The sequence below is a fragment of the Sciurus vulgaris genome, assembly GCF_902686455.1.
Source record: "Sciurus vulgaris genome assembly, chromosome: 6".
Lineage (NCBI taxonomy): Eukaryota > Metazoa > Chordata > Mammalia > Rodentia > Sciuridae > Sciurus > Sciurus vulgaris.
Window position 1 is genome coordinate 35272976 of NC_136466.1, and position 264024 is coordinate 35536999.

The window sequence follows — 264024 nt, forward strand, 5'->3', positions numbered from 1 at the left end:
GGCCTTGTTTCTGGAGGAAAACTGTCCTGTTTTGTGTTCTGTGTTTTCACAGGCATCTTCTATTTGTGGCAAAAGATAACAAGTTTTCCTTTGGGTTGTTATGTAAAGACTCAAAAAAGAAAAGCACAGGAGTTGGGTGCATGGCGCATGCCTATAATTCCAGCATCTGGAGGTTGAGTTGGAGGATCACAGTTCAAAGCTAGCCTCAGCAATTTAGCAAATCCCTATGCAACTCAGTGAGACCCTGATTCTAAATAAAGTAAAAAAAAAAAAAGGGGCTGGGGATGTGGTTAAGCACCCGTGGGTTCAACCCCTGGTACCAGAAAAAGAAAAAAAGAAAATAAAAAGAAAATAAAAATGTATTCTTAAACTTAAAATTGAGTTGATCTAAGGAAAATTATTATTATTATTATTAAACCAGTGAAAATGAAGGGGATGGGCTATCAATGACTAAATTTGACCCTCTCCTCCACACAGCATCTTTGAAGCAGGGGAACAGGAATGAGGAAAGCCCAAGAGGGGGCCAGGCTTCTGCCATGATGTCTGGGAATTGCAGAGCCTCTGTCAGAAATGGGCTCATGGGGTGCTGGGTTGTGGCTCAGTGGTAAAGCGCTCTCCTCACATGGGTAAGGCCCTAAGTTTGATTCTCAGCACCACATAAAAAATAAAATAAAGATATTGTGTCCACCTACAACTAAAACAAAATATTAAAAAAAAAAAAAAAAAAAAAGAACGAAGAAAGAAAGAAATGGGCTCATGGGATGGGAAGAGAACCTGATGTGCCAGTGCTGGGCTGCCTTTAGCAGGACCCTCACTATAGCCTCCATCCCCCAACCTTCTCCTTTTGAAACAGGGCAGCCAGTGTCTGGCTCCCTTCCCGTTTTCCACTGGTCTCAGTGCCCTTGCAGTAATTAATTAATCTGGGTCTGCCTGCCACCCAAACTCTCTCCAGGCACTTCCTGGCTCTGTCTGTCAGTCACCCTGTGGAGTGGAGTGGGGCACTATTTCACCCAAGGGTTCAGCTCCTGGTGCCTGAGGAGCAACTCTAGCCCTGACCTACGAGGGAAGATAGAGCCACATTGGCACAGAAAAGTCCTGCTTTCTTTACAAACCCCAGCTGTGGGCCTTTCTTCTTCTTGTTTCCCACAGTGAAAATGTCCTGGCAAGATTACTTGCCAGCCCTTGACCCACTTTGTCTTTCTGGACATTTTCTGGGATAGCCCTTGGACGTGGCCTTCTTAACCTTACTATGTGGTCTAGGGACAAGGAACTGTGGAGGTCCAGGAGCTGAGCTAGGAAAAAAAAAAAAAAAAATCCATCTATGTTTTCTCTCTGTCTCCCTCTCTGCAATAGTAGGGGTGTTCTACCATTGAGTTACACCCCCAGCACTTTTTATTTTGAGACAGGATCTCACTAAATTGTCTAGGCTGGCTTCGTCTTGCCATCTTTCTGTCTCAGCCTCCTGAGTTGCTGGGATTAAAGGTATGCACTACCACACAGGCTCCATCTATTGTTTCACTAACCTTTAACTGAAACTTGATATGTCCTTCAATTATGAATGGAAGCAGCAGAGTCTAGCAGAATCAGTTACTGTGACCCTCATACAGAAATCACAGGAATTGTCATCTATTGCCAGACACTTCAAAATAGTTGTTACACTTACAGTAGTTAACTTCATATTTCTAGTGCATATTAGTTTAGCCTCTGAATTTTACAACTTAATAAGTTAATTAAGACTCACAGATAAATATATACATACGTTTTTTTCTTTCTTTTTTTTTTTTTTTTTTGCTACAAGGATTGAATTCAGGGGTATTTTACCCACTGATCTACATCCCCAGCCCTTTGTATTTTTTATTTTGAGGCAGTTAAGTTACTTGCTAAGTTACTGAGGGTCTTGTTAAATTGCTGAGGCTGGTCTCTAACATGTGATCCTCCTGTCTCATCCTCCCCAGTGGCTGAGATTACAGGTGTGTGCCATCACACCTGGACGAGATCACAGACAGTTCTGTATTATAAATTTGTGTTAATATTTGGACATTACATATATATATATGCAGTGCATTTGAAACATGATTTAAAGCAGGGGTCCTTCATCTTTTGCAGATGCTACAGGTGTAGACTGGCATAGAAGTTTGGAAGCTTTGCCCTAAATTCTCTCATCATCACCCCATTTCATTAGATGTCTTATTCTTTTATTCATTCAAGACAAATGTTCTGAGTATCCACCTTACACCAGATATACATAAATCACTAGAAATACAAACACAGTCAGGTGTGGTGGCACATGCCTGTAATCCCAGCAATTTGGGAGACTGAAGCAGGAGGACTGCGAGTTCAAGGACAGCCTTGGCAACTTATCAAGACCCTGTCTCAAAAAATAAAAGGGGCTGGGGATTAGCTAAGTGGTAGAGCACCCTGAATTCAATCCCCAGCAAACACACACACACACACACACACACACGCACACACACACACACACAAAGGATGAGAAAGACACATGTGCTTTGACTTTGACCTAGTCAGTGCTTCACCAGATCCCAAACTCCAGCCACCTTGCTAAATGCTGGACAGGCAAGGTCCATGAGGCTCATAAAGCTTATATGGGGCAAGTTTGCCATGCTAGAAGCACAGAGGATCTCCCTTGGAAAGTGAAGGTTGAAGTAAGAGAGGTCGCAGTAAGAGAGGATGCAGTAAGAGGATGCAGTAAGGAGAGGAGGTGTGGCCTTAGCATAGCCATCACCGTATGCAAATGAATCTATTAAAAGAGCCCCCACACCCTTAGAACTCAGTGAGAGGCGGGTCTGGGGTGACAAGGGCAAGCAGAGGCAGGCCCTCATAAACCTTGCCAGGAATTTGGGCTTTAACACTCAAAATTGTGCCTGATATCTAAAGCAGGAAGAGGAGTGGAGGCTGGGATTGTATTTACACTTTGAAATGGACAGGAAAGGAGAGGAGGGTGGATAGAGTAAGAAAGGAAGCAGGGGGACCAGTAAGGGGCTGTAGAGGGTGAAAGGGTCCAGGTTACACCACTGTGGCATAACATTTCTTTGAGCTGAGGACATTTGGGAATAGCCGTTTACCTAAACTACTTTATGTGCCTAAAAACAATCTCATAAAAGAACTCAGTTGTGGTAAGTGACTCCCTGGGAGCAAACCAGGGAGACTCTTATCACTGGAGAAGTCCAGCACCACACCCAGACAGACACTCTCAAAAAACAGGCCACAAATTGTATTATTTTTCCTAAAGTCATTTGTTTGCTGGCAGATGTCCATCTTTTCCTTCCCCTATTATGTTGAAAGATATATGAGCCTGAGTTTTTTTTTTTTTTAATTCTTTTTGTAGTTGTATATGGACAGAATGCCTTTATTTTATTTGTTCATTTTTATGCAGTACTAAGGATTGAATCCAGTGCCTCACATGTGCTAGGCAAATGCTCTGCCACTGAGCTACAACCCCAGTCTCAAGCCCCCAAGTTTTAACTGCCAAGCACATAAATTAAAAAAAAAAAAAAAAAAAAAAAAAAAAAATCTGTCTTTTCTTTTTTGAGTCTATCTTTTGTCAGTTTAATTCACAGATCACCAACACTAAATGTAAGAGCATGTAGGAAAAGTTTTCCTCTCTGACACAGGCACCTAGAAGAAGGATGTTTTGGAATGGGGTGAAGGTTGAGGGGTTGGACTTGAGAAGTAGATGTGTCATGGGAGGAGAGCTGTCTCAGGTGACAGGTCTGAGTAGTTCCTGGAGCAGAGGGGGAACTCAACATAGGACCAACATGATTCTTGGCATATCTGATGGAAAAGAATTTCAGTACGAGCCAGACAAAGACATAAACGGAGGTTCATTTAGGAAGGTAGATACACATTCAAGACAGACTGTGGGCTATCTCAAAAGTGAGAAGCAGCCCTGATTTGGGCTGGGGGTCCAATATTTATAGAAGAGCTGTATCAGGGGCCAGACTGGAGATGGATCCAGGGTAAAGTTACACAATGTCAAGCCAGTTTTCTTGGGCTTGCATATTTACCTCATTTTACAAGGGCATGGGCCAAGGTTTATAACTGTTTTCTGCACCTCAATGGCTTGAAGGTATTTCCCTTAAGATTCCATACTTCTCTCCTTATCCTAAATTCCTATCTCAGAGGCACAGTGGCGCAGGCCTGTAATCCCAGAGGCTCAGGAGGCTGAGGCAGGAGGATTGTGAGTTCAAAGCCAGCCTCAGCAAAAGTGAAGCACTAAACAACTAAGTGAGACCCTGTCTCTAAATAGAATACAAAATAGGGCTGGGGATGTGGCTCAGTGGTTGAGTGGCCCTGAATTCAATTCCCAGTACCAAACAAAACAACAACAACAAAGGAAAAAAAAAAAAAAAAAAACACTCTCTAAATCTGTATCTCAGATGGGCTCTGCATAGTCTTGAAGATTGTGTATCATTGAGGTCAGGAGCATGAACTAGGGAGACACCCTGTCAAGTGCCTCCACCACTTACAGGATGTGTGATCTTGGACAAGTTACTTGATCTTTTCTATACCCATTTGCTTGGGAGCAAAATGAGAGTTAACAATTAGGTAGGATAGGCCTGCTTATACTGCTGTAACAACCCCAAATTTCTGTTTTAATAAAGTTATTAAGTTATACTTCTCAAAGTTGTATATCCATCTAGGGGCCCCTGGGGGGCTTTGCTGCCCAGGTTACAGGACTAGCCTGAACATTACAGGCTACCCTGACAAAGGGAAAGAAGGTCTAGAAGGCTTGGCATTGATAAATAAATAAATGTTCTGGCCTGTAGGTGTTCAGGTCATTGGCCAGAACTAATCACATGGTTTCATCTCTTGGGAGCAGGTGAATTAACACGTAAACTATTCAGAACATTTCCTGGCATAAAAGATGAAGAAAGATGAGACTGTTCACCTGCCCCAAAGATGGCAGTGCTGACCCGTGTCAGTAGCATGTCGCCTGACCCGTGTGCCAGGCTTCTCCCTTTCCTACTTTCTTAGGTGTCTATGCCATGCTCTACAGGCCAGAGGGCACAGAGGAGGTTGGGTGGAGGATTCCCTACATCCCATCCCAGGAAAGGAAAAGAAGTCAGACGACAGTCGGATCAAGTTTGATTGTCAGGGGCAGTCTTGGTTGCTGAGAACTCACCTTCCTCTGGGGTCTTCCAACTAACCCCCCAGGTCCCTTTCCCACTCCTGCCTATTGTCATTGAGATGGGTGGCAGAGGCCGGGGATCCCCCTGTTATGACGGTGGTCATGGGACACTGACTCATTTCGAAAGGCCACCTGACCACAGGGCAGGCAGAGAGGGCCCCTGCCAGGGGGTTCCCCTAGCGCTGCCTTGTTTATCTTCTGGCCGCTGGAGTCCGGAGGAGAGAGCCCCGTGGAGAATGTTCTAAGCAGCGGGGCATGCTGGGAAGGGCCTGAGCTGAGGGGATCCCAAGGGGCAGGGGTCTCTAAGCCAGTTTCCCAGGACCCCATTTCCAGACCCCTTTTCCCTGAGCCTCTCCACCCCTCCTTGAAACCCCACCATGGTCCCAAATGGTAAAAAAGCAAAGGAGTCATCACTCTGCTTGTTCTGACAGAACACCCCTTGAGCCCTTTTTGAAAGCCAGGCTCCATGGAGCCAGAGGGCTTTCCTGGTGTATCTCACCTACTCAGATTGAGGGGCTCAAGTTAGGGGCTGGGGCAGGAAGCCCAACCTGCTTAAGGTTTTGAGGCTGTTAAGCTTCTGGGCTGCTGAGTCATGGTTGGCAGGCACCTGTCTTAAGGCCTCAGCCTCAGCTCAGTATGCCACTTCCCTGTCCCTTGATCCTGTCTGCAGGGTAGTGGGTACAGCAGGTTGAGAGGTATTTTTCCAGATTCACAGCTAGATGCAGGAGAGACCTGAGAAGGGACAATCCTCCCTACAAGGCTTCTTTAGCATGGGTGCAAATTCTTGCCCACTCTGGAGCTTTCTGGGCAAGAGCAGTCAAACCTGTGGCTAAGTCCCAACTGTACTCACACAGGTAAATCACCTTCACATCAGAATAACCTTCCCTTGGTCGTTGGGTTTTCCCAACCCTGGAATTTTTTTCTGGTCCCACAAACCCAACCCTGAAATGGCATGAATTTGACCCAGCAGGTCTGACCTCCTACACACAGGACTTCCTAGGCTGCCATTCCTTTTCTGCCCACATCCTTCCACGCACCCTCCACCACCACCACCACCACCACCACCACCACCACGACCACACACACACACACACACATACACACTTCCTTTCTCCGGGCCTTGCAAACTGGTCACATAAAGCAGCGTTTGCTAGGTCCTAGCTGGAGGGCTACTGGCTACCTGAGACCCCATACTTGCTGGTTGAACCCAGTGCTCCCAAATAGGAGTCTGAAAGTCTTGGGCTATACTGAATACCTGGTAATCACTGATGCTCCAAGAAGCTCTATCTGGCCCTCCAGCAGTGGGTGTGGGGAGTCACCAACATTTAACCCTCAGTACCTCTCAAACCCACCATTATTAACTAGGGAACTTCTCTGATGCTCAGGTCTGAATTGAGGTCTGTCCCTTAACCCATGTGGGGGATGGTCATGGAAGATGGTGTGGGGCTGCGTAATGGGCTGCCACCTCAGACACCCAACACTGGAGGGTGGGGAGAACACTCTAGGGGCCAGCTGTGCTGTGCCCATTGTGCGGCCTAAGAGCCTCCTGGTATCCAGTCTCTTTATGTCCTCCTACCCTCTGCCCCGGGTATTCCCTTAGGCCTGGGGATTACACTGCTGAGTCACTGCCAGGCCCAAACCTGGGAGAGGCATGGGACAGGACTCCAGGCAATCTCTTCACCCAGGTATAGGGACCAGGGACGGATTCTTGGGGTTCCCCATGCATTTGGGGTAGTGAGGAGAAGGGCTGGTAATGAGGGAGCACGGGAGATCCGGAGGGGGTGGCAGCAAAGTGATAGGAAACCAAGCTCAGGGGCCCTGGTAGGGCGGCTCACGCGCAGCGGCCCAGACTGTGAGGGGCGGAGTCAGACGCCCAGAAGCCCCACCCCAGGAGGTCGAGAGGGGCGTGGCCTCCAGCGTTTTCTATAAATGACGCGCGCCGGAGACCGTCGCAACCCAGCTGTGTTCCTGCTTCCAGATTTGCGGTTATGGCGTCGCTCACCGTGAAGGCCTACCTTTTGGGCAAGGAGGAAGCAGCGCGCGAGATCCGTCGCTTCAGCTTCTGCTTCAGCCCCGAGCCCGAGGCGGAAGCCGAGGCCGCTGCTGGCCCAGGGCCCTGCGAGCGGCTACTGAGCCGGGTGGCCGCCTTGTTCCCGGCGCTGCGTCCGGGCGGCTTCCAGGCACACTACCGCGGTGAGCGGACCGAGGGGCGGTGACGTAGGCGGGGGCCGGGGTGGCTACCCTCTTCCTTCTCGTGGATGCGTACTGGGCCCTGGCGGAGGACTGCCTTGGGCACTCATTGAATGGGCGGTGGCCTGCGTGGGTCGCCAGTTGGGCTTCGGGTCCAGCCTGGTAACTAAGGTTCGGTGCCCACCCTTTCTGGGGCTGGGTGAGGTCAGGTTCTCCCGGCGGGGCTCTAAGGCCTGGGGGCACAAGGTGCCACCCCTCCCCCCGCCATGATGTTGCAGATCTTGGCAAGGACGCGCTGGGGCGTCCTCTCTGGCTCCCCGTGGGGACAGGGTGGTCAGGCAGACACTCAGGTTACACTGACATCTCGCTGCCGATTCTGGTCCTGCTAACACCAGGTGGTGGGTTCAGATAATACCCCAGAAGAGCCCGGGCTGAGGAGACGTGGAGGAAGGGCGGAGTTTTGAGGGTAAACAGCGTGGGGGTGTGAGGAACTCAGGGTAGTGCGACCTGGCCTGCGGGCTCCTGGATGGCGATGGGAGGGAGATCCCGGACCGATTGCATAACGCCCGCGGCCAGGTTTGATACTGACTGGAGAGTGAGAGGAGAGCAAAACGTCTTGAGAAACCCTCAAGCTAACTCAGTTTCTTGTGTGTGGTCGATGGCTACGAGGGTGCGGGGGTGGGGTTAGGGAATGTTGTTGTGGCTGGGAGAGAGGCAGACCAAGGCCCGCCCCTGGGCGGGGTCGGTGCTGGAACCTCCCTCAGAAGGGCTGTACTTGCCAGGCCCCTTTCTGTTTTTTTGTTTTTTTTTTTTTCTGTTGATGATTTATTGAGTTATAACTTATATACCATTCCACTCACACCCATTTAAAGTGTATGATTCTGAGGGTTTTTTTTTTGTTTGTTTGTTTGTTTTAGAGTGCAGGTTTGTGCCATCATTAAAATCAATTTTAGAAACTTCATCACCTTAAAAACTCCATATCATTTATTTGTCATCCCCCATCATCCCATCTTTCCCAGCCCCAGGCATCCACTATTCTGCTTTATTCATTTCCCTGCTCTGGACATTTTATATAAATGAAGTCTTAAAATGGAGTCTTGTAAAGATTTCTTTCACTTGGCAAAATGTGATCACTGAGCCAGGGCCCTGGCCCACTTCTGTAATCCCAGCAATTTGGGAGGCTGAGGCGGGAGGATACCAAGTTCAAGGACAGTCTCAGCGACTAAGCCCTGTCTCAAAATAAAAAATGAAAAAAAAAAAAAGGGCTGGGGATTTAGGTCAGGGGTAAAGTGTCCCTGAGTTCAATCCCTAGCACCCCTCCCAAAAGTTCACAGTTACAGGATACATCAGTATTTTAGTTCTTTTTGTGGCTGAATAATATCCCATTGGTTAATATGCCACATTTTGTGTATCTGGTCTTTTGTTGGTTGGCATTTGGGTTGTTTCCATCTTTTGGGGCTGCCCCTGTTCTCAGGGGTAGATATTGTCTAGGGCTTATAGGCCTGGCTCAACCTACAGGTGTAAACCTAATCTTTTTAGGTGGTGGTTTTTTAGACAGGATCTCACTGTTGCATAGTCTGGTCTTCAACTCCTGGGTTTGAGTTATCCTCTTGCCCCAGCCCCTTTATAGCTGGGACTACAGGTGTGCATCCCCATACCCACCCAAGCCTGCAGAAATATTGTGTGGTTTGGCCTGTATGATGATGTCTTAAAATCATTTGAGGACTGGGGATATAGCTCAGGTGGGAGAGTGCTTGCCTTGCAAGCACAAGGCCATAGAAGTACTTATCATGACATAATATTACTTTCTTGTTTTTTTAAAGCTTTGTTCAGGGAGGATGGGGTAATCTCTTTTATTCCTAAAGCCCAAGGCCTTTGAAGAAAGGCCATTCAAGAGCAGGGCATAGGGGATCTCCCACAATTGAAGATGGACCTGGACCTGGTTAGATGTGGGCTGAGGTGGCATCTTTTTGAAGGGTCAGCTGACCTAGAGGCAGAATGGAGGCAGACAGCTATTGCTGCTGCTTCTGTATACATGTGTTCTGCCTTCTGTGTGTAACTGTGTTGAGGGTCCAGGCTGGAGCACTTAACTGTCCAGGTAGAGAGAATGGGCAATCTTGCCTCTTGCCCTTACTTCCCCCCACTCGAAGTTTAGAGCTCCATAGTGTCCCTTTAGCACTGGCATCAGCACATTTCAGCAACTTATGCCCAGTTGAGAAGCGTGGGAGCTCATGTGCTGATTTTGTTTTGTTTTTTTGTGGTGTTGGGGATAGAACTCAGGGCCTTATGCCTGCTAGGCAAGCATTTACCACTGAACCACATCTCCACCCCTGAGGTGTTGTCTTTTAAAAAAATCTAGATGAGGATGGAGACTTGGTTGCCTTTTCCAGCGATGAGGAGCTGACAATGGCCATGTCCTATGTGAAGGATGACATCTTCCGCATCTACATCAAAGGTAAGGGCTGCTCTGGGGTGCTGCCCAATACCAGGTCCTCCTACTGAGTAAAAATAGGACTTGGCTTTCCTCCAAAGAAGGGGTAAGGAACTTGAGGATGTCTAAGTCAGGGACATCATAAATGCTGTATCTGACCTGATCCTCTATGAGTTCATGTTCTCCCTAGGGAATAGAGTCTGGTGCTGTGGGTCTAGGGGTTTTGGTCAGGTCCAAGGCCAAAGATAAAGGCAAAGCTGTTCCTCTGCTGCCTGGGCCATATGTGCCTCATTAATTGGCTCAGGGCCTGGAGACCTCCTAGTAGGTTCTCAGGTTGCTCTATTGCTGTCACCTGAAGACCTGAATTCTGAATAGACTCAGCTGGAGTGGAACCTTGCTGACTTTGACAGCCCTATAGTAACAATGGAAGGAGAGACCTTCAGGGGGCCTCACCCTAACTGCTCTTTCTGTCCCTGCTACCTGCAGAGAAGAAGGAGTGCCGGCGAGACCACCGTCCCCCGTGTGCTCAGGAGGCACCCCGCAGCATGGTGCACCCCAATGTGATTTGTGACGGTTGCAATGGGCCTGTGGTGGGAACTCGCTACAAGTGCAGTGTGTGCCCAGACTATGACCTGTGTGGTGTCTGTGAGGGGAAGGGCATGCACAGGGAACATAGCAAACTTGTGTTCCCTAGCCCCTTTGGGCACCATTCTGAGGTAAGTAGGCCCTCTGTAGTCCTGGGGTGAGTTCAGGGTGATAGGAACCTGTGCTCCTGGCCCTTCACTGCCATATCCCTTTGTTTACTCCTCCCCAGGGCTTCTCTCATAGCCGCTGGCTCCGGAAGTTGAAACATGGGCATTTCGGGTGGCCAGGCTGGGAGATGGGCCCACCAGGAAACTGGAGCCCACGTCCTCCTCGAGCAGGAGATACCCGCCCCCACCCTACGGCGGAATCAGGTGAGGCTAGCATCTGAACTGGCTTTTGAATGGTAGGAGGGTAGCCAGGCAGCCCATGTGCACTGTGGAAGTGCCAGCAGAGCTGCAGGACGCTTAGCCAAGTCTTTCCTCATGTCCTGAATTCCTGCTGTGCCCATGGTAGGGACACAAATGTCATTTAATCCTAAGAGTCCTGTAGAAATCGAGTATCATTTCCATTTCAGAAATAGGAACACCAAGGTGCCTAAATGCCCAAGGCCAATAATTTCACCTACATGTCCCTTCCTGCCCCACCAGGCTGCCCTCTGATGTGCCCTTGAGGTATAGGCAGGGAGGCCCTCCCAGACCCAGGATCTCTAATGTGTACTTGCTTTTTTTGTGGTAGCTGTCAGAAAAGTCAATACTACAAAACACAATCATAAAGTTAAAAACTTAGAAATAGTTTTGTATTCTAAAATTTGGGATTCTGGCTTCATTCTGATTTTTTTTTTTTTTTTTTTTATTGTGTTCTTGGGTTCATCTCATCCTTTGGGAATATTTGATTTTGAGCAAATTGCATATCTAGGACATGGTCAGTATTTATATTGTACTGAGCCCCTGCAGGGTTATGGGACACCAGGGTCAGAGAGAACAGAGAGGCCCAGGATGTGGCCTGTGTGGGCATGAGGAGCATAGAGTGGGAAGAAGAGAAGAAAGAGCCAAGTGTGGGCTGCTGGGACAAGTTGTCCCAGGATGGAGACTACCTGGGATGATAAGGGACCCTGTCATGAAGGTGCTGGAACTATAAGGGTATCAAAAGCATTGACTTAAAGATATTTTTGTTTGTAAATCAAAAGCTTCTGGTCCATCGGAGGATCCCAGTGTGAATTTCCTCAAGAATGTAGGGGAGAGTGTGGCAGCTGCCCTCAGCCCTCTGGGTAAGTGAGCTTCCTTGTCCCTCTTGGAGATCAGCTGATGATTTAGTGACTCAGTGTGCATGTAGCCTTTGTGCAACTTCACCAGAAATGCTGCAGAGAATGGGCAATTTACTGGCGTGGTTTTATAACAACCTCACATCAACCTTTGTACCCTGCGTGTATCAAGGTCAAATACCCTGACAAATTCTTGAGCTTTCCACGTGAAGTGGATTAGTGACTGTTTCACTGGGATAATCCTGATACAAATTCTGGCTGAAGGGCTGGCTTTCAACTTTTCTGTCCTTTAGGGGAACAAATGTGTGAATTTTCCATAAGCTGAGCTTTGGCATTTGGATTTGAGGATTTAGGTAGTACTTAATTGAGATGCTTTTTATCTATTCTTCCTTTTTGTTTGTAAACCTCAAACGTTTCCTGGGTGCTTCCTGAGTGCTGGTGTGGGGAAAAGGGAGATATGGAGGCAGGTGCTCTTGTTGACACCAGGTTCTGGTACTTCTGGGCACAGACTAGTAGGTCCGTGGGGGTGAGTGAATGCAGTGTGCTCTTCCCAGAGTGCCTGACCTGATCCTGGGTATGGGCTCTGTGGAACACCCCTGAGTCTTTTGGAAGCACCTGCCACATACCTTTAGAGCCAGGAGGTAGGTACTATGGGGCTAAGCTTTATGACAAAGAGAATTGACTGAAGCAGGCAACTTCTAGTTTGAGATTCTGATGGATCCAGGATTGCAGATAAAGAGAGAACTCATTGTTGCATCTCCTGTCCAGAGTCTGAAAGAATGCTGATTAGAGGGGTGCCCAGACCCTACCAGCCACTTCATCCTATGGCTGTTGCTGAGATCTCCTCTAACCCAAGGCTGTTCTTTTTTATTTCTCTAGTACTCAGGATTGAACCCAGGAGTACTGAACCACTAAACTGCATACCCAGCTCTTTTTATTTTTTGAGATGGTGTCTTGCTAAATTTCCTAGGCTGGCCTCAAACTTGGGATCCTCCTGCCTTAGCCTCCTGAGTTGCTGGGGTTACAGGTGTACACCATCATGCTCAGCTAGAATTTTTTTTTTTTTTTTGTGCTAGGAATGGAATCCAAGGCCTTGGACATGCTAGACAACTGCTGAGCCACACCCCAGCCCTAGAATTGGTATTCTTTTTGCTTTTTTTTTTTTTTTTTTTGCGGTGCTAGGGATCGAACCCAGGGCCTTGTGCTTACAAGGTAAGCACTTTACCAATTGAGCTATATCCCCAGCCCAGAATTGGTATTCTTAATGCTTCCCAAGGACAAGGACATGGTAGGACAGTAATCAGGTTGTAATTGGGAGATAAGCTGTGTGTAGACCCTCTCTGCCACTCACTTAGGACATTGTCATGGTTTGAAAGATAGCAGTTAAGGTTTGAAGAATGTTCATCCATAAAATGGGCTTTTAGGGACTGTAGACAGTTTCTCGGGAAGATGAGTAAATGAGCAGTGGTTCTCAAGCCCTGGTGAGCACCAGAATCACCAATAAAGGTTTTTTGCGATATATATTTTGGTGGGTGGAAACTGTTAACAGTATTATTATTATTAGTCTGATCTCACCTATTTGAGAGATAGAGGCAGGAAGATCACAAGTTTGAGGCCAGCCTGCACAACTTTGTTATGCCCTATCTTTAAAATAAAAAGGGCTGGGGATGCAGTCCTGGTGTAGAGCACTTGCTTAGCATGTGTGAGGGTTTGATTCCAAGCACTGCAAGAATTTTTTAAAATTCTTGCCAATGTAGAGCTTTGCATATGCTGGGTAAACACTATCACTGAGCTGGGTAAACACTATCACTATCACCTGAAACCCTATTAAAACAAAGTCCTTAAGTAGGAAAAAAAAAAAAAAAAAGACACCAAGGGAAGTTACAAAACCAAGTCTAGGTTCAGGTGGGAACCCTGGCCTGATCACCTGGCTGTTACCCCTCCTCGTTCATGGTAAGTAGGTCTTGATGGGGTTGGGATTTCTGTGTTTTGGAGGTTTCCTGGGTCACTCTGAGACCCATCTGTGCTGATGGACTCACTTGTATTCCTACTCAGGACATCTGGGAGTAATTTTTGGAAGTGTTCAGAGATTTTTTTTTTTTGGAAGAAGGATAAAGGCCTTTGCAGGTCTTTGAAGTGGATGGAATTGCTTTTTCCTACCTAGGGAGGAGCCTGGAACTCTACAGATCAAGGAAAGTTTCCAGAAAACATGATTGGGTGGTTTGAATCAAGGAATGGCTTGGAATCAGATATTGAAGTCATGAGTATTTTCCTTTCCTTTGTCTGAGAAGCTAAATGTAGGACCACTCAAGTATTAACTGCCTTGAAGGGACTGTTCTTGGAGCAGAGGCCCCCAAAGGGGAAGGAGTTAGCAGTGACCTCCCAGAAAGCAGTGTGTGTGCAGTGTCAGTGACTTTCAGGTAAACAGCAAGGCCTGCCTTTGGCAGGTCCATGAGAGCCGGCTGAATGAGAATAGCACTGAGGCCAGCAGTGCTCAGAAGTCATTGACATCTAGAATACAAAGCAGCAGGGCCCTTCCTCATCATAAACACATTTTGAGACTTTGGGGGCAGCAGGCCATAGACTATGGAACATTATTGTAATGGATGAAATCTCAGGGTTTCATTCTAGTTGGGGAACCCTTAATTCTATAATTGCTCTGATCCTTTCATAGAAAATACACATCCTTCACCCATATAAAAAAGATGGAGAATGAGTGTTCTTATTCTTTCAACTTTTTTGTTGGCTTGTATCTTTTTACAATGAAAAGTTGGAAGGAAACAAAGAGAAAATACTTTTTTTCTTAGTAGTACTGGGGATTGAACCCAGGGCCTTGCATGTGCTAGACAAGTTCAGTGAGCTATATCCTCAGCCCAATCCTTCTGCAAATTCTTCTAAACTAACAGTAAGGACGTCATGCAAAAAGGTATAAAGCAAGCGAGGCTTGGTGGTGCATGCTTGTAATTCCATTGACTCTGGAGGAAAGTCCCACATCAAAATTTACTATTGCCAGAGCCCTGGGAATACAGAAGCCTCCTGGAACTCCAGGTTACTATAAAAGCTTGGGAATAGAAAAAGCACAGTGTGAGAGGCTAGACAGTGGAAGAATCAGTGAATTTCAAATGTTGAGTTAAAATGATTTTCAATCTCAAATTCCATACTCTTATAAGATGATCAGCCAGCATAATGGCACATCCCATAATCCCACCAATTTGGGAGGCTGAGATAGGCAAGTTCAAGACCAGACTCAGTAATTTAGCAGGACCCTGTCTTAAAAAAAAAAATAAAGAGTTGAGGATGTAGCTCAGTGGTAAAGTGCTCTTATTCAATCCCCAATCCTGCAAAAAAAAAAAAAAAAAAAAAAAGAAAGAAAGAAAGAAAAAAGAAAAGAAAGCAGGGGCACACAGGAAGGAAAGAGAGAAAGGGCACTTCCAGGATGAAGGAGAAGGATGTCTGTGTAGGAGTTGTGCCCCGGCCCAGAGAACAGCCTGTCCAGGCTAGAATAGGAGGCTGGTGTACTTACTTCAGGGGTGTTCTCCAAGGAAAAATCCAGAACTGGTGGGGTATCTGATAGCTTTTTTTTTTTTTTTTTAATTTTTTTTTTTAGTTGTTGATGGACCTTTATTTTATTTATTTGTATGTGGTGCTGAAAATCGAACACAGTGCCTCACACATGCTAGGCAAGTGCTCTACCACTGAGCCACAACTCCAGCCCCTCTGATAGCTTTAAACTATGTAGAAAACTATAGACTGTTGAAGAACATGGGGAAAGTTAGCAAATGAAAGTTAGCATTGTGGCATTGTTAATGAGGGGGAAACAACAACAACAAAAAAACAAAAGGCAATAAGCCTCCTTGGCCTAGCAAAAAATATATATTATATATTCCAAAAAATATATAAATAATATATTTATATAGTGGCACAAGTACTGGATCATACTTTAGCCAAAAGTTGGGTTTTTAAAGCATAGGGGAAAGGGAGAGAAATATCGATGGAGAGTAAGAAACAGATGTGAACTCGAGCAATCCGTCCAGAGTGGTGTGGGTTGAAAGGGCTGCAGAGTCTCTGGGGAATGGAATGGGGCATGTGTCTAGGGGAGGCAGGGAACTTTTACTGTAAGCCTTTGGGAAAGGACTGTTTTGACTCTAAACTATGGCTTTTTGTCCTTTGATATACATTTAAATTAATTTGAAAAATAGCATAGTGATTCTGCCCTCCATCTATCAGTGCCCCGACCTAGAGGCAGCCAGGTTGACTGTGTTTTCCGGCCTCATAGGCTGCACATTGAGCTTGCATGATCTGCCTGCCTTCCAGACCTGAATCCTAGAGTTGGATTTTGTATTTGTCCTGTCACAAGGCCCCTATGTGCAGATGTAAGGTGTCATATCTTCAGCTCCATGACTGGGGCATTCTGACCACGTGTAGTATTGGGCCCTCACCCTGTCCTCGGAGCCTGGCCCTGCCTGCTGTGTAGCCCATTGCCCTGCTTGCCTAGAACAAGGTCTTGCTGTGGGCTTTCAGGCTTAGTAGCTGACCTTGAATGTTAATTGAGGTTAATGTTTTACTAAGTTGAAAGAAGGGAAAGGTCTAGTGGATGTCAGAAGACTGTTTCTAGAAGTCAAGAGGATTTGGAGCCAGAGTATTGGAAGAAGCAAGTCCGTCCCTGAGATGGGCTCCAGGGCCACAGTCCCAGCCCTCACACACTGCTGGGGTTAAAGTTTCCTAAGCCCACAGTGTCCCAATACACTGAGAGCTTTTCTATTTTTTATTTTGAGATGGGGTCTCATTAAGGTGTCTAGGCTGGCCTTGAACTTGGAATCCTTCAGGGTTCAGCTTCCTGAGCTGCCTGGATTAGAGGAATACACAACTAAACCCTACCTGACACACTGAGATCTTATCTGCAGGTAGGTCAATGGGATTTCACAGTTTTTGTTTCCTCCTTGGCTGTTAGGCATTGAAGTTGATATTGACGTGGAGCATGGAGGGAAAAGAAGCCGCCTGACACCTGTCTCCCCAGAAAGTTCCAGCACAGAAGACAAGTGTAGCTCTCAGCCAAGCAGCTGCTCTTCTGAACCCAATAAACCAGATGGGAATGGCGAGGGTATGGCGCAGTCACTGACGGAACAAATGAAAAAGATAGCCCTGGAGTCCATGGGGCAGCCTGAGGTAGGCCTGCTCCCTTCCTTCCAACTGAAACTGTGGTTGACCTAGTGTTTTCTGCCCCTGTCCCTCAGCCTCATCCCCAGCACTTATGCAGCCTGAAGGGCCCCATCACTGTTGCAGGGTTGTGTTTGTGGCATTAATTTACTCTCAACCTTCTGCTAGAACTTTGTAAAAGAAAAAAAAAAAATACTACTGCTTTGTAGGTAGGCCACTGTTGCCTGTAATTCCTTGCCAACCTGACAGGCAGACAACTGGCCCCACCTCATGGTCTCTTCCAGGAATTGGTGGTGTGGTCAGGTTTGCCTGTCACATGTCTTTTGTGTGCTCATGGTGAGGTATGTTCCAGGAACAGATGGAGTCTGATAACTGTTCAGGAGGAGATGAGGACTGGACTCATTTGTCTTCAAAAGAAGTAGACCCATCTACAGGTGAACTGCAATCTCTCCAGATGCCAGAATCAGAAGGGCCAAGCTCGCTGGACCCTTCCCAGGAAGGACCCACGGGGCTGAAGGAAGCTGCCGTGTACCCACATCTTCCACCAGGTAAGTGATTTCAGGTTTTGTTTTCCTACTTTTCTCTTTGAGAGCATCCTGTCACCTGATTTCAGCAACACAATCAAAAGAATGGTATGGCTTCTACTCTGGGGCTTGTTTATTGATATGAAAGAAAAGTAGGAGTTGGTTTTGTCCTCTTGTCCATCCTGAGTGAGACAATACACTAAGCTAATTATAGTAATTTCTTTTTTTTTAATTGGGTTCATTTATTTCTAAAACTTAACACCCAGACCAAGAATTAAGAGACATGTGATGTGTGTACCATGACACATGCTGATAATCCCAGCTATTTGGGAGGCTGAGGCAGGAGGAATACAAGTTCGAGGCTAGCCTCAGCAACCTAATGACAACCAGTCCTAAAACAGAAACACAAAAAGGGTTGGGGGCAGATGTGATATCAGAAGACTACACTGGGTTTGGCATTGACTACACTGCACTATTCAAGTGGACTGTCTGCACTATAATCTCATGGGGTCACTACTAAGATCCCTATAGGGGGATCTCAGAGAAGTGCTTACTGTGGAAAGCAGCAGGGCAGGGTGGGGAATGTAGCATTGCATAGGAAAGATCCTGAGTAAGAGAGGCAGCTGATACCCAGCTATGACTCCTACTGTCATACTGATGTTGAGTAAACTATCTCTAGGCTGTATTTGACTCTTGAGCTCTAATATGTATCTTCTCTGCCTTAGAGTACAGGGATAGCAAATGGGTCTATATATGAATGATTTTTGCATTTTTAAATGGTTGGGAGAAAGTTAAAAGATGTTTGATATTGAGATTAAAATTTCAGTGTCTGTAAATAAAGGGTATTTGTGTGTCTTTGTGTTTTGATATAGGGTCTCACTGTGTTGCCTATGTTGGCCCTGAGCTCCTGGACTCAAGTGATCCTCCTGCCTTAGCCTCCTTGGTGGCTCTGACTATAGGTGTGTGCCACCATACCTGGCAGTAGTTTTATTGGAAGACATCCCTACCCATTTGTTTACATATCTGGCTATAGTGGCAGAATTGAGAGATGACACTTATCTAGCCTGCAAAGCAAGCCTAAGTCGGGTGTGGTGGTGTGCATCTATAAACCCAGTGACTCAGAAGGCTGAGGCAGGAGGATCGAAAGTTTGAGGCCAGCCTCAGCAATTTAGTGAGGCCCTAAGCAAAGGGCTAGGGATATAGCTCAGTAGTAAAGAAGTGCCCTAGAGTTCAATCACCAGTGCCTTAAAAATAATTAAATTTAAAAAAGCAAGCCTAAAATGTTTACTCTCTGGTCCTTTAGAGAAAAAACTTGCCAAGCCTGCCTCTGAGGGCCCCTGGGAGTGAAGGATCCCATGGAAAGGTTGGCACTCAGAAGATATTGGGTGCTTGCTGGTGAAGGTCAGGATGCTGCTGTGTCTTGGGCCAGGTGGAGCTCAGTGATGTTCTCTTATGGTTTCTGGATTGTGTTTGGCAGAAGCTGACCCCCGGCTGATTGAGTCGCTCTCCCAGATGCTGTCCATGGGGTTCTCTGATGAAGGCGGTTGGCTCACCAGGCTTCTACAGACCAAGAATTACGACATTGGGGCTGCCCTGGATACTATCCAGTATTCAAAACACCCACCACCATTGTGACAACATTTGTCTCTATCCCATACTCCTCTTTTTTGTCTCATAGTTGCATTGAATTAGCATAGAACAGCAGGGCCTCGTAGGGCCAGTTTCTCAGCATTCTTCCAGAATCCATGGGTGGAGAAGCATGAAGTCATTCAGGGCAGTGGGACAGGTGACATGAAGGGAGAGTTTCAAGTGTGTGAGAAGCAGAACCAGCTTCCCCTCTACAAGGCCTTGCCCTGGCTGGGGAGGGCAAGGGCATGCCTGCATACTCCTGCTCTCCCTGCCAGCATCACACCAGCAGTTCAGAATATGTCTTGCCTTCTGCTTTTTCTTTTTAAAAAATGATTAATAGTACACTGACATTTATTTGATTTTTCAACAAATGAGAAAGTTGTCAGGGAGCAAATGGAGGAGGCTCCTGCAGGAGTACCAGGGAGGAGGGACAGCCAGGCCTGTGGGTTTCCTGCCTGGGACTAGACGGGCTCAGAAGGGGAGGTCTGAGCTATGGTTTTCATTGAGTACTGCTCAATGCACTGTGTCATAACTGCTTTAGTTCTTTCATTTCCAAATGTGTCATCTGCTTTTAAAGTAAGAAAATTCCTTTGTAGCCATCCTGTTATCTGATTTGTAAACAACCTATAATTAAATGGTACAAGCACTTTAATTGATGATGATGTCTTATTGGTTGCCAGTGAGAGAAATGTGTTTTACAGGGATGTTTATTGTATATCCTTGGTTGTTCTCAGATTATACTCCTTTAAAAGCACCTCAGGAATCCTGTTTCTGTGGCATAGTGGTCCAGAGAAAATGGGCACATGTAACACGTGAATCTAAATGCTACAGTTTTCTCAGTTTAGAGATCATCATCAAAGTCTTCCCCTGTTGAAAAGAGATCACATAGTTGTACGGGTGGGGCCCTTTTTACCCCCTGAAGCAGAGGAGGCCCTGTGCTCCATGACTGCTCAGGGGTCTTCCTGCAGGGCCTCTCAGGCCTGGACATGGGCATGTATGTGGCCTGAGGACACTGGCTAGTGATGGTGGGCTTGCTAGGATGGCCTTCCCTTACAGTATCAGTCCTAGGGGTTCCTTGCTCAGCCTGTGCTGGGCTGGTTGGCCCAGAGCCCCTTTGCAATGATCTTGGCACCTCCGTGTCCACATGTGAGTTGTTGCCAGGTGAAAGAAGAAACCGTGCCCATTTAGAAGATGGGGCCTTAAGCTGTGGGGCAGGATTTGGTAGTTTCCACCGAGGAAAACTAAGCTCCCTGGTGTGGCAGTGCACAGAGTTCTGGAGGTAGTGGCTGCTGCCTTGCTGCACGGTCCTGGTGAGGTCAGTATATCCCTGAGTGAGAAATCAGAGAAGATCGCTTTGGTCAGGCTCCACACTGCCACTGCCTCACTTCTGCCTGGGTGCTGACCCTTCTTTAAGCTCTCCTACTTACTACTCTTTGGCAGGCTGGGACATGCCTTGATTTTGAGGTTTAGCAAAGTGAATACACTCTCCACCTCACCCCAAACTTCTGCTAAATCCCAAGACCAGGTTTCCCAGAAAGACATCCTCATGTCATCAGGTGATCCATTCCTTGGGGACTTTCAGATCAAGTCAGGGGTCCTGAAAGGAGGTGTGAGCAGGAAGGACTGTAGAGACTGCCTAGAGAGGGCAGACTCCAGCCTGTTTATTCCTGGCCAGAGTCATGGAAACAACTACATAAGCAACTAGTTGAGGAGTAGGAAAATGGTGCTGGGCCTGGCTTCTCCCACTTCAAGAACCAAAGATGAATTGAAAGTTAGTTTCACTACCTACAAAGGGATCTGAGAGTAGAGGCAGTGGGTCTCTGAAACGCCACCTCCCAGACAAGGGAAGAAGCTCTGTGGTCTTGATGCTTGATGGTGGCTTTGCCTCTGAACCTGCTGTGACCTCACTGAACCTTTGCAAGCTTTACTTCCTTTTCTCTAAAATGACAACTGGCTGTGGTGAGATTAAAATTTTCAGCCCAGGAACTGGCACTAGACTTGATAACTTACTACTGTTATTCTGTAATCTAGAACATTCAGGGTCACAAACCTACCTGGGTTAACTAGCTCCTGGCAACAACAAAGTTGGGACTCTGCCTCTTGACTCTGAGCCAGTGTTCTGCACACAGTCTGAAGCCAGCCAGGCACACATTGACTGATCTCATCAGGGCAGTAGCACTGACTGAGCAGGGCTCCTCTGCCTAATTCCTTGGGCTCCCACAACAGTGTAAAGTAAAATCTGCACTCTGCAGCACTGAATGTGCAGAGGGGCCTCTGAAGTCCTAAGCATTAGGAAAACATCCTAAGTGAGAAGAGTGCCTGGGAGGAAGGGGTGTGCAGCTGGGGCAGGACAAATGCACAGGGAGATCCTGTATGAAGAACAGGTGGGCAAAGATCTCCCCTTTGCAGGATGAAAAGATGGATGAACATGGGAGGGATGTAGGATATGGACCAGAGAAAGGTGTTGGCTTTAAATGGAAAAGAAAAAACCCCAGGTTGGGCTGGGCACAGTGGCTCATACCTATATAGCAGCTACTTGGGAAGCTGAGGATGAGGATCACTTGAGCCCAGGAGTTTGAGGGCAACCTGGGCAACACAGCAAGATCCTATCTCAAAACAAAATCTTGCTGGGCATATTGCTACATGACTGTAATCCCAGTGATGTGGGAGGCTGCAGGAGGATTTCAAGTCCAAGGCCAGCCTTGCAACTTAGACTGTCTTAAAAAATAAAAGGACTACAGGTGTAGCTCTGTGGTAGGTGGGTTCAATTCCCATTACCAAAAAAAACAAAAAAACAAACCCCACCCTTACAAAACAGGTTACAAAGCAAGAAAAATATGAGTAGTTAGCTTAGAGGTAGAGATGCTCAGCATGCCCAAGGCCCTGTGTTCTATCTCTAGTGTGCGTGCACACACATACACACGCACTCTCTCCTATGTAAGCTCAGTGATGAGGGGATCAGAAGAGAAATATTCTTCATCACTGACCTCCTGGGGTTCCAAGGTGACTTCAGTGTCATCTGAATCCTGGACAACAAGGGTCTGAGGAGGCTGGTCTGTGCTCTGGCTCCATTTCCTGGCAGAGAGAAAGTGCTGTCATCAACCCGTTCCCCCAGAGCCTAACTCCATAGTCACCTGGCCTGACCCAACCCAGGGAGGAACCTCATCCCTTACTGCTTCCTAGGTGGCTCCCCAGGAACAGCCCAGGCATTCCATTTTTCTGCCCTGTGGCTTCTAATTGTTAGGATGTTTTTATTTGACACTAGAATCTGAAAAGCACCTGCCCTGAGAAATCATCCTTGGTGCTTAGCCTAAAGCAACTTCTTCCAGAACACTCACTAAAACAGGAAATTAAGGGGAAGAGAAACCCTGAAAGTCTGAGGTCTTTGCTTCTCTAGGCTAAAAGCTCCCAAGCCCATTGGCCACTCTGGCCTTTTGTCAACCTTGCCCTTAATGATTCTTTCCCAATTTCTGTTTGGTTTGAGGCATTTAGAATTAATTGAGCATACGGGGGCCCATGCCAGTGTCCTACCCAGTCCTTGTCTTTCCCTGGTAGCACCCAAGGCCAAAGGGTGCAAGCAGTGATGGCTGTCTCCCAGCTTTCCTGCCCACTGGCATATGGTACTTGGGCTGCTCCCATTTGGCCAACAACTAGAAGCAGCTCATCATTCCCTCCTTCCAGACATCGGTGTGGGCACGGGGCAAGGGCAGGATTAGAGACCCACTTGGCACCTTTTTCTGGGAAGGGCTTGATTGGCGGGAGGGCCTGGCTGCTCTGGGTTGGATGAGGGCTGTGTGTGGAAACATACTCCTCCTTCCAGCTCCTTTTCTGGGCTGCCTTTGTCCAGATACTTCAGCCAGCGGGTCTCCAAGGCCTGAGATTTTCCCTGCAGGGTTGGGAAAGAGGTTTACTCTGGAGTTACAAAGTGGCCACTTTGATTAAAAAAAACCCTCAGCTTAACTCTTAGGTCTGAGGGTCTTAGGACCCATGTCTCCCTCATTACCAAGAAAGGCACCTGGCTGAAAGCTGATGGGGACACAGCTGCCCTAAGATAACAGTGGGGACAGCGTATATTGGTCCAGGCCTTGTACCAGGGCACAACTTGTCAAGGACCTTCCAAAGATCTATGCTCTTTGACTCAGGATCTCCAAACGACCAATGCACAAAGATTCTTGTTACAGGGGTGGGGTGTAACTTAGTGGTAGAGCACTTGCCTAGCAAGGCTGAGGCCCTGGGTTCCATCCCCAACAATGCAAGGGGAAAAAATGATACTCATGACAGGGTTACAAATAATAGCAAATATTTATTTATAATAGCTGGGCATGGTGGCACAAGCCTGTAATACCAGTTGTTTGGGAGGCTGAGGAAGGAGGATCACAAGTTCAAGGGCAGACAGAGCAACTTAATGAGACCCTTCCTCAAAATTGAAAATAAAAAGGATTGGGAATGTAACTCAGCGGTAATGCACCCTGGGGTTCAATCCCCAGTACTACTATTACTAATGGCTTAAGTGGAGAGGCAACTAACTGCCCCCACAATAAGGGAATCAGCACTGGTAGGCCCACAATATTCTGTAGGTACTCTTAAGCTTTATTATTATTATTATTATTAATTTTTTGTGGTGTTGGGAAATTGAACCCAAGGCCTTGCACATGCTAGGTAAGCCTTCTGCCCTTGAGCTACCACCCCAGCCTAATACTTTTTAAAAATGAGAATCATGAAAACTACATATAGAAGAATGATACAAGTGAAAACCTCAGGATGCAAAAAAATGTCTTTTAATAAGAATAATGAAGTACATGTGATCCCAGATACTCAAGAGGCTAAGACAGGGGGATCACTTGGGCTCACTGGTTTGAGACCAGCCTGAGAAACGGAAGCAAGACCCTGTACAGGGATCAAATGGGAAGCACAGACAAAGCTGTCAGAACGGCTGGACAAGAGTGCTTATGAGCACCTCCCTCATTTATAATAAAAATATGAAGACGAAGTAATGAGAGGACATGGCCAGTGTGATCCTGTGAGCAGAGAAGAGATGGGGCAGTGCTTTGCTGGTGGACAGTAGTTCTCACTCCCTCTGGCTCTGGCAGGACACAGTGCTCTGTGTGTCCACAGCATCTCAGATGTTCCCATAGGGCCACCTACTCAGTCACGAAACCTGTTACACGCACTGCCCACCTGATGCTGTCTGAGAACCTACTCTGCCAGGTGCTAGGGGCAGCTAACAACTGCATGTTATTCCTGTTCTCAGGAAGCTCCAGGTCTGGAGCAAAGGAATATGAAAATGCTGGTATTTAATATCAGCTTCTTCTCCCTATCAGAGGGATGCTCAGAGTGCTGTGGGAATACAGCAGCAGCTGCACAGGAGGCAAGGCCGATCTAAGTTTGGAAGGAGTTCTCCAAGCAGACTTATTCTACTTTATGGAATGAAGTGTTGAGTACTGTAAAGATTTATGCACATGGCTAACTCCATCCTTACAAATGGTACAGGTTCCAGGGACTTGGGAGGCCTGAGGCAGGAGGATCTCAAATTCAAGGCCAGTGTGGGCAACTTAGTGAGACCTGTCTTAAAATAAAAAGGGTTAGTGATATAGCTCAGTGGTAAAGTGCTCTTGGGTTCAATCCCCTGTATCAAAAACAAAATAAAAAACCCAAATGATATAGGGTTTATTCATATTTGTTCCTTTTTTGCTGGCACTAAGGAACTGAACTTGGCCTCAGGCATGCTAGGCAAGTGCTCTAGCACTAAGTTATATTCCCAGCTTTTGTTTGTTTGTTTGCTTTTGGTATGGGAGATTGAAACCAGGGGTGCTTAACCACTGAGTCACAACCCCAGCCATTTTTGGGTCTCACCCAGTTGCTTAGGGCCTCACTAAGTTGCTGAGGCTGGCTTTGAACTTGCAATCCTCCTGCCTCAGCCTCCCAAGCTGCTGGGATTACAGGTGTGGGCCGCTGTGCCCAGTTTGTTTTTGAGCAAGGATCTTGCTATGTTGCCCAGGATGGCCTCGAACTCCTGGGCTCAAATAAGTCTTCTGTCTCAGCCTCCTGAGTAGCTGTGACTACAGCACACCTCTGGGCCCAGTGACTAATGAATATTCTTAAATAAAAATTACAAGAGGCCATAGTTTTAGACTAGGTTTTTGTACTAGGATGCTAGAAACCAGACTAAAAACTGAAATGATCTTATCTATGCTAAAGTTCCACATTACCAAACTAAAATTTAATCTGAAATCAGGAGAGAGAGAGCCTAATTTAATTTTCCAAACAGGCCAGTTTCAATGGACATGATAATGAAGTTCCCTCTGCTTTAATTCTCACCCCCAAAAAGTAACCTGAAGTGAACCAGCTACTTGTCTATTGTTCTGTCTTCCTGTCCCCACCTTACAAGGGAAATAATTTCAAAATGACCAATCTACTCTTTGTTCTGTTTCTGCTTTCATCAGCCCTACTTTGTGAATAAAACCAACCCTTTATTCAATTTTATGGAATAAAGTATTGCCTGATACTAGAATCACAAATGAAGTCAATTGGGGTCTTTAAACTAAATATATTGTCAATTTTTCCTTTGGCAACACATAAATGGAACCACTTAGGAGACACAGCCAGCTCAGGAGGCAGGGCTAGAACAGACCTGCTGGCCTACCTGTGGGGTCCCATTCTCAGCCTGCTGCCCGCCTGCATTTTCTTTGCCAGCATTTACAGCTCCTCCCAGAGACCTGAGGGAAAGATCACATATGGGTCCTTTATAAAATGACCAAGAAGAAAAAGGACAAGGAAGACCAAGACAGAAGGATTCAAGGATCCAGCAACAGATATCGAAGACTGTTTTGAGGAATCTTGGGGACATATTTCCGTTGTCCTGATGTGATTCTGTCATCTTTTACCAATTCAGAAGGCCTGGACAGAGGGAGTATTTGATTGAGGCTGGTGAAACTCTATCAAAAGAAAACACGATGCAGGGCCAAGGGGGCAGACCCTCAAGGTACAGACAGAGTTGACATTCTGGCTTTGACAATAACCAGCTGTGTGTGACTTTGGGTACATCACTGGATCCCAGGTTCCTCATCCACAAATGGGGATAACACTGCACCAGTGACTACAAAAATAAGTGAGACATTACAGTATGCATATCCTGCTCAGGGTCTGAACACAAAGTAAAGCCAGCTGAATTCTTGTAGCACAGAGTCCCTCCCTCCAGCAGTGGGGACATCTTCAGCAGTCAGGGTTTTATGAGAGGCATTACAGTTGTGCTGTCTCAAATATTATAAAAGAGGGAATTTTCCTTTTTTTTTCTTTTGGATACTAGGGCTTGAACAAACCCAGGGCCTCACACATACTAGGCAAACACTCTACCACTCAGTTACATCCCCAGTCTTTTTCATTTTTTATTTTGAGACAGGGTCTCACTAAGTTGCCAAGGCTTGCCTCAAACTGAGATCTTCTTGCCTCAGCCTCCCAATTTGGAATTACAGGCATGTCCCATGGTGCCATCAGCTGAGGACGTCTTGGTATTCTGAAGACAGCTTATCTTTTTTTTTTAATATTTTTTTTAGTTCTCAATGGATATTTATTTAGTTATATGTGGTGCTGAGAATCAAACCCAATGTCTCATACAAGGTAGGCAAGTGCTCAACCACTGAGCCACAACCCCAGCCCAATAGCTTATCTTAAAAAAAAAAAAAATTAAATCCTACCACTAACAAGCTGGGGTCTATTGTTCTGTCAGTTAGCTGTCTACTCTCTAGCTCTTTTCTAGCCTTTGCCTTTGTTTCCTGTGTTCTGCAATTTCATTATGCTATTGTGTCTAAGGGTATTTTATTTATTTTGGTACTAGGGATTGAACCCAGGGGCACTTAACTACTGAGTCATATCCCCAGCCCTTTTTGTATATTTTAGATAGAGAAAGGGTCTTGCTAAGTTGCTTAGGGCCTCACTAAATTGCTGAAGCTAGCTTTGAACTCCCAATCCTCCTGCTTCAGCCTCCTGAGCTGCTGGGATTACAGGTGTGTGCTACCACACCTGGCAAGGCAGATTTCTTTAAACTTTTAAAATTAATTCATTGAGGTATAATTTATACCAAAATATACCTACTTAGATACATAGTTGGATGAGTTTTGATAAAACCATACCTTTGTAACTACATACCCAATCAAGACATAAACATTTTTCATCACTCTGAAAAGTGCCCTTGCCTTATTTTATATCTGGCTTCTTTCACTCAGCACCGTTTTGAGATTCACCCATGTTGTCTTTGGCGCTGAAAAGCATTCAACAGTATGAATACATCAGAATTGGTTTAGTCATTTACCTACTAATGTATCTAGATAACTAGTCTCTCACCCAAATCACACTGTCTTGAGTTCAATAAGCATTATAATAAATCTGGATACTAGATTGTAGAACTTTGTTCTTTTTTTGGGGGGGGGGTGTGTTACTGGAGCTACATTCCCAGTCCTTTCTTATTTATTTTGAGATAGGGTCTCACCAAGTTGCTGAGGGTATTGCTAAATAGCTGAGGCTAGCTTTGAACTTGTGGTCCTCCTGTCTCAGCCTCTAGAGTCACTGGGATTACAGGTATGTGCCATGATGTCCAGCTCATTGAATTTTCAATTTCAGTGAGTTTACTTTTAATTTCTTATTATTTTTTTAGAACTGGGGATTGAACCCAGGGGTATTTAACCACCGAGCCACATCCCCAGCCCTTTTTATTTATTTTTTTTTGAGATAGGGTCTCACCAAGTTGCTTAGGGCCTCACTAAGTTGCTGAGGCTGGCTTTGAACTTACAATCTTCCTGCCTCAGCTTCCTGAGTTGTTGGGATTACAGACATTCACTACCACACCTGGCTTTACTTTTTTTTTTTAAATTTTTTAAATTTATCTTTTAATTTTTTACAGACTGCATTTTGATTCATTGTACACAAATGGGGTACATCATTTTGTTTCTATGGATGTACATGATGTAGATTCATACCATTTGTGTAATCATACATTGGTTTTACTTTTAATTTCTATAAATTCTTTTGAGTTCTTTTTCAAATATACCTGGCTATTTTCTAAAGTCCCTCATATTAACTCCCTTTTATTTTGTTAAACATTAAACATGCAATATTATAACTTCTGGAATCTTGGTGAGTCTGACTTTTCTGACTTGTTTCTGCTGTCTTTTGTATATGGTGACATGCTTCTTTGAGTGTTTAACAATTTTTTAAAATCTGAATATTGGGGCTGGGGATGTAGCTCAATGGTAAAACGCATAGCATTCATGAGCTCTTGGGTTTGATCCCCAGCAACACACACACACACACACACACACACCGATTTAAAAAATCTGAGTTGGGTACACTGGTGCATGGCTGTTATCTCAGCTACTAGGGAGGCTGACATGGGAAAATTGTGAGTTTGAGACCAGCCTAGGCAACATAGCAAAACCTCATCTCTCATGTCTAAATAAACATCTGAGTATATGCTCCTTAGAACTTCATGTATGGACTTTAAAAAAAAATTTTTTTTAGTCTTAAATGAACACAATATCTTTATTTTATTTATTTATTTTTATGTGGTGCTGAGGATTGAACCACTGGGCCACAACCCCAGCCCTATGGATTTTTATTTATTTTTTTGGTACTGGGGATTGAACCAGGGGCACTTTACCACTGAGACCTTTTTATTTTTTGAGACAGAATCTTATTAAGTTGCTGAGGCTGTCCTCAAACTTATGATCCTCCTGCCTTAGCCTTCTGAGTCGCTGGTATTACAGGTATGTACCACCACACCCTGCTATCTGTGGGAAGGCCTATGTTGATGAGGTATTGCTCCAGGGGAGCAGACTTCCTGGAACAACTGAAAAATGAATTCTCAGCTTCAGGCTTCTTACACAGTGAGTGTAAAAGCTGAAAAGTCACCAGACGGCTTCCCTGTGCTTCCAAAGTCTTAGAGATATTTCTCCCTCTTCAGCCAGGGCCAAGGTCAATGTAGAAGAGCTTCCAGATGCAGTGTGAGTGTATTTGCAGTTCATTTGTACGCTAGGGCACAGGCCTTTGGGAACTCAGCTTGATATGGAGGTCTCCTACTAAACTTTTTCCCCCATAAAGCCCAGGCCTTTGTCTTTGTCTTTTGTCTCTGGCACCCCTCCTAGCCACCTGAATGGAGGCTTCAGAGCACTCTGCACCTAACTGCATCTAAGGTTCTTTCTCTCTGGATTTTGGCTTTTATTTCATTTTTCTTTCTTTCTTTCTTTCTTTCTTTTTTTTTTTTTTTTTTTGTGGTGCCAGAGATCAAACCCAGGGCCTTGTGCATGCTAAGCAAGGGCTCCACCACTGATTTCCACCTCCAGCCCCGGCTTTTATTTTACTTTTGATCACTTAGGGTTACTTACTGTCTTTCTTTCTTTTTCCTTTCCTTTCTGTTCTTTCTTTCTTTTTTTTTTTTTTTTGGGTACCAGTAATTGAACCCAGGGGCACTTAACCACCCAGCCACATCCCCAGCCTATTTTATTTTTAATTTTGAGACAGGGTCTCACTAAGTTGCTTAGGGATTCACTAAATTGCTGAGGCTGGTTTTGAACTTGCAATCCTCCTGTCTCAGACTCCTGAGTCCCTGGGATTACAGGCGTATGCCACCACACCCAGTTTAGGGTTACTTACTTTCTTGCCAGCTCATTAGTGCATCTGAAATACTGTAGCTGGCATTCTTAGTTATTTTCAGTGGGAGGATGGTTCAGGGTGTTTAATCTGTCACTGTAAAACATGGAAATCTATTGATTTCTCCAATGAATACTTCCACCATCCAATAAGGATGAAAAGAAGACACATACTCCTTTCAAACTACTTACCTGAGTGACAGCTCTGAAACCTGTCCCTGTAGCAGATTTAATTTTTGGACATGGCGTCTACAGTCAGCACCAGAGCCCTCTCCATAAGCCTGAGAACGAAAAACACGTATTTAGTTTAAAAGTGTTGGCAGAATGCAAAGAAACAGATCTATTTGAGATGTGCCTCATGGAAGACTAAACTTTATTTTGCAAGGCCCAAAAATGCTCGAAGCAGCATGTGGGAATCCTAATGACTGGCTGCTCTTTCTAGAGTGATTTATAAACTAACAGGCTTTGCAGCCAGTTTAGGTCTAGATGGCTGCCTCACTCGCACCCTGAACTCTACCTACTAAAGCCAATCTCAACCCAAAACCCTATAGAAAATGGTTAATGAACATTAATTAAAAGGTCGCAAGTGACACAAATTGCCAAAAATATATAAAATTATACTTACTCTCATTGATAATCAAAGGAGTACAAAGTAAAATGACATACCTTTTCTCACATAGCAGTTACCCATTTATTCAATAAATATTTGCTGAGTACCTATTATGTGGTAGGCCCTGGTCTAAGTGTGGGTAATTCTATGCAGCAGTGGACAAAACTGTCACCATGGAGCTCACTTTCTAGCAAGAGGAGACACAATAAATAAAACATCTGTCCTCAGGAAAATAGGGCAACAAGATAGGGAGGGTCTAAATGGGGGGGGCAATGTATACAAAAATTTATATTGGGCATTCCATGGTCAAGGAATGGATCACTGAGTAAGTGACATCTGAACAGAAATAGGAAGACATGAGGGAGCAAGCCATGCAAATATCCAGGGAAAACATGCTGGCAAATGCAGTGAAATGGAAATGAGTGCAGAGGAGAGACTGGCATGTGGACTTAAAGTGGGGGGCCAGCTTGGCTGAAACTGAGAGGCCTGATGGGAAGGGGGTAGGTGATGAAATTTTGGAGCATGGGCTGGAGGGCTCCACCACAGGTAGAATCAGCTTCTTGGGCCTGACAACTGCTATGCTGTTGCCATCTTGAAATTCTTTTCGAGACGGGGACTTGCTATGTCACCCAAGCTGGCTGTAAGTTTCTGGGCTCAGTGATTCTCCTGCTTCAGATTTACTAGTAGCTGGGACTACATACAGGTCTGCTCCACCACACCCAGCTTTGTAATTCTTTTTTTTTTTTTTTTTTTTCAAATTCTCAGAGGTTTATTTTAGAAATAATGCCCCTGCCCTGTACACACCTTTGTTATACAACGCCACTCTGTATTTTTAAAATGCTCTACTCCATTTACAGTCTTATCTCCAAGGAGGTATTAGCCCAGCTCACTTTATATTTCCTTTTTTTTTTTTATTGTAAACAAATGGGATATATGTTGTTTTTCTGTTTGTACATGGAGTAAAGGCATACCATTTGTGTAATCATAAATTTACATAGGGTAACGTTGTTTGACTCATTGTTATTTTTTCCCTTCCCCCCACCCCTCCCACTCCTCTTTTCCCTCTATACAGTCCTTCCTTCCTCCATTCTTGCCCCCCTCCCTAACCCTAACTCTAACCCTAACACTAACCCCTCCCACTCCCCATCATGTGTCATCATCCGCTTATCAGCGAGATCATTCGTTCTTTGGTTTTTTGAGATTGGCTTATCTCACTTAGCATGATATTTTCCAATTTCATCCATTTGTCTGCAAATGCCATAATTTTATCATTCTTTATGTGTAATTCTTAATACAGTTGGCCCTTAATATCTGTATTCAACCCACTGCTGATGGACAGTTCTCAAAAACAAAAACAAACCTGTATCTCTGTTGCATATGTCCAGATTTTATCATTATTTCCTAAACATCATACAAAACTATTTATATGGCATTTACATTGTATTAGGTGTTATAAGACATCTATGGATGATTTAAAGTATGTGGGATGGGGACAGGCATGTAGTTCAGTTGTTGAGTGCTTGCCCATCATATGCAAGGTCCTGAATTCAATTCCCAGCATCACATAAAAAAAAAAAAAAAAAAAAAAAATAGGGGATGCATTGGTGTGCAACTATAATCCCAGCTACTCAGGAGGTTGAGGTAGGAGGATCACCTGAATGTGCAATTTCAAGACCAGCCTGAGTAACATAGGGAGACCCTCTTTCTACCCCACTCCCCGCCACCCACAAGAATAGTATATTGGAAGATGAGTATAGGTTATATGAAAATTCTATGCCATTTTATAGAAGGATTTGAGCATCTGAAGATTTTGGTATCTGCAAGCGGGGTTGTGAAACCAACTCTAACAGATACCAAGGAACTTAGTCATTGGTATCTTTGAGCTTGTGTTTTGGAAGTGAAATCCACTGAAACAAGGGAACATTTCTGTGAGCAGAAGATAAACAAGTATGTTTATCTTAAGTATGTTATATGTGCCCATTCTCCCTTGACACCCTATTTGCAAATATCATTTTTTCTTTTTTTTTGGAATTGGGGATTGAATCTAGGGGTGCTCTACCACTGGGCCATATCGCCAGTTCTTATTTTTAGGCAGGGTCTAAGATGCTTATGGCCTCACTAAGTTGCTGAGACTGGCTTTGAACCTGTGATCCTCCTACCGTAGCCTCCTGAGCCACAGGGATTACAGGTGTGGGCCACTGTGCCCAAATCAGATAGCATTATTATTTTTAAAAATTTTTTTTAGTTGTCAATGGATCTTTTATTTATTTATATGTGGCACTAAGTATTGAACCCAGGACCTTACACATGCCAGGCAAGTGCTCTACCACTGAGCTACAACTCCAGTCCCAAAGATTGCGTTTTGTTGTTGTTGTTGTTGTTGACTTTGATTCATTGTACACAAATGGGGTACAATTTTCATTTCTCTGGCTCTACATGAGGTAGAGTCACAGTTTATGTAATCATACATGTACATAGGGTAATGGTGTTTGTCTCATTCTCTTTCCTTCCCCCCACCCCTCCCCACCCATTTCCCTCTACACAATCCATCCTTCCTCCATTCTTCCCTTACCTCCCCATCCCCTGTCATTATGTATCATCATCTACTTATCAATCATTTGGCCTTTGGTTTTTGGGGATTGGCTTATTTCACTTAGCATATTCTCCAACTCCATCCATTTACCTGCAAATGTCATAATTTTATTCCTCTTAATGGCTGAATAATATTCCATTGTGTATATATACCACAGTTTCTTTATCCATTCATCTATTGAAGGGCATCTAGGTTGGTTCCACAATCTAGCTATAAACATTGATGTGGCTGTGTCACTGTAGTATGCCGATTTTAAGTCCTTTGGGTATAGGCCAAGGAGTGGGATAGCTGGGTCAAATGCTGGTTCCATTCCAAGTTTTTTAAGGACTCTTCATACTGCTTTCCAGAGTAGCTGCACCAATTTGCAACCCCACCAGCAATGTATGAGTGTACCTTTTTCCCCCCCATCCTTGCCAACACCTATCGTTGCCTGTATTTTTGATAATAGCCATTTTAATTGGGGTGAGATGAAATATTAGGGTAGTTTTGATTTGCATTTCTAACTGGAGATGTTGAACATTTTTTCATATATCTGTTGACTGCTTGTAGATCTTCTTCTGTGAAGAGTCTGCTCCAGATAGCCTTCTTGATGCGTCACAGATACAGAATTTCCGTGGAATCTCAGCACGTGCAGTTCAGTTAGACCCCAAGCTTGCCCATAGGTATGTGAGATCCACTGACAGCCTGAGAGGCCAGGTTTTCATCTGAACCAGAGTTTGTTGCAAATACAGAAATGCAACAATGGCATTCTAAAAACTATGAACAACAAGAAAAGCTGCTCACATTATTTTTTACTCGTATCACTTTCCTGTATTAGTGAACCACTTATGCTGAATATGATGCTCTGGGAAGAAAGGAAGACACAGGCAACTCAAAGTGCCTTTTTTTTTTTTTTTCTTTTTAAATTGGTGGTACTAGGGATTGAACCCCGGGTTTCTCTACCACTGAGCTTCATCCCCAGCCCTTTTTTAAAAATTTGAGACAGGGTCTTACTAGTTGTCCAGGTCAACCTCAAATTCATAATCCTCTGGCCTCACCCTCCTGAGTAGCTGGGTTTAGAGGCAGTATGCCACTGAACCTGGCTTCAGGTGCTTATTCCTCTCATCTTTTCTTACTTGTCCCAGGTGGGGGTGGGAGGGGGAAGAGAGAGAAGCAAAGTAAAACAGTTATGGTTGATTTGTCCAGCCTTTCCACTCTTTTGGTAAGAATGAACTATGGAGGCATACCTGAGCTGCAAAACGTGAACTGAGTAATTCTGATGATTGTGTATGTATACCAAATGCTCTAATATTTGCATTTAAAACTGGCATTGCACCAGGCATGGTGGTGCATGCCTGTAATTCCAGTGACTTAGGCAGCTTGGGCAGGAGGATCACAAGTTTGAGGCCAGCCTTAGCAATTTAGCAAGGCCCCAAGCACTTAGTGAGACCCTGTGTCAAAAAATAAAAAGGGCTGGGGTTGTGGCTCAGTGGCAAAGCATCCCTGAGTTCAATCCCCAGTACAAAACAAACAAACAAAACAAAAACTGGCCTTGCACAATATAAAGATGTACTGTAAAATTCATACAATAATTTAAAATGTTGACTTTTCTTTGCTTAGAAAGACATTAAATAGTAAAGTTAAGTATGAAGCTGGGGTGTAGTTCAGTGGTAGACAGCAAGTTTAGCATTTGATCCTGGCTACTCAGGAGGTTGAGGCAGTAGGATCACAAGTGTGAGGTTGGCCTGGGCAACTTAGCTCTGTGTCCAAAAAAGAAAAAAAAAAAAAAATTAAAAAGGGTTGGAGACATAGCTCAGTGGTAGAGGACTTGCCTAGCATACATGAGCTCCTGGGTTCAATCTCTAGTATCACAGAAAAATGATGGCATTCTAGAGGACTACAATGTTTAGAAGTTAGGGAGGTAGGGAAAAACAGCAAAGGGGATTCAAACAACAGCCAGGAAGACAGGAGGGAAACCAGAAGCAGAAAACCTGTAAGTTCAAGTGAAGAAAATGTTCCAAGGAGGTGGAAGTGACCATCTGTGACAACTGCTGCCCATAAGTCAAGTCACACGAAGACTGAGAACTAACCATTATTGTCAACAACATGATTTGATCACTGCTGACTCGGACCAAAGCAATGTTGGTAGGCTGGTGGGGAGTGGGGTCCTACCTGGAACACATTTAAAATAGGGTGAGAGCAGAGGAGTTGGGGAAGGGAATGGCAGAGGTGAAAAAGAATGATAATCTGAAGCTGGGTGTAGTGGCGCATGCCTGCAATTCGAGCAGCTGGGGAGGCTGAGGCAGGAAGATTAAGAGTTCAAACCCAGTCTCAGCAATTTAGTGAGGTCCTAAGCAACTCAGTGAGGTCCTGTCTCTAAATAAAATACAAAAAAGGGTTGGGAATGTGGTTCAGTGGTTAAGTGCCCTTGAGTTCAATACCTGGTACAAAAAAAAAAAAAAAAAAAAAAAAAAAAAAAAGATAATCTGTATCTGGTGTAACCTGTTAGGGGTATGTTCTCCCACTGAATTGAAATGTATCTTCCCCAGTATGGGCACAAAACTAGATTTTATTCTCCAGTCTGTCTTGGGTCAGGTGTGGGCATGAGACTAGGCTCTTTCTATTACAATGTCAGCTACTTCTAGGCCTAGACTTGAATGTCTCCTGGGTAGTCCCCCTGTGCTTTTGCCCCTTGCAGTGGCTAGAAGTAGCTGCAGACAAGCCTTAAGGAATAAATGAAACTCAAGTAAACCGGAGAGAGCTGGGTGCAGTGGCACACAGCTATAATCCCTGCTACCTGGGAAGCTGAGGGAGGAGGATCATAGGTGGTTTGAAGCCAGCCTGGGCAACCTATAATGATATAGTGCAGTGGTAGAGCACTTGCCTAGCATATGCAAAGCTGTGGGTTCAATCTCCAGCACCAACATAAAAAACAAACAAAAAACATATGCCTGGGTTCCTGAGTGACTACACCAAGGACAGCTGCCCCACTGATCTAAACATTCTTCCAAATGCAAGAGAAACAACTTCCCTTGTATTAGGCCCCTATAATTTTGGAAACCTAGTCAACCCTAAGCCTTCTTCAAGCAGAATTTAGAAATGCATATTGATGTCTGAAATAAGCATCAGTTGGTGTGTGAGATGTCTGCCCAATTGGGGGAACCCTCTGTCTTCTGAGACCTGATCCCCACTATGTAGACCAGAGGTGGACATCTACGTCAACAATGGCCAATTAGATGGCTTCTCCGAGGACTTCATAACTAAGACTCGGTAATCCAGCTGGCTTAGGATGAGATTCCATGGACTCTGAGCACAGCATGTTACTGTGAACTATCTAGAAAGAAACAGGAAAGGAAGGAGAAAAGGGAGGAAAGATATGGGGAAAAACTGAGTTGGGGGAGAAAAGCACCATCAATGCTTGGCTTTTCAGTTTTTTTTTTTGTTGATGGACCTTTATTTTATTCATTTATTTATAAGTGGTGCTAAGAATTGAACCCAGTGCCTTACACATGAGGCAAGCACTCTTCCACTGAGCCATACCCCAACCCCAGTTTTTCAGTTCTTAAAGCTGATTCTTCAAGGGGTGCCCCTGGATTCCCTAAGATACCCCATTACCTTTATTTTTTAAAAAAATTATTTAATTTGATTCATTGTACATAAATGGGGGTACAACTGTTGTTTCTCTGGTTGTAAACAAAGTAGAGTCTCGCCATTTGTGTAATCATACATGTACATAGGGTAATGAGGTCTGTCTTACTCTGATATTCCATTACCTTTCTAGCACATCAACTTTTACTTTGCTTAAGTCATTTTAATTGTGCATCATTTGCAACTAAAAGAACCTTGATGGAAAGATACCCCTAAAGGAACAATTTTACTTCTGGTACTATAAGGAGAGAGCAAGTGAATAAAGAGATACCTGTAAAAAAGTTTCACTGCAGTGCATCATGGTGAAAAGGAAAATCATCCTAAGTGCCCATCAATGTGGGACTGGTCACTTACCATTCAACAGATACTTAGGGAGTATTTACTAGGCACAGAACACTATGCTGGGTGCTAAGGTTATATCAGTAAATAAAACAGGCAAAGCCTCTACTTCCATGGCACTTGAAGTCTGGGATGGACAACACTCATGCAAACACAATAATACATAATTTTTAATTAGGATAATGAGAAGGGGAAGGGGACCACCAACAAGGAGCACAAGGGTTCTAAGAGGCAGCAGAGTGTTTCAAGGACAGAAAGAAAGCCTATTTTTCCCCTCAATGGCAAGAGATAAGGTGGGAGAGGCAGCCATCAGGGCTAAAAAAGGCAAGTGAGGGAACCAAAAAAAAAAATTGGAAAAGGGCAGTGTTTGGTATCAAAGAGCTCAGGCAGGTCAGTATGTATTGACTTGAAAAGATGTGCACAAAACCATAAGAAAAGAGTGAGTTAAAAAAGAACATGTACAACATGCTTGCTGCAATCTACCTGGTCCCCAACTGCTGCCACTCTCTCCCCGCTCCACTGTGTAGGAGATTTCCTACACAGGTAGGTCTGATTTCCCTGTTACCTTTATACAAGGCCCTGTACTTTTCCTTCATGGTGCTCAATCCAGTTGTTTTTGTGGTACTGGGGATCGAACCATTGGTCTAATTTTAAATTGCATGTGTGCACATGTGTATTCATTGCTCTTCCCCTCACACACAAGAACATTTGTGAGGAAAACAGTAATAGTCTTACTTTCCATGGCTGCACCCCTGCCTGGAAGACAAGGTACTCAATAAATATTTGCTCAATGAAGAAGCAAATAATGGCCCTTTTCCAGACACTGCTCCATCTATTTCACTTCATGAAGGAACAGGGAACCTAGGGAGCAGGAGCTTTGTATCTGGTGAACTCAGAGAGGGAGAAAAGGATCTTGGCTATGGAATGTTGGGGCTGGGCCCACTTTGTTTCTCAGAACATACCCGCATAAAGGACTGCTTCTCTCCACAAGCCTTGCATGTCCATTTGAGACTTTTTTTCACCTACAATGAAATTTCAGAAATTAGACAATTATATTAAAACAGGATGGAACTGGATGAGAAATAATTAAGCTATATCCCCAGCCCTGAAGGTGGCAATTTTTTTTTAGTGTCTACTTCTATAATTATTAAAGTCTTCCATTAAAAGTTTTGGTTCTATTTATCTCACACATACCAAGGAATATATAAAATAACTGAATATAATTGAATCTAACGAAGATATTTGTGTGTAATGAAATATACAGCATACAGTGCATACAGAAAAAAAGTGAGAGCATATATATTTTTTCTCTTTGTCTTTTTCTCTATATTTGAAGGTGGCATTTTTAAGAGGAAAGAATATACTGTTTGATAAGTGGTGCTGGACAGACTGGCCATCCGTGTAAAACAAAATCAGAATCAAGTTAGATTTCTGCCATCTGTGTGTGTGTGTGTGTGTGTGTGTTTTGTACTGGGAATTGAACCCAGAGGCACTTAACCACTGAGCCACAACCCTAGTCCTTTTTATTTTTTATTTTGAGAAAGGATCTTGCTGAAGTTGCTGAGGCTGGCTTTGTACTTTTGATCCTTTTGCCTCAGCCTCCTAAATTGCTGGAATTACAAGTGTGCATCACAGTACCAGGCAAGTTATATCTTAACATGTTAAAATGTTTAAAACCTAGTTCTAATGCTGGGGATCAGCATTTCCATAAAAATCAGGAACAAGTGAAGGATCCCCATTATTACCATTTTTTCCTCAATATACTAGCCAATGGAAATTGAAGACAGAAAGTAATAAGGGGTATATGAAGCCAGGCATGGTAGATATGCCTATAATCCCAGTGGCTCGGAGGCTGAGGCAGGAGGACTAAGAGGTCATAGTCAGCAATTTAGTGAGACCCTAAGCAACTTACTAAGACCCTGTTTCTAAATAAAACAAAAAAGGACTGGGATGTGGCTCAGTGTTAAGCACCTTTGGGTTCAATCCCTGGTACCACAAAAAAAAAAAAAAAAAAGAGGTGTGTGAATTAGAAGGAAAATATATACCATATCTATATATGTACACACACACACACACACACACACCCATATGTGTACTTGGCAACCCAAGAAAATCAAAAAGAAAACTAGTAAAAACATTAAAACAACCTAATATAGTGACCAGGTAAAAAATTGTTATATCTTCAAAAGGTAACATAGCCTTTATAAAAGCAAACATCTAGAGATAATGGAGAAAATGGGGGAGGGGGGAAGTCCATTCAAACAAAATAGCAACAAGAGGGTTGGGGATGGAGCTCAGTGGTAGACTGCTTGTCTTGCATGCATGAGGTTCTGTGTTCAATCCCTAGCACCTCAAAATCAAAACAAATTACTATGATTAATATGATCTCAATACAAAGATTCTAAGAAGGACAAATAGCATTTACTAAAATATTTGAGTGGTTATATCCTATGACTTAGCTATTCCTTTTTTTTTTTTTTTTTTTTTTGTGGTACTGGTGATGGAACTAAGTACTTTACCCCTGAGCTATGGCCTTAGCCCATAATTTAGCAACTCTACTTCTCAGGATCTACCTTCAAATACCACAAAACAAATCCTGTGTATTTTCTATGGGTACATATGCAAGCAAGAAATAAACTATTAAAAAAGAGTCTGGCACTGGGTCAGTGGCACACACCTGTAATCCCAGGGACTTGGGAGGCTGAGGCAGGAGGATCGTGAGTACAAAGCTAGCTTCGGCAACTCAGCAAGGCCCTAAGCAACTCAGTGAGACCCTGTCTCAAAATAAAAAAGGGATGGGGATATGGCTCAGTGATTAAACGCTCCTGGGTTCAATCCCTGGTACTTAAAGAAAGAGTCTGGACTGGGCTTGGTGACACATACCTGTGATCCCAGCTACTCAGGAGGCTAAGACAGGAGGATGGCAACTTAGCAAGACCTCAAAATAAAATTACAAAAAATAGGGTTGGGGATTTAGTTCAGTGTCAGAGCAATTGTCTAATGTGTGAGGCCCTGGGTTTAATCCCCAGTATTTAGGGAATAAAATGTTTGGAAGGACACACATTACTGGTAACTGATTCTGGGGAGCTGGTGAGGTAAAATAGGATCTTTGCAATTATACTGACTTTGCCATTTATTGAACGGCAAATCCACTTGATTTCTCTGGATTTCAGCATTCTTATTTCTGTAAGATGGGAACAATAACTAATTTAAAGGCTGTTGAAATTAAATGAGAAATTAAATGTGAAACTGCCCAGCACACAGGACTTGCAATTAATAGGTTAACTTCCTTTCCTCAACACTCCTTCACCAAGCATCCTCAGTGCTATTCCACTGAGCCCTTCTTATTTTTTATTTTGAGATAGGGTTCCGCTAAGTTGCCCAGGTGGGTCTCAAACTTGAGATCCTCCTGCCTCAGTCTCCTGAGTTGCTGGGAGCACATGTGAGCATCACTGCACCCAGCTATCCTCATCCCTTTTCACTTTGAGACGGGGTTTTGTTAAATTGATCAGGCTGGTCTCAAACTTGTGATCCTCCTGCTTCAGCCTTCCAAGTTGCTGGGATTACAGGTGTGTGCCACCACACTCAGCCTCTCTCTTTCAAATCATCTTTCAGAGAGTTAAAAATGAGCATGGGCATGCATGACAGTATCTGTGTAGCAACTAAAAAATGCAAATGATTTCCATTTATTCTCAACTCTTAAAATGCAGTTAAAAAAAAAAAAAAACCAAAACCCTAAGTTTCTGACCCCTTACAAAGTTCTAACATTACAAGCACACTTACAGATGTATATTCAGCGTCTTATTGCCTTTAATACATATTTTAAAGAAGTTTGATGCTATTCTCAAGGAATGGCAGATTAATGGGTAACTAGGAGGAAGAGGAAACCATCAGAGGTAGAAACACAGCGTTAGGTGACTTCACAGTAGGGTACAAACCAGAAAATATTAGGTCAAATTACATCCTCCGTCTCGTGTGCTGAAAGTCAGGAAAGCAAACAGGTTTTAGAAATATCCACCATTTAAAACATTCGAGGCGTCCGTGGGTATGCTTAAACTAGAGGCAGAGGCATTCTAGTGACACCAGAGGGCGTCCAGGCATAGACCAAGGACGTTTCAATGGTACTGGTTCATACCAGTGCAATTCCACACTGCTGCTTCCATCTTGAGTTTTAAAAACAGTTCTTTTGAAGCAGACCCCCTTTGAAATTAAAAGCAAAACTTCCTGATAACTGCTTTTCTGCATCCCATACTTCTTAGTACACTACAGATGCAAAGGAAATTAAGACTGACGTATTCTCTAAGTACAGCTTGGCTAAATCTACGTATGAATCCTGGCTTTTGTAACCCCTTCCGGGGGACCAGCTGAGAAACAATCCAGCTGTTTCTCCCAGTTTGATCAAACTTCATCGTTTGCCTCTAATACCAGGGGCCGGCGCAATCCTGCCAGCCAGGATCCTGGCAGGTTCCTTGGGCTTGGCTGCAGCAACACACTCCCTTGTAATTAAATTGAGAAAGAACCACTGCTCTTCATTAAGGATGCTATCTTCAAGGTGGGCACCCCAATTCCCTGCTGGCATTCACGAGAAGCCACCTCGGCATAAACTATTATTTCTTGTTTCTACAACAACCAAGCATAAAACAAAAACTCAGAACCACGTTATGGACAAACGAACACCAAATAACGCCCCTCCCTCAGCACTGTCACGTCTTCGGGCTCCAAATACATCCCGCCAGCCGTCCCTGCGCGGGAGGAGGGGGAAGCCGGAGCCTGCCCCACCTGGTGAGCCTGGAAGAGGCGGCAGCTACAGCACCGCAGGACCCGAGACTGCTGTGACGGCGCCATGCCGGCCTCCTCCGCCACTCGCCGCGCGCGTGCGCCCCACGGATCCTCCGGTCCCGGCTCGGCCCCTGGAGGCCCCGGCGCCTCCTTGCTTGCGCGTGCGCCCGCGTTCCCGTCCTCGCAGGCTCCGCCCCGCTGGGAGGACTCGGTGCTTCCGCTCCTACGCGGCGCTCAGTCTCGGCCGGCCCCGCCCACCCTGGTGCGCCCGGGCCTCCGTAGCCTCGGGCTGTCTTGGTGATTAATTGGTCGTATGTTGGCCTTGCCGGGAACTCAGGCTCTTCTATCCTGGGTTTGGTCAAACTAGGCCAAGACCAGGCCGCCGACTAGTGGTGATTTCCCCGGCCAGCTCTGGTCTTCCCCTTTCTCTCTTTGTATCGATTGAGCCCACAGGCGGTTTGCCAGGAGAACATGCCCAGTTCTTTTAAAATTTTTATTCCGAGACAGGGTCTCGCTAAATTGCTGAGGCTGGCCTTGAATTTGCGATCCTCCTGACTCAGTCTTGAGTCACTGGAATTACCAGCGTGTGCCAACTGACCCAGCCAGTTCTATTCTTCTTCCTGTACTTGCTGGGAAGTTTGAAGTTTCAAGGACAGGATACCCAACTGCTGTCCGGCTTTACGTACATGGATCTCTCCGCTGCTAAAGTTGCAGAGAGGGAGATGGACGAGGACTTCCTATTCCAACCCACTCCACAGGTCCTGTGGTTAGAATATGCGGGACATCTGGGCAGAAGTGTGCAGTCAGTCTTTGAGCCAGAGTGCGAAGGGCGGAAGGGCAGAAGGACCAATAATCCTGGGAAAATAGGTCACCAGCCCCATGTTTCTGGGAAAGGGAAACTGAGAAAGGAATTGAAAATGAAAACCAATCCCTCCTGCAGTTCCCAAAGAAAGCTCCCTTTGGAAGGGGGAGGAATAAGTTCAACTTCGCCGTCTTAGCCCCACTAGGACCCTGTTGCCAGATGGCCAAGACATGACTGACAACATAAACTATCTTGTTAAAAAAATCATAATACCCCAACCCGACAAAGATGTGGTGAGAAAGGTTCTGCTATACAGAATACAGGTAGAGGAGTAAAACAGAAAACAAAACAAAAAAACATCGTGGATAAGAAAAATAACCAATGTCATCCAGACAGATTTATTATGCACTAGTGATCACTGAAGTGTGACAAGAAAAAAATGGGAATAAATGTTGTGAGGATAGTTGCTTTCAATAAATAGACCACAATGCAGGTCCATTACAGAATTTTGAGTTTGCAGTGAAAGCGCACATGCATTATTAGGAAGTGACATCTTAGCCAGGCATGTGACACCCGCCTATAATCCCAGCGACTCCAAAGGCTGAGGTAGGAGGCTCAGGAGTTCAAAACCAGCCTCAGCAACTTAGCAAGTCTCTAAGCAACTCAACAAGACCCTGTCCCTAATAAAATATGAAATAGGGCTGAGGATATGGCTTGGTGATTAAAGTGTCCCTGGGTGATTCAATCCCTAGTACACACACACAAACACACACACACCAAAAAAAAAAAAAAAAAAAAAAAAGGAAGTGACATCTTCTTTGGCCAAACTTTGGTCAGGTTCTGAGCATTCTCCTGTGCACTTTGTTTTAATAAGGAACTCTGCTAAGTCAGTTTAGCAAGAACTGCTTCCTTCCCATCATCAACATCTCATCAGCATCCTCACAATTCTCCATCCCCCAGATGAGGTCTAATGTAGCGGGCCTGTCTTCAGCAAGAACCCTGTTATGCCTGTGTAGCCAGAATTCGCCTAATTCTAATGTTTCCTCCTAGTAATTTTCCATCTACTGGCCTCCACTTGATCCTTAGCTGTAAATTCCCATCTGCCCACACTGAGTTGGAAGTTGAGCACAATCTCACGCCCCCATTTCCAGACCCCATTGCAGTGGTCCCTATACCTTTTTTTTTTGCACAAGGGATTGAACCCAAGGGTGCTTTTATTACTGAGCCACATTCCCAGCCCTTTTTTTATGTTGAGACAGGATCTTGCTAAATTACTTTAGGCCTTATTATATTGCTGAGGCTGGCTTTGAACTTGCACTCCTCCTTCCTCAACCTCCCAAACTGCTGGGATCACAGGTGTGGGCCTACTGTCACTGTGCTTGGCCACAGTCCTTATACCTATCCTGATGATCCTGAATAAAGTCTTCCTTGCTCTGTTTTATCTGGTGTTATTGAATAACTATTTATTTAATAAAAGCAAGAGGCTACAAAATGTACATAATTTCAGTTGTATAAAATCTGTCATTTATTCCCAGGTGCATGAGTATGTGGGGGGGGGAGTAGGATTATGATTTTAAAAATATTTTCCAAATTTTTCACAGTAAATATATATCAGAAAAAAATTTTTAAAAAATTGTGTTTCAAAGACTGAGTTGCAAATGGACAATGGTCAGGCAATATATGACAACAGAACTATGACCTTAAACCTTTGCAGTAACCACACCCCTAAAATCTCAGTTGCCTGAAACCTTGACTTGGCCAATAACTGCCTGCTTCTCCATTTTTGCATACCTACTTGCCCAGCTCAGAACCAACCAGAAAAAAACAAAACACATAAAAACAAACCAAACACATAAATCATCTTGGGTAAGCTGGGTGAGGTGTTAAGTGCTTATAATCCCAGTGATTCAGGAGGGCTGAGGCTGGAGGATAGCAAGTTTGGGGTTAGCCTGGGTAGTTTTGCAAGTGCCTGTCTCAAAATATAAAATAAAAAGGGCTAGGGATGTGGCTCAGTGGTAAAGCACTTCTAGGTATGGAAATTGGGACAGGGAACAAAGAAGCCCATCCTGGGCTGGAGCTGGAACTCAGTGGTAGAGCTGATGCTTAGCATGTGAGGGTCTCTGGTTTCAATCCCTACCACTTAAAATAAAAGAAAGAAATCTTACTTCTTATTTGATTCCCTCTAGTTTTCCCATACTGACAGCCTGCATTCAGAGCACATCTGAAGACTTCTCTTCACTATAGATTTTCCTACTTTTCTGCCTGCCTTTGAGTCTGCCAAATACAAGTGATGGGGCTGACTCCCCTTCTAGAGCAAGTCCAAATAGTGTTTCTCACTGGGGTGTGGGTCTGTTTATTTCCACATCTGAATTACTGTGGCTGAGAGCAAAATGCATATTTGCATCTGCAAAGAATGTTTTGTGCTTAATGAAAAAAGCAGAACAAAAATTTTATGATACCAGTTCAACTCTGAAAAAAATATAGAAGAAAATCACCAAAATACTGAGTAGTCTTTAGTATCAGATAAAGTTTTTCTACTTTTCAGTATTTTTTCCTTTTAAAATACACGTGTCCCTTTCTTCCCTCCCTCCCTCTCTTTCTTCCTTTCACAGGTCTCCCTATGTTACCTAGGTTCTTCTCAAACTACTAGGTTCAAGTGATCTTCCTGTCTCAGTTTCCCTAGTGCTGAGGCTACAGGTGCATATCACTAACCATGGCTAAGCAGTTTTAAAATATACAATTGCAGAGTAATATATACTGAAAATTTATTTCCTTCATACATATTTTGTGTTACTGTTCTGGCTGTTAAATGTTTTAATTATCCTCCCAGGTTCAATGATTAATGAATTTGAAGTTCTGTTGCAACCAAAATAAAACAACTGTGTGTGTGTGAGAAAGAAAGAGAGAGGAGAGAGAGAGAGAGAGAGAGAGAGAGAGAGAGAGAGAGGAGAGAGAGACTCATTATGTTGCCAGGCTGGTCTGCAACTCCTAGGCACAAGATATCTTGCCTCAGCCTCCCAAGTACCTGGGGCTATAGGAACAGGCTGCCATGCCTGACATACTTGTTTTTGTACATTCTTTTAACATGTGAATAGGTTATTCTTTTTATGTTCTTACTTTATATTTTCCCTCCTTTCTCTCTTTCTTTCTCTTTCTCCCTCCCTCCATCCTTTCCACTGGGGATTAAACCCAGGGGCACTCTACCACAGAGCTACATGCCCAGTCCTTTTTTATTTTGAGAAAGGGTCTTTATAAATTGCCCCAAGCTATCTTGAACTTGTAGTCCTCCTGCCCCAATCTCCTGAGTTGCGGGATTACAGGTATGAACCACTGTGCCCAACAATTCTATTATTTTTTGTGTTATATTCATAAGTTTATTCTTCATATTATTTAAAACATTTATCCAAATTTCGAATTACTAAAGTCTAATTGATTACAATCAATTTTAAGATTCCAAACTGCCAAATGTATGAGATTCTCATGTGTATCTTAATTGCATTGTGGCCAAGAACAGTATTTTTGGCAAGATCTGTTGTAATTATATATATGTTTGGAATAAATACTAGAAAGGAAATTATGTTTTACAATGTATGCCTTTTTTTTTTTTTTTTTGTACTGGGAATTAAGCCCAGGAGTGCTCTACCACTGAGCTATGTCCCCAGACCTTTTATTTTTTGAGACAGGGTCTTGCTAAGTTGTTGAAAGTCTCAATTGTTGAGTCTGGCCTCAAACTTACAAACTCCTGTCTCAGCCTCCTGAGTTGCTAGAATTTTAGGCCTGAGCCACTGTGCCTGGCTGCACATTTTTTTAATGACTTTTTTTTTTAAGAAAGAAAAGAAGAACAGTTGTTCAGTTTCCTTGATGTTGTTTGCTGCATTTATTGAGAATGGAACATAACAGTTGAGAATTTCAAGCGTAGGTTATTTTATTTTCTTGTGGTGCTGGGGATGTAACCCAGGACCTTGCACATGCTAGGCAAGTACTCTACTACTGAGCCACACCCCTAGGCCTGCACTGCAATTTAAAAAACTAATAGGAAATCTATGGAAAGCAGATCAGTAGTTGCCTGGTGTTGAGGGTGAGAGCACAGACTCCCTGCAAATGGCCTGAGGGATCTTTCAGTTGTGATGCAAATGTTCAAAAACTGCATTGTGGCGTTGGTTGCTAACTCTGTAAATCTAGAATTCACTGGCTTGTACATTAACAAGTAGATTTTATAGTATGTAAGTTACACCTTAATAAAGCTGTTATATTTAAAAATAAAAAGGCTGGATATGGTTGTTCATGCCTGCGATCCCAGCTATTCAGGAGGCTAAGACAGGAGGATTGTAACCAGCCTGGTCAATTTAGCACAATCCTCTTAAAAACCAAACAAGAGGTTTTGTGGGACTGGGGTTGTGGCTCATGGTAGAGCACTTGTCTAGCACAAGTGAGGCACTGGGTTCAATTCTCAGCACCACATTATAAATAAATAAAATAAAGATCCATCGACAACTAAAAAAATAAATAAATAAAGGGTTTGCGGATGTGGTTCAGCGGGAGAGCACTTGCCTGGCATATGCAAGGCCCTGGGTTCCTTGCCCAGTGCTGAGAAAAATACAACCCAGGCATAGTAAAAGCAAGAGTGGCCCCCATGTGGGACAAACACTGGTCATCCGTGATCAGCTTCAACTCCTGCTACAAATAAAAGGGTCCTCGTGCCTCAGCCCTGTTTGACTCAGCTCAGAAGGCCCACACTCTGCTTCTTGAATCCAGCGACTTGCTACAGCCCAGGCCTGAGACACATCTATACTCCTTGTCCCCCTGCCCACTGAGACCTGTGGAGCTCAGGCTTCTCCTGCCACAAGTCAACACCTTCCATGTCCCCACCTACACTGGCAGGCATGGTAACTCCCACAACCCCTGTGGGGGACCAAGTGTCTTGAATTTCTGGAGTGAGGCCTGGGTCCTGTTCCTGGTCTAGGGGGAAGCCAGGAGGCCTAAACGGTTGTTGAGGGCCACTTTAAGGCACTGTACGCAGTGGATTTTATTTTTTTTTATTTGAGGAAATTAAGGCATTGAGCACAGTGTGATGTTTAGACAACTGAAATGAATACAAGGAAACAGATGAGGACCTGAGGATGTGCTTTCAGAGTTAATGGTGACAAAAGAGCAAAAGTGCATGTAAGGTTAATGCGCCCACCACTATGCAAGAGACCCTTTCTGCTGAGTTCCCCAGTCAGGAGGTTCGGACTTAAAGGCTCCAGAGAGTACTTGGAAGTTTCCATCACTTTGAAACCTGATAAGTTTATGACCTTCCTACCTGGTGCCAAGTGGCGGAGTTGGTGTCTGGGCCACACAGCTGAATGAAGATGGCTGTGGTTGGAGGGACCCAGTGTGGCCTGAGCACAGCACGGGCTGCGAGGATGTGAGGCAAGCATGGGCAGATCCGAGAGCCTCTAACATGAGGAGGGGCAGCCAGGCTCTAGGAGGGTTCCCACCAGGCAGAGAGGAGGTGGAGTGGCCAGTCTTTTCCTGGGCACTGGGGTGGACAGGCCCAGGAATGCTTCTAAGGCAACTGGGTCTGCATTGGCCTGCGTTTACAATTCATTGCTTCTGGGGAGAATGAGAGGGTGAAAGGAGAGGACAGGAAGGGAAGGAGGAGACCAAGGCTGGCCCCTACTTCTGAGGCCTCAGCCAAAGCAGTGCGGCTGCAGAGGTCAGCCCGAAACCCCAGACTGCTCATGGTCACTGGAGGTGCTGAACTGTCTCTCCACCTTCTTTTGGTCCTTGATCTTGAGTCCAATGTCAACCCTCTTCTCAAAGAAGTTCACTAATACAGACTCCGTCAGAATGGAGGCTAGGATCTGCTCGAAGGAGATGCACCAGTCTGTGTCCACAGTGCCCCCAACACGTGAGGTGGCTGTGGGACTGCGGGACTCTCCACCCACCAGCACTGTGTCATCTGCAAGGTCCTCACACTGCAGGGAGCCTGTGCTGACCACTGAGTACGAGGACATGGATATGTCGTCTTTGGTTTCATCATCAGACAGAAGCTGGGCGGGTGAGCCCTGCCCCTCGCCGCTGCCCCCCTCTACCACCACCTGGCTTTCTTGTGGTGCTTTCCCAAGGTGGGTGTCTCCACCAGCCTTGGCCTGGGGGTCCCCTGCAGCTGGCAGCTGAAGCTCCCGTATTGGGTCCTGATGGAGCTCAGGTGCTGGTGGCTCGTCCTCCTCTGTGGTACTGTTGTGATCCCCGCTGTGAGCACCGTCCCTGGGCTTTCTGCCTATCCGGGTTGAGAACTTCTTCCCTACCTCGCCAATGCGGAGGAGGAGGCTGGCCACAGTGGCAATGGCATGGTACAAATCTTGCTCCATGGGGTCTTCGCTGAACATGTTGTATAGTGTCTTGCACAGTTCAATGAACTGTTCCTTAAGGATAAAAACAGGACAAGGAGATGGTAAAATATGGGTTGCGTTAGCTAGAGAGAGAATGGCCACGCTAACTGGTGCTGGAATATTGTCTCCAAAAACCTGTGCCTTACCATTCCCATTTTACAGATTAGGACACTCAGAGGAAAGTGACTTACCAATGTCTTGTAGCTTTTGAAAGCCTTTTTTCCTTTTTTCCCCAGATGCCTTTCTCATCAGCGGGATGCATATCTGATTTGGATTGTCCTTGTTTCTGTTTGTCATTCTGCTAGCTTAGAGAGACCTACTTTTTTTTTTTTTTGTAGGTTTTTTTTTTTTTTTTTTTGTGGGATTTAACCCTGGGGTGCTTTACCCCTGAGCTACAGCCTCAATCCTTTTTACTTTTTGAGACAGGGTCTTTTTAACTTTTTTTACTTTTTATTTTGCTGAGGGTCTTGCTAAATTGCTGAGGCTGGCCAGGAACTAGTGATCCTCCTGTCTCAGCTTCCCAAGTTCCTGGGATTACAGACATGCACCACAGTGCCCAGCAAGAGAGAGCTACTTCTATCAAGGCTTTTTTGTTTTTGTGGTGCTGGAGATGGAACTCAGAGCCTTGCATCTGCCAGGCCAGCCTTTACCAGCCTGATTCCCAACCCCCCCCATCAGGACTTTCTAAACCTAATCACAAAAGGACTTATTCCTTGTATTTTGGAACCACTTTTGGCTTTTATATTTTTAGTCAGAAGCAACTTCAACCGTCCTTTAGTGAAGTACAGGGGGTAACAACAAAGTGTACACTTGGTCAGTTGAGGAGGGCTGGGGCAGGCCGGGTTCTAGGTCTTTAACCATACATTCAGGACCACCAGCCTGAGATGGGAAGAAAACTCATTCCATGGTGCCCTATCTTCAGGTCTGTGAGTGAGAGTCTGCTCCAACTGCAGGTAAAGTCTGGTCTGAGGGACATGGTCAGGCTGAAGAACTAACTTTGCTTAGATGTCTACAGTCTGAATCCAGAGTTGACCACTCCCTAGCTGAGACCTTTGACAAGGTGCCAAACTTCTGAACTGACAGACTAGCAAATGAAGAACCTGCCACGGAAGGAACAAGTAAGCCTGTTTGTGCAGACACCTGGGCAGGGCTGGGAGGGAGCTGGAGCACAGTGAACTTTCTTGTCAAAGCTGGTGTGTGAGTTTCTGGTTGTTAGAGACTAACCTACCTGGTGCATCTCTGGTTCATGGATATTGATTCACAAAAAGTGAGTGGTTAACATGGAACAACTAGCCTCCTTTCGGAAATCACAACTAACTGCCATTGAGGACTAACAGGCTCCAGAGGGAGGGAAGAGAATTTCCACCCCATAGGAGACCGCTGGAGTGTGGGTGGTGTGAGGCCCCAGTTGGCCAGAATTCTCTAGAAACATATCTTTGTGGGCTCCAATTGAGCCTACCTGGTTCATCTTGGGAAGATCCTTAATTGTTTCCTTCTGAGCCTCTTTCTCCTTGGCCCACATTCGAAGGTAGTGTCGGTAGTCTGGAGGGCTGGTGCCCTTCTCCTCTGTGAGTTGGAAGAAAAATAGATTAATCACCATCTGTCAAATGAGAGGAACAGGGTTGCAGGCTGGAAGCAGAGAGGAGTGGGGCTGCATTTTTTCTGGCGTGGGCTTACCTGGGCCCTGTTATGGAACACCCTGGCATTTGGGGCAGTGGAGATGGAAAAACAGTCCAGAACACTCATGGTTCTCTCCCATCAGCATAGGTTGGACCTAAGTTGATAAATGGTCCCAAACCCATCTTCCCTAAGGTGGTGACAGAATCACACAGAGGCTGCAGGGAGGCTGGTGTGAGCTGGGGAGGGCTGCTGGGCTCCTAGAGGGGGATGGGGGCCCCCACAGTGGTAGCTGATGAGCTGAACTCACCTTGACGCATCAGCCCCTGTGTCAAGGCACGCATTTGTCATCTCCCTGGGGGTTGACGGCCTCTCCCGCAGTGACAGGGAGGGACACAGCAAGCAAGGGTACCCAGAACACACCCTCCCTTGGATCGCTACCATCAGTAGAGAACAGCCTGTACCTCCTCTTTTTTCTCGAACATCCTCATTTCCACTTCCTTCTTGCTCTTCCTGTGGTGGTACTTCTGGACAACCAGAAAAATAAAAAGAATATGGAGAAAATTTTTATTCTGATTATAAACCACGGGGGTCCCTGCAGGTCTAGTCTGTGGCTCTACAGAACCAGTCCAGGCCCCAGTGCTGCCCTATGCTTGGCCTGGCCCTGGTCCTATAGCACTGCAGCAGGGAAGGGCCTGGCTGTTTCTCTTTTTTTCCCTTCACTTTTTTTTTTTTTTTTTTTTTTTTTTTATTGGTGCATTATAGTTGCTGGCCATCTTTTCACTTGGTTACATTTTTAAAGTCAGTTGCTGCGGTATAGCTCAGTGGTAGAGTACTTAGCATGCTGGAGGCCCTGGGTCTGAATATACACACACACAGCCGAAGAATCCTCACTTCTTCTTTCCTTCCCCTTCCTTTCTTTCCTCCTTCCCTCCCTTCATTCCTTCCTCTCTCTTTCTTTCTTGGTGGGGGTGGGACTAGGGATTGAACCTAGGGGTAATTTGCCTCTGAGCTACATCCTCAGACTTTTTTATTTTTTGAGACAGGATTTTGCTAAATGGCAGAGGCTGGACTAGAACTTGTGATCTTCTTGCTTCAGTCTCCCAGATGGTTGGGATTACAGGTGTGCACCACCATACCTGGCCCTCATTTCATCTTTTTCAAAAAAATATATGTCTCACCACACTGTTTTATAAGTGAATGATGATATGCATTATGGAAAAGTCTGAGAATTAATGAATTCTATAGTTTCTGCTAAAAAGTCAAATTCAGAGGATGAGTCCTAATGATCAATTTTGTTTGTGACCCCCACACTAGTAGATGAGGGGTTCTTTTTTTTTGTTGTTGTTGATGGACCTTTACTTATTTATTTTATATGGTGCTGAGAATTCAACCCAGTGCCTCACACATGCTAGGCAAGTGCTCTACCACTGAGCCACAATCCCAGCCCCAAGATGAAGGATTCTATGTATGGGAATCTAGTGCTCACACAGTATTTCAAAAAGTGCCACATTTGCTGGAGTTGGCACATTTGCTGGAGTTGGTTCACATGATGCCTACATGTGAACATGACCTGGGAAGAATCAGGCTGACTGTTCCCTGAGGCTTTAGGGCCTCAGGCAGACAGCAGTATCCCAGCTCTGAACTACCCTAGTGGTCCATGTTGGTGGTGAAGGGCAGGCCACTATGGGCTCAGGAATCTCATCATAGAATGGAGACTCTGCTCCCTGTGGTCCATGTGAAGCCTGAGGACAGGTCTGTGCACTATGAGGCCTCTTCCAGGAGCACTTGGGACAAGCTTAGAGCAGCCTTGATTTGTTGAGGCTCCGTATTACAACAGAAGGAGCACCAGGCTTTTTAGGTAATGTTCTTGAAATCAAAGTCATGTTCAAATTCAAGTCTTTCTTCAGTGCTGTCAGCAGAACCACCATAGGCATCTTGATATGCATTATTATGATTATGATTTGGTACTTGGAATTGAACCCAGAGGTGCTTCACCACTGAGCTACATCCCTAGTACTTTTTATTTTTTATTTTGAGATAGGGTCTTGCTGAGTTTCTGAGGCTAGCCTTGAACTTGTGATCCTCCTGCCTCCATCTCCCAAATCCCTGGTGATACATATTATTTTCCCTTTTGGTTCAATTCCTTGGTACGTATAATCTCTCATGAGAAATTATCTTTTTTTTCTGTTTTGTTTTACTTTTGGTGGTGCTGGGGATCTAAGGCAGGATCTTGTACAAGTGCTCTATCACTGAGCTACACCTGCAAGCCTTATGGTCAACTTTGCAAGTATAACACACATGATGAGCTTGATAGCCAAATCCCAGGGCCTGGAATGCCCTCTTACCCTGGATCAGATGCTTCCAACAGGCTTTATTATTATTTTTTTAAATTGTTTTGGTACCAGGGATAGAACCCAGGGATGCTTAACTACTGAAGCACATCCCCAGCTCTGTTTTGTATTTTTTTTTTTTTTTGTGGTGCTGGGGATTCGAACCCAGGGCCTTGTGCTTGTAAGGCAAGCACTCTACTGACTGAGCTATCTCCCCAGTCCTATTTTTTGTATTTTATTTAGAGACAGGGTCTCACTGAGTTGCTCAGGACATTGCTAAATTGCTGAGGCTGGCTTTGAACTCATGATCCTCCTGCCTCAGCCTCTTGAGCTGCTAGGATTACGGGCGTGCGCTACCAACCAGCTTTAAATGTGGCACAGGCACTCAACATATATATTTTTCTGTAATGAAAAAATACTGTGAATGTGAAGATATTTTCCAGGACAGATCTACCATTTCTTGCACCTCCACTTTTCCATGCTGTGTCTGTTTCACACAGGTACAGTGACAGCATTCTGTATTTCTTTTCTATGAACATGATGACACTTTTTGCATGTGGCTGCAGAGGTGACCTCTTGGGTCTGCTTGATGCCCAATGTACTGTGTCTTTATTTACTAACCACTCTGCAATAAGGGATGCTGCCCCCTGTTTTTCACAAGGAGTGGCTGGGTTCTGGGTCCTTCTCAGGACTTACACCCACAGGAAGAAGTCTCAGAGGGCCCCAGGGACACAGCTTCCAGACTTCTGAGTGTTAGGAGGACATAGTCCCAGGTGAAGGGGGTGCCCTTGCCCTCCAGGGACTGACCTTGAGCCTCCCAGGGCAGGAAAAGATCCAGATCTGAGGCCAGAGGAGATGCTGGAGGGGACAGCAGAGAAGGTGCAGAGGGAAGAGAGAGAAGCCAAGGTCCAGGGAGACAGAAAAGCAAGAGAAACAGGAGTTGAGAACATCTGCAGGGACTGACCCCACCCAGTGTGGGCAGGACCCTCCCAGGAGAACCCCAGGGTGGCCTCCTCCCTGAGCCCACTGATGGGTCCCACGGGAAGACTGGTGGCTGCAGGGCCATGGCTGGATGCACCAGGCATCTTAACAGCAGCTCACCTTCTGAGGAGCTGTCTTCTGTGAAATAATGGGTGGCCTCCAGGGCTGACTCGGCTTCCTCTGGGCTCAGAGCTGTGTTGGGAGAGAAGCGAAAAGTGGTGGCAGGAGAAGACACTGTGTTACTCACTCAAAGCAAACCTACTACAGTCCCAGACAGAAGCCTCCTCACCTGGTATGCCTGACTAGTCCCAGTGTGCTGATCATAATATGTAGTAATAGACTGCTTGAATGATTAATAAGTGATTGATTAATTGCTGGGATAGAACCCAAGGGCACTTTACCATTAAGCTATACCCCAGCCCTTTTTGTTTTATTATGAGACAGTCTCGCTAAGTTGTTGAAGCTAGCCTCGAACTTGTGATCCTCCTGATTCAGTGAAACAGAATGGCTTGAGTCTGCATGTGTGCCTGTAGGCACATAAAACACCCTAAAACATTGAAGCAAATCACCACCAGGATGGAAGGATGGCTTGCTTTTCACCACACTCCCAACTTCACTGATTATAGGTGTGTGTGACCACACCCAGCTGGTAATAGTTTTAATGGTGATGATTAATTCTGGTTGTTTGTTTCTTTCTTGACTTTGATATTGTGGGGTTTTGGGGAGGAGGGTACTGGGATTGAGCCCAGGACCTTGTGCATGCTGAGCATGTGCTCTACCACTGAGCTACATCCCTGACCTGACACCGAGTTTGAAAATGTAGTACACGTGTCAGGAAGCAATGCAATCAGTGAAGTTGGGAGTGTGGTGAAAAGCAAGTCATCCTCCCATCCTGGTGGTAATTTGCTTCAATGTTTTAGGGTGTTTTATGTGCCTACAGTCACACATGCAGTCTCAAGGCATTCACCTTATAAATATCAGAGATGATTTCTCATCAATATATATGGGTCTTCCTCATTATTTGCAAATGCTGGTAGTGTATGAGGAATACTTGGGGCTGCAGATTCACATGGTTCTGTGGTGGGGGGACTCCTTGTTGTATGGAGAGAGGCTTTACAGTGCATGGCATGTAGGGGAGGTCAAGGACATGAGCCACAGTTCACCAGAGCTCAAGTGTCCTATACATGAATGAGGCAGGTTGGGCCAAGGTGGTTCAAGTGGCAGGGGCAGTCCTGTGTGCCCTCATTCATAGGATCTAGGCCCAGTGGGGTCTGTCTAGCCTGGGTTTCAATGGTGGTGGTACCAACGACCAGACAGCTCCAGGTGAGAACCCCTGTGCCAGGAACCTTTTCAGTTCAGGTGGCAGAGCAACCACCTGGGAAGCTGTACAAATTATAGGTCTGGGTTCCACTCCAGGCAAATGGAGGAGGCTCCTGGAGGTGAAGCTCAGTCCTGGGCCAGTTGTGAGGGCAGTTGCTGACTGTGAACTTCTCCAGGCCAGGTTATGAATAACAATGTTGGGGACCTGGTACAGTTCTACCACCAGAGCAGAGCAACCCAGCCATCATTTCCATTGGCCTGTTTCTTCAGAAAATGGGCATGACCCCTCTCTAGAGATTCCTCCAAGTGGTCACCTTGCTGAGATGGTATTCTCTTGCCACAAACAGAAACCTGGTGGTCATGGCTCTGGCCTGGATTCTGTGAGTCCTTCCCTTTCACTCAGACCATGGCTCACAGGAGATGTTCTATTCCTACCATGGCCCCATTAGGCTCCAACACCACTTAGGCTAGAGGGAAGTAGCCCTTGCTTATGGCCATGTGACAAGATTCCCTTGGTGGCTTTGGTGCTGCCCTCAGGCTGACCCTCTGGAAATAAGTAGGAACTCTTGAGAAACTTAAGGAGAAACTAATGAATGCACAGGATCTCAGATACAAACCAGAATCTCTACTCATTCATCCCACTCCCTTCCCCCCGCTCCCCGCCCCATGACTTTTGGGTCAAGCTGCTCATTTGATGGGTAGAGTCCTGTTCCTGGCAACTGCCTGCACTGATGGGATCCTCCTTCCATGGCCCTTCCCAGGTCATGACCCTGCTCTCAGATCACCACCATGCTGGCTCCAGCCCCCTCCTCTTTCTTTATGGGACCACAGCCTCCCCAAAAGTTGCCTCAGCCCACCCATCCCACAGAAGCCTGTGCCCACCTTGGGATCCCAAACTCAGGACAAGTTAGAGGCCTGGGCAGGGCACAGCAGGGAGGCTCTCACCTGGGGGAAGGTGCAGCTTGTACAGTGCCTTGAGCTTCTCTGTGAGGTCCCCATGGTACATCCCGCCTGTGGAGCAAGGCCAAGGAAGGGCATGCTGGTAAGTGGGCTCCAAACCTCACTGCAGGCCTGCCTTCTAGCACCTCCCTTTCCCACAGCGTTATGGTTTAGATATGAGGCTTCCCCCCAAAGCTCATATGAGGCAATACAAGAACATGCAGAGGTGAAATGATTGGGTTATGAGGGCCTTCATCTAATCAGTGTGTCTATCCATCGACAGGGATTAAATGGGTGGTAATTGTAGGAATGTAGAGGGGCTGGAGTAGGTGGGTCCCTGGGGGTATGCCTTTGAGGATTTCTATTTCATCCTTGGAGAGGAGAATGCTCTCAGCTTCTTGGTACCATGTCCTAAGCTGCTCTCCTCTACCATACCCTTCCACCACGATGTTCTGCCTCACCTCTGGCACAAAGCAATGGATTTGGTCACCTGTGAACTGAGACCTCTGAAACCGTGAGCTCCAAATAAACTTTCCTTCCTCTAAAATTGTTCTTGTAAGGTCTTTTGATCATAGCAGCTAAAAAGCTGACTAAAATACATGGGTTCTAGTGGGGACTCTTCACAGCCTGAGCAGGCCTGACTCTTTCCTGGAGAAGTCACCAGAATGAGACCCAGGCCTCCTTTTCTCCCCAGAGCCTTGCCAGGAAAGTTTAGCTTTCTTCTGGGGCCAGCAGTTCCAGCTTTTAGAAGCCCTAGTTTGAGGAAGGGGGGAAGGGCAGGAGTCCCATTGGACTCTAATGTATCTCAAGTGGGTAAACTGATCTTCCCTCATCAAGAGCCAAGTGCTCAAGGCTACCCCTGCTCCCAGCAGGGGAGACAGATACACCAGGGTCAGCATTTAGAAAGCTCTCAGAAAGGGTTCTGGCAGGGTCAGGGCCCTGGTAGGCCTCTGGGGGCACTCACTCATCCCTGTCACGAACTCCTTGAAGTTGATCAGTGAGTCCTTGTTTTGGTCCAGGAGCCGGAACATGCGGCCTGCCAGTACAGGTGTGTGAGAGCCGCAGGCCCATGGTGTCAGGCTGGCAAAGAGCTCCTGGAACTGGCTTGCATCGATCCGGTACTGCTCCAGGTAGGGCAGACTGGGGTCCCGGCGGATGGCTGCTGTGTGGCTACTGCCCCAGTACTGACTTGCCAGGTGCTTGGCCTGTGGGGGACACAGTCTGGTGAGATGACCTCTCAGCCCCTGGGGTGTTAGATGGTCAGGCTGGCCAGGTTATCTACCCTCCTCCTCTGTCCGAGTCTGCAGAGCCCTGGGGTGGGTGAGCATAGCCAGATACTTAAGCATCTCACAGAACCCCTCATGTTGGTAAATGCAGAGAAGCCAAGAGACAGACAATTGTACAACCTGTGAGGGATGGATCCACTGCCACCGTTCTGACCCTAAGGCAATGTGGAGGTCACCTTGGGAAATGAACCCAAGGTAGCTGGAGGGGCAGATGGGAATCTGGCAACTCTAAGAGAAAGGAAGTGAGGACTTTGTTGTCTTTGCCTCCTTTTCAGCATCCTTTCCCCTTCTTTTGTTAATAGTAACTGGAATCTTTATGGAGAACTCCTCCTGACCCAGTCTTATGCCATGGGATTAAGGGTTGTTAATTAGCCCTATTGCTTGGGGTGGGCAAGGGAGGCACATGATTCACATTTGGCCCAGTAGCCAATGACATCCTACCAGCACCTAACTTGAGTCACTCCAATAATCAACCCTGGGTCTTTTGCTAAAACCACTTGGAAAGAAAAAAATTTTCCACAGGGATTATTGACAGGATGATCCTGGAGCGGCTGATGGTCATCCAACCACTCTACAGAAAGAACAGTCTAAAGGATCAGAAGTTGGGCAGTAGGACAGCATTTTTGAGCACCTGAATACAGCCATGCCTGAAGCTGTGAATCCTGGACTTTTCAGTTAAATGATTCAAAGCATTCCCTCTTCTGTGTTAGATGACTTGAATGGATTTTCTGACATTTAAAAGAGTGTTCTATTTAAACTCAAAGAAGGATTAAATTTTAACACATGGGATTCATGGTATAGTAGCATCTGAGGATGCTTTTAAATGTATTTCTCTTCTGGCAGGAAGCTGCTGTGCTGAGGGTGCACTTAGGGGATTAGGATGGGGTATTGGTCTTGCCCATGCTCTTGGCTATCACCTTAAACACCATGTAAAGTTCCTCCAGCTCTTCGATTGAGAAACCAATATCCCCTGGTATAGCTCGGACCTAGAAGGAAAAAGAGATAGGATGTACTAATTGATTTGCAAGTCCCTGCTTGCAACATGATGCTTGCTGAGAGAATTCTCATGTGGACAGGGGTATAAACTGTCTTCTTGGTGTCACCATCTGGGCAAGAAATGGAAGATGGTTCATTCAGGAGAGAGGGTGCAGCCCTTGCCACTACCTGCCAGTCAGTTCGCACTCCCTGAGCTCCTTCCTAGGGTTCCTAGGGAACTGGGGAGAGTCTTTTCTCAGTGTCTAGTTGAGGAACACAGTTGAGGATGGTCATTTAGCTCCTGTCACCTGGATTCCTACAAAGGAACCCCTGTGGAAGGGGTCCTAGCACTTGCCAATCAGGTCTCGTTTACTTCAGTCAGTCAGTTTCTGTTGCTTGTGATCAAAGTATCCTCAGTGGCCTAGGGTTGGGACTTTGGAGGCAAGGTAATAAGTCCCTACCTTTTCAGGGGCAGAGACCATGAACAGGTCCTGCAGCATGGGTGGAAGGAATAGCTTGACCCCTCCAGAGAGAAGGTAAAGGCTTTTGGCAAAGGCGTGCAGTAGTGAGGGGGTAGCTGAGTGTCACCATGGGGGGGCAGGAACAGGGAACACATGGCAAAGCCAGGATGGGAGGACTCGGCTTGGCCTTTAGGGTGCAGTGTGAAAGAAATGCTTCCCACTGACCAACCATGAACAGAAAAGACTGAGTAGGACCTCTCCTCACTTCCACAAATTTGTACTCCTGGATTCCAATCTCATACAACATCCCATCATGACTAGGTACTAATGCAGCACAAGGGACAGGGCACAAGTTGAGCTGTGCACCCCTCCCAGGGAGCAATCTGGAGAAGGCACTTGCAGGGTCACCCACCTGACCCACCCCTGCCCCATCAGCTACTATACCACACTCCTCTTGGCTGTGTCCTCCAAGGATTGGATCACTTTCAGTCTCTGCTTAAACCGCATCTGTTCAATGTCGTCGGCCCTCAGGTTGCTGAACTTCTGCAGGCCGAAGGTGAAGTAGTGAGATCAAGTGCAAGCACAGGGCACTGGGCTGCCATCCCTCCCACCCATCTGCAGCCACCTGAAACCAAAAGGCCAGAGAGAATGACCTGGCCAAACCAGTTCTGCTGACCTCATAGGACACTTTTAGGAGGTCGAAGATGTCCACCTCTGTAGGAGGGTCGTCTCCACTGGTCAGTAGGGCATGGAGGTGTGGAATAGGAGGAGAGACACTCTGCTTATTGACCACATTGTCCAGATATCTGTAAAGATTAACAGAAGTCTAGACCATTCGGTAACCACAGGAATGTCTCACCCACAGCTATGCAATGTACTGCCAACTCTTAATTAAGGAGTGTGCTGAGGGCTGGGAACCTGGCAGGTCCTCTGGTAAGCTGGAGAGCTTCCCTCAAGGTCTCACCCCGACAGGAGGCCAAGCACTGACTCTGAGGATGCTGGGCTGTCTTTGGGGGTTCCATGGTTGGACACCCTGTATAAGCCCAGCTTCTACCTCCTTGGAAGGATGATGTTTCCTCTCTCTGGTGGGTTGCTGGGGCCTGGTCAGGAAGAATCAGGGAATCCCAGAATAAAGTTGGAGAGGAAGCCTACTATGGCAGTGCCTATAATGACCCAGGGAACCTGGCTTCTTCAGGAACATAGGCTCATGGTTAGAATCTTACTTTGGCTGGCCAGCCTACCCCAGCCAGGGCTTCAATCCCTCCTAGGCTCTCTTGAGTTAAGCATGAAACTCAGGTAGGAGAGGGCAGCTGGTACCTCCACACCCACTGGTCATGGCCCATCCCCAGACACTTGCTCTTGAGGGGCTTGCTCTGCTTACTGCAGAAGATGAGCATGAAAACCATGGATTGTGGTCATGGCTGAGTGTCCTGACACTAGGGGAACAAGAGCTATGAGAACCCAGAGTAGGGGGAATGATAATTCTGCCAGGTCTGCAGGACTCCCTGGCCTGGCTCAATAGGCAAGTGGCAGTTTCCCAGGTGGTCCCTGGTAGCTGGGAATGTTCCAGGCTGGGCAAATATGCCCATATAGGCCAGCAGGACTGTACAAAGTTCAGGGCAAGGGCCAGAGTGAGTTTGGGAGGGAGCTGATCTTGAATTTATGATCCTCCTGCTTCAACCTCCTGAGGCATTGGGATTACAGGCATGTGCCACTATGCCTAGCTCAGATAGTTCCTTTGTATAGAAGACCAATTGTGATATAGAGAATCCCCTAAGCCCTAGGGGAGGGATAGGGTTAGATCTGATTGGAAAGAGTCCTGTGGGATGCTGGTATGTAAGCGACTAGAACAGAGAAAATCATGCAGAAGTAGACGTGGGCCCAGGGAAGAGGTCTCATGGGCCTGTGTGGAGGCAGTAGGGATGGAAGAAAGAACTCAGATTCCAGAGACACTCTATGTGCAGCCTGGGGCAGCAGGAGGACAAGAAGGCCAGGAAGCCCCTGAACCTTAGTCATGACCCAGTGGGTGGCTTTCAGCTAGTTCACAGTAGGCATGCTGTCTGTGGGTGGGGAGGTAGAGGTGCTGCTGAGTTCAGGAGGATACCACAAGGACAGCTTTGTGGAAATGAGAGACTCAGCCTTTGCTAGAAGCTGGAGGCCCTGCTGTGCCGAGCCTTCGGGTCACCACCAAGAATGAATCATTTGGATCTCAGCTCTGGGTCACTCTTCCAGAAAGCATCCCTGACCACACATGAGTGGTGGCCTCCAGACTGGTGTGCTTGGCTTACTTCCCCTCTTTTATTTTGTTCCAGTACTTATCACTCTGAGTGTGGTCAGGGCTCCCACTAGGAAAATTCTCTCTCATCTCCAGGGCGTTGCTGGGCCTACTTGTGGTCTGCTACTTGGGGGAGGCAGTCACTGAATACTGACTAAGTTACACCCAGTGCTGGTGAAGGGTGGGGTTCTACCATCAGCTTCCCAGCAGCAGGAGGGGCCTGACTTGGTCACCTGCCCAGTACGGTCATGGCCTCGCCCTCATCACTGCAGCCCAGCAGCTGCTCCATGTTGGCATCCAGGACGGCCAGGGCCACCTGCAGGATCACCTTGATGCCCTCATAGAAGAAGCAGTCAACAATGACCACGGCACTCTCAAAAGGCATGACACTGAGGAAGAGGGTGAGGAACCAGGAGAGTGAGATGCTAGAGATCACCCCCAGGTCCTGCATCTTCTCTGACAGCCGAGGCAGGACATCCCTTGTGAGCTCTTCAAAGATGCCTTGGTCCACCAGGGCTCCTGCAGAGAGAACAGGAGGCCAGACATGACCCCACTGAGGCCTCAAGCAGGTCCCCATGTGGAACCCCAGACTCTGGGGTACAGGAAGCCCACCTGGACCCTGTCCACTCCTGGCCCTCCAGAGGACAGGAGGGAGATGGGGGATAGAAAATAAGAAAGAAAAGAAATCCTCATTCTTTCTATAGCTTCCAAACCACTGTGTAAAAAAGACTGTTCATTCCCCGAGATAGTTCCCTTGGTATTTGCAGGCTCCAGGACTCCCTTAGATACCAAATCTTGGATGCTCAGGTTCTTATATAAAATGACATAGTATTTGCATAGAAAATATTTTAAGTCCATACACTTTAAATAATCTCTAGGTTACTTACAATACCTATAATACCTAAAACAATTCAAATTCTTTGAAAATAGTTGTTATGCTGTATTGTTTAGAGAATAAGGACAAAAAATGTCTGTATGTGTTAAATACAGATGAAATTATTTTTTTCCAAATACTTTTGATCAGTGGTAGGTTGAATTCACAGATGTGGGACCTGTGGATATGAGGGTTAACAGCCCTTGGATGTTCTTTTGGGAAAGTATTGATTTCTTCCCCCAAAGTGTCAGAAGTAAACAGTGGCCCTGGTGAACAGGGCCTACTGTTCTACTATTTGTAAACAGATACAAATCTAAAGGATCCTGTTATAGTTTGGATGTTGATGTGTCCCCCAAAAACTCATGTGTGAGACAATGTAAGAAGGTTTAGAGGAGAAATGATTGGGTTGTGAGAGTCTTAACCCAAATAGTGAATTAATCACCTGACAGGATTAACTGAGTAGTAACTGAAGGTAGGCAGGGTGTGGCTGGTGGAGGTGGGTCATTGGGAATGTGCCTTTGGGTTATATATTTTGTATCTGGGGAGTGGAATCTCTCTCTCTGCTCTCTGATCATCATGTAAGCTACTTCTCTCTGCCATACTCTTCTGCTGTGATTTTCAGCCTCAACTCGAGTCCCCAGGAATGGAGCTGGCTGTCTATGGACTAAGACCTCTGAAACCATGAGCCCTCAAATAAACTTTTCCTCTTCTAAAATTGTTGTTGTCAATCAACAGATATATGAAAAAATGTTCAACATCTCTAGTAATAAGAGAAATGCAAATCAAAACTACACTAAGATTCCATCTCACCCCAATTAGAATGGCGATTATCAAGAATACAAGCAAAAATAGGTGTTGGCAACGATGTGGGGAAAAAGGTACACTCATACATTGCTGGTGGGGTTGCAAATTAGTGCAGCCACTCTGGAAAGCAGTGTGGAGATTCCTCAGAAAGCTTGGAATGGAAACACCATTTGACCCAGCTATCACACTCCTTGGCCTATACCCAAAGGACTTAAAATCAGCATACTACAGAGATACAGCCACAACAATGTTCATAGCCGCTCAATTCACAATAGCCAGATTGTGGAACCAACCTAGATGTCCTTCAATTGATGAATGGATAAAGAAACTGTGGTATATATATTCAATGGAATATTTCTCAGCTATAAAGAATAATAAAATTTGCAGGCAAATGGAAATTGGAGAATATCATGCTAAATGAGATAAGCCAATCTCAAAAAACCAAAGGACGAATGATCTCGCTGATAAGCAGATGATGACACATAATGGGGGGGTGGGAGGGGACAAGAATAGAGGAAGAAGGGACCGTATAGAAGGATAAGAGGGGCGGGAGGGAAGGAAAAAATAACAGAATGAATCAGACACCATTACTCTATGTAGATGTATGATTACACAAATGGAATGCTTTTACTTCATGTACAAATAGAAACAACATGTATCCCATTTGTTTACAATAAAAAAAAATTGTTGTTGTCAGATCTTTTAGTCACAGCAATGAAAAAGTTGACTTAAACAGATCCTAAGAGTGTCAACTCCAAACCCTAAACAGGAGAGGAAGGACATCTCAGAATGACAGACATATAAATGTAATGAAAAACCCTTGTGAGTAGGCTGGGGATATAGATCAGTTGGTAGAGTGCTTGCCTTGCAAGCACAAGGCCCTGGGTTCAATTCCCAGCACTGCAAAAAAAAACCTTTGTGAGTCCTTTCCAATTTAATGATACAGATTTTATTGGATGTGAATCCATAATAGTTCAAGTTGGGCAATAGTTATACTTACATGGGTAAGTCATACTATCTATCTATGTATCTATATTTTTGTACTAGATATTGAACCCTTGAACACAGGGGCCCTCTAACATTGAGCTACATCCCAGTCTTTTTTTCTTTTTCTAATTTTGGGACTGGCCTCATTAAATTGCCCAGGCTGGCCTTGAACTTGCAATCCTCCTGCCCAGCCTCCCGAGTTGCTGGGATTACAGATGTGTACCACCATGCCCAGCCTATACTCTCTAGTTTAAATGTGTGAAATTTTCTTTAATAAAAAAGGTTAGGAAGGGTCCGGCACTGTGGCACATGCCTGTAATTCCAGCAGCTTGAGAGGCTGAAGCAGGTTCAAAGTCAGCCTCAGCATTTTAGTGAGGCCATAAGCAACTCAGCAAGAGCCTGTCTGTAAATAAAATATAAAAAAGGGCTGTGGATGTGGCTCGGAGGTTAATCCCTGGTATCAAAAAAAAAAAAAAAAAAAAAAAAAAGATTAGGAAGGGCTGTGGGTATATCTCTGTGGCAGACTACTTGCCTAGCATGTATAAGGCCCTGGGCTTAATTCTCAGCACCATAAAAACAAAACAAAAAATAACAAAGGCTAGGAAAAATTAGATAGATGGGAATTTAGGCTCCAGGTGGACTTTTCAAAGCCAGTGAACATGTAATAACATGTAATAACTCCTCCTGTGATGCCAAGGAACATACAAAGTCTGGGCAGGAGCTGAGCCAGGGAGGCAGAGGATTGGGGGTGTGTTTGGGTCTCTATTTTCTGTGTGATTATTTCTCAGCTTTCTAGCTTGTAAGGCAGGAGCCAGGACACCTGTATGGCACCTGCAGGATGCCTATGAGGCCTGTTGGAGCATACACAGTTGGGAGGAGAGTGCTTAGCATGGGGCTTGGGCTTGGGAGGGGCCACCATCTGCATGCAGAGCTACCACGAAACTGGAGGCTGAGGCAAGGGAGCTCCTGGGGCACTCACCCACCACCCTGGTGTCATAGTAGTCGGGCAGCATCCGCTCACAGAGGGCCACCAGGAGCCAGAAGGCCTCCTCCTCGCTGCCATAGAGCAGGAGCACTGAGGTCACGATGTTCATCGCCTGCCAGGCACAGAGAACAGGAGAGGGGAGGCTCACAATGCTGTCCACTGAGTAAAACTATCTCCTCCCTGATACTGGCCTCCTTCTATCATCAAGTCTGCCCCTTCAGGAGGGTCTAGCATGCAGAAATGAGAAACTGTCCCAGTCCAGCTCCGGGAAATTTGCCAAAAGTTAATTTGCAGGAAATCGATTTGACAGAAACAGTCAGCTAGCTCCTAGGAAAACAGTAAAAGCGGATATCAGCAAATAACATTTCCACAGAGTGGTGTCTGGCATTGGAGGTGTGATGCATGACTGAACTGATGTATAAGTAAGCTGTGTGTCCTGTGCACAGGGCCCTGTGCACAGGCCACACCAAAATCAGGACCACACATGGCCTTAGCTAATAACGTGAAGAAGCTTCAAAGTTGGCAAATTATTTTTAAAAATTATTTCAAGCCAGCACACTGGTCATACAGAACACTAGTCCTACAGAAAGTGAGTTTTGGGGAGTTTATTTCCTTGAAATTCAGATACTACTTATGGCACACAGAAAGTCATTTAATCTGGTCAAGAAAATCACTGTTAGATTTCAAGATAAAAGCTGCTGAAACCACAGTGAGATACCCTGTCACGCCCATGACTATAAATATCGACAGAATGTAACAAGTATTAGTGAGGATGTGGAAGAACTGGAACCCTTGTGAATTGCTGGTGGGAATGTAAAATGATGCAGGTGCTATGGAAGTATGGGGGTCCCTCAAAAAATTAAACACAGAACATGATCCAGCAAACTTGCTTGTAGATACATACCCAAAAGAACTGAACGTAGTGGCTCCAACAGCTTTTTGTACACCCATGTCCATAGCAGAAATAGCCATAATAGTTAAAAGGTGGAAGCCACCCGAGTGTCCATCAACAGATGAATGTATAAGCATAATATGGTAGATAGCTACAATTGAATGATATTCAGCTTAAAAAAAGGAAGGAAATTCTGCCATGTTACACCATGGATGAATCTTGAGGATATTAAATGAAAAGCCAGCACGAAAAAACAAACATTGTACAATTCCACTTATATGAGGTACCTAGAATAATAAAATTTATAGAGACAGTAGGAAAAATGGTGGTGGCCAGGGACTGGTGTGGAGGACATAGTGGAGAGTTAGTGTTTAATGGTATAGAGTCTCACTTTGGAATGATGAGACAATTCTACAAATGTATGGTAGTGATGATGGGCCAACCATGTGAGTATACTTGATGCCACTGAACTATGTGGCTAATAATGGTTAAAATGATGTTATATTATATATATTTTACCATATACATAAAAAACCCAAACACTGTCAAGACTCAGATCAGAAGCAGAAGACAACCTAAAATATGACAAGAGAATGAGGTGAGCAATTAATATTGTTTTAAAATAATGTCTTTTTCCACAGTCAGGCTCCTTCCTATGGGAGGGGAAAGGTCACAGGTGTGTGAGGCCATCACACAAGTCCATAGTCTCAGGGACCTGCTCCTAGAAGCCTCTGGTGGGGAAATGCTGTTTCTGGGCCCCTGTTAATCCCCTTTACCTGGCAGTAGCCGATGGTGGGGTTTCGGAAAGCATAGGCAGTCAGCACCCGACGAAGTGCAGCAATCCCAAGCTCATTCTGGAAGGCAGGGTGCTCAGGCATGGAGCGGTGGAGGTCTCGTTCAATCTCCTCTGTGGCCAGGCTGTACTTCCCCATGGACTTCTCCACTAGCTCAGCATAGTAGCCAGGGTGGGTCACCATCTCATTCCAGGCCCCTGGAAAGACACAGGTGGCAGCTATCTTGATTCCTCTCAGTATTTGGGGAGAAATAACAGAGCAGACTGGAGACATAAATGCCCCATAGAAGAGAGGTGAACTCTGGGATCAGTTACAAGGTGTGAGACAATTTCCCTTGTTGTTCTTGGGGAAGGCACTCTAGCTAAGAAGTTTGAGAGGTTGACTTGCCCTCTTAAAATGCTCTGACTGGCCATAGGGTAAATGTCAGAGACTGTTCCAAGGAAAGGAGGCTGCCCCTGACTTTAACAGGAGTGCACACATCAACATAATGCCCTGCCCCTGCATCTGCTCCTCAGGACTTAGATCCCTGCACACAGCTGAGATCCCTGTTTCCCCTCTGTGAAAGAGCTTGTAGCTCTTGCCTTGCCTGGGTGACCTTAGGAGGCCTGCCCAAAGACTAGATGAGCTCACAAGAGAAATTATTTTGGTTCTGGGGATCAAATCCAGGACCTTGCACATGCTAAGCACATGTTCTATCACAGAGCTGCACTCTCAGCCCACCATGCGCAGAGAAATATGGGCACCGAGAGTGGCTCGGAGTAGCTAGACTTCACTCACCAGAGAAGAGGAGCCAAAGCTCTCCTCGGAGACTTTCAGGGATGCCCTTCAGGACCAGTTCCCGTGTTTTGGCTGTGCGATACATGCACATACCACGTCCATACTCAAAAAAGTGGATGTTCCACGACTCCTCCTTCATCTTCTCTTTGGCCTGAGGGGAAAGGAAACCAGAGGGTTTGGAGGCTAAAGAGCATCTTGGAGTGCTGAGACCTGGGTGACAAAGTCCACTATCCTTTCTCTGAGCAAGGTTGAATGCCTGCTACGCAAATAATCTAGAAAGTGCTGCCAGGAAACTCAGATTTCAAAATGATTACAGATAAAGATACAGGCAAAGTCTGACTGGACTGGACCATACCACCATCCTAAGGTGTCAGAAGATGAGCTACTCAGTGGCAGGTAGCCACGCAGGTCAGGAAAGGTAGCTGTCTCCAGAGTCTGCCTGGTCTACCTCACACTGCTGAGTTAGCCCTGGGAGGGTACTGCCCTAGGTCAGCTTGAGAACTTCTGAGGGACAGCGCTGGCTATGACGGCCCAAATCCAGAGGCTGGCTCCAGACTTCCTCCTGAGGGTGTGGCTCTGGCTCACAGCTGAAGTGCCAGCGCTCACAGCTTACCCCCTTGGCTCCAAGATCCTCCATGGGAGAGTTTCTCTGGAAGACTTTGAGAAGGCCCTGGGAAGCAGTTGGTACCTCCTGTGCACTGAAACTCTGGTAGCCGCTGAGAGGAGAGGATGGGCTGGTGGGCAGTTCTGGAACCTCCTGAGAAGCTGGGAGAGACTAGAAAATAAAACAGGGAAGGGAAAGCACCTAACAACTGAGCTGCCCCATGGGGCCTCTGATGCATGCTCATCCACAGTACTAGACACCACTGAGGAAGGGTCATGGGGGGTGCATGGTGCACGAAGGATGTACCTGGCCTGGTTGTGGGGAGGCTGTGGCTGAAGCCCAGCCTGCATTTCCTCTCTGGTTGGTTGGACATCTATATGCGTCCTCTCTGTAACCTAAACGAACCACAATGGTCAGTTGGGGCCTCTTTTGGGGAGATGGAATCTTCTTCAGTGAGGTTGGGGCAAAGGAAAGAAGATACCCTCTGAAGAAACCACTCCTGGTGCTGCCTGGCCTCTTTCTGAACTCCAATGTCCTGCTATATTAAAAAAAGTAGGAGGCCATTAGCTTGAGACTGTCTCCATACTTTGAGTTCCTATGCAGTAAACTGCCACCGACCTTAGTACATGAACGAACCCAAATCTAATTTAAGAGTGTATGTATGTATCTATCTATAAAGTTTTATAACCAATAGCCAGGTTTCAGCCAATCATAGGCAGCTGACCTTTAGTCAATCATGGTAGCCAACTGATCACACCAAAATCCAAATAAGGCAGGTGCCAAGCTGTAACCAATCAGGTGATTTTTCTACTTTGCTTTCTGGTTCAGCCTATAAAAGCTCACAGCTCAGGATGCTGGGTGGATCTCTGAACCTCTTCTGGTTTTGAGTGTTGCTGGACTCATGAGATGTTCTTTACTCAGAAAAACTCACAAAATTTAATTTGTCTAAAGTTTTTCTTTTCACAATCCCTGACAGAGTGTGACAGTGCCAGGCAGTTCAGATTCATCACACTGTATTCTGCTTATTGCTCCTTGAGGCACCGTCCCTGTTTTAGCAATGGTGTATACAGACCCTGCTGAGGCTCTTCAGGGTACAGCTGCTGTTGGCATTTGCCCTGTGCACACCACCTGTTGATTGTCCTTGGGCCCTATGTGGACCTCACCAGCATTAGAGGTGACCCCCAGCTCAGACCCAGCCCATCTGAGTGCCATATTCCCAGTAACTGGCTCAGAAGTGGGTACTGAACCATACTTGCTGGCACTGTCAGGAGAAAGCACACCAGCAGGTAGAGGGGAAGGAGTTGGGAACCAAGAACTGAGAAAGCAGAGGGACAGGAAGGATGACACTGGGTCCTAACCACGAAAGGCTGCCCTAGATCTGCTCCAGAGCAGCCTGCCCTTCTTAGAGTCCTAATTGATGCAACACTTCCTTCGGATGCCTGCCAGGCCAGGCCCTCCTCCAACAAGCGCCTGCTGAGTGAGAAAAGAGGCCTCTTCTGTTTCCCTGAGATCCCGATCCCCTGCATTCCCAGGGGTTTCTGGACTCTTCCCATGCTGGTCAATGCCACTAAGACTGCCCCCAGGGTTTCTATCTTTTGCTGCCCACAAGTCTGGTGTGATGGGTGTGGCCTATAGCAGACACACGCCCTGTTCACTCTAGACACTGTGCCAACTCAGGGCTGGGTTCTCCTCCCACTGACCTCAAACTGGGAGGGTAAGGTGGGGTCTCCAAGTGCATTTGGCATGTCTGCTGTGTGACACTTTCCCCCACAGGGTCTAACAATAAACAGGGAACTTTATTAGAGGGAACACATGCCCCTATACACCCCCACCCCAATAGGGCTATAGAACACTCCCTAGTATAGGAGCCTAGAGATCTTCACACAGTCAAAGGACAAAAGAAATGAACTAGATGTGGGGGATCTGGGAAGCTACCAGGTTGGCAATATGGGGCTGGCAGAAGGAAAAGGGGAGCATTAGGGGGAAAAGGTCTGCAAGGAAGTCCTGATCTCCAGGGTTCTACCCTGGATTTCTGGAACCCCTGCCTTAAGCCTCCATCCTACCAGCAGGGCTAGAGGATAAGGTCTTAGCTCACTACCTTGGAGAGAATGGGAAGACCCTGACCCCACTCAGGGAAATCTTGTGTAGAACCTGAGTCCATCATCTCATAGAAGCATCTGTGACATGTCAGGCACAGTGTAGGTGACGCCTGCCAATACTGACCCTCTGCTGGTACTACAGGCATCTGGCTTCTAGGTGAGCTCAATGCAAATGGAGCCAGCCTGTTCAGGGAGCACTTCATCTCCCAGACTGTGTGGTCAGGTGGTTCTAGAGCCAGTATCCATGTCTGTATTCTCTCTTCAGCTTCTTCCCTGAGTGTCCAGAAGGAAGAACAACACTGCTGTCAAGTGGTCACTGGTCCTTGGCTCCCTGGGATCCACTTCCACTTCTGCCATCAGCAGCTGCCATTTTTATCTGGGGAATATCCTCTCCATTTTCAGGCCCTGTGCTTCATGAAATCTGCAGAGGCTTGATGTTATGGCTCCTGTGATGTTAGTCTGGGCCAGGGGTGTGTTTAGGCCACTTGCCAAGGAAATGCAGTGGAACCTCTGCAAGGAATGGTGGGGTGATCCAGGGAGGATGCAAGGGCTGCTGACACCCTGCAAAGGCTGCACCACCACATGGGGCCTAGGAATGAGGCAGACTCCATGATGCATCCTTCATGATAGACATGAGCTCCCACAGAGATGGTGAGCTTGATGCCATGCTGACAGGCTCTGGCTGTTTTTGCTGAGGCCCAGGTGGAGTCACACCTTACTTTCAGGCTCACTGGTCTCAGGTGGGCATGAAGTGATGCTGGATTTTATATTTTCCTAGTTTAGGTCCCTCCCTTTTCTCCAGGTAACCATCTCATACATTTATCCAGCACACACCTCCAAAATCACCTGCTTGTCCTTACTTCTTGCTTCTTATCTCACTGAGCAAGAAAAAGCAGAAGCAATCTGAGAGGTCTTCCCTGGAAACCCTCCTGACAGGCCCACCTGTCTGCTTCTGTGTCCATGTACACCAGGCCTGGATCTTCTTCTACCCCTTCCAGGATCCCTTCTCCTCTCACCTCTGGGCCTTTTTCTAACTGACTCCAATTTTCAACACTGTTTTGTTCCCTTTGCAGTGGATTCCTTTTCATCAGTATATAATCTTGCTAGAATCACCCCTAAAATCCCTCCCTTTTCTTTAAATGGTGCTGCACACACATTGTGTTCACTTTTTGAAAATTCATCAAGCTATACACTATGATCTATGCATTTCAGTGCATACAGTCAACCCTTGGTATCCACAGAAGATTGGTTCCACAATTCCACCCCAAATCCAAGGATGCTTAAATCCCTTTAGCAGTATTTGTCTTTAACCTATGCACATCCTCCTGGATGATGTATAATACTTAATATAGTGTAAATACTATGTAAATAGCTGTTATACTATATTGTTTAGGGGAAAAGGACAAGAAAAAAATACTGTAAATGTTCAGTGCAGTTTTTTTTTTTTTTTTTTTTTTTTTTTTTTTTTTTTTCCAGTTCTGGGAATTAAACCCAGGGCCTGGCACATGCTAGGCAAGTGCTCTTCCATGAACTCCATCCCCAGCCCTTAGAAAGGGTGTTGCTGGGGCTGGGAATATGGCTCAGTTGGTAGAGCACCTGCTTTGCAAGCACAAGGCCCGGGGTTCAATCCCCAGTACCACAAAAAAAAAAAAAAAAAGGATAAAAGAAAGGGTGTTGCTAAGTTGCCCAGACTGGCCTTGAATTTGTGATCCTTCTGCCTCAATCTCCCAAGTTGCTGGGATTACAAGTATGCCACTGTGCCCTGCTGATACAATTAAAAAATATTTTTGATTCATGGTTGGCTGACTTCACAGATATGGAACTGGTGGATATGGAGGGATTATTGTACATGCTATATACTTCAAATAAAAAGTTAACCTCCCTGCTATGATTTTTCTAAGTGTCCTCTAAAGGTTCATGTGTTAAAGGCTTGGTCACCAGACTGTGGCACTATGGGGAGGTGGTGAAATCTTTGGGAAGTGGGACTTAGTGGAAGTAAGTTAGGTCACTAGGGGTGTGCCCTTGAAGGGGATTTTGGGTCCTCAGTCCCTTTTTCTTCCTCTTTTTGCTTTCTGACTGCCATGAAGTGAACTGGTCTCCCTCACCACATGTTCCCACCATGATGTTCTCTGCCTTGCCATAGGTCCAAAGCAATGTGGTTGAGCGACCATGGACTGATATCTCTAAAACTGTGAATCAGAACAAACCTTTCCTCTTTATAAGTTGATTAACTCACATATTTTGTCACTGTGGCGGAAGGAAGGAAGGAAAGAAGGAAAATACAAGCTAAGAAGTTATATGGAAAGTAAAATAAACTCATTGATTGCCCTATTCTTATTAACTAAGAATAAAAATATAACTTTTAAAACAAATATTGGCAGGAAGAGGGAGGAAAGAAGAAAGAAAAGGATTACTAGATATTTTCAATATTACTCATAGCAGGCAACTGACATCTTAGAAAGTGGGAAATAGGGCTGGGATTGTGGTTCATTGATAGAGTGCTTGCCTGGCATGTGTGAGGCACTGGGTTCAAGTCTCAGCACCATACATTGATCCATCAACCAAATAAAGACCCATCAACAACTAAAAAATTTTTTTCAAAAAGTGGGGACTAAGGGAACTATGTAAAGCTACTAGCATGAGCCTAACAGAACATAAATATGTACTTTAAAAATATTTTTTAGTTGTAGATGAACACAATGCCTTTATTTTATTTATTTTTATGTGGTACTGAGGATTGAACCCAGTGCCTAACATGTGCTAGGTGGGCACATTACCACTGAGTCAAAATCCCAGCCCCAAATATCTACTTTCTGATAGAAAAAAAAGATTTGACAGAGGAGAAAAGAATATAGTGAGTTTAGGCAATTCTTCCCAGAAATTGTGGATAAAGGTCAACAAAGAATAACGGGTCGCTTTTTTGCAAGGGGGTGTTAATTAGCTATCCCTCCCACCATTTTTTTTGTTATTGAAGATTGAACCCAGGGTCTCTTTACCACCAAGCTACATCCCAAGCACTTTTAATTTTTTAAAATTTTGAGACAGGGTGTTGGTAAGTTGCTGAGTCTGGCCTCAAACTTGCAATCTCCTGCCTCAGCCTTCTGAGTCACTGAGATTACGGCATGTGCCATTCTGTCCAATTTAGCTCATATTTTCATGATACTGTAGTTCTATCATGGAGCCTATATAATTTACATACTGTCACCTTTATCCCCATTATCTACCCTTATTCTGACACTTAAATATTTTCAGTGTCACACCAGTCCTTATGCCAAAACTACTGCAATTATTTCTGATTGTCTGGAGTTTGTTTTCCAAATAGGTTCCTGAAGAAGCTGACCTGGTATCATCTTTAACCCTCCCTTCTTCCAATACCCCATGTCTAATCCCCCTATCCTTCAGACCTACCTTCAAAATATCTCCCAAACCCTAACAATGAACAATCCAAGAAAGAAATACAGGAAAGAACACAATTCAATTTATGATAGCATAAAAAAAAAAAAAACAAAAAAACAAAAAAACAACTAACATATTTAGGAATAACCTCAACCATAGAGGTGAAAGACATGGGCCCTGAAAACCATAAAAGTTGCTGAAAGAGATTAAAGAAGATGCAAGTAAATGGAAAAAATTCCATGTTAATGGTTTGGAAGACTCAATATTTTAAAGGTATTGGTGCTATCCAAAATAGTCTAATGCATTTCCCTAACAAAATCTCAATGACATTTTTTTTACAGAAATAGAAAAATCCATTCATAAATTCTTATGAACCTTCAAGGGATCTTGCTTTATTTTTATCCATTGCCCCTGTAACTGTCTGACATATATGTTTATTTGTTTAGTGTCTCTCTCACTAGAATATAAGTTCTAAGAGAGCGTAAGTTTTGCTTAATTTGTTCACTATTCTATGCCTGCTGCCTAGGAGAGCAGCTGGCACCCAACAGGAACACAGTAAAAATATGCTGAATGAACCAATGGTGAATGTTTGGAAAAGGCTACAGTCCATGCTTACTCTGGGCTGTAGGGTCCTGTCCTTAATGGTGTTCTGCCTTGTAAAGGTGGAGGCAGCTCCTGTACCCTGCTCACATCCCTTTCATGCAATCCAACTTTACCCTTTCTTGAAATCCCAAATCAAGCCCAACATCCTTCAAGAAACATTTATTTAAAAAAATTTTTTTTACATTTTTTTCTATTTAGTTATACATGACAGCAGAATGCATTTGGATTCATTGTACACAAATGGTCTACAACTTTTCATTTCTCTGGTTGTACACAATGTAGAGTCACACCATTCCTGTAATCATACATGTACCTAGGGTAACCATGTTTGTCTCATTCCACCATCTAGGAAACATTTCTTAATGTCTCCTACCAACCCTGTTTCTGCCCATTCCTTTTCCATTCCATTCTTCACCTATTTAAGAATTTATTGAGAGGAGATCCAAGACGGCGGACTAGAGGAGGCTGCGTTTCTTGTCACTCCGTAACTCCCGTTTCAAGCAGAGGATAATCTGTTTCTTGATTGCTCTCTGTCAGGCACCTATCATCTGCCATTTGCCTGCCTCTCACCTGTCCATCGCCTGCCTTACTCCTATCCATCACCCAACGCTCGAGGTTCACCTCCCGATCATCCGACAACAGTCAGCAAACTGATCGCCGACTGAAAGGCAGCTGCCTGCTGTTGCCTGGAAGTTCACTGTTACAGTACCTGCACGTTTGATTACACATGGCTGCTGCCATTTTGAGACAACAGCCAGGCCCTGTAGGACTCCTGGTCGGACTGACTGAGCCCCATTTCCAGTATCCCTCAGCCTGACTGATCACTCCCTGCCTCGGGGGCCCTCACATGGACTGACTACTCCCTGCCGCCAAGACCCGCAGACCAACTGACTGCACCCTATCACCGGGACCCCAGACCCACTGATTGCAACCGGCCTCCAGGATCCCACAACCACACCAAACACACCTGACCTCCAGGACTCCTGCCTGACCAAATGCATCCCGCCTCTAGGACCTCCTGCTGACCACGGCCACACCCTGAGCTGCAGCTCCCCGTTTGCCAACACATTTTGAAGCCAGAGCGGCCATCTTGGATAATCCTGGAAGCCGGAGTTCCGATCTTTAGGTGGGGCAAAACCCATCCTGAGACGCCTGCTGGAGGCTTGAAGCTCATTGTCAGGTACCTCTCATGCATCAGGCTACTGAACTCTGGGAGGTTTCATTATTATGACTGTTATACTGTAGATTTTCTTTTTTCTCCTTATTGAAAAAATTTGTTTTTATTTCTTTACTTTTCTTGCTGTCTTTTCCTTTTGTTTATTTGTTCCCTCAGAGTCTCTTTCTCCCTTTTTTGCATGCTTACATCCAATTTCTTTTGATTACACTCTCACCCTTTCTATTATCTAGAACTTCTGTATATTCTTTTCTTATCCCATTAACAGCCACATTCTACATCTCTCTGCATCCTCTTTGTCCTCCATTTGAAACTGCAGACCTTATTGCAAATCTGTTTGTTTTATTGAAGATAATATTTGAACTCATTCTGTTTATTATGACAATTTTGTTATTGTCCTCATAGGGGCTATTTGGTCTAGGATTGCACAGTGTCTGAATTGGGCACTGCTAATATTGATCTCCCCTTAAAGAAAGGGTTTTGGAAATCTATAGGGCCACTATAAGCCTATAGGGGGAAATCTGAAATACCCCAGATCTGTACTGCTAGAGGGGAAGATACATGAACAACATGAAAAAACAAGGGAAGAAAATGATCCAAACAAATCTAGATTCTATATTAATAGAATCCAATGACAGTATGTTAGAAGAAATGTCAGAAAAGGACTTCAGATTATACATGATTAAGATGATCCGCAAAGCAAAGGATGAGATAAGAGAGCAAATGCAGGCAATGAATGATAATACCAATAAGCTGAAAGAGCAAGTGCAGGAAGTAAAAGATCATTTCAACAAAGAGATAGAGATTCTCAAAAAAAAAAAAAAAAAAAAAAAACCAACAACAACAACAAAAACAAATGGAAATCTTTGAAATGAAGGAAACAATAAACCAAATAAAAAACTCAATGGAAAGCATCACCAAAAGACTAGACCACTTGGAAGACAGAACCTCAGACAATGAAGACAAAATATTTAATCCTGAAAATAAAGTTGCCCAAACAGAGAAAATGGTGGTAAGAAATCATGAATAGAATCTCCAAGAACTATGGGACATCATGAAATGACCAAATTTAAGAATTATTGGGATTGAGGAAGGCACAGAGATACAAACCAAAGGAATGAACAACCTATTCAATGAAATAATATCAGAAAATTTCCCAAACCTGAAGAATGAAATGGAAAATCAAATACAAGAGGCTTACAGAACACCAAATGCACAAAATCACAACAGATCCACACCAAGGCACATTATAATGAAAATGCCTAACATTCAAAATAAAGATAGGATTTTGAAGGCCGTGAGAGAAAAGCATCAGATTACATATATGGAGAAACCAATACGGATAGCAGCAGACTTCTCAACCCAGACTCTAAAAGCTAGAAGGGCCTGGAACAACATATTTCAAACTCTGAAAGAACATGGTTGCCAACCAAGAATCCTATACCCAGCAAAATTAACCTTCAGATTTGAAGATGAAATAAAATTCTTCCATGATAAACAAAAGTTAAAAGAATTTACAAATAGAAAGCCTGCACTACAGAATGTTCTCAACAAAATATTCCATGAGGAGGAAATGAGAAACAACAATGGAAGTCAGCAAAGGGAGGAACTACCTTAGGGAAAAACCACTCAAAGGAGAAACCAAGCCAACTTAAAAACCAAAAATAAGCCTGGGAATAAGACTGGGAATACAAATCATATCTCAATAATAACCCTGAATGTTAATGGCCTAAACTCATCAATCAAAAGACATAGACTGGCAGAATCGATTAAAAAGAAAGACCCAACAATATGCTGCCCACAAGAAACTCATCTCATAGAAAAAGACATCCACAGACTAAAGGTGAAAGGATGGGAAAAAACCTACCACGCACATGGACTCAGTAAAAAGCAGGGGTTTCCATTCTTATATCAGATAAAGTGGACTTCAAGCCAAAGTTAGTAAGAAGGGATAAAGAAGGACATTTCATACTGCTTAAGGGAAACATAAATCAGGAAGACATAACAATAGTAAATATTTATGCCCCAAACAATGGTGCATCCCTATACATCTAACAAATCCTTCTCAATTTCAGGAATCATATAGACCCAACACAATAATTCTGGGTGACTTTAATGCACCGCTGTCACCACTAGATAGATCTTCCAAACAAAACCAACCAAAGAAACCATAGAACTCAATAACACAATCAATAACCTAGACTTAATAGACATATATAGAATATTCCGTCCATCAACGAGCAGATTCACTTTCTTCTCTGCAGCATGTGGAACCTTCTCAAAAATAGACCATATGTTATGCCACAAAGCAGCCCTTAGGAAATGCAAAAAAAATAGAGATACTGCCTTGTGTTCTATCAGATCATAATGGACTGAGAATAGAAATCAATGACAAAATAAAAAACAGAAATTACTCCAATACCTGGAGACTAAATAATATGCTACTGAATGAAACATGGATAACAAAAACATCAGGGAGGAGATAAAAAAATTCTTAGAGGTCAATGAGAATGACGATACAACATATCAAAATCTCTGGGACACTATGAAAGTGGTACTAAGAGGAAAATTCATTGCATGGAGTACATTCCAGAAAAGAAGGAAAAGTCAACAACTAAATGACCTAATATTTCAGCTCAAAGCCCTAGAAAAAGAAGAACAGAATAACAGTAAAAGTAGTAGAAGACAGGAAATAATTAAAATCAGAACTGAAATCAATGAAATTGAAACAAAAGAAACAATTCAAAAAATTGACAAAAAAAGTTGGTTCTTTGAGAAAATAAACAAAATAGACAAACCCTTAGCCACACTAGCAAAGAGGAGAGAAAACTCAAATTACTAAAATTTGTGATGAAAAAGGAAATATCACAACAGACACCACTGAGGTACAGAACATAATGAGAAGCTACTTTGAAAATCTGTATTCCAACAAAATAGAAACTACCAAAGACATTGACAAATTTCTAGAGACAAATGCTCCTCCCAAACTGAACCAGGAGGACATACGCGATTTAAACAGATCAATATCAAGCAATGAAATAGAAGAAGCCATTAAAAATCTACCATCCAAGAAAAGCCCAGGACCAGACGGATTCTCAGCCGAGTTCTACAAGACCTTCAAAGAAGAACTCATTTCAATACTTCTCAAAGTATTCCAGGAAATAGAAAAGGAGGGTACCCTACCAAACTCATTCTATGAAGCTAATATCACCCTCATACCCAAACCAGGAAAAGACACATCAAGGAAGAAAATTTTAGACGAATATCCTTGATGAATATAGATGCAAAGATCCTTAACAAAATATTGGCAAACCGTATCTAAAAACATATTAAGAAAATCCGTGCACCATGTTCAAGTGGGGTTCATCCCGGGAATGCAAGGATGGTTTAACATCCGTAAATCAATAAACGTAATCCATCATGTCAATAGACTTAAGGATAAGAATCATATGGTTATATCAATTTACGCAGAAAAAGCATTCAACAAAATACAACACCCCTTCATGCTCAAAACACTAGAAAAATAGGGATAGTAGGAACATACCTGAACATTGTAAAGGCTATTTATGCTAAGCCCATGGCCAACATCATTCTTAATGGAGAAAAACTGAAACCATTCCCTTTAAAAATGGGAACAAGACAGGGATGTCCTCTTTCACCACTTCTATTCAACATTGTCCTTGAAACTCTAGCCAGAGCAATTAGGCAGACCAAAGAAATTAAAGGGAAATAATAGGAAAAGAGGAACTTAAGCTGTCACTATTTGCTGATGACATGATTCTATATTTAGAGGATCCAAAAACCTCCTCCAGAAAACTTCTAGACCTCATCAATGAATTCAGCAAAATAGCAGGCTATAAAATCAACACACATAAGTCTACAGCATTTTTATACGCAAGCGACGAAACAGCTGAAAGGGAAATGAGGAAAACAACTCCATTTGCAATAGCCTCAAAAAAAAAAATTAAATACTTGGGCATCAATCTAACCAAAGAGGTAAAAGATCTCTACAATGAAAACTACAAAACACTGAAGAAAGAAATTAAGGAAGACCTTAGAAGATGGAAAGATCTCCCATGTTCTTGGATAGGAAGAATTAATATTGTCAAAATGGCCATACTACAAAAAGTGCTATACAGATTCAATGCAATTCCAATTAAAATCCCAATGACGTACCTTACAGAAATAGAGCAAGCAATCATGAAATTCATCTGGAAGAATAAGAAACCCAGAATGGCTAAAGCAATCCTTAGCAGGAAGAATGAAACAGGGGGTATCGCAATACCAGAACTTCAACTGTACTACAAAGCAATAGTAACAAAAATGGCATGGTATTGGCACCAAAATAGGCAGGTAGATCAATGGTACAGAATAGAGGACACAGACACAAACCCAAATAAATACAATTTTCTCATATTAGACAAAGGGGCCAAAAATATGCGATGGAGAAAAGATAGCCTCTTCAACAAATGGTGCTGGGAAAACTGGAAATCCATATGCAACAGAATGAAACTAAACCCCTATCTCTCACCCTGCACAAAAATCAACTCACAATGGATCAAGGACCTTGAAATCAGACCAGATACCCTGCATCTTATAGAAGAAAATGTAGGTCCAAATCTTCAACTTGTTGGCTTAGGATCAGACTTCCTTACCAGGACTCCCATAGCACAAGAAATAAAAGCAAGAATCAATAACTGGGATCGATTCAAACTAAATAGCTTTCTCTCAGCAAAGGAAACTATCAGCAATGCGAAGAGAGAGCCTACAGAGTGGGAGAATATCTTTGCCACTCATACTTTAGATAGAGCGCTAATTTCCAGACTCTATAAAGAACTCAAAAAACTCTACACGAAGAATACGAATAACCCAATCAACAAATGGGCTAAGGATATGAACGGACACTTCACAGAAGAAGATCTACAAGCAATCAACAAACATATGGAAAAATGTTCACCATCTTTAGTAATAAGAGAAATGCAAATCAAAACTCCACTAAGATTCCATCTCACCCCAATTAGAATGGCGATTATCAAGAATATAAGCAACAATAGGTGTTGGAGAGGATGTGGGGAAAAAGGTACACTCATACATTGCTGATGGGGCTGCAAATTAGTGCAGCCACTCTGGAAAGCAATGTGGAGATTCCTTAGAAACTTAGAATGGACCCACCATTTGACCCAGCTATCCCACTCCTTGGCCTATACCCAAAGGACTTAAAATCAGCATACTACAGAGATACAGCCACATCAATGTTCATAGCTGCTCAATTCACAATAGCCAGACTGTGGAATCAACCTATATGTCCTTCAATTGATGAATGGATAAAGAAACTGTGGTATATATAGTCAATGGAATATTACTCAGCTATAAAGAATAATAAAATTATGGCATTTTCAGGCAAATGGATGAAATTGGAGAATATCATGCTAAGTGAGATAAGCCAATCTCAAAAATCAAAGGACGAATGATCTCACTGATAAGCAGATGATGACACATAATGGGGGGGGTTGGGAGGGGGGCAAGAATGGAGGAAGGAGGGACTGTATAGAGGGAAAAGAGGGGTGGGAGGGGTGGGAGGAAGGAAAAAAATAACAGAATGAATCAAACCTCATTACTCTATGTAAATTTATGATTATGCAAATGGTATGCTGTTACTCCATGTACAAACAGAAACAACATGTATCCCATTTGTTAACAATAAAAATAAATTAAAAAAAAAAGAAAGAATTTATTGAGCATCTACTATAAGGGTGGGAAATTTAAAAGACTACACAGACCTGACCAGGTAGGCTCTAGAGAGCTGGATGGCATATGCCTTCACTGAGTTCCAATGCTGCCCAGTGGGAACAGGGTCTTGTAGTGTAGGGCTGCTGTTTCTTTTTTGTTTGTATTTTGCAGTGCTGGGGATTAAAGTCAGAGCCTTTCACATGCTAGGCAAGTGCTCCATCATTGAGCTACCCCCCCCCAGCCCTGATGAGTTTTTTTTTTTTTTTCAGAGAAGCCAAATTTGTGCATTTCTATACAAAATCTTGCAATGGTTAAGGTTTTCCACAAATTTAGATTGAATACCAAGAGCATACCCATCTTGTTATTCCAGAAAGCAAGGAACCCATCAAAAACCACCAGGATCGTGTCAAAGAGACTCAGGTGCCAACCTGAATAAGCCCCCTCTGGTCACAGATGGAGTAAGAATAATGACTGTAATGGATGGATACAAATCAGGTTGCTTAGATTCAGAGGGTCATAATTACACTAAGAAATAAACTTGAAAAACTAATTGGTCACATTTGGAGGATGCTAAAAAACCAACTGATCATCACTTTGGTAACTAGTAAATAAAAGGAAAGACTGAAAGATATATTCTGTCTTTCTTATATGAACTGTGCTTTGGGGTAACCAACTAGTTAACAAGGGAAAGTTTCTATTCATGCAAGTATCCCCATGAATGGGAAGGAATGGTAGAATCAGTGATGCCATTTTGCAGTTTCTAATGAATGGATGGATCTGAGTAATGCTCATCCATGTGCTATTAGCACGTAAAAAGGTAGCAAGGTGTCGTATACTTCTTGTTGGAGGTCCACAGTGCCTTAATACTGTCTACAGGTAGACCTGCCCCAAACAAAAATCAGTTTACCTTAAATTTGATGGAGGTTCTGAATTTCACTGCTCAACCTACTTAAGTATATTAAGGGATGAAGGAACTTGTTAAGAACCTGCAGGGGATGTAATCAACAACATCCAGACTGTGGGGCTGGGGGTATAGCTCAGTTGTACAGCATGTGCCTAGTATGTGCGAGGCCTGGGTTTAATTCCCAGTACTGCCAAAAAAAACCCAAAAACCAAAACCCCAAAACCAAAAACCAACCAACCAAACAAACAAATAAAAACCAGAAAAGCAGACTATGAGAGACTCTACAGCATAAAGAGCCCAAATTTCAATAAAATACTGCAAGAGAGCAAGGGGGTGGGGAGGGAAGAGAAAGAGAGAGAGAGAGAGAGAGAGAGAGAGAGAGAGAGAGAGAGAGAGAGAGAGAGAGGGAGAGAGAGAGAAATTTAAAGCAGAGCACTGTGGTGCACACCTGTGATCCCAGCAACTCAAAAGGCTGAGGCAGGAGGACCTCAAGTTCAAAGCCAGACTCAGCAACTTAGCAAGGCCCTAAGCAACTCAGTGAGAACTTGTCTCTAAATAAAATACAAAGAAGGGCTGGGAATGTGGCTCAGTGGTTAAGTACCTCTGGGTTCAATCCCCAGTACCATAAAAAAAAAAAAAAAAAGGTGGGTGGGTTTAAGACACATCAACCAATTGTAATGCATGGATGATTTTAGTGTACCTCAGTTCAAACAATCAAACTGTAAAACGTACACCTGCACTTGAAGAAATGTGAATTGTTATCTTTCTGCATCCATGGATTCTTCATATGTGGAATCAATCAAATGCAGATGGAAAAATGTTCAGAGGAGAAAAATTGCATCTATACTGAACATGTGCAGACTTTTAATTCCTTGCCATTATTCCCTAAACAATATAATAGAACAACTACTTACATAGCATTTACATTGTAAATCATTGAGATGATTTAAAGTATATTATAGAATGTGTATGGGATAATATGCAAATACAGTGCCATCTTATATAAGGGATATGAGCATCCATGGATGTTGGGGTTTGAGGGGGTGGTCCTGGGTCCAATTCCCCATGGTTACCAAGGCACAGCTATAAAAAAAACTTGATGATATTAAGGAATCATGATAATGATACTGTGGTTAAGCCTTTAAAAAGTAATTTTGGGCTGGGGATGTAGCTCAGTGGTAGAATGTTTGCCTATCATGCCTGAGGCCCTGGGTCTGATCCTCAGCACCACAAACAAAAGAGGAGTCTTTCCCTGTTAAGAGCCTCAGACTGAATGATGGATGAAGCATATGCCATGTGCATAAACCCAAGGAGGACAGGCCTCAACAGTATGGCCCTTACTCTCAGTACAGCAAAAGTTCATAAAGGATGGAGATGAGGGTGACTGATTCAGCCAGAGGTTTCTCATAGGGAATGGGCCTTGAGGTAGGCTGGGCAAGAGTGAGGAGGACTGGAGGGAGTGGACAGAGAGGCATGATGTCATCAGGATGTTGTGAAAGTCGCCCTCCAGCTTGAGGCCCACAACAGGCACCACAGGAGTTGAGCTTAGTGGGGAGGTCAGGGGCTGCCCTGGTCCTTCCCGTAGTCATAACTTGAAACTGGCTGTTCCCAAGGGACCTTCCTTACCTCTGGGGCTGGGTCCAAAACACTGGCTTTTCTTCCATCTGGCTGCTTGGATGGTGTTTTCTGGAGGAAGTCGGAGATCCTCTGAACCAAGAAATCTCGGTCTTTTAGGTTGGCAAACAGGAAGGTCATTTTACTCTTGGTGCTAATGGACAGAGGGCTGGGCAGGACGCTGGAGCTGTCGGCTTTTTCAACAATGGTCACCTAAGAAGGCAAAAGCAGTCTTGGGCATTTGCATCTTAGCTGGTAAGCGGGGGCGTGCTTTGTGACTGTGAGAAGAGCACGGTGGTCCTAGGGCTACCCTCCTGGGCACAAAGCCAAGAGTGGCCCAAATGGATTCAGACTCTAACTCTGCCACTTACTGCAACGTGACCCTCAGCAAGACACTTGCAAATCTAACTTTCCCTTTTTGTCTTTTGACAGGGGTGAGCACTCTGGCCCTGCAGGGCCATACAAGGATGATAATATAAAATGTTTGGTGCTCAGCTCAGCTGCTGCCCCCTACTGGCTTCTCAAAAGACTACCAGTTACTTCTCTGAAGCATAGCAAACCGCTCCTCCCTGCAAGTCTGTGCTAAGGAACATGTTTTGACAGCATGTCAGGAGCCTGGTTCTGACCCCCTTTGAGGTGTAAAGAGAGCAACATAGGGGTGAAAGGCATGGGACAAACAAGGGACACAGAGACTAAGCCTAAGCACTTGGGATAAGTGTTGGCAACAGGTCAAGTGGAAGGCCACTGGGTACTGTACACTAAAGACACCTCCAGGGAGGCATTGAATGCCCTGCAACCTGGTCCAACCAGGTAAGGAGCTGGGGAAGAGACCAGGGCAGAGGGCACAGCAACCATCATGGAGTGGGAGTGAGACTGGCTGGAGAAGCTGGGATAGAGTGAGCAGGGTGGGAATTGGGACATGTGTGTGAATGTATGTATGTGTATGTATGTGTGTGTGTGTGTGTGTGTGTGTGATATGTATATGCAAGTGTGTGCATGTATGTGTGTATATGTATATTGCACATGTGCAGAGCTTGTATGGGTACACAGATTTATGTGTGAAACTGTATGGCGTGTATATGTGAATATATGGTGTATTACCTGCACATGTGTGTGAATGTGTATTTGTGTGGTTTATATAACTGTATGCATGTGTATGTGTATGTCATATGTGCATGGGAGCATGTTCATGTGTAGTATGTCTGTGGTACATGTGTTATGTATGATTGTGTATGTGTGCATGGGTGAGGCATGCACGAGCTGGTCTGAAAGTGGGTAGATGGCTCACTGAAGGCCTCATAGGTCACAGGAGGCAGTTGGAGATTCTTCTAACCATAAGGAAACACTGGAGAATCCTAGGTGGGACGCCACTGTCCTGACTGATATTTCAAATTTTGGTGGCTACCATGGGAGGATGTGTCATAAAGGGTGTGGTTAGGACCTCCCTGATGCGGCTTGAGCAGATGATGATGTCCCAGGTAGAGACCATGAAGAGGAAGGAATGAGCTCTGGAGACAGTGCTGACAGAATGTCTGTCAGGATGTCTTGTCAGGATGCAGGAAGCTTGATTCTTGTCAGAATCAAGGATGACTCCTACTTTCTGAAGGGAGGGCATGAAGAGCACAATTGGAGTGAAATCCAAGAGCCCACTAGACATTCAGAGGACCTTACCAAGTGGCCCCAGTGAGCCCCGTGGCTGGGGCATCATGGAGCAGGTATTCAGGATGGTCAGTGCTGGCCAAAGCAATCTCCTCCATGATTATCCATAGAGTTCTGACCCAAGAGCATGAAGCTGGTCTCAGCCTGAATGACCCCATGGGGCTTGAAGGGCCTTTGACCCTTGACCAGAGGATGCTTACCTCCCTCAGGGGTATGATGAGATGGCATGCATCCTCCTCCTTGCTGGCAAAGCAGATATAGTTATTGGAGATGAACATCTGGCCTGGAATGTGCACCTTGTTGAATGGTGTCCACAGGGTGCAGCCTGTGTGGCCATCTAGTCGCTCATCCCTGGGCAGCCGGAATGTGGCCCGGTAACACTCATTCTTGGCTCGGGCATCTAGGTCTCTAAGGAAACAAGGTAGGAAAAAGTGGGACAAGAGTCAAGGTCAACAGGGGGCCACAGTTTCCATATGGAATTCAGGATCCTTGGGGTTCTACAGTAAACAAGTCATGCCTGGAAATTTTAGAGTTCAATTAAAGATGAATGTCAAGCCAGACATGGTGTTGCACACCTGTAATACTAGTGGCTCAGGAGGCTGAGGCAGGAAGATTGCAAGGTTAAAGATAACCTCAGGAATTTAGCAAGGCTATAAGCAATGTAGCGACACCCTGTCTAAATAAAAAATTTAAAAGAGCTGGGGATGTGGCTCAGGGGTTAAGTGCTCCTGGGTTCAATCCCTGATACATTAAAAAAAAAAAAAAAGATGCATGTTAAATGACCAAGTAAAATGTAGAATACTCACATAACCAGGCAAAAAATGGTAGCACATAATATGTCCTTTCAAAGGACACCTGGAGGCTGACCTGGGCAGTGTGTGACATGTCACTCAGTATTGAAGGGTAGGTAGTGCCCAGAGCTCACTGCACCCTGGGAAGACTTCACATGCCTTGAAACCCAAACAAATCCTCCTAATGGGGAGAAGAGGAGTTAAAACCAAAATGTGGTAGCTGTGCTTAATAGAATTTTACTAGTATGTCTGATGGCTGTGGGAAGTGGTCTGGAACCCTAGCCCTCACCCCTTTTCTGTCCATATAAATATCTCTCTTCAATCCCAAGAGAGCCTCCTGCTTGCCTTGGATTTATAGCAGCTGGATCAGTCTGACCATGTACCCCAGTTGACAGTGATGGAAACTGCCAAGTTCCAGTCCTGCGTGTTTTCTTTTGGAAGGTCCTAAAGGTTAGTCCATCACTTATATCAAGAGAGTGACATCTTACAAAACATCCTGATCTGGAAGGTGCACTGTGGGCCTACACCATGGTCTGTGAATGAAACCCAGGAAATGGTGTGGCTGGGATGAGGTCTCTGAATATACCAGTGTGAATCTGGCTATGTCCATCACAGCTGTGTACTTGGAAACTTCTGAGACCATGGCCAGCCTTTCAATTTTCTCATGAAGCTACAACCTTGAGACTCAAACAAAAGTGGTCTGTAGAGGCTAGCCATCATGATCTACCTCTCTACCAATCTCCAGAGGGATGCAGTGACGTCAGACCTGCACATGGTCCATTTCCCCTGCTGGTTTCAGGCTCCAGAGGCCTGGGCCCATGGCTGTGAGGGGCCATCTGGCCAAGGGTCTGGAAGAGAACTGTCCATCATGATGGGATGGAGGCTGTATAACCTGATCTACCAAAGCCTCTCAGACAGCCTCCTCAGGGACCTCAGGGCACCCTGACTGAGGTGTTCATTTCCTGGCTTGATCATTCACCACCTGAGGGATCTCTCTGCAACTTAGTGTCCTGGTCTGAGAACTAGGGATGGTAAGAACATTTTCCCACCACAGGCTGTGAGAAGTAAAGTGGGAGGAAACTTTTCCTCCTTAGTAGTATTTATAGGTATCTCCTAGAGATACTGGTATTGGAGGCCAATATGCCCCCCTGTGCAATACTCAATGGCCTTTACCTGGCCTCCTTCTCAAATGGGGAATTTGTGAGGGCTGAATGTAGAGACTCTTTCCAGGTCCACACATTCAGCCAAGTGCAGGGCAAAAGGCAGGGTCAGTGGATTTGGATTAGGTGTGCCCACCCTTACTTGCTGTGGGATCCTACTGTCCCCTGGGAGGGCAAAGTACCGCTTCAGAGCTGAGATGTTTCTGTGTGGCCGGATGGGCCTGGGAAGGGCCTTGTCCTCCAGAAAGCCCTTGTTGTCCAGCAGCTGCCGCATCGCCAGGTTGGCCAGCTGCTCCATGAGCTTGAAGGTCTCACTGATGTTAAGGAACATGGAGAAGAAGAGCTCCTGGTCCCGGGTGTCCACGCGGATGCTCTCAGGGAAGAGCAGGGTGGCATTCTTCTCTAGGCGTGTGATGTCCACCCACTGTACCACAAGGCTCACTGAACACCGACAAGGACAGATGCACCACTGATTACAACTGAACAAGGTGAAGCTCCTGATTCCCATCTGTTCCTAGAAATGACCCCAGAGGGAACTGCTCCTTGAGGGTACCATTTACCCTTCAGTGCCTGAGCCTGGCTCTGCTGGGACACATGCTCCATGAGGAGTGACTGGCCACAGGGACCTCCAATGCCTCCCAGACCGACCACACTCGATGAACACTTGCTCCATGAATGACTGGAGAGTGAAAGGAACAAATGTGCAGAGGTGAACTAGCTGAGACTCTGGCCCTGAGGAGCTCCACTGACTGGGAGCACAGTGATGCATGAACCAAGTCACAACATGTTATGACCAAACAGGGAAGGACACTGGTCCCTGCCTGACAAGGAGGTGACTGGTCATTGCAGTCCTGACAGGCAAGTAGTAAGGGCAGGAGGGCGAAGGGCAGCTATGGCAGAGGGAGGCGTGGAGGGAGACAGGCTTGGGGAATAGCAATGACTCCTGACAACTGTGAATAGCTTATGGTCTAGGAGCTATTTCTGGGGGTGACAAATACAGCAGAGGGAGCTGACTGCCATGCCAGGGACTGTGGCTTGACGTGCTGAGGCCACTATATCCTGCAAGGAGGGACCTGCAGCAGGTGACAGCAGTGGCACATGCCCAAGGTATTGCATAATGTGGAAGTACTCAGGGAAGTTGTGTGTCCTCAGTAAGCTGACTTAAACAAAAAGGGGGAGGCCTGTAAAGTCAGCGTGTGAAGAATCTGACTAGTGTGTTGTAGACATGGTACAAGCCTGCTCAGAGAAGGTGTATGCTTGGAGCAGTGTGTGGCTGGCTCAAGTCTGGGTGTTCCTGTCATGAAATAAGGTGGCATCTAGGTTTCAGGGAGACTCCTTGGATGGTCATGTGTGGACAGAATGTCCTGGGTTGAGAGGAGGAAACCCACCAGGGACGCTGGCAGTCTAGAGAGGCAGGGAACTTCCCAGAGGCAAGGTCAGGATAGCCAGGGCACAGGGGAGCTAAGGATAAGGAGGGGCTGGGATAAACAGAGTTGGGGGGACAACTTTGCTGTGACGCAAGGGATGGCATCCCTGTTTGGCACCCACTTGCCTCGGCTGGTGCTCACCTTCCTTCCCCAGCAGGAAGGAGTAGAAGCACAGGTGGTTGACAGTCAGGTAGAGCCAGCCCTGCCGGGGCACTCGGCCCTTCCAATAGCTGCAGGAGTAGTAGTTAACCAGCTTTTCACCCTCAGGCATCCCAAATTGCTTCCGCATCTTCAGCTCAGCCTCCTTGAATTTCCCAGGGTCCTCATCTCCCTGGGGCTGCAAGTTCTTGTTCTCTTCTGCAATGATACCCTGGAGGGAGACAGCGGGACCTAGGCTCACCCAGACATACTCCTGGCCAGGACAAAGGGAGAAGTGGAGAGGTCCAGGGAACCCAGGACTCTAGGACTTTGGCTTAAGCGACACAGGCACAGGTAGGACTACAGTTGGCAGCTCTCAGGGAAGAAGGCAGCTGTGTTCTGGCTTGCTTGCCATCAAGGGACATGGATGACAAAAGCCACCTGTGAGAATCTGAGCAAGTTCCCAGAACTTCCTGGACTAACTGTCATCATTGGCTCTGAGCAAGACTTTTAAAAAAACACATTAATGTAAAATTGTTAAAATATATCATACATAAACATCATTTAAAAATTCAAATACAGGTTAAGCAACCTTAATCTGAAAATCTGCAATCTGAAATGCTCCCAAATCTTAAACTTCCTGAGTGCCTGCATGATGCCACAAATGGAAAATTCCACATCTGACCTCATTCATGTGATAGGTTGCATTCAAATTGCAGGCGCCTTAAAGGTATGGTGTGAAATTACCTCCAGTCTACACACATAAGGTGTATAGCAAACATAAATGAATTTTGTATTCATGGTTGGGTCCCATTCCCAAGACACGCATTATGCATATGCAAATAAGCCCAAATCTTAAAATATCCCAACTCTGAAACACTTCTGGTTCCAAGCATTTTGGATAAGGGATAGTCAACCTACAGTAGAAAAGTGTATTTAGTGAAAGAGGAGTCTTCCTTCCTCTTGCCCTTTAGCCACTTTCCTGGTTTCCTCCTACTTATGCCACGCATATGTATCCATTGTTTTCCTCCTTTCTCCTTTCTTTGCCCAGTGGGATCCCCTGTGGCACTGTTCTTTGAAGAGATATTCTCTATTACATCCTAGAGGACATTTCTGCATTTGACCCCCTATATTCCAGGGGACACTGATCTGAACCCAACCCAGAGCAGTGGGTTCACCCACGTTTCCTTCATTGTGCTTGGGTACCCACAGGCATCACCCTAGGCCATAGGACAGCCCCAAACCTCCCTGGACAGGTCCTCAGCAAACCAGGATCCAAATGTACATACTGATTTCCTAAGACAATTACTGGATAAACAAAAGCATTTCAAGGCCAGTGCTGGTGGCCTGCCTTCTGTTTCTGCTGGGCTTTTTGGTTGCCTCATGTCCCTCTTTCCACAGGCAGGGAAGATAGCCATGAACCCAGGCAAAGATCCAAACATGGAGTCTACTTTGGTTTCTCAGTACTATTGTTTGAATATGTTCCCCCAAAATCATGTGTTGGAAACTTAATCCACCAAGTCATGTGTTAGTGGTATTTGGAAGTGGAGCCTTTGAGGGATAACTAGGATTAGATGAGGTCATGAGTGTGGGTTCCCATGAGGGTATTAGTGGCTTTGTAAGAAGAGAAAAGACCCTTGCTCTGTCTCATCATGCAATGCCATCCCCTACCATATTATGAAGTAGCAAGAAGGCCCTCATCAGATTTGGCCCCTTAACTTTGAACCTTCAGAACTGTGAGCTGAATAAAATGTTTTGCTTTAGAACCTACCCACCTTCAGGTATTTTGTTATAGCAACAGAAAATGGACGATGGCACCGGGTTCAACTAGGGAAGGAAATCAGAATATGCAAACCCAAGAAAAGCTCTCTACCTAAAACAGGATATAAATTCTCTTTCACTAGAGATGACTCTGAACTCACTATTTGAGATAACACCAGAGGCACACCAGAGTCATTTGTGAACAAACCTTCTTCCTGTGGTTCCTACCCACTCACCAATATTACCCTTACTTTTTGCCCTTGGAAGCCTAAAATCTGGTTCCTTTATCCTATTGTTTCTCTTTAAATGTACTGTTTCTTTGTGAGGGTGTTTCATAAACCCAAGTTCTAACTAAACCATCAGCTCTTCCTCCCTGAGTTTCTCCCTTGTATCATGATATATACATGTTGATAAACTTTTTTTTTTTTTTTTTGTGAAGTCTGTCTTTTGTTACAGATCCCAGACAAGAATCTAAAAAAAGCAGAAGAAAGATTTTTCTTTTCCCTCAGATCAGCACCACCATACCTGTGATTCAAACATTTCCATTCTCTCAATCTGCCTGTGGTGCCTCCCAGAATGGCCCTGTAGAAGTAGCTCCACATCTGGGAATATAGCTATCTTCTTACCACTAAGGCCTGGCTTTTATTTTCTGTTGCCCTCAATTCCATTCAGTTGGAAGGTGGGGAAAGTGCCTGCTATGGTTTAGGGAAGTATTCCCCAAAGGCTGTAATGTGTTAACGGCTTGGTCCTGTTGGGAGCTGGTGGAACCTTTGGGAGGTGGGGCATAGTGCGAGGTTCTTAGGTCATGCAGAGGGTGCCCTCACTGGGGATTATGGGATCCTGGCCTCATCTTTCCCTTTTTCTTCCTTGCTGATGATGTAGTGGTTTTTCTCTGCCACACAATCCTGTCATGATATGCTGTCTCTCCATTAGGCCCAAAGTCATGGGGGCTATTGACCATGTACTCTGGAAATGTCAAAACTATGAGCTATAATAAATCTCTTTCTATAACTCGATTACCTAGTATTTTTCATTGTAGTCATGGAAAGTTAACTAACACAGTGCCCACCAGTAGAAAGCACAAGGCAGTCCCAGACAGTCTTGTTGGGCCAGTCATTGCCAAAGAATAGGTCCTGGTCAGGTGGCCATCGCTGGCTGCCCTGCCCCTTGGGCCACCCTTCTGGGTTTGAGTTTGCAGTTGCCACTCCCTCATTCCCTCCAGTTGCTTCCCAGGCAGGAAGCAGGGGGGCTGGCATGGACCTGCTTTGCATTTTCCTCTGCATTCTCCACTGGAGATCCACATCCTGAGCCTTCAGATTGCTTTCCAGCTTCTACTCAGGAGTATCAGTCCTGCCAATAGGGATTAACCAGTCTGACTCACAGGGTAGTTGCAGACATGACTAAAGTTTGATGGTAGATCATTTGGGTGAACCCAATATGATCACAACGGTCCTCATAAAGAGGAAAGAGCAAAGGAGTCACAGGGAGATGACAATAGGAGGAGAGGAGAAGAGAGGGAGAGATTGATTCCTCTGAGGATGTTATGTTGCTAGCATTGAAGATGAAGGACAGGGCCAAGAAGCAAGGAATACAAGTGGCTTCTATGGGCTGGAAAAGGAAAGGATAGATTCTCTTCAGAGCTTCCAGAAGGAACCGACACCTTGATTTCAGCCCAGAAAGACCACTTTAGACTTCTGACCTCCAGATAATAAATTTATAAGTTTATTTATTTTTGCAGTGTTGGGGATCAAACTCAGGGTGTTAGTATATTAGGCATGTGCTCCACCACTGAGCTACATCCAGCCCAATTTGTTTTGTTTTAAACCATCAGGTTCATGGTAACTTGTTACAGTAGCAATTGGAAATGAATATGTATTATTATAAAAAAGTACCCATTTTGTCAAAATTCTTAGGTTTACTGGTTTAAAGCTATTTATGGTTCTCTCTCTCTTTCTTTCTCTTTTTACTGCTACCGGGGGCCAAAAGAAAAACAGGGTTTCACATCTTCTAGGCAAGTACTCTCCCACTGGGCTATATCCATAGTCATGGTACTTTATTTTTTAAATAACTGCTTCACTGGGTGTGGTGGACCCACCTGTAATCCCAGCAGACTTGGGATGCTGAGGCAGGAAGATCACCAGTTTGAGGTCTGCCTCACCAACTCAGTGAGATATTTAGTGACTTAGTGAGACCCTATCTCAAAATATAAAAAGAACTAGGGATACAGCTCAATTCCCCTGGGTTCAATCCCCAGTACCTAAAACGAACAAACAAACAAATGCTCTGCTTCTGTGTAAGTGCTCTTCACGTTCAATTTCCAACATTGCCCACTGGAGGGTACTCTTTGAGTCCTGGGTCACTCTGCCAGAGGCTTTCTTCTATTTTTGGATCTGTTGCTCTTCTCTCTTGTTCCCTTGTTTTCTAAGTAAGGCCCTTTCTTACTTCCTTCTGTCTCATTTCCTGGAATTCTTTTCTAACCCACTGAATTGGACACCTGGCTCATTAACTTTCATCCTTTTTCTTTCATGAGATTAAAGACTTTAAATTTCCTTCTGTGTACTGCTTTTGGTGCATCCCATAAATTCTCATGTATATAGTAGTATTTCAATGACCAGTCAATGACCATGTGGCATAGTTTGGATCTCAAGTGTCCCCTACAGGCCCAGGTGTTAAAGGCTTTATTCCCAGTGTGGCACTACAGGGAGGTGGTAGAACCTTTAAGAGGGGGGGCCTAATGGGAAATCTTCTGCTCACTGGGGATATATCCTTGAAGGGGACATAGGGACCCCTGGCTTCTTTCTCTCTCTATCTTTTGCATCCAGGCCATAAGGCAAACAGCTTTGCTCTGTCATGCCTTCCTAACATGATGTGTTGCCACTGGCCCAAAGCAACTGGTTCATGGGCTGAAACCTTCAAAACTCTGAGCCAAAATAAGCCTTTTCTCTTTACAAGTTGATAATCTCAGATATTTGTTTACAGTAACAGAAAGATGACTAATAGACCATTCTTTAACTCATGAGTCACTGAGAACTTTTTTATTTTGTTGATGAGTTTGTTTGAGCCCAGCATACAGGGGGCATCAGATACATTTCTATTATTATCGTTGCCCAACTTGCTTGCTGGGCAATTTGTAAAGGCCTTTGCCTTCTTTGCCTGTTTTTTTTTTTTTTTTTTTTTTTTTTTTTTTTTGGTGCTGGGGATCAAACCCAGGGCCTTGTGGGCCTTGCAAGCACTCTACCATCTTTGCCTGTTTTTTTGCCTGTTTTCCTGGAATAGAAGGCAATGTGGGTCTTGTATTCCAAACTGCACAGAGAAGAACTGAGAAATTTGGCCTGTATGCCCAGGTCTACGAAGTTCTGGTATCACAGATTTACAAGGGTTGCCTAAGTGACATGGCACCATGAACTGTGACCTAGTAAGAGTCTTCCAGAAATATAATGTGAGGAAATAATCTAACAAAAGAAAAAGACAGTCATATAAATGCTCATGACAGGGTTAATCTTCCCTAGACAAATAACCTAAATATCACCATATCAGTTTATAGATATCACCACAATTTTTATAATTACTATTTTGACGGTTGTAAAATATTCTAGTATGCCAGGCGTGGTGGCACATACCTGTAATCCTAGCAGCTTGGGAGGCTGAGGCAGGAGGATCGTGAGTTTGAAGCCAGTCTAAGCAAAAACGAGGCTGCTAAGCAACTCAGTGAGACCCTGTCTCTAAATAAAATACAAAAAAGGGCTGGAGATGTGGCTCAGTGGTCAAGTGCCCAAGTTCAATTCCCAGTACTGAACAAAAGAAGAAAATTCTAGTATGTATACCTTAATAAGTCCCCTGAAAATAAAGCACTTAGCTGACCAAGCAAATAAAAACTATTAGTAAATGCTAGCAAGTAGTATTTCTCTCATTTTTCAGAGGAAAGAACAGCTCTTTTTCCCTCTTATCATTGGACTAGAAGGCATTTTTTCCAGTGTTTTTACTAATATAGCATTGCAGGGAATATTCTGATATGTTTGTCATTCTGCATATATGAATAAACTATAGGGTAAAGTCCAAGGAATAGATTTCTGGGTAAAAGGTATGTGCCTTTTAAAATAATTTTAGTTATTTCATTTCCATTCTTCCTGTTAACCAAGGCACTGGCAGCTGTATTGCTACATATTTGTTTTAAGGTACTTTATAAGACATACAAACTTCAAGCTCAGCTTTAGTCAGACTCCAGTGCCTGTCCAGGATAAAAAGGAACTTCATGGGTATATTAGTCAGCTTTCTGTTACTGTGACAAATACTTGAGCTAATCAACTTATAAGGAGAAAGGGTTTCTTTTGGTTCATGGTTTCAGTCTAGAGTTCCTTCACCCTGTTGCTTTGGGCCTCTGCTGGCACAGTGCTTCACAGTGGGGAGCATGTGGTAGAGGAGGCCTTGTGTTGGCCTGGAAGCAGAGAGAGAGAAGAGGGGCCATGTTCCCAATAATCTCTTTCAAGGGCATACCCCAAATAACCTAACTTCTGCCCATTAGACCTCACCATCTAAAGGTTCTACCACCTCCTAATAGTGTTGATAACCAAGCTTTCAACTCATGGGCCTTTGGTGAATAGTTAAGATCCAAACTATAGTAAGGGATAATGGGTTCAACTGTACCTTACAAATCTAAGAATGAGAGTAGACACTTTAGTTTCCATCTCTGGAAAATGGGAATAAAATCTATGTTGTCTGAAGATGAAATAAGATAAACAGTTGTATAATATACAGTCAGGGAACTGATTCCAAGACTTCCCACAGATACCCAACTTCTCACATGCTCAAGTCCCTTACATAAAATATCACAGAGTTTCCATATAATCTATGCACATTTCCTGTATACTTTAAATTATTTCTAGATGATTTACAATACCTAATGCAATATGAATGCTATGTTGCTATACTATGTTGTTCAAGGAACAATGTCATGAAAAAAGTCTATATGTTTAATACAGATGCATCTTTCTTTCTTTCTTTTTTTTTTTTTTTTTTTTTTTTTTATACTGGGCTCTCTAACACTGAGCATTTTTCCCCCCCAAATCTTCAACTTGTGGTTGGTTGAGTCCATGGAAATAGAACCGGTGGACACAGAGGCTGACCCTGTATGAACACTGCCAGCCAGAGAAGGGGAGTGAAAATTGCTAAAGAAGTGTAAACCTTACATGTATCTTGCCCTTGACGAAAGTGGTGATATCTTCCTCATTGTCAAAGATGGACAGTGTCTGAAGCAAGTTGTTTTCCAGCCATTCCCAGTGTTTTGTGATCTCTTTACGGGAAGAACCTAGGAGGAGGGGGAGGAGGGGTTTTAAGAAACAAAAACCATAAAACCACAAGGTCTTAAACATAAATTCAAAGAAGAGATAAAAATGGGTGACCTAGTTTACTATATTCAAGTGACTACAGTCTTCAAGCTGCTTATTAATCTCTTCTTTCTTATACTCTATATGTATACAACAAAAGTAATAAATAGCTTTGTAAAACACACACACACACATACACAAACAAACAAAAACCAACCAACCAACAACCAAACAAAAATAAAATGCCATGCAGATTTGCAGAGAGCCATGTGGGAGACAAAGTCCTTCCTCCCTCTAATAGTGAAGATCATCGCTGGTCTGTATGTGTCACCCTAGAAACTGCTAGGCATCTGAAAACTTCCTACATGATCATGGCTCTCCTTCCAGTTGAAAGAACTTAATGTGGTCTTTAATATGGATGTGATTAATCTGACACACTCAGACTTTGTAGAAGTAGTTCCAGCACTCTCCTGAGAATTCAGGTGTCCACAGATGCCAACTGCAGCTTTTAAAGAATGCCAAGCCCCTGGCCAGCTGGGCTCTGCAGGGAAGGGGAATAGTTACCATCTCTTGTCAGATTCTCCTGGATGACCTTCTCCTCTAGTGTCTGCCCCCAACTCCAGAAGGTATCCCTGTCCTCTCCAGAGAGGGGCCCTGGAGTACCTTGCAGGCCCAGTGGTAACGGAAAAATTCAGAGAAGGAAGCACAATGCCATTCCTGAAGGGTGGGAAGCCTGCTTCCATCAAGGACCTAGATGAGCAGCCCCAGGAAGAGATGCAAAGGGCTGAGAAAAGATCTCTACTTGGCCTGGCTCCCCCTACCCTTGGCACCCCATTTTTGGCTTGGGGTTTTCAGTCAAAAATTGTTTTTTGAATAAATGAGCACAAGGATAAGAAGAGAAGTGAACACCCTGTGTTCTTCTTAGTTGTTCTGGGAGTGGGACAGTCTATGGACCCAAGCAGGCCAAGTTAATCATGTGGCCTACAGCAAGTCCCAATAATTGGTATGCAGGGAGCCCTAGCTAGGAAATAAGTCCAGTGTGACTGTGACATATATATGTCTCTCTCTCTCTCTCTCTCTCACACACACACACACACACACACACACATATATATTTTTTTTATGGTGGGGATTGAACTCAGGGTCTCGTGCTTGCTGGGCAAGTGCTCTACCACTGAGATACATCCTAGTCTTGAATCAGACATTTTTGCTAGGGCACCTATCCTTGGTCACCCCATCATTTCCTACCTGGCAACATTCTTTCACCAGCTGAGCATGTGGCTCTGACCCCATTCTGGCCAGGCTAGGTTGGTCCCCACCACCACCTGCTCATTGCTGTCACAGCTTGGCCTGTCTAGGGTAGGGCTGATTTGTCTGTTCCTTGACATCTGCCTACATGGCCCACCAACAAAACAAGCAATTCCACAGGAAATATCCTCCTCTAGTGGGACAGGATGCCCACATGAAAACAATTGCCCCAGAATTACACAACTTACAATGAGTCACAATAGGCAAACAGAATTCCCCTGGGAGTCCCTTAAATGATCCATAAACTATCTTGACTTTTTCCCCTCATTTTTCTTTGGAATTCTGTTATGACCTCCTTGACCTGATGCACAGAGGTCACAGTTCAGTTTGTAGGGGCGGGATTTCTTTCTTTCTCTTTCTTAGGTGAATCTCGAAGTTAAGTTTACACATGATGCAAACTCTAATGTATCATTTTCTTTTACACATACATTTCTGGCAATTTTAAACAGAAGCAATCTTTCCTTGCTGTTTGCATTTTAATTATCAATACTTATTTTTTTTTTTTCCAGTGTGAGGAATCCAACCTGGGGTTTAACACATGATAAAGTGGTAGAGGTAGCCTCATGTGCTCTACCATTGACTATATTCCCAGGCCTGTATGTGCATTTTAAAGGATTATTAGTTAAAAGTTACTTAATCTTCATTCAATACTAAGAAAACACTTAAACTATGTCATCTCTGTTAGGTACTGGGAATAAAAGGAATGGAATAGCTAATTGGATTATTAAGCACTACTCCTGTTTTCAGAGCTTCCTGTGGATTATTTTTCACTCTTAGAACACCTTGAAGACAAGTATTATTTTACTTTGTTTATTTTTTTGTGGTGCAAGGGATTGAACCCAGGGATTCATGCATGTGAGGCAAGCACTCTTATCTCTAAGCCACATCTCCAGTCCAATTATTTTCATTTTAAAGGATTAAAGGATGAAGCTGAAACAGAGACATTAAGTAAGTTATACAAAGTCAAACAGCAGGGAAGTAAATAAACCAGAATCCCAGGTCTAGCTGCTGGCTGTAGAGCCTGCCCTCACCTTTAGGAGCTCCCAGTCTAATGCGAGAGACTTCCATATAAAGGTGCTGGTGGAGACTTGTTGATTCCAAAAGAGTAAGAAGGAAGGATGGCTACATGGGAGTGGGGAATCTGGGAAGATTTTCTAGGAGGTGACATCTGGGCAGATTGTCAACAGAGCAGAGGAAAGGTTTGGTGGATGTGGGAGGCGCTATGCACAGTAGCCAGGAGAGGCGTAGATAGGAACTGCAAGTCTTGCATTTGTGTGGCCTGTGTGAAAGCCAGGTGTGATCTGGGAAAAGGAGGACTGAAGGCTGGGAATGTAGCTGAGTGGTAGAGCACTTACCTAGCATGCATGAGGTCCTGGGTTTGATCCCCAGAACTGGAAAAAAAAAAAAAAAAAAAAAAAAAAAAGAGACCAGACAGAAATGGAGGCAGGTGGACCCCTGAAAGTCCTTAAATGCCAGCCTAAGAGGTCAGGATTCACTAGGCAGGTGCTGGCAGGATTATGTCTGATTTGATGAACTGTTTCTGAGACCCAGTCCAGATTTTGGGAGTGAGGCCCAGGCATAGGCCAGGTCAAGGCTGTGGTCTGATGTGTGGTGAAGTCAGGGTGTGGTATGAAGCTAAGGAATGGGACTCTGCAGCATGGCCAGGTGTCTCCCTAGCATGAAGCCCTGCTGCCACCAAAAGGACTCCCACCCTGCAGCACCATGCTCTTTCCTTCCCTGCCTTAGGGCCACTCCTGCAGTTACAGTCCTCTCCCCATCTATACCCCAAGAAAGACCATTATTGAGACCGAGATGAAAATCTCCAACACTCATTTAGAAGTATCTGGTCGCCTTGTAGCTCAGGCACACACCAACATCCCCACATCTTGCTCTACGACAGCCCCTACCCTACAGGAAGCCCCTTTCTTCTGCAGGCAAAACCTCACTGCCTGTCAGCACCCTATACTGGCTCTTGAACCAGAATATCTATGGTATGGTACTGTCAGGCTTTGCACCTTGGTGTTCAGCAAATTCTCCTTTCTTTTTTTTTTTTTTTGACCCCCTCCCGCACCCCGCAAATTCCCCTTTCTAACCCTTATTAAGTCTATTTGATCAGACAGAGGAGACAATAGGTCACTGCTATTCAGGGTGCTGGTGAGGAGCAAAGAGCACCCAGGGCGAAGCACCCACCTGGCTGCTTCTGGGTTGCCACCTGCCTTGGGCACTTATCTCCTTAATCCCCTCCACCCATCTTCTGAAGCAGGGTTCCAGATACAAGATCCACAAACTTGATAGTCTCATTATCTTTTCCCAGGCCTCCAAGGAATACCATTATCCTGGAGGACCAGGACATTGTCACTTCTAACCCAAAGGGTTATTCAGCAGAGTGGTTATAGAGACAGGCAATTTGGGTCTGAACTGCAGCTCTGTGTGACTTCAGACATTTTCCTTAACCCCTCTGTGCCATGGTTTCCTTATCTTCAAACCAGAGAGGGCCAACATTCTTATGAGGAGGTTCAGGTAAGGGCCTAGCCACACTGGAAGTGCTGCCTGAGCCCTGGCTATGACTGCCATTTTATCACGCAACCTTGTGACTGTCATTTTATCAGGGCAACTTTGGCCTAGTCAGTGCCCACTGAAAGGGAAGTTCCCCCCACGTTTTGGGAAGGGTGGGTTCACTTCCTCTTAGGACAACTACAGTGGACTCTCATTATTCACGGTAGTTATATTCTGTAGTCCCTTAAACACTGAATTAATACTGAACCATTACCCCAGGGGAAATGTGAGGGCAGGCTTCTGTTAGTTTCTGATCATGTTTTCATCAACCAATCAAAATGTAAATTTGTTTTATGTGTCTCTGTTTAAAGCACTTTATGTAACATTTATTGTTGATTCATTAGCATTGTGCTCATGGTCAACAGCACCGTAACTCATTCCTAAGCTTCTCTAACACACATTTTTCTGTAAGACATATCACAGTCTTGCACTTTGGCATGAGAGACTGTATTCAGTGCTTTGCTTGGGGGCCTTTTATGTGTATATGTGGTACTAGGGATGGAATCCAAGGCTGTGTGCACACTACGCAATCACTCTATCACAAAGTTACATCCTAAGTCTTTTTAAAAAAATTTATTTTGATACAGGATCTTGCTAAGTTGCCCAGGCTGATGTCAAACTTGAGATCCTCCTGCCTCATCTTACCAAGGGAGCTGGGATTAAGGCATATGTTACCACACCTGGCCTGCTTGGGGGTCATTTTAATCAGTGAAATAATCAACAAAAAGCATAAAAATGTGAAAACATGTTACAAAGATTGTGACAAGGCCACTTGTATACAATATGAGGGCTGAAAGAAGGTAGAGGAACACCTTAATCCACCTTAGCTGGGGACAAGCATACTATGCGACTCAAAATTTTTACCACTTTGCACATACACATGTAAGACCACAAAGGTCTTTAGAAAAGGTGGACATAAGAATGTGGACACTGGTAAATCCTGAGCCTAAGCCCTTGTGGGGGGGATGGGACTCCATAGGACTATCCTCTGTTGGCCCTGTTCCCCATAAACAGCAAAGTTGCCTTTGTACACTGGAAGTGATGGCTCCTCTACTTCCCTCTTGGTGACTGGCTGTTATTTCAGTGAGGGGCAGTGTGGGATTCACCCTGCTCAGGAACACCAGCTGTATGTCCTTTCTCTCCCAAATGTGACCACATGACTCAGGGCACCTACCGCATGCCACTGTCCAGTAGACCTGCGAGTCCTGGGTCTGGTGCAGGATGCGGTAAGGGGCCACACGGGCGCTGGAATCCAGCACCACGTCTAGGGTGCCCACGAGAAGACCTGGGAGCAGGGCAGAGAGATGTGGAGGTGAGAGGTCAGGCAAGCTGAAAGATCCCTGGGAGCTGAGCCTGGCCAGAAGTCATCAGGATGGCAGCCCCAGCCCAAGGAAAGACAGTCATCCTGAATCACCCCATGGGCAAACAGTTTCTCTTTCAAAGGTCTTTGGCTAGAGTCTGATGTCTTAAAAAATCCCTTCCAACTTTGTCCTGGAAGAATCTGTTTGTTCTCCTGCCTCATAAACACTGGCAGGTAGGAGCACAACCAGGTTTTTAATTTTTTTTGTACTTGGGATTAAATCCAGGGGTGCTTTACCACTAAGTTACATTCCCATCCCTTTTTATTTATTTTGAGACAGGATTTTGCTAAGTTGCTGAAGATCTCACTAAGTTACTGAGGCTGTCCTCTAACTTATGATCTTCCTTGCCTCAGTCTTCCAAGTTACTGGAATTACAGGTGTGTGTCACTGTGCCTGGCACACATGCAGGTTTGACAGAACCCAAAGTTAAACCATTCTGGGAGGTCCTCTTTCAGAAAAACATAAAATGAGGTTTGAAACCTAGTATTTCATTTTTCTTTGTGTGGTACTAGGGAACCCAGGGCCCCTGGGCATGTTAGGTAAGCACTCTACCACTGAGCTATATCCCCTGCCCCAAGTATTCCTTTAGAATGAGAAAATACAAGTTGCAAATTAAAATATAAAGAATAATAATATCACAAAGTACAGAAAAATAACAATGTGTTTTATTAACTGCCAGCCACATCTGCTAACATGTCCCCCTTCCTCCAACATTTTTGTCAGAGAACTCTGGTTGCTTCTTCACAGGACAACGATTTTGTAACATCATCTTCCATATCAAGAACAGGAGGACAATATAGTCTTTCTTCTTCCATGGGATTACAAATTTTTATTTCTGGAAGGTTAGGGAAGTTTTTTCTAGCCTCAAAAGCCATGGGCTAGAAAGGACATATAATTTTTTAGAATTGCTAAATTTGGGAAAACACTGATTCTGTTTTGTTCATCTCTGAACCAAAGTATTTTAGGGCAAGTTTCCTTTCTTACCACATACACCTTTCCTTTGGATTGATGACACATGTACCCAGTCTGTAGTAGTGCTCTGTCAATGTCACTATTTCCTTACAAATCAGCAGGACATATATATATCTTCTATCACTGTTTGTCTGATTCACTTCTTTTCATAAATTCAACAATCAAGCAATCTAAAACTCTATTCACTGTTCCTACTTGAAATTTGTTTCTTCCTTTTAATTAAGTACTGCTTTGGTATGATCTGAAAACACATTGTTGCCGTCTTCCTGCTGATGCTAGATACAATTTCTATTCATTTTATACTCAAGTTTTATAATTTTGTCCCTGGCCCACTCATTTTAATCTTATTTTTAAATCCAATTTTTAATAAATACAATGAACAATTACACTTGTTTTTCTGAAATGTTCTGAAATGTCAAAGATGCAAAAGGGCATATTAAGCTTTAACAATTTTGAATAAATCTTTTTTTGTTGTCATGTTGGTGCTTCTCTTCTGATCTTTGAAATTTTCTTTTAGAGTCTCTAAACTGTTGGCATAACCACAATGCAAGATCTGAAGGCTTTTTTAACAGACTGATCATCTTGTCACACTCACACTCTTTAAAGAAAAGTTCATGTTGATAGGTTTTTAAAAAGATGACTTGAATAAAACTGGATCACTGATCATTTATCTCCTGGGAGGACAGAGCTAGGGAGGCCACAATGTCTATAATGGCATCAGAAGGCCATGGCAGGACACACCAATCCTAGCTGGGTGATGGGAGAGCTCAAGGAATGGTTCCTTGAAGGATGGTCTGGAGCTCAGTCTTGGAAGACAGAGAGATGAATGATTTAACAAGAGGTGTTTGTCACCCACTGTCTCCCTTTCTTCATTGGGCTTGTAGTTTCTGAGGTTGACCACTAGAATCTCCAAAGGGGCTGGCACCTAACTCCCACTGATCAGCTTGGTTTAGGAGGCAGGTCCAGTATGGGTTCCTGTGATTCTCCAGGTCCTTTTGAAGGCAGCCTGAAGCACTAAAGAAAGAACACTGAGTTTTCTTGGAAACATTACAGTCTCTTACGGGAAAGGCCCACGAAAGGATGACCACAGAGGTCTTCTATTGGAAGCCTCCATCTGCATCTGGCAGAATGTGTCAGCTGAGCCACTGACAATCAGAACATTTCACAGAAAACTGTCTTGATAAATTGGAGGAACTAGCAACACTGGGCCTGCATTCCTTCAGGGCAACAATAAGCACCTGGAGTACCAGTACTGGAGTCTCTCACAAGGCCACCCTTGGACATGTTGTTTCAGCAGTGCCATATTGCCAGCACTGGAGTATAAGGGGCTTTGGACAACATCTGCTGAAGGAATGCCCAGTAGAGTTCCCAAACCCCACATACCACACAACCCCAGAGGCTCCCAGCCCAGTCTCCTGTGTGAATGGTGGTCCCCAGACCCACAAAGAGCACCTTGGCTAGCTCACAGGAACACCCCTATGCTGGTAATTAGGTAAAGTCATGGGTCGGCAGTTCTGATGTCACCAAGGAGGATGTAAGGTGGGCGAGGATAGATGGAGAAAGGGGTGCTGAGGCCAGCAGCACCTTTATAAAAGGGCAATTCTTTAGTGAATTGATAATACCGACAGGGGCAAAAGAAAATGTGTGCTTGTGTCACTTGGCCTCTCAGAGGCACTGGAGGAAACAGGCAGAGGCAGAGGACTGGGAGATCTCGCTGACTTTCAGCTGCTAAATCCCACTCAAGGAAGCAGCACATGCCTTGGCAAAGCACCCGGAGGCTCTCGGGCACGGAATCTCAGCAGAGGCCAGTGCCAGTCTTCTTCGGTCGCCCTGGGTCGGCCTCGAAGTCTCCCGACCGACCGCCTAGCCAGAGCGCATCTGCTTTGCTCGAGCCCCCAGGCCCCCTCCGGACCTCCCGCCTGCTCCCCACCTCGAGCCCCCCGGCGCCCCGCACTGTCGGCACCTGCCGCTGCCCCGACCCCCCCATCTCCTCGCTTGCGGGTCATCTCGCACCCCAGGCCTCTCCTGCTCTCGCGCCCCGCGCCTCGCCGCGAGCTGACGTGCTTGTCCGCGGCGGCGCCGAAGCTGGGCCTGTCCCGGGCGCGTCGGTCCCGGGTCCCCGCCGCCGGCACTCCCTCCCCGCCCGGCCTAGCGCGGCGCCCGCAGGCCGGGCCGCCCGCGCGCCTCTCACCCGTGAGGCCGCCGCCCTTGCCGTGGCCCCGGCGCCGCTGCAGCACGAAGAAGGGGTTGGCCCGCTCCGTCACCCACAGCGCGTTGGCCACCAGCACCTCCTCGGGACCCAGCCACATCGCGGGGGCCGCTCGCACCCAGCCGGGGCCCGCGAGGCGGAAGCGCCCGCCGCCGTAGCCGCGCCGGAGCAGAGCGGGCGGGGCGGGGCCCGGGGGAACGGGCCGGGCGGGCGGCGCCCCCTGGTGGGCGCCCGGCGCTGACAGGACGCCGGTCCGGGGCCCGCCCGCCGCTCGGCTTCTCCCCGCCCAACCTCGCCCGCTCGCCAGCCGCGGGGACCCCGCCTCATCCTGGCTTTGGCCTCGGACCAGTGCCCGCCCGGAATCGGCGGTGTCCTCCTCTTCTCGCCCGAGGCCGCAGCGCTGCAGCCTGGGTTCGGAGCGCTCCAGCCTCGGGGCCTCTCTGGAACCGCCCAGTCTACAGCGCAGGGAGAGGGGATGGTTGTGCAGAGACCAGAACCTCTGGCATCTTGTGAACACTTGTTCAGAGTTTGGGGAGCAAATGTAAAGAAATAGCTTTCGTTGAGATACTTTTAGCAGATTGTGCGGCCCGATGCGCGTTAATGTTGCAAAAGGTGGTTTTGGGAAAGGGTTAGCAGTTTGTAATGATTCTCAGAATTCTGACAGTTGAGCCCAAGATTAATCTTTAAGGTCCAATGGACGGGTTGTCAGGAAGCCCTGAGGCAGGCATATCCTTAGAAATCAGTGCTGTTCCCTCACCTAACAGATAGACCACTGAGTGGTTTTGGGGTCCAGATCAGGGCTAGACCTGGGAACCGGTGGAGGTTTTTGTATAGGCATAGGGTGGCCAGCATCTCCAGCTGGGATTGCAGATCCCTGTTCCCCGAGTGCCCACAGCCGGCAGAATCACTCACAATCCAAACATGAGCTCCTGTTATACCATGAAGCAAATTAACTTGACCACTTGACCACTGTTAACTTCAACACTGAGGGGACCGTGTACCAGGCACTGGGGAGTAAACCTGTATCCTTCAGAGTCAAAGAGGGCTGCTAACTCTGTCAGGGACAACTTTTGTCGAAGCAATTAGGATTCCTGGTCACCTAGCTGGATAAAGGGTAGAGGGCAAGAGGGTGGAGGGAAGGGGGCATTTTAGAACTATCCTGGTAGATGTGAGCTGAATTGGGTCTCTGTCACTGGTATTCAGGAATCTTAGTATGACAGATGTAGGAACACATGATTGATGGAGTAATCCATAGCCTTTTTCTTTTTTCTCTTTTTGGTACCAGGGATTGAACTCAGGGGTACTTAACCACTGAGCCACATCTCCAGTCCTTTTTAAATTTTTTTTTATTTTGAGATAGAGTCTTACCAAGTTGTTTAGGACCTCACTAAGTTGCTGAGGCTGACTTTGAACTTGAGGTCCTCCTGCCTCAGCCTCTGGAGCTGCTGGGATTACAGGTGTGCACTGCCACCCCTGCCCTAGTCCACAGATTTTTGAAAAGTTGCTTGTGACTCTGAATCAACTTTCAACATGTAGAGACATTGTTATTTATTCAGTAGAATTAAAGTCAGCATGCTCTGGAGACACATGCATACCCATGTTTATAGCAGCACAATTCACAACAGCCCAGTTGAGGACTAGTCTAAGTGTCCTTGAGTAGATGAATGGATAAAGAAAATGTGGTGTATATACACACAATGGAGTTTTAATCAGCCATTAAGAAAGAACAAATCATGTTTTTTGCAGGAAAATGGATGGAATGCTCTAGAGGATTATGTTGAGTGAAATAAATCACACCAGAAAATCAAGGGTTGTATGTTTTCCCTCATAGGTGGAAGCAAGAGGGGGAAAAGGAAACAAACTGGGCCTCATGGAAAAAGAAGTGAGTCCAGTAGGGTAGATGCAGGAGATTGGGGAAGGGAGGAAAGGGGCATAAAGGGAGGTACCAGGAGATGAAATTGATAAAATTGTGTTTTGTGCATGTAGAAAAAAAGAAAAAGAAAGAAAAAAAAAAAGAAAAAAGAAAGTAGAGACTGGTTTTCTTCTTTCTTTCTTTCTTTCTTTCTTTCTTTCTTTTTTCAGTGCTGGGGATTGAACCCAGGGCCTATGTGCTTGTGAGTCTACAAACTGAGCTGTATCCCCAGCTCTGAGACTGGTTTTCTTAAACTTATAATGTTATTATACTCTGTAGAGAAATCTGTTCTCCAGAATTGAGAAGTACTTGCTACCACTCTGAGAGGAGGTAAAGGGTTGTTTTGTTTCTTCACTGGAGGGGTTAAACTTGAGCATGCACTAGGATCACCTGCATGGCCTACTGAATGCTTTGGAGCCCCACTCTAGAATATCTGCATGTCTAATGAGCTCCTAGTTGATGCTGTACTGCTGACCTAGAGACCACCCTTTGAAATATTCTTTGTAAGAAGGAAAGGACAAATGGTTATTGAGCACTTAGTATGTGCTAAGCTTACTCCCCCCTTTATTTTCTGAGATAAAATTCACATCCTATAAAATTCACCTTTTAAGGTGCACAATTTAGTTGGTTTTTAGTATTTTCACAAGGTTGGGCAACCACTACCACTATCTAATTTCAGAACATATCATTCCAAAGAGAAACCCTACACTCATTAGCAATGAGTTGCTTCCTATGTCTCCCTTCTCCTATCCCCTGGCAGACACTAATCTGCTTTGCCTCTATGGATTTGCCTATTCTGGACATTTCATATCAATCATACAATATGTGGCCTTTTGTGTCTCGTTTCTTTCACTTACCATAATCTGTTCAAGATTCCTTGATGTTGTGGCATGTGTCAGTGCTTCATTTCTTTCTTAGGACTGAATAATTCCATGGCATGAATTTGCCACATTTTGTTTATTCATTCATCAGTTGATGGACATTTGTTTGAGTTTTTTCCTCCTTTTGGCTATAGGGAATAATGCTGCCATGAACATTTGTGTATAAATTTTTGTTCTGTATATGTTTTAAATTCTCTTGGATATACCATATACTTAAGATGTATTATTGGAACATGTGTTAAAGATATGTTTGCTGGGTACAGTGGTGCACAAATGTAATCCCAGCAACTTGGGAGGCTGAGGCAGGAGAATCGAGAGTTCAAAGCCAGCCTCAGCAACTTTATGAGGCCCTAAGCAACTTAGGGAGGCTCTAAGTAACTCTGTGAGACCCTGTCTCTAAATAAAATGCAAAAAAGGGCTAGGGATGTGGCTCAGTGATTAAACATCCCTGGGTTCAATCCCCAGTGCCAAAATAAAAACAAAAACAGAACAAAGAAACAAAGATGTTTGATTTTTTGAGTAACCACCAAACTGTTTTCCAAAGCAGAGGTACCATCTTACACTCCCACCAGCAATGTATGTGAGTTCTAATTTTTCTACATCTCATCACTGTGTTATTGTCCCTTTTATTAGATCCAGTTCTAATGACTAATGAGGTTGGACATCTTTTCATGTGCTTGGTTTGTGTTTTGGGGAGAAATGCCTATTCCTATCTTTTGCCCATTTAAAAATTGGGTTATTTGTTTTGAATTGTAGGAGGTCTTGATATATTCTGGACACTAGAGTGTTAATGGACATATGATGTGAAATTCACTTCTCAAATAATTTTAAATTTGATTCTTATATTAGAGTTGATAAAACTGAAATCTAGGCAGGTAAAATGACTTGCCAAGTTCACACTAGTAATTGGCAGAGATGGTACTGATGTGCAGACCTTTCTGGTTCCGACTCTTTTCTATATATATTGGACACTTGCTGCTTTTGCAATATCCACTTCTCCTTGCTGTGCAGCATAATGATTTTTGTCGTGGGAGCCATTCCTTAGAACTCCCATCTTTTTTCTTTTTTCTTTTTTTTTTTCCCCTTGTGGAGCTGGGAATTGAATCCAGGACCTTGTGCATGCTAGGCAAGTGTTCTACATTGAATTACATCTCTAGCCTTCAGCTCCTGTCTTGCAAGTGAAGCTGAATGTACTCATGGGCTGCAGAAGAGGAGCCCATGTTGGTTGAGGCAATCAGTACAGCCTATCTCTGGGATTACAGTGGCTGGTTTACAGGGCCCAGGCAATGCCATTCTGGTCTGGGCCACATCAGTGGGGTGCTGATGGAGCTACTGGCGACACACTGAACATGTACTTGGTAGAGAAATCTACCCTCAAGAATTTGGAAGTACTTGTTACCACAGATGGACATTTCCTGGAGGAAGCAAAGCTGGCAGATGTGTCCTGCATTTGAGGGTCAAATCGCATCACATCTGCCACAGGCTTTAGCTTTTGGAAGCCACTACATTCCCATTTTACATACCCAGTTTGGGTTGAATTTTCTTTCACCTGCAACCAAGAGTCCTCACTGATATATATTACCACCAACAGTACTCCATGTGGCCAAGAGATTTTTTCAATAAGCTTTTATTGAAATGGTTATATTAGCAAATTTCGCACATACAGGTATACACTATTGACATTTAGGTATATACCATACAATTTCACTACTTAATTATAACCATGTGGACCTAAGAGTTGTGCTGCCCAGAACATTTCCAAGGATTAATAAAATCTGATTGTCAAGAAATCAGTTCACATTGTATTTGCAGGTATCTGTGTTCTAGACAAGCTAAATCCCCCACAGTGAACCCCCAAATTAAGCTAATGATCACTTTTGCTTCTTGAATATTTAATGTGTGTTCTTACTGATACAAACTATCCAATTGTGAATTAAAAGTCAAGTGCATAGTTTCCCTTTTATCCCTCAAGGTGGAAGATAAGTCATTTGCCCTAGTTACATATATCCCAGGCTTCCCCCACCCCAAATTACCTGTGCTATAGTTAGAAAAATAGTTTTATATGCCATCCTCTGGGATGTTGTGCATAGTTAGCAGGAACCTGGAGTAAGAGGGGCTCTTTGAATGACTCAAATATGAAAGGAGTGACTTAAATATTTTCTGAGTATAAAAGTTACTGAGGGTCAAAACCAATTGTGACAGGACTGTGACAGTCTAGGATTGGAAGTAGTCCTTCTCTTGTACAGGAACAGGATATTTCTATTAGGCAATGATGTTCTCCATACTTATGTCAATGTATTCTCCTAGCTGGGAGTCTTTTCTTGTGTAGGTAAGTATGCTTGTCTAGTTTTCTTGGACAGAGCCATTGCCACTTTGAAGTCCATCTTGCTTCCCATTCTTGGCTCAAGACACCAGATTCTGGCTTAAGCACCAGCCAAGGGAGCCCCTTCTCCAACTGGGTTAGCAAGACAGGCCTGGGCTGCCAGGAGGATGAAGGGAGACGGTATCCTCTCTGCCTCTCTCCAGGGTGGCATGTAATCATCACAGGCTAGGCCCCCCACAAAGGTGCTGGGCTGTGGAACCAGGTCATATCTAGTGACTGGGTCCACAGAACACAGCCAGCAATCAGCAGCCTTCCTATTCTAGGAGGAACTTGCTCACCTGAAGGAAAAGAAATGGCTTGGGATGATATATTCTACCTAGACCCTCCCCACCTTTTAAATAAATATATTGGTTCAGTATTTCCTAGTCATTAGAAAAGTCCTTTACTATCACACAGTATAAATACACTTGGACTTAATTATGGAGGAAGGACAATTCCAAAAGCAAATTTGAATTCATGTTATATCAGGCTAATTTAAAAAAAAAATAGCTCAGAAAAATCATCTGTAATTCTTGACATTGCTAGTACATGGAAAGAGAGGGTAGAAAAGATGACAGGGATGAGAAACTGATGAAGGCCAACTCAGTCTTGCCAGGTGACCAACATGCACCTTCCCTGTGCACATGTGCCTACCCCATGAGTGGTGAGTGGACTGGTGAGAAATGAGTTGTCTAAATGTCCCAGGGGATGGAGGGTCCATTGCAGCTGAGAGAAGTGTGCTGATGATGACTTCCTGCTCCTGGCTTTTCCACAGGAGGATGTGTGTGGCTTACAAAAGTGCTCACTGCTGAGCACAGTGACATCCTTGGCTCTGAGGTCTATGACACCTCCAGTTCCAATCCTTCATAACATGTGCATGTGGAGGAGTTAACAGGAGAAGCTTAGAGAACCCAGGGCAGAGGCCTGAGCAACTTCAGCAGCACTGAACCTTTCTGAAGGTTTAATACTCAAGTTGTATGAGATTCAAAGACTTTTTTTTTTAAACCTTTTGTACTAAAGCTTTTCCCTTCTTCCCCAAGCTTGAGTGAAGAAAACAGAAAAATGGCTGAGGCTAGGGTGAAGTGAAGGAGGGAAAACCCAAGTGATGGGCCAGGTGGTCCCCAGGGGTCTTCTAGGAATCCTCAGAACCATATCTTGGATGCAAAAGGGTAGTCCTTTCACTGGTTGAAGTTGATGGCTCCCTCCCCCTCCACAGTCACTTTGAACTGGTAGGGTCACAGTTCTGGAAAATGTAAGGAACTGCTTTTATTCCACATCTGCTGGAGGCCCACTCGACCTCTCTTGTTTGAGGTTCAGTTTGCTGGATCACCCGGGACACCCACAAGAAAGAGGAAAACTTCCCAACTCTATGAATGCCTCGGAGGAGGAGTTCCAGGGCTACAGGGGGCCTCCTGAGCCCCCTTCAGCCAGGCTCCAGGAGACTGGTAGAACTTTTCCCAACTCACAGGCTCAGGGGTTCCTTCATAATTTGCTTTCCCTGATGTTTCACAGGATAGTCAGGAAAACAATTACACACAGACAGCAAAATTCAGGCATCTTACCCCCACCAACTTCCTCCTGTCTTTTCTCTGATGTTGCAATGTTTAGAATCCATATGGTATTTCCCAGTCCTTTGGCAAGGATCTTAACCACATCCCAGATTATCCTTTCCCCAAAGGACTAACATAATGGTGTGTCAAATCTTTGGAATGATGTACCCACAAGGTCAAAATAAAGGATGAAACTCCATGCACCTAACTTGTAACAACTGCCCTTATCAGGATCTGCTGAGGGAAGGCACTTATTTTCAGCTGTGGTGTCAGAACATTCAGCCCTGTGATACTGATCCCTTTCTCTTATCTCCCTATGCTGCCTGAGAATGGGAGCAAAGATTGAGTTTAACCACATTAAACTTCTGCTTTGCATGACACTGAAGATGAGAGAATAAGAACCAGTCGTTCTGTTTTTCTCACAGAGGGAAATTACATTCAAGGGTTTTCTAAACTGGTTGCCTTCAGTAGTGCCTTTTGTCCATATTTTAAATGTCAGTGTCCCCAGGGTTTTATCACAAGCCTGGTGCTTGTGTCACTGGGTAATTCCAGCCCATCTCGCTGCCACCATCATCTGAACTGAGTGTACCCTCTAGTGAGGATGTCTGGTGTGCATGTGTCTAATGTATAAGCTTCTGCATGGGGTGGGGGTGAGGGAAGATGGGGGGCACCTAAGAGATTGTGATTACATGGAGACAATTTTGGTAGGGCTTGGTGGCATGTGTATTTAAAACGTGGCTTCACAGGAATTCTAATGCAGGAGGAGCCACAAGTGATCACCATCCCCTCAGCAGACCTTTACCTGAGATTAGCTCAGTATCTCCACACCTCCCTCTAGGGACCCTGCCAGCCCCAGACTTAAAGTGACTCAAAAAGGACTCTCCCTGGGTCTAATATCAACCAGTCACTGTGATTGGAAACCTAGGCTTCTACTTCCTCCTATAACTCCTTCCTTTCATTCCTACTTTCAGTTAATCCCAGGTCTGGGGGCTAATTGTGAAAGTCCTTTCCTCTGCCATGACGTTTTAGAGGTAGGCCCCAGTACTCCAGGCCACTCTACTACCCATCTGCCCCCCTTCCCCCAGGCAGCTCATTCATTCTCTTTCCACAGATTGGAATTTGGACCTCCCCAAGCAAAGACTTGGGGGCCCAGGAAGTGCAACCCCAGCTTCCTGGCGGATGCCTCAGCTCCTCAGCCCTCACCTGGCTCCCACACTCCCTCTTAGCCCTTCTGTTCAGGCCTCTCCAAGGTGGCAGTGCCATCCCCTTCATCTCTGCCCCTCTTTCTCTTCAAGACACCCTCATTTCACTTGGTCTTTCATCTCAGTTGGTTGTTGATCTTCCAGTTTTCTGGAATAATAAAAATTTTACTTATGTTTTGATGCTGGGGACTGAACCCAGGGACTTGTGCATGTTAAGCACAAGCTGTACCACTGAGTTACACCCCCAACCCTCCGAATCTTCATGATCACTGGATCCACCTTAATTCCAAGTATATATGTTAGGCACACAGTGAGAATTTAATAAAGGTCTGTGGACCTTTGTAGTCTTACTTTTTTCCTTCTAAATGCTACATTCTTAAAATCAGTGTTTTTGTTTAATAACACCTATGAGCAACAACCACTGATGAAGGCAACTCCAACTTGAACATGCCTCCTTCCTTTTCTACAGTAGAACCACTGCCCAAGTAAGTAAAGTTAACAGCAAGAGAACATGCTGATTTTTTTCAGTTAAAACCAGTGTTGTTTAGCATGTGGATCAATGAAAGCACTGGATGTGAGGGGTAATAAAAATAGAAGAAGGGCTTTTAAAGTCCACAGGACATTAGTCAAGTTACTAAAACTCAGCAATCTTATTTTAATATCTTTCCCACTCCATATTTTGGCAGCTGGGACTATTGTGGCATAAGGAAAGCTGTCAAGTGCAGCTTTAGCTACAGAGTTACACCAGTGTTCAGAGAAGTGCCACATGGATGTTCCTCCTGGTCAGGCCTGAAAACCACCAGAGGAACTAGAAGATGGAGCAAAGCAGTAAGGAGATGAAGCCTACCTTCGAAAGAAAAACTCACAAAACCTTATGAGGAGTTTTAATTGCATGACAGTGGATCTTGTCTCCCTGAAAGGGGAGCAGAGGTGGGGCCCTAACCAGAGACCTCAAACCTGGCTTTCCACATCAGCCCCCTCTCCCATAACCCTGAAATAGGAGGAAAGGAGGGCTTTGAGAAGTTCCTCCCTTAGGATAGTAAAGATTCCCAAACTTATGCCTTTGCATTTTTACTATCATAACCTGATTCCCAGCTGACGATGCTCTGGCTGCTCCTACTCCATGTGCATCATGTGGCATATGCCAGTGTTTCTGCTCTGCTTGGGGATTGGGGTGGAGGTGGTACAGGAGGGAGAGGCCGGCAACGGGCCTAGCTCAGAATAGTCCATTGGAGGTATGGAGGGTTTGTGGTGCAAAAAGTTCACTCTTTGGCTCTTTCCCTTCTTCAAACAGGTATCCCCACCACCACCAGAGAAAATGAGAAATTATCACATTTCCTGACTAATAACCACCACTGGTGGTAAGACTTGCAGCAACCAAGATACTCACCTGTCACAGAAGCTGCTCTCTGCTTCCTGAGCTGCTCAGAGGCAGAGGTGCTAGCTGACAAATCTGGCACAGCAAGCAGAAACAGCAGTCTTGGCTCCCTGTCAGGGTTCCAGGAGTGGCTCAGCAAGGAGTCCTGGCAGCACAGCTGCTGGAAGGGAGACTTATCTGGGATAAAAAAAATGCCATTCTCTATTCCCAAAGTACATGTCCTTGATGAAGAAGTCAGTGTCCTTCCTGACAAAGACAGGCCATTCTATAGCTGAGCCAGAGGGTGGCCTGGATTTTCAGAAAAAGGGTGTCAAGCTGGGATCTGGAGCACCATTCTGAGTAAATTCCCTTGTAAGAAATACTTCCTTGGCTATTCTATAGCAAACATGTGCTCCAGACTTCTCAAAATTCAAATATTTAATCAATAGATTTTAGAGGACACAATTTAAAACATTTCTTCTCAAGCAATTTCATTCCTTTTTAGTAAAGAAACTCTTCTGAGTAGAGTTTAGCACACATGCCTTTGTAAGATGGCACAGATCAGAAGAAAATGCTATGTCAGGATCTGAGATGTGATTTTGGGAAAACAAGGTCATGGTACAGACAACATGGCAATACTCAGAACGAAGTTATCTTATCTGTCCAATGAGCCAAACCAAACACAAATTCAGGTGCACTTCTGGAGCTCTGGCAGACTGAGACACATTCTCACCGAGAGTCCAATGAGGCAAACCTGTCTTCTGAAAGACACTCTCTTGAAACTATTTATCAAAAATATTTTTATAGTACAAAGACTATAAAAAGGAAAACAAACAAAAGCCCTTGGTAAACAGTAAAAAGCAAAAGCAGTTTAGACCTTTAAGATCTGCCCTGTTCCAGCCTCAAATTATTAAAACAAAATGTTTCTGCTCACCCTGCTGTGGCATTCTTAAAAACTGTCACCATTCTGATTCTCTGAAGTTCTCTTTTGTTTCAGGTACACCTGGGTCTTGAGTGCCTTAGTGACATGTTACAAGAAAGATGCTGTTAAAGAGAAGCCACATGTGCAAAGATGGCAAGTGTTCATTTCAAACTTACGTTCTACAAGAGAGCCACTACAAATAACAGGGCGGGGATTTGTGTGTCTGCTTGGTTTGTGGTCAAATGCAAGGAATCTGGAAGTGAAAGGTGCCATTCTCATAACAAGAATCTGAATCCTTGACACCTTCTACACAGCTCATATGAATAAGAAGCAGCAGACTGAACTATGGCGTGACCTTTTGCAAAAAAGGACTTGTAGATTTGTTTTATAAATTTGCTCATCTTGGTTCCGTGCTGGGATTACTTATAGGATACAAGTTTCTCATTGTGTTAACTTGATGTCAGCCTGGGTGTGTGGGAATGGCATATGTGTTCATGATGCCCACCATGCTGGCTGCCACATCCTTTTCTGTAGGCCTGCCTGCTGACGCTCCAGTGCCTTCCTCATGCTGGCTCCGAAGCTGGAGGGAAAGATTTGTGCTGGACCAATGAAGACTGAAGAAAAGTCCTCATCTGGGATCTAGCAGCAGGAAGGTGGTTTGATCTTCTTAATAAAACATTCAAAATTGTTCAGATGTTGCAAACACTGGCTGTGCCTCCAAGGTCAGTGTGCCCAAGAGGACTGCTAGACTCTCTGGTGCTATCTCCCCACACACACCTCAGGGTTGGCAGGTAGACAAGTCCACAGGCTGTGGAGACTAGGGGGCCTTCAATGTTTAGTAGCTACATAAACGCTTGTCACCTTATGTCATGCTCAACACAGATGCTGGAAAATGCCCAAGCAGATGACTGTCACCACCACACAGAGACCCTGTCCCCATGGCCTGCATCTGCCAAGGCTGAGCTCTGTTGGGAAATGGGTTGTCAGAGTTTCAGAAGAGGTACAAAACACAAGGCTTTCTCTCAGTTCCCTACAGAAAGAGGCCCTTTAACAGGAAAACAGGACAAAATAGAGCATGTCAAGGAGCTGTGACTCGTGCTCTGCATCGGTGGAAGCTTCACTTGCAGGCTTTAGTATGTATTGTAAGTAAGGATCACAAAAAGTATTTTTAAAAAACCCCAATGCCACCCCAACACAGAATAGCATGTGATTATTCAGGGACATGTTTGCAATGCAACCTTAACCCCTGACCCCTGCCTCTTCTCTGGAAATGGCCAGGCCTATTGGGTGCCTATGTTCAGTGGCCAACTTTGGGCAGGCATTCCGTACCACGAGGCTCACCTGGGCAATAATGCTGTTCTCAAAGCCTCACTTTGGGGGAACTTTGCAATTTAACCCTGAACCCCAAACTGTGCTTGGAATCATTCTTCCAAAATGGACGCTGAGAAGAATACAAAATAAGAAAGGTGATCATAAAGCAAATCACAAAAGAAGTGACCCCTAATAGCCCATTTTTTAAAAATCAGGTTTTGTTCTCATCATACATGTCCAAAGAAGGTTCAATTGTGGAGAATTCGCTTTCATACACCAGGCTCCGAGGGGACAAGGAATTTCGGTGAAAGAAGTGACCACCTAAAAAAGGAACAATAAAAATAGACTTAGTACAGGTCATCAGCCTCCATTTCTCACACAGCTTCCAAGGAAAGAATGTGGATCATCTTTGAAATACCTAATTTTCTCAAATGTCCCCTTCATATTGGCCTCTTATTATTACAGAAAGGAAAAGAATGCATGTATTCTTCAATGTACAACACTTCATATAACTTCATTTTTTGTGGTGTTGGGATTGAACCCAGGGCCTTGAGTTTGCTAAACAAGTGCTCTACCACTGAGACACATTCCCAGCCCTTTAAGCACACTTTAAACATATATGTTCTCATGTTTTGATCCCCCAGTGATTTACTACTGTAAATCTTCAAATAAAATCTGCTCTTAAAGATTTCTCTTACATATTTGAACACCTCTTCCTATGGAGAATTCGTACCCTACCCTGCCTACTTACCCTTCTTCTCTAAGCAACTGTTCTCAGCTGACTATGGGGGTTGGGTGAGCAGAGCCCCTCCATCAGCTGGGCTGACTTGGAGATTTGGGTGGTGATTTTGAGGCTCTGATAATGGATTTAAAAGTTTTTAATTATATGGTTTAGTCAATTAAATCCATGCATTTATTTTTTTTACATGATTTTTTAAAAAATGGAATCCATGCTAGTAAAGTGCTTTACCATTATACGAAAACTACACTAATGGAGCTTTATGTATTGAAATTGGGTATTTTAAATTCTGCAACCTTGTTCTTATTTTTCAAATAGTGTAATGGGCAGGGAGGAGAGGAAGCCTGTTGGTTCACATACTAGCACATGAGGGTGTAGGACCCCTATTCTCTATTTTTGCAGAGCTGGGGATTGAACCCAGGATCTTGTGCTTATGAGGCAAGCACTCTACCAACTGAGATATATAACCAGCACCCCCTATTTTCTTGTTCAACTTCATTATGTTAAAAATCTTCTGCTTGTAAAAAAGTAGGATGAATTCAAAGATGTTTGCTGTCTATAAAAAGCAGCCCTCAGAGAGTAAGTCCCCAAGTAAAATTTGAGATGTTTGAACTCTGACAACTGAGTCTCAGCCCTCAGATGGATTTGCATGATCCAGCAGCACCAGAGGGAAAGTTTTTTTTTTTTTTTTAAAGCTAATTGTTAAGGAGGTTTTTCTCTCTATAGAAAGAACTAAAGCCATCAGAAGTGGAAATGACCTTTTTCTGGTAGGGTAGTGATCAGATGACAGCAAATCTTTGTCAAGCGCTGCCCACCCCTCAAACCCCCCAAACAAACCTTCAAACACAGTCAGAATGGAGTTTAGGACTCTAGCTCAGTGGTAGAGTGTGTGCTTGGCATGCATGAGGCTCAATCCCCAGCACCAAAATATAAAAGTAAAAAGATTTAAAAAAGGGTCAGAACTTAAACCAGTAACTTAGAGCTATTAACCTTGTGAAAAATATAACACCAAGAGAAAAACATACAAGCAGCTGAATGTCAGAGAAAGGCATGATGCTAGCTTTGCCAAGGAGAACAACATATTTTTTGATACTTGAAGAAATACCATTTCCTGACCAACTGATTTTTTAAATAGTTGTTGTTATTGACTACACAGAGCTATTAAGTAAACTCTTAAGAGAAGTATGACCAATATACAGATAATTGTACAGACTGTAAGCTCAATGAATCTCCACAGAGTGTACAGCCATGAAATCACAGCTGCATCAAGAAACAGAACATCAACAGCACACCCTCAGGTAACCCCCAATCACATTTTACCCTCTCCTCTCCCCTGGAAAAACCAGAATCAGATTTCTCATACATAGTTTAAATTTAAAATTTCACATAATTGGAAACACATTATATACTGTTCTGCCTATATTCTTTGAGATAATACTATGCTGTAACATTCATGGAATGTCATCTGTTAGGGAGCTACTTTGAATATAGATGCGGGGAATATTCTTGTATCTATTTTTCCCCCTTTTGGTACTGAGGATTGAACCCAGGAGTGCTTTACTACTGGGATACATCCCTAGTCCTTTTCATATTTTGAGATAGTGCCTGGCTAAGGTGCTGAGGTTGGCTTCAAACTTGTGATCCTCCTGCCTCAGCCTCCTGAGTCTGCTTGGATTACAGGCATGAACCAGACTTGTGTGGATCTTCTGCACACATGTGCATGCAGCTTTCTTGGGTTATGCCTAGGAGTGGAATGGCTGGGTTTGGGGGTATGTATATATACAGCTTCAGCACACTAGCAGTTTTCCAAAGTAGCTGTACCAATTTTTACTGCCATCAGTAAGTGAAAATTTCATTCATTCTGTATTGGTTCTAATATTTGATGCTTTGTTTTTCATTTTAGCACTTCTTGTGGGTGTATAATGGTATTTCATTGTGGCTTTAATTTACATTAGCTTGATAACTAAATAGGATGAACACTTTTCATGTATCTTTAGGCTATTTGTATATATGATTCATCCTGAAATGTCCACTTATTTCTTTTCCTCATTTTCCCATCAGGTTGTCAGATGTTTTCTAAAATCTTTATTCTGAATGAGTTATTTGAATTATAAATATTGTAGGAATCTTGTTCCAAAATAGTATGTTCTGATGCATAGAATTTCTTAATTTTAGTGTAGACCAACTTATCTATCTTATGGTTCATGCATTTTTGAGTCCTATTTAAGAACTCTCTGCCTATCTCTTTACCAAAAATGAAAGGGTTTGAAGATATTCTGCTTTATATTTTAGAAGCCTCATTGTTTTACCTTTCACATTTATTTATTTATTTGGTATCAGGAATTGGACCCAGCGGTGCTTAACCACTGAGCCACATACCCAGCCTTTTTTATTTTTTATTTTGAAATAGGCTCTTACTAAGTTGCTTAGGGCCTTGTTGAATTGCTGAGGCTGGTCTCGAACTTGTGATCCTTCTTTGTTAGCCTCCTGAGTCACTGGGTTACAGGCATGTGCACTGTGCCCAGCTACCTTTCAAATTTAAATATATAATCTATTTCAAGTTCATTTTTGAGTAGGGTGTAAAGTAGGAATTAAGACTAATTTTTTTTTCTGTATAGAAATTAAGATGACCCAGAAACATCTTTAAAAGACTGTCCTTAGCTAGGCTAGGCCTGAAATCCCAGCTGCTTGCAAGGCTGAGGGAGGAGGATTACAGCCTAGGTAACTTAGTAAGACCCTTAACAGTAACTCTGAGACCCTGACTCAAAATAAAAAATAAAAAGAACTGGGAATATAGCTCAGAGGTAAAGTGCCCCAGACTAAATTCCCAGTAAACAACAAAAACAAAAAACAAAACAAAACAAAAAAACTATCCTTATCCCCACTGTCATGCAGTTCTACCTTGACCATGAGTTAAGTGTACATAAATATGTGTGGTTTTTTTGAAATATAATCTGTCCTATTAAGTTATTTGTTCCTCCTTGAATCAATACCTCACTGTCTTAATTACTGTAGCTTTATAAACAATCTTGATTTACAATTCTGTGAGTCCTTCAGCTTTGTTATCCTTCAAGATTGTCTTGTCCCAGTCACACAGGAGGTTGAGGCAGGGGGATTGCAAGTTGGAGGCCAATCTGGGCAATTTAGTAAAACCTTTGTCTCAAAATAAGTAAGATAAAATAGAGTTGGGGATGTAGCTCAGTGGTTTGCTTACCTAGCATGTGGGAGACCCTGAGTTCCCCCAGTACCACCGGTGGGGTGGGTGGGGAGAGAAGATTGTTTTGTTATTCTTACCTTTTTCTATATTAATTCTAGAATCAGTTTGAGAAGTTAAACATACACAAAGACTTCCCTACTGGGATATGACTGAATTTTCAGGGAATTTACTGATAAGCTGGGAAAATTAACACATTTATAATTGTGGATTTTCCAATTTATCAACTTGTTATATAAATTTATTTAGGTGATCTTTAATTTTCTCAATAATATGTAATAGTTTTCTTACACAAGTCTTGCATATCTTAGATATACGACATTCATTTGATGCTTTTTGAAAATGGCAAAAAATTTGAATATCTCACTTTTAATTGCTTGTTTTGGTGTATGGAAATACAACTTTCAGTTGCACAGCAGGTATTCTCATTTACAATCTTAGGGAAAGTGTTTCCAATATTTTACTGATAAGTATGATGTTTGCTCTGATTTTGAAAAATACCCATTATTAAGAGAAGAAAGTCCTATTTTTCCTCGTTTGTTAAAAAAGTTTTTTTTTTGTTTTTTTTTTTTTAACTGGGAATTGAATGCATGGGTACTTTACCACTGAGCTACACCCAGTCCTTTTTATATTTTTGAGACAGGGTCTTGTTAAGATGCTGTGGTTAGCCTCAAACTTGTGATCCTCCTGCCTCAGCCTCCCGAGTAAGGTAAAATTAGAGATGTCCACGGCACATGAACCCAAAAGTTCCTTTTTAAAAAATCAGGAACAAGTGTTGAATTTTTGCAAGTGATTTTTCTATATCTATATGAATTTCCTTTTATTCTGTTAATGTGTTGAATCACACTGATTTTCAACCTTGCATTTTTTTTTTAAAGTATAGCAAAATTTATTAGAAGGGGAAAGGCACTCTCAAGGGAGAGAGTGTGGTCCTCTGAGAGAGGAAAGTGACCAACCTTACATTTTTTAATACGTTCAATTTGGTTGTAATGTTTTCTCTACTCACACATGCTGTCAGATTTATTCAGCCAATCTTTTGTTTAAAACATTTCCATCTATATTCATAAGCTAAATTAACTTATATTTTTCCTTTCTTGGGGTGTTCTTGTAACAATCTGGTGTTAATGCTATGCTAATCTCATAGAAGGATTTGCTCAATTTTCCTCTTTTTCTCTTGTCCGGACAAATTTGTATAAGACTAGTGTTATTTTCTTTGAGGGAGTATTTTAAATGATGGGTCCAATTTATTGCCTAGATGTGGGAGAAGTCGGATTTCCTATTTCTTCCGAATTTTGATAATTGTGTTTTTTCAAGGAATTTGTCACCTTCATTTAATTTTTAGACTTTACTGACAAAGTTCTCATAACATTCTTTCATTATTTTTTATTGTGGCAAAAGTATATAACAAAATTTGCCGTCTTGACCATTTTTAAGTATACAGTTCAGTAATGGTAAATACATTTCACATTGTTATAAAATAAATCTGCAGAACTTTTCAACTTACAAATCTGAAACTCTACACTCATTAAACAACTATCCTTTCCCCTCCCCACAACCTGTGGTAACCACTATTCTACTTTGTTTCTTTGTACTTATTATTTTTAATGTGTATATGCTTTGTAGTGATGTGTCCTCTTTTTTCATTCCTAATATTGGATTTTTCTTCTTGATCAGCAGATCAAATTAATCAGTCTTCTTAAAGAAACATTTCTGTTTTTTTAAAATTGTGTTTGTTTTCCAAGGAATTAAATTATGATAATTATTTCCTTCATTGGATTTAACTTGTTATGTGAAAGAAATGCTTCTAACATTGATTTCTACATTTTCTGCATTTATGGTCACAGATTTCCCTCTAACATAGCTCTAGTTGCTTCAAATTTCAGTATGTCATATTTTATCAACATGCAATCAAATACCTAAAATTTCCACTGCAATTTCTTGACTCATGAGTTCTTTTTTAGAAACTTTCTTCCTTCCTTCCTTCCTTCCTTCCTCCCTCCCTCCCTCCCTTCCTTCCTTTCTTTGTGGTACTGGGGATTGAACTCCGTGTCTCTTACATGCCAGGCAAGTGCTCTACCACTGAGCTATGTGTCCCCAGCACCACACTGATTAAGTTGAAACATTTGAGGATCATTGTAATTAGTTTCCCCCATTTTAAAATTTGTGCATTATAGTTGTACATATTGATGGGATTTGTTGTTACATATTCAAACATGCACACAATATATAACAATATAATTTGGCCAATATCTCTCCACAGCATTTCCCACCTTTCGCTACCTCCTACTCCTTGCTAATTATTGGGTTTGTAACCCAATTCCACTGGTAAAATGATTAGTCTGTATGATTTCAATCCATATATATTTCCATATATATTTGTTGAAATGTGTTTTATGACTCAGCAGCGGTACACCTAAAAATAGTAAATGTCCTTTGATGAGTGTTTTTATATATTAAACATAATGTATATTTAAAATATCTTGACTGTTAATTGTGGTGTTCAAACCTGAGTATTTGCTCATTATCAAGAGATACATTTAAGTAATAGAGGAATTGTCTATTTCTGCTTTTGTATCCATTAAGTTTTACTCCTTACATTTTGAGGATATATTAAGTACATCTATTTAAAACTGTTTTCTTCATGATGGATCAACATTTTAATCATTATGAAATGTCTTTTATCTTAAAACAGTGTCTGATATTCAGAAAAATTTTTTTTATTATCATTTATATGGTATATTTCCCTATCATTTTACTTTGTCTCCTTATAGCAAGGATATATCACATATACATGTGTGTGTATATAAATTTAAAACTAGTTTATCTTTGTGTCTTTAAACATTCATTTATATTCATTACTAACATATTAGGATTTAAATCTGTAATTGTATTCCTTATTCCATTTGCCCCACCTGTTCTATGTTATTTCTTTTTTATTTCTCCTCTCCTTTAAAAATTTTTTTTTCTTAATATTTTAGTTGTAGGGCTAGGGATATAGCTCAGTTGGTAGATTGCTTGCCTCACAAGCATAAGACCCTGGGTTCAATCCCCAGCACTGCAAAAAATAAAAAACAAAACAAAAAAATTAGTTGTAGATGAACACAACAATTTTGTTTAGTTATGTTTTTATGTAGTACTGAGGATCAAACCCAGTGCTTCAGAAGTGGCAGGCAAGTGCTCTACCACTGAGTCACTAGTCTAAAGGTTATTTTACTCAATTTTTAGTTGTTATGATAGATTATGACATGTATCCATGCTTTATTAAAATCTACTATAAATTAGTACTTTTACTTATCCTGGACAATGCCACTATCTTAGAGCACTTTTATTTCATTAATTTCCTTCTATTTGTGCAGTTGATATCAAGTGATCTCTGTAAGACATTATTATTAGTACTGTAGACATCATTATTAGTACTGTATACATCAATAACCATTTAGATTCACCTACGTATTTACCCTTTCTGCTGCTCTTTATTCTTACTGCATCTCCATATTGTCATCTGGGATCATTTTCTTTCAGCTTGAACAATTCCCTCTTAATATTTCTGTTTGTTGGAAGACGTTTTATTTCATCTTTAATTGTGGTATTTTTTTCCCTAGGTATTTAGGCTGACAGGGTTTTTCCCCCCTTTAACAAGTCACTCCACTGTTTTGTGGCTCCCTTCTCTCTTTCCCTCTCTTCCTGTACTGGGAATTGAATCCAGGGCTCCTGCAACCCTTTTTACTCAAGTTGATCAGGCTGGCCTTGAACTTGTGATCCTTCTGCTTCAGCCTCCTACATGGAGGTTCCTTCTACATGATTCTCATTGTTTCTGCAAGACACCAACTCTAAGTATTCTGTTGTTATTTTAGAAGTAATGTATCTTTTTAAAAAATAACCTTATTTATTTTTTTAATGTGATGCTGAGGATAAATCCCAGTGCCACTGAGCCATAACCCCAGCCCCAGAAGTAATGTATCTTATGTTGGAGAAGAAAAGCAAAACTGGAGGACTCACTTCCTAATTCCAAGATACCACAAAATTACAGTAATCAAGACAATGTGGTACTCATATAATGATAGGTATAGAGATTAAAGGAATAAAATTGAGAGTCGAGAAATAAAATCATACATCTATGATCAATTCATTCATGAAAAGAATGCCAAAGACCATTTGAAGAGGCAAAGAATAGTCTCTTTAACAAATGGTAATTGAGAAAGTATAATTTGTCATAAACAGAAAAAGATGCTCAACATCATTAGTCATTAGAGGAATGCAATGAAACTGGGTTCCTACCTAACATCATATATAAATATTAATTCCAACTTGATCAAACACTTAAGTGTAAGTCTAAAACTACAAAACTATAAAAATCCTAGATGTTTTTGTGATTTGAAATGGATCTTAAAATAGATATCATTTAGAAATGTCATTATTAGGGGCTGGGTCTTTAGCTCAGTGGTAGAGTGCTTGCCTACCATGTGTGAGGCACTGGGTTTGATCTTCAGCATCACATAAAAATAAGTGAATAAAATGAAGGCATTGTGTCCATCTACAACTAAAAATCTTTTATAAAAAGAGAAATGTCATTCTTAGAAATGACACTTAAAGCACAAGCAGCCAAAAGGGAGAAACAGATTAAGTTAGACTTCTTCAAAATAAAGACTTGTTCTTTGAAAGTCACTACCAAGGAACTGATGATAGGATGGTAGAAAATATTTGCAAATCATGTATATGACAGGGGCCTAATACCTGGAACAAAGAACACAACAACAACAAAAAAACCCAGAAAAGTTTAAAAATGGACAAAGTGCTGGAATAGATATTTCTCCAAAGAAGATACACAAGTGGCCAATAATAAAGGAAAAAGATGCTTGACATCATTATCATTAGGGAAATGCAATCAAAACTAATGAGGTATCACCATACCCATTAGAAAAGGGTACTACTCAGAAAAAGGGGGGAATAGCAAACATAGGTAAAGATGTGGAGAAATTGGAATACCGCTAGTGGGAATGTGAAATGTTTTAGCTAGCATGGAAAATAGTTTGGTGGTTCCTTAAAACACAGAACCAGGGCTGGAGCTGTAGCTCAGTGGCAGAGCACTTGCCTAGCAAGTGTGAGTCATGGGGTTCGATCCTCAGCACCACATATAAGTAAATAAATAAAATAAAGGCATTCTGTCCATCTACGACTACAAAAGAAAACTTTAAAAAAAAATATGGGCAGTGTAAGCTATATATATATATATATAAAAAACAGAACCAAATGACCAAGTAATTCTAAGTACATACCCCAAAGAATTGAAAACTGCAATGCAAACATTCTTGTACATTTAAGTTCACAGTAACACTTTTATTCATTTGGGTTGTTTCCACCCTAAATGTCCCATCAATGAACAGTTGATAAACTGTGGTGTACACACACACACACACACACACACACACACACATGCCACGCACTGGACAATTATTCGGTTACTAAAAGGAATGAAGTACTGATACATGCTACAATGTGATGAATCTTTTTTTGTACTGGGGATTGAACTCAGGAGCACTCGACCACTCACTCAGACACATCCCTAGCCCTATTTTGTAATTTTATTTAGAGAAAGGGTCTCACTGAGTTGCTTAGCATCTTGCTGTTACTGAGACTGGCTTTGATCTCTTGATTTTCTTGCTGCTGGCATATGCAACCATATGCAACCATACCTGGTTGGATGAATCTTAAAAATATTATGCTAAGTGAAAGAAGTCAGGCACAAAAGATCATGTAATTTATATAATTCTCTCTATATGAAATGATCCAAATAAGTGTATTTATGGAGACAGCAAAGACTGGTACTTATCAGGGGTTCCTGGGAAGGTGGAATTTAAAGCAAGTGCTTAATGGAAACGGGTTTCCTTTTGGGGAGATGAAAACATTCTGGATCAGATATGGTGTTTGCATTCCACTGTGAATACCAGATACTCCTTGACTCATATAGTAGGGTTATGTCTGGATAAACCTATTGTTAAATTTAAAATACTGTTAAGTTGAAAAAGTACTTAATTCTCATAGCTTATCGAACATCATAACTTAGCCCAGACTATCTTTAATGTGTTCAGAACATTTACATTAGCTTATAGTAGGACAAAACCATCTGAGCTCACTTTATTAATTAGACTGAACGTATTGGGGATTGAACCCAGAGCCTGATGCATGCTAGACAAGTGCTCTCTCATTGAATAACATCCTTAGTACTTTTTAAATTTTATTTTGAGAAAGGGTCTGGCTAAATTGCTAAGGCTAGTCTTGAACTTGGGATCCTCCTGTCTCAGCCTCCAGAGTAGCTGGGATTACAGATGAGCTCACTGCGCCCAGCTCATAAAGTCTACTTTAAAAGAAAGTGTCAAGTATCTCATGTACTGTATCTTATACAATATGCTGTAGAGTATGGGTTGTTCATGCTTGTGATTCTCTGGCTGGCTGGGATTGTGGCTCACTCTCACTGCCCAGCAATTTGAGAGAGTACATATTGCTAGTGTGGGAAAAGGTCAAGATTCAAAGTACAGTTTGTGTTGAGTAAATATTGCTTTCATATCATTGTAAAGTTTGAAAACTGTAAACTGAACCATCCTAATTTGAGGACTGTCTGTGTACTAAATGCCACTGAATTATTCACTTTAAAATAGGAACTTTATGTGACTTTCACCTTAATTTAAAAAATTGAGATGCAAATAATGCTTCTTTTGACTTCTTTTTTGTCTTAAAAAATTTTTTTAACTATAGTGTCTTGGTATAGTTTCCTTCTTATTTTTTATGCTTAGTGTTCATAATACCTCTTAAGTCTGTAGTTCAAGTCATTTGCCAGTTTTGGAAAATTATCAGCTATTTATCTTTTCAAATATTGCTTCTGCCTCATTCTGTCTCCTCTCATTCTACGTCTTGAATTATATGCATGTTAAAGTTTTTTCATCATGGTCAAAAAACTCTCATGCCCTTGTCTACATTTTTCTACTCTCTTTCTTTTTGTTCTTCAACCAGATATTTTCTCCTGACTTGTATTCCAGTTCAAGAATCCTCTCTTCAGCTATGTTTAAATTTATAAAGCCCTCTATTCAGTTCTTATTCCCAAAATACATTTTCAAAATGTATTTCCAGTTTTCACATTTCCACTTGATTCTTTGTTGTTTCCCATTATTTCCTGAAATTATCCATCTTGTTGTTTTCTATATAAACTCAGTTATTTTACAGTGTTTGATGTTTCTAATAGATTTCTTGCAGAACTTTTTTTCTATTTTGTTTTTTTTTCCCCTCCTTTCTTGATAATTTGGCCTTATATTCTTATATGTCTATTTTTAAAAATAGACTACTAAACAGTTTTTGAAAAATGTAGAGATAATCCAACACTGCTGCTGCTGCTGTTATCTTTCTGTAGAGGACTTCCTACTACCTCTTTACAATATATCACTTTCAGAGTATGAACATGTCACTTTAATTAGAGATTTAGTAGATCTGAACTTAGGCTTTAGACTTTGAGAAGGCTAGGCCAATTCCGGTTTTGTCTATAGTTTCAGTGTGTTTCCTTTTTGGGATCCCAATAGAAAGCCCAGGGGTGTTTACCAGGACTCCATCTCCTTGGAGGATTCTGAATTCCAAGTTTTGTTTTACGAGCTGCATAAGACTGCCTGAGCTTTCCTCATCTCAGTCTTTCAGCCACCACTTACTGGTCACTTTTCAGCCACAGAATATAAATTGGTAAATGCCTCAAGAAGAAAAGTACTGTTGAACACTGGGTTCATATTTCTGCATTTCTTTTCTCTAAGACCTTGGCTCTTCAAGTCCTTACTACATTGTAGCTCTTTGATGTCTTAAGAGAATGTTTAGAAATAATTTTTCTCCATATTTCTAGCTGTTCATGGTATGATGGTTAGACTATAACTAGCTAGTTTGACATTACTAGAAACAGAATCCTGAAAGTTATTCTCATGGCTTAGTACTCCTTTAAGGTGGTTTAAAGTTCTTTTTAGCTTTTAGAATTCTAAAACTGATGAATGGAATTTAAAAATTTAACAGAGCAGAAATTGTTGCATTTTTCTGCAACATGTAGTACTTGATTATGTGTGTAATCCTATTTGCTAACTATTTCATGTCTTTCTTTCCCAATTAGACTGTAAACTCTCCATAGAGGCAACTCAGATTTACTAGACCACTAATTTGTGTCCAAATAAGTTTTAGGTTTTTTTTTTTTTTTTGGGGGGGGGGGGGCGGCAGCTGGTGCTGAAGATTGAATCTAGGGCCCTGTCCAGATTCAGAAAGAATACTATCACTAACCTATGCTCCTAGCCTGTCCAAGTAGTTTTTATTTTTTATTTTTTATTTTATTAAAAATCATACATTTACATAGGGCAATGTTGTTTGATTCATTGTTATTTTTTCCCCTCTATACAGTCTTTCCTTCCTCCATTCTTACCACCCTCCTTATCCCTAACCCTAAACCTAACCCTAACCCTAACGCTAACCCCTCCTACCCCCCATTATATGTCCTCATCTGCTTATCAGCGAGATCATTCGTCCTTTAGTTTTTTGAGATTGGCTTATCTCACTTAGCACGATATCCTCCAATTTCATCCATTTGCCTGCAAATGCCATAATTTTATCATTCTTCATGGCAGAGTAATATTCCATTGTATATATATGCCACAGTTTCTTTATCCATTCATCAACTGAAGGGCATCTAGGTTGGTTCCACAATCTGGCTATGGTGAATTGAGCAGCTATGAACATTGATGTGGCTGTATCTCTGTACTATGCTGATTTTAAGTCCTTTGGGTATAGGCCAAGGAGTGGGATAGCTGGGTCAAATGGTGGTTCCATTCCAAGCTTTCTGAGGAATCTCCATACTGCTTTCCAGAGTGGCTGCACTAATTTGCAACCCCAGCAGCAATGTATGAGTGTACTTTTTCCCCACATCCTCTCCAACACCTATTGTTGCTTGTGTTCTTGATAATCGCCATTCTAATTGGGGTGAGATGAACTCTTAGGGTGGTTTTGATTTGCATTTCTCTTATTACTAGAGATGTTGAACATTTTTTCATATATCTGTTGATTGCTTGTAGATCTTCTTCTGTGAAGTGTCTGTTCATTTCCTTAGCCCATTTGTCGACTGGATTATTTGAATTCTTGGTGTAGAGTTTTTTGAGTTCTTTATAGATTCTGGAAATTAGCGCTCTATCTAAAGTATGAGTGGCAAAGATATTCTCCCACTCTGTAGGCTCTCTCTTCATTACTGATAGTTTCCTTTGCTGAGAGAAAGCTTTTTAGTTTGAATCTATCCCAGTTGTTGATTCTTGCTTTTATTTCTTGGTCTATGGGAGTCCTGTTAAGGAAGTCTGGTCCTAAACCGACATGTGGAAGATCTGGACCTACTTTTTCTTCTATAATCTGCAGGGTCTCTGGTCTGATTCCGAGGTCCTTAATCCATTTTGAGTTTAGTTTCGTGCATGGTGAGAGATAGGGGTTTAATTTCATTCGGTTGCATATGGTTTTCCAGTTTTCCCAGCACCATTTGTTGAAGAGGCTACCTTTTCTCCATTGCATATTTTTCGCACCTTTGTCTAGTATGAGAAAATTGCATTTATTTGGGTTTGTGTCCATGTCCTCTATTCTGTACCATTGATCTACCTGTCTATTTTGGTACCAATACCATGCTGTTTTTGTTACTATTGCTTTGTAATAGAGTTGAAGATCTGGTATTGTGATACCCCCTTCTATTCAACATCGTTCTTGAGACTCTAGCCAGAGCAATTAGACAAACCAAAGAAATTAAAGGGATACGAATTGGAAAAGAAGAACTCAAACTATCCCTGTTCGCTGATGACATGATTATATAGTTAGAGGAACCTGGAAATTCCACCAGAAAACTCTTAGAACTCATAAGTGAATTCAGTAAAGTAGCAGGTTACAAGATCAATGCTCATAAATCCAACACATTTTTATACATAAGTGATGAATCTTCAGAAAGAGAAATTAGGAAAACTACCCCATTCACAATAGCATCAAAAAAAAAAAATACTTGGGAATCAATCTCACAAAAGAGGTGAAAGACCTCTACAATAAGAACTACAGAACACTAAAGAAAGAAATTAAAGAAAACCTTAGAAGATGGAAAGATCTCCCATGTTCTTGGATAGGCAGAATTAATATTGTCAAAATGGCCATACTACCAAAAGTGCTATACAGATTCAATGCAATTCCAATTAAAATCCCAATGATCTACCTTACAGAAATAGAACAAGCAATTATGAAATTCATCTGGAAGAATAAGAAACTCAGAAATAGCTAAAGCAATCCTCAGTAGTCCAAGTAGTTTTAATTTAGAACTATCTTAGCATGAAACAGAGAAGGCTTTGGCACTAAGAAACAATTAAGAAGCCAGAAACTACCAGTTGTTATTTCTGTGAATCACTGGTTTTGGTAGTTTTAGAGCTTTAATGAAGATGATAAAGATCATGAATAGCAGAAAATGTCCATCAATTGAGGACTGATTCAATATACAATGCATCTATCAATATTAAAGAGAATGAGGAAGATAGACTCATGTATACTGATATGGAAAAAAATCTCAAAATATTAGGAAAAAAGAATATATAGTCCACATGTTCTATTTTGGGAAATCTATTGTATTCTATATTTTCAGTCTCAATTTTCATTTGTACTTGTTTTTGGATTTAGTTCTAGTGAATAGCAAATGCAAACCCATGAATGCCCTAAAACTGCAAGCTTTAGTGAAGGAATTTAAATAGTTAAGGGAATTGCTAGTATAGATCCAAAAGACAACAGAATTCTGCATAGCAGAGCCATTTAGGAGAAACTCCTACCGTTAAGATGGAGATTAAAAACAGTCACAAAGCCTAAGTCTTAAAACATGCTATCATTTGAGTGCCTAGAGCCAATATTGGTACCGACCCTTTCTGAGACTTCTGAACTGTGATATTTTCCTCAGGGTTATTACTTTTTTTTTTCTTTCTGAAAACACCCTGTGCTGCTGGGTGTGGTGGCACACACCTATAATCCCAGTGACTAGGGAAGTTGAGGCAGGAGGATTATGAGTTCAAAGCCAGCTTTAGCAAAAGTGAGGTACTAAGCAACTTGGTGAGACCCTATCTCTAAATAAAACACAAAATAGGGCTGGGGATGTGGCTCAGTGATTGATTGTCCTGAACTCAATCCCATGGCTAGGGGGGTGGGGTGGGGACCCTATACTAATTTGTTGCTCTGAGTAACCATATTTCCATAATTATCTGTAACTCTTTTGTGTATACAGGTAAGAATTTTTTTTTTCTTTGCAGAAGAGCCTCAGAAATGTCTTTTCTTCCTTTGGGTAAGTGAAAATTAAATGGTCATAACCAAGAGATAATATGTTTAAATATATGAGAAGCCAGGCATGGTGATGCACATCTGTAATCCCAGTGACTGAGGAGGCTGAGACAGGAGGATTACAAGTTCAAAGCCAGCCTCAGCAACTTAGTGAGGCACTAAGCAACTTAGTAAGATCCTGCCTCAAAATAAAAAATAAAAAAGGACTGGGGATATGGTTCAGAGCTTAAGCACCCCAGAGTTAAATACCTGGTACAAAAGACTATGTATAGGAGAGATTATTCTTGGAGAAGGACTATACATGTCCTACTAAAAATGTGTGCATATGTGAAAGAATATGCTTGTTTATCTGCAAAATCTCTGAAAGTATACATATGAGACATGAGTAACAGAGATTGCTGGGCATGGTCCCGGAGAATACATTCATGGTGGGAATGTACTTTACATCTTCTGACCTTTTTTACTATTTCAATTTTTTTACTATGTACATATATTACTCATTAAAAAATTTTTAAAACAACTTCTAATTATACAAAAAGGAGGATAAAGGAAAAAACAATATGGGTATGCAAGACAGATATGCTACTCTTATTTCACAGACAGGAAAAGCAAGGCTCAGGGAAAGAAACTTGCTCAAAATCATAGTCAGAACTAGAATCTGTGTAAAAGCTGAACCCAAAGCCAAGTTATCTTTACTTTTATACCTTTAACACATAAACAACTTGGATTATAGCTGTATCAAACTGAAATATCAAATTAAAATATTTAATTGTCATTTAAATTCCCTACTTGCAGTATTATTGACTGATTCAAGAGTTTATGGTGAATAAAGAAAGCAATAGTAAACGAGAAGGTACACTTTTTCTAGGGTGATCAAAATTTAAATGAAATTCCAAATTTCTCAGGAACTTTATAAAGGTCCCATGTTGCTACCACTTCAAGAAATTTTTAAAATATTATACAAATGAAAGCAGACAAGTCTTCAGTGCTCAGTGGTATACCCAACAGATCAAGTAAAATAACTGATGTTACAAATTTTAACAACTACCTTCAGTATGCAAACCTCTTTGTGTTCATGCAATGTAAGTCCATATTTTGTGTCTTTTGTGTTTGTGTGTGTCTTCTTAAAGAAGTTAAATAATGCTCAAGTCTTCTCTCTTATGGTCATCAAGAATTCCATTTTCTTGGTATTTCTAGCCTAACCACAGGCCCTGTTTACAAGCAGGTGTGTATGTTTACTCACAAGTGGCAAAGTATTACTATGTGTTAGGCTTAATAGCTGCTGTATTATAGAAAGTGATAAATGACTAGAATTTTCACATAAAGCGATCCTCAGGTAACAAACGGATGATAGCCAGAGATGAAACTGAGCCTTTCCCATAGTCCTTTCCATGGGTTGCATGTATTCTCATCTGGACTTATAGACCCTTGTTCTTTCATGATGATGAGCATGGCTCAGCCCCACCTGTGCACTAGGTGAACATGTGGGTGGGGGAAGGCAGTGGGACTCCATGAGTCTGATGGTGAACAGAAGGCCAGCTGCAAGATCTAAATGGTGCAAGGTCTTTCCTGGGCTGAATCACACCTGAGAAAAACTTTTCTCTCATCACTAGGAAGGACTTTGCTGGGTCCTTTTTACATAAGAAAGGGGAAAAAGAAAAACACTACTGAGTAATACTGTATGCCAGGCACTTTCACAAACATTATCTAATTCCCACAGCTTTATGTTGCTGTTATAGTAACTTTCATTCCATTATGGAGAAAACTGAGTCTGGAAGAAGTTAAGTAACCAACTCAGTCAGGGAGGGGCTAGACCTGGACTCATACCCACTGCTTTACTGCACATTCTAAAGTTCAGATCAAATTAACATAGATAATGGAAATTCAATTTGCTTTGCCCAAAGCTCAACAGTGACTATCCTGGACAGAACTTAACATGGTACATGCTGCTACTGTGAACTATTTCACCAGCTCTGGGTTGTTCTTGCATGTTTTCAGATGGGAGAGCATACCTAGTTTACAGCATGGGAACCTGAGCTGCAATACATTTATACCTCACCAATGGTAAGTAGTGCTCTGAGAGAAAGGGGGAAGGAAAAGTGGCAGGGGACAGGAGAAAGAATAAAATAGTGGGTGTGATTCTGCCTGTCCGTCCACACAGTGAGCACCTGTCCTGTTGTGAAAGTGAAAGAGGAATTATTTGTTTATACTGTACTGTAATCTGTTTGGAATTAACAAATAATTTGGAAGGTAAAAGGTGAAGGAATCTTCAGGATCTTTTTCCAACTGTTTCAAAAGTCTGAAGTTACAGTCCAGCTGATCAAACTGAAATGAGATTTAATTTCATCAGGTTTTAATGGTTACAGAAACTATTAAGCCACAGGTGGGATCAGATGAACTGCTTTCCCGTGGAGACTCTTCAGACTACACTCTTATCACTCTTATGTAAACCCTGAGGTTTCCTTGAAATAAAATATTTTTGAAAAATACTTTGGGGCAAAACCCAAACAACCTTTGCCTTATTTATTACAAAAGTTTGTCCAATAAGAGTTTAAAACTGAAATATCACGTTTCAGCCTACATTTTGGTCACCTTCTAATTTTTAAAATAGCAAACAAATTATTCAGCATAATACATTGTTTCTATTCATATCATGCCTATTAAGAAGTATAACCACTGCATTTTGAAGCCAACTGTCTCTGGTCCTAAGGAATAAAAGTCCATACTTAAAAGATGCACAGGCATGCATGCACATGCACGCACACGCAGGCACACACAAAGACAAAATGTACCACTTTCTTGGTTATTGAGACCATGATTAATTAAAACATGAAAACTTTATGTAAGTTAGATCTCAACACCACACAGCAGTAGATTCAAATATTAACAGAAGATGACAAATCTTCTACAGGATTGACAGTTTCATCCTATTAATATATTCATTTCACTTTTTAGATCTTGCAAAAATTCTGTCTGATCTTTAACAGCACCTATTGTTCTTTTTAAAAAGTCTTACTTGATGCTAAGACTTGAAATATGTGAAAAGAGTAAAAGCACATTAAACTACATTAATTAAAAATAGTAACGATGTCACCGAAAGTCCTACATCTCCTGATGACTGTTGAAAGAAAATAATGACTCATCATAAATAGGAAGAAGAGGAAAACGAAGAACCATTTTGATTTCCACTGGAATAAAACTAGGCAAAAGAGGAACTATATTATTAACTTATGAAAATAGTGCTGGAAGAAAAACTGTATTGAGAAGGATGTTAATGCAACATGAATCTCTACAGAATACTGTTAAGACACTCAGGTGACCTCTCTAGCATTCTATGTTGGCTGGTATCATCAGGAGGGTCATTGACCTAATGAATCTCAATGGACAGAAATGTTATGAATGTATCTGTAAGATTTTAAAAATTCTTTAACCCTATATGCACCTAACAACAGAGCTCTAAAATACATGAAGCAAAAACTGACAGAATAGGAAGGGAAAATAGACAATTCAACAATAGCCTCTAAAGACATCAATGCCCACTTTGCTTTATAGAGCAACTAGATAGAAGATAAACAAGGAAAGAGAAGATTTGAAAATCACTATTAAGCAACCAGACTTAATAATAGCAAAACACTCCATTCAACAATAGCAAATATATGTTCTTCTCAAAGTGTGCATGGAACATTCTCCAGGACACACCATATGATAGGTCATAAAACAAGCTCCAGTAAATTTGACATGATTGAAATGATGTCACGTATGTTCTCCAACCAATGAATGAAGTCAGAGTGAATTCTGAAATTTATATAGGAGATTTAGAAAATTCACAAATATGTAGGATTTAAATCACATACTCTTAAATGACCAACAGTCTACGAAATCACAGGGGAAACTAGAGATGAATGAAGTAAAAACCATAGCATCAAGTTTACGGACAAGTGAAATAAGACTCAAAGAGGGAAAATTTTAGCTTTAAATGCCTATATTAAAAAGAAGCTGGGTGTGGTATGTGCCTGTACCCCCAGTTACTTGGGTCACTGAAGCAGGATCACTTGAACTCATGAGCCTGAGATCAGCCTGGGCAATAATGAGACCCCCCATCTAAAAAAAAAAAAAAAAAAAAAAAAAGCCTCAAATCAATAACTCAATCTTCCATTTAAAGAAAAACTAAACCTAAAACTTTCCACAAAAAAAAAGTCCAGGACCAGATGGCTTCCAAACATGTAAAGAACTAATAATATCAATTCTTCTTAAACTCTTCCAAAACACAGAAAGAAACACTTCATAACTCATTATATGATGTCAGCATTGCAACAATACTAGAGCTAGATAAAGATACCATAATAGGTAAAAAAAAAAAAAAAAAAAATCAGACCAATACTTCTTATGAAAAATAAAAAAAAAACCTTAAGCAAAATACTAGTAAACTAAATCCAACAACATATACAAAGGATTAAACACTATGACCAAGTGGGATTTATCCCAGGAATGTAAGGTTGATTCATCATACAAAAACCAGCGTAATACACCTTATTAATAAAGGACAAAACCCTACAAGATCATTTTAATAGACATAGTTTTTCCACATTTGACAAAATCCAAAACTTGTTTATGATAAGAACACTCAATAAACTAAAGTAGAAGGTAAATCTCTCAACTTGGTAAAGGGCATCTAATATATGAAAACCCTACAGCTAAGATTGTAACAAAACATGGATATTGGATTACATCTCTTCTATTCAACAATGTACTATCAGAGCTTCCAGACAGAGACAATTACACAAGAAAATAAAATTTCATACAGATTGGAAAAGATGAACAAAAACTGTCCTTATGTGCAAATGACTTGAGTTCGTACTTAAAATCTTAAGAAATTCACTAAAACAGGTGAAACAAGTTCAACAATGTAAGAAAAATGATTAATGTATAAAAATCATCTTTCTAGAGAAATGAGATACTGACATATGCTACAACACAGATTAACCTTGAAGATATTATATAAGTAAAAGAAGCCAGATATAAAAGACTACATATTATATGATTCCATTTATATGAAATACCTAGAACAGGTAAATCCATACAGACACAGAGTAGGGTTTTTTTGGTTTTTAGAACTGGCAGGAGTGAGTAGTTACTATTAACAGGTATGAGCTTTCTTGGGTGATGAAAATGTTTGGGAATACCACAGTGGTGGTGGTTGTACAACTTTGTGAAGATCTAAAAACTACTAAATCATATACTTTAAAAGGGTATATTTTGTGGTAAGTGCATTATATTTCAACTTAAAAAAAAAAATCCCCTCCAACCTTCTAGTGATTTGGGTATGACTGCTATGGTTAATCAAAAGGATTATGTTATCCAGTGGGGAGTGGCAAGGGGAAGAGAAGAATGAAGGAACTTTGGATGGTGTAGAGGAAAAAGGGGTGGGAGGGGGTGGGAATGGAAAAACAGTAGAATGAAACAGACAGTATTACCCTATATATATGTATGATTACATGAATGGCGTGAATATACATTGTGTACAACCATAGAAATGAAAAGTTGTACCCCATTTGTGTACAATGAATCAAAATGTGTCTGTAAAAATAAAAAATATTTTAATAAAAAAAGGAAAAAGAAGGATTATGTCATCAATACAAATTTGTTTCTATATCAATAAGAATATGTTCTCATCCCAGGTATTGCTGAGGTAGAAGCTTTTTGCTCCTCAAAAAGTTTACAAATACTGGTCATCCTTTAAGCATATAATTTAATATAACAAAGTATTTCAATATTTTCTTCATCAATAAAGCAAATTTCATTTATACATGCAAAATTGCTCATTCAACTCTTTCAAATTTTCTTTTTTAAAATGAATACTAAACTAAGTAAAAAGAATAAAGACAAATATATTACTAATTAGTGTGTATTTTATAAACTCTTATACTCATCCCTTCACCCCACAAATATTTATTGAGCACTTACTACATGCAAAGCCCTTTACTACATATGGGAGATACAATGGGGAGTAACATGGTTCAAAATCCTTGCCACCCTGGAGATGCAGCTGAAGTCCTGGTGGAGGCAGATCACCACCAAACAAAGGAGAAATTATCACAGTGAATGGCACTTTTGAAGAAAATAATTCAATTTGAGTGCCTGAGGGAGCATTACTATGCAGGATAGCTCTACTCTGCCTTCTATTTGGGCACAGTGGGAGCCAACGTTAAAAAACCAACAAAAACAGTGTCACTGTCCTTTCATGGGGAGTCATGAGCACACTGTTTCTGAAACCCATACAAATGAAATTCAGATATGTGACCTCCAAATCAGCCTTTGAAACACAAGTTGGTAAATAATACTCAACAGCACAGTCTTTTTTATTATTTATTTCTTTTAATACAAAGCTTTGGCATTAGCAATTTTATGAAAAAATAAAATGTACTAAAAATAAATGCTTGTGTGGCATGATTGGTAAATGATGCACAAAAATAGGTTCTTTATTCCTTCAAGGCAATCAGTCAGAAAGCAGTTTTTTTTCCTTCTTCAAAACCATTCTACCCTACAGAATAAAAGGAAAAGAGATGTCATAAATTAGTTAAAGGGTAGATATCGATGTTTTAAAACAACAGAGAAATGATTCTAACTAAAGGGTGGCCTAGGATTGTCTGTAGCTTTTTGCTAATCCCTTTTGGTAAAGTAAGCCATTAAACCTGAAATCAGCAGTTCCATATCTGTAGTCAAGTGGCTTATCATTTTAAAAGTGTTCTAATTAATATTCTTGAAAGGAATGCAGGAAAATGTATTAGGCTGACAGCATCTTGTTTAATATTTAGGGACATTTATCATACAATTTATAACTTCTCCTGGGTCAAATGGTGCTAAATGTCGAGTGTGCTGGAATCATTAAAATATGTTCCTTTAAAATATGCTCCTCTTTCACCCATCAAACAAGAATGTCATTACTTATAATGAAGTAAGGGCCCAAGAGCCCAAATTTGCAGGGATGTAAGGTTCTCTTCTTCAGGAGTTTGCCAGATTTTGGGAACATAAAAGTGGGTGTGTTTCTGTCCCTAAATCAGGAACTTAAAATTTTAGGACCTTAAGCTTCTGAAGTTCTCCACACTGGCTCTCAGGCTCATGCTGCCTGAGACTTCCTGGCCCCTTGTATTCTGGTTCATTTAATGAGGCCTCCCTGAACAGTCTGTTTCATTTCCATGGTTTCCAAATCAAGTCTTCAGTTCTGATCTCTTTCCTCTGTACTCAGTTTGAGATCTATGCTTCAAACAACTTAATCTTTGGTTATCATACACTTTCTTAGCATCTCTTGATTTCATCTCCTCCCCACCATCCTGACATCTTCCTTCAACTTCATATATTTACTCTAACCTATCTTCTTGCCCCCACTCTCTACTACTTCAAAAAAACTTCTTAGTCACCAGGAATTATCTTTCTGCTGGCAAGTCTTAGATGCTACCCATTATTTATAAGAATAAAGTCCAAATTTTGTAGTCTGCCTGCTGTCACTGCCAACCAGCTAGTACCTACAACAGATGCATCAACCACAGCCTCCCTGAACCTGCTTTGCTTTTTCCTCATTTTATGCCCTGATTATGCTCTGCCTGGTACCTAAGTTACTCCCTGCATGAAGCCCTTTTTTTTGTTAATTTGCTCAATGCAAAAGCAGCAGTTGCTCATTCCTTCTCTCTCTCCCTTGCTCTTTCATCACTTCTAACTCTTGCAACGGAATGCCAGGCCTCTACCAGCTCCATACATGAGCCTGGTACCTAGTGAGTAGTGGGAAAATGGTCTTCAAAATGAATAAGGAGGAGTCATTCAACTTTTTTTTTTTTTTTTTTTTTTTTTGGTACTGGGGATTGAACCCAGGGGCACTCAACTGTTGAGCAACATCCCCAGCCCCTTTTTGGATTTTATTTAAAGATATGGTCTCATTGAGTTGCTTAGGGTCTTACTAAGTTGCTGAGGCTGGCTTTGAACTTGCAATCTTCCTGCCTCAGACTCCCAAGATGCTGGGATTACAGGTGTGTACTATCATGTCCGGCAGTCATTCAACTCTTTGAAAGGATGTTTCCAACTTTGCAAAAAGCCCTTATTATTTATTCTAGTTCATATTTAAGACACTACATTTTTTTTAACGTTTCCTTAGAAAAACTGGCTTTTAGAAGGACTTCATAGAGGTTAATCAAGATCTTTAAACACACTTAATTTTGCTATTCTTTTTAGGAAATTATAAAGTAATGCAGCCATAATATTCCTAATGTAGCCATAACATTAAAGTACTGTTGAAAAAAAAAAAAAAAAAGATCACTGCCAAAGACAGAAGTCTAATCAAAGGTCCTGGTTGCCTTTAATATTCTTTTATTGCAATCATATTTCAAGAAACTAAATTTGTCTTCTTCAGCCACATTATTTGGAGTCCTCAAATGGTTCTCTGGAGTGGCTGAAGAAAGCAGAGTTGGAATCAGAAATGTTGGGTTTGAATTCAGTGCTCTTTTCCTAGTAGTGCCTCGCAGGAGTTACTCAATCCTTCTGAGCCTCAGTTTATTTGTTTTTTAAAAATATTTTTAGTTGTTGATGGGCCTTTATTTTATTTATTTATATGCGGTGCTGAGAATTGAGTCCATTGCCTTACATGTGCTAGGCAAGCACACTACCACTGAGTTACAGACCCAGCCACAGTTTATTCTTTTATATCTAAATGTCTCATACTCAGAGTGACTAAAAGGAGAAATAATTACTAAGAGAAACAAAAGGACCCAATATTCAGCAACACATCTCAAACATAGGGCAAATTTAAATCTTTGCTGGAATTGCTACAAGAAAGGCATTCTCAGTAAAATAAAAACAAAGACAGGTACCAGAATGAGCAAAAAGTATTTGGCTGAGAATGAAAAATTTAAAATACTTTAGGCCAGTGTTAAATTGGAGGATACCATCTATTTGCTTATAAAGTCAATTTAGAAGTCCATGACTAGCATTAACAAAAACAAAGTACAAGACAGATTACACTAAAGAATAACATCTGTTTGTGAAATTTCTGTTTTATTTGTCTACATGGGAGTACTGGGTCATGATGCAAAATATATCTCTTAATGTGGAAGAGGGTGAAAAAAAAAAGTCTGAAAAATTCCATTTTTTAATCTTAAGATTCCTTTGAAAGGGACCAAGAAGGAAACCCAAACCCTGTAATTGGACTCTGATTCTTCCTAGGAGACAGTTCAAGAGGGAAATCTGCCTCTTACATTTCTAGTCTTGTAGCCTTTGTGTGAAAAACCAGGTCCTGGCAAGCTCACTAGCATTCCAAGTATCTCATGTCTTAGACAACTTTGAATAGCAGAAAGTTCTTTCTTACATTTAGTGGAAATCTACTTTCTTGTGACATCTCTAGAGCTCCAGAACTGTAGAGTAAGCATTAACCTCTGTATGTGCTGGCTAGTCAATATAAGGCTGCTCAATTAAGGAGTATTAAATGAGGGTACATAGGTTTACCAACATGGAAGTAATACCTTGGGGGGCATTCAATGAACAATAGGTATTTTCATCTTCAGGAGTTCTTTGAGTATCTGGAAAGACCTTTTATATCACATGTTCCCTCTTTACTAAACCAATCATCCCCAAGATATTGAATGATTAATGTTTCAGATCCTTTCATACTGAGATGTGCTAATCTGTCAATGTTCCTCTTAAAAGAGTCCTGAGCAGAATAATTCAGAAATAATCAGTACCGAGTAAAACATCAATTTCTTTTATCTGGTCAATAAATTTTTTAATACCAAATCTAAAAGATGGACAGCTTGGCAGGAATATCAGAAAGCTAGAAACCAGTTTTTCTTTTTTGCAGTGCTGGGGATTGAACCCAGGACCTTGACCATATAAACAAGCATTGTACTACTGAGTTATACCCCCAGCTCAAGTTAGGGTTTCCTGATTTTGGGTTATGATACAGGAATATTTGTTCTAGTTATTTCATCACATTAACCACATCAGATTCATTTTCTTTTGCAGAGAGAATTTTGAATGGTTAGGATGTGATCTCTATGAATTATAATTCTAGGAACTGGAAAAGGGCTCTAGAGGATACCTAGTCAACTTAAAATCTATCCTACAATATCCAAATTTGTTCCTTAAAAACAATAATAAAAATGTGTATCTTTCTTATAGTGAGACAAAGATAACAGTCACACAAATATAAGTTAGTAGATGTTGAGATTTCACATGGTTTATCCAAATGACAGAAGTAGAGTAAAAAAAAGCACCTCTGGTGGGAGCTGAAGTTCAATAATCTTGCTTACCTAGGCACAAGAAATAGTGGTCTGAGGAAGCTACTATACATATATATTTACCTTGCACTTATTTGCTTCTTTTACTACCATCCTGTTTATATTTGCAAAGTCCCAAAATTCACTACATTTGTTTGCAGTGTTAAAAAAATTTAAGGCGTGATTACTCACAGTAGAATACTTAAAGATCTTTAACTATGTCTATATATTCTATCTTATAAATGGATAGTTACCCAGAAAATTAAATCAGGGTAATTAAATGAAAAAAAGGGATCTCATTTTGGCCTTTTATTTTCTTGGTGGATAAATCAAAAAAGAGAAGACAGATTTCAAAGAATTCATAAATGAAGAATAGCTTAAATTTATTTGCCAAATAAGCCTTTTCTCTGAATAAAATCAAGATCTTTGAGACAATGGATAAGAATGACTATTTGTTGTTTTCCATTATCTCCCACAATAAAAATGGCCTTTAAAAAATTAATTCAGCTGGGCTTGGTGGCACATACCTGTAACCCAAGGACTCAGGAGGCTGAGGTAGGAGGATTACAAGTTCAAGGCCAGCTTCAGCAACTTAGTGAGATCCTGTCTCAAAATAAAAAAATAAAAATAAAAAAATAAAAAGGACTGGGGGTACAGCTCAGTTGTACAATGCCCCTGGGTTCAATCCATAGTTTGAAAAAAAGTAAATTCAGCTGGGTATTGTGGCCCAGGACTGTGGTCCTAGATACTTCGGAGGCCAAGGTAGGAAGATCCCTAGTTGGAGGTCAGTGTAGGCAACTTGGTGAGACCCTGCCTCAAAATAAAATAGCTTGGTGGTACAGTGCTTGTTTAGCATGCATGAAGCCTTGGGTTCAATCCCTAGCACTGCAAAAAACAAAACAAAACAAAACAAAAGCCCAAAATTAACTCACTATTACTGTAAAAACAAAAAAGCAAATGCATAAAAGCACAAATTGGAGAGGAAAACATTACCCCAAATTCTAACTTAAGTTAATCACCATTAATATTTTGGTGACCACCCTTTCACACAAGGAGATGTGTGCATATACACACAAGTACACACCACACACACACACACACACACACACACACACACACACACATTCTCGATTTCTCTCTAAATGGGATCATGAATATTGGGATCATGAATATTGTCCTTCAGAGTGGTTTTGATTGAAGGCACAGAAAAAATAGTCAAATGAACAACTGCAGTATCAAAACTCTACAAAGGCCAAAGGTTGGGCTAAGACATGGATCGAAGATTCATGACTTAGATTCTGAGTCATGCAAGCATTTATGCATGGAACTGAAATAATATGACCCCAATGCTTAGATTTCTAATAGGTGCCATATCTCATTGAGCATTCTCTAAAATATCTCATGCATGAAGTGAGCATCTGGCAGATTTTGAGTGGCAGTCAGGTGACCATTAAAGTGCTTAATGATTCTCTAAAAGTATCCAGAGTCTCACTGTTTGCTTGTTCTGGTTATGACTCATTAGTAAAAATTTTAAGAAGTAGGCTTATATTACTATCTAGCTTGATGGGTCAGCATGGAAGCAAGCAAAAGAGGTGGTTGCAGTTGAAATAAATATTTCCTTTTGAACTGAGGTTTGAATCATAGGCACTCATGGAGCGCCTATGTTTTTGTATCTTCTTTTATGGAAGAAATTAAATGTATTTGCTGAGTGATAAAGTCAGATGGCCACCTTATTCATAGAACTTTGACAGAATTTCAGCAGAACTGGTTTGGTTAACATTTATTGAGCACTTATTATGTACCAGGCACTGTGCTAAGCACTTCATATGCTAATTATCATTAGTGACCTTGTGATGTAGTCTTACAATGATCTGTTTTATGGATGACTAAAATACACTTAAGATAAACTTAACTGACTAGGTCTTACAACTGAGAACTGGAAGAGCTGAGAGTGAAATCATACCAGGTGTGTATGACTCTAGAATCGAAGGAATTAACAAGGTGCTCTGCTGAAGAACAGCATCAGAAGGTCCCAACAGAAGCAGCTGGCCGTTGACCTAATGGTTGAGGTGGAGACTACTCATCTCAAGGCTGAAGAGTGCCTATGACCATGACATCCTGCCAATATGTAATGGCATGGATGCCAAAAAGTACTTGTAAGTACCCAGCCAACAGATCATGTTAGAGGTAACAAAATGTCACTGGAAGAGGAGGTTACTTGCCCATTGTTTCTAAAGCTGGATAATATTAAATCAATAGCATGAAATCATTTGGTATTATTAATCACTTAAAATATCAGGATATAACTGAATAGAAAGCACATGAAGTCTACCAGTACCAATTTAGGTTCAGATTTGGACAGTGTCCCAGGGTTGCTTCCATTTCTGATTACTTTTCATGAATACTGGTAAGAAAAAGTACTGAATAAAAAATGCTCAAAATTTTAAAAACAAACAAAACCCAAAACACCTTTCCCGTATATTATCACGGTGGAAAGTTACTTTTGGAAAATCACTGGACCTTAGCAGTCATCTAGCTCAATCTTTCATCCTTCAGAAAACATCTTACCTACAGCAATCCCCACAAGTAATATCTACCTTCTGCCTGCATTCATAGCCTTGGACATTCCCTGAGGCAATTCATCCCACCATTAAGTAGCCAACTGATATTTTTATCTTTATTGAGGTGAAGTCTGCCTTCCTCTAACCTTCCTTTTGGTCTTCTTGAAAATATAGTTTCTGTCCCTTGAAAATATAGTTTACACTGATTTTTTGCTTCCTGAGAGTCCTTCCTTATTAACATTTGGAAATGGCAGGTCCTCTTCCTGATGGTTTCTTTCTTGCAGGTTAACATCTAAGTCACTGTCCTTTATCTCAGGCAAGGGTGGCAGTTTTCCCCCAAAAGCTGAATATCTAAGCCTCCAGATAAAGTTTGATGAACCCACGTAAAGTTGGGGCTATTCCTGTTGATGGTGAGGACACTGACATTCTTTACATACAAGACTATGCTGGTTCCCTTAGCATTTGTATTACATGGATAATTCAATTTAAGCTTGTTGATACATGAAAACCTTTAGATCTTTTCTCAAGTGAGCTGTTGTTGAACAAGGTGAACCCCCAATCTGTGTAACTGACTATAAAGATATGTTCACAAAATAAATTATTTTGCTAGCTGTGATCCCACCGGGATCAGTATGGAACTGGTGGGAAGCCAATTATCACCACCTGTATGAAAATTACTCTATATTTTCTGGGATCATCTGCACATGCAATCCAAAAAACAATTTGTTACTTACTCATTAGCATTCAAGCTAGCTGTGGCTCTGATGATCATGTAGCAGAGTGTGAGAGCACTGAGGAGGCCAAAACTGGCAATAATAAACCATTCTTCTGTTGACAAAGGAAAGGGAGGAAATCACTCTGGGGAGAAGGTTAAGTCAAATCGATGTCAACATTTCCCTCAAATGCAACGAAGCAGACGTCAACGGAGGTGTAAGCCAAGATTGGCTCAAGGAAGTGAAGCAGGAGGAGGTTTGCCAGAGAGCTACTAACTGGAGAAGGTTAGTGGAAGTACTGGTAAAAGCTGCAAGGGAGAAAGGAAAGCATGGCCCAACCATTTCTTCCAGTTTAGGTTCTGAGGTACTTGAGAAGTATGGCTACCAAAAATTGTGTAGGAAAAATATGTACATAAAAGTGCACATGGACATATATTTTCATTGTTAATTGAAATGACAATAGATTAACCATACTTATAACCATCTTCAAACTTCACTTTGTCATTTCTGCATGGTTATACCACTCATTCTTAGCTAAAGGCTCAGAAATATAGCACAGTGGCTCTCAAAGGTCTTGTGGGCACTTTGAGCAGTCTGCAAGTTGGCCTTCCATGATATCCACATCTACGGTCTTTTATGTGCGGGTTTCCACAGGACATTTACACTAAAAGGATATCTTACTGGGTCTAAAGAAAACGAGTACCATTCTTTATGACCCCATTTCTGGGAAGCAACACTTGTTTTTCTGGTGTTGAAGAGGAGTAGAAAGGGAAAGTGACTGACAAGATTCTCGGCCCACCAAACAGTTGAAAACCTCTGATATACAGAGATCTAAGGTTATCTGTAGTCTTTCTATGGTCGGTCAGTCAGTCAGTCAGTCAGTCAGTCACTCTCTCTCTCCCTGTTTCTTTCTCTCTCCATCCAGGAAGTCAGTTACTATTTCCTCTTGACTTTTCAGAGACTTTTACTGTAAAGGTAATATTAAAAAACCATTTATTTGGAACCTCAAAAACAACCTGAGAATCATTATGAACTTTAAAGTCTTCTTCTTCTTCTTCTTCTTTTTTTTTTAACCAGGGATTGAAACCAGGGGTATTTAGCTACTGAGCAATATTCCTTTTTATTTTTTATTTTTGAGACAGGGTCCTGTTGAGTTGCTTAGGGCCTTGCTAAATTGCTGATGCTGGCTTTCAACTTGGGACTCTCCTGCCTCAGCTTCCTGGGCTGCTGGGATTATAGGCATGCCCACTCCTAAAAGTCTTAAGTACAAAATATTTCTTAAAGTACACACTAACTTGGGCTGGTATTACTCAGTAAAATCCCCTTGATATCTGTAATAAGGCAGAGAAGAAATATTTACCCTTGGAATGCTAACTATTTATATGCAAAAGTTGTATATAACATGGTGTTTCTTAATCTGAGTTTATAATCCTAAAATTGCATGCAAAATTGTGTATGCACTGGCACTTTTCTAGAAAAAGATTATAGTACTTTCATTACATTTTAAAGTTAGTGACCTTGAAAGGTTAAGACAGACTGCTCTTCATGATTCTAGGATGCTGAGTTTGTTCTACATGCATATCTTTGTCCTCATTAGTTTTATTATTAAAATGCTTACTAAACTCTTTCTAGGTTAACAGTGTAGCCACTGCCTTTTGGATTAGTTTTATTCATCATCAGATTCAAGTTTTTTATTTATATCAATAGGAACATTTGAGAATCCATATAAAATCCACCACTTTAAACTACGTATTTTAGGTTAGAAATATGTATACTGACTAGACTTTTAAAAATCAAGAGATGAAAGGCTATCAACACCAAAGAGGTTAACACAGTATTCTTTTTGTCTTTTTGAGAACTTTTTTTTTTTCTTTTTTGCCTTTTGGAAGAGCTGGGGATCAAACCCAGGGTCTTGCATGTGTTAAGCATGATCTCTATCGCTGAGCTACATCCCTAGCTCATATTCTTAGACTTTTGTACATGACATAAGCAAACTAACATTTATAACTTCCAATATATAGTTTTGTCTTTTTGTTGCTGTGAACAGTTCACTTACAAAAACCAGTAAGAAAAGAGGAAGTAAACATCATCTTAATACCCAGCAGGCCCGGGAATACTCAGCAGTGATCCACTGTAGCCAGAGTTTTGGCAGCCTCTGTCCTCCTAACTGCTTATTTAGCACAGTGCCTTGCACACAGTGGGTGCTACGTGAACATACTTTAGTTGCTATGGTGCTACAGGACTTTGGAGAGAAAAGTAGAGGTGATTTGGGTCTAGCTTAATTATATGTACTTTACTTATTAGCATGTGTAAATTCTGCTAAAGGCAATTAATTTGGTACATGAAGTAATATTTTATCATCAAAGTATAAGATTTTGAGAGGGCATTTCTGCATAAATTAAAACAATTTCTGTACTTAATGTAGTAGTAGGTGCTCAATAAATGTCTAATAAATGAAGGACTTGCAAAACTCAATAAATGACCTTCAACTCCTTTATTATTATTAGATCAATTTTTTAAAATCTAAAAGAAAAATCATAAAACATAAAATAAAATCTAGATCACAAAACTTCAATGTCCAAGTAGGAAAACCATGAAATGCTGTTAAAACAAATCGTTGGGCAATGGCAAGAAATTAGCCAAACCATATCAAAGAACAATTTTACTTATTTTAAACTGAATGAAGGATTTTGGAGTTTAGACAACTGATCAAATAAAACCTGAGAAATAATTTTCTAATAATTATCTCTGGTTGGTTCAACAGATCACATGAGTCTTAATATGTAAAGAGAAAACTATTCTGTAACAATTTTTTCCCCATTTTACTGACCCCTAGTAGCAAGCAGAGTCCTACTGGCTTCAGGGCTTGAAGCTCTAGGCAAGCAACAGCATAAATCAGAAAAGGCAGCACCAGAGCAGCGACGGGACATGGGTGAAAGGTTGTTAGATGGAAATTGTGCATAAAGAATGAAATTGAAGAAACGAGCTGGCTTTTTACTGGTTGAATGTCTACAACGCCCATACACACACACCATCGGCCCACTCACACCATATGTAGGCATTCCCTTAAAACACTTTGTACATTTATTTTCTGCTTGTCAATAGTTCAACAATCAAGATGCTTATAACTAGCTCAAAACATTTCTTTTAAGGCAGATTACTCTTTGGCTTTTCTTCCTTCTTGTGCAATTATACCAAAGGGTTAAGTGCCAAGAGACCACACTTCTGAAAAAAACATAAAGTGAACAATGACATGCCATCTCAATCATACCAGAAGCTGTGAAATTTTAGGTTCGAATAAAGGTTCAGCCTGGGAGATCAAGAGCACCAGTGCTCAGATACAGGACATACTGGCATTGATGCTGCTGGCCTATGTCACAGTCTAATGTCTCCTTAAATGCCTGTTTGCAATGTGAAGATTTCAAAACAAGGTTTATGATGCAGCTACTAAGACAAACCTCTGAACAACTATTCAAGTAATGCAACTATTTCTATTAATCAAACACCAATACACAAGCATCTTATTATAAAGTTCCATTATTCCAAACATCTGTTTTAAGAAAAGTAATTACCTTCTCAGTTACAAAGTTGCTGGCCCAGGTGAACTCAACTCTCCCCTTGACAGTTACCGCATGACCAACACAAGCAGCAACACTGCCCTGTGCCTGGGTAAAGGGTCCCCACTTACTTGTTACTGCAATGTTGATTTCTCCTGTTCTAGGAGTGAGTTCGCCATCCTGAGGAAGAGGTGATATCCCCGAAGTTCGCAGTGGCTCAAGGCCAAGGGAGGTGTCATTGGCGAGGTCGCTTAGGGCTGATCTTCGGTTAACTGCTTGGGTTCTGGTGAGCCTTTCCATATCAAATGCTACGTTATCAGTACATGGCAGATTTGGCTGCAAAACATTTCCAGATTAAAAATAATTGTAAAAACAAGTTCTTTCATAAAATCCTGAATGTCTGAAACCCTATTGCAAGGACTTCACCAAGTTCCTTCCATACAATTTCTTCTCATTTCACTGTCTGTTTTCTAAACTCACCTAAAAGATTTTTTTCAAAAGGACCAGTTCATCTCCCAAAAATGTCACAAAAGAAAACCAAAATCCACTGCAGAAACTGAGAAAACTGGCCAGAACATCTTTGTTTTTTTTCCTTAATTTTGCCTTTTTTTTTTTTTTTTTTAAAGATAATCCTTTATGGACATGTCTTGTATGCAGAGGGAATTATAATCATCATCAAAGCTCATTAACATTCAGTTTAATACCTTTATTTATTTTTATGCGGTGCTGAGGATCAAACCTAGTGGCTCATGTGCTAGGCAAGTGTTCTACCACTAAACTACAACGCCAGCCCCCTAACATTCAGTTTAAAAAACAATATACTATATTACTTTGATTTATGTTAAATGTTAATGTTAAGGGAAAGCTGGAAACATCAAATACTCCTCTCAACTTATCAATTTCTCTGAAATGCCTTATTTCTCTGGTACTCATTCCCAGTATATTCGACCTTTAAACATAAATAAAACATACAACCCAAAGTAGATCAAAGTTGAAAAGACTTTTAAACTGTAAGAAAAATGATCTGTTTCAAAACTTAAGCAACTAATCCTAAAGGAGAGGTATACAGGTGCTTGGGGCCAAAGTCTACCAATTAAAAAACAAGTATAAAAGTCTTCTTTTTTTCTTTTTTGGTAGCAGGGATTGAGCTCAGGGGTGCTTAACCCCTGAGCCACATCCTCAGCCCTTTTTAATATTTTATTTAGAGATATGGTCTTCCCAAGTTGCTTAGGGCCTTGCGAAGTTGCCAAGATTGGCTTTGAACTTGGGATCCTCCTGCCTCTTCTGATTTAACAATATAAATTTTCCCTAGCAGTCTTCCCTACATCTTCTTGACTGTAGCAGATAGCATGTGAGAAGCAGAGTTGGGAAAGGCAACTGAAATAAGTTTATATAGAGAGAATTAACAGTCAACAAAATCCAAAACTGGGCAAAAGAATTCCATTGTAGATCATCCCATAGCCCTGTTTAAAAATATATATATATAGTAGAGTATAATAACTGATGCTTATCACGATGTCAGTTAGAAGAGGTTTATTATATTTAAAGAATCATGATAGCCTATAACATGTTTTAGAAGAATTTTCAATAAAAATGGGGGAAGTATTAGTACTTGAAAGAATAGACTGGAGGCAATGACAGAGGGTGAAATAATAATTTCCAACCATCGACTATATGTTAGGCAAAATGGCATATACTTTATGTTAAACCAATCTCACACGAGGGTGACTTGGTCCCCAAGGAACATTTGGTAAAATTGGGAGACTTTTTTTCTTTAAAGATGAGTTATTACTATGTAGTGCAGGCTATTCTCAAACTCCTGCATTCAAGTAATCCTCCTACCTCAGTACTCTGAATAGCTTGGGTCCCAGGCACACACCTCTGTACTCATCTTTCAGGAGACATTTCTAATGATAGTGACTGGGGTATCATGCTACTGGCATTTAGTAGTAGAAGCTGAAGATGCTACTATAGTCTATGATGCACATAGCCCCTACAAGAAGGAATTATCTAGTCCAGAATGTCTGTAATGCCAAGATCGAGAAACCTTGGGTTAATCTATATCATCTCTGGGGACTGATAAATGGGGCATTACTATCCAAATGTACAATACTTAAACTATGATTTGACAGTATATTTAAAATAGGACTACTTAGATCTTCTTTGGGTTGCAAAGCTAAATGAGAAATTCCTCTGTTTAGCCCAACTCAGCTTTTTGTTTCACAAGAATATTCATTCATTATATTTCTGCACCCAGAAAATATTTTATTTTTCTCTAAAAGCATAATCCTGGATATATACTTCTTTTAAGGAAGTAAAGGAAGTCTCCAAAGTTCTTGGCAAGTCAGTTTTGGTCTTTTTGCAGTCATAGCTGATCTCAATGCAACAGTTCTAGCAAAACTCCTTGCCAGTTTGCTAAAGGTTCTTCTGAGTCTTTGGTAATCTGGAAGAAAGGTACTTGTTAGACTAATAAGGTTATTTGGCCAAAAAAGCCTCTGTATTCCTGTAAGACTGTCATGTCTCCTATTATACCAAATGTGTTATATTGTATTACGTTTAGATAAGATACTATGGAAAAGCAATGACAAAATTGGAAACATACCACAATTCCCAGAGCCTTCAAAATATTAAGTTTGCACATAGGACAGGTACAATGTTCACTAAGCCAGGGATCCACACATGATTTGTGGAAAACATGCCTATAAAATAATGGAGAATTATGTCAGAAATCATATATTGAAAAACTATTAGGTCAAAATGGAAAAAATGGAATTTTCAGTTAGTTTTTCCTCCTTTTAGCAATATTTGCAAGACCCAAAAGACAAATATTGGGGGTTTATAAAAATAAAATCTACAGAAAATCTGAACCCAATCTCATTTACCAATGGTATTGTGTAATGAAAACTAATGAGTAGGAGATGACTGGATCTTTTTATTTTGCAGTCTGGGGGATAGAACCCAGGACTCTGTGCATACTAGCTAGGCAAGCATGCCACAACTGAACTACTCCCAGCCCTATCTATCTATCTATCTATCTATCTATCTACCTACCTACCTATCAATTATCTATCTTATCATCTATCTATCTATCTATCTATCTATCTATCTATCTATCTATCTATCTATCTATCTATCTAAAGAGACAAGGTCTCACTATGTTGTCCAGGCTGGTACCAAACTCCTGGGTTCAAGTCATCATCCTCCTGCCTTAGTCTCCTACATAGCTGAGACCACTGCACCCAACTCAGACTTCTTATTCTTCCAAATTCCAAAAAGACTTGAGGAAATCTAGCAAATATATTAAAAATAATGATATCACATTTTATAAATCAGTTATTCTTCTCATAATAGCTTATATATAAAAATGGCATTTGAAAACATACTAAGTCAGGGTTAAATCAAGAGTTTTCTGTGTAATTATTAATTAGTTTCATGGAACTTAACCTATGTTAAATATTTGTAGAAGTCATAGGGCAGTTGGAACTATTTTAAGGAGTAAACTGTGTCTATGAATCAAATAACACTTAGCAACTTTCAGCTGAAATGTTGTGTGTGTGGGAGGGAAGTAGATATGGATGATTTCCTCTCACATTCAGAACAGAAAATTATATCTGTGGGACAAGAAATAAATCAGTCACGGAAGGGTCTGCATTCTTAGAAAAGGAATTTGTGCCCTTTAGAAGAAATGACTTTGAGGGAGCTGCAGAGATGATTCTGCAAGCTCAAGAACCCCTGCCCAAGAGCTCTGAGAAGATGTAACAGAGTCTGACAGAAGTTTGGGGTCCTGGAAAAATTGGGAAAGGAGTGGACACCAACACAAACTTTCAGGATTTTTGGAAAACACACTAAAATATAAATTTGGAGTAAGGGGAATTTTGAGAATGATACCAAATTGGACCGTGGTATGTCTTTAAAACCCTGATTGTTAATTTATAATTTAAATGTTATCATTGCTATTTGGAAAATGCAGTTTTGGTTTAAAACAGGGTTTTTAAAATTTGGATTTAGAATAAATATTCATGCACATTACAATTTCAGTCAATAATATATACCACTCTTCCATTACCACTTGATGGTCTTGTATTCATTTAAGGACAATAAAGATCTTGAAGTCTGAATTCATCCATGTAGTCTGAAACTTGCAGATAATGTATTTATCTAGAAACTCATCATCCCTGAAGGCTTTTACCTAAACCTTAAGGTTTTTACTTAATAGCTGGAAAGCCATCAATTTGTAGGGAAGACCCAAATTAGTTTAATACATATTAAGTGTTGTATTTGCTTCTTATTACTTGTATCCACGTATGGGAATATTCCAGAGTGAGATGAAGGGTTCCTTACAGCAGGGATCGACCCCAGAGGGCATCCTCACTTTTCAGCAGTTAAAGTTGGCTGCAATCCAAACTAACAGAAGACTGGAACAAAGCTTTATCCCTTTTGGGGGAGACCCCCCCTTTAGGTCTGATGTAAATTATGGAACATCCCCATAAAGTCACAAGGGTGCCTAATATCTTATATGTATTTTGGGGGGCTTATGGACCCCTGAGGATTTGGTTAATGGATGGGAAGGAGTTGGGTGGCTGGGAATATGTTCCAAGTCAATTTTGCATAAGGTAGACAATGGGATTTGACTGGATGACAGGTGGTAGAAGAGATAAGGTTATGTGATCTCTGACCTGGGCCACTTTGGTGCTGGATTGGGGTATGCAAGTGGGGTGGAGGCAGCTAATTTGGCCAGCTGTGGATGGAAACCCTGTTTTAAGCAAGCAGCAGCTACCTGGGGTAAACAATGGTTTGGCTCTAGTACTCCCTGCTCTGGCCAGTGATATACTGCATTTCTATTACTGGTTATTCACAAAGAACAAAACGGTGTGACTCCCATATTCAATTTCCTAAAGCTACATGAATTCAGTTTTCTCTACCTACTTGTTCCTTTAAGTGAGCTCATTAAGTGGATCTTTCTTATGTTGCGGTTCTTGAGTAAATACAGGTTTGCTGATCTGGAAGAAAAAGTGCCCACTCTCTGTTTTACTAGACAATTATAATCTCTCCTCTATGTTGTGGGGCACTGTAATGAAAGACAACACAGACTAATGGGTTCTCTAGGGACAAATGAAGAAAACCTTCCTTAGCTAGCTCAGAATCTGAAAGAAATATTTCTTCTTTTAAAAAGGTTCCTTTTAGGTATTTGCATACCCCCTCACTCCAAATAATCACACCCAAACTCTGCTTCTTCTGACCTAGGACTTATCTTTCCAGATTCCCTACCAGCCTAGCTTCTGAGCATCTCACCCCCGACCTTCAGTTTCTAACTCCTACAGCACACTCTTTGCTTCTGGAGACAAAACTGAGTACTTGTTCTTTGTACTCACTGGCCCTCTGACATAGCCCTCCCACTTTCCTTCTGGTCAGTACCATCATCTTTATGAACAAGTACCCAGAACTTGGTCCCTTCTCTTTTCCATCACCTACTCTCTTCATCCTCTTGCTTTTGCAAAGCAAACCAACCATGGCCTTTCCCTCCCTGCTTCTATAACCGTCAGACCCTTAACCAACTATCCTTTCTGCCTCCCCACTGCCTCACCTGAAAGCTGTGGGGTCAGTAATGGGAAAGGTGGATTTGGTCTACCTCATGAGGTTATGTGGAGCAATAAATGAAAAACTAAATATGGAATACTTAGAGAAGTACCAAGGGCTGTGTGCATGAAAGGTACAGTTAAACAGGTAAAGCAATGTTAATATTTTACATGGAATCCTAGTAAATGGTAGAACTCTCTTACAGCATACTTTGGGCCCCAGAACATCTGATGAGGTGGCTTCTCCCTAGCAAGAGGTTGTATCCTGGACATCTAGAGATCTCAGAAGGTGGCACCTAAGGCAAGACAGACCTTAAAAAGAAAGCCACTTCCCACTGTTATAATGAAAGACTTTAACAATAAAAAAAAACACAAAAGCAGGAAAGGTCCCAGCACATTTAGCGTTGAGTGGTGTACTGGGATGGGAAGCAGGTGATGTGTTGAGGAGCAGTGAAATGTGAAAAGGACAAGCATATCAGAGCTTCAACCGAAAAAGTCCTTTATTCCTATAAGAAATACTTTGGGATACAGAATGCAAAATATATAGAACATGAAAGAAACAAAACCAGTAATACTGAAATACACTGCCCTTCCCCTTTCCTATTTCCCACACAGGCCACACACTAAAGAGGTTAGAAAAACAGCAGGGCTGGGGTGGGGAGTCTACATTGAAGGTGAGTTGTTTTCACAGCTCTGCAGCCTGTGGGTGTCATGTTAAGGACCTAGCAAACATAAAAGGATCCAAGATTATTAAAGGTCAGAGACAAGTACTCCTTCCCCTAGCCAGGACTGGCAGCAGATGCATAGAAGCAGGCCCTCCCTCCAAGGTGTAGGTGATAGGAGCAATTCCTCAACAGCCAGCAGCCAGTTGACTGACCCATTTTGGCTCCCAAGCTGATATCTTAAATATGTATTTCTCCAGGCTGCAGCACTTTACTTCTAAAAGAGTATTTTTACTTACTAAAAATTTTGTGGTTAACCTTTAAATAAGGTGATTGTTTGTTTCTAAGATATGCTGGCTAACATCCAAAGGATGATCAACTGTAATCAACTGATACAAGCAGGTCCCCAAAGCAAAGCCAACTGCCATCTGTCCACAATAAATTAGTGCAACAGAGGATGAAAAGTAAAGGTCATGCAACAAAAAAAGCCAGCAATCCATGAGAGGTTTGGTATCTATAGATAGAAAGGCTTAGTTCAGTCTCCAGAAATGAAGGACAGAAAGACACAAGGCATCTGGTTTACTTCATACCTTACTGAGGTAAAGGAGAGGCAGCAAGTGCAAATTCTTCCAAAGACTGGCAGTGAAGGGGAGTCGCGATAGGCGAGTACATGGAAAGTGATGAATTTGAAAGAGTTTTTAAAACTGGAATAAGAAATGCTTGAGCATGATTAAATGCTGATGGGCAGAGACAAACAACAAAACTAGAGGGAGCAGCAGATAGTCAATACAGTAAGGTCTTGGGGAGGGGGGAAGAGTTGGCAGGTAGAGGCTCAGGTAGAAAGAGCAACACTGAACCAGAACGGGGGCTGCCGCCTCCATTCTGACAGGAGGTGCAGGAGTGGATGTGGAGGCAAGCACACTGGAAGTAGAGGGAATCCAACCACTATTTCTCAATGGCGAAGTTCACTCTTTCAAAGTGAAGAGTAATGAGGTGAGTTAAGGTTTAAGGAGAATGAATACAACTGGAAGTGCTGCTGTGATGAATAGGGAGGGCCAACTAAAGCAGGAGAAGGGCTCTGGGCAGTAACTGAGGCACAGCTGTGAGAAGAGTCCTGTCTGTCCAATATGTGCAGAGCACTATGGGAAGACAGTGAGGGACAGAGATGCTTGGTGATGTGAAATAGGAAGCCCCGGCAGGCTTGGGTTCAAAGACCATAGAGACAAAAGAGAAAGGAAGGGTATCGGAGGTTGAAGGAGGATAAGCTGAAGCATGAGGTAAGACATAATGCAAAGTAACTTGAGATACATCCACTGGGGAAAAAAAAAGGCTTGGACAAGATTTGAGGTAAAGAACATGTTTATGTAGATATCCTCTGCATCAGTGGTTCTCATGTGGAAACATTTTTCATTGTCACAGTTGTGTGGTATGGATGCTTTTGGCCTCTAGTAGTGAGAGGCCAAGAATATGCTGAATATTCTGTCACACACAAGACCACCTTCCTGGACCCCTCCCCCAAACAAAGTATTATCTGATCCTAAATGTCAAAGCTGAGAAAACCCCTTATAGGTCAAAAGTTGTCACAAACTATTGCTTAATGTAGAAAGTTAATTTTTATTGCACCTGAGGATCATACCATGGTTACCATTTCAGTAAGGTAAAATGTTTTGTTGAGCAGGTTGAACAATATAGTTACATGCAGAACCTTTGACACATAGGGCAGCAAACACATCTAGTCAAAAACAAGGAAGACAACTGAACAGTGCTGTTACTATGTGTGCAAAGAAATTCTGTTAAGTTTGCCAAAATTTCTAATCTTCAAAAGCAGACCATAAATATGAAAGTTGAGAACCAGTTTTCTGGTTTCATCCACAGAAATAGTTAATATCAACCAAGGCTTTAAACCTTAATGGATGGTATGGCCTTATTAAAATAAATGCCTGGGCTCCACTCATGGTGTTTCTGAAAGCTCCCCCAACTGACCCTGATGTATGGTTAGATTTGGAAAACTCTGGGTTAAACTGAGGGAAACAAAAAACTCAATGAAATTTTGGAAAAACATGGCTTTAGGGATGGAGAGAATGGGAGCAAGCTTCCCAGAAACAACTATTTTAGGCTGAGACTCCCCTGTGGAAGACACTATCGTTTTAGTAATAACTGTGAATGGTTCTTCCACTCTTTGGGGACCAATGGTTTCAGGGGATCCTAGGATGAGATAGTAAGACAGAGAATTTGTAAAGTCTTGGCTTATTGGTTGAAAGAGGTATTTTGTGACTATGCTTTATAATGTATCCTAATGATATCCTACTAATCTTGATTTGTATTTGCATATGCATTTCCTTTAATTTAGATTGTTAATGACTAAGAATGAGGAATGACTGTCACAATATAATTTTCTATAGAACAGCTTACATTTAGTTTGGCAGATTTTCCTTTATGTATAAAGTAGAATGACTTGACTTTCAGAATCTTGAATTTCTATTTTAGTACATAGAATTATTTTCAAGTACTACAATTAAAAGCTAAGCAAAACAAAACAACAACAAAACACCACCCAGATCATCCTAGGTTCAAAAGAGATTACTTTGTGAATAAGTAAAATAAGATCAGTAAGTAGTCTTATGGAAACAACTATTTACCATTATTTTAATCATTCATGTTTTGTATTATTAGAAGGCTGAACTGTGTGGATGTCTTTTAAAGAGAAGGGAGAAGAAAGGAAATGTCTTAGGTTTAAGGCTTATCAGTAGCCTTCTCTTACCCTTTTCCAGGTGATGCTCTGAATACTGTATCTTGATGTTTCATATTCCCTAATTTGGGACAGGAGCATGGCAGACATCAACATACTTAAGGGAAAGCTCTTTTGGGAGGGAGGTATGTGGTCCCATGTGAGGAGTGCTGGCATTAAAGGTAGACCTTTACCTCAGCTTGTATATATTTTTTTAATTAACTGGCTTTTGATCTTAGACTTTCTATTTAGTTCCAAAACTGTGAGCTAAATAAACCTCTCTTTCTTCAGAGGTAGATCATGCCTAATATTTGGTTAAGGTAACAAAAAGTTGACTAATACAGATAGGGGAACAATAACCTCTTTGGATTATTGGGAAGATCACAGGAGACAGTAAATGTAACTTGCACAGAGTACATGACCCACAGAAGGCACAAAGAAAATATCAGTCAGTCCTTCCACTCTGTGTAATCCATGTTCAGAAAAAAAAATCCAAATCTCCAGGGCAAGATGAACATTCTTGAGGTCTCACTGTAGGGCCTAGTGAATTCTATTGAAGATGGAGAGGAACAGGGGGTTGTTTTTGAAACCCACAGGAATCACAGAATAAAAACTCTGTTACAAATGTCTGGGGGTTGTGCCACATATATTCCTTTTATAACACATGTGCAATCAGTTTTTTTAAAAGACCTTTATTTTATTTATTTATTTTTATGTGGTGCTGAGAATGAAACCCAGTGCCTCACATGTGCTAGGCAAGTAGTCTACCACTAAGCCACAACCTCAGACCATGTGATCAGTTTTTGTGAGGCAACACTGCTCACTGTAGACCACAACCTCCCAATATGAGCAATGTGCAGCAGGGCATTGGCCTGCTAGAACAGCCATGCGTTAGGAGGCTCTCAGAAGCAAGGGGACACCCACTCTGAAAGGGAGACATAGAAAACGCATTAATATCATTCTTTCAAACAAAGATGACATACTTGCAGGGGAGAATCCGAACAACATCATTCTGCTTATAGCTCTCTATGCAGACCGCACAGTGATCAAAGTCTGGGTCTGTTTCCTGAAACGAAAAACAGGATCACAAGTCACATGCTACATGTATACAATTCAGCTAAGTGTGTTACTTTGGCAACTATGCTAAGCAAGTGGTTATAAAGTGAAAAGTATAGAAAATGTTTCCAACTGCTTAACAACACTGATCCAAATTAGACCTAAGTCAATCTACTTTTCCTTAAAATCATCTTAAAAATAATCAATACTACTTCTGTCTATGATATGTCTTAGACTAAGTCAGAGTTCTAACTATTTTCAAGATTCACATCAATTGTTACCTTGGATCATCATTATCTTCCCCCTTCCCCCATTTCCACTGCACTACTGGTTTGTCTGAACAGGTTTCACAGCTGGGTCACCATCAGGAGAATCACCTCATCAACTCCCTAAGTATAGGCACAAAGATGGTGAGCCCCCAGTAGACTGCTATATAAAGACACACCCCAGTTATGGGAACAACGCATCTGGTCACTGAATTGGGGTAGAGAAAGAACTGGATCAATTCAGTAATGGGTCTTTATCAAGAGTGAAGGAGTCAGGCATAATGTATATACCTGTAATCCCAGCTACTTGCGGGGCTGAAGAAAAAGGATCACAAATTTGAGGCTAGCTTGGGCAATTCAGTGGGACCCTATCTCAAAATAAAATTTAAAAAGGGCAGGAGAAGTAGCCCAATGGTAACATGTTTGCCTAGCATGTTCAAGGTCCTGGGTTTAATATCCATTACCACCAAAAGAAAAAAAAAAAATTAGGAAAAGTGTGGTTGGTTAATAGGATGATTTCTTTCCTCCTCAGAGATGAGGGTTCCATCTTAATTGTCATAAAACAGCATGCCAACAACCCAAGTCTGGAAAGGTGAGACTATATGCTGTGTCACTGCCATGTGAACTGAAACTTGGTGATACAATTCTTGGCAAGTCAAAGAGGTACAAACTAAGATGTGTATGCTTTAATAATTAAAGGAAAGATTCTATTCCTACCCAAACCAAGGGCCTCACACATGCTAGGTAAGTGCTCCTGCCTCAGCCTCCAGAGTAGCTGAGATTATTTGTATGCACCACTGCACCTGGCTGGTAAGATTGTTTGGTGCTAGCCTGGGGTACAAAGAAAGGTGGGTACGTTAGAACAGCTCCTGGGTATTTCACAATAATGGCAGCTGAAGGCCAAATAGGCCAAGAAAGCATTTATACTGGTTACCACTTTTTGGGGTTAAGTTTTGAAATTGTTTGTATTTTCTGCAAGTGACACTTTCCTTTTTCTTTCCTTAGTATATAATGAAATCTACTATCTACCTCTGGAGCTGTGCCAAAGGTAACAACATACAGTTACATCAAGGCAGTGGGGATAAAAAATGAGTAAAGTTAAAAAAAAAGTGGGAAAATTTAGGAAGACAATCATCTGAAATTCCTCCTTCCAGGGCTCTGCTAAAATGTTAACCTTGGGTGTGGAATAGAAGGCAGTTGTTTTATGTCTTTAGATACAATTTTTTCATTCTTGATAAGCTTGAATGACAGTATATAGAAACTTAACATTAAAGTGCTACTTATAGAGAAGAAGCAAGGCTCCACCATAACTAGAACTCCAATTAAGAAATTCTAGTTAAAAAGTTCAGCAACAGCCTTTTGTCACTGCCTCTCTGATTTGGTCTCCCTAAGAAGCAGGCCTGGGCTGGGGTGGTAGCTCAGTGGTAGAGCTTTGCCTAGGATGTGTGAGGCACTGGGTTCGATCCTCAGCACCACATACAAAAATAAATAAATTAAAATTATGTGTCCATCTACAACTAAAAGTATTTTTTTTTAAAAAGAAGCAGGCTCAACTCTGAAAGACTCTGCTCTACTTTTTAAAAAATGCTTAGTTAGTACACTGTAAAGAGAGCACCCTGTTAACTAGATACACAGGTCTTTAGTTTTAAGTAGGTGAAGAAACAAAACCTAAAAGAGATGAAAGCAAATTCACAAGAAATACAGGTAGATAACACATGTCTTCTGACTATTCAATGACAAACTATCTCATCAGAATTCCTGGAAAAGCCAGCTGTGGTGGCACAGGCCTGTAGTCCCTGCAATTTGGGAGGCTGAGCAAGAAGACTGCAAGTTTGAGCACAGCCTTAGCAACTTAGTGAGACTCTGTCTTGAAATGCAAAATAAATAGGGCTGGAGTGTAGATCAGTACAGAGCCCCTGGGTTTGATCCCCAGTATGGAAGGAAGGAAGGAAGGAAAGAAGGGAGGGAGGGAGGAAGGAAGGAGGAAAATGTATGCTGCATTTTAGCGAAAATAACCACAATCATCTGTAAGTAGTCTTGTAAAATTACTAATGGCGAGAGCATTTTAAGTCCAGGAAAGTGAGAAGGCTAACTGAAGGGCTTTCAGATGACAGGAGTAGTAAAAACAAGATTTCAAAGAGAAGGATGTTCAATGTTAATTCATTACTGTACCTTATCGCCCTTTTTTACTGTTCTGGTTGTCAATTTGCTGATGGCTTTCTTGGCAGCATCTCCAAGACGACGCTATGGAAATTACAAATAAAGACAGAGGTTAAGTGTAAGATCTCCAAATGATGGTCTTTATTTTTTTATAACTAAAGGTATAAAGTCCCTGTTACCCTACACCACTCTTTGTCATATCATGTAAGAGGAGTCTAAAAGAGTACTTAAAAATTAGAAATCTGGTAGCTGTAACATATATTCTGCATTCTGATTGAATAGAAAGTTTATTATAGCTGGGTGACATCACATTTGCATTTTGTATTTAATAAACATGTTAAATATGAACACAGTATCACAATCTGATTCTTGTGTACTCCAAAGATACTACTCCTGCTCTCACAGCTTTTCCATTATGCTCTAGGGACAATAACCATCTTAGCAAAAGAAACCTCCAATACTACTTGAAATTCTTATCAGGGGTCACAAGTTCTACTTCTGGCTCTACTACTACTATGCTCTGTAATTTTAGGAAAGTGAATTTTCCGATCCAGGGTCAAATTATTCTCATTTGAGATGGTTAACTCAGATAATCTCTAAAACTAGATTTAGCCAACATTTTGCCAGATGACTAGCATTGCTAGATACTAATGACCCAAAAGTGAAAAGACAGTAAACCCCTAACCTTGAGAAACTATCTGCATTGGGGAAAAGACCAGTAAACACATTCTAAGCTAATGTACAAGATAGCCCACCCTGGGTGGAATGACAGTAAAAGGAGGCAACCTCATTTAGGTTGGGGACAGAGCAGAGGAGGAATGTCAGGAAAAGGCTTTGAGGAAATGATGCCAAAGCTAAGACTTGGAAAACTAAGTAGGATGGAGTTAGATAAGGAAGACCACAGGATCAGAAAGGGGGATTTTAGTCAAAGGAAGTGTCTAGACCAAAAAACAAACAGGTGTGAAGCACAGGTGTGGGGGGATGTAGACTTCAATTTAATTACTGTGAGCTGCTATCTGATTGCTCAAATCAGAATGCTTTGTGAGTCAGAGTTCACAGTGGGAGGATGGATACAAACTGAAACTGTCCCAGGCATACTTGGAGAGGTGGTCATCTAGATACAACCATATCTTAAACTGTGAGCAGAGGCAGATGCTGAAGCTAAAGGAGTAAGGTTAGGACTAAAGTAACAGAGTCTTCAGATTCTTTCAGGAGGATTAAAAAAATCACACTTTTAGACCATACTACAATTTCCCTACTTATTTATAGAATATCTTTTAATAGCTTGCTTGTTTGAATCAGGATACAAATTCAAACACTACACTTGGTTCCTACATCTCTAAAACCTCTTTTATTCAGAATCTCAACTATCATACTTTCCCCCTGTTTTTAACAGCCCTATGGAGATATGACTTAGAATAATCACATATACTTAAAGGGTACACCTTTGACATATATTAAATATTACACTTTGAAACTCTATATGAAGTCTATACTTTTATTTTTCAGGAACTACTTTAGTGTATCCTCTAAATTTTAATATATTTAATTCATTTTCATTCAGTTCAAATGGTTTTCTAATTTCCCTTTTAATTTCTTCTGTATCCCATTAATTGTTTTATTAAAATTTCTTTTAGTTGTCAATGGACCTTTATTTTATTTATTTACACGCGGTGCTGAGAATTGAACCCAGTGCTTCACGCATGCTAGGCAAGAGCTTTACCACAGCCACAACTCCAGCCCTATCCCATCAATTGTTTAGATGTTAATTTCCAAATATTTAGGGTATCTCAGAGATATTTCTGTTATTGACGTCTTATTTAATTTCAAGGGATTAGAGAACATATTTTGTGTGAACCTGAATCCTTTCAGGAATCTACTGAAACTAACTTCAGAGGCTGAGGCAGGAGGAATTCAAGTTTGAGGTCAGCTTGGGCAACTTAAGGAGACCCTATTTAAAAAAAAAAAAAAAAAAAAAAAAAAAAAAAAGAATTAAAGGGACTGGGGATGAAGCTCTGTGGTAAAATGTTCCTGAGCTTAATGCCCAGTAAGGGGTGAGGAGTGGGGAATAAAAATCTACTGAGACTTGTTTTACTTGAGTTACTTCAAAAGAATGTATATTTTGCTTTTGCTGGATGGAGTTTTCTATAAATGTCAATCAGATTAAATTTGTTATTTATGTTGTTTATGTTTTATATACTTACCGATTTTTTTTTTGTCTACTTAATTTTCCAGTTTTCAAGAGGGGTTTTGAACTTTCCAACTATCATTATAATTTTATTTTATACTGTAGTTCCAAGTCCTCACTTCAAGTTTCTGAAGCACTGTTACCAGACACATACACATTCAGGATTATAATATTCTCTTGTTCAAGTGACCATTTTATTAAGAAGTCAATTTTATCCCTGGCAATAACTGCCCTGAAATCTACTCCAGTATTAACATAGCCACTTCAACTTTAATTTGTGTTGGTATGGTATAAATTTTTCATCCTTTTAACCTATTCATATTTTTACACTTAATTTATTTATTGTGGTGCTGGGGATCAAATCCCAAGGCCTCATACTGAGTCCTTTGTACCAATCTCTTAATCTCTGCTTCCAATGGGGGTATATAGACATATACTTAAGTGTGATTATTGATATGGTTATGTTTAAGTTTATCTACTTGGTACTTGTTTTCTATCCCCTTTTCCCTTGTTTGAACTGAGAATATTTAATGATTTATCTCCTTTGTCATAATTAAGACATAATTAACCAAAACCTTTTTAACCTTTTTATCTATTTATATTTTAAAATTTTGAGACAAGTTCTTCTCTAAGTTGATTAGGGTCTCACTAAGTTGCTGAGGCTGGCTTTGAACTTGCAATCCTCCTGCCTCAGCCTCCCAAGCCACTGGGATTATACTCATGTACCACCATGCATGGCTTAACCCATACATCTTTAATCACAGTTGAACTTCAAGTAATTGTATTACCTCCTGTACAGTTGGAAAGCCTTACATAGTATACTTTGACTTCCCTCTTGGCTTTTGTTGTTATCCATTTTACTTCTATATATTCTATATACGCTACATTGTTATATTTCAAATTATATATTTTAAATTTTTTAAGATGTTGATAGACCTTTATTTTATTCATTTGATTTATATGTGGTGCTGAGAATCGAACCTAGTGTCTCACACGTTAGGCAAGAGCTCTACCACTGAGTGACAACCCCAGCCCCTCAAATTATCTTTTTAAATCATTAAAACATACATAACATTAAATTTGCATCTTAACCATATTTAAGTGTACAGTTCAGTGAGTCAAATAAATTCACTGCTGTACAACTAATCTCTTAAAACTCTTAATCTTACAAAACTGAAACTATATACATGGAATAGCTACTCTCCATTCTCCTTTCATCCAGCCCTTGACAACAATCATTCTACCTTTCTGTCTCTATAATTTTGACTATTCTAGCTAATCTTATAAGAAGAATTATACAACATTTTTCTTTGGGATATTTCATATTGCATAAAATCTTCAAGCTTCATCCTTATTATAGCCATGTCTCAAAATTTTCTTCCCTTTTAAAGACTGATTGACATTCTGTTGTATGCATATATGACATTTTATTTATTCATTTATCTGTAGATGGAATCTTGCATTGGGCTGCTTCTGCCTATTGCCTACTATCAATTATGTTGCTGTGAACATGGGTGTAACAAATTATCTGTTTTAGTCTGTTGTCTACTCTTTTGGGTATGAATCCAGAGTGGAATAACTGCATCATATTAAAATTAATGTTGAATGTTTTGAGAAACTGCTGTATCATTTTCCACAGCAGACACATCATTTTACATATGTATTGGCAATGCACAGAGTTCTAATTCCTCCAGATCTATGCCAACAGTTGTTATTCCTGTTTTTTGTTTTTATATTAGCTGTCCTAATGGGTATCCAGTGATAACTAACTGTGGTTTTGATTTGCATTTCCTTAATGATTACAGATATTAAGCATCTTTTTTTTTTAAAAAATTTTATTTATTTATATGTGGTGCTGAGAATTAAACCCAGTGCCTTATGCATGCTAGTCAAACACTCTACCACCGAGCCACAATCCCAGCCCAAGCATCTTTTTATGTGCTTATTGGGCACTTATATTTTCTTTGGAAGAGTATCTATTTATTCTTTTGTCTACTTTTAAATTAGGTTGCTTAGTTTTTTTGTTACTATGTTCTAAGAGTTCTTTAAATATTCTGGGGCTGGGGTTGTAGCTCAATGGTAGAGTGATTGCCTAGCATGACTGAGGCATTGGGTTTGATTCTTAGCATCTCATACAAATAAAAATAAAGGTCCATTGACAACTAAAAAAAATATTTTTTTAAAAAAGAGTTCTTTAAATATTCTGGATATTAACCCCCTTATATGATTTGAAAATATTTTCTCCCATTCCATGGTTGCATTTTTGTTGATTTTGTCTTTTTATGCATCGATGTTTGTATTTTTTATGTAATTATTTTTATTTATTTCATTTTTTATTACATTAAAGTTATACACAGAAGTTGGGTTCATTCTGACAAAATCATACATGCATGGAATTTGATTTACTCCATTTCAGTACCCATTTCTCCCACTTTTCTTCCTCTCCTCCTCCCCCTATTCTCCATCCTCTAACCTACTGTGTACAGATGTCTTTAATTTTGATGTACGCACTCCACTGTATCAATTCTTCCTCTTGTTACCTGTGCTTTTAGTGCCATAACCAAGAAATTACTGCCAAATTCAGTGTTACAGAGCTTTCCTCCTATATCTTGTTCTACGGTTTCATAGTTCTGGTTCTTGTGCTTAGGTCTTTGGTCCATTTTGAGTTAATCTTTGTAAACAGTGTAAGAGTTTAACTTTATTCTTCTGCATGCTGACATCCAGTGTTCCTAGCACAATTATTAAAGAATGTCCTAACCCCAATGATCTTGTCATTCTTTTCTATTCTACTGGTCTATAGAACTGTCTTTATGCCAACACCACACTGGCTTGATTTTAACTTTGTAGTACAATTTAAAATTGGGAAGCAGGACACCTTTAACTTTTTCCTTTTTTGAGATTTTTTTGGCTATTGGGGATCCCTTGAGATTTCATACAAATTTTAGTGTGGAGTTTTCTATTTTGGGGAAAAAGAGCATTTAGGATTTTGATAGGGACTACAACAAATCTCTGGATCACTTTAGGTAGAATTGACATCTAAACAATCAGAGTAATTCATGAACACAGGATGTCTTTCCATTTACATGTTAAGCATTTCCACTCAGAAAATCTGAAATCCAAAATGCTCTTAAATTATGTGCTCAAAACAGTTTGAAATTTGGAGCATTCTGAATTTCATATTTTTGGATTAGGGATACTCAATCAATAAAATGTATGTAACTATCCCCGAATCTGGAAAACTCAGAAATCTGAAACACTTTTAGGTCCTGGGCACTTCAGATAAGGGGTACTCAATCTGTATTTGCACCTTCTTTGATTCCCTTTAGCAATTTTTTTGAGTTTTCAGGGTATAAGTCTTTCACCCCTGTGGTTGTTTATTCTTAAGCGTTTTACACCTTTTAATGTTACTGTAAATGGAATAATTTTTTTTATTTTTTGGATTGTTAATGGTTAGTGTATAGAACATATTTTGAAGGTAGGTGCATTACATGTGGGGTGTAAGACAGAGAAGAGGGTGAAGATAACACCGTGGTTTGGGGCTTAAGCAGCTTAGAAAACAGAGTCACTATTTTAATGACTTGGGGATGATGCAGAGAGAGGTTTAGAAGTAGAAAGTGAATCTACGGCTATCCTGAACTTGCCCAATCTCATCTGGAAGTAGAAAGTGAAAATTCAGTTTGAATATATACTATTTCCACAAATCGTTTTAGATTTCCCCCACAACCCACAAACCTTAGGTAGTTTCCACACATATGGGCTGATCATACTCTGGAGAATATGCAAGACAGTTGGATTCTGTGGACCTCAGGGCTTTCCCCCCGTTTTCCATTTCTCTCCTCTTTCGTAATGTGTTCTAAGAATGTTAGTCATCTTGTTCTCCCGAATCTCAGCTCTGTCCCTTCCAAAGAAGCAGGTCACTATACTCTGCTATGGCCCTCTATATAGTCACCTTAAAACTCTATCAAGACATTTAAAATGGACAATCCTAGGGTCTTATTTGTTTCCCATTTCTCAGGAATCTATGGTCGTTGTTGCCTAATATCTAATGTTTTGAAGTTGTTTCATATTTTGTTAATTTCTTCTTATTAACTGTTTCAGGTAAACAAGTTCATTATTACATCTTAACCAAAAGCAAATGTCTTTAACCATACTTTTAAATTTAAATACCATTTTTAAGGGACAAAATTTGGTTATTTGTCCTACAGAACATCCCACATTTTAAATTGGCTGATTACTTTTGGTGTTAATTTATTTGGTCCATTTCTTTTTTTTTTTTTTTTTTTAGGTGAAGCCTGTGGCGATGGGGTTGTCTAGACTGAAGTTAATTTGCTTGATTGCAGTAACAATTCCACACTGTACACACATACAAAAACATAACCTTGTACACTGTCAATATGAACAATTTATTTTTGCTTATTAGCCTCAAAGTTGTGGGAACTAAAAATTCTGGAGTGATAGAAATGCAATAATATCAGTTTTGCTTGGTGGTTATATAAACATGAAGTATTTCTCAAGATGTACTGAATTATACAAATATTGGACCATTTGTTAAAAGATTTTATCTTAATTTTAAAAAATTAAAAATAAAATTAAACTACTTCTGTAAAATTCAAAACATGGAAAAAAGGAAAAAAATTATGGAAATCTAGAGAGTACTTTCATGACCTCAGATCAGGAAAGAAAGAATTTATGAATCAAGACACACACATACACATACATACCAGTAATGATAAAGGGAGAGAGGATAAATTTGTTTTCCTTAATAAGGAATTTCCCATCAAGGCCAGGCATGATGTCACACACCTATAATCCTGGCAACTCAGGAGGCTGAGGCAGGAGGATTCTAATTACGAGACCAGCCTCAGCAACTTAGCAAGGCAATAAGCAATGTAGCAAGACTATGCCTCAAAATAAAAAAATAAAAATGGCTGGAGATGTGGCTGTGGCGCAAGGGTTAAGCACTCCTGGGTTCAATCCCCAGTATGTCCCCACCCCCCACAGAAGGACTTCCAATGAAGATACCATAAGGAAGACAAGCCAGAGGATATTTTGTTTATACAAAGAACTATTAATATACCAATATTAAGAAAATAGCAACTATCTTTCACATTAAAATGAAATTTGGAAATCACTTTGGTTATTTAATACAACTAAGGCAAAAAAAAAAAAAAACCCAGAGAGATATTAAGTGACTTGCCCAAAACAGAATAGTGACAAAAACTAGCCTGGAATCCCACTTAGAACAACGAAATCAATCATGCTGTGACATTAACCATGACAAAGTCTTCAGTCAGCTGAAAATTCTTGCTTACACTAATGATTGTTTCTTTGCATTGAGAAATGGAACATTTGGTATCCTTTGCCTTGGTTGGTTGACCAGGACATAGATTATTTGATGTAGTATGTTAATCCACCCAAACAAATGCTATACATTTCAGTTTCCTGGGTAACCACATAACTTTCACATAATCAGAATATGATTAAAAGAGAGAACGGTATTGCTCAGCCATGTCAACTCATTCAAATGAGCAAATCTTAATATAATCCATGACCTTCAGTCCATCAGAAGTCTATGGACAGCACCAACTAGAACATGAAACAGTAGCCCAGGCATAATCTAACGGAATCTGTAGGGATGAAATTCAGAAATCTCCATTTTACACAATTGGATCTTTCTTTACAGACTGCATTTTGATTCATTGTACACAAATGGGGTACATCATTTTGTTTCTATGGTTGTGCACAATGTAGATACATACCATTCGTGTAATCATACATGTACATAGGGGAATGATGTCTGTCTCATTCCACCATTTTTCATTACCCTCCCCTCTCATCTCCCTCTATGTAATCCAAAGTTCCTCCATTCTTCCCTCAGCCCACAACCCTTCACCCCCATTTTGTATCATCATCCATTTATCAGGGAAAACATTCAGCCTTTGGGTTTTTGGGATTGACTTATTTCACTTAATGTGATATTCCCCAATTCCATCCATGTATCTGCAAATGCTATAATTTTATTCTTCTTTATGGCTGAATAATATTCCATTGTGTATATATACCACAGTTTCTTTATCCATTCATCTGTTGAAGGGCATCTAGGTTGGTTCCACAATCTAGCTATTGTGGTGAATTGAACTGCTATAAACATTGATGTGGCTGCATTACTGTAGTAGCCCATTTTAAGTCCTTTGAGTACACAATTGAATTTTTATGCCTAGTAACACTGAGGAAATTCTATTTAACTTAATTTTCTAGGAAGTTGTGATTTATCTTCTCAATCTCATATTAAGTGATTGCTTCCTTGAAAGGTTATATTTAATGTATTATATTCTAGAACTTAAACAACAAACAAAATTTGACCTTACAGGATTTTACAACTGAATTCCTGGTTTTCTCAGGGCTCTAGCTACTCTGAATTACACATTGTTACAATTGCAGGAACATTAAAAACCAGTCAATCCAGGCTCATCATCTGATCCACGAGAAAACTAAAGCCCAGAAAGGATTTGGAATATTAGCAAATATTCCAAAATCTAAACAAAGACTTATTTACATGGTTATACAAAAAGTTAGTGTCTGTTCCCACACCGACAGAATTCAACTGTCCGGGCCTAAGGCAGTGATTTTCTTTCTAATGAATAAGTGTGTTCAAGATCTAGAAGGTAATTGATGGCGAAATTTGAGTTTTTGTGGGGGTTGTTCCAGAAAGACTATGATTTGATTTTAAAGGTACTTAAGTTTAGTCACTGATTCTGCTACTTGATCCTTTCAGTCCAAAACTACATAATCTTCCAATTGCCAATATAATAAAATGTATTTTACTGTTTTATTCATATATCGATTTAGTTTTATTTTTAAATGTAAAAATATGGAACGCTTCACGAATTTGCGTGTCATCCTTGCGCAGGGGCCATGCTAATCTTCTCTGTATCATTCCAATTTTAGTATATGTGCTGCCGAAGCGAGCACTATTTGGTCCATTTCTTACACAACTTTTCTTAGATTCAATTGCTTTAGCAAGAATATCTCCTACTGAGTGATAGCCTGATGATATTAAGCAAGATTAGTGTGTTCAGGTTTTGTCAGCCTGGTTCATCCATTTTAAATCTCACATGAATATTGTGTCCGATTTTAGCAATCATAAATGATCTCTAACTAAACCCATCATCTCATTAATAGTTGCAAAATGGTGATTTTCTATTTGTAGCATTCATTACTTGAAATTCTTCTATAAAAAATTTTCCCTCATGAACTAATTACCATTCAATAATCTGTATAGAAAAAACAGAATTTTTTAAAAAATGTGATTTTCAGAGTAACAAGCTGGTCCTCTAATAATCTCTAGTTCTAAATCGAAGTTTTTTTTCCTTACATGCAGTAATTGCCTCAATTGCGGATATGGAGAAGTCCTTTAAGAGGACAATTTATAATACCACCAGTATGGTCTTAAAACCTTCTTTGTTTTATGACAGAAGATCTACTTTATACATTTTCAGCCTTAAATTTGTAGTTTTTTCCCCCCAAGGATTGCTAGGTTCCTTTAAGTAGGAAGTGACATTTAAAGACAACCCTAGAGCAACCTAAAGGTGAAATGGGGTGGAGCAGAAATTCATTATTTTATTGAGGATGTACAACAGCAATTTTTGTTTTTCTTTTCTTTTTTTTTGTGGAGCTGGGGCAGGGGTGTCAAATTCAGGGTCTCAAACATTCTAGGGAAGTGCTCTGCCACTGTACTGTATCTCCAGACCCCCAAACAGTATTTTCCCAAATTCCATCATTCCTTCAACATTCATTATCATTCTTCTATAAACAGGTATATTCATTGTTTCTGAATTGTCATGGCCATGGACAGAGGAACTCTTTTTGAAAAAAGAAAAATAAGCTGAGTATTTATACTGTTATTTCCAACTAAAAAATAAAGTTATAGTTATTACTTAATTTCAGCTTTTTTTCTTAATCTGAAAATCCTTGGTTTCTAGTATCATTAGACAATTACATTTTTGCTTTAGCCTACAATATATACAATCGTTTCAAAATAATAATCACTATAACTGCTAACAATAAGACTATTAAATGCAACTTACTTTTTAGAAATTCCTATACTATATCCCAATAGAAATGTGCCATTAAAAAAGTTACTGTAAACAATTTCTCTGTGTGTCACTATCTTGAAATATATTCAGATTTATTTTTTTCCATTTATTTTGATGATTAAAAACAAATTACAAAAAACATGTTTCCAAAGTCAAAACTATAAAATTAGGTACAGGGAAATCTCAATTTCAGCTCTATCTCTTCCTCTTGTTCCTTTCCCCTCAAAGTAATAACTTCACATGTTTTGTTTAACACTTACATTGTTTCTTTTGAAATTAAAAATATGTAAGTATGCATGTATGCAGTCACATGTACTGTGTATATTCATAAATATAAATACATTTTCCACAATCCCCCTCCTCCTCAAAATAAACTAGTATACCAAAACATTTCCCCCCTCATAATATACTCTAGAGATCACTACACAGAACATCATACAGAAACCTTTAGAACTCTTTATTTCCCCCAGCTATAAACTACTCCACTCCATTCAGAGTATTTCATTGAATAGAGTACTGTTTTTTATTCAGTTAGACCTCTACTGCTGGACACTTGGGTATTTCAAGTCTTTTGCTATTATAAATAGCACAATGATATCTTGAACTAGAATTTCTTTGGGGAAATTGCTAAACTTAAAATTTATTTTTTCATATTCTTTGATTTCTAAATTTACTTTCAGGGATCACTTTTCATTCTCTTTTAAATTAGATCAAAGTTTTTTTTTTTTTTTTTGCTGGACATGGTGGCACATGCCTATAATCCCAGTGGCTTGGGAGGTTGAGGTAGGAAGATCACAAGCTCAAAGCTATGCTCAGCAACTTAGTGAGGTCCTGTCTCAAAACAAAAAATAAAAAGAGCTGAGCTGAGTAGTAAAGCATCCCTGGGTTCAATCCTCAATACTAAATAAATAAATAAATACAAAATTTTCTGACCAAAACAAATAATATTACAATGAATAGTCTTATGTGTCTTTTTTTTTCATGGGGGGGGGGTACTAGGCATTGAACTCAGGGACACTCAACCACTGAGCCACATCCCCAGCCCTATTTTGTATTTTACTCAGATTCAGGGTCTCACTGAGTTGCTTAGCACCTTGTTTTTGCTGTGGCTGGCTCTGAACTCTTGATCCTTCTGCCTCAGCCTCCCAAGCTGCTCACATTACAGGAGTGCACCACTGGGCCTGGCTGTCATTTTTAATTTTTGTAAATTTATAAATTTATGATCAGGCTAGATTCCTACAAGTGAGGTTACAAAGACAAAAGAAAACCATATATGCATTTGTGCTAGATGTTATAAGCCCCTGTCTCTTTACTCCAAGAGCCCATTATCAACATAGGAGAATGCCTGTTTTCCCCACCACCTTGCCAAGAGTTAAACTTCAGAACATTTTTTTCTCTGTCAGAATGATCAATTAAATATGGTATTTCTGGCCTATACCCAAAGGACTTAAAATCAGCATATTACAGTGATGCAGCCGCATCAATGTTCATAGCTGCTCAATTCACAATAGCTAGATTGTGGAACCAACCTAGATGCCCTTCAATTGAAGAATGGATAAAGAAATTGTGGTATATATACACAATGGAATATTACTCAGCCATAAGGAAGAATAAAATTATGGCATTTGTAGGTAAATGGATGCAGTTAGAGAATATCATGCTAAGTGAGATAAGCCAATCTCAAAAAACCAAACGTCGAATGATCTCCCTGATAAGTGAATGATAATATATATTGGGGGGTGGGAGGGAGGCAAGAAGGGAGGATGGATTGTACAGATGAAAAAGAGGGGTGGGGAGGGGGTGGGGGAAGGTAAAATAACAGAATGAGACAAACATCATTACCCTATGTACATGTATGATTACACAAATGGTGCGATTCTACTTTGTGTACAACCAGAGAAACAACAGTTGTACCCCATTTGTGTACAATGAATCAAAATAAAAAAATAAATAAATTGTATTTCAGTATGGTTTTAAGTCATATTTAACTTATGAGGCTAAACATCTTGTAACTTTTTAAGAAATATTTGCATTTTTTTTAGTGATCTATTTGTTATTTTCTCCCACTTTTTTATACCAGGTTTTCAGTATTCTTTATATATCAGCGCATTAATCCTTTGAAGTCACAAATACCTTCATCTAGTTTGTTATTCATTTGCCTTTTGATTTTTATTGTTTTTTATTTTAAAAATTGTAACAATCAAGTTTACCAATTAAAAATTTCACTTAATTTTGAGCTGTAATTTAGAAAGTTTTTCAAATTTTCTAGCATAAATGAAAATTTAGCCCATGTTTTCCTCTAACATTTGGAGGCTTATTATTTATTTATATATTTTTTAGTTGTAGATAAACATAATACCTTTATTTTATTTATTTTCATATGGTGCTGAGGATCAAACCCAGTGATTCACATGCTAGGCAAGCACTCTACCACTGAGCCACAACCCCAGCCCATGTAGGCTTATTATTTATAATCACATCTGACTCATTTAAAATCAATCCTTATGTATAGTAAGGAACTGATCTAATTTTCCATTACTGAAAAGTCCATCTTTACCCACTGCTTTGGATGATACTTTTTACTATATACTGTACTGATTTTCATGAGTTATGTCTACTGGGGGATTTTTCCATCTTGTTCAATTAGTGGACACTTTCATAGGTTGACTTTTAACATACTTTTAAATAAGATACTTCAATACATATCATAAAACTTGGTCTGGCTACCATATACTATAAAACTCAGTGTGGCCATCCATCATTGTTTTTCTTTTTCAGAGTTTTCCAGCTATTCTTAACTATTTATTCTTCCATTTTGAATTTTATAATTATATTTTCTAGCTCCCCCAAAATATATGAAGGTATTTTTATTGTGACCCAGACAAACTTATGAATTAACATAGGAGAAATTGATATCTTTATTATATTGACTATTTCTACTTGATAGGAAAATGGTGTCTTCTTCATTTGAGTATGCTCCTGTGTCTTTCAGGAATATTTTGTAGTTTTCCTCATATAGGTTTTACACAGTTCACCATCCATCCAATCATAAATGGTGTCTTCCCTTTCACTATATCTCCTGATTATTTCTGCTTGTTAATTTTGTATCCTGCTCCTTTACTATATCTTTTTTCTGTTTTTAGTAGTTGATTCTTTTAGGTTTTTTTGCATAGGTAATCACACCACCTGAAAATAGAGATGCTTTTCCAAGTCCTATACCACTTACTGTTTCTCTTTATCTAAAAGCAAGGGCTAATACAAGGGGGAAGAAGAGGTAATAGGATCTGAATTATAACAAGATAAAGTCTATACTCATAAAATTATGTCAAAATGGATTCTACTGTCATGTGTAACTAAAAGAATCAATAATAAAAAAATGTTAAATAGTAGAGCAGATCATGGGTATCTTTGTTTTGTCCTAACTTTAATGGAAATGTCTACGCATTCATCCATGAATCTGCTGGCTTTGAGGATGAGTGTGTGTATGTTTGTGGTATCACCTCAAGAGTTTAGGCTGCCCGACTACCCTCTGTTTTTTCTGAAGCACCTTAGTGGATCTTCAAGTTTTGTTTTGTTTTTTTTCCCCCCATTTTACTTGCTTATAGTCTGTGGTACCATCTCTGCTTACTAGTTGTTCTCAGATTTATTTGCTGAAGTTTCCATTCAGCATGAAGCCTTCTCCTTTCGATGGTACTCATGATTTCTAAGTTTTCTGATTCTCAGAATTGACATAACTCTCTCTCTTCTTCCCCTGGCCACCTTCCTTAATGCTGGTGAGAGCAGCAGTTTGGAAGGTTCACGTAGATGCACGTATAGCATATAACTAGACAGCTTCCACCAGTGGGATATATAATCCTTTCCATTTTTGAACATTCAAAATCTGTGGCAAAAGTGAAAAACATCTCTGTATTTTATGTTAATTACAAATATCTTCATTGTGATAGTTTTTCTCTGAACTTGGCTTCAGTTTTATTACCTTCCTCTGGATTATCTCTTAAGTTTTAAATATCTCCTTCAATGCTTCAATGCTTCATCACTCTGTGATGAATATATTTCAGTTACACTGTTTATATATATAAAATTTTTCTCTCTCATTCGAATCTATCTAAAAGTCACCATTTTTTTCCTTCTTGGTTCTAGTACTGCTTGAATCCTGCTGATTCTCAAATACCTACAATGAAGTATAATTTCCTTTCATGAATTTACTTCTAATTAAGGTCTCTCACCTTCACTTAAACACCATGCAATTAAGTCCCTGTTTTTTAAGATGTGATCCATGAGGCAAATGCACTGAATTGAATGAATTGAATTGGGTGCCTAATAATATGAAATAATGATATTTATAGTAAGATTTATTCAGTATATAACACTGCAAGATACTGTTCTAAGTCCTTCACATGTACTGATTCACGTAATCTTTACAATTACTTTATGAGAAACTTAACAACATTATCCCCATTTTGTACAGAAAGATTAAGCAATTTCCCCAGATCAAAAGCTGGTTAATTAGAACCTACCCAGACTTGCTGAATCAGACTGTGTGTGTGTGTGTGTGTGTGTGTGTGTGTGTGTGTGTCTTTGTCTGTATCGGGAACTTGCAATTATAAAAAGTGCTTCCCTCCTCCAAAAAAGAAAAAAAAAAAGTGTTCTCGCATGGTTCTTTTGAGACTGTGATACTGTGAAATAAATATTTGGTCTATTTTATCACGATATAAAACTCCTAAAATCCTTGGAATCTTCAAAGCGGTGTCTTTTGTATGCTAATGAGCTAAATGATGGCGGACAAACATAGATAGTAACAGGAAGGTGAATCGTCAAAGGTAAGACTGACAAGCTTTGAGGGGTAAGACTTTGAGACATGACCTCCAAAGTGGTGAGGGTGGTGTACCTCAAAGGTTAAACTGCTTTACCACGATGGCCAACAATTCAATTAGTCATAGCTATGTAATGAAGCATCCATAAAATCCCAAAAGAACTGGATTTGGAGAGTTTCTGGATGGCAAAGATGTAGAAGGTCAGAGGTAACACACCAGGAGAGGGCTCCACGCCAATTCCCATATAATCTTATCCTATGGATCTCTTCATCTATATCCTTTTAATATCCTATATAAAAAAACTGTTAAATGTAAGTAAATGTTTCTCTGAGTTCTGTTAATAGCTCTAATAAATTAGTTCAACCCCAGGAAAAGGTGAGTCTGACATACAGGTTAAACAATGTGAGGCTTGCAAATGGCATTGGCAATCAGGAGCAGTCTGGTGGATGATACCATCTCCAGGTAGACAGTGTCAGAACTAAATTAAATTAGAGGACATTCTGTTGGTGTCCACTGAAAAACTGGCTTGCTTGGTACATGGGAAGCCCTACTACATCTGGTGTCAGAAGTGTGTGACTGGTTGTGAGAGTATAGCAGGAAAACCTCTGCTTTTGGGGGGCTGGGGCAGTATCAACACACTCTTATTCTCTGGTACATACTTTCCTTTTGGGGGTTAGTTGGGGCTAGGGACCAAACCCAGGGCCTTGCCTATGCTAAGCAAGTGAGTTACATGCCCTAGCCCCATTCTCTGTATTTCCTTCCTCAAGTAATAAAACTTCAAGTTTCCACCATGCCACACACAGGAGGTAGAAATGTCAAAAACACAGAAGTACCTCATTTTACAGAGGAGTAAAATCAAGTACCAGGGAGAGCTCAGATAGTCTCTATACAACTAGTTAAATATCAGGATTAGACCCCTAGGTCCCCTGGTTCTCTAGCCCAGTCCCTTTTACACTGTAAAATGTTTTAAAACTTCCTATACGATAGAATCTCAAAAGAATTGATTGCTGGGGGGGGGGGTGTGTCGGAATATCTTATTTCACTTGATCAGAACTGACAAATATACCAATGAGAACATTATTCTATATTTGAATGCCAAAGGTAAAAAAATGTCTTAAATTGGTAGAAAACAATTTAAAACAACTGCTTCATCTAATAGGGATAATTTGTTCAAAGCTCACTAAATGCAGAGTACAGGACACTAATGAAACTCATCTTCTTCCCGTAATCAGAATTCTCCCATAGAAACAGCATTAGGTCTTTATCAACATATAGATGAATTTCTCTTTTAAAAATTGGTGAAATCCAGGTGCTGTGAATATATTTTTTTCCTGACTGAGAATGTCTTGTGATCTACACCCTCCTTCATTCACTCTCTTACCACTACCTTCCCCCCTCCTTTTTGTGTCAAAAGAAGTGTCTCTGGCTCTTTTCCATAAGCCATCTCCCTGTGCCCCAATCCTTCCCTTTAGCTCTACATTTGCTTTTGTTAATATTTGTCTTTGCTTACAGTTCTTCCCTCTTAAGCAGCCGGCTTCCCATGTCCCCAGCAAACCTTGCCCATCAGAAAAAATCTTCTATCACTCTATGGCTAAACTCTTCAGCATGTGATTTAAGCCCTTCATAGTCTAGTGTTAATTTACTCATCTAATATTGGTTCACAGTTCCCAGCCTCCTCCCTACTATTCCTAATGTTCTGCCATTCAACTCTCCTGTCTCCTTTTATCTATCCTCAGCTCTGTGGAAAATGATTTCTTTGCCTGGCTTTCCTCCCAATCTCTGTCTGATGAAGGCATATCCTTTTTTGAACCTCATCTCAAATATCACCACCTTTTTGGTGAAGTGTCCCTGACTCACCTAGGGTAACTTAATTTTGCCCCAAAAGAGAAACACTTATACCGCACAGAATTTTGACGAGGCCTGTCTGCTTTCCCGATAGAACGTAAGCTCATTCTTTAATTCACTAGTGACGTGTCTAGACATGTGAAATCCCAAGGATCCAGAAATTAACATCGTCAAAACATTTTAATCTTGAGAGGAAACTCTTTGCTAAAATCAATCAATCAATCTTAAGTTCTTGCTGTAGAACATTTAGAAGGCATAAAGTCTCTGCATATGGAAAGTGTATGTTTATTTATGTAAGCTGATTACATAGCAGGGCATGAAAAAGAAGTATTTGTAATATTTTTAAAAATTAGTGAAATAATAAACTCAGTTCAAACACCTATTCTTTCTAGTTCTTTAGAATTGTTGCTCCCTAACAAACAATAAACAAAATTCACTGTATCATGCAATAATGACAAAAATAGTCTGCCTTTCTTGACCATATCTTTTTTCTAGAGAAAAAGTCTACATGATATATATAATACTCCTACTTATCCCCCAACTTGGAAAGAAAAAATTTTTGAACCCATAATTTTTCAAAGATTAAATGTATAAATACAAAGTACTAGCAAGTATTCGCTTTCCTGTGACACAGGAACATTTGGTATACATCTATATTTTGATGCAAGTACATTCTTCTTTTGACTACTCATTGAACTTTTAAAGTGAAAATAGGTAATAAAATTATATTTAATTTCACTAACCTGAGAGATATTTACAAAGTCTAGGATACTGTATCCACATGTTAAAAAAGTTTTTGTTAAGTTTTAAATATCTTAAAAATTATATGCATTTTTACAGGAAATTTTCATGAGATTGTCTAAACTTAAGAGCCCATTAGGTTATAACAATTTTTATATCTGCCCTTTTCTTCAATGGCCAAAAAAATTTTTTCATTGTACTAGGAATCAGATTTGGGTGCTTTGGGACTAAAAGTGCAACATTAATCATAGAATTGTTAAAAAAAAATAACTATCACTGACTTAACTTAGAAAGTGACATTACACTTAAGTTTACCATTGGCCACCATCTGAGTTATTTGTGCCTAAACATAGAATTCTAATATATATTGTAACAGTTTTTCAGGAAGAACAAACCACAGACACTTAAGCAGTAAACTAAAAGCAAAAGCATTAGATTTTCATATCACACGTAATATGAAGTGTTACAATTGTGCTTACATTGTGCTTAGAGAGTTATTTATAATGCATATTCTGTAGAAATAACTGCTTCATTATAACATTTTTTGGGGGAAAATCAGAGTCTCTTTCTAAACTCGTTGTTTTTCCTTGGTACTAGTTCTGGTCTCTCTTTTAAAATAAACAAAGGTTTCAACCAGTCGAGTTGCTGTCATCTGCTTATTAAAGTTTAATAAGCTAAGCTTTTTAAGCCACATAAAAATTTCATCAAGTATTTCTCAATGTTAGGGAAAACGGAAGGAAGAAAAAAGGTCAGAACATCACTTTCCACTGAAGCACTGTCTGGAGAGGGATGCTTTGAAAGAAGCCACAAAACAAATGCTAGGGAAACAAGCTCTGTTTATGGCCTGTGCCAGATGGTGACTGCATTTACTCCTTCATCACACACAGGCCTCTTACTGGGTGCTAATTAAAGCACTATCTTCAAATAGCAGGCTCCTGGGACAAACATGAGTTTTTTCCAAAGGTCTCTGGAAATGCTACATTCAGTTTATTACTATAGGCTTTCTGTCAAGCAACTCATCATTTTATTTTTAGTATTTCATATGGCAACATATTTTTTAAAAATATCTTTAATCTGGTTTTTAAAGTTATATGGCATATTATAATAAGGAAAGAGGAGGTGGGCTATCCAGGAACCTTAAGACTTGAAGAAGAAACACAGGGTGCTGAGTTCCTTGGGCTTCCTTACTGCCTCCCATATATTCCAGACAATGTGCTACAGAAGCCTCCAAGCTGTAACTGCCAACAGGAACAGATAAAGCTAAGAAAAGCCTAACTCCTCAAGTCAAAGTACCAGGAAAAAGATGATCTAATGTCAGAAAACTTTCTGGGCAACACCTACTCTACTCTAGCCAATGCCCAGAAGAAAATCACACTACTCTTCATACCCTTTTTGTTCCATCAGCAACCAGTGGAAAGGTAATTTCCCAACCCAGCTTCTCATGGGCACAAGCTGATTGCAATGATCCAACATTTATACAATGCTCCACCCAACAGTAGAACACACATTTTTTTAAGTACCCATGAAACATTCACCAAGACAGACTATATCCTAGATCATAAACCAAATCTTAAGAAACAGAAAAAGAATAGGAATCAAAGTATTTCATAATGATCATAATGGAGTCACTAAGATAATAGTGACAATAACACTAAGATAATAAAAAAAATCAAGTGGATATTAAACACATTTCTTTTTGTTTTTTTTTGGGGTACTGGGGATTAAACCCAGGGACACTTAATCACTGAGTCACATCCCTAGCCCTTTCTAATGTTTTGTTTAGAGACAGGGGCTTGCTTAAGTTGCTTAGGGCCTTGCTAAATTGCTGAGGCTGGCTTTGAACTTGTGATCCTCTTGCCTCAGCCTCCCAAGCCACTGGGATTATAGGCATGTGCCATTGTGCCCAGCTGAACACATTTCTTAATAATACATGAGTCAAAGAGGAAATCTCAAAAGAAAAAAATACATAGAACTATTAACAATTTAAAATGTGTAGGGCACAGATAAAGAAATGCTGAGAAAAATTTATAGCACTAAATGCATATATTAGAAAAGAGAAAAGGTTTCCAATAAACAAACTACAAGCTTAAATCTAAAATGTAAAACTATAAAACTTTTAGCAAAAATAAAAGAAAATCTTTGGGAAACTTAGACTTAGACAGGGTTTTTATTTTTAGATTTGACACCAAACACATCATTCATAAAAGGAAAAATTTATGAATTAAGCTTCATCAAAATTAAAAATTTTTGCTCTTCAAAAGACCCAATAAAGAGGTTGAAAAGACAAACTAGACTGCAAGAAAGTATTTGCAAATCACACATCTGACAAAGGATCTATATCTAGAATATCTAAAGAACACCTAAAACTGAGCAGTGAAAAACAATCCAGACAGAAAATGGGCAAGAGACATAAATGGACACTTCACTAAAAAGGATGGCAAATAAGCACACGAAAAGATAATCAACTTTGTTAGTCATTGGAAAAATGCAAAAAACCAAAATTATTAAAACAGAAAAAACTACTGATACACACAAGGTGGAAGGACCTCAAGGGAATTATGCTTAATGAAGAATTCTAAATTCTAGAGGTGAAGTACAATATAAATCCATCTACATAACATTCTTGAGATGACAAAGCTGTAGAGATGGGGAACAGATTAATGGTGGTGAGGGGTTAGGGAAGAAGGTACTATGGCTATAAGAGTAGCACAAGGAATCCTTGTGATGAAACTGTTTTGTATCTTGACTGTGATGGTCACACGAGTATAAGACTGCACAGACAAACACACAAACACACACACAAATACAAATTAAACTGGAGAAATCTTAAAGAGTACAGTAAATGCAGTAAGATCATTGGATTATGTCCACATCAATTTCTGGATTGTAATACTTACTATAATTAAGCAATGTTATCACTGGGGAAAAACAGATCTCTGAATTATTTCTTGCAAATGAATCTTCAATTATCTTAAAATAAAGCTTAAAAAACTGCAAAGGGGGCTAGGGCTGGAGCTAGAGTTCAGTGGTAGAGTGCTTACCTCACACGTGTGAGGCACTGGGTTTAATCCTCAGCACCACATTAAAAAAAAAATGAATAAATTAAGATATTAAAAAAATGCAAAGGGCTGGTATTTCTGAGAAAGTGCACATAACCTGAACATAATCATGAAGGAATGTCAGACAAACTCAAACATAAAATCTGACCGTCTTTGCAAATGTCAATGTCCCGAAACAGTAAAAGACATGACAATGGAATGCAATGAACAATCTGATCCAATCAATCTGGGTTTTTTTTTTTTTTTTTTTTTTCCTATCAAAATGGACATTATTGAGCAGTTTTACACAACTTAGAAAAAGGTCTGTAGATCAGATAGTGTCCTGGATCAATGTTAATTTCCTGATTTTGGTAATCATACTATGGTTATACAAGAGCATGTTTTTGTTTTTACTAAATATGCAATGAAATATTAAAGGTAGGGGCCACCATATCTCAAACTTACTCTCAAATGGTTAAAATAAAATACATACATAGAAAAGAAAATAAAGCAAAATTTTAAGAGTTGGTTAATCTGCATGAAGGGAATACTTTTGCATTATTCTTGCAACTTTTTTTTTGTTAAGTTTGTAATCATAAATAATAAAACTTATTAAAATAAAAAAATTCAAGGTGTACTATATACTTCACAGAGCCTGGCATGTATATGTTCAATAAACTGTAGTTTTCAGAAATTTCAAAGGTGGGTGTGGCTGAGTGGTAGAGATTTCACTAGTACAAATGTGGCCGTGGGTTTAATTCCTAGTACTGCAAAACAAACAAAAAGAAATTTCCTAACTATTTTCAGATGAAGAAACAATTTGAGAAGCTAAATAAATCATCCAGAAAGAAATAAGTAAACTGATAGTAAGGTAGGAATTTGAACTCAGACCTCTTCCATGCCAAAGTCTGTACTCCTTTTGTAAGAATAAGGAGAAATGAAAATTCCAACTCCCCAATAGGAATTCATATGCACTGTTAGAACAAGACAGTACTATGCAAAACATGGTTTCTCTCTAAGCAATTTACTTCTTAGGCTCCTACAGGAAAAGCCTAGGACAGTGACAACTCAAACTCAACTCTTAGGGTATCACACAAACTAACAAACCCAGAGAACCACCGTCTCTCTAGACCCTCCACTCCAGAGAACTGCCTCTACAGAGTCTATTCATTTAACCAGAATTCATTGGCCCTGAGGATGGTTAGATTGATAGAATTTCTAAAATGACCATTCAGAGAGATTTCTTCTATTGTTCTTCCCCACCTCACCCTTACCCCATGTCTGAGTTTAAATATGACAGGGAATTTATTTTTTAATTGATTTCTTTCCTCCCAAATAGGTAACACATAGTTCAAAATTTATGTGGAAAAAAGATTCACATGGAAAAGGGTACAGAATAAAATCTCCTCAATCCTCCCAGCTCTCCTCTTATGACAACCAAAGTTACTAGTTCAAAATTGTTACTTTACCTGTGTAACTCTATATCCTGTACAATCAGAAGAATGAGAAGTTATACTCCATTTATGTATGATGTGTCAAAATGCATTCTACTGGCATGTATAACTAATTAGAACAAGTAAGAAAAATAAAAATACAACTTTGTGATACTTCTCCAAATGAAAATAATTGGTTGTATCATATCATGACATTAAATATCTAGCTAATCAGAATATTACCAATGATAACTATAAATATAACAATTTCCCCTTTTAGGTATTTAAAATATCAGTATAGATATGTTTTCAATGTATTACAATGTCTTAAGGTTACAACTTGGTTTTTAATGAAAAAAAAATGTTGCAAGATGTGTGATCACAATAGATGACTATGGATTATGGCTGATAAGAACTATGGTGGTAGAGTTATGGCGGTAGAGTACTGGTAGCTCACCTGGTTCCTGTCACGTGCATTTGTGTACCTGATCTTCTGAATGAAGTAGAATATGAGCCATGCTGAAGAAATAATCATCAAAACAATAAAGGATATTGACACGAAGACTAGAGAACCACGGCTGAAGTTCTTTGGTGGCATTCGAGTTCCAACAGCTATTGTCATTTGTACAGAGATGTTTTTCTCCAGATAACTCAAAATATCCTTACCCCTCAATTCTGTTATCATGACAGCAATAATATCTCCAGTGCCTGTAATGCAAAATAAATATATATACTCAAGTGACATTTGGAATTTTTAGAAAAATCAAATATACAGATATGTCCTTTAGTAAAACTACTATAAATTTTGCTAATTGGAAGAGTTTACAGATTAAGCTTTTCAACTGAAATAAAGCTGCAGTTGTGTATGCAGGTACCAAGTGGGACCAAGTTGTGTAGTACCCAAAACTTAGACGTAAGGCAGAAAATGCTGCAGTGTTAAGAACCATAGTAAATTGTCTTAAAGACAACTACATTTTAATACAAACATTAAGCCAGCCAAATGTGACAATAGATAGTAACATAGCATGATACAGAGCCATAGAAATGAGATAAGATCATGGTGGGTTTATATTATAAAACCTTTTCTATCTTAAATGGTCTTCAGAAAAGTACTGTTAGATATAGTACAAGTAGGCATTTCTTGCATTCCTGAAGTTACTATGTGTAAAACTAGCACAAGGGATAGAAAGAAGTACAGACATGGAGCTTTATAACATCACGGAGACTTATGACATATGCCTGATAATAAAACTACAACAAGTGTCATACCTTTTACAAGAAACACTTCAAACTTACTTTAGTCCTATATGTAGACCTGGCCAGAGTAAAGCTCCTTTCTAGTTCACTCCAGAACCCTTTTGGAACTCAAGCCCTTCTTGAGTCAGATTCAAGTTTCAACATTCTGGACTAGTTTGGCATCAAAAATCTCCAGCTTTTAATAGCTGTCTAGAGGACTGTCACAGCCACACATAATGTAAGTTAACTATAATAGTGGTCTTAAGTTGACTTTCTAAGTCACTTAGTCCTTTCCTTCTCAATTTCCAGAAGCTGGAAGACATTTGAGGTAAATTAACTACCTCTCCTGTGGATAGCATAAAATCTCTCTCCCTTTCCTTCTACACAAAGGAAATAGCTTCCCAATTTAAGGAAACAGGGAAGCTTGTCTATCACTGATCTGTTAACAACCAACCTTTTATAAAGCTACTTGTGGGTACATGCAACTTTTACAATCTGATTTCTTCAAAGAACCCCTAAGAGAGATTGAAGTGTAGAAAGGGAATAGATATTTTATTTGAGAAAAGAGAAAATTATAATTACATATTATAATATGAATAAGGTTTGTGTATGTAAATGTAAACCAGAAAACAAAACAACCCTTAACACTTGACTTTCAAAAGTTTCTTTGATGAGTAGTCAAAAGACTACATGAGACAGAAAAAAGTTCAATAAAAGAAAAATGTAATCCAGTGGAACATATATTTATATATTACCTTATTCAAAATTGTTTCAGCCACTTTATCAGAACAGCAGTTTATCAGAATACTGATTAAAAATCCATAAACAAAAAGAAAACTGCAAAATTAAAGCAAGCCATACAATTAACATCTAATTATCTTTCTGAAATGAGTTCCAGTTAGTAAATTAGAAAAAACATAAAATAATGCTAAGTCAGTTTAAATTTCCATCTAGAAACCTTAGGTTTGTGCTTTTAAAATGTTCAACAGGCAAAGATCTGTGGTATAAGATACCAGGTATGGCTATAAAGTAACTGAGACGGATCCCACAAACAACATATGACAATCAGTCTCATTGCTTTATAATCACACCAGGTACAAACAGTTTTAGAAACCAGTTCTGAGGCTCCCTCTTGAAGACTCAAGCTGGAAAAGGAAGAGGGAAAGCTGCACAGGTAGCTGAGGTAATTTCTTTCAAAGAACACTAAACAAACGCATTAACTAATTTCAACAAGAAAGCTGTTTGGGAAAAGAAATGTTTAATTATTTCAACCATCCATTCAATAATATTTATTGAGCACATACTATGATCAAAGATCCTTTCACTTCTTTTTTTAATTTTCCTTTCTCTTCTTAACAGAGTAGAAAATTACATTTTTCTTTTCTTTTTTGTGGTACTGAAGATTGAACCCAGGGGTGCTCTACCACTGAGCTATACTATACCCCCAGCCCTTTTAAATTAAAATTTTAATTTTTTTCAAGGTCTGACATACATTTTTTTTTAATTAGAGCTTTATGGTTATACATATTAGTTGGGTTCATCCCTACAAACTCATACATTTAATTTTTATTTTAAGATAGGTTCTAAGTTGTTGAGGCTGGCTGGCCTTGAATTTGTGATCATCCTGCCTCAGCCTCCTAAGTAGATAGGATTACAGATGTGCTCCACTGTGTCTGGCAAAAATGATCTATTCTTGATGATATGAAAATTGCATCTGCTTTCAGGAGGTCAAAGAAGAATCTTAAAAGGACTAGAAAGAGGAATCAAACACAGGCATAGTTTCATCACTTTAGCACAGAGGAGACTGGGAAGAGTAATGGCAAAGTAGATTGTCTCTACAGATCCAACAAAATGAAAAATAATTGCAATGGGGCATCAGAATACCACTGAAGGACTAGGTTCTTAATTGTGTTAGGTTTTAAAGCCCTTATAATCTGATGAGTTATATAGAGGACTACCCCTCAAAGAAAAGCCCTGTGCTTTTCCATACCTAAAGTCCAATTTAGGATATATCATTTTGAATTAAAAGATTTGGAGAGCCTTGGCTCAGTTTCGAGAAAGACATTGCTGCTAGAAGAAAGTTAACCTTCAGGATAAAACTGGGTTAGATCAAGCAGTGAGTGATTATTAAGGGTCAACTAGAGTGTAGTGATGTAAATATTCAAGTAGAGATGTATTAAGACCTTGGTAAACAATGCTTACATAAATCATGGATATGGCTTCAGCATCCCATGCATTTCAACATATCTGACAGTATCCATTAATTTATCAGAGATGATCAATGAAATTGAAAACCTATTTGTGAGCCAAGCAAGGTGGTGCATTCTGTAATCTCAGAGATCAGGAGGCAGAGGCAGGAGGATTGAGAGTTCAAAGCCAGCTTCAGCAAAAGTGAGGCACGAAGCAACTCAGTGAGACTCTGTCTCTAAATAAAATACCAAAAAGGACTGGGGATGTGGCTCAGTAGTTGAGTGCCACTGAACTCAATCCCTGCCCACCCCCGCAAAGGAAAAAAACTTATCTGTTATGGTTTGGATTTAAAATGTCCCTAAAAGCTCACATGTTGAAAGCCTGGTCTCCAATGCAGCAAAATTCTGAGGTGGAGTTTAAGGTAATGACTGAATCATGAGGGCTCTGACCCCTTCAGTGGAATGTGATTTAACCCCATGAGAGCTGGATGAACTACTGAGAGGTAGGACTTAGCTGGAGGAAGCAGGTCACTGGGGGTGTGCCCTAGAAGAGTTTATCTTCTCCCTGGCCCCTTCTTCTCTCTGCTTCCCAGCTGCCATGAGATGAGCAGCTTTCCTCCACCATACCCTTCCATCATGGTGTTCTGCTTCACACCAAGCCCACAGAAATGGAGCCAGCTGACCACGAGCTGAATCCTCTAAAATTGTGAGTCAAAGTAAACCTTTTCTTCTCTAAGTTGTTCTTGTCAGATATTTTGGTCACAACAACAAAAAGCTAACTAACACACTGAGTCTTGTTACTTCAATAAATAATCCTATTCTTTCCTCTTTTATTTAAAATAATTTTCAAACCCACGGAACAGTTTTAATACTATGTGAATATTCATGTGCTTTTTATTTAGATTTTTCAACTAGTAATATTTTGTCCTTTTTATATATATTTAATTTTTGCTGAACCAATGAAGAGTAAGTTGCAAACAATAAAACATTTAATTCTTAAAAACTTCAACAGTATCTCCTAAGAACAAAGGTATTCTAAATGCCCAGAATTTGTTTATTTATACTTGAGATATTTAACTCTAACAACACTGTTCTTTTTTTTTTTTTTTTTTGGGAAATCACATAAGGGAGTTTATTAAGCAAACAAAGTATCTCCCTGTAGGGTAAGGGAGAAAATGAGAGGAAAAGAAAGGGTATGAGAAAGGGCACGTGCCAGAGAGAGTGGAAAAGTGAGGAGGATAGAGAAAGTGAGTAGGAGAGAAGTATGAGAAAAGATGGCGGGGTAGCAACCGTGAAGCAGTTGAATTCCACCAGGCTAACAGGGGACCAATAATGGAGAAGGATAATTGCAAGCTCACTGATGAACCAATAGCTAGCTAGGATGTTCACAGACTGACAGTAGTTGGGAGGTGGGGAAATGGCTGCAACGTAAAGGGCAGGGGGAGCAGCTTTGTATATTACATTCCCCCGTTTCTGTTTTTATAAGAAAATCTTTTGTTCTCCAGTTTTTTTTTGTTTTGAAGCCTTCTCTCCCCTTCCTGCCTAAGTGACTGGGGCTGTTTTTGCAGGTGACATGTAAAAAGTCCATTATCCCAGGGGCAGTCTTCAACTTCCAGACTTCCAGAGGCAGTCAGTTTTCATGGACTTTATTTCCTCAATTTGACTGAGCCCCTATTTCTACACTAACTGCCCGTCCCCAATTCTGGCTTCATTCACCCTTCTAATTTTAGGAACTCCTTTGCTATAGGGAAAGGGGGTCGATGACTGCTCTGGCTTCTTTGAGCTAGAAGGGGGCAACGTGGGGCAAGCAGTTGGAGTTCCCTTTATAGAAATTGGGTCAATTGAGGGGTCCATGGTAGAAGTCCGGTTGGGGAAGAGCAGGTTGTAAAGGCAACTGGGGATGGGTGCTTCTATGAAAGAAGAACAAAAAGACATGAGTACAATCTGAAGTCCGGTGTTGCATGCAAAAAGCTGAGCGTCTGGGCAAATGGAAGGTGGGGCTGTGTCCGGGGGGCACTGGGGCTCAGTTGGGGTTCCACTCGCTTAGGAAACAGTGGAAGAACCCATCCTGAGTCACGGCAACAATGTAAGGAATCCCACAAAAACCACGCTGGACATGGGAAATCACATAAGGGAGTTTACTAAGCAAACAAAGTGTCTCCCTGCAGGGTAAGAGAGTAAATGAGAGGAAAAGAAAGGAAATGAGAAAGGGCACATGCTAGAGAGAGTGAAAAAATGAGGAGGATAGAGAAAGTGAGTAGGAGAGAGAGAAGCATGAGAAAAGAACAACACTGTTCTTTAATATATAGTTCATATTGAAATATCTCTGAGCTGGTCCTAGTAATTACTTCCACAATTGTTTTGTTTAGTTTTATATCCAGGTTCCAATCAGGCTGTGGGCACTGTGCTTAGTGTTCATATTGTATTAGCCTCCTTTGATCTAAAATAATTCTGCAAGTTATTTTGGTCCATTGTTCATGACACTGTTCTTTCTGAGGAGCTCAAGCCAGAGGTTTTGAAAATGTTCCTTAAGCTGGATTTGTCTGATTGTTCCTAATGATTATATCTCCAAAGTAAACATTTGATAAGATAGTTATGAGGTAATACTATGTCCTTATTTCTCAGGACAGCATATCAGGAAGCACATGGCAGGTTTTACTTTTACTGCTGATGGCAAATTTTATGACTTGGTTAATCTTGTAATCACCAGATTTCTCCACTGCAAATGAATGCTTTTCTCTTTTTAATTAATAAGCAATCTGCATGGTGATACTTTCATATTGTGTGAATGGGAAGTTCCTTAATAGGCTTTCACTCAATATTCTTAGTATCTGCTGATGCTCATCTCAATTATTATAATGGCATTTGCAAAAGTGATTTTTCTAATGCTATAATTTCTCCTACATTTTATAAAATGATTCTGTAATCAGAGCATTAACAACATGTTCTACTTCTCTCTTTTCCTGTTAAAGACACAGAGCTGCTGGGAGGGCAATTTTTCTGTAAACCAGAGCCCCACAATTCCCAGCAAAAACTATTTTTCAATGAGGAAAAAAGACCAGTGGAAAAGTGTAATACTCCTATAATCCTGACTACAAAATCAGTTTTGAAGGGCCAATACAGTAGCCTCAGAATTAACCTCCTTTTGAGCTCTGGAATCAGAAGATCTAGGTTCAAATTTCGACATGATATTCAATCTCTCTGAATTCCAGTTTCTTCTTTCAAAGGAGGTACAAAATGCAAAACTTCAAGACAGATGCTCAGTAAATACTAAACCTTAGTGAGCTATCCAAATTGTTATTATTCACAGAAAGCAAAGAAAGGCATTATGGGAAGGAAAACAAAAGCCCCTACCACAGCATTTGGGACTCAGTTCCTTCTCTTCAATTCCCCCTTTGAGCTCAGGTGTCTCAAAGAAATTGTTGGTCAGTGTCTGAAATAGAGGCTTCTGCAATCTAAGCAGAAAGGAAGAGTGAAGTCAGGAGGAAAAAAATTGGAAAAAGATGGAGAAAGGGTACAATGAACTAGAAACTTCAACACAACAAAAAGGCAGGAGGAGAGGGGGAGAATGGGCAGAGGCAATGACAAGAACAGGACATTGAAGTTCAAGACCTGAGATATGACATTTCAGGGAGATGATGAGGCCCAGATGAGCAGCTTATAAAAGAGAGGTTTTGGTCAGAAGAGAGTCACAGAATCTTTAAGTAAAAAGAGTTTGGATGTGTTATCAACCTTCAACATAATATAGGAAGGGCAGGGAATATAGCTCAGTGTTAGAGTGCTTGCCTAGCAAGTGTAAGGTCCTGAGTTCAATCTCCCAGTTCTGCCAAAAGAGAAAAAGACAAACCTAATGTAGGACCTATTCCCCCACCCCCATAAATTATTAACACTTTTTAGATGGTTCTATCACTTTTAAGACAAGGAGGGTCTTCTTTAAAACTAAAATATTTGTGGAATGGAGTATTTATTTAGTCTCAAAGTACCTCCCCACAGATTTTTTATTAACTGCAAAGGGGAAGTGAGCAGCTTCATGGTGCAGATGCCTGGAGAACATCACTTTGACCAAATGATCAAAGTGAACTTCATCAGTAGTAGCACGGATCAAAACTGTGCACTACTGGTAGTATAAACTGCAAAGAGCACAGCATCACTTCTGTGATGTTACTACCAAAGGTGCATGACCTGAATCCATCTGTGGGGAAATAACTTCTACACAATAACTAGACTGTGATCTTCAAAAGTGTTCAGTTTGTGAACTTCAAGGAGAGACTGAGTGATTATTCCAGGCTGACAGAGACTAAAAAGACATGGTCAAGTGCAGCTGAGTGATTGTGATCCTGACTGCTACAAAGGACATTATCGGAAAGATTGGGAAAGCTCGAGTAGATTCTGAAATTAGATAATGTAATGTAATGTATCCATTACTGATCATTTCCTGATTTGGGAGGTAGTATTCTGTTTATGAATTTTTTTTTTTATTTGTAGGCAAATACATACTGAATATCAGGGATGAGGAGACATCTGGCCAGCAATTCACTCCCAAAGGTTCTAAGTTCTAGGTTAACTTCCAACTTTTCTGTCAGGTGCAGTGGTACACTCCTGTAATTCTAGTGACTTAGGAGGCTGAGGCAGGATTGCAAGTTTGAGGCCAACCTGGGAAAGTTAAGGAGACACTGTCTCAAAATAAAAAATTAAAAGGGTTGGGGAATAACTCAGTGATAGAGTACTCCTAGGTTCAATCCCCAGTATGTATGTGTGTGCATATCTGTATGTGTGTGTGCATTTTTTCCAACTAATGATAAAGCTCTGGGAATAGTTAGTATGGGAAAAAATAACTTGAATGGGGTCCAAGGGAAGATGTCTTTGATTATTTGAAGGACTGTAAACAAAGAGAAATTTTCATTGTTTCTGGAATATACAACTTGAGATTGGATTGGTTTCTTATATTCATTGACACCTTACAATTTATTGACGGGGCTTTTTTTCTTCATGATACATAAAGTAATGATGCACCTTACAATTGGTCATATTTTGTATCATCAGTAGATGAAATACAAGTTTTTCAGTGCTGCTTTTCCCAGGATAGGACCAAAAGCCATGAATGGGACTAGGTAAATACTCCACTTCTCATTAAACTTTCAATGTACCTTTTTACCTTTTAGATAAATATGAATTCGTAGTTTCTATTTAATACAATAGGTTAAAATAGTTACTATCATATATAATCACTTGAATGCCAAAATTCCAAATAACAATTGATAAACTGTTGACAGAGTTTTTTCATCTTATTCTTTTCTGGACATTAATTTAAAAAATATTTTTACTACAATAAAATGCTAGAAATGAATACAATTCTTCTGATTATAAAGAACAGCATGAGACCAACATCTCCAATAACATATCTGATTATGTCCACAGGGATATAGCCCAAGATTCAAGTATGTTTTAGCAGCCACGTCACACATGAGCCAACAATAAGTTCACAAGACTTAAAGGGTCTCAGGAATTTCTCACTCATATTTTTATTTATACCAGATCTTCAAGAATCCTTGTTACTTTAGTAAAATTCTTCCATTTCTGCATTCTAAGTTTTTTCCCCGCCACGGTACTGGGGATTGAACCCAGTGCTTTACATATACTAGGCCAGTGCTTTACCACTGAGCTACATCTTCTGTCCTTTTTATTTTAAATTTTGAGACAGGGTTTCTCAAGTTGCCTAGGCTAGGCTGGTCTGAAACTTGAACTCCCCCTGCCTCAGACTCCCAAATCTCTGGGATTATAGGCATGCACTACTATGCAGGCTTCTTGTAAAAAAAAAAATTTTTTTTTTTTTTTTTTTTTTTGGTATTGGGGGTTGAACCCAGGGCCTCATGCATGCTAGGCAAGTGCTCTACAATGAGTTACATCCTCAGGCCTTCTTACAAATTTTTGAATAAAAAATTTTATATGGATTGGGAAAGAATGGTCAAGTACAGTTAAACATTCTGACCAGGGAAGAGATAACTGAGAGGAAAGTAGCCTATATATTAGCTTGCACACCCAGCACACCATAACTATAAAAAAGACCTTCATGTTTGTTATGTTTCAGAGTCTACAAAGTCCAAGGACTCAGGGAATGGAATATTAAGTTAATGGACAGAACATTTAGTGGACATAGGATGTTGGGAGCCAGGTTTCTCACTTTTGGAGTGATAGTTTTGAGATAAGACAAGGAGGAAAGCGAGAACTATCTATGCGGTAATGGATTAGAGTTAGTAACATGTATTAACTCATTCTTGGCTTAACATAGATACAGATGCTTAAATATACAAATATTTATGGATACATTTATTTCTATAAATATGTAGGAATATCTATAGGCGTTAGTATAAACAAATGTATTTCTTTGCTCTGTAAGGCCCAGAAGCAACAGATAACCTCGTAGTACTAAGCACACCTAATGCCCAGGTTGGTTTTTTTTTCTTAAAACTGGTTCTTTTTAGTTATACATGTCATTAGGATTCATTTTGATATAATTATACAAGTGTGGAATATAATTTGCTATAATCCAGTCCCCATAACTTCCCCTTTCCTTTTCCTCTTCCCTCCCATGTCCCTTTCCTTCTACTCTACTGATCTGTTATTTACTTACAGATTTTTTCTTAAATGGTGAGAGTCACTGTGGTATATTTGTATATGAACATAGGTAAGTTAGGTCAGATTCATTCCACAGTTCTTTCCTTGTTTCATCCCTCCTCCTTCCCCCTCAATTCCCTTTCTGTACTCCACTGAACAAACTATGGTTTCTAATGCCATCATTCAATAAACAAAAACGAGGGTTCTTTGGAGAAATGACTGATTTTAGAACTGTGACAAGGAAATATGGGTCTAGTGCATCTTACAGTACAGAAAAATGCTCAAAAGACAAAACAAATTTAAAAAAGGACAAGGAAATATGGGTCTGGTGCATCTTATAGCACAGAAAAATGCTCAAAAGACAAAACAAATTAAAAAAAAGCTACAATAATGAAGGTAAGTCAAAGAACATAGGAGCAAATGGAAAGATCTTCCAATGGCCAAAGTTCAAAGAATTTGAGTAATAAAGTCATGCTGTATTATAATCCAAACTATAAAATACACGAGTCCTTACTGATATAAACACGATTAACTTAATTTATTAATTTATAAATGGAGAAGAGACAAATCACCCATGCAGAAGACTTCCAAATACTTATACAGATACTTTGCCTTATGCAAATAGTTCATAACCCTCAAGTGTGGGCTATGCAAAGAGACTTTCAAAAAGTACCGTACAGAAGGAAAACCAAGAGTTAACCATTAGAGAAACCTGACAAATACTACCTCAGCCAGGTGACCGAGGTCAAAATCAACAGTTGATAATTTACACTAATAGCATATAAAATTGATATGATGCTAAAGATACTTTACCTCTGTGGTCTTCCTCCCGAACAACCAGATTGCTAATCTAACTGAGAAAAATATCAACATAACCCAACTGAGGGACATTTTACCAAATACCTGAACAACAGTCCTCAAAATTGTCAAGGTCAGCAAAAGAGGGAAAGTCTAAGAAACTATCACAAACCAAAGGAGACACAATGACCAAATATAATGTGGTATTCTGAATGGATTCAAGAATAGAAAGACATTAGCTAAAAATGAGGGAACTCTAAATAAAGTAAGGTACTTCAGTTTAGAACTATGTAATTATTAGTAAGCCAATACTGGTTCATTAACGACAAACCTACAACACTAATTTAAAATGTTAATAACAGGGAAAATCTGAGTGCAGAGTTTATGCGAATTTTTTTTGCATTTATTTTGTTTATTTATTTATTGTTTTTAACATGGTGCTAGGGATAGAACCCAGTGCCTCATGTGTGCTAGGCAAACACTCTACCACTGAGCCACAACTCCAGCCCCTATGGGAATATTTTATACTACCTTTGCAATTTTTCCATAAATGTGAAACTGTTATAATAAGGTTTATTTTTAAAATGAACATTATATAAAATTCCAAGTTTGCCCAGCATGTAATACCAAACTACTTGGAAGACTAAGGCAGGAGAATCACAATTTTGAGGCCAGATGGGGCAATTTAGTAAGACCCATTCTCAAAATAAAAAATAAAAAGGGCTGAGGGTGTAGTTCAGTGGTAGAGCACTTGCCTAGCATGTGTGAGGTCTGGATTCAGTCCCCAAGGTTGCAGGGAAATAAAAGTCCAAAGTCTTCATCATGTTAACTGCTATCAATTAAAAAATGTATTCTATCCTGTAACCTATGAAATTCATTCCTAAACTGGTATTCTAAACCTATGCAGATCTTTTATATTATTTAACCTCCTTCCTCTTCTGTTGCCAGTGGGGAATGTAAGTACAAGACAGACAAAAAAGTAAATTAAGTGGTGAGCTCCAAGGCAGGATGAGCAGTGGATAAGTAATCTTAAGTATCTGCCAGATGAAGGGGTTTCTCCAATTCTACTTAGGATGTAGATAAATCAAAGAAAGATTACAAGCTTATGGAAAAGTTTTTAAACAGAATTATAGCACTTGTTTTTTAGAAGCTATTTTTATTTTTGCGGGAGGGGGGTAATAGATTGAAACCAGGGGTGTTTTATCATTGAGATTAATTCCCAGTCTTTTTTTTTTTTTTCTGAGCTCTCTAACTTGCTTTAACCTCCCAAGTCACTAGGATTACAGGTGTGCATCACCTCCCTCGTTTATGAATTTTTAAAAAGCATGTATTACATGGAAGATAACTAGAGAAATACTAGCAAAACCAGGTAAAAAATTTACACTCTTCCTGCCACAGTAGTACAAAGTGCAGACTCTATCTTTTTTAAAGTAACTAAATCTGTATTCAATCAGAAGCTAAAGGACTTTAAATGATAAAATAATACTATGACTATATTATTCACTTTCTTGATGGACTTTTAGAATAAAGATAACAGATTATATTAAATGGCCCAAATTACTGATATTTAAAGATGTTCTGCAATGTGTGATTTTTTTTTACTAATTTTCATAGAGTATGCTTTTATATTCAAAGTGAATTTCCCTACATTTTATATAGTATGATATTCTTCTATTCATTTTTAGGTATTAAGTATAGAGCTAAATTTTCTAAGAAAATACATCAATTGATTCCGTTTAACCAGTCAAAGGAAAAAAGAAGCATTTGATATTTCGATTGATAAAAAGATTAAAAAGAAATGGCATATTTGGTTAAGAATGTCCACATACTCTGAAGGACATACAAATAAACCTATGCAGTGATTTTCAGTTAGATGATGATCTGACATAATTTAAGACTTATTAAACATAATTTTTTTAAAACCAGGAAAACAATAATTTTCAGACAAATGTACATTATTTGAAACTATTCAAGAGTCCGTAACTTCCCCCTTACTACCACATATCCGCTACATGACAAAGAACTCATTCTGCTAATTAGAAGTAACAAGTAAAACCACATATTGAGCAGTTTTTCCTGTCAATGATATCATAGATACTGCATTGGGAAAGATGTCCTTCAGTCACCAGATGAAGGGCATTCCTTAGAACAAACACCATCAATCTCTTAAAACACAAAGAAAGAAAAACAAAATAATTATACTTAACAATGTGGAATTCGAAGATTAGTCACAAAATACATCCTTAAATGAAAAGTAAGATTAATAACAAAAAATACGTATCTTAATGAAATCAAAGCAACACATTTAATTTGTGGCATTTTGATGACCACTGCAGAGAACAGAAAGGTAAGACATAAACCTTAAATAGGCAAATGACAAAATAAGAGGAAAAGAACAAAGCTGTCAGAGAGGTACAATAATGTTCTCTGAAGTTTATGGGGGGCTTTGGACTGTGAATTCATTATAGTCAATCAAAAATGTTTATTTTTTACTCCTACCAGTTCACATTCAAAGGTAAAGCTCAGAGAGGTGATAATTCAATGTTTCTTTACTAAAATGAAGGGTGGACAGAATTGATATGTGAGCAAGAGGGCTCATCATAGATCTCCAAGTCTATCCCTTAAGGTTTTGAGTTCTAGGTTTAGTGGAGGGTGAAAGATTCTGTAATTAGCATCTTGATTCTCATGCAAGGGTCTTTGAACATCATGTAGAAAAGTGCTACCCTAAAGGATAAAAAGCCTTTCTGGAGGTAGACCGCTTAGAACCATCTTAGTGAGCCAGGAAAGCAAAGAGTTGTTGGTGTATAAATTTTTTTTTTTTTCTGGAGTACAATCAGAAACAGAAGAATAGAGAGCTAGTATATAGAAAGGTTGGAAGAGGATCATAATTTTGAAGACTTTTTTTTTTTTTTGCGGTGCTGGGGATCGAACCCAGGGCCTTGTGCTTGCAAGGCAAGCAGTCTACCGACTGAGCTATCTCCCCAGCCCAATTTTGGAGACTTAACATCAAGGAATGCCTGGGTGAAAGGATGGGAGTCAAAGTAAGGTTTCAGATGACAAGCATGCTAAGTCTGTGCTATTTGACCTATATTTCTCAGCCCATTCTCAGAGGTTAACAGATTTTCATCTAGTGCAACTGGATGGACTGAAATGGGACCTTTCCATAACCCTTATCTTTCAATCTTGAACATGAACTTCATTTAAAATGGTACCAGCCAGGCCTTATCTCCTGGGGCTTTCATGTTTCCACTCTTCCTCACAGCACTTTACCTTTGGGAAACTGTGCTTTGTGGGATTTGTTCTGCCACCTTAACCCCATCTAGCTTCCTTGCTAGATTTCCCAAGCACTCAATTAGTAGATGGTAGAGAAGAAGACAGGACACCCTCAGTGGGGCTGCTTAGCTGCTTAATTGCTGCAGATGTGAGGTTTTGTAACTGTAGAGGCCAGAGTACCATGTTGGGACAAAGAAACATTACATAGGTGGGATCAACCTCACTGACCCAGAGACCTATATCTCCCTTCTTTAAAAACCTTCACTATGTTACTAACAGTCCTTGCCTTTAGGCATACTTCTTTGAAGTTGAGGCTTTTACGTTTATTTTGCTATTACCCTATACAATCCCTCCCTGTTCAAACTGTTCCCCCCTACTTAAAACACTTCTGCTCTTTTTCCACTCAAATATTTTAATCATAAGGATCCTTCTGCCTAGAATACTTTGCTCTAACAACCAATCTTCCTATTCAAATGTCAATTACTCAAGGCAATCCTTTCTGACTTCAGCATAGGTCTTCTTCATTAGACTTCTCATAATCATTATTTCTTATTCAGTGTTTGTTTTCTATGCTTGATTAGAGGTCAATGAAAAGAGGTATGTATTGTGTTTATGTCTAGAAATCTATTAGGTGCTCAAAAATATTAATAAACATAGGATTCAAATTCTTCTCTTTGTTGACAACTGACCTAGCCTGATTAATTCATTCACCCTCATACTCCTTCCACAATAGACTTTGGATTCATTTGGTTTCCCTAAAGAGAGTATCTTTTCTCTGTCAAATTCTAAATCATTCTAATTATTTAGGGCCCAGCACAATGGCTCCTCTATGAAGTCTTCCGTTAAGTCCCTTCCAGACTTAACAGTCAGGGGCCTTTTCATGGTAATACTATGGCTTATTCCATTAAGTATCCCCAATCATTTCATGCACATCTGTCTCCCTAATGAAGTAAGGTGTCCCTTGACACTCATCTGTATATATGCTTGATATACAGCAAATATGACTTAAGAGCCATTGATTATTTTTTGTACCAAGTATATTTAAAATGATGAGATCATGTAGAAAAAAAGAAAAAACTTTGTTATCTCAACAAATTTCACAACCATCCTGCTAGATATATAAGGCAAACAGATGCTCTGTTTTACAAATGAGAACACTAGTTTTAAAGACTTATTTACCCAAACTCATAAGGCTAGTAATCAAATGGGTACAGGATTCAAATCCCAATCTTATGATTGTAAATGCCAAATTTTTTTCACTGTTTCAGAGGTGCTATACCATTTGGCAGAAACAATTTCATCCCTAAAAATAATTGTGAATGTCATGGCAAATTATAAATCTGTGATAAACTTTTAAAAATACTTTTTAGTTGCAGATGGACACAATACCTTTATTTTATTTATTTTTATGTGATGCTGAGGATCAAACCCAGTACCTCACACATGCTAGGCAAGCGTTCTAACACTGAGCCACAACCGCAGTCCTAAACTCTTAAATATGATTTTTAAAGGAACAAAAACAGGAGTCTGAGGGCTGTAGCTGTAGCTCAGTGGCACAGTGTTTTCCAAGGAAAACAGGAGATAATAAATTGGAACTACAGGCATGCACCACTGAGTCCAGCTAAGATTTCTTTATATATTGTGAATACTGGTTCTATGTAAAAGCTATACCTAAGCTGGGTGCAATGATACACATCTGTAATCCCAGCTGAGCCAGGAAGATTACAAGTTTAAGACCAACCTCTCCAATTCAGGGAGACCTTGTCTCAAAAAATAAAAAGGGCTGGGGATAGCTCAGTGGTAAAGCACCTCCAGATTCAGTTTCCAGTACTGAAAAAAAGAGAAAGAAAAAAAAAAAGACTTTATATTATGATGGAATTGAATCTGGAGGTGCTTTACCACTGGGCTATATATCGCCAGTCCTTTTTGAGACAGGGTTTCACTAAGTTGCTTAGGGCCTTGCTAAGTTGCTATGGCTGACCTTAAACTTGTGATCCTCCTCCCTCAGTCTCCCCATGAAGTTGTTTTTTTTGTTGTTGTTGTTGTTGTTTTTGCGGGTTTGTTTTTTGTTTTGGTGCGGGATTGAACCCAGGGCCTTGTGCATGCGAGGCAAGCTCTCTACCAACTGAGCTATATCCTCAGCCCTGAAGCTATGTTTTAATGCCCTTATGGACACCTAAATTCTGTTTGTCTTACAAAGTTCTATGAATATTACTCTCATATTCTACCCCTGAATTTGTTGTTGTTACATACTAATCTGTGATGAGTTACATGGCAAAATAAGTTTTAGAAAAATTCAGTTAATAAAATAAAACAGATTCTTTCCTCTAAGAGTTCTCAGAGATCTCAATATGTGAGTAAATACTAGAAACCTCTACAAAAAGCACACATTTCAAGCACTTTCCAAAATGTACTTTACCATTCATCCTTTTTTCTTCTATGGGTCATCTATGAACATATCTGAATAAACTAATGCTTTAAAGGACACACAGGATATCTTCATTAATTGATGGAGACTTCACTCCCTTTTTAAATAAAAACAATCATTTTTTTGTTTTTTTAGTACCAAGGACTGAACCCAAGGGTGTTTAACCACTAGCCATATCTCCAGGGTCTCATTAAGTTGTCTAGAGCCTTGATGAGTTGTTCAGCCTGGCCTCAAACCTGCACGCCTCCTGCCTCGGCCTCCTGAACTGTTGGGATTACAAGTGTGCACCACCATGCCTGGCAAACAAAAGTAATTTTAAAAACCTTTATAAATATTTTAATTCCTTCTTTATAATTCCCAATATTCCTACATTTGTATTAAAGTACTCTCATTCTACTTACTTCTCTATGTTTTTGTATATGTAAAATAACATCATTGGGTTCAATTCCCACCACAGAAAAATAAAAAATATAAAACATCATCACTGGGAAAGAGGATACATTTTGCACAGTTGAATTTCCCCCTGTCCATTTTGCTTTCTGTTTCTGGTAAAGAAGAAATCAGCATGGAATGAAGATAAGCTAGGTGAGGGCCAAAATTTCAAATACTTTTTCTTCCCTCTAAGGCATTTGTGAAAAGCAAATGTACAACTACACATAAGCAGAAAAACTACTGTCTTGAATATAGTGGTCCCGCATAGAGACCCAGACCCTTTAGACTATTCCTTCACTTCCTTCTGGTTTACCTAAAAGAATTAAGCTATAGAACTCCAGTGATCTCTGGGGAATTTTTAAATACACACACACACACACACACACACACAACTTTATTTTATTCTTTGTGCTTTTTCATTTTTTTTTCTATAATAAACATCTACTTCTGCAATTAGAAAAAATATTAGAGTTCTAAAAGAATTAACTTCAAATGAATAAGTCACAGAACAATAAATTAAACCATCTGTGCTATTCTATCAAGATATGCACAAAAGAAGCCAGTTATAGTAGTACATGCCTATAATCCCAGCAACTAGGGAAGCTGAGGCAGGAGACTAGCATTGGTAACTTAGTGAGACCTTATCAAAAAAAAAAAGAAGGCTGGGGATGTAGGTCAGTGGCAGAATGCCCCTGGGTTCAATTCCCAGTACCAAAAAGAGGAGGAGGAAGAAAAAAAAATGATGCACAAAAGAATCAATGACGCTCAATTAAGGTGAGCAAATCTCTGCAAGAAAATGGTCTAAAAATAGATTATGTAAAAATCTATAAGATGAAAAGTTAATTCCTTCAATAAGACATTATACTCTAAAATCTTTATGAATGTAAAACTAAACTTTGGTTTTCAATTTAAAGAGACAGACTGGTGAAATTGAATGAACACTAGCCAACTTGGGTCTGAGCTCTCTTCTGATGGCCCTTAATTACTTCAATCTTCTAATCTGAAAAATGGGGAGAAAACCTATATCATACATGGTTACTGTGAGGACCATCTAAGAAACCTAAAAAAGCTCACGGCATAGTGCTGGCATGTTATATAGTAAGTGCTCAATAAATTGCAACTACTATGAAAACAGTTACATAGGAAATATCCTAAGTGTTTCCACAGAAATGAACAAATATTGTTAGTACTATAATTATATTAATGACTAAGCCAATGTCAACATTTATCCTGATGAGATTATAAAAATTCTTCCCAAGTAAACCTTAAGAATCCATGATATAATCTAGGTGAATGATTTCAAATCAAACACATTATCTTTCAAAGTTATCAAGCAAAAAGTAAAAATGCGAAACAACTAAGGATTCAGTTACAGTCACTTATTAATTCAAGTTTTACAACTGTTCCCATCATTATTTAAGAAAAAAAATCAACTAAAGGAAAAAAGACATGCATCTCCACAAACAAATAGCAATACTGAAAGTAAATATAACCAGAGAATTATGTTCAAAATTATATGATTTCGCTAGAGGTAGAACGTAGCAAGAAATACTTTCTAAAAGAAAAACAAAATCTAGAAGCCCCCTTTTGTTTACCTGGATGAGTCATGGTAACTGGCTCCTCTTTGGATTTATTATTGTAGATGACTACAGCAACTGCATTGTGGAAAGCAGCCCGTGATATTTTCTCTTTAAATGTGCAATTTCCCCTTTGTAGCAAGGCAATCCACTGCTTGATATTAGGAGGAACAAAGAACCTTGTTTGTGGATCACAGCCCAGATGATCAGCAACTAGGCAAAAGGAAAAAACACACATACACATTAAAAATAAAATAAAATTAATTAAGTCTTTATCAAAATGTTCAACTGTTCTTTGAAAAGGATATATATCTTCAGTACTTCAGGTAACTCTCTGCCAGCAGAGCTATGAATATATCCACTAAGGACAATGCGATGAATCTGAATTGGTGTTTGAATTGGGACAGAGATGTTCATTAAAATGTTACCTGTACTGCAAATAAAGACAATGAGAACTTTTTAACATTACAGATTGACAAAAATAAAAGAGACTGGCAATATCCAGGGTTAGTTGGTAAGAGAAGAAGAAAGGAAAAACACAAAAGAAAACCTCAGAAACCCAGGTGACACTCTAAACTTGACTTTCTGTCCATTTACTTACACTTACTAGTCTCTCCACACATACCACTACCATAAGGAAACAGGAGATTAATTTTGATTGGGATAAATGGAAAAGTCAAAGTCACCTTCCATTTAGTTATAAAGCAGTCTTACTGAAATCCAAACATGTCTGAATATACTTCTTAATAAATGTCAAAGGAAATTAGGAAAAGTTCAGTTTGGGCCTCTATTGAGAAATTTAAGTACTTAAAATGACATGTAAGTAGAATAAATATACTCCTCCTCTAATTTATAATTGGTAGAAATTACTCCGTAAGTCCACATTAAGATCATATACTGCATCCATCTAACAGAACAAACACCAACACCATTCCTAGGGACTACCATTATAAGGTCATGTGTCTAGATTTTTGGAGATAGTTTGTTTCAACTATCCCTAAGTGTATTAGATTTTGTCAGACCAAACTCTTCGAATTTTTATTACACACATATGGCCTTCACAGCTTTGGTGGTCTCTGCAAATCTTAAAAAGAAGCCCCTGACTGTTCTTCCCATCTCCCATTTTCACATTCAGAACAGGTTAAAATTAAAGAGAAAGGCAATTCAGAAAGAGAAAGAGGCCACCAAACGTAAGCTGTAGAAGGCCAAGCAATATGCAGTGGCCATCCTCCTACAGTCAGTCACTGCCAGTCCTATGTGTACTGGGGAGGAAGAGAGGAAACACAGCATACTAACACAAAAGGTAAAAATCAGAAGCAAATAAATTATTAAAAATATCAAGCATTAATTAATAACAAAGTATAATTATAGTATATAAAAAGATTATACCAGTGGGGAAATGTTTGCTTCCCACACAACTGGAAGCACACTGCTTAGCAAAACAAACTAGGTGTTTATAGTACTTACTGTAAAATGTAGATATGTCACTAACTTTATAGAAAAATCACATCTATCATTTCCACTTAAACATCTTTCCCCAAATTTTCTTGTAATTATCATGGACAGGGATATCACTGAGAGCACATTTGCTACCAAAAAGTCTCTGAATATGCAGTAAATGGGAGATGAATGTTTTAAAAATTTGTGGTGATTGATACTGTCACAACATCTGCACTCCAGAACATTAACCCTTTCTTAATCAAATTAAATGGAGGGAATGATGGGGTACAGCTGAGTTGTAAAGCATTTGCCTAGTATGTGCAAAGACCCCAACACTGGAGGCAGGTGGAGAGAGGGAGACAGTTATTACATTGTGAAACTTTAAAATTATGGAGCAGATTGTTTACTTATAGTGATTTTCTGCTTTATAGATAATTTATACTGTTTTAAAATACAAGCATTTATATCATGTGTTATGGTAACCCCAATGTCTTGAAAATGTCCAATACTGTATCCAAACACAGAGCAATCAAAGAACTAGTTTCAAGTATTTATTTTTCAAAACATATATACTGCTGCATAAACAGCATAAAATGTAGAATCAAGCAAACCTAAAGAGGTGTGTATGTTTGTCTTCTGTGAAACTCATTTGCTTTTCTGTGACTTATCCTTCCTCTGTGGTTTCAAATGCATATATAAAGTAGTAAAGAGGAAAATACATACTTATGAAATCAGCAAAACTTGAGGTCCAAATTCTAGATCAACTAGGCCAACAATTGTGACAGATTACCTAAATTCTCTTATCTTTAATTTTTACTTACTTACAAAGACTGAGATATTCATTCTTTCTTTTTTTTTTGGGGGGGGATGGGTGGGGTACCAGGGATTAAATCCAGGTGTGCTTAACACTTGAGCCACATCCCCAGCCTTTTTTATTTTTTATTTTGAGACAGGGTCTCACTAAGTTGCTTAGGATCTTGCTAAGTTGCTGAGGCTGGTCTCAAACTTGCAATCTTCTTGCCTCAGCCTCCCAAATCGCTAGGATTATAGACGTGTGCCACTGTGCCCAGCTAAGACTGACATATTCTTATCTTACAGAGTTGTGTATATGAAAAAGTTTGTAATAAATTCCTTTAGTCTTGAGTACTTTAAAAAGAAAAAAAAATTCCCATTGGGTGTGATGGCAAACCTGTAATTACAACTACTCAGGAGGCTGGGGCAGGAGGATTACAAATTCAGGGTCAACACGGGTAACTTAGTGAAACTATCTCGAAAAATTTTTAAAGAGTTGGGGATGTAGTTCAGTGGTACAGTGCTCACCTAGCCGTACGTAGGCCTGGATTCAATCCCCAGTACCACAAAAATAAAATAACAAATAAATAATAAAGTAAATTCCCTTTCTTTTTACTGCTATCCATCCTGAGTTGGCCTCATGATGCAGTTTGGTGCCTTGGGGATTTTCTACACCAAAGTATGTGAAATTCCCCCACAACTCTCCAGTAGCTTTGTATCTCATGTCCCTCTGCCCCTAAGTCTCTTCTTCCCCTTTCCTTCTGACAGTATCACAGTCCACTGAGAAGAACAGCAGGCCAGTAATATCCCTAAGATTCTCAAACAGAAAAGACACAGCAAGGGGTGCAACCACCAAGCAAAATACATCAAACCTACTGAAGAGAACTTTAAAATGTCCTAAAGGAATCTCTACTCACCAAGGACAGATTCCACGAACAACTGTACAATCAAAACAAATTCCAATGACAGACTATGAGCAAATGAATGTTCCCATTCCCCAAAATTCATCCAAATCATCATCCAGAAAAGGTTTTGAAAATGTTTCTAACAGAAAAAAATATAATGGGCAATAAGAAGCAAGAATCAACTAAGCAAGCTCCTATTCCATGAACTAATTATTATTCAGGAGAAGAAAACGAGGGGCTATTATGACCACGTATTACCATACTACACTCATCGAGTTATCCCTTCCCATAATTAAAAAATAATATGAACAATGAAATAATATTAACGGCTCTAAAACAAGAGCCAAGAGTATTGGCCACAGTGATTAGTGACACTACTTTAAAATTTAATACCAGTTTATACTTGAGGCAATTTATTAAGTGAAGACATTAAAACTTAAAAGATATATGCAATTATGACCATTAAAATTTGTCAATGGTAATTCTGCTCAAATTCAGAATCATTTTTCATTTTCTTTATATTTCATTAGTGGATGCTACCTCTAACTTCTTTACTTACAGGGCGGAGAAAAACTTCTAGTTATAATGAAAATTTGAAACTACAGGTAATACTAGATATCATATTATACAACTAAAAAATGTTTTTATTTATGGCCTTTCCTGTTGAATCCAAAATTAACTAAACTCAAAATGGATTAAGGACCTCGGAATCAGACCAGAGACCCTGCAGATTATAGAAGAAAAAGTAGGTCCAGATCTTCAACATGTCGGCTTAGGACCAGACTTCCTCAACAGGACTCCCATAGCACAAGAAATAAAAGCAAGAATCAATAACTGGGATAGATTCAAACTAAAAAGCTTTCTCTCAGCAAAGGAAACTATCAGCAATGTGAAGAAAGAGCCTACAGAGTGGGAGAATTTCTTTGCCAATCATTCTTCAGATAGAGCACTAATCTCCAGTATCTATAAAGAACTCAAAAAACTCTACTCCAAGAATTCAAATAATCCAGTCGACAAATGGGCTAAGGAAATGAATAGACACTTCACAGAAGATCTACAAGCAATCAACAAACATATGGAAAAATGTTCAACATCTCTAGTAATAAGAGAAATGCAAATCAAAACCACCCTAAGATTCCATCTTACCCCAATTAGAATGGCGATTATTAAGAATACAAGCAACAACAGGTGTTGGCGAGGATGTGGGGAGAAAGGTACACTCATACATTGCTGGTGGGGCTGCAAATTAGTGCAGCCACTCTGGAAAGCAGTGTGGAGATTCCTTAGAAAACTTGGAATGGACCCTCCATTTGACCCAGCTATCCCACTCCTTAGCCTATACCCAAAGGACTTAAAATCAGCATACTACAGAGATACAGCCACATCAATGTTCATAGCTGCTCAATTCACAATAGCCAGACTGTGGAACCAACCTAGATGCCCTTCAATTGATGAGTGGATAAAGAAACTGTGGTATATATATACAATGGAATATTACTCAGCCATAAAGAATGATATAATTATGGCATTTGCAGGCAAATGGATGAAATTGGAGAATATCATGCTAAGTGAGATAAGCCAATCTCAAAAAAGCCAAAGGACGAATGATATCGCTAATAAGTGGAGGATGACACATAATGCGGGGAGGGAAGGGTTAGTGTTAGGGTTAGAGTTAGGGTTAGGGAGGGGGGCAAGTATGGAGGAAGGAAGTACTGTATAGAGGGAAAAGAGGGGTGGGAGGGGTGGGGGGAAGGGAAAAAATAACAGAATGAATCAAACAACATTGTTCTATGTAAATTTATGATTACACAAATGGTATGCCTTTATGCCATGTACAAACAGAGAAACAACATGTATCCCATTTGTTTACAATTAAAAAAATAAAAAATTTAAAAAAAAATTAATAAGACGTTTATTTACTTGATAAGAATCAAACAATTATGGGCTCTTCATCTCAATGAATATTTTAACTTACTTAGCAACATACTAAGTATCAAAGAGAAGTACAATGGAACAAACACCTGGGTCTTAAATCTCAGAGAATCTCTAAAATTATTGGGGTGTTAAGACTAGCACAGAAATATCAACAATACAGCAGAAAGTGCAAAAAGTGCTTAGTATGTGCATATATGCTTACACAACTGGAGTAACTCTACATCATGTATAACCAGAAGAATGAGAAGTTATATTTCATTTATGTATGATAGGTCAAAATGCATTCTACTGTCATGTATGACTAATTAGAACAACAACAACAACAAAAAAATGTGCTTAGAAATTTAGAAGATGAAGTGAATGGCGTAATGGTAAAAGTTTAGTGGGAATCTTGAAAATTACTCTGAAAGAATAGCAGGTACAGAAATCACTAATATAAGAACACAGAACAAAGATTAAGTTCTTCCCTTGAGTTCTTGTGAGTATCAAATAGGATGATACGCGGAAGCTGCAACACTATACAAATTTACAACGATCAAGATCTGAGAAAAAGATCTTATCTATACCAGAAAAAGGAGAAGAATATTCTGAAAAGAGGAAAATGTAAAAATTTAAAAGATTTTTATGTATGTATGTATGTATGTATGAATGAACAAAGTCTCTTCCCCACTAATGTCTGAAACTCTCTGATTTTTATAAAACTTCATCTCTTAAAAATGCAACTATCCCAAGTAGTAGTAGTCAAACGTGGGTTAATTGTTTCTTTCCTAGCCTTGAAAATCATCAATCTGCTCCAGGCTGTAAATCTCTCAAGGGGGTAGGGTGAGGTAGGGGGGATGACCACACAGAAGCAAAAACCTAGGAAAGCATTTTAATGCAATGATAGTCAAGACAGGTTGTCCTCTTTACTTTAGGCACATTGTATAGCTGCCCAAATAAGCCTTTTGCTCCCAGAGCCTATATGGCTTGTTTCCTTCTCCTGAAATGCCAGTTCTACTGTTTCTTTGCTGACAACCTTCAGAACTTCAGGATTCCCTTTAAATGTCTTCTCCAGTTTGCTATTCCTGCCTACCAAGACTAACTTGGGTGCTTTTTCAAGTTGCCATGGCACCGAGATTGCATCCGTCTTGGCATTTATCATAATGTATTAGTACTGGCTGTTTATTTCTGAATCTTTCCTTCTAGAATGTGAGATACAGAATCTCTTCCAATATGTCTGGCACATAGTGGATGTTTTACATACTTGAAAACAGAAAAGGAGGAGTGACTGAGGGAAATTAAGCAAAAACTGACATTAAAAAAAAGGTCTTGTGTCAAAGATCTGTTTCATGTGGTAATGTTCTAACTGGTGTAATATTCTATTGGTTGTTTCTAACAAAACAGTTTAAAAATAAAAATAAGACTAAATTGTTTCTCCAGATTTAGATGTTTCCATCATCAGATATATTCTGGTTATTCGCTTTCCTATTCTTGAAATAAATTATTCCCTCTTTAATCTTTAGATTTCTTGCTTCTACCTTGTCTTTCCTCATTTTCCTTTTGCTAGATTCTAATTTTATAATTCAAAGGAAAAAAATACAATTCATTGTTTCTTTCTGATTTAAATTTAAATTTTAGTGTTTGGTTGCTAGATTTGTGTCTACCTTTCAATCTTTAATTCATTTTTATAGATGTAACTTATTCTCTTACTATTTCTACACTTCCACTTAAATGTAACATCTTTTCTTTATTACTTATCTTCATTGGATGTTTAGTTTTGTTGAAAATGTTTTACTCTTCCTTTTCTCTTATTTTTTTGTGAATTTACAAATCAGTTTTCTCCTAACATCATACCTGTAGTCCTCCTGTGTCACTTAACGGAGATATGTTCTGAGAACCGTGTTGGTAGAAATATCCTCACAAAACAATATAGCCTGTAATTAGAGAACTAAAAAGGCTACAACATCACTAAGTGATATAATCTTATGGGACTACTGTGTTACATGCAGTACATCATTGAAATGTCATTATCCAGTGCCTGTACTTTATTCCTCTAATTTTTTTTTAATCCCCTTCCTTCTTTCTCCCCTCACCCCTCATTACACTTGTTACATTTTTTCTTTTCTGGTAGGATTTTTTTTTTTTTTTTATCATAATGGATGGTAAAAATGATCTGGAGAGCCTATTCCTTCTTGATTTCTCAACAACCTTATATTAATAATCAATTCTGCTTTTTTTTCCTGTTTTAAACTTACAGATCTTTCCCATCTAAAAAATAAAGAAAACAATAGGTAATTCAGAAAGATTCTCCTTTATTGCCATCCTTTTCAAAAGCCATCAGTATCTGCTATTCCCATCTCCTCACTAAGTACTCATTTCTCCTCACATTTCAATTTTAATCTTTCTGCATCTAACCACTTCACTAAAACTGTTCTGACTCAAAATAGTTTCCATGTTGGTGATTCCAACCCTTTGTCCTCCAAACTGATTTCTCAGCAACATCTGTCCCAACTGTGCACTCTCCTCTCTTAGACTGCAAGATATAACTACCTCCTTCTTAGCCCTTCTTTGCTACAGCTGTCTTTACCACCTCTTCTCTTTCCAATTGACCCTTAAATGGGAATTTTCCTGAGTACTCTGACTTTCCTGATGTAGAACTAGGAGTGAGTCTCCAGAGCAGTAATTCTCATTGCACTAATGGAACCTTTTTTTTTTTCCTTACCAAAACAATGATGTTTTTACTAATATCTCATGTCAAGAAGCCTTTTTTTCTGAAAACTATTTTTCATTCTTTTATTTATATGAATCTACAGTATTCAAAATATATAGCTAAATCAGGTCAACAGCCTAAGAATTGGGAGAATATTGGAAATTATACACAAGGAAAGGGATCCATTCCCTTCTTTTCCAAACAAAAACTCTAGTCTTGACCTTGATAAATTAAAAGAATTCTCTAATGTTTCCACTGAGTTCCAGGGAAGGAGGCATGAAAGGAAGTCTCTGTAGGCACAATACAGCAAATCATTCTATGTCAAAATTATCTGTTGGTTATTCTGTCCCACTTTCAGACAGGGCTGTAGAATCAGAATGAGGTTTGAAGTAGACTCTGAGCTGCCTACCAGCAACTGCTTATTTTAAAAAAGAAAACCAAACCAGAAAGCTTATTTAATTCAGAGAGCTCTGGATCACTTCCAGAGTTTTATGTGACATCTATCTGAGCTTGTCATATGTTTTATGTGACATCTATTTGAACACCAGATCCAGGTGACAAGAGGAGGTAGACAAGATGACCTATGATGAGCCACAGAGAAATGAAAAACTTACTTTTTCTGTTTCCCACTGGATATGAATAAGAAAACATGTGATTCAAATTGTTGTGGGTACGCATCCTATGACAAAGAGGGACAATTCCAGGATGAAACTGAAGATAAACTGCAAATGGAGTCAAAGGAACCATAACCCTGACAACACTACTGCCATCCCTCTGAACTTCCCTTCTTTCCTGTCTTTGAATGCACTGATCAAAATTTCTTTATTCCCCCTCTTCCTCCATCTATATATTCAAAGTTCTATTTTCCAGTAGTTACCCTTAAAATGTTAATATGTATCCCTGATAAAGGGTCTATATATGATTAGCAATGCTATTCTCCTCTTGAATAACCTGACTTAAAAAAAATCCTTACTAGTTTCATAGGTTGTCATAACAAAGTACAAAACTTAGTGGTTTAAAAAACAGAAATTTATTCTCAGTTCTGAAGGTCAAAAGCTCAAAATCAAAGTGTTAGCAGGGCCACTCTCCCTTATATAGAAATATAAAGATTTATTATAAGGAACTGGTTTACACAATTATGAAGGTGGTCAAGTCCCAAGATCTGCAGGGTGAGTGGGCAAGCTGGAGATTCTGGAAAAAGTGATGTTTCAGACTTAAGGCAGGAAAAAGTCTTGTGTCCCAGTTTGAAGGCAGGCAGGCAAGAGGAATTCTCTTACTAGGGGGAGGGTCACCTTTTTGTTATATTCCAGTGTGCAACAAAGTTCATGAGGCTCACTTTCCAGAGGGCAACATGTTTTACTTGGTCTACCAACTCAAATGTCAATCTCATCCAGAAAGTTCTTGAAGAAATGTTCAGAATACTGTTTGGCCAAATATGTTGGCTCCCAGGATCCAAATAAGTTGACACACATTATAAACCATCACCATCCTTCTCACGTCTCACCTTTTCCTTCCGTGTTCAGTCTCCTTATTATTTTATATCCTTTAGAAATCCTTTCAATGAGGGTTTGTTAGCGTAAACTTCCATTTTTACATTTGAAAACACGTTTCTTTAGTCTTCACTTTTTGGGGGGGTGTGGGGTAGCAAGGATGAACCACTGGGCCACATCCCCAGCCCTATTTTATATTTTATTTAAAGACAGGGTCTCACTGAGTTGCTTAGCAATGTGCTTTTGTTGAGACTGGCTTTGAACTCTCAATCCTCCTGCCTCAGCCTTCTGAGCCACTAGATTTATAGGCATGTGCCACTGTGCCTGGCTAGTCCTCCTTCTTACATGACAGGTTAAGTAAAAATTTATGGATTCCTAATTTTCCTTCAGCATTTCAAAGTTTTTATTTCACTATCCTCCAGATTCAAGAAAGATTATGACTATGTAGGTGCTCAAATTTTACTCTATCCACTTTTTACTTTTCAGTATATTATTTTAAAAAGTAAAAGGTGTTTATTTTTCTCCAAAGGTAACTGGCAATTTTTACTTCTTTGGTCGCGTTGTAAGGGAACAAAATCTTATACAAATTATTACCCTTTTGTGTATGTTAAGAAGGCAACAAATATATTTTGTACCCCTAGAGTGATAGATACATCAATCAACATCGCAAGACGACTCATTCATAGCTGAACTGTCAGCAAGTTTAATTGTCAATAGCTATCCATTACTGTTTGTCTTCTATACTTAGTTACTGTACATCTCAAATGGATTTTGATTATTTTTCACATCCTTAGAACGCAAATATATCTGTTGGATGTTCTCCATGACATAATAAAAAGCACTGTAAGAGTACTTTAAAATGATGGCTGATACAAATCACTTTACATGAAACGTCACGTTCAGAAATAATTTCTATTTCAACAAATACTTCATGTGTGAGAAATGTTATACATGAAAGTAAGTGAAAATTATAGATGAGTGCTCATAAAATTTGGTATCGTAGTACCAAATTCAGTTAATTATTTAATCCACATCACTCCCCATTCTACAAAAGGGCTTCATTATTCAGTAAAAGTTTTTGAGGCTTTGTTTTAATACTATTCATCGTGTTTTCCTCCCACCTCTCTGATTATTCTCATTTTCCACTGCTAGTTCCTTACCTGGACGTATTTATCAAGGTTCCCTTGAGGCCCTCTTTGCTCAGTAGGCAAATATCTACTCTCAAGACTTAAATTACCACCTACATAAAGATATCTAAAACTTAATCTCCCTCACATGAGTTACAGTATTTAATATTCAACTGCTGGCTAGATCTCTCTCCATAAATACTAGGTACTTCAAACTTACTATCTTCTCCTCAAATAAGACCTCCTTCCTGTCTTTAGTTTCTGACCAAAAACATTATCATCTACCTAAACACACAAGGCTGAAATCCCTGTTGTAAAACATGGAAGTTGCCTATGATGAAGAAGACCCAGCTCAGTCAGTACAGTATTTGGGTTTTTTTGGCTGTCACCATGACGAAGTAAAGCTACTGAATGTAACTCAACACTGATACAAATAGAGATACAAGGATATTAGCAAGAATCCAGAGCAAGCCAGACAGGATGGGATGTCTGTAGTTCAAGCAACTTCGGATGCTGAGGAAATAGGATCACTAGAGACCAGAAGTTCCAAGCCAGTTTTGGGCAACACAGAGACACCAATTTCATGATTAAAACAAAACAAAAAATCTAGAGCATTATCTGAAGGCATTATTAATTCACTCTTTTTTTTAAATTCATTTTTATTGTAAACAAATGGGATACATCTTGTTTCTCTCTTTGTACATGAAGTAGAGGCATACTATTTGTATAATCATACATTTACCTAGGGTAATAGTTTTTGATTCATTCTGTTAATTTCCCCCCCCTTTTTATCCTTCTATACAGTCCCTCCTTCCTCCATTCTTGCCCCCCTCCCACCCCCCATTATGTGTTGTCATCCGCTTATCAGCGAGATCATTCGTCCTTTGGTTTTTTGAGATTGGCTTACTTCACTTAGCATGATATTCTCCAATTTCATCCATTTGCCTGCAAATGCCATAATTTTATTATTTTTTATGGCTGAGTAATATTCCATTGTGTGTGTGTGTGTGTGTGTGTATATATATTATTCAGTAATATATTTATTATATATATTATAGGTGTATATATATATATACACCACAGTTTATCTATTCATCAATTGAAGGGCATAATTCACTCATTTCTTGTAGTACTAACATTTCCAGTACTAATTACACTGACCTAATTACAGTATTGACAAAGACTAGGCTACCTGGATCATGATTTAAAACACAATGGAAGATGTAATTCACTCTAATAAGGAAGAGATAACTTGTCCAGAGGTTGAATGACCAGTGATGAAAGGACTTTAAGCAAAACTGCTAAGAAAGGAGGTAGATAAGGGGACCTGGGGTTTAAAAAAAAATCATGAAAATCAGTCTCTATGAAAAGAAAATGGAGTGGGATGAAGTGGGGGGCTGGAAGAGATTATTCACATAAGAAAAATGAAAACTGATTTAGTTTTCATAATCTGAGAGGTCCATATACCACTAAATATAAGCACTAGGAAAAAACGGAAAAAACATAAAAGTTTACTTTAAATATACAAAACCAACAAGACTCATGGAGGCAGGTTTCAACATTGATCTATAATGATGGAAAGTATAATTTTACCTCTGCAACTACTATTCAGAGAGGAAAAAAAGAAGATATTTTATGTCAAGGTAATATGTCTTTCAAGGAAACTCAAGTAAATAGAAGCATTCAAGAATATGTATGAGAGATAAGGGAACTAAGACTTTGAAGGGAAAATACATCAAGGCCAATTGGCCAAATCAAGTAATAATATGAAAGTCCTTAACAGGTCACAAAACAAATAGACAAAACAGAGTACTAATATGGATTCCATATCTATTAACAAGGTTTCCATATTTATAGGACTGTAGAGATATCACCCATCTAAATGCAGGAAGACTAACAAGTTCCTCATTTGTTTTATCATTCATTTAATCTCCCACAGGATAATGGCTAGGGATACCTAGGTGAACTGCTAACCTGAACATAACGTAGACCCAGAGTGAGAAGTATCTAGTGACTTGGAAATAAAAGCAACGTATTTAGAGTCTGTAAAATCCAGGGCAAAGAAAAGAAAGCAGGGTAATTACAAATTATCTTGATGAGAAAGAAAATGAGATACTGCATGCAGAAACCTGCAAGAGACACACAACATAAACTAAACTTCAAAGAGGTTGGGCAGAAAAAACAGAAAAATACTCATGCAAAAGCCATCAGGGCAAATGTAGGTTGATAGTGTCACTATAAGGGGGTTCAAGGAGGAGTCTCTAGAGGCACAGGAGCCTGCTACTTGGGTCTTCAAGGCTCTTGACAGGTTGCAGAAAATAATTAAAGGATGCAACAGGCTTTAGCAAAGAGGAAGAGCTTTATTAGAAAGTGAAAGGTGAAGATACACATTTGTGGGCTATCTCTAGTTGTCACAGTGCTTTTGGGCTTTTCTTTCAGAAAAGAATTTTTTTTTTTTTTTGGTGGTTCTAGGGATTGAATTTAGGACCTCACACACACTAGGCAAGTGTTCTATCACTGAGCTATATACCCCAAGACCCTGGGCTCTTCTTCTTCTTTTTTTTGTACCAGGGATTGAACCCAAGGACACTTAACCAGTGAGCCATTTTCCTCAACCCTTTTTCATATTTTATTTAGAGACAGGGTCTCCCTAAATTGCTTAGGGCATTGCTAAATTGCTGAGGCTGGCTCATGATCCTCCTGCCTCAGCCTCCCAAACTGCTGGGATGTCTGACCCCTGGGCTCTTCTTTTAAAGGAATTTTTGTGAGGGGCCGGCAAAAGAATGGCATCAGCCTGAACTCAATTCTTTGATCAAGGATCACAAGACATTTATGGTGGTCTGGTCTTCTTTCAGAATCTTCAGGATGACACAGTGTCTTCTATCTAGACACTTAGAATGTACCTATATTATATGTTTCTTAAAATACATCTCCCTTTGCTTTATCTAATCTGAAAATACGTTGGGTAGGCTATGGTATATTTAAGCTTTAATCAAAATGAGATAAATTTTCATAGATGAGAGAATTTATAGTAGCCTTCAGAAATTTGGGAATAACAGGCATGGAGGAAAAACTAGGTCTGGGGAATAAGTGTGATCATGTGTCTTTTAGATTTACAGTTAGTCTTTTCCCTTCCCTTTTGGTCTCCATTCTACCCATCTTTTTTCCTTTTATCCTACCTCAATAGCACAGATTTATAAAAATTTTTTTAAAAATTAAATAACTCAGGAAGAGCTGAAGGTTGTTGATAATGACAGAAAGAAGCAAAAAAGCTTTTCTCAACTCCTTTCAAAAAGTTCTTTCTTTCTTTCTTTTCCAATATATTCTGAGCAAGAATGAGAAAGAAACAATTTACTGTTCAGGGATAGCTAAATAATGGATGCAAACATTTTTCAAAACTTTTTTGTTCTTCTTTATCAAAGAGAACAACCTGAGAACTGAACAGATTACAGCAAGGCTAAAGGACACTGAAAAAGGATAGAGAGGCTGTAAAAGTCACAAACAGGATAGGTTTCTCTTATTTCTCTTACCTCTTCTCTCAGTCAAACTGCAATTTATATCTTGTGTATTCATGTTGTTTTCTTCAAGTAATCTCTCATTTTCTTTCCTATTAAGATGATTGACATAGCTTTGCCCTGAGATTTGCAAACAAAATGACATGGTTGTTTTCTTTAAAATTCCTAGTCATTTTGCTTTATACCACTAAATGCAAAGATTCCTTCCAACCCTGGGCATACCATCCTTCTCAGCAGTGTTAAATACAGATGAAAATGTAACTTTTGGGAAAATACACATTTTTTTGGTATCTTCATTCTTCTTGACTATCCCAGTCTTCTTTATATCTAGTCATCACAGCACCCTTGGTTGAAAAGACTGTTCTTTTCCCCAATTTACTGCCTTTGCACCTTTGTCAAAAATCAACTGACCATAAACCTAAGGGTCAATCTATCTCTTTGATATGTATTTCTACACCAGCACCATGTCTTATAGTAAGTTCTAAAACCAGGAATGTGCATTCTCAAATTGTATTCTTTTTTTCATGATTTTTTTTTTTTTTTTTACTGTTTTGGGCCCCTTTGTTCTTCCAGGTGAATTTTAGGACCTGTTTGTTGATTTCTGGGAAAAAAAAACAAAACCAACTGGTATTTTCATACAGTTGTTTGAATATGTTGGTCAATCTGGAGAGTACTGCCATCTTAACAATAAAGTCTTTGGATTTATGAACATGCAAAGTGTCTCCATTTATCTAGATATTCTCCAATTTTTTTCTTTTTTCTTGGGGGGGTGGTGTACTGGGTATTTAACCCAGAGGCGCTCTACCACTCAGCTATACCCCCAGCTCTTTACAAAAATTTACCCTTTCCTAAACTTTTTACTTTTGAGACACAGTCTCACTGAGTTTCCCAGATTGGTCTTGAATGTGTAGCTGGGATTACAGGTGTGCAGCTTCACACATGGATCTTCTTTAATTTCATACTAAAATACTTTGTAGTTTATAGTATCAATACTACTTTAAGTGGCGTTTTAAAAAAAATTTATTTTCTAATTCATTTTGGCATAAGGATGTACAATCAACGTTTTGGTTTTGGTGTACTGATCTTTTATTTGAGTTTTTTTAAAAAATCACTATGCTGATTATAAGAAATTAACTTTACTAATATTTAATTATATATTAACAATGGATGCTTCTCAGATGGTTGGTGCTCTAAATGAAGAGTGGGATCCCACAAATGTAAAGAGGATGGCAGCAACTCCTTCACTCATGTTTGTTTTCAGTATAATGCAAAATGGCATATATTCCTATTTTTAACTAAAATGCCCCTCACTAAACTGACAAATGCCTTTAAAAAATTCCTGCAAAATAAAAGCAAAAAGAAACTGGCGGAGTTGACACTAGTTCTATTCCAGGTATTCCTTAGATACCATCATTTGTTTTAAGATCAAATTTGGAAAAGAAAGCCAAAAGAGCTAGAAATTAACATGAAGCCATTAGAAATGTAGATTTTTTTCCAGCTATCATTATTAACCTATGTGTGGGTCTTAAGATACTAGCTTACACACACACACACACACACACACAAATTCGTGTGTGTATATAACATTTGTAAGAATGGTGCACATATTGGGGATATACGTTCATGCACAGTAAAAAAAAAAAAAAAAAAAAGGATTGTGTCCTATTACTACAGAGAATGGGTTAGAGGAGAGCAATACTTGACATGGAAACCAGTTGGGCACCACAGTCTAAGTTAAGAGACCAAAGATGATTGCCATAGATGTGGAAAGAACTGGACACAATTTAGAGATATTTAGGAGTTTGAATCAACAGGTCCTGGTTATTAATTAGACATGGGATGGGGGTATAAAGAGGGAGATGCCTGAATTTCCACCAAAATACACTGGATAGAGGAGGTACTGTTAACTGAAATAGCAAACGCTAGAAGAGGAACAATATTTTTGGAGGAAAGATTAACTGTCTTGAAAGAAGACTGAAAGAGATGGTCATTCCACTTCTAAGCATTGCTGGAACTCAAAACATTATAATCCTGGCATGCTCAGTACTTTAAACTGAAGGACACTGAAAGGGCCTTTGAAGGTCTCTGACCTCCTCTCCTCTTCCAGTCCATCATTCTCTCCTTAATTAAGCAATTCACAGAAACCAAAATTCCTCTTCTCCAAGGCAGTCGGAGAAACTAAGCCCCTCTCCCGAAGCAAGTCATAAAATCTAAAAAAGTTCACTCTCCTTTCACCCTTTAAGACCCTCATTCCAAGAGGGATCCTACCTGGGAGAAAGGAATTTTGTCCAGAGAAACCAAAATAATCTGAACAGGCAGGCCTCGCTGGGTTTCCACCTCCACCTATAACCACTGCCATTAGAGCACGGTCTTTGTTTAATCCCATTTCCACACAGCTGTCCAGTGTTCCCCAAACCTAAGTGTAAAAACAAAATGTTTTCCCTGGGTCTTTGAGCCTTAATTTCTGAAGGTTCCCATGTCACCTAAAACTTGGATTAATGTTATGGTTTAGATATGAGGTGTCCCCCAAAAGCTCATGTGAAGATCATGTAAGAAAGTTGTCCAGTCCCCAGCTACTTTCCTCAGCCATGCCTTACCTTGGGCCCAGAGTAAAGGAGTTTGCTGTGGAAAGAAAGGCCTCTGAAACCACGAGCCAAATACATTTTTCCTCCTCTAAAATTGTTTTTGCCAGGGGCTGGGATTGTGGATCAGTGGTAGAGTGCTTGCCTAGCATGACTGAGGCACTAGGTTCAATTTTCAGCATCACATAAATCAAATGAATAAAATAAAGGTTTATCAACATCAAAAAAATATATTTAAAAAAATTGTTCTTGTCAGGTCTTTTGGTCACAGTGGCAAAAAATAAAAAGACTGTAACAAATAAATTTGTTATGTTTTTCTCTTGTTAACCAGTCTTTTGTTACGTGAGTGTGGGCCTTGGCCCTTATGAAGGATGAGGAAAAGATATCATACTTTTCTGCCCCAACAGCTTATATCTAATAAAATGTGTACATGTGTACTAAAAGATATGTACAACATTTATGATTGTACTTCTTCTGGGGGGGTTGTTGGGGATTGAACACAAGGATTCGCTCATGCTAAGCACAAGCACTACCACTGACCTACATCCCTAGCCCCTGACTGCATTATTTATAACCACCTAAAAGCAGGCAAGACATGTCGTTCAACAACAGAATGGAAAACTATGATATTTTCATAGCACGGATCACTAACCTATTGCTACGTGTAATAACATGAATTTATCTCACTAATATGAAACTAGTCACAAAATGCAAAAAATGTATACCATGATTCCCAAGTAAATTGCAATATAACAGGAAATATATTTGATCTTCACCAATAGTTCTGGTAGTTCCTAAAACCCCTGTAATTTCCTAAGTAACAGAGGTGAGATGAACACCTTGTTCTTCATAAAAAGCCCAATCTTACTACGGTTTGTACAAATCATATGACTCTTAGAGTCTGGGGGCTGGTTACCGGAAGAACCAACCATGTCACCAAAGAGTTGGAATAGCTAGGTGCGGTGGCACACACCTGTAATCCCAGCAGCTTGGGAGGCTGAGGCAGGAGGATCATGAGTTCAAAGGTAGCCTCAGCAACTTAGCAAGGCCCTAAGCAACTCAGTGAGACTGTGTCTCTAAATAAAATATAAAAAAGGGCCAGGATGTGGCTCAGTGGTTCATCACGCCTGGGTTCAATCCCTGGTTAAAAAAAAAGGGGGTGAGGGTGGGGTAGGGTTTGGAACTTTTAGTTGACCCCACTAACCCACCAACTTCTGGGGAGGGAAAGGTGCTGGCAACTGAGTTAATAACCAATGGCCAAAGATTTAATCAAGCACGGCTTTGTAATGAAGCCTCCACTGAAAGCCTAAATAACAAGGTTCAGAGAACTTCAGGTTGTCTAACACATCAACATGGCAGAAGGGTGAACCCAATCTTTACCTCCACAGTAACAGAAGCTTCTGAGCTCAGGACCCTTTCAGACCTCATCCTACATACTTTTTCATCTAGCTATTTACTTGTACCTATAATAAACAGAATAATAAGTAAAGTGCATTCCTGAGTTTTATGAGCCACTGGAGAAAATTATGTAATACAAGGAGGTCACTGTGGGAACCTTCCAAATTGTAGCCAAGACAGATAGTCATGTGAGTATCCTAGAACCTACTACGTGCAATTTACATGTGAAGTGGGGAGATTTTGTGGGATCAAGCCCTTAACCTATGGGGTCTATACTGACTCCAGGCAGTTTGTGTCAAAAGTCAAATTACAGGTCATCCAGTTAGTGTCAGAGAAGAACTAGAGAAATATTTGGTGTGGAAAACCAACATATTTGGTGTCAAGTGTTGTGAATAAAGATAATTTTATAAATACAGTTTAAAAACAGGCATAATCTCTGGTGTTCAAAGTTAGGACAATATTTACTTTGGAGGGAGGAGCAAGGAGTAGAGACTGGAAGGAGAGACAGAGGGAATTATGGAGCTAGCAATTCCCTACATTTCCAGTTCAGGTTTATGATCATATCAGTATGTTCACTATGGTAATTCATCAAACCACAGATTTGGTACATATTACAGCTAGTAAAAATATTAATTTAAAAATAATCTCATCTCATTCCCCAGTTTAAAACCCTTTAATACTCTGACACATGGTACAACATGAATTAATCTGAGAACATTATGCTAAATGAGATAAACCAACCAGTCGAAAAACGTCAAATACTGTACAATTTCATTTACATGAGGTTCATGGAGTAATCAAACTTACAGAAAGTAGAGGGCTAGGGATATAGCTTAGCAGTGGAGCACTTGCCTAGCATGAGAAGACCTGGGTTTGATCTACCACTGAACTGGAAGAAAGGAAGGAAGGAAGGAAGGGAGGGAGGGAGGGAAGGAGGGAGGGAGGGAAAAGGAAAGAAGATAGTTAATAGGGCTGGAGAGAGGAAGTAAAGAATTGCTGTTTAAGAGGTATACAGTTTCAGTTTACAAGATAAAAAGGGTTCTGGAAATTGGTAACATGACCGTGTGAATGTACTTAGTACTACTGAACTGTACACTTGAAAATGGTTAAAATGGTAAATTTTGATTCCATACTTGTGGTTGAACATGATGTGTAGTTATACTGGTCGTGTATTCGTATGTGAGCATAGAAAAGTCATGTCTGATTCATTCTACTGTCTTTCCTATTCTCATCCTCTCTCCCTTCCCTTCATTCCCCTTTGTCTAATCCAATGAACTTCTATACATCCTCTCCCTCTCCTCCCTTGTTATGGGTTAGTATTCACGTATCAGAGTGGATTTAAAATTTCTGATCCAGATGAATTTAGTCTGGTGACAACATGCAAATGAGGAACTGAATGACTGACAGTGATTTAAGGAATCACAGAAGCTAACCTGTATAAACAGCACTCCAATATTTACAAAATGATAAAGGTGAACTGTGCCAACAATGAACCAGTTAGGGTACTGGTTCCTTAGCAAAATTTCAGAAATGTTATTAAAGAAATAATCTGTAGACATTATGAAGAGAAAGCTGTAACCACAGAGTGTGAGTCCAGGTTCACTATATGTAGGAGACATGTCTTCTCCAAAGATGTCCACATCCTAGCCCCAGGACCTGTAAATACATTAGGTTAAATGGCAAGGGGGAATTAAGGTTGCAGAAGAAAGTAAGGTTGATAAATAGCTGACCTTATGAGGTAGAGAAGACCTTAGACTTATAGATGGGTGGGTCTTTTAAATGCTGAAGAGAAAGTCAGAGAGAGATTTAAAGATAGGGAAAGGGTCCATGTGACAAGGAATGGATGGTAACTTTACAAGCTATAAAAGGCAAGTAAATAGATTCTCCCTAGAAACAACCTCTTGAAGTAATGCATATCTTGCCACTATCTTGATTTCTACCCTGAGACCCATTTCAAACTTCTGACCTCTAGAACTTTAAAAAAATTAAATTTTTTTTTTTTAAGCCACCTCATTTACTACAGTGGCAATAGGAAACTAATACATTATGGCTAAGCCATGAATGACTCACTTCTTTTCCTTCTTTGCTATAGTTACTGGTCTAGTCAATTAGAAATAGAGTAAATAACATACCTTTATGTTTTTTCCACCAAAGCCTTTGATTATGCCTTTTAAGATATCATAAGACAAAGAAATACATGCTAAAAGCAAAGTTAATAAATAAGGAAATTCTGTGAAATGTCCCCCACCCAAGAGTACTGATTTATGTCAACCACCCTAGGTTTTTAGCAACACATGACAAACATTTGTTCACTCACACTTTTCAGCACTTTTATCAATAACTTAGAACAGAAGATTCTTAACTCTGGGTCTGAGGACCATTTGGAGCTTCTAGAGAGAACTGAAACTCCTAAACCTTATGACAAGTTTTATGTATATCTATATAAACATGTGTTTTTCTCCAGAAAGGTCCACCAATTTCATCAAAATCCTAAAAGGGATTCATGACATTCACTAGTGATACAAGACTATTAAAGACTAGATGACAATTCATGCTTCAAATAATCTCTTAACAGGCTAAAAGAATAGGCTGAGTCCACTGAAGATAAAATTACATGGCTTTGGAGCAGATCTGTGGAAAAAGGTTCAGAAGTAAGTTCAGTATGAGTCAGTAATCAGCATTACCAAAATAACTTGTATGACTTTAGGCAGTTGTCCAGGAAGATGGAAAGAGTTCTGTTCTGTTCTATACTGGCAAAACCAAACCCTGCAATATTGTGTTGAACTCTGAGCTTTCCTTTTTATCATATTTCATTTGATTCCTGTGGCTGTCATAACAAAATAATCACCAACTTGCTGGTTTAACCCATTATGTCCCATCATCCTACATATATGATACCTATAAAACAAATACCTTTTTATTATTTATTTACTTAGGTACTGGGGATCAAACCCAAGAGTGCTTTACCACTGAGCTGTCTGCAATTGTTTTTATTTTATTTTGAGACAGTCTTGCTAAGTTGCACAGGCTGGCCTCAAATTTGTGATCTTCCTGCCTCTGCTTCCTGAGTCACTGGTAGTCAGTCATTGCGCCTGGCTAAAACTATAAAATTTTATAGGATACCTATAAAAATGCTCAATTTAAGTTTTTATAGGTATCCTATACATAGGACATTGGTAATAATAGGTTAAAGCAACAGAAATTTATTGTCTCACAGCTCTAAAAGCCAGGAGTCTGAGATCGAGGTGTTGGTAAGGATGATTCCTTTTCTGAGGGAGACACAGTGTCAAGTCTATCTCCTGGTTTCTGATGGTTGCTGACAATCCTTAGCTCTCCCTGATCGTGTGGCAGAAATCACTCCAATCTGTCTACCTCCTTCTTCCTATGGTCGTCTTTTTCGTGTGCCTCTATATTCACTTCTCATGAGACTATCTAGTCACTGGATTTAGGGCTCATTCTAAACTAGCATGATGTCATTTTGATCTTTAACTAATGACATCTGCAAACACCCTATTTCCAAATAAGGTTGCGATCTGAAGTTCTAGGTGGATATGCATTTTTACAAAACACTACTGAACCTATTTCTCGGTCCATACTGGCTACTATATTAAAATACCTTAGATGGAATAATTTATAAGCAGCATAAATTTATTGCTCTCAGTTCTAGAAGACAGGCTACCCAAGACCAAAGCACCAGTAGATTTGGAATATGGTATAGGCTGGCTCCGCTTCAATGATGATGCTTCCTCCATGTTCGCACATGGTAGAAAAGGGCAAACACTCCCTATGGCCTCTTTTATCTCTTTTATAAGGGTACTAATCCCACTAGTGAGGGCTCTACCTTCATTACTTAATCACTTCCTAAAGGCCCGTATTTTTTTTTTTTTTTTTTTTTTTTTGGTGATAGTGGGAATTGAACATGGGGTTTTGCATGTGTTAGGCAAGTGTTCTACCACTGAGTTACACCTTTTACCCCTAAAAAAATTTTTTTTAAGACAGTGTCTTGCTGAGTCTCCTAGCTAGCCTCAAACTTGTGATTCTCCTGCCTCAGCCTCTGAGTAGCTGGGATTACAGATATGTACTACCACAACTAGCCCTGCTTCTTGATGTTATCACACTGGGGGTTAAGTTTCAACACACTAACTTTGGGGGAACACCAACACTCAGATCATAGTAATCCACAATACCCTGAATACTAATAGACAAATGCATTGAGGTTTAAGATATCACATTCCTAAAAATGTTGACCAGAAACAGGGATATGAAGCCTAAATGTTAAAACACTTGAGTAAGACAAAGAAATTAACAATTATCTACAAATAAGCAAATCAATTTTTTCTTTTTGGGTTATAAAGACATTCTAACATTCAAGTTTTCCAGAGATGAATATGGCAGGTTTCTGTCACTGCATTTGTTCAAGCTTAGTTGTACATTTATCTTTTAGCAATGATGAAGCCTTAGATGGGAGGCTAGATTTGTCGATCACTGATGGCCATTAAGTTCTAAGGGCCTATAATTCCTCTCCTGTGTCTCCATCTGTCCCTTTAAATGGCAATTATACATAACCAAGAACTGTAAAACTCCACTAATACAGTAAACACTGAGGGCAGGGGGACAGAGGTGAATAGAATGCCAGTTAGAAAGAAAACACAGAAGCCCTAAGAACTGAAAGGATATCAGACTGGTTTAGCAAATGAATGGGGTTAAATGAATGAATGGCATGAGGAAGGAGAAGGGGAAGGCTGGAGTTAAACCAGAGTAAGTACTCATATACCACAGTGGAAGTCTAGATTTCCATTCTAGGGGTGATGAAAAACCAATGAAGGGGTTGGAGATAAATTCTAAGCAAACTTAGATTATTCTGACTACTGGAAGGGGAAGAAATTTAAGGAAGTTAAGAAACAGAAAGACCAAGAAAGATAAAATAAGAGATGATAGTTGCCTGGACTAAGATGGTAGCTATGAAGATGGCAAGCAACAAATAGATTTGATTCATTCTGAAGGTAAATTCTGGATAGATTACATGTAGTATATAAGGAAAAGAAACAAGAGTAACTCCTAAATTTGTTTAAAAACAAGAATAAACAGTGATGTTATTTACTGAGATAGAGAAGACTGGGAAGCAATGGTAGTAGATTGGGGTAAAAAAAAGAATCAAATCTCCACTTGGGGACTTGAGATATTTAAGAGAAGTTACCAAGTAGGCAGTTCAATGTATGAATCTAGAACTCAGGAGACTAGCATAGGCTAATAAAGCAGATATAGGAAGAGGTGACAAGATGCATGCTGAGAGGGAAAAAAAAGTCTCAGAGTTATCTTCATTTCTTAACAATAAAGTATTTTTGGACTACTAGAAATTATTAAGATTGCTTAGAATTTATTATTGCCAACCTCAATCAGCTGCATTCTAAGATTTTCTCCAGCAACATTATATGCTTGGCTATAGGAAACACAGATAACGTTAAAGTACATGGTTCATTTATGATGAAGATGTTACCAAATGTAACACAGGAGAGGGGTAAAAAAGGGGGTAATTAACATGAAAAAGCACATTATTGCATCAAATAAGGTGATCCTCATTTGAATGAGAAGCCAAGGAGAAGCTAAAAGATAACACTTTATCCAAAGAAGGCCACAGGATCACACTGTTTTACCTAATGGTGAGGGCTTAACACAATGGATTTGGGGAAGGAGGCAGTTGCCAGAGAAAAGGGAAACACTAAGAGGCAAACCATGTAATGGCTACTATAATAGATTATTTTAGACCCATGAGCCTAGAATAAATCGCTAGTTAAACAGCATTTCCTGATTTCATAGTTCAAGTAGATCTCCTGAGATATTGCTTAATTTCTACAATTCTAAACTCCACAGCATGTCACTGGAGTTGGAGAACAGTTCAGATGTTTGGAAAATAGGAAACTTCTTCAAAGGAGAAAAACAACAAGAACAATGAGCAAAGGGGAAAGAGTGGGAATCTTGTACGAATCTATGGAAAAGACAAATTCATCCAATGACTTACAGTTGTCATCACAGTTGTCCCTTCTCTCCGCCTGTCCACAGGCCCCAGAGGCAACCAACTTTTAACTATTTCTAGTTACATGGCCATCCTTCATAATTTTAAAAAGAAATTATAATAATTTTAAAAAGCCATCATTTCTTGGTTTATCAACTCTGGATATTATCTGTGGATCCCTGATGTCACTAATCAGGATTCTGCTCACTTATTTTTCTCCATCTTCTCTTTCTCTTGACTTCATTATTTCATTAGTTTCCTGTGTCGTTAAATCATTCGAGTTTCTTCAACTGCAGACTACCTCTGAAGTCCTCACCCTGTGAGATAAATATACAGGATCCCTCAGTTACCCATAACATTTCTTTTTTCTCTTCCATTCTCGATCCTTGTCATTTGTGTCTATACATTCTTAAAGTTGATAACATTAACTTTATGCTCTGAAACTATAATTAAGCCTCCCATCTTTTAAATAGAAATTAATTCTAAATAGTGAAAAACAACAAAAATAAGTGTTAATATCATCATAATGTAAATATTACAGAAAAGCTGAATCTTATGCTAGGACTTCATACGTTCTCCAGAATTCACTTACTGCTCAAAATCACGACACATTTTAACTTGTTTTACATTCAGACCAAGTAATCTTGGTCCTAGTATTGCTCTTACTAGGGAAAAAAGCTTGCTCTTTTCAACATATTCCTAGTACCTTTCAATTTCCTACTCATTTCTAACCAATGCTTAGAATTCTATTTTCCTTGAAGATAGGGAATAAACTTTTTTAAAAAAAAAGGGTGTGTGTGTTTGTGTGTACGTGCGCATATACTTATATTCACAGTGGGGGTATAGCTTAGTGGTAGAGCACCTGAGTACTTGCCTGGTGTGTGTACTTGGTCCTGCATTTGATGCCCAGCACCACCAAATAAATAAATAGATAAATAAACCTGTAGATATTTATTTCTAGTTATCCCCTTCAGATAATATGAGGGTTTTAATCTCCCTTTTCCCTCATAAAGACTTTTTTCTCTTTTGTAGTAAAAAGTAACGGAAATAAGTATTTGTGTTAGTGGGGATCAAATTCAGGCCCTTGCACATGCTAAACATGTGCTCCATCACCGAGCTACACACATCCCCAAGCTACACACATCCCCAGTCCTATGGTAATTTTTTAAAAATAGAGATATGTCATTGTTGATCTAGTTAATACTAACAACCCTTTTTTATTTCTGCATATTACTTTGAGCCTTTGTTGTAAACAAATTTAACACATAGTTCAATCACCTTGTATTTAGTTTTGTAGCGTACATAGAGCTTTTACAAAGATCACCTTTTATGGCTGTGTAACATTCCACTGAGTGGATATATCATAATTTATTAAACCCACTTGGGAAGCAGTACAAAAAAGTGGTTAAAGCATGGGCGCTGCCACCAGTCAGGCCTACATCAAGTTCCAGCTCTGCGGAATTCCCAAGGCCACAAAGTGAGTTACTTCAGTCTTTAATTCACCCAACACTAATTGCTCAGCACCACCCTACTATACTCCAAACACTACATTAATCACTAAATACACAAGAGTGGACACAAGAGACAGGATCCCTGCCCTCAGAAACAAAGAAAATAGATATATAATTTCCAATCACCGTTAAGTGCTATAAAGAAAAAAAAAAAGCACTAAATCAAAGACTGGAGTGCCCTGAATTCCCCATGCACAAAATAAGGATAACAGTACCACCTAAAGCAGCTACGAGGATTAAATATAATTTGTGTGCACTATTCTTGGTATACCTTGGTATACACATACCAATATATGTAAACTCCATTACTGCCTGGGATAAAGTGAAAAACACTTCTTTTTTCTGTCAACAAACCCTACACATTTTCAAGGCATCACTGCAAAAAGTTTGATCTAGGTCTTTTTTATGTTTCCTTTTATCTCCTTGAACACACTGATATAAGAGTTATTTTAACATCCTAATCTGCACTTTTCTTTTTTTGTCATTTTGGGGCCTTTTTCTAACAATTGTTTTTATGTTTGTTATGGATTATACTTTCCTGCTTCTTAGAAGGCCTGATCATCTTGGATGGGAGGTTTGAGAGTTTATGTTTTTTGGAGGTGGATTTTCATATATTCCTTTAAATACTGTTGTGCTTTGTTATGGGACAAGGTACTTGGAATCAGTCTGATTCTTTTAAGGTTTGCTTTTAAGCTTCCTTAGTGGGGTTCGAATCAGGCTTGGCTCTGAGAATAACTTGAGCACAGAGTAGGTGTTTATTAAGTGCTTCCACTGCATTCCCTGTGCATTAAGAAGTCTTTCCACTCTGATTAATGAGAATATGAACTATTCTCAGCCTTGTATGAACTCCAATAACTATGCTGCCTACTAACTTCTGGCAGTTCCTCAACCCAGCCTCCAGTGATTTCTTCATGAGATATATAGACTGGTATTAAATCAAAGACTTGAGGGGACATATCTACAGCAATCCAGAGCTGGCTCTCTGCGTAACTCTCTCCTCTGCAGACACTGGAGCTGCCTTAGCCTCCTGGAGCTCTGAATTCTTTATGAACTCAGAAGACTGCCTATGTGGGTTGCCCAGCACTGTACTGCAGCCTGGAAACTCTCCCTAGGCAGTAAGATGGAAGACAATGAAGAAGCTCCCTTATTTCCCTACTCTCAGGGATCACCATTCTATGCTGCTTATTGACCCATATCTAACACTGCTGTTTCAGAACTTTGTTTTCTATTCAGTTCAGGTGGGAACGTAAATCAGTGCCTCTTGCTCCACTAAGATGGAAGTAGAAGTTCTCAAATTTGAGTTCAAATTCCACTTTTTCAATAAAACCTTTCTAGACTGCATGTCCAAATAACTTCATTTTTTGATCTCTGTGCCATTTACAATCTAGCACAATGGAAGTACAGTCCAACACTGCCCACGCTCCCCCACATCCAAACCTTCCTAAGAAGCCTGACATCAGTTTCACTACTAGACCACGCACCACAGGACTAAATACAATCACATGAATTTGAGTGGCTTGCTACCACCAGACACAGTCCTAGGTGCTTGGCCAAAACAAAGAAGACATGCTCTCTAGTTTCCCAGGAGTTCACAGTTTGGGATAATTTAGGAGTCAAATACTTATCCACAGTATAGTCTCTAATGGGAAAAATAAGGTATAAATACCCATTTAGAACAGAGATAAAAACTGTTCTCAAAGGGCCAGGGAGTGTTTTAGGCTCACAAGTCCTATAGGCTCTTGTCACAACCACTCAACCATGCTGGTATGTCACAAAAGCAGCTACAGACACTATGTAAACAAATGGATATAGATGCATTCCAATAACACTCTTTGTAAATCCCTGCTTTAGAACAAAATCCATCTGTAAATTGAAGACAGCCTGTGCAGTCTTTTAGTGACATGTCCTAGTTGTGCTATCCAGATAGGGCTGATCTTGTCAACATGACCAAGTTCTCTTCGACAGGAATTATATACCATGTCATTTGCCACACCACAGGGCTTACATAACAAGTACAGAGTAGGCGTTTATTAAGTGCTTTGTGATGCATTTTAAAAAAAAAAATTTTTTTTAGTTGTTGATGGACCTTTATTTTATTTATTTATTGATTTATATGTGGTGCTGAGAATCGAACCCAGTGCCTCATACATGCTAGGCAAGTGCTCTACCACTGAGCCACAACCCCAGCACTGTGATGTGTTTCATTTGATGTCTGAAGGATTCCCCTTGTTTTATTAAAAACTGCCTCCAATAGTAAAGTAAGCTATACTATCAAGTTTATGGAAAATAATGAATGCCTAGTGCATAAAATATTTAAGGATGATAAAATAAAAGTTGATGTTTTAGACAAATTTAATAGTTTCATTTGTAAGTAGGTCAAGACTGCTGTATTTTAAAAAACTAGCCCTAAGACTATCCATTCATCCCCCTGATGCAGGTGAACATGGCACAAAATAGTACGACTTCCTGTGTGAGAACTATGTAAAGAGAGCAACTAGTTCATAAAAATAAGTTTTCTTTATAGTTCCTCTCTTTTAAACAAAATTCTCATTACCTTGCTTAGATAGGCAACTTATTCTCAATGACTTTCAATTGTCAAAATCTAAATCTATCTAGAAAAGAAAAGGATTGGACACACTGCAGATATTTTTAGACTGTTCAATCAAAGATAAGTTCACAAAACTAACAATCACATAATTTTCATCACTGCATAATATGTGCACATACACATTTACATACACTGTGATTGGTTTGAAAAGAACAACACTCTCCTTAATGGGTATATTCTGACAGGTTGATTTTAAATATTTGTCTTCTTACGTCACAGTCACACCTTGTTCAAGGTGAGAGGGATGGCTCTTAGAAGCTACCTATTCTTTCCAGTGGAGGATTTCCTTTTTATACATTCAAAAGAATGCTCTGTAGTTTGTTCATTTCAGAAGTAAACATAAACTAAAGGTGAGCTTGGCCTTTTTGAAGTAGAACTAGAGCTGCCCTAGATCCAGATGCAGTGCAAGATTAGCCTCACAAAGTGAGGGAGAGCTCGTAGGCTTTGTCATGTGACATGCAGCTAAACCTTATCTCCTCTCAACAACTCTCACTCAAGGTTGTTTTTTTTTAAACCCAAGGATCATATGTGCATTTCTATTAACTATTTTTCTTGTAACTTCAGCCCATCATTCTATACACTGAGATCTTTGGAATCCTGAACCTGTATCCAGTATATTAGGTTTTTATCAAAATCACTGGCACAGCAATCAAAGACCTTCAAAATGTAAAGGGCAGGAAGAAAAAGTTAAAAGTTGAAGGAAGAAAGCATAGAAAACACATATGAAGGGTTCTGGTGTAATAGTAGCAGGTTAGAGACTTGGTGGGGAAGTCAAGTGATTTTTTAAAAAATATTCTAATATTTATACACTAAAGGAAATCATCTAAAGGTGAAGAAAAAACATGGTATATAAAGACATTTTCTAGGCTATAAATTTCAAAACACATACATTCCCCTCCTTTTTCTCCTTGACTAATTTTGTTGACATTTGGCTTTTAGAATCTCCAGTTCCTTTTGAATTCTCTTTCTGAATATTCAGAGTCCTTGCTCCCAGGATCATATACACTTTTTCTCCAAATATTTTGAAATCTCTAACTATGTCCAACAGATCCTGCCTCTGACATTATGAATTCCAATACTATGATTCCTTGCATCCAAACTCCCACTTTCACATCAATCTCCTTTGCTGTTATTGAGAATTCTAAAATAAAGTTCAGGTTCATTAAAGGAGCCTGTTCATCCAATAAGATCACTCTTTTTTAAACCTAAAAAGAGATTAATTTTTAAAAAACCTTATTGCAGCCCTACAATCAAAAAGCCATTAAAAAAAAGGTTTATTATTTGGTAAAATTGTTCTCTTAAGACTGTAACACTCAATCCAGAAAATTTCTATGCCAGGCAAAAAGTGGCAGATACCAAACTCTTCCCACCAGCACATCTGCATACATAATTACATCATCGACACAGGACTTTCTCCTCTCCCAACCCCCATTCTGGACTCAAACAAAAAGTTAGTGTGCACACACATAAAGCGCATTTACAATGTCTGCTCCACAGTACACACTAGCTGGTCTGCTTTGCAAAGGTATTAAACATTTTGATCCTAATTCTAAACATTCTGTGTCAGTAAATAGAAAAAAGTAACTATGATCTGTGCATAAAACCAAGACACACTTCTTTAAAACTCCATTTCTAAAAATGAATTATCAGTTAAAATGTGAAATATGTTAGCACTTAACAAATGAATTTCCACTCATCAATGTATTCTATTTAAAGACAAAAATACATACTCAAGTATGACACATGTTTATGAAGTATTTTATTAAAAAGTATAATACTTTTTAAAAACACCCAAGGAAAAACATGCCAAATTTCTTAAAGGTAGAAGAAAAAATAAATCTTATTAAGTAATTCATACAGGTCTAACTTTGTAATTCATACAAGCCTAAGGGTAGTACTGTAAAACATGAAGAAAGATTTCACGAATCAAGCCACAGATGTAAAATGAGCCATCATAAGCTCTAGAAAAACTGTAAAAAAAAAAAAAAAATCTTTTGTCTTTACATTCATTCCGACCAGTCACTCACCCTCAAAATGAATTTTCATGAATTTCATATCTACTGACCACAGCCGTTTTTGAGCCAGGAATTCTGTCTCATAACTTGAGTATGAGTATAATTTGAATATCATTTTGCTTAGTGGCAACACACTCAATAAACATGTAAATAAATTCCAATTCAAAACTTTAAGAGCATAAAGGTTATTAGGAATAGAATTTTTTTAAAAAATACATAAAATTTTGTAACTCGCTAAATCAAGATTATAAAGTTCCCCCAAATCATTCCTACTTTAAATCATTTTCTTAAACATGAGTAATTTGAATAGACTTCTACCACATTCTTTTTTAAAAAGAATGTTTTTAAAATACACAAGCAGAACATGCTGGATTTCATAAAAACCCATAGATTTAGAAACAATTTACAGGTGGATTAACTTATAAAGATCCCACTAGAATATAAGCTTCAAAGAGATTTCAGTTTATTCACCGCTGTTGCCCTTCTCTCATCACCAGCGCCTTGAATGGTACTTGGCAAACGGTAGAATTCCAATCATATTTGCTGGAGTGAAAGAACATATGCATGAAGACCCTTAGTACAAAGTCAGACTCAAACCACTTGTGGGATCCCACCATTACCACCACCATAAGAAAACCCAGAGGATTTCTCCTGTGATACAAAATGACACCCCTGCCCCCACAATCAGGAAAGGGAAGATCAAAACTTGCAAAAAGTGACTTCACACTCAATTTTCACACACTACTTCACAAATTTGTTCATTTTTTTTTCAATGTTTAAAACTTCAAGAATCTGAATTCATATACATAGTTTTAACAGGTCTCCTCTTCAAAGAATTCAAGATGCATCTATACTTCTAAAAAGCCTTAAGAGTTAAAAATACTTCATTCCAATTTACAAAGAGACTGAGGCTAAGCAGCAGAATTGCTCTGCCAGTGTCACACAATATATGTACAGCACAGGTCTGACTCAGAACCTTTAATCTTACAATGATATTTTCCCAGTGAGAGGGTAACAAGACTGACCTTCATTCACACATCACCTACATTAATCCCCAAGAGCCTTCTACTGGAACACCTAAAACAAGCTTTCTCAAAGATGGGGTTTTTGTTTGGGGTGACAGAGAAGGAACAAATTGTATAATGACATCAAACACTTTAGGGGCAAGAATCCAAAGTGTGGGCCATAGGTCTGGGGTCCCTGAGGGAATCAAGCCTCAAAGACAAACCACAGATTTCAAAACACTGTACAGGGCCAGATCTTACTCCAGAACAGCTTGCCTCTCTCTTCCTCTTCCTACCCTTCCACGTGACCCTCCCGGTTCTCCCCACCAGAAGATAGGCTAGCATTGTTAGTACCATAGTTTGGCAACATTATGTGTCCCAACCACAGTGACTGGCACAAAGCAGGCACACAAATATTTACTGAATGGACCAAAAACAAAAGTTGTTTCTAGGGCCAAGCTAGATCCTAAACGCTGCTTTTAACAAAGCGTAAATGAAAAATGCACCTTAAAGTCCCTGATTATTGGCTTAAAATGAATTTTTAAGAGTTCCATCTATGTTGGGGACAGGCTGTACAGGAAAGCCTTACTATGATTCTTTCTCCCCAGACTGCCTCAAAGAAGAAAACTATCTAGCATGTTACCATACAAATACAGAGCTCAGAAGAGCATGATGTTTTAATATCTCAGACTATAAAAGCAAACGCCATTACCTTATTTAGGTTTCCTAGTTTAGATCATTTAAACACGAATAGCAGTTAAAAACAAACAAACAAAAAAAACTCCTCTCATATTCTCAGGATGAGAGTGGGGGTGGAGAAGATGGCAGACATTTTCCAGAAAAGTTCACAGTGCGCCAAAAACCCCCCAAATTTCTCCCCAATGTGGGAAACGTTTTCTTTTAAAACATAACTAGTAACTTAGGCAAATACAAGTTTTGCACCAAATCATTAACTAAACAGAGTTCGGGTTTACAGAAAAACAAAGATAAATCAGATGGCTTCAAAGACAATTCTTGATAATTTTACCAGTTTCTCTCTTGGTCGGCACCCCTGACCAGAAGACTTGGCTATTAGTTCCAATTGGTCTAATTCTTCTTAATGTGAAATTTTCCGGAGTCAAATTACAGTAAAACTACTGTGGCAGTACAAGAGCCAAAAGCAACAGGGAAGATTTCCATTTTCCTCTTTCAAACAACCCCCGCCCCAATTTACCACTTAAGAAAAAGGGCACGTTTTGACGTTAGAAAAAGGGCCTCTCATCCTCTTCGAGATCCAATGCAGCGTTAAATCCGTGATTTCAGGAACAAACCTGCCGGTTTAAGATCTCATCCACCATGGATTAGTTTTGCGCTCCTTGCACCACCTCCTTTGTTTAAGCTGTCCCTGCAAAACTCGCAGTTCAATGCCCTCCAGTAAACAAGCTACCTAAACGAAAAAGAGAACGTTCCAAGTCTTAAAAAAAAAAAAAAAAAAAATGGGAGGGGGGGGAGGCAAAAAGGCTTCTGGAGCCTCATTCCCAGCCGTAAGCAGGCCGGGTTCCACACCGCGGAAACCTCGACCCCGCGGCGGTCCGTCCAGCGTCGCGGAGCGGGCGAGCCCGGGCCGGCGGCCGAGGACCCCGGCCCCGCCACCTCCGCGCGCCCCGGCTCTCGGCAACCACCGCCCGCCGCCAGACCTCAGGATCCTTTCCCCCCGGCCCTGTCCTCACCTCCGTGGATAGGCAGTGGCGCCAGCACCTGGCCGCGGACCTCGGCCTTGGGCGAGTCGAGCCCGTAGCGCCCGCGGTCTATGCGGAACGTGAGCGGGGCGCCGCGGCCGGGCTCCTGCACCGTCACGTTGATGAGCGCCGTATAGTATTCCTGGCTGGCGTTGTCCGCCCGCGCTGGCCACAGGCTGCAGGTCAGCAGTGCGAGCGCGGCGAGCCGGGCCGGGCCCGCCCGCGCCGCGCTGCTCATCGTCCCTCCGGCCGCCGCCGCCGCCGCCGCCGCTCGCGGACCGGGCTCCCAGGCCGGCGCTGAGAGGCGGGGCGGGCGCGGCCGGGGCTGCGGCGGGGGCGCGCGCGCGCGTCCTAAGCGGAGCCGAGCACGAGCACAGCCCTTTTCGGAGCCGCGGCCCCGCCGCTCGCCACTCTCACGTCCGCTGCCCGCCGGCGGGGACGCGCCCATGAGCTCCTCGCGAGGACCGCAGGTCAGGCCGAGCGCGGTCGTCTCCTCAGGGACCTTCGAAGGCTGAGGGGGTGGTTCCCCTCCATTGCCCCGGTTCGGTCCTGCCGAGTGGGGGCACCCCAGGCGGACACAGCCGAGATTGGGAGAGGTAGCTTCGGGCGAATCAGTCCAAGGAGGGTCAAAGGTGCACAAAGTCTCACTAGTCCAGGCTGCAGCCCCCGGAGCGCGTCCGCCGCCGCCCCCCTCCAACCCAGCGGCAACGCGCAGGCCTGAGGCGCAGCCCCGCCCCCGCGCATGCGTGCGAGACGCTGTCCGCTCCCGCCCGCCTGCACGAGGGCCCGGGGAGGTCCGGGCACCTGACAGCCAGTTCCTGGCTGTAGACCCCGCAAGGCTTGATAGCCACCGGGGTTGGGGCCAGGAAGCTTTCTAAGGACCTGTGGAAGCGTTTGAGACAAACGAAAACCACCTCAAACTTTAAAAGTGAGGTTTTAAGTTAAATGTCTTTGAGATTTAAATCTACAAGTCTTATAATTGACCTCTTGAGGGGAGGGGTGTCTCTATATATTTAAGTGTCGAAGGTCTCTTAGCCCTCGAAGTACAAGGGCAAAGAGTGGTCGACAAGAGCCACTAAAGACTAGACAAAAACCTCCTTGAGTCCTAGGTAAGAAGATTGTACAGTCCTCTCTAGTATTAGCAAAGGATTGGTTCCAGGACACCCCTACACACACACACCAGGATACCGAAATCCACAGATGCTCAGATGGGTAGTATTTGGATAGAACCTATGCACATTCTCTTGTTTACAAATCTCCAGATTTCTGGTAATACGTAATACAATGGGAAGGTTATGAAAATAGGTGTGATACTGTATTGTTTAGGGAATAATGACAAAAGGAAAATTCTGTACAGGGGCAATTTTTTCTGAATATTTCAGACCTGTGATTGGTTGAATCTGAAGATGGGGAACCCATGATGAATATAAAGCACTTTCTGTAGTGAGACCTATTTCCAACATACACACACATCACATTAAGATATAAATGAAGAGGGCAGAATGAACCTAGCTTCAGGTGCAGCTAAATCAAAAACCTGTAAGATGATTGTGGCGAGGATGGATGACATCTTCTGACCAGTCAGAGCTGAGTCTCCAGCCTTCTATAGTGGGAAGGGGTTGAAGGCAGCTTGGACCAACCAAATGTACTAAGAATCCTGGAGATAAGACAGCATCCTGAGAGAAAACTGAGGTGCACTGTATCCAGGGAAAGGGTATGGATGCAGTGCAGACTAAAATATCAGATGTCCATTGGTATTTCTATGGTTACATCCTTTACAATTTTCACATCCTCCAATTTCTCCCTTCTATCTGCCCTGTCATTTCTTCCTCTCTCTAGACCAGACCCTCCTCTTAACACTTGTTTTTACTTACTTATCATGAGGAAGTACAGCTCCTAGATCAAAGCAACTGGGTCCTAGTCTGGGTCAGCACTTAGAGAGGGCTCTGCTCTGCTCCTCCTACTGATACCCCTCCTCATAAGGCAAGGATTCCTTAGGACCAAGGTATCCATGCTTCGGTATCAGAGGCCCTGGAATTCTTTGCACAAACAGCCCCAGGCCACTCCTAGGACCTGCCTAAAACTCTTCCCCACTGGAGATCTACTTCCTCTGCCCCTCCCACTTGATATGTCCTGGCCTGGTCCTATGCATGATGCACATAGCTCCTATTCCCTTGTCCTTACAAGGATCTTTCAAAGAGTGGGGTGCCCATGCTTCCTGACATAAGAGATTATTATAGAGGCCCACAGACACCACCCTTTTAAACCAAGTAGTGAGAAGACGGTTCCTTTTAAAAGCTCTCTTTTGGCCCCTCTGAAGTTGTCAAGGAGAAAGTTGGGACCAGAGTTTTTAATATTTCCATTGTACTTGCTGATCTCCCCTTTAAATAAAAGTGGAACAAGGTCTGTATGCACAGAGTTAGCAGGCATCAGCATCTGGAGCAATGTCAACACCAACCTGTTTTGGAGCAGTGTAATTGTATTTAGTTTTTATGGAGATTTTTCCTCTAGGGTGAGTGGTTTTTCTTTTATTATAGTGATATAAATCTACCTTATTTAAAAGTTGTGGTAAAATACACATAACACAAAATTTAGCATCTTCACTATTTTTCAATGTACCACTTATTGGCATTAAGTACACTCTCATTGTTGTGAAACTATCACCATTCATCTATAGACCTCTTTTCATCTTTCCAAACTGAAACTCCATACCCATTAAATAGCTCTGCATTCTCCTTGTCCTTAACCCCTAGTAACCACCAACTACTTTCTGTCTCTATGGATTTGACTGTTCTAGGTAACTCACATAAGTAAAATCGTTCAGTATTTGTCCTTTTGTGAGTGGTTTGGTTCACTTAGCATAATATTCTCAAGATTCATTCATGGTTGTAGAATGTGTCAGACTTCTTTTTTTAAGACTGAATAATGTCCTGTTGTATATCTGTACCATGTTTGGCTTCTATTTATCCACTGGCAGGCACTTGGATTGCCTCCACCTTTTGGCCTTTGCCAATAATACTGTGCGAACATGGGTATATCAATTCTTCTGTGTATAACTCAGAAGTAGAATTACTAGAACAAATTACAATTCTATGTTTAATATTTTTTCAGGAACTGCCAAACAGCTGTTCCATTTTACTTTCCCTCCAACAGTGCACAAATGTTTCCATTTTTCCTCATCCTCACCAACACTGGTTTGCTTTGCCGGTGGAGGGGGAGTGTTTGGTGGGGTGGGGATAGTAGTCATCTTAAAGGATGTAAGGATGGTGGTATCTCTTTATGTAAATGTCATTTTCCTAATGATTAGTGAGTGATCTTTCCATGTGCTTACCAGCCACTTGTTCATCTTCTGTGCACAAAGTTTCCTCTAAAACACTTATTTAATTTTTTTTAAATTTAGTTAATTAATAGTATAAGGTAAATAAAAACATAGGGGTTATTTGGGTATGTCCAATCTCCTTGGAGGACATATGCTAAAGCCTGACTCTGGTCCTGTGGTCCTCTCTGGCCTCTGAGTGAGTGCACATGGGCCTGTCTGGGTTTTTGTTTTTGTTTTCGTTTTTCAGCATTGGGAATTGAACCCAGGGCCTTGTGCTTGCAAGGCAAGCACTCAACCAACTGAGCCATGTCCCCAGCCCTGGGTTTTCTGTTTGTTTGTTTTTGGTACCAGGGATTGAACCTTGGGAGGGGGTCATTAGCCACTGAGCCACATCTCCAGCCCTTTTTGGCTTTTATTTTGAGATAGGGTCTTGCTCAGTTACTTAGGGCCTCAGTAATTACTGAGGCTTTGAACTTGCAATCCTCCTGCCTCAGTGTCCCAAGCCACTGGGATTACACCATACCCAGCTCTCTCCACAATAGACCATTTCTCTGTCTCTATCTCAGATATGTCTCTTACCTCTTCAGGCCAGCTTACCTGCCTCCGCTCTCATTCACTGCCACCAAGACACAACATAATAGAAAAATTTACCATGTATTTGTTTTGCAATCTAAAAAATATACGCTTTCTTATTAAAATTGTCAAATATATGACAGTTTAAAAAACCATATCTGTATATCTTCTACCTGGATTCAGTAGAGGTTAACATTTAGTCATAAATGCTTCATCTTTATATTGCTTCTATTTGTAAAAATACTTTTCTGGGTAGGCATGACAGCACATGCCTATAATTTCAGCTACTCGGGAGGCTGAGGCAGGAGGATTGCAGTTCAAGGTCAGCCTGGACAACTTAGACCCTGTCTCAAAATGAAATTTTTAAAAAGGCTTCAGAGGTAGCTCAGAGATAGAGTGCTTACCTAGTATATGCAAGGCCTTGGGTTTGATACCCAGTACCACAAAAATTTATTTTTTCCTGAACCATCTTAGTCCATTTTGTATTGCTATAACAAAAATACCTGAGACTAGGAACTTTATAAAACAAAGAGGTTTATTTAACGCATAGTTCTGGAGCATTTTGCTGACATTCTGATAAGGGTCCCCTTGGCTGTGTCATGATCTGCCAAAGAAGTAGAAAGGCAATTGGCTTCATGAGTGAGCAAGGAAACAAGAAACTAGGAAGAGGCCAGACTTGCTCCTTTTGGTAAGAATCCATTCTATTAGGAACTAACCCTCTCTTTTGAGACTTAGTCTACTCCAAGAGACCAGCATAATTCATTCATTTGGCTGCAACTCCTGACAACCTAATTACCTTTGACTAAGTCTCACCTCTTAAGGTTCTACCACGTCAACACTGCCACACTGGGGACTAATCTTCCACTGTTGAACCTTTGGGAGATGTGCTCAAACTTTGGATAAGTCCCCAAAAAACAGTGTGTTAAAGACTTGGTCTTCCATTTGTGGTGCTAGTGGGAGGCAACGGTACCTTAGGAGGTGAACCCTAATGGAAAGCCTGTGGTCATGGGCACATGGCTTTGAAGGGGTATGCAATCCCAGCCCTTTCTTCATCCTCTTTTTTGTATCCCAGCATTGAGGTGAACAGTTTTGCCACACACTGCCACCATGATGTGCTTCCTGCCTTGCTACAGGCCAAAATCAAGGGGCCAAGCAATCATGGACTGAACCTCCAAAATGATGAGCCAAAATAAACTTTTTCTTAATCAATAGAAAGCTGACTAATGGAAAGCTGACTAACACAATATCTAAACCACAGCAATGGATCTTTGGGCTACTCTCCTATATTATCATGACCAAGATAGTTAACAGTAATTCCCTAACATAATCCTGTATCACACCTTATGCAAATGTTCCCAAACATCTAAAAATGTCCCTTCTCCACACACACATTTTTTTCTTTGAATGGAATCCAATAAAGGGTCTGCTTTGGAATTTTTTTGTGTGTTATTTTCTAGAAATTCAGACGTTAAGGATTCAACCTAAGCTCCAGTGGCTTAAAAGAAATATATGACCATCTTGAGACTTTAAGCACAGCAATACATTTACCAGGAAATGTATTGAGTTCTGCAATTATCTTGTCAATAACACAAATATATTGTGTATCTACTTTTTCTGGGTAAACACTGAAATTATACCACAACCACTATAACCTTCCCCATTTTTAGTATACAAGGAACCTCAAAAAATGGAAGTGACCAACCGCCTCTCACCTCTGAGCAGTTCTGCTAACGGAAGGAAGCTACCCTCCCTCCCTTCCTGGTGGGGTCTCATTAGGGAAGCGATGGCAAGGAGAAGGAAGGTCTGCTGTTCTGGCATTCCCCACAACCCAGGGCCTGTGGGAGACAGTGGGTTTGGGATCAGGTGCAGTGACACTGCAAAAACTCTTGTAAACAGAAAGGTGATGACAGACAAAATGCCTCAGATTTGGAATCTGTCATATTCCATAGACCAGAATCTAATGACCCTGAAGACCCTCAGACATAGGGATTATCAGGTCCATGTTGCAAATAAGGAAACTGAAGCTCAGAGAAGTAATCTCTTTGCCTAGCTGGTGAGGAATGAGAGGTGACTCTGGGGCACAAACCTAATCCTGGTTGGCATCAGGACCCTCACTCATTTCACTGCCATGGGTTGGCACCAGGCTCAGTGTACAGATGACCCTTGGATTTCTTTGCTTTTGGTCAGGTCCAGGAAGCCAGAGATTTGAGGCCAAGCTCTCTCCAGGAACTTAAGTGGGTCCTGGGCCTGATCCTTCCCTTGGGATGCTGAGCAGGCAAGAGCTGCCAGGGTGGCTGCCTTTTAGAAGAATCGAAGGTATTGCTTTGTCCTTTGTCAGGATTTGTTTGGTCAGAGTGATGAATGATTGAGCCACAAAGGGCTGAGAAAGAGTGGAGGACAGCTGGCTGGCCCCAGGCCTGGCCCAGCAGCTCTCATGTCTGAGTGCTGGTGCTCAGGTTGACCTGGAGTGGTCATCCCTAGGATACAGAGTTATCCAGAAGGGCCTTTTTCTCACAGTAGGAGAGATTAACTTAGTTCAATGTGTACAAAAAAGATTCTTTTGGAAGGCTGCAGAGCTGCTTGTCTGGTTGAAGGGAAGGTGGCAGGGCTAGGTTCAAAAAAGACAACACCCAGGCAGCTCTGGGGATCTGGTCATCTGAAATCATGGGGTAGCTTCATCAGGGTGCTGCTATCCAAGTAAGCAATTTGTTCCTCTAAGAAGAAAGTATCTGATTGGCCTAATTCGAGTCAGGTGCCCACACCCTGAACACAGAAACAGGGCACCAGGCAGATGCAGTGGTACATATCTGTAATCCCAGCAACTCAGGAGGCTGAGGCAGGCAGATTGCAAGTTTGAGGTCAGCCTCAACATCTTAGCAAGAACCTATCTCAAAATAAAAATAAAAAAGGACTGGGAATGTGGTGAAACATCCCTGAATCCAATCCCCAGTAATAAAAAAAAAAGAAAAAAAAAGAAACAAACAAATAAGCACAGGGCACCTTGACTATCAGCCTTGCTAAGGAAGGATAGCTCCATCAGGGCCAACATAGCTAAACAAATGGGGCAACCAAAGGCAACCTCTGTAAGACACAGGAGGAAGCCCATGTAGATTGCCTGATCCCATATCCTTCTAGGTGAACTCTGGCTGCTTTCTTCTAGAAGTAGAAGTAGGGTTCTGAGTCTCTCTTCAGATGTGTCACTTGCTATGGTCTGAGTGTTTGTCCTCATCCTGAAACTTAATCCCCAAAGTCATGTGTTAATGGTATTTGGAGGTGGGGCCCTTGGGTAATTAGGATTAGATAAAGTCATGAAGTAGGGCCCCATGATGGCATCAGTAATTTCATAAAGAGAGATCTAAGCTAGCTAGCATGCTTGCTATCTCTTGTCATATGATGTCTTGTGCTGCTTCAGGACTCTGCAGAGTGCTCACCAATAAGAGAATGTTCATTAGATGCTGAGCAGGTGCCAGCACCATGCTCTTGGACTTCACAGCCTCTAGAACTGTGGGCTAAATTCTATTCTTTACAAATTACCCAATCTGTGGTATTTAGTGATAGAAACAGAATACAGCCAAAGACATCATCCAGGTAAGGGACTGTGCTGCTTCCAGATCATTTGTGTTCAACTGAGAGTCTGATATTAGAGACCCAGCAACTTTTCTACAACCAGTAGCCTGGAGATTCAACAGGATCAGGACAATGTGAGACACCAGTCTTGAACTGACACCTATGTCTAGGCTGCTTTTAAACCAATATTCAACACAAGAAAAAACAAACTATGTGCATAACTATGATGATTGCAGCATTAGCTACAGAGACAAAAAGTTGTGAATAAACTCATTTATTTGTTAAGCAAATTATGGTGCAACAAATTTGAGGATGATTATACAGCTATTAATACATCAAGCAAGCTGTAGCAACGTGAAGAATGCTTCTGATGTTCTACTGAGTGCAAAAGCAGAATGCGAAATCAATCTCTGGTTACCACTCTGTAGAATAAGTCCACATATGTGAACAAGGACTGGATGAGAATTAGCAAAATGAAAATTTTTGTGTTTATTTGGGAGGGGGCTGAGTGTTTTTAGTTTCTTTAATTTTGTGTCTGTTCAAAATGTGTTCTTTTTGCAATGATAAAAATGCCGTCTTCCAATGATTCATCAAGTGACACTTAGGAACCTATTAGAAGTCATCGTATTGTGGTAAGAGAAACCAAAGATAGGAAGGATGAGGTATCGCTGGAAGGTCAGGGTGCAGAGAGTTGGGGTGTTGGTGCCTAGTTACCCTTGATCAAGTTCTCCTTTATAGACATGTATTAGTCTGCTAGACCACTCTAAAAAAGAATGCTATACACTGGGTAGCTTAACCAACAGATATTTATTTCTTGCAGTTCTAGAAGTTCAAAATCAAGGTACTGGCCATTTGGATTCTGGCAAAGACTTTCTGTGAATTGCAGATGATGCTTTGTGCAGTGTCTTCATACAACAAAGAGAGTACAATGTCTCCCTTTCTCTCCCTATCAATCCCCTAATCCCATCAAGAGAACCCATTCTCTTGACCCCACTTAATCCTAATTATTTCCTGTAATGATTTGGATATAAGCTCTCCACCAAAATCTCTTGTAGTAATGCAGGAATATTCAGAGATGAAATTATTATATTATAAGAGCCATAAACTAATCAGTCCATCCTAGTTTCAATGGACTGACTGGATGGCAATGGTAGGCAGGTGGAGCACGGCTGAAGGATGTGGGTCCATGGGGTATGCCCTGGAAGGGTTCACCTTCCCTGTGGCCCCCTCCTACCCACACCACTGCTTCCTGGCCACCATGAATGGAGTAGTGCTCCCTCATCAGCCCTTTCACCATGATATTCTGCCTTATCTTAGACCCAGAGCAATGGAGTCAACCCACCATGGATTAAAACTCAGAAACCATGAGCCAAAATAAACGTTTCCTTCTCTAAGTTGTCCTCATCAGGATTTTGGTCAAAGCAACAAAACTGACTGACACACTTCCCAAAGGCCCCATTTCCAAATGAGGGTTAGGGATTCAGTATGTGAATTTGGGATGTGGGGAGGAGATGACACAGCCCATAACACTGGTCTGAAGCCTCCTTAATACTCTCCATACATTGGATGATTCTGTCTATACCCCTCAGGAAAAAAGACATAAATTTGGTTTGACTGTAGCCACCTTTGTTCAGATTTACTTCCATTATTGTAGCATGAGTATGAATGTTGGCAATGTTCCTTTTAGAAGTCCTAGTTCAAAAATTGTGCCAGGCCTGAGGGTGTATAGCTTAGTGGTAGAACACTTGCCTAGCATATGCAAGGATTTGATCCCAGCACTGAAAAAAGCATCAGCTTGATGTTTAATGGTATTGCTAAAGTCAGAAGGGGGCCAGCTCATGATATCTACTGGAGTCACAATCAGATGTCAATCCTGCTAATCATTTCTACCCCAGGAGAAGTTACAGAAAGTGGAGAACACCTCTCCCCAGCGAACCATATGCCCTGTGGTGTGTAAGAATATCCTAAGGAATTTTAAGGGAGTGAGGTGCTCAGATATGCTCAGTTATATGGGGAAAAAAAATCTTCCCAAGAGATCCCTTCTGTGGAAGATAAAGGCCCAGAGGGAATGCCAAGAGATCACATGCTAGTATGGGGTATAGGTTGGCAGATGCTGTGAGGAGTCATCAAGTGCTCATTCCAGGCCTTTCTCTCATGCCCAGTTCTACTTTACAGGGTATAGGAGGTAAAAAAAAAATTTTTAATTGTTTTTGTATGAGCATCTGCTCATTCATTCAGCACATTTTTATGGAGCAGCGATTCTGAGTACTTAGAATCCATTAATGAACAATGAAAGATCTCCAGGATTCTAGAAGGGAGTTCTGCTGCTGTCACATCTTTCCCTTCCTCCTGCCCATATGAGATCATGAGGATGGAAGCTATGCACTCAGGGTAGTGAAAAAGCAAGAAAACCCTGCCGATAAGACTTTCCTTAGATGCTGAGCATGCCCTCTACATTCTTCCTGCGTTTTATCTCTCTGTTGAAACCCTGGGAAAGATTTCTTCCTGTAAAAGATTTTCTCTTATTTGCATCTATATTGCATCTGCATCTAAAATGTCGTCCTGACTGGTGTGAGTTGATTAAAAAGGGAGGAGGACACAGAAATACTCTAAGCCTGGGTTCTAGTGTCATGTCATTCTGAACTTTCCCCCATACTGCTTATTTTAAAAGACTCCCAAATTAAGCCTGTCCTAGAGAAGGGAGTCCCTCCTGCCTGAGGAGACCCAAATCTGTGAATGAAGGAGTTGGGAATTTTGGCTACTACTGAGGAGGGCAGTCAGGGAGGGCCTCAAAGCAGGATGTTGACACCACAGGATCAGGGTGATATGTAATCATTGGGACCATTTTAGCTGTGAGTATCAGAAACCCAACTGATTTGGGAGGAGAATCTACTGGGTCATTTATGAAAAGTCTGGAGATTGGTTTATTCTCAAAAACTATATCTAGGAGGCTAAATGATAAAGTCAGAGTTGGGCTCTCTTTGTCCCTGTCTTGGCCTTACTCTCTTCTGGATTGCTTTTATATATTTTCAGATGGGGTTGTCAGTCAATCCAAGCTCAGAAGCTACAAAAGTAAAAAGGACTTTATTTGAGATCTTAGGAACTGCAGTTCAGAAAACATAGGTTCAGATATCTCCACATCAGTGTTTCAAAGAAAGCAGAGAAAGTGGGAACTTAAATGGACAAAGAGTACAAAGCAATAAAAAATTCCTTGGTAGGGAATTTCTATTGAAATTGAGGAAAAATAGGTGCTGTGTACTAGGACTATGCAAACATGTTATTGGCTTCCTAGACCTGAGGTCTAACTTTGGGGTTTCCAATTAACCAAGTCCAGTTACTTTCCCCCAGAAAACAGCAGCAAAGGTAGTGGTGAAAAGCAGGAAAGACACTTTTGATCAATATTGCCATATTGGGGAGGTAAAGTGAGGTCCAGTATCTCAGCTCTGTCTTCGGGTGCTTTCGGTTTAAATAGAGGAAGAATTGGGGCAAGGTGTGAGAGGTATGGTCAAACTGTGGTCTGATTGATTATTCTTTCATTTCTGGTTCTGCAAGGAGGTAGCTCCAGAAAAGTCCTTATCACTTGAGGGGACAATTTCCATGGCTGTTCAGGATGTTTGTCTATCAGATCTGTGATCCTGGAAGAGGACAATGACTGACAACTTCTGGGTACCACTCCCAGGGTCTGAAACAGGATACTGTGAATCTTGCCTCAGTCTCCAAGGGGGCGAAGATAGGTCAGGTAAATAAGGACTAATAAACCTTGTAGTACTAGTTTTCAAATGAGCCCTCTTTTTTTTTTTTTTTTTTTTTTCATGACACTTCATGAATTTGCATGCACTGGGGCAGTGCTAATATTCTCTATCATTCCAGTTTTAGCATATGGACTGCTAAAGCAAGCACAGATGAACACTCCTTAAATGATTAACAGGCCTGCGTAAAGAGCTAAGGTGGGACCTGACCCAAAGTTTAAGGTAACAAAGGAGATGGGTACAAGATGAAGGCAGAGAGGCCAAAATTATCCTACTCTCAGTTACCCATAGTGCATCTGCAGGTCTAGGTAAAGAGTTACTACTTTTAGCCAAGGCAGGCTAAGTCCCTGTTACAACCCAAAGAGGATTTAAAAAGAAAAAAGAATGTATATATTTAGTAAAAATGTCTATAAAACAAATTTCTGATAATCTCTTGATATGCATCTTGAGTCTCTGGCATGACATCTATTCTAGATACTTGTGATCAGGTGACCTTCCTAGGCAGCAGCTGAAATCATGCACAAGTCCTTCTCCCCTGATGGCCTCCCAATTCTGTTTTGAAAGTCTCTTTCAGTATTGTTTTCATCATAATTGTCTTTTTATTTTTATAGGCTCTCCCTATAAGGGTGCAAGATGACCCTCAGCAGATCCTGGAGGAACATTCTGTACTATCAGAATCCCAGAAGGGCACAGCAGGAGGGAAATTCCTTCTCTTTTTAATGGACTTTCTAAACCATATTCTGAGTCTAATTGTTGAATCTTACATCATCAGTCCACTATTGAGCCAACTATTGTGACCAAATGGATAAAGTGTCCAGACCCCACCACGTGCTTACTCCTAGAGGCAGAGGTGGCAACCTCTTAACCCATCTCTATGGGCTGATAATGGATGGTGTGGTAGAATTAAAAATAAATATTTGGGCTTTGTCCCCAGTTTTTGGCACATAATCCCTAAATCTCTTCAGTTTTCTGATAATAATGCCTTCTTTTCGCAAGTTAGATAACTGGTGATCAGTGACCAATGGCCCCTAGATAGCTTGACAATGGGGGTTGGTTGGCAAAGGAACCAACAACAATCATGTGTTTAGAGGACTGGCACTCTCAGCCCTAATAGCCAAACTCCAGAGAGGGGAGAGGGGTTGGAGATGGAGTTAATCACCAATATTAATGATTTAATAAATCATGCTAATGCAATGAATCCCCCCATAAAACCCCTAAATTACAGACTCACAGAACTTCCAGGCTGGTGAATACATTGAAGTGCTGAGTAGGGTAGGGGTGGGGATACACAGAAAGGGTTGAAAGTTCCATGTTCCTTTCCCCATACCTTGCCTTATGTATCTCTTTAATTTGGCTATTTTTAAATTGTAGCCTTTACAATAAACTGGTAATAATAAGTGCTGTGGTTTGAATGTCTCCTCCAAAATTCATGTTCAAGTTTATTTTTCATCGTGATAGTACTGAGAGGTGAGACCTTTAGGAGATGATTAGGGCAGAACCCTCATGAATGGATTGAAACCATTATCTTTGGAATGGGTTAGTTATTTCAAGGGTGAGTTATTATAAAAGTGAGTTCAGATTGGTGCAACCATTATGGAAAGCAGTATGGAAGTTCCTTAGAACACTTGGAATGGAATCACCATTTGACCCAGTTATCCCACTCCTCAGTTTATACCCAAAGGACTTAAAATTGACATACTACAGTGACATAGCCACATCAATGTTTATAGTGTAGCTAAACAATGGAACCAACCTAGATGCCCTTCAACAGATGAATGGATAAAGAAAATATGGCATGTATATATGATGGAATATTACTCAGCTTTAAAGAATGAAATTCTTGAGTTAGAGAATATCATGCTAAGTGAAATAAGCCAAACCCAAAAAACCAAAGGCCGAATGTTTTCTCTAATATGTGGAAGCTAATTCACAATGGTGGGGGGCTGTGGGGAGAAAGGAAGAATAGTTGCTTTATATTAGGTAGAGGGGAGTGAAGGGAGGGGAAGGGGTATGGAGGTGGGAATTATAGAAGGGTGAAACAGACATTATTACCTCATATACATGTATGACTGCATGACCTATGTGATCCTGCAACATGTATAATCAGAAAAATGAGAGATTATACTCTATTTATGTATGATCTATCAAAATGTATAAATGCATTCTACTGTCATGTACAACTAATTAATTAGAAAAAATAAAATTTTAAAAAATTTTAAAAGTGAGTTCATGGGTGGGGATATAGCTCAGTGGTAGAGTGCTTGCCTAGCATGTGTGAGGCACTGGGTTTGATCTTCAGCACCACATAAAAACAAATAAATAAAATGAAGGTTAACTTTTTTTGAAAAAAGTGAGTTCAGCTTCCTTGACTTTCTCTTGCTCCTATGCTCTTTCTCTCATTATGAGATGCCCTCTACTATATGATGCCCTCTACTATGTTTTGAAGCAGCAAGAAGGCTCTGACCCAGGTGCTGGCACCTAGACATTGAACTTTTCATCCTCCAGAACTGATAAATTTCTTTTCTTTGCAAAATTATCCAGTCTGTGGTATTCTGTTATAGCAATAACAACAACAACAACAACAACAACAGACTAAACCTATATTTTCTGAGTCCTGAATTTTCTAGCAAATGATAGGAAGGGGTGAGGTTGTGGGAACTTCTGACTCTGTAGCCAAGTTGGACAGAAGTGTGGGTAACTTGGGGACCCAATACTTGCAGCTGGTATCTGAAGTGAGGGTATCTTATGGGACTGAGCCCCTACACCTGTTGGGATTGGATGCTAATTGCATAACCAGTGTCAGAAATGAATTGAATTGTAGGACACCCAGTTGAATTGGTTGTTACCTGGAGAGTCGGGGAATTGGTTATTTTGGGGGGAAAAAACAGAGGTGTTTCCCAAGGAAAGTTGAGATGTACTCATAAAGAGTGTAGATCTGAGTAGGGACAAGAACAGACACACTTTGACTCCCCACCTGTGACTATAGATCACTTGCTTTGATCCTGGGCTCAGAATCAGGAAGTTCTCAGGCATCCATCTGGGGAGGGGTCCCCTGGGACACCCTCTAGGAGCAGCCCAGCCTGGAAGGAGAACAATTAAGGGTCAATTAGGATGCTTTTGAATGTAAGTAACAAAAGCCCTGAATTAAACTGGCTTATTAGAGAAGGAGATTCAGAGGAATAAAAGGTTCCATCGAGGATACCAAGCATCTATTTCATGCACTGACTTTGTCCCCAGGATTCTTTTCTCTCACAACTGTAAGATGAATACCAGCAGCAATAGGAGCTACATATTTTCTTATTCCTTCTATAGAGGAAGAGAGAAGTATTTCCTTCACTGTGTAATAAATATCATCTTTAGCCAATTTTTATATCTACCCAACCAACCCAGATAAAATGGGTCAACAAGAAAATGCCAGGGCTAGTTAGTTTAAGCCTGGGCCCCAGACTGCAAAGGGGAATAGAATTATTTCATTGATTGGACTGGCTAATTTGTTTACACTAACTTTATGAAGGAATGGGATCCATGTAATTGAGGTGGGCTCTGGGTAGATAATCTCAGGGAATAATTGTCATGGCCTGGTATTATCCTGACCCATGTGGAAAAGCCTCACCTTTTCTGTTCTCTCCTTCTCTTCCTTTTCTCTCCCTATTTTCCCTTTTTTCCCCTACTACTTTTTGCTTTCATCTTATGCTTTCTTTTTGTCCTTTTCTGCTTTCTGGGAAAAACAACTATATGACCACACACACACACACACACACACACACACACACACACACACACCTTATACACAGAAAGACGGGGACATAGAGACAGACACAGAGAAACAGAGGGACTGAGAAACACAGAGAGACAGACAGACAGACAATGGTTCTGAAGGTTCAAGTCTCAAGTCCAAGACCAGGGGACCCATTTATTTGGCCCCTGGTCAGGGTGGCACATCATGGCAGGAGCACATATTGGAGCAAGTGCTCAATCTTGAACCAGGAAAAGGAGAGAGAGAGAGAGAGAGAGAGAGAGAGGAGAGAGAGAGAGAGAGAGAGAGAGAGAGAGAGAGAGAGAGAGAGGAGAGGAGAGAGAGAGAGAAGAGGAGAGGAGAGGAGGCAGGGTCGAGGGAGGCAGGCTACACTCTCATAAATCCCTCCAGGAAATGTCCCCAGTGACTTAAGTTCCTCCCATAAGGCCAAACCAGCTTACAATGGTTTGATATACATTTTTTTTTTTAACTTCATGATGTTGAAAAAGCATATGCATTCAGTAGAAACTGTCCTTCAAATTTTGAATTTTGATCATTTTCTGAGATAGTGATATGCAGCATGATATTTTCTCCCAGTGCTGGGCAGTGGAGGTAAGCCACAGGTCCCAGTAAACCACGTAATCATCAGGGCAAACAACTGGTACTCTACAGTGCACTGTGTTGCTAATGTTTGGAGGGTTCGTTGTATTAAGTGTATTTTTTATCTACAATATTTTCATAATTTATGAAAATTATGAAAGGTTTATCAGGACATAACCCCACTGTAAATTGAGGAGCATCTCTATCTGTCTATCTATCTACCTATCTATCTAGCCTTAGCATTGGCTATATGGCCTTGAGCAGGTGACTATAGCTCTTTAAACCTCATATTCCTTATATTTAAAACAGGAGAATTAATACTGATCTTGCACTGTAATTGAAATGTTAAAAAGTTGCACTTATGAGATTTGATGCTGGCCAAAATGAAATTAAGATTAGTACAATCTATCTATTCCACCCATCATAAGCAAAAATCTCTGGACAAGCTGAATGTGGTAGCACACACCTGTAATCCTAGCTGTTCAGGAGGCTGAGGCAGGGGGATCGCAAGTTCAAGGCCAACCTGGGAAACTTAGACCCTGTCTCATAAAATAAAAAAGTGTTGGGGTTGTAACTCAGTGGTAGAGCACTACTGAGTTCAATCCCTGCTGCTGCAAAACAAACAGACAAAAACAAAACAATAAAGTAAACCCTCTGGACCAAATAAACAAGTAACTAGGTGAGGACCCTAAAATGTTAATAATAGCAGGTGGATTGGAGATAAAAGCCAAGACATGAAGAAGAATGACCCTTTTAAGGGCAAATCTCTTCATGTCTCTTTTCCATTCTTTTCTCCCTTGAATCAAGGTCAATTCCAGTATAGTAATGTACAGTAAGTATCTGCATAAAAAATGCACCAAGAGAAACCATTTCTCTAGCTAGATGCTATAGTTTGGGTCTGGAATGTCCCCCAAAGGCCATGTATAGAAGGCATGATTGCCAGCCTGTGGTGCTATTGGGAGGTGGTGGAACTTTAAGGAGGTGGGGCCTAGTAGGAGAAAGTTAGGTCACTCGGGTGTGCCTTTGAAGGGGATGTTGACTACATCCCCTTCCCCTCTCTCTCTTTGCTTGCTGGTCACCATGACATGATCAGGTCTCCTCTGCCATGCATTCCCACTGGCCCAAAGGAACATGGTCAAGTGACCATGAACTGAAACATCTGAAACTGAGTCAAAACAAACCTTTCCTCCTTTTACCCCCTTTCTTCATTTTAAGTTGATTATCTCAGGTATTTTTGGCACAGTGATCAAAAGCTGACTAACATACCAGAAAACTAGAAGGGGGCCTCTGCAAAATGAAGTACATGTGAGAATGAAATCTTTGGGTTCATTTTATTTTCCTGATTTCTTTCCTTCCCCTGCTGATGGCAGCCCCAGGCCGCAAAGCTGCATTGTGGTATTGGCAGTATAAGCAAATAAAACTTTAACAGGAAACTCAGGGGAGCCAGAAATGTAGAGTAAATCCTAGGGGAGAGAAAGCAGAAGGAAGTCCCTAATTCTATGGATGCACCAACACAAATCCCAGGCCTACTTCTGAGAGCAGAGTCAAAAAAGCACAGCAAAGTCTTTTAAAAGCTTTTTATATATTCACAGGAAGTTGTAAAAATAGTGCTGAAAAGTTTGTGTACATTTCCTCCAGTTTTCTCCGGTGAGGACAACTTACAAAATGATAAGCAGTCCTTGAGTTACAATAGTTAGGTTTACAATGTTGCAAAGGTGATTCAGATTTACTGGAAACTGTACTTCAAATTTTGAATTTTTATCTTTTCCCTAGTAGCCATATGTGGTATGATGCTCTCTTGTGATACTGGGTAGCAGTCGTGAGTCACAGCTCCCAGTCAAATCACAGGGGAAACAGCTGATATGCTACAATGTACTATGTTGCTAAACTAGGATGTTCTGTAGATTAGGTGTACTCAATGCAGTTTTGACCTATGATATTTTCAAATTACTATGGATTTATTGGGACATAACCCTATTGTAAACCAAGGAACACCCATATGTAAGATATATTGTAGCACAATATCAAAACCAGGAAATGGACATTAGTACAATATTATTAACTAGACCTCAGATCCTATTCAGTTTTCACTACTATTTATATCCATGAGTGTGCACACATGTTTGTATAGTTCTATGCAATTTTTATATATATTTATGTAACCACCACCACCATCAAGGTGCTGAACTGGGGTTGGGGATGTATCTCAGGGGTAGAGCATGTGCTTAGCATTCTTTCAAGGCCATGGGTTGGATCACTAGCAACACATACATAAAAAAATACTCACCTGGTGGGTGTGATGACCCACACCTGTAATTCCAGCTACTCAGGAGCCTGAGGCAGGAGGATTGTAAATTCAAGGCTGGCCTGGCAATGTAGTGAGAACTTGTCTCAAAATTTAAAAAATAAATAAATAAAGATAAAAAGATATAGGGATGTAGTTCAGTGGTATAGTACTTTTCTAGTATGCATAAGGTCCTGTATTTAATCCCTAGTACAGCAAAAGAATTGAAAAAATAAAAAGATATTGAACCACTCCAATACCCACAAACTCATTTCTGCTATCTTTTTTTGGTTGCACCCACTTGTACCCCCTTCCCTGTATTCTGGAAACCACTAATCTGTTTTCCATTTCTCTGGTTTCATCATTTTGAGAATGTTATATAAATGGACTATAGTATGTTACCTTCTAAGATTAGCTCTTTTCATAGACCATGTCTATGAGATCCATTCAATCTGTTGCATGTATTGATAGCATGTTCCTTTTTATTACTGAGTCTTATTGTTGAGTTTCCATTGTATGGATGTATCAGAGGTAATTTAATCATTTACTTGGTGAAGGAAATTTGGGTTGTTACCAGTTTGGGCCACTATATACAAAGCTACTGTGAAAATTTGTGTACATGTTTTGGGTTAAACATGAGTTTTTATTTTTTCGAGTCTGACTCCTGCCTGAGAGTACAATTGCTGTGTCATATGGTAAGTGCATGTCCTGCTTTATAAGAAACTGTTAAACTCTTATTTCAGAACAACTGTGCCACTTTACATCCCTACAAAGGAAACCCTTTAACCTCAGGTGCAATTGGTTTACCACTCAGAAAGTAAAACAGAACTTGTGATCTAAAACTAACCAGGATTGATTGCTTGCTAAAGCCACCACAATATGAAGTCTCCCTCCAGGGAATTTTAATAAGGACCCAGAGTCTCATAAAATGATATTTAAAAGTCTATGGGATAATATCAAAAGTTTTATGGTTCACGTTATTAGAGTCCCGGTAAAAGAAGACAAAGTGATTAGGGCAGAAAGAAATATTGGAGGAGTAATGCCTGAAAATTTCTCAAATTTAATGAAAGACAAACATTTAGAATTAAGAAATCCAGAAAATTTTGAATAGGATAAAAGCTAAGGAAAATCACAAACATATTATAATTAAGTTGATGAAAACTGAAGATTAAGAATAAACCTGGAAGAGAAAAGTGACATGCTGCATATAGTTCAATTAAAATAATTGTGAATTGTTCATCAGACTCCATGGAGCCAAAAGATCTTGGAGCACAATCTTTAAAGTGCTGAAAGGAAATATGTGTCAATATAGTGTCTTAGTCCATTTGGGATGCTATAACAATAACATAAATTGTGTGGCATATAAACAACAGAAATTTATTGAATCTCACAGTTTTGGACGTTGAGAAGTTAAAAATCAAGGTACCAACAGATTTAGTGTCTGATGAGGGCCACCTTCTATAGTCGATAGACATCTATCTTCTTTCTGTGACCTCACATGGTGGAAGGGGTTGCTAGGGTCTTTTTTTTAAAGGGTGCTTAGTTCTTTTTGCATTACTATAACAAAATACCCGAAGCTGGTTTGTTTAAATGGAAAAAAGATTTATTTAGCTCACATTTTTGGAGGTTGAAAGTCCAAGAAAGATGGTTTGGTCCCTGGTGAAGGCCTTTTGGCTACATTACAACATGGCAGATGGTATCATGGTGGGAATACATACAAGGAGAGAGGGGTCATATGGTGAGACAAGAAGCAAGAGACTGAGATAGAACCTTTTTTTTTTTTTTTAAATAACAACCTGCTTTTCTGAGAAATGATTCAGTCCCATGAGACCTGACCTTGAGAGAGCATTAATCCATTCACCAGGGTGGAGCCTTCCTTCAGGACCTAACCACTTTCCACCAGGCCCAACTCCTTAAAGTTTCCACTCCCTCAGTACCATGACACTGGGGTCCAAGACTCCAGCAATGAATCTTTAGTGTCGAACAATATCCAAATTCAAACAATTAGCAGATACTAATCCCAATCATGGGGTCTTTGCCCTCCATAACCCAGTCACCTCCCAAAGGCCCCATATGTTAATATGGAGGGACACAAACATTCAGTCTTTAACACCCAGAATTCTCTCTCTGCTGTAAGTGTCTTCAGGGATGACAGTGAAATAAAGACATCTTTAGAGAAAGGGAAATAAAGGGATTTGGTGCCAGCAGACCTGGTAACAGATGCTCTTCAGTTTGAAGAGCAAAGGTAACAGAGGTAAACTTGGGGCTTCAGGAGAAAAAGAGCAACAAAAGTGCTAATATCTGGGTAAATGTACTGAATTTTTTCCCTCTTAAATTCCTTAAAACTGTGAATGACCATTAAAAAAGAAAATTATGACACCGTTTGGCAGAATTCTCCATATATGTAAATACAAAACACACCACAATATTCATCTAAAGAGGATAAAGGGATACCTACAGTGATAAGGCAAATAATTAAAAGTTTAGGGAAACACTAAATATACTACAACATTGCATCTCTCCTTGCCCTTCTGAGTGGTTTGCAGGTCCTATTTGTACCTCCTATTAGGACCAAAGGTTTTTTGGTTTTGTTTTGTTTTTGGTGGTACTGGGGATGAACCCAGGGACACTCTCTACCTCTGAGCTACATTCCCAGTCCTTTTTTATTTATTTATTTTTTAAAAATTTTGTGACAGAACCTCGCTAGGTTGCTCAGGCTGGCCCCAAACTTATTATAGGCATGTGCCACCATGCCTGGCTAGGACCAAAGGTTTTAACACTCAATGAATATTGACTGGGAAAAAAATGAATGAATTTAGCCCCAGGTCCGTTGTCCAGCCAACATTGTCAGAAAGGGCCTCTGGGTTTTACCCTCAAACTGATGGATCTCTAGGGAGAGAGGTTCTTGCTGTGAGCTCCTTAAGGTCAGAGCTTGATCTCCTCCCTGGCCCCCCATATCTTCACCCCCTGCTCCTGTTTTCCTCTGTTACCGTGGCTCAGATTCAAGCCTGGAGCAGGCAGCATGGATTTAGTAGGGGTGCAAGCTACAGGTGGCTACACCCTCAGCTGTGCCTTGCCTAGGGTCATCTGTGACTTACCTGCATGGGACCTTTTTACATACTACAGACATGTGCCACGTAAGGATATTTCAGTGATGATGGTGCTCCTTCCCATAAAATCATATTGGAAAAATTGCTATTATCTAGTGGTGGTAATAGGTAACAGAATGTGAAACATTATTCATTTATGGTGAATATCATTTGTGGTGATGCTGGTAGAAACACCTTCACACTGCCAGTCATATAAATGCTTAGCATCTAAAATTATATACCTTACATAATAGTTGATAATAAACAACTATGTTACTGGTTTATGTATGTACTATACACTTTTAATTTTTTAAAAATGTACTCCTACTTATAAAAAAAAAGTTTATAGCCAGGTGTGGTGACACATGCCTGTAATTCCAGCTGCTTGGGAGGCTGAGGCAAGAGGATTATAAATTAGAGGCTAGCCTAGGCAAATTAATAAGACCCATCTCGAAAGAAAGAAAGAAAGGAAGGAAGGAAGGAATAAAGAAAAAAAGGGAATGGGGCACGGGTTGTAGCTCAGAAGTAGAATGTGCCTGTGTTCAATCCCCAATACAGAAAAAAACAAAACAAAACAAAAAAGTTTACTGTAGAACAGTATGCCAGCAGCCCCATACATCCTGTTTTTATTGTATCTCTTGGTTGTATCAAGAGGTCATAATACCATTCACATAGCTTAATTAATCTAGACCACCTAGGTTAAGGTGTAAGTTCAAGCTATAATGTACACACAACAAAGTCACCTAAAGACAGATTTCTCACAACACGTCTTCATCATTAAATCACACACAGCTGTACCTTTTTTGGTTAAAGACTCGATTTTTCTTTGTGAATCCCTTGCTCCCATTCTTGGGTTACCTGGTTTGCATGAACCCTACTTCCTTAGATTCAAGGTTAGCATGTGACCATAGACTGGTCACATAGCAACAGGCGAGTTGCCCCCACAGGCAGTACTGACTTGTCCACTAGGCACAGTAAGGCACCATGCCTAGGGCCCACCACACTGTTAGAGGTTCATGGAAATGATTTAGGTTGTCTTGAATTTGGTAGGAAAAAAAACGACCTTTTAGGGCAAAGATTATATTTGTCTTTATACCACTGTAATAATAAAATAGATATTTTGATACATTGTATCATATGTATCCTTAACATTTTCCATGTATTATGATGTTTTGGTATCATAAAGAAATCTTTCCTACTGAGAGATTGCCCTTCCCAGGGATAGCCAGTTCTTAAGAGAGCAGAGGCTTAGGCAGGAACATGCCTTTGATATGCAAAGTAACCAGCCAGAGTGCCAGGCCAGGCCTCCTCTATCTGCCCTCGCACCCCAGGAGGTAATAAGACAGTTTAAGTGTCATAGGTCCAGGGACCAGGCAACTAAGGACCACCTGTCTTATTCCCTTTTGTTCTACCATAACAGAATTCTACAAACTGGGTAATTTGTAAATAATAGAAGTTTATTTGGCTTATGGTTCTGGAGGGTAGGAAGTCCAAAATCAGGGTGGAGACTTTGTGCTGCATTACCCCATGTGGAAAGCAGAAGGGCGCGAGTCTGAGAGAAAGAGTAAGAGAGGTTCAAACTCACTTTTATAAAAAACCCAATCCCTCAATAACAACCCACGCTGGGGATATCTATTTTCATCCATTTCATGTTAAGGAGCCCTCATAACTTAACCATCTCTTATTAGACTCCACCTCCCAACACTGTTGCATTGGGCATCAAGTTTTCAACGCATAAGCTTTGGGGAAAACATTTAAGCCATTATACCACCACATATCTTAGAGCCTGATGTAAAAATTTTAAACTTGTCAATCCTAAATCATTTAACTCATCCTGCTTTTCCTTTCATGAGGAAACCTCAATAAAGGCTCTGGTTTAAACCTTCCCCTTACTCTTGTCTGCTGCCTTTTGACCACCCGGCTGTCCTTCCTGTGTGGCCCTGTGTGGCATCAAGTGCCTTCTCTGCAGGTATAATAAACTTTGTTTTCTGCAGATATGTCTGTGTCTTTCTTGTGGTTACACTTGACCAGCCAGCACAAAAAATAATGTGAAACATATCATTTGTAGGAGGAGGGTCTCATGAAGTGAAAAAGCCAAGGGCCCACAAAAGTCAGGTTGCAGCTCTGCCTACAGGTCAGCAAAGAGCTCAGGCTGGGCTGCAGGTGAGGTAAGGATATTCCAAGATGCTTCCTGGAACTCCTGGGGAGGAGGGTTGCCAAACTTATGGAGGGCCTGCCTGAGAGGAGAACCAGGCCAAGAGGAAAGAGCAAGCTCCCACTAACATCTCAGGTTTAGTGTGCTTCAAGTCAAGTTGAGATTTTTGGTTTCTTGAACCAAGGACTCTGAAATTTTGCTGGGGACAGTTTGCGTTGACTTCCCATTAATCACAAAAGAATTCTGAACTGCTGAATGTAGAACTGATGGCTTATTCAGATTTTTAAAAATCAATTATGGGCTTCTTCAGATTTCTTATTTCTTCTTATCAGTTTTGATAGTTCTCTTATCCGAGGAAACACTTTTATCATGTTGGGCTTTTTCCCCCCCATAAAGTTCTTGTTAACATCCTCTTAACCTTTAGAGTTTTCTTTATTTCTTAGCCAATTCACTGTTGCAATCCCCTATTGCAGTTGGTAATTTGTTTTATTGTGCTTTTCCTGTTCAGGTCGCTCTGTGGTTTCTCTCTTCTAACTGGATTCAGAGTAATACATGTGATAAATTAATTAATTAATTGTGGTGCTGGGGATTGAACACATGCTAGGCAAGTGCTCTGCCACTGAACTACAGTCCCAGCCCTTACTTTTTTTATTTTTGAGAGTCTCATTAAGTTGCCGGGGCTGGCCTTAAAAACCTGGGCTGCTCCTGCCTCAGCCTCCAGAGTAAGTGGGATTACCTGTGTGCACCACCACCTCCTGGCTTTTATATATCAGTCTAGATGGGCTAGTGTTTGTTACATACAATGCCAAAGTCTCACTGGCTTTCAAATCTTGTTTATGCTCCATTTCCATTCCCAGTTGTTGGCAGTTTTCTTTTTTTCTTTTTTTTTAAGTGCTGGGGATTGAAACCAGGGCTTTATATGTGCTAGGCAAGTGCTTTGCCACATCCACAGCCTTTGTTGGCAGTGTTGCTCCATGTAATTCTTCCACAAGGATCTCAGATGACAGAGTCTTTGTTGTTTGAACATTCCTGATCTCTGGGGCAGAAGGAAGAACAGGACATCTATTACTTCTGCTCATATTTAATTGATTAAAACAAGTCACATGGCTGTATTTGACTTCCAGGGGACGCAGAAGTGCAATCCAACCATGAGTCTAGGACGAAGAAAACCAGAAATTTCAGTGAGCAACCCTAAAGATGACAAGAGCAATATATCCACATGGGATACATCCACACAGGATATCCCCACACAGGATGCATCCATATAGGACATATTCACAGGGAAGACACTCATCTGGGCAACATCCACACAAGATACAACTGCTGCTCAGTGTATGACAGGCTTATGTCCTGATAAACTCACTGTAAGTTGAAAGTATTATTAGCCAAAATTGAATAGAATAAACCTAACCTAACAAACACCACCAGCCATACGGCACACTGGAAAATATTGGTTGTTTACCCATGTGAGCATGTAACCCACCTGGCAGCTGTGGATTGCTGCTGCTGCCCAGCATTGCAAGAGTATCCTACCTCATAGCATATACTGCTAGCTTGGGAAAAGACCAAAACTCAAAATTTGAAGTATGGGTTTTCCTGAATGCATATTGCTTTTGTACTATCATAAAGTCAAAAAATTTTAAGTTGAATCATCCTAAGTCAGGACTAACTATACACCCACACAGGTGACATTCACACACAACATAGCCACATGTTTCAGAGATCAGATCAGCCCTCCCCGCCGTACATTAGCACTTGCACTGGTTTTTGTGTGAAACTAGTTTTCCATTTTTTTGTATTTCTTTATGCAAATACAAATAAACGACCATACATTCAAGTTTCCTTTTCCCTCTTTTAACATGGCGGGAAAGATAGTATGCTATATTTCCTGTTTTTTTTTTTTTTTTTAGGTTGTTATTTAAAATTAATATCATATTCTGAACACCTTTCATTTTTAGGACACAGCTTCCTCCATCTTCTACACAACAGCACAGCATTCTAGCACACAGATGGAGCATAGTTAATTTAATCAGTACTCTCTAGAGGAACACTTGAGGTGTTACCCACTTTTTTCTATCATACACTATGCTACAAAAAATAAATTAGTACATGTGGAATTTTGCCCAAGAACTACTGTATTTCTGGAGCTGCAGTAACAAATACCTCAGACTAGGTAGCTTAAAAACCAGAAATTTATTTTCTGACATTCTAGGGACTAGAAGTCTGAGATCAAGGGGTCAGCAGGTTACTTTCACTCTGAAACCATTTTCTTTGGCTTGCTGCTGGACATATTCTTCCTGTGTCCTCACACGGTCTTCTCTCCGTGTGCATCTGTGTCCCAGTTTCCTCTTCTTAGAAAGACACTAGTCGTACCGGATTAGAGTCCACCCTCGTGACCTCATTTTACCTTGTTTACTTTTTTAAAGGCCCTGTTTTAGTCAGCTTTTTCACTGCTGTGACTACAAGGCCCAACCAGAACAACTGAAGGGGAGGAAAAATTTATCTGGGGGCTCATGTTTCAGAAGTCTCAGTCCATAGGCAACTGACTCCATTCCTCCAGGCTTGAGGTGAGGCAGGACATCATTTCAGAGGAGTGCGACAGAGGGAAGCAGCTCACGTGATGATCAGAAAGCAGAGAGAGAGACTCCACTCATCAAAATATCTACTCCAAAGGCATGCTCCCAGGACCCCACCTCCTCTAGCCACACCCTACCCGCCTACAGTTACCACTCAGTTAATCCCATCCGGGAATTAATTCACTGATTTGGTTAAGACTCTTATAACCCAATCACTTCTTTGCTAAACCTTCTTGCATGTCTCACACATGAGCTTTTGGGGGACACCACACCTCCAAACCATAACAGGCCCTATCTCCAAATACAGTCACATCCTGGCATATTGATAGTGAGGACTTCAGTATACAAATTTTGGGGGATACAATTTAGCTCTTCACAACTGCTCTGTCAGGTGGCAGTGAGATGGCTGGGTTGAAGAGTAAATGCAGTGGAATTTTGATAGATGGAGCATTATGAGGTAATGTTCATATATTTAAGTCCTAACCTCCATTTGAAGATGGGGATTTTTTGGATTTAATCAGGGTGAGATGAAAATATGAAAGTGAGGCCCTGGTCTGGTGGAGCTGGTACACTTACAAGAAGGGATATCAAGAATTACAAAAAGAGATCATGTGGGTGTATAGTGAGATTTTTGTAAATGACTGAGACCCCGTGTATGTTCATATATGATAAAGATTATACAAAGTTTGGAGAAAACCACAGAAGTGTACAATTTGTTTACCTCAGGGGAGTGGTTGGAGGCGAGGCAAGAAAGGGAGAAGCCATGTAAGAAAAGTAAAAGGAAAAAAATTACACTGAAAAGATCATTAGGATTATGTTAATAGCATTTATGTGGAGGCAACTATCTCAAAACAAATTTTAATGATTTCTGGAAGTAGACTTATTAAGAGGTTGACAGTGTTTAGGGGTTTCCTTTGTTACTTTTCCAGTATGTTTTAAAGTATCTCAGATTAACATTAAGAACGATAATATAAAGGGTTTCTGACTGAATGATGGTTCAACTTTAGATTTTTTTGATTTCATGATGGTGAAAAAGAGCTATGCATTCCATAGAAATCGTACTTTGAATTCTGAGTTTGCATTTTTTTCCCAGGCTAGCAATATACAATATGATCCTCTCTTGGTTAAGTTAGGTGGATTAAACACATTTTCAGCTTATGATGGATTTATTGAGATGTGGCCCCAATGAAAGTAGAGGAACCACTGTATAAAAATGTATGATTGTGAATAGAGAACATTATTTGACTTGGAAGGAAAGGAAGGAAGAAGGAAGGGAAGAAGGGAGATGAGAGACAAGAAAGAGAGGAGGGAAGGAGGGGTTTCCTTTCGAGCCCAGCTTCTTAGGGTAGAGAGTACTGAAGTGAGTGGTACCCAGCCATATCCTTATTCTCCCTGCTTTCCTCAGCTTCTGCCCTCCTTGGGGTTCCCCAGTGAACCCCCTTTCTCCCCCATTGCCCAGTGCCTGCCCCTCCCAGCAGATGCCTGGGTCTTGACTGACATGTGCTGCCACCACCCTGGGTTGCAGCTGTGGGGGGCCAGTGGACCTGCTTCTTCCCAACTGGTAGCACTGACACTACGGGCTGGGTCCTGCTTTCCTGCCCATTGTGGGCGGGGGCTGCTGGGATCATCCGGTTCAGGGTTTTGCACCTGCAAATCTGAGGTTGGTTTTTCTTTTTAGAGCCCTTAGAGTTAAACGCCCTCAGCCCCGTGACAGTTTGCTTTCTTCTGAAGGCTACTCAGGCTGCTGTGCGCATATTCCTGCTGCTTGTGGGGTTTCTGTATTTCTTAAATGACCACAAACTCAGTGACCTGAAACAACACAAAGGCATGCTCTCATAGTTCTGAAGGTCAGGAGCCCCAGATCAGCCTTACTGGTGTCAGCAGGGCTGAGTCCTTTTGGGATCTCCAGGGGAGAGTCTGTTTCCTTGGTTTTTTTTTTTGGTTTTGTTTTGTTTTTGTTTTTTTCTGTAGCCGCCTATGCTCCTTCCTCCATCTTCAAAGCAGATCACTCTGCTCTCTGCTTCCATCGTCACACCTCCTTCTTCTATAGTCAAATCTCCCTCTGCCTCTCTTTTTAGAACACTGTGTTTACATTTAGGACTCACCTGGCTGATCCAGGATCATCCTCCCATCTCCATATCTTCAACTTAAACATACCTGTAAAGTCCCTTGTGCCTTTTAGGTAACAGGCATACCTGGGAAGAGGATGTAGAACACCTTTGGGGGCCACTATTCAGCCTACTCAGTCACTGTGGCATTATTATGCTTATAGTACATCCGGCTCCTTCTGGCTTTTTTTTTTTTGTTTTTTTTTTTCCTTTCCTTTTCTTTTCTTCAGAGAGTAACTGAAAACACCTTCTCCTGAGGATTCCCATGCTTGTATGACTTCTCTAAGCTCCAAGTAAGTGCCCCAGTGGCCAGGGTGAAAGGTTCAGTTCATCCTGTCAGGCATGCCCATCTCTCTGGCGGGTTAGAGGCTGCCCCTCAATGTCTTTGTCTCAGCACTGACTAAATGCCTGGCATGGGGCAGAATTTCTCAGGTATCTGCTGAACTCAACTGAAGAAACCAATTCCCCTCTTCCCCCAAAATAGGACTGATCGGCAAAAATTCTGGTCATCCCTCTTCCCACTGGTCCTTTTGTCCTACAGGAGGCATAGATAAAAGTCTGTGCCCTCCTTTCTGGCCTCTTGAAGCCCAGATTCTCCTCCTGGATGCTCTCTCAGCCCCGAGGCTTCTCTGGAATGTATACCTAGCAAGTTCAGTTCCAGGGACAGAGAGGAAGTCTGCATTGCCTGGGACCTGACCTGACTCACTCCATCTGGCTTGACCACAAAAGTTCTAACTTTATTGCTCAGAACTCAGCTATAAGGAACCTCATGACCTCATCTAACCTGAATACGCCTGATATAAGAGCCTGATAGCCTATTCTGGATATAAAAAAAAAGAAAAGGAAAAGCAGATTATTATTATTATTATTATTATTATTAATTTATGGTGCTAGTAATTGAATCCAGGTCTGGCCTCCAAAACACTGAACTAATAATTTTCTTTTGTTTTAAGTCACCAAATTTGTGGTAATTAGTTGTGGCAGCCCTAGGAAACTGAGATTTTGAGTAACTTGATCTCCAAGTCTGAGTCTTTTTTAAAATATTTTTAGTTGTAGATGGACACTATACCTTTATTTATTTATTTTTATGCGGTGCTGAGGATCGAACCCAGTGCTTCACAGGTGCTAGGCAAGCGCTCTACCATTGAGCCACAACTCCAACCCACAAGGCTCAGTCTTAACATCTGTAAAATGGAATGATTATATTCAGCTTTCCCTTTTCATAAAGTTATTGAGAGGATTAGTGATAATATATATTAATATTCTTTGTGAGTTGAAAGGGTGCTATAAGAAAGCCATAAATCATATTATACTGTTATTAACATGATTTAGTTATGTCTCCAGGAGCTTTTAGTAGTAGTTTATTTTATTTTATTTTTTTGGTAGTACTAGGTCTTGAACCCAGGGCTTGGTGCAAGTTAGGCAAGTATTCTGCTACTGAGTTACACCCCTAGTACCAGTAGTTTAATTTTTAAGTGAGTGGAAAATTAAGCCCAGATCAAATCACACAGCGTTTTTGGATGGATGCCATTTGAAAACATGTGGACATCATCCTTAGGATCCTCTTAGGGTCCCAAACCCAACTGCTGTAGATTGAATGCTTGTGTTCCCCCTGCCCCCCCAATTTATATATTGAAATCTAATCCATAATGTGATAGTGCTGCCAATTTATATATTGAAATCTAATCCATAATGTGATAGTGCTGTAGTTCATTTTGTGTTACTATAATACAACCAACAAATCATACACCAGTTCATGAAGAAAATAAGTTTATTTTTCATACTTCTGGAGGTTGGGAATTCTAATATCAAGGTGTTGGCACCCAGTGAAGAGTTTCCTTCTGTCATGACATGGCCAGAGGCATCACATGGCAAGAAAGCAAGTGTGCGAACCCATAAATCCTGTCATGGAACTCCATCTCAGGACCTCGTCTAACCCAATTACCTCCTAAAAGCCTCACCTCCACATGCTATGGGATTTTTTTTTAACAGATGAATTTTGGGGAGGCACATTCAATATATTACCAGAAAGGGGTCCTAGGAGGTCCCCAGAAGGGAGAAGGGGACTTTAATTCATCCCTTCTTTTTGATAAAATATTTTAGTTGTCAATGAACCTTTATTTTATGTATGCATACGTGGTGCTGAGAATTGAACCCAGTGCCTCACACATGCCAGGCAAGTGCTCTACCACTGAGTCACAACCCCAGGACCCATCCCGTCTTGATGTTTGCCACAGGAAGGAATTTCAGGATGTATCAAAAGAGGCACAAAGATTTATTGAAGAAGCAAAGATATTTATTTAGGAAATCAAGCAGTAGTACAGGACTCACTCAAGGGAGAGGGATATTTTTGGAGTCTTGGACTGTTCTTTTTCAAGGGAACTGTAAGTAGTGAACAGGAGAAGGACATGGTGGTAACATGGGTCTGGTGAGCTCAGTTCTCTTTGGTTTTTTGTTTTGTTTGATGCTGGGAATTGAACCCTGGGTCTTGCTCATGCTAGGCTGGCACTGTAGCATGAAGTCATATTCCGAGCCCTCAATTCTCTCCTGGGGCACAGGGCAGGTCACGGTAGTCTGGTTCTTTAGGATCTCTAGGTTGATGTCATTCAATCATCCAATCTTGATGTTTGGAAATACCCATACCATAAATCTCTAACAATTTCCCTTTGCTTTATTTAGTCTAAAGAAAATATGCCAGCAGTAATCAGG

At 40.7% G+C, this 264024-nt stretch overlaps 4 protein-coding genes across 11 annotated transcripts; 1 reads left to right on the forward strand and 3 right to left on the reverse strand.

Annotated features, from left to right (window-relative positions):
* Positions 1-7096: 7096 nt before the first annotated feature.
* On the forward strand, positions 7097-19578 carry SQSTM1 (sequestosome 1). The gene is made up of 8 exons (XM_079144230.1): positions 7097-7342; positions 9699-9794; positions 10257-10486; positions 10585-10726; positions 11542-11622; positions 16568-16782; positions 17126-17321; positions 18775-19578. The coding sequence occupies exons 1-8, from the start codon at positions 7138-7140 to the stop codon at positions 18930-18932; spliced, it is 1323 nt and encodes a 440-aa protein (XP_079000356.1). The 5' UTR covers positions 7097-7137; the 3' UTR covers positions 18933-19578.
* On the reverse strand, positions 19302-41706 carry MRNIP (MRN complex interacting protein). 3 transcript variants are annotated; one of them, XM_079144248.1, is made up of 8 exons: positions 41515-41622; positions 39413-39509; positions 37698-37757; positions 29759-29847; positions 25558-25642; positions 22658-22812; positions 21914-22001; positions 19302-20253 (listed from the first exon to the last, which is right to left on the reverse strand). In XM_079144248.1, exons 3-8 carry the CDS (start codon positions 37701-37703, stop codon positions 19768-19770), a joined length of 909 nt encoding a protein of 302 aa, XP_079000374.1. In that variant the 5' UTR covers positions 37704-37757; positions 39413-39509; positions 41515-41622; the 3' UTR covers positions 19302-19767. The 3 variants fall into 3 exon arrangements, with proteins under 3 accessions (XP_079000374.1, XP_079000372.1, XP_079000373.1); XM_079144246.1 differs by lacking the exon at positions 39413-39509 and having other exon boundaries at positions 41515-41706; XM_079144247.1 differs by lacking the exon at positions 39413-39509 and having other exon boundaries at positions 25570-25642; positions 41515-41702.
* Positions 41707-47324: 5618 nt separating this feature from the next.
* TBC1D9B (TBC1 domain family member 9B) lies at positions 47325-103962 on the reverse strand. 3 transcript variants are annotated; one of them, XM_079144109.1, is made up of 22 exons: positions 103766-103962; positions 100416-100526; positions 95240-95358; positions 88296-88524; positions 86910-87168; positions 84977-85184; positions 83130-83330; positions 67607-67768; positions 66994-67144; positions 66199-66413; positions 64525-64642; positions 61114-61399; positions 59282-59411; positions 59050-59148; positions 58087-58155; positions 56848-57088; positions 55890-55955; positions 53745-53816; positions 53451-53501; positions 50775-50837; positions 50153-50259; positions 47325-48726 (listed from the first exon to the last, which is right to left on the reverse strand). In XM_079144109.1, exons 1-22 carry the CDS (start codon positions 103881-103883, stop codon positions 48016-48018), a joined length of 3786 nt encoding a protein of 1261 aa, XP_079000235.1. In that variant the 5' UTR covers positions 103884-103962; the 3' UTR covers positions 47325-48015. The 3 variants fall into 3 exon arrangements, with proteins under 3 accessions (XP_079000235.1, XP_079000236.1, XP_079000237.1); XM_079144110.1 differs by lacking the exon at positions 53451-53501 and having other exon boundaries at positions 103766-103961; XM_079144111.1 differs by lacking the exons at positions 53451-53501; positions 53745-53816 and having other exon boundaries at positions 103766-103961.
* A 4233-nt stretch (positions 103963-108195) lies between these two features.
* On the reverse strand, positions 108196-234256 carry RNF130 (ring finger protein 130). 4 transcript variants are annotated; one of them, XM_079144198.1, is made up of 9 exons: positions 233551-234256; positions 200836-201030; positions 182727-182977; positions 160127-160198; positions 157616-157698; positions 150269-150365; positions 147798-148002; positions 144131-144224; positions 136932-137117 (listed from the first exon to the last, which is right to left on the reverse strand). In XM_079144198.1, exons 1-9 carry the CDS (start codon positions 234005-234007, stop codon positions 137102-137104), a joined length of 1470 nt encoding a protein of 489 aa, XP_079000324.1. In that variant the 5' UTR covers positions 234008-234256; the 3' UTR covers positions 136932-137101. The 4 variants fall into 4 exon arrangements, with proteins under 4 accessions (XP_079000325.1, XP_079000324.1, XP_079000326.1 ...); XM_079144197.1 differs by lacking the exon at positions 136932-137117 and adding an exon at positions 141385-141442; XM_079144199.1 differs by lacking the exons at positions 136932-137117; positions 144131-144224 and adding an exon at positions 108196-115601.
* Between the last annotated feature and the right edge of the window lie 29768 nt (positions 234257-264024).

What these genes read in the sequence shown, in the direction of transcription:
- SQSTM1 (XM_079144230.1), top strand. Translation starts at nt 7,138, where the DNA reads ATGGCGTCGCTCACCGTGAAGGCCTACCTTTTGGGCAAGGAGGAAGCA. An exon ending in CTTCCGCATCTACATCAAAG is followed by an intron (nt 9,795 to 10,256) that starts GTAAGGGCTGCT and finishes TGCTACCTGCAG; the next exon opens with AGAAGAAGGAGTGCCGGCGA. An exon ending in CCTTTGGGCACCATTCTGAG is followed by an intron (nt 10,487 to 10,584) that starts GTAAGTAGGCCC and finishes ACTCCTCCCCAG; the next exon opens with GGCTTCTCTCATAGCCGCTG.
- MRNIP (XM_079144246.1), bottom strand. Translation starts at nt 41,580, where the DNA reads ATGGCGCCGTCACAGCAGTCTCGGGTCCTGCGGTGCTGTAGCTGCCGC. An exon ending in GCCTCTTCCAGGCTCACCAG is followed by an intron (nt 37,758 to 41,514) that starts GTGGGGCAGGCT and finishes ATTTCATTGTAG; the next exon opens with GTGAAAAAAAGTCTCAAATG. An exon ending in TCACCTTGGAACCCCAGGAG is followed by an intron (nt 20,254 to 21,913) that starts GTCAGTGATGAA and finishes TTTCTCACTCAG; the next exon opens with GGATATACTGACCTCACCAG.
- TBC1D9B (XM_079144109.1), bottom strand. Translation starts at nt 103,883, where the DNA reads ATGTGGCTGGGTCCCGAGGAGGTGCTGGTGGCCAACGCGCTGTGGGTG. An exon ending in CCACCATCGGCTACTGCCAG is followed by an intron (nt 64,643 to 66,198) that starts GTAAAGGGGATT and finishes TGTGCCTGGCAG; the next exon opens with GCGATGAACATCGTGACCTC. An exon ending in GCCATGACCGTACTGGGCAG is followed by an intron (nt 59,412 to 61,113) that starts GTGACCAAGTCA and finishes TAATCTTTACAG; the next exon opens with ATATCTGGACAATGTGGTCA.
- RNF130 (XM_079144197.1), bottom strand. Translation starts at nt 234,007, where the DNA reads ATGGGCGCGTCCCCGCCGGCGGGCAGCGGACGTGAGAGTGGCGAGCGG. An exon ending in GTTCGGATTCTCCCCTGCAA is followed by an intron (nt 150,366 to 157,615) that starts GTATGTCATCTT and finishes ATTATTTTATAG; the next exon opens with GCATGTTTTCCACAAATCAT. An exon ending in AATCAACATTGCAGTAACAA is followed by an intron (nt 144,225 to 147,797) that starts GTAAGTGGGGAC and finishes CTTTGTCAACAG; the next exon opens with AAGAATGGTTTATTATTGCC.